Source organism: Dasypus novemcinctus, chromosome 7, assembly GCF_030445035.2.
Source record: "Dasypus novemcinctus isolate mDasNov1 chromosome 7, mDasNov1.1.hap2, whole genome shotgun sequence".
Taxonomy (NCBI): domain Eukaryota; kingdom Metazoa; phylum Chordata; class Mammalia; order Cingulata; family Dasypodidae; genus Dasypus; species Dasypus novemcinctus.
In genome coordinates, this window is record NC_080679.1 from 73,182,933 (window position 1) to 73,471,290 (window position 288,358).

Genomic DNA, 288,358 nt, shown 5'->3' on the forward strand with positions numbered 1-288,358 from the left:
ACAAACAGACCCACACAACTATGCTCAATTGATTTTCAAGAAGGAAGTCAAGTATAAACAGTGGGGAAGAACCGTCTCTTCAATAAATAGCATTGGGAACACTGCTAAAGAATAAAGGTGAACCCCTATCTCACAATATACATAAAAATTAACACAAAGGAATTAAATATAAGACTAAAACCATTAAATTCTTAGATGATAACATAGGGGCAAATTTTTAATCTGGGTTTCAGTAATGGGTTCTTAGATATGACACTAAAATCTTAAGCAACAACAGAAAAACCCAGTAGATAAATTGCACTTCAACAAAATTAAAAACTTCTGTGTTGTGGCTCAAGTGATAGGGCTTCCACCTACCAAATGGGAGGGCCCAGTTTTGATCCCTGGGGCCTCCTGGTGAAAAAGAAGAAGAGAAAGCATGTTTGCATGGTGAGCCAGTGCCTGAATGGCAAGCCAGTGCCCTTGTGGTAAGCCAGTGCCCGCACAAATGAGTCACGCCGCAAGAAGAAGATACAACAAAAGAGAGATGAAGGGGAGAGTCAAGGTGAAGTGCAGCAGAAACCAGGAATTGAGGTGGCACAGCTAACAGGGAACCTCTCTCCACATTAGAGGTCCCCAGGACCTAATCCTGGTGAATCCTAGAGGAGAAAAAATGAGAAGAGAAGACCAAAAGAGAAATAGATGCAGAAGATCACACAATGAGTGGATACAGACAGCAAAAACAACAGGGTGGGGGGAGGGGGAGGGGAAAGGGAGAAAATAAATCTTAAAAAAACTTATAAAAAATACTTTTGTGCATCAAAGGACATTATCAAGACAGTAAAAAGACAATTTACAGGATGGGAGAAAATAATTGCAAACCATATATCTGATGAGGATTTTGTGCCCAGAATATATACTGAACCCTTATACTCAATAACAGAAGACAAACAATTCAATTTAGAAATTGGCAAAGGACTAGAATAGCTATTTCGCCAAAGAAAGAAGATGCACAAATGACCAATAAGCACATGAAAAGATGCTCAATACCATTAGCCATTAAGGGAAATGCAAATCTAACCAAAATGTGATACCATTTCATACCCACTAAGATGGCTACTATTTTTAACAAAACAGAAATGACAAGTGTTGAAGAGGGTATGGAGAAATAAGAACACTCACACATTGCTGATGGGTTGTAAAATGATAGAGCCACTATGGAAAACAATTTGGAGTTTCCTCAAATTGTTTAATAAAGAATTACCATGCGACCCAGCAATTCCACACTTAAGTATATACCCAAAGAAAATAAAAACAGAAACTCAAACAAATACTTGCACACAAATATTCCTAGCAACATTTTTCACAATAGCCAAGAGGTGGAAACAACCCAAGGGTCTATCAACAAATGAATGGATAAACAAAATGTACGTACACACAATGGAGTGTTATTCAACCATAAGAAGAAAGGAAGTTCTGAGATATGTTGCAACATGGATGAACCTTGAAAGCATTATGCTGAGTGAAATAAGAAAGGCACCTAAGGAGAAATAATGTATGATGTCATGTGCATGAGATATTTAGAAATAGTAGACTCACAGAGACTGCAAGTATATTAGAGGTTACCAGAGGAAGGGGGAACTTTTCTTGGTAAGTATAGAGTGTTTGTAAATTAAAATTAATAAAGAAAGAAAAAAACAAGAAGAAAAGTGCAAGCTATAAAAAAGACATGTAATGGAATATTGATAGAAGCTAGAACATTATGCTTAGTGAAAGAAGCCAGGCACAAAGTTCACATGTTGTATGAGTCCATTTATGTGAAAAACCCAGACTAGGTAACTCCATAGAGACGGAAAGCAGATTAGTGGTTTCCAGGAGTTGAAGCAAGGGCTGAATGAAGCATGACTGCATAATGGGTAAGGGGTTTCCTTTTGGGGTGCTTGAAAATGTTTTGAAACAAGAGAGAGGTGATGGTTGCACAATGTTGTGAATGTACTAAATGCCACTGAATTGTACACTTCAGAAAAGGTTAATTTCATGCTATGTGAATTTTACCTCAATTAAAAGAAAACACTATGTAGGTTAATTGTGTGTAGACCAAACAGTTTGAAAACCACCAACGTGTAACCTCTGAAATCAAGGTTAATAAGAGTAGGGAGTAACCAGTGAATTAGAATAACCAAAGGGTTATTCCTCTCTGGTAATATAAAACTTAACCTTGGGTGCCTTAGAGCTAATTCAATGATGAAAACTTCTGGTAGAGGAGGGCCCCCTAGGATCCCCTCCAAGGGAAATAGGTAGACCAGCAGCTCTCAATCACCTTCCTTCCAGAAAGCATCGTTTAAACTTCAAGGGAAGGCAGCCTGATCCTCCCTGGCTGTGTTCCTAATATCTTAGCAACTCACCACGGAGCTTTTCTCCTCAATTTCTTTAATGGGTGTCATCAGGCTTTCCAAGCCCAAGGCAGGCCCTGATCAAGAATGTGCAGGCCAATGGAATGTGAGGGCAAGAGGAGCTGACTGAGGTGTTATGAGAAAGAAGGAGAGGAGGGGGGAAAGCCTGCCCTCCCCCACACTGTCTGCTGCCCTCCCCTGCTTCACATGTCTCCATACTACAGAGCACCTTCTAGTATACAATACGACTTATTTTTTTTTATTTTCTGTCTCTTTACACCTGGAATGCAAGCTCTGTGTGGGTGGAATTTATCCTTAGTACATAGCCAGGCACACTGCAGGCACTCAATAAGCATTTATGGAGTGAATGAATGAATGAATGAATGAATAAAAGAAGGATACTATCCAGTTTGGGCAGTGTCTGGAAAATGTCTGCTTTCATGTACTATGTTGAGAATGTAAATTAGTGCAATGTTTCAGAGACGTAATATGGCAATAGGCAGTAAAAGCTTTAAAAATGTTGGGAAACGGACTTTGGCCCAGTGGTTAGGGCGTCCGTCTACCATATGGGAGGTCCGCGGTTCAAACCCCGGGCCTCCTTGACCCGTGTGGAGCTGGCCATGCGCAGTGCTGATGCGCGCAAGGAGTGCCTTGCCACGCAAGGGTGTCCCCCGCGTGGGGGAGCCCCACGCGCAAGGAGTGCGCCCGTGAGGAAAAGCCGCCCAGCGTGAAAAGAAAGAGCAGCCTGCCCAGGAATGGCGCTTCCCACACTTCCCGTGCCCACACTTCCCGTGCCCACACTTCCCGTGCCCACACTTCCCGTGCCGCTGACGACAACAGAAGCGGACAAAGACACAAGACGCAGCAAATAGACACCAAGAACAGACAACCAGGGGAGGGGGGGAAATTAAATAAATAAATCTTTAAAAAAAAAATGTGTATCTCTTGTATAGTATCAATTTTACCTATAGAAATATATCATAAGGAAATAATATGCCATTTAGAACCATTTTGGTTGCAATGCAAGTAACAAGAAGCCACTTATGCTACCTTAAGTAAAAATGGTGGAGTGATGTATTATAAGGATACATTTTAAGCCATATTACAAAGGAAGAAAGGGAGGATGCATTATATGGGGACATAATCTGCCACAATCGCTGTCTTAAATCAGGCTGCCCAGGAAGCAGATGGAGACAGAGATTTGCATGCAGAAAGTTCATTGGGCAGCGCTTTTGGAATCAACACCCGCAAGGGAGAGTGAGGGTAAAAGAATTAAGCAGAGGGCGAAGTTAAACTGTGATGCTGTCACAATCAGTGCAGCAGCCGATCTCACGGAGCTCTCTGGATTGTCCCTGTAAGGGGCCCAGGCCTTTTACCTACATATCAACCAGTCACTTGATGCACGCTGCCCTTGGGGAAGATGTGTGACATCGGCAGCATCCTTAGTCCAAAGGCAATTGATTCCTGGAGAAGTGACTCAACTGTGAGCCATTGGCAACATTCCCAGCAATTGGAGGAATGGGTACCACAACATCTATTCCACCCACAAAACCTCAAGAAAGCTTGGGTTCTGCTACACCTCAAAATAATTGGAAGCAGACACATGAATGACATCAGACTCTCTCTCATTTCAGTTTCTTCTGATGCATTTTTCTTGCAATTGACTGTTTTCTCACTTCCTTATTCCACATGGTCAAAGATTATTTCCAGCAGCCCCTAACAAAAATATTACAGCTTCATCCTTGGAGGGAAGCTTACTGATTTTGGCCCCACTTGAGTCAAGGATCCCTTCTTGGATCAACCCAATAACAATGGACGAGGGTAAAGTCACATGGTACGAACACAGTGGTGCCTGTTGTGACCATTTGGATTTGAAGAGGTAGAGAAAGGGGCAAATCCATACTTGCATGTGCCCTACCTAAAAAGTCAGAGACAATATATGAAGACATACAAATTAATTGTTAACAATGGTTATGTTTTGGTAGTGGAATTAACAATAGTTTCTCTTTTCTCTTTCTCTTTCTTTTTTGCCTGCACACCTTTGTAACTGTTATATGTAGAATAATAATATTTTTGTAGCTGAAAATAGTTTAAAAATGAAAAAGTAGGCACCTGGCCCTGGCCCTCTGCATAAGAAAAGTCACTAGTTATAGGTTATGTTTGTGGAGAGTAAGATTTTCTGGGAATTGGTATGGGAAAAAAATCCAACCTGACTTTGCAAAGCTTATTCCACTGAACTGCAAGCAAACTAAATAGGGAAAAGCTGACTACTAAGCAGTTATAATTAGCTTCCTTGTATCCCAGTGCTCCTTAATTCTCTATCATGCACCTATGCAGCACAAACTTTTAAAAAATTCTCCCTTTTACTTTTGCCAAAATATAGGCTGTAGCAGGGCAATAGAAAGCATTGACCAGAATATTATCAACATCTTAGCCTGCTCCTCACTAGGAGGTCCAACACAAAGGCAGCCGATTAGAAATCACTGTTAGCTTTAATGTTTATATTAATATACTCATTTAGTCATTCAAACAGCATTTACTGAGTATTTATGTAATGGGAAGTACCAAGAAAAACGCAACACTTTGTGTGATCTATGTATCATTAAAAAAAAAAGATAATAATAATAAAAAAAGAAAAACACAACAGAGGCCCTACTTTTAATGAGATGAGCTAAGGGTTCAGTAGATAGAATAGATTCTATAGGTGTGTATGTATTAGAATACATACGTATATACTCAAATAATTATAATAAAATGTACTCAATATTTGAAGAGGAGCAGTGTGTTCCTCGGCTGGGTTCCTTCACCCAGAGCTCCAGAATAGATAGACACACCAAACTAGGCTAGGAAGGAAAAGAGTCATTCAGCCTTTTGTAAGTGCAGAAATTCTAATGTTTTATACCATCGTGATGCTAATGGATATTTGGGGTGGATCTGGACACAGTTTCCTTCATTAATAAACATTAAGGGGTTGAACCAAACCAGGGTGAGTTACAAGGTTACAATCATTACCAGACATCAAGGTTCTGGGACAGGGAAGTAGGCAGTAGAGGTCAGTCACACGGTGTTCCATACGGGTATCAAACAGGAGGGTGGAGGAGGGTGGAGTGGTTATAGCAGAGGGAGAGGCTAAGTCTTGCATAACCACTAACAGGGATGAGACCTGTTTGGGCTCACCATCATAATAGGAGGTTTAGGCTAAATCTAGCTAGTTTCAGCAATTTCAGATATTAACCTTTTGCTATTTTTAAAATATAAAGGCATCTACTTAAGTCTTAACCCTTGGTTACTGTGATTCCATACAATGCCTCAATATTTAAGCTATACTGGGTTTTTCTAGTACTGCATGCTAAGACCCAGACCCACACTTGAAACACATAGTTCTCTGGAAATTAAAAGAAGGAAGAGATTACTTCTAAATGTGGTAGCTTCATGGAGAATTTCTGTTTAAATGATTAACGTTCTGAGAACTTAGCTGAACAATATTAAGATATTTTTTGCTTTGTTTTAACCAAGCATTTGTATTAGCATATCCTATACATTTTGCCAAGGGCTGCATAGGCTCTAAAAACTAAAGGGAGTTCCCTAAAAGAGAATTAGCATGAAGTTTTTGTTTGTTTTACAGGAGATTTTACTATCTTATACAGACCCATGTTACAGTTTTAGCTTTCCTTCTGGTAATATACACAACCTTAGACTTTACCTTTCAACCACTGTCATACCCATACAATAGTACTACCAGTTACAAATATCATGGTATGTTTTAAACATTTCTGTTTATTTCCAAAGATTTACAAACAACCTTTTTACTGATTCCATACAGATTAACCCTTAGATTTCCATTCTCTACCCTCCTTCTATTTTCTGGTGACCTATATACTAAATATTAATTCCATGAGTCTACACAATATAAGTAGTTTGTAATAGCACAATCATACAGTATTTATCCTTTTGTGTCTAGCTTGCTGCACTCAATATAATGTCTTCCAGTTTCATCCATGTTGTCATATGCTTCACAACTTCATTTCTGGCATGAAGTATTTATAATTAAGTGATAAGCTAGCTCACAACATTGGGGAAGGGTAAAGAAGGCCCAGCCTTAAGGCACGGGGATCTGAGAGAATGGGAAGGACTGTAGAATGCAGATGCTGTCAGGGCAGATTCTTTCACTTTAAGACAGTAAGATAAACACCAGTTCCTCTCCAAAGGATAACCTGGAAAAGTGAATTATCTGTTCCACTAAATAGTGGCTTAAAAATGTAGGTTGAATGGTGGAAAGCCTAATGTTTCCCATCAGTGTTGGGGGGAAACGCATTCTGAAATAAAAGGAGACAGCTTGAATTTAGAGAGATGAATGTAACCTAATTCAATGAAGATTGGAAATGGGTGGAGAGAACACAGAGGCAGGCCACACTGTGACACCCGGATATGAGCAGCTTTTTCTCACTCTGGATATTTTCTTCTTTTTGTTAGGATTAGCACTAAATTTCACCCTGTCTCTCTGGAGGTTATCTTTCTCCAGTTTGCATTGTTCATCAGAAGAAACACAGGAAACACAGGAAGACATACCCTAAGACAGCTGGTTTCCCTTCACAGCTCAGGAGGTACTAAACACTGAAAACATTTTTAAAGCTTAGGACTCAGACTCACCCAAGCTCAGAAAGAAGGGAGTTTTAATGAAGTCACTCATGGGTGCAATAAACATCCAACAGAAGGTTGTCTATTTTACCTTGGATTGGAATTTTTAAATGTTTTCTGCAAAATAAATCTCATCCTATCACTCATCTGCTCAAGAACCCATTATCCTTTGAATCTTTGTAATTCCTGGGAGAGCACCTATCTGGGTGTTTTGGTGGCAATGGTGGCCCTAATGGCAGGCAGATCTAAAGACCCTTTCCTTTCTTGCTTTTCCTCTCCCTTCTGCTTAGCCAGCTGTCTCCCACCGGTCACAATTACCAAGAGATTTGAGGGCAAGAACTGTAGGTTAACCTTCCCCCAGCATTCCTTGAATTTAATCCTACTCTAATGATATATTGTGTATTTCGTTATAAAACATCTGTAAAAAATTTTCTATCAAAGCACTTTGCAAAATACTGATTGGTAGATGTTTTATAAATGCATGCTGTTTTCTTTATTGGTTGGACTTCATCTTTTTTGTATATCTAAGCTCTTGGTCTGTTATCAATAAATATTTCATCGAAATGTTGAATTTTCTAAACTGGTTTCAAATTAGAACATCAACTCTAAACTCAATTTTTCATAGTAAAAAAATTTTATGGTAGTAAGTTACCTTTTACAATAAAGTATACTCAATAAGCAAACTATACCGATGAATATGCCAATGATAAAAACTTTTTCTGTTGCTAAACTTTTCATATGGAAAGTTGGTGTGCTCTGGTTAACCAAATATTTGAGTTCTGATGCGAATTTCCTGGATTTCAAGATTTACTTCGTAAGGTTGCTATGAGCTTCAAATGAGAAAATGCATGCAAAGCACTTCATACAATTCCTGTCATTCATTTAAAGCTGGAGGCAAAATTTATTAGAATTTTATTGCTAATGGTTATCTTTGTTATCATCTTACTCAGTAAGGAAAAAGCCTGTTTCCCAGGTGTTTGTTGTTGTTGTTGTTTTATTTTTGGTAGTGCATAAGTAAAATAATAGGCAGAGAGAGACTAGCACTGAGAGGCAGGAAAACAAGAAAGCAGATTGTTGCTTGCTGGGCCAATTCTAGGATCCCCTTTATAATGAAGACTTTAGGCAATGCTAAAGGTTAAGGAAAGTACCAGAATCCAGAGAAACCAACCTACCTGATAAGAAATAGGGATGGGGAAAGAGTGGCAGAAAAAGTCCATAGAGGCTGATGCATGGGAGAGAATGTTGGGGGTCTGAGAAAGCTCTGCTCCAAAACAGCTGTGGGGGGTGACAGAAAAAGAGGAATGGGGTTTTCGAGAAGAGGTCCAGTGTAGTTTAAATTGGATTCCCTAAAACATTCTTTGTGAAATGCAAGTAAAGACTACAATTCCTTTATAATTAATTACTTTTGTCATTTGGGCTCTTAGAATGCAAACCTATGCAGAGACTAGCCCATTTGGGGAACCGAAATATGTTCATCTTATGATAAACTGTATAATTATTGGCCAATTATTAGTATTATTAGCACAAGACCTATGCAATCCTGAATATCAATTTGTGTAAGTATGCTCCTATAAAACCTACCAGTTCATCAGACACAATCAGATTTGGAATCCCAGTTGAGGCTTAGTTGGAAATCCTAAAACATATAGAAAATAATTTTCCTGATGCTAAATAAATTATATATTTTGAAAAACATTCAAATTGTTTTGAAATTGAATAATATGTAGCAAAACAAATTTAATGAAAAAGATCTATCTGGCAGTTTGGTTGGCATCAGGCAGACAAGCACCCTTTACAAAACAATTGATTACAAATTTGTTCTCAACAGGTTGTGTTCGTGATGCCACCATGACTGTAGATGATCTGGAAGCAAAAATCTGTAAAGTAACAGAAGGGGTCATTGCTTTTACATTTGAGAAGAGATTTTGTGTAAGGAGAGGACTTGTTGGCACAAGACTAGGGTCTTTCTCTTTAGGGAAAATTTAGCTTTTACCAGATACCAGGAAGAATAATCCACAGAGAGAGAGAAAAAAAAACCCCACATTTGTTGAAAGTCTATTCTGTGCTTTATTTAGTCTTTGGAATGACCTTAAAAGGCAGTCATGTGTTATTTACCTGTTCAACTCTCCTTTCTCTCCCCAGTTACTCCCTGGTTTTTCTCTGGGGAATTCCCCTCTGCCATTAGGTTCCAGAGGACTAATCCATTCAGGGTGAGGGACCTATGATTGGCTGCTTGACCTCTCCCCTTGGCTACAGTGAAAATTCATGGATGGGCACATAACCTAATTCAGGCCAATGAGAGCGAGGTATTTCAGGATTTGTGCAAGATTCTCTTTTACCTTGAATGGAGAGGTGGGACTACATAATATATGGAACTTCTAAAGTCATTTTGCTGCCACAGTGGAGATGCAATAAGTGCCCCCTCACCATGGTGTCTGGAAATAGTAGGTGGACAGATGGAAAGCAACTAGGCCCTTGGGAACATCCTTTCTACTGCCAGATCAGCTTCCCTTGAAGCTCCTCCTGCCTCTGGCTTTTCAGTTACGTAGCCCATAAAACCTCTTTTTTTTTTTTTTTTCAATTTAATTCTTTAAAAAAATACTACATTCAAAAAATATGAGGTCCCATTCAACCCCACCACCCCCACCCCACACATAAAACCTCTTTGTTTAAGTCAATTTGAGTTGTTTTCTGTCCATTGCAACCAAAAGAGTTCTACAGATACTAAGGGTATCTCCATTTTACTCTTTGAAGAAAGGAGGAAACTGAGGCCCCAAAAGACTTAAACCTGTCCCAGATCACAGTGGTAATAAGAAATGAAGTAAAAATTTGAATCCAGGTCTTTCTGACCAGTGTTTGTCAAGATGTGCTGTGGCACTCTAGAGGTTCTAGGGAGGAACCTCACGATAATTCCTCACCTGCAATTCTGGATTGAACCAAAGCAGCTCCACTTCTGTCTGTTTTGTAGATTGTGCTTCTACTCAATATTATGAAGAAACAAAAAGTTTGAGAAACTCTTTGCTCCACCATGCTTGAGGAATGGTTCCTAAGTTGTCAGGTGGTAGGGGGAGGAGATCTACTCTAGTATCAACCCACCCATCTTTTTCTCTTGACTAGTGTTCTTTATTCATAACTCTCTAAAGCTTAATCCTTCACATTTTCCCAGGCTATCACTGTTCTGAGTGACATCCCCTGAAACTGCTTGAAAGCTAAGCTCTAAGTTCACACCAGAATTCTTAGAACTTGGTAAGAATTGCAGTAATAGCAGGGTAGCATTTGAACTAAGAACAACTATCACTCAATCTCTCTCCCTTCAACCCATTCCACACACACATACCAGATTCATCCTTCTGAAGGTCAGTTCTTACTATACCACTACATAAATATTTGCCTTGGTTTCCCAATGTCTGAACCAGGGGTCTCCAAAGTAGGGTGTGCACACCCCACAGGGAATGCAAGACTTTCACTGTGTTGTGGGAAGAAAATATCAGAAATTCTATGAATTGCTATTAGTTATCTTAAAAAAGCAAGGAGGACATTAAGCTTTCTTAGTATTTCATATACATATTGATGCAGGTTCCCTTGTCTGTATGTCAGAACATCTCACTTCACATGCATTTTGGGGAGGAAGAATGGGAGTTCCTCTATGCTGTAGGCTTGACAGCGGAGTCTTCATGCACTTTTAGCATTTGGCCTATTGCTAAAATTGTATATTGTAAGTATTTTGCTGTTTCTATGGACAAAGAAATAGACTGCATTGGTTATATTATCCGCTTTTAACTAAACCGTCACCAAATGACCAACTGTCTTTAAAAAGATACTTGCATGGTGTGTGAATAAAACTGTTTTTTTAAATAAAAATACAAAGAAACCACACATTGAAAACCATGCTAATAATACAAGCATGAGTAAATATGAAAGAAATGCCAAAACTGACATGATTTCTGAGCTTGGTGCTGTGAAGTAAAACTATGGTGATGTAATAGAATAGAAGTGGAATAAAAAATAGAAATTATCAAGAAGACCTTAAAATATGGATTTATATTATTAATGATAAACTTTGCTTTATGGGTATATTTTGCCTTAAGTTATTAGCTTACAATAGCACCTGTGTGTGTATGTACATGTGTGCATATCTATATTTATACACATATATGTAATACATGCGTTATATACAGAGAGAGATACATATATGGGTGCTCAAAATTTTTTTACTGAAAAATAGGGCAAATGTTTGAGACCAGAGTTTTACATGAGTCCAAATTCCTAGTTGCCTCAGGTACTTGTAGAAAGCAGGCAGGATTTAACATCAGTTCAACAGCTTGGTTTTTCACACCTGTCCCCAACCTAACTGTTTAACCTTTCTTTCCACTCCTCTCTCCTTTGAGTCCTTTCCTACAGTTCCATGCTCCTGCCTGCTCTTCTCTCCTGCTTTCCCATGTCTGGATCTTTCCTCAGGCTCTTCCCTCAGACCTACATTGCCTGGCTTCCTTTCTGGTTCTGTGCCTAATCCCTGTCCAGATCTCAAAGCAGTGCTTCACCATTCAGGAAGCTTCTCCCATTTCACCATCCGGAATCTTTCTCTCCTTTGAACTCTCATAGTACTTAATCTGTACCCCTCTTGTGGCCCTTGTCATGAACTCCTTTGCAAGTCTTATCCACCCTTGCCAAGCCTGCAAAATTTAAAAGATCTAGATACATATTTGATTCATCTTTGGCTCCTTTATAGAAACTAGCACAGTGCCTGGTATATTGTAGGTACTCAATAAATGCTTGTTGAATGGATGGGCGAATTCCAATTGGTGCCCCAAATGTCCAGTGTAAGTCCTATTTTACAACGAGATATAAAGGAACTTTATGAAAAATCCATCACAGGAGTAGAAAGTTAGAGCCCAGACAGTGATTTTAATCATGAAAATACACTTTCTTTTTCAGTTCTGTTATTTAATCAGAGATTGTATAATTCTCACTCAGTTCATAGTCATTTTGCTGATCTACAGCTTGCAAAGTAATCAACTTGAGTAAGTCATCCTTGTGGACACCCATTTAACCAGAAGAATCATGACCATGTTAGGGAGATTTGATTTGTAGCCAAATCCCCTTATACCCGCTTGAAAATGAAATCTGGCAGAAATCCAACTGCTCAAGTTAAATAGACATTTAGCCACACTGTGCATTAGATATGCCTGGTGACCTCGGAAAAATACACTCAAATGGAAATGCTGGCGTCAAGCCCTCTAATATGATTCTAGTTCAGAACAAAAACTTTTACTTGAGAATAGCCCTCATTGCTGCACGATTATCTACTGTGTAATTGAAAGTATATTTGAGTTTAAGCCTATAAAAATATTCCAAAAGATATACTATTTATCAGAGTATAAGTATTTTTTTAAAATATGAATTAAAAACAAATTAAAAGCAACCACTTTTCCCCTTCCTTTTTCTTTTTTTCTTGTCCCCCCCACCCCCTTTGCCTTTTTCTTGGCCACTCCCAACCTGTGGCCATCTGATATTAGTCAAAATAATTTCTGCCTGTTGACAAATCTATTACAAAATTTTTTTATAAAGCAGGATCTGAATCTTTAAGAAGATAGTAACCCAAGGTTCATAGTAACATCTGTGGTCCCATCACCTACTGAAATAAAATTTCCTCTTCAAGCTGACCAATTGATAAGAAATCAATTATTCTGGGTCAGAGACAGAAAACATTTAAAAATATTTTAGTAGAATTTATTTTTCAGAGCAGTTTTAGGTTTACAGAAAAATTGTGCACCTAGTTTAGAGAATTCCCATTTACCGCCCCCGCCCCGCAGTTTCTACTATGAACATCTTGTGTTAGTGTTACATTTCTTAAAATGATGAGCCAATTTAAAAAATATTATTATTAATTAAAGTCCATAGTTTACATTAGGGCTCATTCTTTGTGTTCTTTAGTTCTATGGGTTTTGGCAAATGTATAATGCCATGGATACCCCATTACAGTACCATATGGAATAGTTTCACTGCCCTGAAAACCTTCTTTTCATTCCCAGGTTGAATTCCAGTTTCCCCTCTGTACACACAACACACACACACACACACACACACACACACACACACTCCTTCTATAAACACATTTCTTTTCATTTTGGAAGTGATGTAACAAGGATTAAGAATTATTTCCTCAGTAATTTGTACTTCAAAATCTGTCTTAACCAGCCAAAAACTGCCTTTTTTTTAAACATAATTTTTTGGGGATTATCTTCTGCTCTATGGCAAGCACTGCATAGGAGAACTGAGAAGGTTTTAAATTCTTTAGGATTCTTACGTACCTTGCAAATTGAGTTTTACTTTATTTCCAAGACCCAATATTACTCCTATGGATATAATTTAGGCACCCTCTGGTGGTCAATAGAACACAATTAATTCTTCTAAACATTAACTTGAATGCTTTCAGCTTAGGGGCCAATTTTATGTTTATATCCTCCCCCCCCCCAATAGTTTTATAGTTAAATCCTTAGGTTCAAGGCAAAGGCTGCCTTAGTTATTTGTATTCATTTGGCTTTTTCCTGTGAAAACTCTATTTATACATCACAAAATGCTATACAAATATCAGGTAAGTTATTAATTCCAAAGCATGAGATAAAAAGAGAGAGGGAAAAAATAAACCCTGATCTGGATTAAATATGTAAAGAAAGTGTCATTAAAACCAGACCAAATCCACTCTAAAAAAATTTACACCATGGAAACAAATATTTCAACTGGTAACATAAATATAGGAGAGTGATTACATCACACATTGTGACTAGCTCAAATAAATAATTTTAACATCCTTAATCGATGTAACTGAGAAATAGAAAATATTTCTATCATATTAGCAGAAATATGCCATATAATTTTTTTCTTCAAAAGTAAACTTTGGCACTATTGTAGGGCTGTGTTAATAGCACGGGTATTCCTAGTGTTTAAAGCTGCGTTGACATGATAAAGTGCTCTAATTTTAACTTGTTATTGTGAGGCAGAAACTGCCTCATTAATTTCTGCTTCATTCAAAACTGAGGAACAAATCAATGTTTAACAATGGGAACAGAACTAAATGAATAACAGAAAGAAAACCCAAAACAGTTGTGATAAGTCATTAGTTTAAAATATAGAACAAATTTTTAAAGGGCTGTTTAAGTTCTGTTTAGTTAACAAAACTTAAATAAAAACAAGAAACTTTTAGTACATTTGCAATGGATTGTTCAGTGCATACTTTTAATTTTAACCCTATTAAATATGAAAAGGTTGTTCTCCACACAATATATATATATATATCATTAGATTAGCATACTGCAGATGAAAAAGCAGTATCAGTGTTTTAGTAAAACATGATATTACATAGTTTTGAAACTGTAAAGTATGACTTAGGCTTACTGTGAGCACTTTAAATATACATTTAAATTAAAGTGCCTTATTTTATCCATAATCCAGTTCATTTAATATTTTAAAATATCATAGAATTACAGATCAACTTAAAAAGGACATTAGAGTTAATCTAGTCTCATCCCTTCATTTTACAAAGGAAGAAGATAAGAACCAGAATCTAACAGCTAGTCAGAAACAGAGCAAACAAATCTGGCTCTTTTAGATGCTTGCGTGTTAAGCACAAAATCTTTGAATGAAAATATAAATGTTTTGACATGGCAATTCATTTTTAGCCCTTTTTAAAATAAACAGTCTAAGGCACCACCCATAATAATCACCTCCAAGTGGTTAACACCCTTCCTTACAAAGAATGTGTAGCCAAAAGGCAATTACTTTATTTCCAGCTAAGTGAGAAAAGTAGCACACATCATTTCTGGTTGGATAATACAATATTATAAAAACCAACAATATTTTCAAGACAGAATTTTTATTAAGCACAGGAATCATTTTGTTAAAGTATCAAACTCTTTGGAAGTCAGTGGAAAGGAACTGCTTGTGGAAAGCAAGATGCTTTAAAGGAAACATGGCAACATTTATGCTGTATTGTCTTAATAGTCCATACAGTCCTAATTACAACTCTCTCTGTGGGTGTGTGTATGTGTGTGTTGGGGATGGGGTTGTTGAGGATTTGTAAAGAGGAAGGGGAAGAGAAGAAGATCCTATTTGAGCCTAAGCTGACTCTGTCACTAGGATTCAGCTGTATTCAGCCATAACTAGTGAAAGTCTGGTTTAGTGACCAAAGCCTGGACATAAAACAGGAGGATGATTTTGAGCACAGGACAATTTCCTTCAAACTCACGGCTAGTGCAACTCCCCAAGGGACAGAGGGAACTACTGACCAGCTGAGTTGTAGCACCAAACTTTGATGCTTTATACCTCTCTAAGTTGCTTAACAAAGAGGAGAGAAACACATTTTTCCTCTTATCCTGATTGGACACAGTTCTGAGTAGAAAGGTATGTAAATAAAGATACTCTGGGACAAAATTAGACATCCCAATTTACAAGAAGACACAAACGTGCAAAATGGCTGAGGTAAATATATTCCCCTGGCTAATCTGCTTTTAAAACTAAATGGATTTTTCTTTTTAAACCCAACTATATACCCTCTAATTTGGTAGGAACGAAAGGGGTGGGGGGGTGGGGAGGGAGGTGACCAGGGAGAAAAACAAAATTCAAAGATTTCCCTACTAGTTCTGTTAAGAAGTAAGTGTATGCATTTGGACAAATCTTTTAACCACTGGAGCCTCAGTTTCCTTATCTGTAAATCATGGGAGTTTGGTCTCTTCCTGTTCAAAATTTCATGATTCTATGTGAAAGAGTAAATACATACTTTTTAAATTACAAAGGCAAAAACTTTCTGAGACTATGAAAGATACCTGGGAGGCAGCCTAGGATCCATAATCTCCCTGAATCGTGTGTAAAAACTTTGGTGTATGTATGTGTATATGCATTTTTCTAGGAAGAAGGACATAATTTTCATTAGAGTCTGAAAGGGATATTTAGTCCCCCAAAAGGTTGAAGACCATTGGTTGAGACAGTGAAACCAGACTTTAGTTACTGAATTATCTGGTTGTAATCTTTATGTGGTTATAGAATCGGTCCACAAAGCTTTTGTGAATTTCATATTTACCTTCATCAGAGTGTATGTAGTTTTTCATGACCAAAAAAGCTGTTGAAAAGAAAGGGCTTAAAGACAAAAATCTAGAGTCATTTTCATTAAAGATTTAAAATTCTGAGAATTGGAAGATTTATTTTGGGTTTGATATCAGTGGCTAAAAGAGTGATTTTACTATATCAGAAAATTTCAAGCATATACCATCTTAAATATGTGCCCATTCATGTTGGGTTATTTTAATTTTTTTTTCCTCTTTGTGTTTCCTAAGTATGGAGTTAACTGACTTCAAACAAAGGCTTGGCTCCTCCTTCCAACCCACTTTTCTTTTTCTTCAGCTTGAGTCTGCTGTGAAATAATGATGATGAATTAACTGTGGTTCTATTGAAGTAGTAATTCTCATTTTTATAACGATTTCTTCCCCAAGATAAATTAAATAGATGATATAAAATATTCCGAAAAGAATTAGTTGAAAATTAGAGGGAAGAGGAAAAGGACATTAGGGAACGTGAGTAACTGAGAACGGGAAGGTGCATGTAAGAGGAAATGAGAACCAAAGGGAAAATGACATGATTAAATACCGAAATAGTCACCAAATCCCTAAGCTGAGAGACAACAAAAAGATTTAAAAAGAAACAACAACAAACAGGGCACAAATATAGCAACTAGAGATTACTGGAGTTTTGAACACCTTAAATGAAAAAAGCCCAAAAACATCTTAAGAGACCTTTCAAGAACATCTTTTGGTTGATAATCTCAAGGCGTTATGTGGCTTCTCATTAATTAAGGCAAAGCGAGACAAGGAGAGTACATCAAAGAAAGAAGGATGCTGTCAGTGATTAGCAGATAAATGCAAAAAGCTCAGGAGAACAATCTTTTGTAGTAAAGAAGCGCCAATCAGTGAGAAACGCGGATCTTTCCTGTGACACTATCAAAGAGGAATAATGTAAAGGAAGAAGATTAGCTTTAAGCATTGGCCTAGTAACAAATTATCTTAGGTAAACCCTGATGCTTTTTCAGCGACTCCTGTTTCCTCATGTATGACAATCTGATCTGACTCCCCGGGGGTTCCTAAATGCAAACAGAAAGAAAAGCAACATTCGGTGCCTCAGTTCAGGTCCAGGCTCCCTGCTTGAGTCCTGCAGCTTCGGGTCACCGGCTCCAGACACTCCGTTAACCCTGAGGGTGCCAGGAATGTATCCTCAAACGACCCCGATCCCCAGATGGCCCCGGCAGGGTCCTTGTAGTCAAGGAGCATCCTGCTGTGACTTCCTCTTTTGAGCTTTTCTCCTCTCTACTCCTCATATCCCATTTACGAAACAGCCTGGGGTTTCAGGTAAAGCGCGCACCCAGCTCCCCCGGCCCCATCCCGGCTCCAGGCGGCCGTCTCTGGGAGGGCCCAGGCGGCTCCTCACAGCGGGGGGAAAGGATGGGCGCGCGCCCCCGCGCAACCGCGCGCGCTCGTTGCTATGGAAACGCACTCGGCTCGGCCACCCGGAGGGGTAAGCGGGAGGAGGTGAAGCGACCGATCTTGTGGGAGACGCTACGCAAGATGGCGTCTGCGAGGCCGCGGGATGCGGAATGAACGCGCCCCGCCGGGGGCACTGCGAGTCTGCTGCTCTTCCCGCCGCCGCCGCCGCCACTGCGGCGCCGCCTCTCCGCCAGCCATAGCGCGGCCGCCAAGCTTCCCGCTTCGCAGGTATCCGCGCCAGCGCGCACGCTCCGCGTAGGACACAGATGGTAGCGACAAGTGCCACCTAGCCGAGGGCTAGCGGGTATCCTCTTGTCTGGGTGCGCTTGACAATAACGGGTGAATAACTTTTTCTTGCAGTAGCCCCTGCGTCCCGGCTCGCAGCCTCCCCGGGCGCCGCGCCCCCACCACGCCCCTCGAACGCCCTACTCCCTCCGAGGTGTGAGCGCGTCGCGCAGATGCGGTGATCTCCGGCCGGCCTGGGAGGGGCGCGTGAACTCGCGGGCGGCGACGAGCGCCTTTACAATGGCTCTGACCCTTTTTGGTAAGTGCACCACTGCAGGTGGGGCCGCGTCCTGGGGACCGGGGGCACTGCGGAGCCGGGCGCCGCGCGCGGTCCCGGGTGCGGGCCGGCACCGCAGAGTTGGGGCTCCCGGGCGCCGGGCTCGCTCCCATGCGCCTCTCCCATTGTTTCCTCTCCTGGCAGGGCCGATGGGCGTGTGCTCCCCTGGCCAGTTCTGGGCTGGGAGGCTCTGGGGTCTGCGTGTTTTGTAAACCTACGACGATTCTCTAAGATGCCAACTTGAGAGTGGAGTTAGGTGGTTGTTTCCAAACCTACCTTCCTCAAGTCGGTAAATAAGGGTCCCAGAAAGTTTATTTATTTTGAATAAGATGTCTGTTTGCACCCCCAGCTTCCCTGGAATTGCTAAACGCATGTGTTGCTTCCTGTTGGATTGTTAGGGGGAATTTTTGGACTTGTATGTTGTTGGAAACAGGAATAAGTGGTGAACTTAATTTAATATTTGTAAACATTGAAAATGTTTGTGTTGACGAATGAGAGCAGACAGAAGAAAGTTACTGGAAGGTAACTGTAAACTCAGGAGTATATCTGAGTATTCATTAAGAAAGAAATGTTATTTCTGTAATTCCTGCCACACTATTGTTTCAGTGGTTAAGATTTCAAGGTGTTTTATTTTGTTTTTAATTTTCAGTGTCTGCAGTGAAAATGGGTTGGGAAGAAAGACTGAAAAGATACATTGTTATGCAAACTATGGTGCATATATACCTTTCTTTAAGAAAACTGAATATGTGAACATTTAGATGTTCAAAGTTTTCAGTTTTTCAAGAAGCAAAGTACAGTGATAAGTAATTGATATCTTCAAGGACAGTCTTAGAAAATTACTCACATATCAAGTTGCCATTTAAGTTTTAATTATGTTATTTGATCTAGAATATTCCGGCATTGATATCACCAGTGGTTATTTATGTAAATAACCTCAGAGTGACTTAAGCTGATGGAATAAGAGTTAATCTTATTTAGAAATTGAAATTAGACCCAAGAGGTAATTTCCCAAGATCAAATCAGCCTCTTGTGGGAAACTGAATCTAGAATACAGTTTGCTGGTGTTCAATCGGGAGTTGTGTTTACTAACCCCAAATACCCACAGTACTAGAAGTGACGTATCTTACTTGGTGTGTGTTCTCCAAAGGTGCTTTAAAAAATGTTTCTTTCTTTGAAGGGAATAATACAAATTCTGCTGTTGTTTTCCAGTATCTTATATCTAATCTCCATTATTTATTTGAAGCTTTTCCTTAAATGTGGACTTTGGGGTACAAAAGTTAAAAATCGTAGAAGGCTTTATTCATATTTTCTTCTTGAAGAAGCATTTATCTTGCACTTCTGTAGCTAATACATAACAGTTCCAGAAGTGAATTTCTCTTTGAAACTGTTTGCTTAAATGCATTTTCATTCCTAAAGATATGTACTGGATTTTCAGGGTTTGTTTTCATAGGTATGGTTTACGAGCCAATCACTTTTAGAATACCTACATTCACAGTGAATAGAAAAGTTGAATTGGGGGAGAGAGTAGTTTGTGATAGTGCTCTTTTAAAAGGATTCCTAAATTATGAATCTTTACTGGAAGTAAGGATGAGGAAAGGAAGAGCACAGAATTAGACCTCTAGAAGCATAAGAAACCACTCCTACCCCTCAGATGTGAATAAAGTATCTTGAAAATTTTTATAGCAACTTGTGGGAAATAGAATTTATTTGACAATGTTCAACTTGGTTACAATTTTTAAGATCATTTTTGTGTTATAAAGCAAAGTACACCTTTGTGCAGAGGCTTTTTTTTTTTTTTTTTTAACGGAAGTCTTGGGAATTGAACTCAGGACTTCGGACGTCCCCAGAGGCTTTTTTAAGTAGTCCTAGAGCAGCGACTGTGGCCGTTCTCTAAAATTCATCTAGGATATCTGTTAAAAATGAGATTCATTTGCCTAAATACCTCCAGAACCTGTATTTCTGAGGGGAGGGGATTTTAAACAGATTCTCCCTGTGATTCTTACGCACACTCAAAGTTTGAGAACCATTGTATTAAAGATAAATACTGGGAGGTTTGCTAAAACTCGTCCAATTCAAAATAGCTTTTTTGTATAAGTTAAAAGAAATACACAAGAAGTAGAAGAAATGGATGTCATTTTAGTTTTTACAGTTATTTAACTAATTGATGTTAGTCAAAAGTACCTCATATCCCTTTATATTTACTCTTAATGACAAACTTAGAATTTTTGGAGGAGCAATGAGATAATGTTTTGTGAGATGGTGGCGAGAAAGAGGTAGGGACATGAAAAACTAGGCAAATGTGACTTAACAATCAAGGTCAAAGCTCAACAGTTTGCTACTTAAAGCTCCCCAGAGTAACCACTGCCAGACCGGCATCTTGTTCCTCTCGTTCTGTTAGTTGCCTTAGGCCACCAATAGAGGCTAGTCTAGTTTTTTACTTTGTATTTTACATTCCCGTTCAGGCTTTTTATAAATGTAAAGAATGTTCTTTTTATAGGAGGTTAATGAAAATCGGCTCAGTTTTAAAAAGCAAGAACCTCTGAAATTACTTAATACAATTTTATGTTTATATACATTTAATTTGTTTTCAGTTGCTGGATTGTAGGAACTCAATAAAATATCTGACAAATTAAGCCGAAGAGTGAACAATGTCTTATCGCTTGTGCTCACTATTATTGCCTTTTGCTGTCTAAAAGGATATTTTAATGCAAATTTCTGTTTTATTCTGAGATGGAATAACTGGACTCTGATCCTTCCTGATTTTACAGTCTCATATGGGAGTTGAAAATGTACATTTTTGAAGGTTCAGGAATTCCTAAGCATTTTTGTTTACTTTTTTAATGAACCTACCTCTCAGTCATCAGCATTGACAAATAAGTTTTAGATTCCCATGTCTTAAAGGTTATCCAGTTACAGTTCACAGTCTGCTGACTCACCTCATTCATTCAACAAAGATCATTAGCAGTGTGTAAGAAAGACATGATCCATGCCTGCATAGATCTTATATTCTCTGGCAAATCAGAGTCTTTTTCAGAGCTATAGTGGCTACACTTATCTAATTCCAGATAGACTTTGTTAGAACTTCCCTGGTAGAAAGCACTTGTTCTCTAGTAATTACTAGGATAAAAGGAAAGTCTCTGGTCATCTAATTCAGGACATTAAGCTGGTGAGCATGAAAGAAAAGAAAGTCCTGATTGACCACACCAGTAGAGTGCTAGTAGGTAGAACTGAGTAAATACGCAGCAGGATTTCTGTCATTTATAGCTAAATGGGCTTGTGGTTTATAGCCCCAACTGATTACAGTTCAGCTGGACTAGCTGAACCTTGAGTAGTAATCTTCTCTATATGGATAGAATTAGCCTTGGCATTGCCCTCCTGCTACCCAGCCTCTCCCCATTACCATTTATTCACCGCTGTTACTGCTGTAGATCACTTCTAATACTTATTGAATCCACTGTAATTTTTTTACCATCCTTCCTCAGACCGTTTTACTGCCATGGAAAACTTTTCCCTATCCTACTGTACTCTACTTCTCTTACTACTTGGATATACTTACCTTTGGCCATGTTTGCAGAGATCCTTCAGAACAGCTAAGTGATTTTCTTATTTCCCACCTGACTCTCCTGAAATTAAAATGTATTTTTAAAAAAACAAGAACATTTTTAGTACGATTTACTTGACCAAAAGCTAATTTTATAGGAAACTCCCATTTGAATACAGTCTCACTGATGTTTTTACTTTTTAGCCATTGCTCATCAGAGAAAATGAGAGGGAATTTCCTAGGCAGCACTGGAGCCCATTGGTGAGGAGTCCAGCTGCCTTTCTCAGAATGTTCCATCTTTCCAGCTGTCATTAAAATTACCATTCTTACTTAAATACTCTTCAGTACTCCCTCTCATTGGTGTCAGAAACTTAATATTTCAACTTTAAAATTTGTCTTTTAATAATATATATATAATCTTATATATATAAGAGATAAAAGAATTATAGTTGTTGTAACTCTATAGTCACCATCTGTGTGAACAGTGTGCAAGGAATGTTGGTGATATAGTCTTTCAAGTCACATCTGTTCCTGCAAATAACCATCCTATAAGCAGCCTAATCTTTGAAGATAAAAGATATTTGTAATTTAACATATTTGTCAAGGCGAGCGTTTCACTTCCTTTTAGATTTTTTTTTTAAGGTTTATTTATTTATTTATTTCTCCCCCCTGCCCCCCATCTACTCTCTGTGTCGGTTCACTGTGTGTTCTTCTGTGTCTGCTTGCATTCTTGTCCCATGGCACCGGGAACTTGTGTCTCTTTTTGTTGCGTCATCTTGATGCGTGAGCTCTCTGTGCATGCGGCACCATTCCTGGGCAGCTTGCACTTTTTTTGTGCCGGGTGGCTCACCTTGCAGGGGGCAGTCCTTGTGCTTGGGGCACCCCTACACGGGGGGCACCCCTGAATGGCACGGCACGCCTTGCATTCAGCAGCACTGCGTGTGGGCTTGCTCACCATATGGGCCAGGAGGCCCTGGGTATCAAACCCTGGACCCCCTATATGGTAGGTGGACACTCTATCAGTTGAGCCACATCGCTTCCCTCCTTTTAGATTAGTGTTTCTCAGTCTAATTATTATTATTATTATCATCCTCCTAAGGAGTCCTTTTAGACATTTTTCCCTAGTTGTCACCCATTCTCATGAAATTTTTATACGTGAAATACACTGTATGTGTATCTGTTTACTGACTATATGTATACTGTGCATTATTGATAAAAAGATTTTTTTTTCACTCCAAAGAGCCAATTATTGCCCCATTGAGAATGCATTTTTACTACTAGGCTAAAACAATCGTAAGAGAATTAACTAGGTAGAAAAATACTGTTTGGCCATGCTTTGTATGTCTTATAATAATAGTTCTGAAGAGTTGAAGTTATGATAAGTAAAACATTTTCATCAGATTGGTTTACTCTAAGAATTAACAGTTCACTACTACCTTGACAGAAGCTGTAACCAAGAGTAACTTGCTGGATTTAGGTGTGTTTAGGTTTTCCCAGAGTCCCTCTAATAATGATATTTAGGTTGGTGCAAAAGGAAGTGTGGTTTCGGATCATGAATTTTAAATCATTGTAACTATGCTCAAACACATCTTTATTAATCAAAATAGGAACCATTACAATCAACACATTTTTGTCTACGAGAAATAAGTTTGCATACTCCCGTAGTGTAAAAATCCGTGCTTCGGGATTCTACGAACTCATGGAAAGCATTTTCTGCATCCTGCTGGCTGTGGAAGTGTTTTCCCTGCAAAAAGTTGTTGAGATGCTTGAAGAAGTGGTAATCGGTTGGCAAGAGATCAGGTGACTATGGCGGATGAGGCAAACCATCATAGCCCAATTCATTCAGCTTTTGAAACGTTTGTTGTACGACGAGTGGTCCGGAGTTGTTAGGAGAATTAGACCCTTTCTGTTGACCAATGCCGACTGCAGCTGTTGCAGTTTTCAGTGCATCTCATTGATTTGCTGAGCTCATACTTCTCAGATGTAATGGTTTTGCTGAGATTCAGAAAGCTGTAGTGGATCAGACCAGCAGCAGACCACCAAACAGTGACCGTGACCTTTTTTTGGTGCAATTTTGACTTTGAGAAGTGCTTTGGAGCTTCTTCTCGGTTCAATCACTGAGCTGGTTATCGCCGGTTGTCGTATAAAAATCCACTTTTGGTCATACGTCATAATCCGATGGAGAAGTGGTTTGTTCTTGTTGCATAGGATAAGAGAAGACGACACTCAAAACAACGATTTTTTTGATTTTCAGTCAGTTCACGAGGCACCCACTTATCGAGGCTTTTCACCTTTCCAATTTCCTTCAAATGCCAAATGGACTATAGAATGGTCAATGTTGAGTTCTTCGGCTACTTATCATGTAGTTTAAGAGGATCAGCTTTCTTGACAGCTCTCAGTTGGTCATTGTCGGGAAATGGATGTGGCTCAACCAGTTGGGCTCCCGCCTACAATGTAGGAAGTCCAGGGTTCAATGCCCAGGGCCTCCTGGTGAGGGCAAGGTGGCCCATGTGGTGAGCTGGCCCATGCAGAGTGCCAGCTCACACTGGAATGCCGCCCTGCGCAGGAGTGCTGTCCAATGCTGAGAGCTGATAGACAAAGATGATGCAACAAGAGACACAGAGGAGAGAAAATAAGATGTAGCAGAGCAGGGAGTTGAGGTGGCGCAAGAGAGTAATCACCACTGTCCCACTCCAGAAGGTCCCAGGGTCAGTTCCCAGAGCCGCCTAATGTGAGAATACAAGCTGACACAGAAGAACACACAGCGAGTGGACACAGAGAGCAGGCAATGGGGGTAACGGGGAGGAGGGAGGAGAAATAAATAAAATAAATCTTTAAAAAAAAATTCGTTGTTGTCAACTTCCGATGGCCAGCCATTACACTCATCTTCAACGCTCTCATGTCCTTTTCAAAACTTGAACCACCACTGCACTGTATGTCCATTAGCAGTTCCTGGGCTGTGTTGTTGATGTTACGAGTTGTCTCCGCTGCTTTACGACCCATTTTGAACCCAAATAAGAAAATTGCTTGAATTTGCTTTTTGTCTAACATCATTTCCATAGTCTACAATAAATATAAACTAAACAGCACGTAATAAGTCATTAGCAAAAAAATATAAAGGGAGAAATGCACATTAAAGTGATGTATATAACACAGCCACATTTATTTAAGAATGTATGCCAATATCAAAAGGCAAATTTCAGCAATGCAAAACTGCAATTACTTTTGCACAAACCTGATAATATCCTTTGATGGGGTAATTGATGTTTATTTATCAGTTTTATAGAAAGTATGAATAACAGCATCTTTAGAAAACTTTTATTTTTATTTATTGGTAGTGTACAACCTAAATGAAATCTCTGAACTTTCTCTGCAAACTCATTTCAAGGCAAGTCCTCAAACATGGCCTTCCATATAAATTAGCAGCCGTAAATTATTCTTCCATGGAAAGTGATTCCCATAAAATTTGATTGTTATTCATTAATATAATCCTGCTACCTTGAAAAATAGCGTAGGGAGAGACTAAGAAAACAGGATGGTGTGATCAGATTTACACTGAATAAAGAAATCATGCCTGACAAAATAGTTATAAATATACATTCCTAATAGTGTGTGACCATATTTTACATTGAAAGTCATATTGAATAAAAATCATGTCTGACAAAATAGTTATAAATACACAGTCCTAATTTTGGTCCTTATTTTGGGGAAAAAAAACAGGTTGAAGGCTTTGTAAATATACTAAAAACTGCTGAATTGTATACTTTAAAAGGATGAAATTTATGGTATATAAATTATTTTTCAATAAGTCTGTTATTAATACAAACAGTTGAGTTAAAAAAACAGACTGAATAGAAAGAAAATTGATTTTATGCTTTTCATTCTCTTAAAGTATAAAAAAAGAGAAGTACTTTTAAAAGAATGGTTTTATATCCAGAAACCTTTTAGAACTTTTCACTTTTTTAGGAAGTTTTTTCCCCCAAAGGAACAAAACATAAAAATAGATGGGTAAAATGATCCTGCCTGTGAATGGTTCTTTTAAATTTAAAAACGTAAGCACTTCTTGGAAAGAGTTAATACGAATTACTGAGCATTAGTGAAAGAGGAAGGATGGGTAAGGCCATGCCTGAGGCCAGCTGCCTAGTGCTGTGGCCCTGGGCCATGTCATTGTTTCTGATCCAGCTGCCCTGAAGGTTGTTCCTTTCCCTTTCCACTCTGACTTTTTACCTTTGAATGTCATTGGACCACATATAATCCATGGTGTGGAGCAGAGAAAGGCTGTAGTCCAAGAAACATGTCTAACAATAGATTTTTATGACCACAAACTTGACATTTCAAAACTAAACTGCTCCTCCTTTTAAAATTTCTTATCCTTCCTGATTTCCCCATTTCTTCCATTAGCATATATTTTCAGCCTTTATATACTTTCTCTCTTGTACCTTTTATATAGAATTTTGTCATTGTTTACTCTCTCCTTAATGGCTATGAATTTACTTTGGCAGAGATGATTTTAGGATCTGAAGTGGCTTATACCAGGTAGGACACACACCAGGCTAGTGGGGTAGATCTGAGAGAGAAGAAAATGTCTGCCTGACTGAAGTTATTTCCCCTGCAGGTCTTCCACAGTGAATGAATTTTACATGATCTTTAATATGTTACCTATGAGCAATAATACACTAAGTAAAGATAACTATCTTCATATAGCATGGAAGAATTTATTTTAATTTGACACCACAAGATCTTTTAGGTAGTAAGACACAAGGCAAGCATTTGTTTGAGGGGTTATACTATAAGAGAAAAGAAAGTGACAGAAGTTTTCGTTTCAAGTGTGGGGCATTACTAAGAGGGAGCTTTCATGAGATACTATAATAAGACAAGACAGTGTTAAAGAAAGAGATGGATGGTACCATAAAATGAGAGGAGGAAGCAGAAACAAGAAATATGCCATTTTCATAATTTTGCTGAGGTGTGACTCTGAGATATAGGTTGTGTTTTCCTGTTTTGTAATTTGTTTACTCATGTGTTCAACAAATGTTTATTGAGTGCTTAATATGTGCCAGATATATATTAATTCCTGACCTCAAGGAACTTATATTTGTAGTGGAGAGAGACAGACAATACAAAAATAGATAATGTGCTAGCTGGTAAATGCTATGAGGAAAAATAAAGCATTGATACAGAAATAAATGGTATCAATAATTTAAGGTTCTTAGCACCATGGTTGAAGTTACATAGTAGCTAATATTATAACCAATATTATTATAAATATTAAAGATCCAAGATACCAGGTGAGTTTCTCCATCTGTCCTTTTAAGAGGTTGGGTGGCCACTTGAAAAGGTGGTTCTGCAATGTTTCTACTTGTGTGTGTGGCTAAGTATGTGCCATCTGCCATTACAGACATAGATGTTTGTATGTGTCTCATATATGTTTGAGAATGCTCTGGTAGAGACCTTGTTCAGGGGACTTACAGTGACAGACTCCTGTGATATTGACGGCCACTATGACACTTACTGTCACTCTGAAAACATGAAAAATACCCAGCCAACAGAGATACTTGCTTTTACTTTGGGTAGTAATCCAGAGAGAGAGGAATATTTCTGAAAGATTGGAGTTACAAAGGAAGACAAATAAAATGCAGTATTTCTTATGTTTGTATGAATACACCCCAGCTCTAGTTTACCCTAACAAGACAAACCCACCTATAAAATTGCATGTGTAATTTCTCTGTTTATTCCTGGAGTAGTTTCTCTGGAAAAGTGGCCCAATTATCATTACTTTATAGTACACTGTTAAAAGTCAGAGTCAGGCTCCATGAAGATTTCCACAGAATTATTTTCATTGGAGGTGGGGGTGGCTGGAGAAACCACTGATATGTAGTAGCACATCACTTATGGTATCCTCTTAGAAACCTAATTGAGAAAATTATCTGAGCACTTAACTGTTCTTTAATTTACCATGAGAGATTTTATTGCTGAAGTACAGGCTAATACAAACAGTAACTCTGTAACTCAGGGATTCTTAACCTTTTTTGTTCCATGGATCCCTTTGTCAGTCAGGTGAAAACCACAGACCCCTTAGTAGGTCCACACTATACTTTGTATTATTTAATAAATACATCACCCACACCAACATGTCTTCACAAGAATAAGGTTTTTTTGAATTTCAATTCAAGCTCATGGACCCCTTGTTAAGAACCCCAGCCATAATCTGAAAATGAGTTTAGAACAAGCAGACACCAAAAAAACTCTCTGGTGTTCCATATGGATTGAATAATTCAAGAATTAAATACCTCTTTAATGCATGATTTTATGCATAATTTTTTAAAGATTTATTTATTTCTCTCCCCTTCCCAGCCCCCCCCACCCCAGTTGTCTGTTCTCTGTGTCCCTTTGCTGCGTGTTCTTTTTGTCCACTTCTGTTGTCAGTGGCACAGGAATCTGTGTTTCTTTGTTGTTGTTGCGTCATCTTGCTGCATCAGCTCTCCGTGTGTGCGGCACCATTCCTGGGCAGGCTGCATTTTCTTTCGCGCTGGGCAGCTGTCCTTACGGGGCGCACTCCTTGTGCGTGGGGCTCCCCTATGCGGGTGGAGCACCCCTGCGTGGCACGGCACTCCTTGTGCGCATCAGCACTGTTGTTGGGCCAGCTCCACACGGGTCAAGGAAGCCCAGGGTTTGAACCGCCGACCTCCCATGTGGTAGATGGACGCACTATCCACTGGGCCAAGTCCGCTTCCCCCATCTAATATTTTATTGCCTCTGGCACTTCCTCCAACTTCTCCTTACAGAGCCAGTCATTTCCTTCTCTTGGCTTTTGTGGTGCCTAGTTCCCTTGTCACATTTTATTGCAGTTCTGTTTCCATTCCCTTTCCATCAAGCCTGGGAGTTCCTGGAAAGCAGGAAATGATTCATTTAACATCATCATTCAAGTTTGCTCAATTTGGGCATTGCTTAGGGTCCAGTGACTATTTGGTATGGTGTGGAGATTGAGTTGCGAATAATCAGATATAGCCCCTGCCTTTGTGGCACTTAAAATATAGCAAGGACTATAAGCTCAGTACCTGGCACATTGTAGATGGTCAGTCCAAGATTACTGGGTGAATAAATGAATGAACAAAGAATAAATACATAAAAATGGGCTTTGACTCTACTTATTAGGTTGGTGCAAAAGTAATTGCAGTTCTGCATTGCTGAAATTTGCCGTTTTGTTATTGACATATGTTCTTAAATAAATATGGTTATGTTATACATCACTTTAATGTGCATTTCTCCCTTTATATTTTTTTGCTAATGACTTATTACATGCTGTTTAGTTTATATTTACTTTAGACTATGGAAATGATGTTAGACAAAAAGCAAATTCGAGCAGTTTTCTTATTTGAGTTCAAAATGGGTCGTAAAGCGGCGGAGACAACACGCAACATCAACAACACATTTGGCCCAGGAACTGCTAATGAACGTACAGTGCAGTGGTGGTTCAAGAAGTTTTGAAAAGGAGATGAGAGCCTTGAAGATGAGCAGAGTGGCTGGCCATCGGAAGTTGACAATGACCAGTTGAGAGCAGTTGTTGAAGCTGATCCTCTTTTTTTTTTTTAAGATTTGTTTATTTATTTAACACCCCCCCACACCCCCCCCACCCCCCCCACCCCCGTTGTCTGTTCTTGGTGTCTATTTGCTGCATCTTGTTTCTTTGTCCGCTTCTGTTGTCATCAGCGGCACGCGAAGTGTGGGCGGCGCCATTCCTGGGCAGGCTGCACTTTCTTTTCACACTGGGCGGCTTTCCTCACGGGCGCACTCCTTGCGCTTGGGGCTCCCCCACGCTGGGGACACCCTTGCGTGGCACGGCACTCCTTGCGCGCATCAGCGCTGCGCATGGCCGGCTCCACACGGGTCAAGGAGGCCCGGGGTTTGAGCCGCAGACCTCCCATATGGTAGACGGACGCCCTAACCACTGGGCCAAAGTCCGTTTCCCTGAAGCTGATCCTCTTAAACTACATGAGAAATTGCTGAAGAACTCAACATTGACCATTCTATGGTCCGTTTGGCATTTGAAGCAAATTGGAAAGGTGAAAAGCCTCGATAAGTGGGTGCCTCGTGAACTGACTGAAAATTAAAAAAAATCGTTGTTTTGGAGTGTTGTCCTCTCTTATTCTACACAACGACGAACCATTTCTCGATCAGATTATGACATATGACCAAAAGTGGATTTTTAGACGACAACCAGCGACGACCAGCTCAGTGATTGAACCGAGAAGAAGCTCCAAAGCACTTCTCAAAGTCAAAATTGCACCAAAAAAAGGTCACGGTCACTGTTTGGTGGTCTGCTGCTGGTCTGATCCACTACAGCTTTCTGAATCTCAGCAAAACCATTACATCTGAGAAGTATGAGCTCAGCAAATCAATGAGATGCACTGAAAACTGCAACAGCTGCAGTCGGCATTGGTCAACAGAAAGGGTCTAATTCTCCCAACAACTCCGGACCACTCGTCGTACAACAAACGTTTCAAAAGCTGAATGAATTGGGCTATGATGGTTTGCCTCATCCGCCATAGTCACCTGATCTCTTGCCAACCGATTACCACTTCTTCAAGCATCTCAACAACTTTTTGCAGGGAAAACACTTCCACAGCCAGCAGGATGCAGAAAATGCTTTCCATGAGTTCGTAGAATCCCGAAGCATGGATTTTTACACTATAGGAATATGCAAACTTATTTCTCGTAGACAAAAATGTGTTGATTGTAGTGGTTCCTAATTTGATTAATAAAGATGTGTTTGAGCATAGTGGTAATTATTTAAAATTTACAATCCGAAACTGCACTTCCTTTTGCACCAACCTAAATACTCATCCAGTGAACAGCCTGGAATCAATTTAGATGTTTACTTTCATTTTTTCCCTGCTTTATTATTTTGCATTATTCTTGCTCATGTTATGTTGGAGTCCCAAACTAGAAACTTAGACATGTTTATTAGAAATGGTTAACCTAACAATTCACTTCCCTACTTTAAATCCTCAAATGGTTCCCCATCATCGTTAAGTGCAAATTCTCTAGCTTCCCTAGAAGGCTGTCAAGGTAGGACCCCTGCTTACTTGTCCAGTGTCATCTCTGTCCACTCCCCACCCCCTAGAGTCTATGCTTCAGCTGCACTGAATTACTTGGAGTTTGCAGAAGGGCCTGTACTCATTGTGCCTTTGGTGCCATCATTCCCCAAACCTTTCATTGCTGTTACTCACTTCTGCACATCTTGGAAAACTAAGCTTGGATAGTCATTTCTTCTAAGTAATCTTCCTCAAGACTCTCTTTTTTTTTAAAGATTTATTTTTATTTATTTCTCTCCCCCCCTCTCCCCCCAGTTGTCTGTTCTCTGTGTCTATTTGCTGCATGTTCTTCTTTGTCTGCTTCTGTTGTTGTCAGCGGTATGGGAATCTGTGTTTCTTTTTGTTGTGTCATCTTGCTGTGTCAGCTCTCCATGTGTGCGGCGCCATTCTTGGGCAGGCTGAGCTTTCTTTCACTCTGGGTGGCTCTCTTTACAGGGCACACTACTTGCGTGTGGGGCTCCCCTATGTGGGGGGGCACCCCTGCGTGGCAGGGCACTCCTTGCGCGCCTCAGCACTGCGCATGGGCCAGCTCCACATGGGTCAAGGAGGCCTGGGGTTTGAACTGCGGACCTCCCATGTAGTAGGCGGGTACCCTATCCATTGGGCCAAGTCCGCTTCCCAAGACTCTCTATCCTTTATTAGTTACCCCTTCTTTTCTGCATCATAGTGCCCTATAAACATCTCTGCCCTAGCATTTATCATGTAGTGATATAATGGTTAGTATATATTCTCCTGTTCCCCCAATTAGAAGAAACCCCCTAATGGGAATACTGGGGATTTCATCTTCCTGTCCTTTACAACTGCCACAGTGTCTGGTGTATACCAGCTAATCAGTAGATGTTTGAATGAATGTTAGATATTTCAGTGTAGTCTACTGTATTTCTCAAATTGGGGCATTCATTGAAAAGCTGTATCCATATGCTGCACATCCTCTATTCTCCTTTCATCAAAAGTGAGTTCTTTTATCCACTCACTTCTTTTTGCTCAGTAGATATGCCATTCTGTCATTTATTGGTTCCATACTCTAATATGGATTCCCCCAGCTGAAAGCTCACAAATGCTTTAATAAAATGGAAATCTCTTCAGAAGCAGATTCTTTGAGCTTTAGCCTTAGTATTATTAACCATCCGCAGATGTTTCTAAATCATTTGGCGTAATTAGATAACAAATTTCATTTCATTAAACTATTGTTCCTTTTCATTTCAGTGGTACAAAGGAATTGCGGATATATTAGCTTCGTTTGTTCATGTTTTACCCTCCCAGTAGGGAACATAATCAAACTGAATAGGAATTCAACATGAAAATGGCAAACTTAACCTTTTAAGGGTCTTGAAATAAAAACAGTATAACCTTTCTCTCATAATAATAAATTTGTGTGCTACAGGAACATGAATGCCTCCATTAATTTTCATGTGGTTATTACCAAAGCATTTATAAATAACCACTTAAACATCCATATTTTAAATGGCGAAAAGAAAAATTTTATTTTGTTATTTGTTAATGCTTCTCAGTGTTTCAGAAAGACTTCGAGGTGGTTTACAGAAATATATAATGCAAGAAGGTGGAAAACAATAAATGTGGGATTAAGTTTTTCTCTGTCTCATATCATTAGGTTATTCCTCTCACTTGAATCATTTCCCTCTGACTACAACCATGCTTTGCTATTCCATATGAGAAAGCCTTTCCTCAACTTTGGTGCCCTCTCAAGCACCATCAGGAGTTATTAGTTCTTCTGTTGCCAGAGGTTTATTGAAAGAGCATGCTTTATTCCCCGCCTCCACTTCCTGCATGCCTGCTTATTCTTTAACCCTAGATGACACATCTCTTCCCAGTCACAGTGCCACAGAGCAGTGTTCTCTCATAATTACTTATGAGGTATGTTGAAACTAATTCAGGGTTATTCCTCTAATAATGTCATTGCAGTTTATTGATACTCTTAATATACTGTGTGTGTGTGTCCCCACATGATGGGGTGGGGGATGGAGGAGAAATTCCCATTAATGATTCTTGAGGAGCTTGCATAGTTTGGGTAAACCCATGGGTTGTGGTGTTTGTGAATGCTCTTCGTCCCTAGTGAAAAGAAAGGTTGTCAGCCATCACCTTACATTCTGTTTCTGTTCAACTGAAAATGCTTTTCAGTTAAAAGCCAGTATCCAGTGGCATTTTTCTTTCAGTCCTCATAATTGATCTTTCTGTACTATTTGATAATCTTGATTGCCTCTTTCTTCTTGAAACCGGTTTGCCTTTTGTCTTTTGAGACATTATGTTCTTCAGTTACTTCTTTTCCTCCCTTTCACTGTTCCTCAGCTTCCTCTGTTCCCCAGAATGTCAGTGCTTTTCAAGAACTGACCTCCCTTTCTGACTTAGAAGGATATAGGCCTCAACAGTGAGCACTGTGCAGATGAGTCCCAACTCTCCAGTCTCCAGCCCTGCCCTTCCACATACTCGAAAACTCTGACTCGATATCCCATGGACACTTCGGACTCTACGTGTCCTCAGCCCCAAATCATTAGTTTTTGTTCTTCTGTTCTCTCTTCCCTTGCCTCTAATAGCAGTCAGATGCTAACCCTTCCAGACTGACCTTTGCAATAGCTTTTATGCCTGTTCCCTTCTCTGCATTTCTAACTCTATTGCTCTGCCTTCTCTTTTGTATCCCCCCCCCACCCCGTTCAAAAGCAATCCTCTGAATTCTTTATCTTTTCATCTGCTAATCTCCTCTGGCTTTGCTTGAAATGTGTTCCTTTTATAATAGTTATATATCTTGCCTTTTTCATATCTTCTAAGCTGATGGTTTCTGGAAGGCAAGATGCATTTTTCTCATTTTGAATAGCTTATAGTGCTTAGGACAGTACTACACACATAGTAGGTGCTTAAAAAATATTTGTCAAATAAACAAAATTGTACTTAAACTATAATACTTCCATAGTATTGTATAGTATAACAGTTTCCAGGATAGAAATAGAAAAAGTTTCTGCAGTTCTCTGTAGAGCCACAGCCTCTTCCTTGCCAGGCTGCCCCTCCCCTACCCCCCATCTGCTGTTCCTGGGTCTCTCCAGCCAGAGGAGCTCTTGCTCTTTCTTTAGTACTTCTCTCTTCCTCTTTCTCCTGTACACACATACACACACACAGAGACACAAACACACAGACACACACAAGACTTCAGGAAGGATAGAAGGGAGGGAGGGAGCAGGGATTGCTCACAAAATTTCCAGGACTTGTCCCTTTGGGGATAAGATCTCACTCAGGTCAAGATGTCAAAATGTCAGTATGCCTTCTGACTTCCCTAACTATTTTTTTTTCTTTCTTATACTAAGCATTTTATTGTATGCTGTTGCCAGTGTTACAAAATAATTACCTTCGTGAAACAGAAATTAATGAAAAGTTAGAGAGGTAGATGTTAAAGACCAACAGAAGTAGAAATTTATATAGTATGGCACATGTGGTACAGGGATAAGCTTTTGTACAGGCTTCAAATTTAGTCCTCCTTTGAACATTCACTGGTTCATGAAAAGTGGTTTAGAAAACCTTTGAAAGATTCATTTTACTACACAAAGAACAAACTTTCTGGGGTCTGAAAGGGTTTGTACTTAAAGATTACTCCAGTCAGCAGGGGATCATGTTGAGCGTTCTGCAGATCATGTTCAAGTTCTGCAGCAGCCTGGGAAACCTTCATGCAGTTGGACCCGGCCTCCAGTGGAGCTGCTGAACCACTTTCTTCATAGTGGCGACGCTTGAGGAACCAGACATGGTGTGCACAAGAACAAGGAAACTAGTGGGGTGGTGGGTCCCCTAACTATTTCTGAAATAGTTTTCAGTTAATTAAAAGTTGATAAACGTCTCAAGACAAAATGTCCACCATTTTCAGGGTTTGCAATCAGCTATTTTCACTATTACCGGTGATGAAGAAAGATTAATGTATGTTAAGTGTATTAGTATTAGATGATTTGTAAAAGATGTCCCACAGTAGTTTTTAAAATTAGTAAAGATATGCATAAAATAAATAAGCAATTTTGATACGTTGCTTATTGTGTATTTTCATCTGACGTAATTAGATGACAAGGTACAGTGTTTATATTTATGTATCTTTTATATTAAATTTAAGCAGAAGGCTTGTGAAAATATAATTCAACTAACTGCACTTTACCAATAATCGTGTAGATTGGGAGACCAAGACTTTATAAGTAAGTGAATTTCATCTAACTTTTTAAATTGAGAAAATGTAGTAGCTTTTCATAATAAATACTATCAAGCAGTACTTTCTCATATTTACATTATAATTTTAAGGCTGTCTTGTAAATGGTAGCATAAACTGAAAAGAATGAAATCCACCACTTTAATCCCTCATGTTCTATGTTTCAAATCTATTTCCCTAAATTTACATCACTCTGAACCTTTTTTCTATGACAAAAATAATACAGTCTTAATGCTGAAAACTTGGATTAACTGGTATGTTTAATACCATACTTAACTATCAACTTTATATGCTGCCTCTTCTCCAAAGAGCTCAAACCGACAATGATATTTAATAGACTTCACATTTTCTTTTCTAGGGCCTTTTTATAAAAGAATTTACATCCCTGAAATAGAAATGTTATCTGTCTTATTGTTACAAGGTAACTAAATATGTTATGGTACTTATATTGTAAATGATCATTTATAAAACTCTTAAGTATGAAAAAAATCATTAGGTCCAAGCCACTAGTTGATGACTTATGAATAGTAAACTCATTGTGGCAAATATGGAAAACCTGATTGACCTGGTGCTAATCTTTGGTGATCAAGCTAGAGAGGACAAGAGTATCTTAAATATGATAGATGGAATAGGAGAGAGAGAGGGAAGCTAGTGAGTTGAAGGTTTCTCTAATCAAGGAAATACTGTTGGGATTTGAAGAGGTTGGTTGGCAATACATGGCATTCTCTGCTTTCCTCTGTGTCCAATTTTACCTTTTGACTAGGGACACATTCTCGTTATTCAAGAAGATGCTCCAGATTTACCAAACTTGCTTTTCATCTGCTCTTGTTTGGTGTCAGTTTTTACAGCCTGATTTCATTCACTCTGGGGAAGCCCCATTCCATCCTGGCATATTGATGTCCTCATCATGTAGAAATTTTGGAGACTTTGGATGCTCAGTTTAGATCATCATCTTAATAGTTAATACTCAACCCTCCCACTCTCTCATCTTGAATAAGGTAAAGCTATCAACCAGGTTGATGAATATTGATAACACCAAGAGGGTCCATTTGCCCGACACACATAGAAGGCAATACTGAGTCATCAGGATTTCGAGAAAAGAAAGAGTTTATTGCGTGATTGACCAGGAAGGAGACTGGAGGCAAGCCTCAGATCAGTCTCCCTGGACAAAATGGGTGCTGGGGTTTTATACAGTCTGGGGAAGATGAGACTAAGGCATTGGCTAAGAATGAGGTGAGATGACAAGGCTCCTATGAATAAACGTGAAAAGATGGGCATTTGAATGAATGTTTCTAGAAACTTCTACAAACCAGTAAAGGCGGGGCTACTCTGAAAAATGGGTAAGTGGTGGTTTCAGTGGAGTTGGTAAGTGGTGGTTTCAATATGACACGTCTGTATGAAACTGCTGCTATCTAAATATTTGATCTTCATAAAATAATTTAAAAATTGTTACTGATTCTTCAATCCTAAAATGAGATAAAAACAGTTTCTCCTTATTTACCTCTGTAAAATGGTATTATGAACATGGGCAGTTAAATATAATTTGATTTTCTATATTTATGGAAGTACTATGTAAATTTGGAATATTAATATATCCTCTTTAATATTTAAAATAATATACTTATTTCTAAAGTCTAAAGAGAATCATATAACATTGTGACTCTGGGGTCCCAATTTTCTTTTCTAGTACTATTTTGTTTTTTTGGTTTTGTCCTTGTTTTATTTTTCTTCTCTATGTATTATCTATCTAAATGCAACCTATAAACTTTTGCTTATTAAACAGATAGATACACACACAATCTGTAAGCTCTACTGAAGTTTAGAATTCTTGATGATTAACAAAAAAGGGCCCTTTTAAAAAAAGACACTTGTTCTTTGACTTTGTTTGCTAGAGTACAAACTAGAAGACTCATTCTGACTTCTCAAAGTGCTTTGTAAAATCTCTTAATGTATCAGATTCTCAAGCTTCTTTATTATGTAATCTTTCTCTCCAGTCTAACTCATGAGGCTATATTAAAGATCAGATGTGATGATATGGCTATAAATATTTCAAGTGCTTTAGAAGAAGGATCCTACTTCAAATCCACAAATGCAATTAATTGTAGCTAACTTTGGACCCTGCAAAATTAAGTTTTAGTGAATGCTTTGATTTAAATTAAGGTTACATTTTGAATATTGGGAATAATGTATTGAACATTTATAAGGATTTTCCTCTGGACTGTGCTGAAGAATAGAGAAAACATTTTCTAGGGTATCCACAAGATGGCACTTGTCAACCTATTTCCTCTGTTTTTCTTTAGCTTAAGGAAATTCAGCAGCAGTTTAACAAAGAACATCTAAATATGTATGTATTTAAAATGCTAAAGTTCAAAAGTAATGATTCCCTGAACATATGAAGTCGGGTTTCTTAATATTGATGAGCTTCAATTTAAAAGTGCTTATTTCTAATAAAGAAGCCAGGAGTCTTTGTTGAAGACTTGTAAATTGTTTTGAAAACACACTGGGATATGTGTAATACAGAGGACACCCTCTGTTCACTGAGCCATTGTACACTTATACTTTTAAAAGAATATATACAATTTATAAGACTTGTAGTCTGTATGGCTAGTTTTCTGAAAGCATTGGAATTTATGAGGATACTGGCATTAGTAATTGGTCTAAATTGTTCTTTTTTTCCATTTAAAAACAGGAAGGTATAGTTGGAATGTAGTTTGGGTTTTCTAATTTTGAGTGAGATCTAATAAGTGGAACAGTGATGAATGGAAGTAGGAATCAAACAGTCATGATATGAATTGCATTAGGCTTCCTTTGTTACCACTTTGTAATATTTCATTAATACTGTTTTACATGTTTACTGTTTACATTGACATTATCGTTGGGGAAAATGAATTTATGTTGAAATTTGTTGAAATTATGTTGAGGTTGGTAAGAAAAGTTTTATACTTGTTTATTGCTTTGTGAAATCCTGTCAGTACTTTCAATGAAAAAAGCTGTACTCATAGAAGACTAAGATAGGAAAATATATCCTGGAAAATTTAGAGCAAATTAGGTTTAGGCCTATAATATTGTGTGGAGCTGATTTTCTCAGGCCCATCATAAAAGTTGGTAAGTAATAGAACCAAAGCCTATCGTGGAATAAAAGCAATTTTCTGTAGAAAACTGTCAGACTTGCAAAAAACCTTCACAATTCTTATAAAGGTTTCTGAAAAAAGATTCTGTTATAGAGGAAGAAAGAACCACTAAAGGTTTCTTTTTAAAACAATTATTGTATGTACTGGCTGTTAAGTTCATATAAAAAATGTGTTCTGTGGATTGGCTGCACATTGAGCCTATTCTTTTGTTAGCTTGCCCTTTCCTATGTCAAGGGTTTCGTTTCAGTTCTGGGTTACCATCCTTTACATCATGCTCTTTTACACAGAATTTCTTTTTAATAGCTTATGCAATACAAGCTCTTTAAAGTTCAGTCATTTCCACTGAATTTATATAAACATTGAATTTGTCCAAGCCTAATTAGTTTCTCAACTGAGGAACTTCTTGAGAAACATCCGTCAGCAAAATGTAACGTGGGAGCAGATGTAAGGATGCACATAGCACATGGGCTGAATCATCCCTTGGCATCTTTGAATAATGAGACCTTGGGATTTTATTTTAAAATTAGCTCTGATTGTTTTTTCTGTTGGTAAATGAAGATTGTGTTTTCAAGTGTGCCCATTTCCAGTTATTTTTTCCAGAATTAAAATTTAAGAAACCTCTAAAAATGAAAACAAAAACCAACCCCAAAACTTCTGGGAAGCAGACTTGGCTCAAATGATAGAGCATCCGCCTATCATATAGAGCGTCCAGGGTTCGATCCCCAGGGCCTCCTGAGCCGTGTGGTAAGCTGGCCTGCAGTGCTGCTGCATGCAAGGAGTGCCGTGCATGCAGGGGCACCCCTATGCAAGAAGCGTGCCCCACAAGGAGAGCCGCCCTGTGTAGATAAAAGCGCAGCCCTCCCAGGAGTGGTGCTGCATACATGGAGAGCTGATACAGCAAGATGATGCAATAAAAAAAAGAGTCAGTTTCCTGGTGCTGCCTGATTATGCAAGCCGTCGCTGATGAACACACAGAGAATGGACACAAAGAGCAGACAATGGTGGGGGTGGGGGAACAGGGAAAGGGGAGAGAAATAAATAAAATAAATCTTTAAAAAATAAAACAAAAAAACAAACCCCAAAACTTTTCAAGCAGCAGAAATCCCTACTCTTTTGCTCTGTCTTTATGTTCATAGTTAACATTTGAGACCAAGTAAAAACTAAATATCTCACACTGAAATTTGTGGTTTGTGGGTCTTTTCCATCCCATCATTTGAAAGTGTAGACTTGTATGTAATTGTGAAGAAAAGGATTTGTGTTTTCAGTTGGCTGACTGATTAGCTAACTCGTTTTTTTCCTGAATGTGTGGGTTCTAAAATTTGATTCTAGACTCAGATATGTTGTGCTCGTTTTTCCTCATCTCTTAACTGTTGGCATGTTAAATTTGCATGTGGGACCTTCCTGAGTTTCTTTAGCCCACGATAGGCACTATATTTGAGATGATTTTTGCACCTTCCTCACACTTGGTCCAGAAGAACTACTGAAATTATACTGAGAACAGCAGGACTGTAAGGAGCTTTGGGCTTGCATGTTTGAATTGTTATTAAAATTTCTAATATTGTTCACTAAATCTGTACATAATCTTACATCTGTACATTATTCATAAAATGACTTAAAACATGCACAAAATTAATAGAGTCCTTGGATCTGGGTGGTAAATGGTGATGACTGTTTCTCCTGACACGCAGATTCTGGGTGTGATTGTTTCTTGTTTCTGAGAATGGTATTGTGGTTATGCAGGAGAATATTTTTTTAAAGAAGATACATCCTGAGCTATTTATGGGTGAAGTGTTAAGATGCCTGCAACTCATTTCAGATTTCAGGTTTGGGGGTGGTGGTAACTATAGTGAAGGAGAGGAGAATAAGGAGGTAATGTGGCAAAATGTTAATAATTAGTGAATTTAGATGAGAGATATGCAGGTGTTTGTTATACAGTTCTTTCAAAAATTTTATAGGTTTGGAAATGTTCAAAGTAAAAAGTTCAGGAAAAAAAATCACAGAAATGAACATTTGTCTCTCAAACGGATGAAGAAAGAACCATTTTCCCGTCAGTTCACTTTTTCTTTTAGAGGGAACACTAGCATGTGTACTATAAATATATAGTTTTAAAATTATTAGTTTAGTCTACTTCTGATTGTATTTACAGGCATTTTACTGCTGAGTAGTAGAGGAATAAAATGGTGTAGTTAATATGCATTTGTTTTTCATCAGGGGTTTTCTTAGAACTTCTTGTGCTTTCAGAAAATATTACATTTACCAATAAAATGCACAAATTATTTTCCATGTCTATTAGAACTGTTAACCTCAGTGGGTAATTCAGCTTATGCTAGTGTGCTCTGTACTGTTTTCATAATTCGTATGAACTGTTCATATAGACAAATGAGAATTTACTTTAAAATTATATAGTCTTATGTCTGTACTCAAATTTTCTGGAATTATTTCTTATTTTATAATGCATGGAAGAAACCAGTCTCCTATATATGTATGTATAAATGATACAAATGAAATTTTTATTGCTCTATGTTTATTTACTACTAATATATTTGCATTGACTTTGAAGAGTATAGTAAACATTTAAACATTTCTGGGAAAACAATTTGCTCTAATTGATAACTTATGAAGTGTAAAAATTAATTTATTTTTGTTGTTCCTGATAATAGTACATGAATTTTAAAAAGTCATATTAGAGATAAATAATTCTCTTACAGACTTACAGACACATGGAAATGTTTTTCCATTGTTGTCATTTCTTTGTGCTTAATGCTAGTTTAAATCAGATAAGTCTTTTTTTCACTTTCCAGTGACAATGACTTTTTGCTTTCCATTCCCTAGTATTCAGCATCCTTGAGGGCATTCTAACAATGTTAGTGCAGTAAAGCATGTAGACGGTATTTTAAACAAAACGTTTGTTCACAGCTGCATGACATAAATCACTTAGTCTGCCTTTGGAATAACAATATTTCTTATTAGGAAGCTGCATCAAGTCTGGAGTTAAACAAAAGAAGACCCTATTTAGATAGTTAAAAAAATAAACTGATTATCTACCTTTCCATTTTGGTAAACCTATTGGACTATAACGTTTCATGTGTGACATGGTATTCTTTCTGAGTTTTAAAGTAGAATGGGGGAGCGCGGAAAGCAGAGATATCTTTTAAATAAATATATTTTGAAAATTCTTCAAGGTATGATATATTGAGAGACCTCAAGATATTCTCTTTACACAGTAGTTGGCACTTCCCATTAGCTGGTAGGAATTCATTTTGTTTATAATAAGAGACCCCTTGTGCTGCTTTAACGCATGCATTTTTTCATAAGGCTTTAACCATTTGTTTTCTACTATGTCCATATTTGAATATATATTCATAAATAAAATATTAGGTTATTTGCATGGAGATTGAAACCATATCAGATTTTAAGTGTTGACTGGAATCAAACTGGCAACTTTGGCTCTGTATCAAATAATTGTGCTTTGTTAAACTTTCTGCTTCTTTACCATTCATCCTACAGAAAATGATCAGTAGCTTAGGAAATGCTCATTGCAGAATAACAGAAAAGAATGGTGTTCTGTAATAGCTTAAATTACAACCTCACAAGTGTTCTTAAGACTATCTTGTTGTTGACGTCTACATTTCTTTCCCTGGAAATTTTTCTTAATGTCATATATCTCAGGAATCTAGTTTAAAGAAGTCCTTTTGATAACGTAATAATGACAGAATAATAACAGCTAATATTTGTTTCAGTTAATTCACTTGCCGAGGTCAGACTCTCCTAGTAAGTGCTAGTAGAGGCAGGAATCCAAGTGCCCAGAACTCACAATTTAACCACTGCCCTGCACTGCCAAAGCTCTAAGTGAGCAAATCTTCGGAGTCAGTTCTGAAACTCACATCTACTTGGCAGACAGGGTATCATTCCTTTTCTCCTAAACACCCTGGGGTGAAATATCCAGGTATCCTTGGTCTTTTGCTTATATGATCATAGGGAAATATCCCAAAACCTTCTTTCAGTCATTAATTTCTCCCTACTCTGATGGATATTTTGTCAACTGCTCCTCCAGGTTTCTGCCTTTGCCAATAAAATCACCTTTTGTGACTGTACTTTCAGCAGCCTCAGTTAGTCCATTGCTGTCATTCCACAGTGCTCTGTGGAATCTAAAACACTTAGTAACTGTGTTTTGTATGCAAGCTTTCTGTTTTACGATCTAGCAAAACGTTGAGTCACCAAAGCTCTGTATACCATATGTTGAAGCATGGGCCTAGGAAGGAGGTGTGAAGATTGGACAATAGCCCACTTAATTGTAGAAAATACCAGTGAACACAACTATTGTTATCCAGCATTGTCTTTCTAACATTAAGACTTTTACTTCTATGACCCCATATAAAAGAATTTGTGGTTGAGAAAATGAAGGGTTAAGGCAAAAATAGTGTTAGAGCCGTCTGGATCACTAGTCAAGCTATGGAAGCCCTCAATTTTCTTCTTTTTTTTTTTTTTAAAGATTTATTTCTCTCTCCGCCCCCCCCCCCCAAGTTGTCTGCTCTCTGTGTCCATTTGGCATGTTTTCTTCTGTGACTGCTATCTATCCTTATCAGTGGTGGGAATCTGTATTTCTTTTTGTTGCATCATCTTGTTGTGTCAGCTCTCCTTGTGTGTGGCGCTGTTCTTGGGCAGGCTGTACTTTCTTTCACGCTGGTTTGCACTGTGGGCGGCTTTCCTTATGGGGTGCACTCCTTGTGCATGGAGCTCCCCTACACGGGGGACACCCCTGCGTGGCAGGGCACTTCTTGCGCGGATCAGGACTGTGCGTGGGCCAGCTCCACACGGGTCAAGGGGGCCTAGGGTTTGAACCATGGGCCTCCATGTGGTAGCCCTATCCATTGGGCCAAGTCCACGTCCCTCAATTTTCTTTTTATATTCACTGATAGAAAATGGAAAGATAGAAGACTAAAGAAAGAATATCAGTGGTCATTTACCATCCCTATATGCTAGAAATATTTCAGGATCCTCCACATCCAAATTTTTGAAAATATGCTTATAAATTCATTTTTTTCTATGGTGGCAGATATTATGCATTCTAAGAGGTTATATTTTTCTATTTCTGGTCCTCTCTATATATAGCTGAATAATATTTTTCAAACCTCTCTAATAGATAGGATTATACAAGATAATTCCTCATGTAATAACATTCAGTCTTGACACTGAACACATTAGACACAGGCCAACACTCTAACCTGATGTTATGACTTCCCTCCCTTTTGGTATCACAAGGAGAACAGTTCCAAGATTCTCATTTACCTTTCTTTGCTCTACCTTCCATTGTTTCTCTGAATGCTGTGTTGCTAGAACTATGACTACTGCTCTGCCACCCACTTCACCTTCTTTTTTCTTCCCAATCCTAGATCACCCATCTTTTAATTTATCCCAACATGTATGATTCATGGTTTAAGTATTATAGGAAGTGAAAATTTCAAGATTGTAGAAAGTCCATCTGCATATTCTAGCAGGAATTTTTAGCTTAGGAAAATTTGAAGTTAGGAAGAGATTGCTGTTCTTGTAAGAACAGGCTCCATAGAATACAGACCATAGTTCATTTCTTGTCACTAAGCCAATCAAAATGAAGAGTTTCAGTATATCACTCTACTATGGGCTTAAGAGGATGTACTTGTTGGACTTGATGGATTTAATGAGGAGGCAACACAATTTGATTATAGGAACCAGAGGACATCCTAAAAATGTCATTGACTATTACCCTCAAGCTTGAGCTACAGGAAAACTCATAGCAGTAAAAAAACTGCAATAGTATTATGAATGAACCTGGCCATAAGGGATCTCAGCTTGTTTGCACTATCCTTTGGATCCTGGTCCTCAGATCTTATAGACATTTCAGCTTATTATTGTCTGTTCTTCAGCCTTTTCATAGTTGTTGGCCCTTTGTGGGCCACACTTGAAATATGTCCTCAAACATCTGCATTATTTTAGGCCGGTGGTTTGCAAATTTTTGTCTTAGGACCTATTTACACTCTTAAACATTACTAAAGATGCCATGGGGCATATGTTTATGGGGATTATATCTATTACAATCAATTATATTTGAAATTAAAATTTATAAAATTTTTAAAAATCTAATCATTTAAAAATAACAATAAATAATCCCATGGCGTGCTGGCATAAATAACATTTTATGCAAAATAACTTTATTTTCCAAAACAACAAAAGAAATGAGAAGGGTTGGCATTCTGTTACATTTTTATAGACTCTTCAGTATCTGGCTTAATAGAAGAGAACTTAGTTCTGATATCTGCATTCATCTTTTGCAATGTTTTCCTAAAATTTTATTTTGGTAAACTATATAACATAAAATTTGCCATTTTAATCACTTTTAAATGGCAGCCATCACCACTGTCTATTTCCAAAACTTATTCATCACTCCAAATGGCAACTCTGTACCATTAAGCAAAAACTCACCATGTCTCCCTTTCCCCCACCACCTGGTAACCTCTGATACACTTTCTGTCTCCATGAATTTGGCTATTCTAGATATCTCAGATCAGTGGAATCATAAAATATTTGTCCTTTGGTGTCTGGCTTATTTCATTTATCATATGAATTAGCATATCCTAGATATTTTATGTAAGTGGGATCATAAAATATTTGACCTTTTGTGTCTCCCTTGCTTATTTCACTCAGTAGGTCTTCAAGGTTCATCCATGTTGTAGTGTGTATCAGAATTTCATTCCTTTATATGGCTAAATAATATTTTATTATATGTATATACCACATTTGGTTTATCTGTCATTGGACTTGTATGTTGTTTCTATTTTTTGGCTCTTGTGAATAAACATTGGTGTACAAATCCCTGTTTTCGTTCTTTTGGGTATATATCCAGGAGTGGAATTGCTGGATTATGTAGTAATTTTGTTTAACTTTATGAGGAGCTGCCAAACTCTTTTCCACAGTGGCTACACCATTTTCCATTCCCACCAACAATGCAGAGGGCTCCGATTTCTGTACATCCTCACCAGCACTTGTTTTCTGATTTTTAAATAAAGCCATCTTTCTGATGTGAAGTAGTATCTCATTGTGGTTTTTGACTTGCATTGCTTAATGATACTGAGCATCTTTTCATGAGCTTATTGGCCATTTGTACATCTTTGGAGAATTTTCTCTTCGAGGTCCTTTACCATTTTTTAATTGGGCTGTTTGTTTTGTTTTGACTATGAAAGTTCTTTATATATTCTGGACACTAAATCCTCATCAGAAAGATGGTTTGCAACTACTTTCTCCCATTCTGCAATTTCTTGATAATGTCCTTTGATGTAAAAGATTTTTAGTTTTGATTAAGTCCAGTTTATCTAGTTTTTCTTTTGTTACCTGTGCTTTTTTTTTTTTAAGATTTATTTATTTATTTAATTCCCCCCCTCCCCCGGTTGTCTGTTCTCTGTGTCTATTTGCTGCATCTTGTTTCTTTGTCTGCTTCTGTTGTCATCAGCGGCTGTGAAGTGTGGGCGGTGCTATTTGGGCAGGCTGCACTTTCTTTCGCGCTGGGCGGCCCTCCTTATGGGTGCACTCCTTGCGCGTGGGGCTCCTCTACGCGGGGGACACCCTGCGTGGCGCAGCACTCCTTGCGCACATCAGCACTGCGCATGGGCCAGCTCCACATGGGTCAAGGAGGCCCGGAGTTTGAACCGCAGACCTCCCATGTGGTAGACGGACGCCCTATCCACTGGGCCAAGTCTGTTTCCCTGTTACCTGTGCTTTTGATGTCATATCTAAGAATCCATTGTCAAATTCAAGAGCATGAAGAGTTTCCCCTGTATTTTCATCTAAGAATATTATGGTTTTAGGTCTTATATTTAGCTTCTTGATCCATTTTGAGATATTTTTTGTATATGGTGTGAGATATGGGTCCAGCTTCATTCTTTTGCATGTGGAAATCCAGTTTCCAAGCACCAATTGTTAAAGTGGTGCTTTTCACATTGAATATTCTTTTTATCTTTTTAAAAAGATTTATTTATTTATTTTACCCCCTTCCCCTTCTCCTGCCATGCTGTTTTTGCTGTTGGTGTTGTCTTCTCTTTTCATTTTTTTCTTCTCTAGGATTCACTGGGATTCGATCCTGGAGACCTCTGATGGGGAGAGAGGTTCCGTGTCAGCTGCGCCACTGCAGTTCCTGGTTTCTGCGGTGCTTCACCTTGACTCTACCCTTGTCTCTTTTATTGAGTCATAATCCTGCCGGGTGACTCATTCACGCAGGCACTGGCTTGCTATGCAGGCACTGGCTTGCTGTGCGGGAACACTTTCTCTTTTTTCTTTACCAGGAGTCTCCAGAGATCAAACCCAGGTCCTCCCATATGGTAGGTGGAAACTCTGTCAGTTGAGCCACATCCATTTCCCTGAATGTTCTTGACACTCTTGTCAAATGTGTGGGTTTATTTCTGGACTCGGTTTTACTCCATTATTTTATTTGTCTGTCTTTATGTCAGTATCACAACTGTTTTGGTTACTGTAGCTTTGTAGGCAATATGTGGTTTTAATTGAGGTATATGAAGAAAATGTGACCTCACACAGACATGTAGTTGGAAAAGAGGGAAGTATTTTTAACCTTCTCAGATGATCACAGATACTCCTTTGATAATACACTAAAACTTAACAAGTGGTAGTTTCTTAAAAGTTCCTTGCGATGTAAACTCCAAAATCTTGTCAGTGAAAAGTCCTTGGATTCTGTTTCGTTAAAATACATTGGTTTTTCTTGTGCTTTTGCTATGACTGCCTCTTTTATCCATGCATGAGTTTGTACTATCATGTATTTTTCACTTCAAAAATATTAGTTCCTTGAGCTATGCAAATCTTTCAAATGTTAATATACTTCATTACACAATATATAACAACATCACATTCTTTAACATCACCATCTATCTCATCAGAAAAGTCCGTAAATATTGGCAAAGTATCAAGCTCATGGTGGTAGATACAAGTTTCGCCAAATTGTGATTTTTACTTGACAGCTTAAAATTTTCACTGGCAGCAAATACCGTTGTTTTCCTCGCAGTGACAAACGTATTTTGTTCATTTTAAAGAAAATATCTGCCAAATACTCAAGTCTAGTCATAGTTTGTCAGTCATTTTTTTCAAGTGAAAATGGTATTTATGAAATTAGAGGCTAGTTCAGCTCACACCTCGAATGATTTCACATGGTGCTTTTCTCTAAGATAACCATGTTTCAGAACACAGCAGGGGTGCGTTAGTATACTCCCCATTTTGTCACAGTATTATAAAGATGCACACTTAAGGGACAAGGTTTAATAAAATTAATACTTTTTAATTGCTTCATCAGGGTTATTCCTGAGTTTTGCTGTGACTGTGTGGCAGTGAAGAATACACTGATGAGTAATACAGCTTGGTGCCAGTGCTTTGATTTGTGCTAGGGTGCCAGCAGTTTTACCCACTAGGCTTTTGCATCATTAATGCCAGGGTCATCAGTACAGTAAAAAAGGCAAATAACTTCTCAGTATTATTGTGGAAATAGTTTTGACCTCATGGCTTCCTTAAGAAAGGTCTCAGGGACCTATAAATGCCCACAGACCACAGTGAAAATTGCTGTTGTAGACACTCGAAATATAGCAGTACAATGAAGAAAAAAGAACCCTCCATGAAGCTTACATTCTAGTAGGGAGTAACAAAAACAAACTAAATTGGTAAAACATATAATATTTTAGACAGTGATAAGTACGAGAGAGGCGGAAAAAACAGGAGAATATGAAGTATCAGGGGTTTTAAACTTTTAAGGTAGGGTCACAAGGCAGGCCTCATTGAGAAAGAGACTTTTGAGTGAAGAGTTGAAGCAGGTGATGAGGAAGCAAGCCTTAGAGATACTCAGGGAGAGCATTCCAGGGTTAGGGAACAGCTAGGTAGAAGTGTGTCCGATATTTGAAGAATGGCAAAAAGGCCAAATCAGTTTGAGAGAAGAGCATGTAGTTTGTGAAAGAAGTAGGGAAAGAACTTGGCAAGGTCAGGGGGATGGGGAAGCAGGGAGACAGACCAGTTAAGAGTCTTGCAGGTCACTGCTTCTGACCTTCTGAAATCCGGATGTGCATACATATCACCTGGGGATCTTGTGAAAAATGCAGATTTTGATTTATAAGTGGGAGTTGGGTCCTGGGAGATTCTGCATTTCTGTCATGTTACCAGCAGATCAGTGGATGCCAATGTTGCAGTCTTCATTGCACAGCAATATTGTAGGCAGTTGTGTTAAAGAGTTTGCTTTCACTCAGAGTGACTTGGGAAGCCATTGGAGAGAATCCAGCAAAAGAATAACAGGTTCTGACTATATTTTAACATGATCAGTCATTAATAATAATAATAATAATAATAATAATAATAATAATAATGGCAGGTCTATAATTCCTTATCTCTTTGGACCAGATGTGTGTTAGAATTGAGATTTTTTTCAGATTTTAGAAAGGTAATTCATTTCATATGTATAGTATATTTTATGACACTCCCAGCAGTGTCTGACACATTAATATTTCGGCAGTGAAATGAATGGCCACACTAAATGGGATAAAGACTAAATATGCTTGCATATGAATTATAGAAATATTTTCAAGTTCAAATCAGATCAGGTTTTGCTATCAAATGAGTTATAAAAATACTTAAAGTTTTCAGAATATCTGGATTTTAGACTTGAGAGAAGACTGTGGACCATTGTTGCTATTGTACTTGCAGTTAGTTGTTCCTCATGTCCCCACATTGCAGAAACTTCTTTAAGACTATCATTTCCTTACATGTTCATTTTAGGCCTTTTAGGATGCAACAGCAGGCAAGAGGCATCCAACCCCAACACCTTCATATCCTGTGTTCCCTCTCAAAGGAAGAAAGTTAAATACCTGTCAATTTGGAACACAAGTTCTCATTTCCAAAGGAATTTTGCATCTTGGCAACCTATAATGTCATGTGTACAGTCAAAGCACAGTTAATTAAAGCACACCAGGCATTTTATTATACCTTGGGATGGTTAGCACGTGCTTAGAATTATCTAACTCTACTCGTTTGTGGTTGACGCAGTATTACTTCTATATCTGACTTTGCTTTCTTTCTTCATAGCTGTGAGCTGCCTTGGTCCACATTTGGCTCTGCAGCTTGTAATCTAAAATAGACTACCCTGTATTTCTCAAAATCCATATATATTTTTAAAAGTGACTGAGTGGTTTTCTCAGAGAAGTCCAGTTTGAAAGAAATGCATTACTGTTAGGAAATTATTGTTAAAAGATAATCTTTTCCTATCTCAGTTACGTGTGATGTTTAAGTATTAGTAGTAAGAGTTTTTTTACTCTTTTTTTTCCCCATAGGATTTCATTTAGGGCTTAGTGTATCCTATTTTCTGAGCACCTCTCCTCTTGACAAAGCTTGAAAACACTGATGTGTAAGACAAGACGTTGAGAGGTTGCTGTTTTAATGCTTGCTAGCAAAGTGAACGTATTACTCTCAACATCAGGGAATCCTGACTACTCTATAAATCTGTGTCAAAGAATTGTGCACATTCTAGTGAACACATTCTGTTGCACACTCGATGCCTGAGACCATGGCGATAGATTACTTTCTGAAGGGCAAGGATCGAAGTGAATCATTGCTACAAAACTATGTTGGAGTATGGAAAAGCAAGGGTTGAGAATAATTTGTCTGGAAAGATGAACAGCAACAAAGAGAAAAACATAATTTGTAATTTTTCCTTTAGGAAAAGGGTAAGGATATATACTCTCTACTTCAGTAACAACATTTGAGACAGCTGAGTTATGGTTCTTAGATAACTGGTGAGGAGGATCCCCAATAAAAGTATAGTTTTAGTAGATTATTTTCCAGAACTTGTATTACTGTAAGGTAAAAATTCTGCAAAGAGTTTTCATTTTGCTGTATTTTCTGTGTCAGGAATTTCAGTGCTATGGCTGGTTAAAAGTCTGTCTTTGGATTTGGAGAAATTGTTCATCAGGTTTAAGAATGAATTACAGGGAAGCGGATGTGGCTCAAGCAATTGAGTGACTACTTTCCACATGGGAGGTCCCAGGTTTGCTTGTTGTTGTCTCCTAAAAACAAAAAAAACAACAAGCAAACAGAGGAAAAAATCAACACAGGGGAGCAGATATGGCTCAGTTGTTGAGTGCCGGCTTCCCACATTGAGATCCTGGGTTCAATCCCTGGCCCTGGTACCTAAAAACAAAAAAGATTTAGAAGGACTTCATCACAAAATTGATTTAAATCAATTCAATTTTAGATGTTGTGAGATGCAGAGAAGTGTATTCTGTGTTCTGGGATAGAGGGTTTCAGGAGATGTATCATGTTAGTAAAGGTGACTTTTTTTTTTAGAAGGTACTAGAGATTGAACCCAGGACCTAGTGCATGGAAAGCAGGCGCTCAACCACTGAGCCACTCCTCTCCTCAATGAGAGTTGGATTTTTCACTTGTTTGTCTGGTTTTAGGAGATACCAGAAATTGTAAGTGGGACCTTGTAAGGGGGAAGCAGGTGCTCCACCACTTGAGCTACATGTACTCCCCAAGGTGACTTTTTTTTTTACTTACCCAAGAAAACCCAAATAGGATACATTTGCAAATGTTGAGATGTCATTTAAAGGTTTGGCAGGAGTATATCTCTTCTTGAAGTATCTCATTAGATACCCCATGGTTTAAGTGAACCTATATACCAGACTCTTACAATGAACATTATCAGAAATTACAAAATCCTTCAAGGAGAAAACCTCAAAGATAACAGGATTTTTCCCTCTAGACAAAGAAATAGTAGGTTGGAAAATAAATACCCCCTACCTTTGGATTGAGTTGAATAAACCCAGTTCCTGTATAAGCAGGAGTTTATTTGTGTAGCCCTTTTGTTGGGTCTGCCAAGTTGGGTAGAGAAAACATTACCTGGGTCTTTAATAAAAGGCCAAGTTTGAGATTTAAAAAGGAAAGGTTTCTACATTTGCCTCACATTTCATTTAGGAGGCTTTGTTTGACCAGATTGTGGGTTCATGGCAAAGAGTTGAGCACTGCATTTGTAAAATATTTGGTTTTGGAGAGCATCAATTAGGTTGCATACGAACACTGTAGTTGCACAATCTCAGTTTTTTTTTCCCTTCCATATATTAAGAGTTCTGGGTCATTATTCCCTGAAGAACTAAAAACAATTATCTTTGGTTTTAAAAATAGTCTATTTCTATCAGAAGTGAATCATGACACATCAGTTTTCAACTTGGGACAGTTTTAAGTGACTTTGTTTCTTCTAAAGGTGAATTTAGCTAACCTCATTTGGCCATGACTTTGCAGGGTGAATTAGCTGAAATGCTTTCTTTCCATATTTTGGAGGATTTTCTAGGAAAGAAGTTTAGTCAGGATGTGAAGGACCTAGAAATCTAGTGAAGCTCATTTTTGTTTCCTCATTAGTTGAGAATTATTTATATTACCATAAACATTTTAATTTTTGTTTTCCAAGAAATGTATTTCCTTTTGAGTAAGGAGTTTGGTTGTTTTCTTTGTGATTCCTTCTTTAAAATATCAACAATAATGCTTCATTTGGTATTTCTTGTGAATCTTATATATTTGTTCTTTTAAAAAGTCTTACAGTAAAACAGAATTTTGTGGCCACAGGCCTTTTATTATTTTGGTATATCCAAACTTGGTACAGAAACAGAGGTGCAGCAGGTGGTGATTAATCATTAGTGCCTTGAATTTTTGGATTAGAGCAGTACAGGGAATCTCTTGCCATTTGGTTGAAAGTTGGTTTGCAGTGTTCCTTTGCTGCTTGTCAATAAATGTCATTCTTTTTACAGAAATCAAAATTGTTAACTTTTAGAAGCAAACTCAATCTGAAACAAACATGGTTTAAAACATTATTCACAAAAAAAGAAGAAAAAATTAATCACACGTTTTTTGAGTTTTCGCATTTCATTAGTCTAACCCTCATTTACAATGCAACATTCTCCTTTTTGAGAAAATTCATTTGATTCGAGCCTAAAATATAAACAGCTTAAAATTTAACATTCTAATATGCTCTGGAATGAACTAGTTTTCTTTTAATATAAAATGTAAAGCAGGTTTTAACTTCACCAGAGGAATATTATTTTGAAACAAAGATATAAATATAGAATTATACCTAAAACTATGTAATAAAAAAGAATGAATTACGTTTTTCTTTCTGTTTTCAAAGGTTGGTAATTTTCAACAGCATCCACAGTTGTATTATGTAAATAAGCTATAGTTGGAGATGCAGAAAGTTTTATTCAATAATAACAATGTTTTAAATTCATCTAATAGTTCAAACTATAGGGTATTTCTGAGTAGATTTAATCATGCCAACAATAAATGAACATTTTTGGGATACCTCCTAAATAGCCCTAATGTTGTAAATTATTAAAATATCAAAGATATTATCCTAGATATATTTTTTAGGACCCTTTTTTTTTTATTACTGCCTGAAGGTACAGGTAAATATCTTGAAATTTTAATATTTAAAGGAAAAACAAATGTCCTAAAAATAGTAATAGTTAAAAGAAAAAATTTGCACAACAGTAGATTATAGGCAGCAGTGAGTTCATCGGTAAACCCTGCTTAAAAACTTTTTTTCTGCATAATTTTTTTCTTTATTAGGGAAGTTATGGGTTTACAGAATAACCATGCATAAAATACAGGATTCCCTTATACTACCCTACTGATAACAACTTGCATTGGTGTAGAACATTTGTTAAAAACTCTTTTAAGGTTAAAAAGAAGCAAGAAAAAAGAATCATTTTTCACAAACATGATAAAATATTTAAAATGTATCTAGGTGTGATTTTCTTGATTCACAATTTTAACAGTTAACCAAAGTAAAAGAAAATTTAATTGAGACTCCTTTCTTTTCCATGATGAATTCTTGACACTCAACAGATTCAATTAGAACAGGGAAAGAGGTAAATGAAGATCTCCACAGAGATTCTGAGGGGAAATTCAAAGACTTCAGAAGGAGGTAGTGCTTTATTACACGTAAGTTTGCTACAAAGCTTATAGTTGAATTCTAAGCCTCTCATATTAGGACTATGTTTTCTCTGGTAATGTATTAATTAACCTACTCAAAACAATTAGAAGCTCTTGTGGCTTTTGTTAAATGGGATTGTTCTTTATCTGAATCCAGTGACCGTATTTTCTTCATCTTACAAATAGTAAGCTATTTGTTTCAATAGTTTTTTTCCTATAGCATTAGATTAGTCAGAGTTCTCTAGGGAAACAGAATTAGCAAGAGATACCTGTTAATACTGTGCGATTCTATGAGTCATGCCATTGTGGGGATACACAAGTCTAAGTTTCGCAGGCAGGCTACAGCCAGGGGCTGCAGTGAAAGTCCAATGAAGGTTCTTGACAAGTTCTGGGAGATGTTGGCTGTCCAAGACAAGCTGGGAAATTCTCTCTCAATGCTGGAATCACTTCCCCTTTTAAGGGATTCAGCTGATTGGGTTAAATGTCACTCATTGCTGATGGCAGTCTCCCTGGTCAATGTAATTTTAACCAGCTATCTATGATTTACCACTGCAGTAAAGTCAAAGGTGACTAAAGTCCATAAATGCCCTTGTATTAGTTAGCCCACTGCTTGCTTGACCAAACAACCGGGCACAATTACCTGGCTGAGTTGACACAATAGCCTAACCATCACAAGCATTAATGAAATATATTTTTAAAAATAATACAGATATTTTAAAAAACAAAAATCACATGTACAGCCTTTTTCATCTTGGTTCTGGGAGAAAATAAAGTCCTAATGCCCTGGAGTATCCATGGTATATAATAAATTAACTTCTCTCCTGTTCTTCTAGAAAGACACTCGTTATATACCATACATAGGAAATTTGAGAAAATAGTCACTCATCATTTTCTGTGTTCTGTGATTCAGATGAGATAGTACCATTTTAAGTGAGTATCATTCTAGCTCTTTCATATTTGCTCTTCTTGTCCTTCAATCTCCAAATGAACACATGCATATTCACACACTACACATACACACTTTTCTTTCATTTATAAAATTAAGGTGATACTCAATATACTAATAAACTTGACCTTTATTTTTCTAATAGTTTACTTGATCTGATCTCATTTTTTCTCGTTTTCCTGAATTTATTTGTTTAAATTTTTACTTAGGATCACAGAGGAGAATGGCTCAAATGGTACCAATCTTATTTTCTCACTTGCTTAGATACAGAGCTGCCCTTCCCACTTCCCAAGGCTTGCCTCACACCTGTGGTCTTGGGTCCATTCCCTTCCACATTTTCTGAGTCTTTGCTCTGTCAGTGTTGCTTGCTCTGTCTTCTACTTTTAGCCTTCTGGCTGCCTGGCTTATTTTCTCTGACTCTTGAGACCTGACCTGGACCTGACCATAGTGTTCCTGTCTGTCTTCAGGTACTTGAGTATTATAATGAGAAGTATTTACAAAGCAGAGAAAAATGCATGCTGTTTTACTGTGAATGCTTCCAGGACAACTCAGCCTAGGTTCCATCTAGTACATAAGTCTCAGGCTTTCCTCAACGTGTCTTTTATTTCCACCACTCTGAATTATTCACTTTTCTGCACACACTTACTAAACCTTTCTGTTTCTGTGCTCTTGTTTCCTGTGTTCCCTTCTGTTTAGAGTGTTGTTCTGCCTCTGGTCCCCATTCCCTTTCACTTAGCCCCTTCTCTTTAAAAATCACCCTATGCTTTAAAGCCCTTGTCACATGGATCCATCTCTTGTTTGTCTTCCTTAACATTCTGGCCAGAAGTGATTCCTTCTTTCCTTCCATTCTTTAATGAGTTCAGCAAGTATTTATTGGGCACCTACTCTTGCCAGGCATTTTACCAAGGTGATGTTTGTAAAACTTACATTATTATTATATTACCATGTTCATAAATAGTAATATCTATGTTGTTTTTCCTACTGCTCTTGAAGGCTTAAACTATACCTGGATCCACTTGTAACTGACATCCTTATCCATTGAAGACATATAATATGTATTTGTTGAATGAATGAAACTTTCTGATTATTTTAGCATTTCTGTATGCCAGCATAATTTCGATGTTTTTATAAAATTGTCTTTTGGGTTAGAGATGAAAAGTATCATTGACATTTAAAGGCATTGGAAAAAATATTTTACTGGTTTGGTAAGTCTGTGCCTAATTTAAACACCTATCCATACTGTTCTATGCTAAAGTCATTTTAAGAAGCTGATGAGTTGGCCCTGAATCATAGGTTGTCTGGCTCTCACTGTCAGTCGTGTTCTAATGGTGGAAGCCTGATGGCATTTATATGCTGGGTCTAGTTGGATTTTCTGACAAAATGAAAAAGAATTGATGGGCGCCCTAGAGACCTCCAGCTGAAGCCAGATCACAGATATTTGGTGCTTATTGGCCCTTGATAACTTTCTTTGAACAAGCTGCTGCTTATGTGAAGGAACACCTGATTTCTTCTCTTTCCTTTCTTTCTTTTTTTTTTCTTTTATAAAGGGTATTTATTTGAGGTAGAAGTTTACATTCACAACGCCTTAGAAAGTCCAACTCAAGGTACCATAAGAGGTACTTTCTTGGGAGGCACACTTGGCTTAACAGTTAGAGCGTCCACCTACCACATGGAAGGACCACGGTTCAAACCCAGGACCTCCTGACCCGTGTGGAGCTCGCCCACGTGCAGTGCTGATGCACACAAGGAGTGTCCTGCCACACAGGGGTGTCCCCCGCGTAAGGGTGCCCCACGTGCAAGGAGTGCGCCCCATAGGGAGAGCCGCCCAGCGTGAAAGGAAGTTCAGCCTTCCCAGGAGTGGCACTGCACACGTGGAGAGCTGACGCAGCAAGATGACACAACAAAAAGAGACACAGATTCCCAGTGCGACTGAATAAGAATAGAAGTGGACACAGAACACACACCGAATGGACACAGAGAGCAGACAACCGGGGAGGGAAGTAAATAAATAAATCTTTAAAAAAAAAAAGAGAGGTACTTTCTCACCCGAAGTCTGTTGCATGTTAAAGAAAGATTACAGGTGATGTCTGCAAGGATTCAGCCTTCCTCTTTCCTCTTAAGGCACCATGGTCCCAGTTTCTTCTGATCAGCTGTAGGCTGGCATAGAGTTCTTCTCTCTTCCAATGCGGCTCGTTTCTTTCTGGGTTCAGCTTCTTTGTTCTCTTCACAAGGTCATCTGTAAACTATCAGGCTTATCTCCTTGGGACTGCAGGGTCCTCTGTGTATCTTCTGTGTGTGTCTACTTTGGTGTAAGAGTGTTTTATCAACCTACCAAGGGGACTGGGACTCACTCTAATGATGTGGTTGAATCAGAGCCCTAATCCTAAAATAATTTCATCAGATGTCTCAGCTGCATCTAATACAATCAAAGAGTTGTCAACACCCAGAGAAACAGAACAGTTTACAAACATAATCAGTATCTGTTTTTGGAAATTATAAATAATATCAAACTGCCACACTCCACCCTCTGAATTCCAAAAAGACATTACAATATTTTAAAAAATTTAAAATCAGTAACAATGATAAGTGCAAAATCACATCATGATCAGTTTATAGAAATACAGATTGTCTTGGGGCCAAGTCCCCTCTTGTCATAGACCTGTGAAACCCACAAAACAATTTATCTATTTCCAATACAAAGGCACAGACAAAGGATAAACACTTGCATTACCATCAAGAGAATTTTGGAGGGAATTGTGCCATCACTGGTCCCCTACAGTTACATAAACCTGCAGGGCATACTTCATTAGATTTCAAAGTCTGAGGGTCATTTTCAAGATGACAGTTTCTTCTCCCTGGGGCCTCAGGGGGACCCATCCTTTCCAGGTTTGCCCAACAGCCATTCCTGTGGTTCCACTCATCAAGCATCTTGGTGGCGACCAAAGTCCAAGAACATTGAGGTGATGGCCACAATTTACTCAGCCTTTGGGGTAGAGTCTCAACCCCTTAGTACAGTGAGGGATAGGCAACATTCTCCCTAATCTCTGGTGTACAGGCCCAACCATCTTAGACAATGAGTTGGTGACCTGGCCTTCCGTAATCTATTGGCGGGGGGGGGGGGGGGGGGGGGGGGGCGGCGGGGAGTCCCACCCCTCTCAGACCTATGGGGTATGGGGTGTTGATCTTACTCTCCCCAGTCCTTAGGAAATGTGCTTTACCCTCTCATTAGCATGCGTGGCAAAACTGTCCCCGAACTATGGGTTGGGACATCCTCTTCAACTGCCAGGGCAAACTCACCCTCTCCATACACATGGTTGGGGTTCCTCTCTTGGCCCAAGGAGATATCTTATTTCCTGAGCTCAGCTTCCATGGTTTTCTTACTGAAGCCATTTCCCCTTCCATATCTCCCCTCCATGTCCCTTTTAGTCCAGGCTAACAGTGGTTTTGTTTATACTGCTCTCGCAAAGAAAGCTTGCTGGTTTCTCTTTACTTTTAATTAATTTTTATATTTCTCCTGTTAGATTAAATATATCTTACTCCACCCTGAGAATAAAAGGTACGCTAAAGAAAGCATTGTTTAAAGCAGTGGTTCCCAAATATGGTCTGAGGATCCCTGACAACCCCCAAGTTTTTTTCAGGGTTTTCACAAGATTAAAAATATTATCATAACAACACTGAGGCATCATTTGCCCTATTCACTCTCATCTCTCACAAGTGTATAGTTGTGTGCAATGAGTTTAACCAACTGTACAGTTTGAGGGAACCATCCTCATAAGATTGTCTTCACTTCAGGCACCAGCCACAAGTTTGGTCACGTCAATTGGCTGCAAATTCAAGGGTTCCCACAACCACTCTGAAGTTCGATAATTTCCTTGATGGACTAACAGAACTTGCTGACAGGTATTGTACACATGGTTTATTTCAGGGAAAGGATACCGGTTAAAATTAGGCAAAGAAAGAGAAGAATAAGGCAGTCTAGGAGGAATCCAAATGCAGAGCTGCTTGTGGTCCATTTCCCATGAGCCATGAATGGCATTACCTCCTCCAGACCTGCTGCACACCAGCGGAGATCATAGGAGACTTTGGTGTCCAGAGACACATACTGCCTTGTGGCTGACCTTTAGACTCCAGCCCCTCCTAGAGATTAGGCGAAAACCTGAGTCTCCAGTTCCTCCAGAACTGGAGCTGATAGGCTGTGGCTCAAAGCCCCCATCATAAATTGCAGTGCCCTTCAGGCACTGGAAAGCACTGTCGGTCAGGACATTCTAGGATGGAGAGATCACCTCCCAGTAGCTGAGGGTAAAGACCAGACCTCTCTTTGAGAAAGGTTAATTCTTGACTATAAAATTGAGTCTCCCAAAAATCTGTGTGGCATGAACTATCACAACAGATTGAATATAGAAACAGATATGAGAATCCAGTTGTCTTCTGTTAAGCTGGACATTAAAGGAATTTGCAAAATGCAAAGCAGATTTTTTGTTTGGAAAAATAAAGTTATTTTTTATAAACATGTTAAGTTGTAATGGGTTTATTATTTTTAATTTTTAAATTTTGGGGGGTTATTTTAAATGAATTAAATAAGTACTGTTAAAATTTCTCAGTTTTTATTTTGAATACGATTCATATTAATGATATCAAAATCTCTTTAGAATCTGGATTTCTGAGACCAAAAAGTTTGAGAACCTCTGGTTTAAAAGATAGGAAGTATTTTTTCTCTTCCTGCCTTCCTCCTCCCTGCTGTTTTTGCTTTCTGTATTCATTCACTGTGTGATCTTCTATATCTGTTTCTTTTTGTCTTCTCATCTTTCTCCTCTAGGATTCACTGGGATTTGATCCTGGGGACCTCTGATGTGGAGAGAGGTTCCCTGTTAGCTGTGCCACCTCAGATCCTGGTCTCTGCTGCGCTTCACCTTGACTCTTCCCTTTGTCTCTCTTTTGTTGTATCATCATCTTGCTGGGTGACTCACTTGTGCGGGCACTGGCTCACCACACAGGCACTTGCATTGGCACTCAGCTTGCCATGTGGGCACTCAAGCACTTGGCTTACTGTACAGGCACACTTTCTCTTCTTTTTTTCACCAGGAGGCCCCAGAGATTGAACCCGGGTCCTCCCATATGATAGGTGGAGGCCCTATCACTTGAGCCACATACACTTCCTGACATAAAGTATTTATAAGAGAATAGGCTTTCTAGGAGATTAAAGGGTAGAATCCTTTTGACATAGTGGAATTTTCTTCAAACTGGAATATATCATAGTTTCTTAAAACAATTTCCAGTTGTGGGGCATTTAGGTTAAATCCAGTTTTTGTTTTTAAAATATTGCAGTCAAATCCTTTTCTATCAATATTTTCAAACATCTTTAGTTAATTTTCTTTAGAAGAAATTTCTAGGAATTTAATTGCTGGTATACACAAGGAATTGGCATGACCTATTATGTAAATTTAAGAGCCAGATATACTGCCATATTTTTGTTGTTGTTAATCAGTATCTCAATTAGCAGGTAATTCAGTATCTCCTTTGTTAGGAAGTCTCCCTCTCCCTGCAAATAAACCAAGTTCAAACTCTCAGAGGCTTACTCAGTCCCAACGTGGTCCTGTACTCTTCTAAACTCCAGAAAGAGAACTGCAGTTGAAGACCAGCCCTGAGCTATTTATTGGTAGTTGCTTGTCTCCCTGCTGCTGGGATCCCATTTCTGGTCAGACTATAGCCCAGGCCACCGCAGTGGATTGCAGTTGTTTAATTTACAGTCTTACATGAAACCATTTAGTGTGCCAGAGAGGCTGAGATGAGAGACACTTCAACATCAGCCTCTTGCTGCGCCAGTAGCTGCCCTCCTTAGTAAACCTATAAGCCCTTTGTGTGCCCCGAAATCACTACCTCTCTTGGCCAGTGGGACTTGGTTTGGGGCTGTAAGTTCCTCTAGGACAGAATTCCCTAACTTTGAATCTCTGGAAAGATTTGGGTCATGTTTCCTTCCAGAAAGTCTTGGGTCCTAGGATATTGGTCTCCCTCACTCTGGCAACTAATCCCTGTATGATGAAATGCATGTTTGTTTTGTAAGTTCACAACTTTTACCGTATACTTATTGTTTGTGTATGTTCACGTATGAAGGATATACTTCAATAAAATTCAAAAAAGAAAAAAAAAGAAGTTGAGCCATGTTTTTCTAAACCATTCTGTTCTTCTTACCTCCAGCTCATATCCCCCACCTCTCACTCTCAAGTCCTCAGAATAGTGGTGCCTTCCCTTTGCCTAACTAAGAGAGCATTCAGGCAACTCTACTCAACAAAAAAGACCACGCCAAGGCTTTTATCTCTACTCCTAAACATAAGAAAGATTGTCATAAGTTTTAAATATTCTGCTTCAAAGAACATCTCATTTAACCTACCTGGGTAGAGTCCATCTTACACATTTATATGTATTGCCAATTGTTCTCCAAAGATGTTATGCCAGTTTACACTCCCATCAGCAAAACATAGATTGTTCAGAAGAGACTTTTAAGAGCCAAACTGTGCTCTTAAATGTCACTAACACTTAGTGTTGTTTTAATATTAAGGAAACTCAAAATTTTCTTCCAATATTTCTTGGTGATTTGCTACTCATTTTATTTCGCTATGTTCATGATCTATAGCATCTTGAATCATGTCTTCTATCATAGAGTAGGTATACAGTAAAAAACAAAATGATAAGAGAATGAATGGTTGAAATAATTGACGATGGCCTGAAGCTAAGTTATGTTGTGTTTTAAAAATAGTTCACCTTTGGTGAAGGCTAGGGTGTGTACTCACTCTCTACAGGTCTCCTCAATGCAAGGTGCTTTATGTATGGCACCTAATTTATTCCTTACAACAAGTCTGTTTTGTTACTATTCCCATTTTATAAATGATACTGTTATTTCATTTTATAGATGAAGAACTTACGATTCAGAGGGGTAGTAAATTTTGTAAAGCCACCCAGCAGTAAAGGTTGATGTTCTCCTAAGAAAGACCTGTCTAGCACTAGGTACACAGTCTCCCCAGATCGGGACTTTGAGTACTAACCTCTTTTCTCTAACATCTTCAAAATTAAAGCAGTCTTCAGGGAGCCCTCACTGCTCATAAGTGCAGGCTATGCCCAGGGTCCCAGCCCACTTGGGCACTCGCCCCTGTCAGCATGGACTGTCTTTCCCATTGTACCCTCCAGATGAGGAGCTCATGCTGGTCAGAATAAGGTGAAGAGATTAAGACACAAAAGGAGGTTTAGGCAAGCCTGAAGAGAGTGAATTTACCCTCTCCTGTTATTAATAAACCCTGAATTGACTACACATGCTCCTTAGGGTTGAATGACAGTATGACAGCATTCATATGTCCTCAATGAAATCCATAAAATGACTTGAATCTTTACAGGCAAAATTTTACTAGTATTGAAAAAATCATTGAATTATCATTTAATAATACAAACCTCAATTATAAATAACCCCCCAAAACACACACACACAAACACACAGCCTAGCTAAGCAAATATGGATGTATCTATAAATCACTGCATTAGTGTCCTGTTTCATCCTAACTTTATATCATCAGTAGGTGAGTTCACCTGAGCTGGTTGTTCTCCCAAATAATTACACATTCGTATATTTACTGCATTCATTCATTCTTCATTTATTCTTGTAAGCTCGTATTCATTCAATAAGCAAACACATTTGAAGGCTTCTCTGGGTGCCAAGCAATTTCTGGGTCACCTGAGACGCCCTTTTATGTTTTAATGCCCATCATTAATAGTCTTGCTGTAGCACTCTGACTCAATTTGTGTGGTTTGTTTGAAAACATCATAACTGAAGTGTGAGATTGTCTTTTTAAGATTAGCTTGAAGGTTTTGAGTCTGTGATCAGTTTTACTTGAGCTTCTTATGTTAGATTCAGCCTTCTCAGTGAACTTTCCAGGGATTTCCTTGCCTCCTTCAAGATCAAGGTTTTTAGGATCAGTCCTTAAGGGTTCACCTCGGAGGCCATCAGAGCCAGGGGATATGGCTGGCCACACCTCCCCCCACCCTCTGCTGGGTCTGCTGGTTTGACTACACAGTCTTCCAGGCAGAACTTTTGACTGACAGTATTCCTCAACAATGCTTTCCTGATGAGAATTGAGGCCACACTGCCCCTCAGCTTCCTCTAAGCCTCGCATCATCCTCAGGTGTTTGTATTTTCTTCTCTTTCCCCTGCCTCTTCACACTGTTGTCTACATCCTCACTTGGGAAGGGTGTGGGGAAATAGACTTGAAAAGCAGATGTTCACCTCATGCTCTCTGTGGTTCCCTAGGTACACCAGCTTTCATTGAAGTGTTTCTCATTTCCTGGCTTTGATTGTGTAGGATGTATGGGGAGTGAGGTCTGTCCCTTGCTTGTCTTCTCTCCTGATGTCAGTAAAACCAGTTACACTCTGCATTCCCAAATGTAATGGGGAAATGTAGTAATCTTCCTATCTTGGGGAATTAAAATCATTATCTGGTCAATTTGACAGAAAAAGAAGTCCAGAGACTTCAGAGAGCTTACAGTGAAATAAAGCAGAGAATTCAGTCCCGAGAAACAGAGACTTTATTGAATATGACCTCAGTGACTTTGAGAATGGGAGCCAACAATAAAAATTAACCTTGATGTTTTTATATGAGAAGCATTTGAATAAACACACCTGACTTTCTTTGAACATCTTTGTAAAACTGTTCCCTAAGAAAGTAAGGGCCAAGACGATAAAACTGAAATGATGAAATAATAAATTTTTAGTAATGTTAACTTGATATTTATGCTTTCAGATACAGATGAATATAGACCTCCTGTTTGGAAATCTTACTGTAAGTATACAAATAATTTTAAATTGGATGGGTTATAGTGCTTCATAAGTTATACAAAATATTATGAACATTAGATATAAAGAGCTAAAATAAGGTTTATTCCATTTTGTACTCATTATTGAAAATTTAATTGAGTGTGACAAAAGAGAAGTAACTTTGTTGAGATGAATATTTCCACAAAGTCTGTATTTGGTTTGCATTCATCTCATCCACCTGTGTTTGCGTGAAATTCTTTATAATGGAACTGGACGCCACTTGTTGAAAATGGCTGATAAAACTAATGTAGGGAGAAACTAATTAAAAATTCAAGCAACCTAATTATTTTTGAATCATGATACTTTATATGAAAAAGGAATAAGTACATGATGGTAAGTCAGGAGGCTATCTTGATAGAAAGATGAGATGGAATGGAGCAAAAGAAAAGTGTTCTTTTTTTAGGAATTGTTTTCCCAAAATATAAAAGTGTCAATTGATTTTTATATCACTCTCTAAACTTTGCATTAGAATAAAATATTCCTTCTAAAAATCAACTTTCTTAGTTTTTTATTTTCCCTTCCATGTTTCCTAGAGAACATTATGTAATCAAGTAAAAGATACTTCAGATTTTTAAAAATTAGAAGAGTTAATGTAATCAAAGGAGTTTTGCAAAAGTCCATGAATGCACTATTCCAAAAATCAGTTCTGTAAGTTTTTGTTTGTTGTCTGTAGAGTCCAAAAAGCAGCCTAAAGAATAGATTATTAGCATCTTTGTAGATATTGAGAGTTATTCTAAATTTTAATGTTTGTAAATTGCTGAAATTCACTGATGGAAGGAGCAGTAATTAAGATGTTCATTGGTTTTATGTTCCCAGAACAACAGATAGTTTTATTTTAATAGGTTGCCACATTGGGCTAATTATAGTAAGTAAAATATGAACAGACTCTAGAAATATTGCTATAGATGTTTTTCCCCCTGCTGGTACCTTTTTAAAATGGAGAATATAGTTCTAAGAATGTCTAGAAATGACTAATATTCTTTACCTCCTAAAGATTTTTGTCTCATAATCTTACTGGTTGGAGGCCTCTTTGAAATTCTCTTCTGTATTTACTGGTTTCAGTTCAACTTTGTTCCCTTTGCTCTGACTTGAGCTTTGCACATTTCTTATGTTAGAGTATTTATAAAGCCTTAGACTGTTACTGAATCATGGTGGTGACCCTCCCGTCCCCACCCAGAAAGACACTGGTTAGAAATATAATATAGGCAATTTGTCTTTTCTGTGTTTTCAGATGTCTTGCACATTTCTTTTTCTGGTGTCAGTTGTATTCCTGAGTTTTATAGTTTATGTTAATCATTTCAGTACCTTGGCTCCCACCATCATTTTAATAGTAGAAGCAGAGGAAATTGTTAGAAGTGGCTTTTAAACCTCCTGCCTATCAAATGAGCCAATTTTGACGTCAAGCTACCAATTTGTGATCTCTGAACTAGATTAGTAATGTATCTTCTCTTAATACTTAGATTTCATTAATAAGTACTGAAGCACTTATGCTTCTAAGCTGATTGAAAAACAATGTTAAATACTTTAAATCAGATATCCATTATCTTGAATTTAGCCATTAATTTTTAGCAAATCATTTAATAGTCATGTCATTTTAAATTTCATCTGAATTTCAATTCAAATTATCAAAAATTCTAAATTGAGGGAGAAGGTCTGAATTAGACTTTACTATTATATATACTTTAAAATGATTCTTTTCAGAAGTGATCTCTGAATCTACATTTGTTACTTTCAGTTTTCTATTATACAAAAGCCTATCTTAGTATATATTATTTATTAAAGATAGACTAACCATTGGTAGCCAGTTGGTAGGTATTTGTCTCAAAAACTTCTCTCAGTGAGACAAAATTATACCCTTTGAAACTCTTGACTAAAACAAAGGGTGAAATGTGACCCAGTTTTCATGTGAAGACATTATTATCCCTTTTTTTCATACTGACATATCCTAATATTTGCTTAGTGAGTAGTTAAAAGCATTATTGATGATAACCAGATACTGCAGTTATTTATGTGTTAAAGACAAATCAACATTTAGTTCTTAATGAACTATTAATGTCTTCCTTGACTGCCATTCAGTTTTCATAATTGGGTTTCCATAGGTGATAGTACTTTCCAGAGCAGTTTTCATGTTGACCAGGGAAAACTCATCTTTTAGAATTACTGATTAAAGCAGAATTGTGAATTTTCACATCTAATACAGGTGTACGTTGGAGATATTGTGGGTTTAGTTCCAGACTACCACAATGCAATTTTAGAGGAAGAGGCTTAAAGAATCCTCCCTTCTTGCAAATCATGCTTTGGTTTGTATTAAGAAGGATGGAGAGTTACAAATGTCTTGGGAGATGGATGTGAACTTGTGCTTTAAAGGCCAGATAAATTTGGTTTCAGTGTTCTCTTCCTTACCTTCTGCATCCCAGTTACTCCATACATATTTTTTCATCTTCTCTTTAATTTGTAAAAATATATTCACAGAAATATTTTTTATAATCTGAAATATGTGTATTTAAAACTATTTTAATGCATCACCTCTCGTAGGGATATTTGAAGCCAGGGGAAAAAGGCAAAGGAATTCATTTCTATCAGCAGAATTTCAAACATCAGGAACCTCAGAGAGTACTTTTTTTATTTTTTTATTTTTAAACAGGAAAGCTTTATCTTCTTGGTACCTTTTAAAATATAGCATTACTCTGGTATATGATGGTGATAAATTCAAGATGTAACCTAGTAAACACATTTTATTATGAATTTTATATATTAATATCAGTTACCCACATATAATAATAGCTAATCTTTATTGAGTGCTTACTATATGCCAGAGACTAGTTTTCTTTTATGTACAGTAAATTATTTAATGAATAAAATAACCTGTGAAGTAAAAGCTACTATCCCCATCTTACAGAGAAAGAAAGCTGAGGCACAGTAACTTATACAGTGTTAGTAACAGAGCCCCAGAGTTTAAACTACAGATGGTCTGGTTTCAGAGTTCAATTTCTTAACAATGTGTTATTATAATGAAAATATGTATATACATGTATCTATTTTAATCTATATATTGTCTAATGGTTAATATGAATGAATATGGTTAGAGAAAGAGACTATGATATCAAGTCAAAATCTGAGTAGTCAGTTACTTGAAGATCCCATATGTCTGAGTAGTTGGCTGTTATGTTGACAAATGTCTTAAATATTTAACTACAGCATTATCTTAAATTCAGTTAGAATATATGCGATTATATATGCAAAAATAGAAAAAATTTTGCACTAAGAGATAAACTTAGGCATAAATAAATGGCACTTTCTCCAACAACTGCATTATCTATTCTTTCTTCGCTCCAAATCAAAAAGCGAGGCTAGAAGAAGGTAATAGTATTGATATATTCTTTACTGATCCATTTTCAAACACTCCGAAAATTATCTACTCCACTGGCAAGCTATTTCAGTACTTGAATTCTGTCTTTTGCTGCATTTGCCTAGTTGAATAGATGGTAACTTTTGGCTGAGAATTTTGTTTCTAGGGGCGATTGTCTTCAAAGAGATGTTTGTAATATAAATAGGGGAGAAAAGTATATCTGTTACTTCTAGCCTATAAATCCTAATTTTGGTTTCAAGTTTGACACTTAATGTGCTCTAAAAAGATGTAACCTTTATTGGTTTACATCAGAGATATGCTTTCTATTAGTACATCCACAAAAATTGGGGAAAACAAATGGCCAGATTATGGAGAACAAAGCCACATATCCAGCCATGATTTGTTGTAAGGTAAAAAGATATTTGTGTGGATTATGCTTTTTTTATTTGTGCATGCTCCTGGGCTTTCCCTAAATTTAGTTTGATTTACTTTCTCTGCTTTGTTCATAACATACTTTAATTTAATCATAAATAACACTATATTATAGTTTTCTTGAAAGCATAAAAAGAGGCCATTTTCCTAATATATCAAGCAGTTCTGCATAAGAGAAACTGATATCTGTTACTTTCTGCCTTCTTATAGTATATCAGCTGCAACAGGAAGCCCCTCATCCTCGAAGGATTACTTGTACTTGTGAGGTGGGTATAATGAAACCACGACAATGGAGTGTCTCTGAATCAAGTGTTTCCCAAAATTTGACTTTCCTCAGTGACTTGATTATTTGTGAAAATAACCATTTATGCTGGTTGGCATTATAAAATTGTAACTTGAACTTGAATGTGCTTTTCTTAACATTCTTCTCACTTGGTATAACTGCTACTTTTAATGGAGTATTTAGAACACAGTATGGAATATGACTGTGGTTTTAAGCAATTTTTGTATTCTTTTCAGTTCTTTTTTTTTTTTTTGGGGGAGTACTGGGGATCGAACCTGGGACCTTGTACATGGGAAGCAGGGACTCAGCCACTTGAGCTACATCTGCTCCTGCAGTTAATTCTTAACATTGTTCTTCCATCACTGGTTCCATTTTTTGGGGGTTTATTTACTTTTTAAAGCAGTGTGAAGACATCACTGTAATATTACTGAATTAATTTTTCCATTGGAAGAAAATATTTAAATCTTGATTTTAAAACTGAGCAAAAGACAAAAGCAGTTCACTAAAAAAAGATCAAATGATGACATATAAAAAGATGCTTGACCTCATTAATAATAACATATGCAAATTAACATATACTGAGGGACCATTTTTATCTTTCCACTTGCAAAACTTCATAAGCTTAGGAACTTGGCAAGCCTGCGAAGAAGCAGGAACTCTCATACATTGGTAGGTGGGAATGTGAAATGGTATGAACTTTATGAAAATTTGACATTATCGAACAAAACTGTATCTGCCTTTACCCTTGGACCTACCAGTCCAACTTCTAAGAATTTACCCTGATGATTTGCTTTACTAATATGGGATAGCATTTGTTCAAAGGTTTTCACTATAGCATTATTTATAATAGCAAAATATTTTAAGTAACCTAAATATCTGTCCGTAGGAGACTGATTTATTCAATCTAGTATTTACTAAATTGAGATTCACTTGAATAAATTGAATGAGGATGAACTCTATGAACTGAAATGGAATGATTTCCAGATACAAAATGTACTGTTATTACATATTGTTCCTTTTTAGTAAAAAAGATAGGAAAATAAGAAAAAAAACATAACCTATCTTTGCATGAGAGAAACAGAGAAAGGATTAAACCTGAGATCAGTATAAATAGTTATCTGTAGGAACTGGTATGGAGGGAATAAGGATTGGAGTAAGACTTCTGAGGATACCTTTTAATTAGTTGTGACTTTTGAACTCTTTAAATGTTCTACATATTCAAAAATAAAATTAAGTAAAAAATGATTTAAAAAGTAAACCCTAAAACTTAATGCAAATAGAAGCAAATGAACCTAAAAAGTTATGACATAATCACCAAAAAATTAATTTAAGTAACCTAAAAAAATTTTGTGGCAAAATATATATAACACAGTATTTCCCATTTTAACCATTTTTTAAGTGTACAATTCAGTGGTACTAATTACATTGACAATATTATGCTACCATTACCACCATCCATTGCCAAAACTTTTTCATCACCCCAAAGAGAAACTGTACTTATTAAGCAATAACTCTCCATTCTTTCCCCCTCTAATCTACTTTCTGTCTCCTGAATTTGTTTATTCTAGATATTTCATAAAAGTGAAATTGTACAATTTTTGTCATTTTGTGTCTGGCTTATGTCACTTAGTATAATGTTTTCAAGGTTCATCCACGTTGTAACATTTACTGTTTACTGCTGAATAATATTCCAGTATATGTATATACAGTATTTAGTTTATCCATTCATCTATTGATGGAAACGTTGGTTGTTTTACTTTTTTTGTGACTAATGCGGCTATGAACATTGGTGTACAAGTGTCTCTTTGAATCCCTATTGTCACTTCCTTTGGGTATATATATCTAAGAGTGTAGTTGTTGGGTCATATGGTAATTCTGTTTAACTTTTTTGAGGAATCACCAAATTGTTTAATTCCCACCAACAGTGTACACAGGTTCCAATTTCTCCACATCCTTGCCAACACTTGTTGTTTTCTATTTTTAAAAAAATAGCCAGTTTAGTGGGTGTGAAGTAGTATCTCGTTGTGGTTTTGGCTTTTATTTTCCCAATTACTAATGATGTTGAATATCTTTGTATGTGCTTGTTGACCATTTGCATGTACCTTCTTTGAAGAAATGCCTATTCAAGTCTTTTGCCCGTTTTTAATTGGGTTGTTTGTCTTACTATTGAATATAAGAGTTCTTTATAAATTCTGAATATTAAGTCCTTATCGATACATGGTTTGCAACTATTTTCTCCCATTCTGTAGGTTGTTATTTCACTTTCTTGATAATATTCTTTGATGTTTAAAAGTTTTTTCATTTTGATAAAGTCCAGTTTGCCTAATTTTTTCTTTTGTTGCCTTTACTTTTGGTGTCATATCTAAGAATCCATGTCAAATCCAAGGTCATGAATATTTTTCCCTATGTTTTCTTCTAAAGTTTTATGGTTTTAGGTCTTATATTTAGCTTCTTGATCCATTTGGAATTAATTTTTCTATATGGGATGAGGTAGGGGTTCATCTTCATTTTTTGTTTGTAGGCATCCAGTTTTCCAACACGATTTGTTGAACAGACTGTTCTTTCCTCATTGGATGGTCTTGGCACCATTATTGAAAATCAGTTGGTCGTCGATGTGTGGGTTTATTTCTCGACTTTCAAGTTTATTCAGTTAGTCTATTCTTATGCAAGTACTACACTGTTTCGATAACTGTAGCTTTATGTTAAATAACTTTTAAACATATTAATCTGACTGTACAAGCTTTAAGGAAAATATTCTAAAGGCAAAAAACTGCAAAAGAAAGCTGTTTTGTATGGATTTGTTGGTAGTGGTATTTGTGAGTAATTCTGAAATTATTTTATATGTATTATAGGAGTTCATATATTGTAAATGAACATATATATTGGATTTGGGGAACCAAGGTTCTCAGGAGACATAAATATGGAATGGGGAAAATTTGTGTAGTACACTGTGTGTGGTATTGATTTCAAATTGGAGGTATCAGAATGAACTCAAGGACTGAAAAAATCTGTTTTCTATCTTTGTCCACAGAAAGGGATTAGAAGCAGTGATGCCTCAGTAAGAATGAATATGCTTGGCACCCAGAGTTTGGTTTCCAAACATTGTTTCCCATTAGAAGCAACCAGTGTTCATTAGAGAAATTCCCAATTCCAGAATGTGGGGCAGAGAAATCCTGGAATCCTGTTGTGTCCAAAAGCAAGAAAGTGCTCAAATGCTGATGGGACATGTCAGAAAGACACAAGAGTCCACTTAAAGAGTTCCCACTGGCAAAATTTGGGAGAATTTGATCATAAAAAGAACACATTGAATGAAAAAATTTTTAAGTCTGTAAATGATACTAAAATAAAGGAAAACAAACAAACAAAAATTCCATCCCAAAACAAAGAGGAAGAAAAAGGAAGGGGGAAAATGTAAGCCTCTTCTTTACATATGGCAGTTAAAATGTGGAATAAATGATGAAATTAGAAAACCACTAATTTGCACTAAGAATTGTTTCCAGCAAGGATTAGTATCGGGTATTGAAACCAGTGAATGTTAAAACCATTGAATGAATAAAGTAGTCAATGGTCTCAAGATGTCACCTCACCAATTATTTATTAATTGGAAAGAGAAACATACACCTTTATAGTGGCCATCATACCCTTAGCCAGGTGATCAAATTTAACATTACTTGTAATGGGACAAACTGATACGTGTCTCCTGGTAATGCAGTGGGACATATAAAAGGTCATCTTTGTGGTACTTCTGCTAAAGCTGTTTAACTTTATTCTAATCATTAAGTGTGAATAATTCAAATCTAGAATATAGTACATTCTATAAGACAATTGTCTTGGACTTGTCAATAATGTCAATGTCATAAAAGACAAAAAATGGTGGCTGAACCATTCTAAATTAAAGGAGACTAAAGAAACATGGGAACCAAATGCAATGCATGCACTTTCATTTGTATATATATCCATATCCATTTAAACTATAAATTTGGGGACAATTGGGAAAATTTGACTCTGGACTATTAGATGATGTGGAATCAAAGTAGCTTTTAAAAATGATATACTATTAAAAAGAATTGCTTTTCACAAAAATGTTGAAATGGATTTTGCCATTGTGACATCTGGTATAAAAAAAAGTTGCACAGCTCTGAAAATCTATGGTTATTCCCAAAGAAAATCAGATACAAAATTAGGTAGTGCCTTTATTCTATTACCTTTTTTTTAACAAATCAATTTTATTGGTACATATTAATACAGTATAAATCTATCCAAAGTATACAATCAGTGGTATTCGGTGTAATCATGTATTTCTGCATTCATCACTTCAGTCATTCTTAGAATACTATGCCAATAATAATAAGAATAAACAAAAAACAAACAAAATTCATGACTTCTCCATCTCTGTGCTTCCTCTACCATACATGGTAGTGTTCTTTTTCCTTCTTTTCTAGTATATTTGTACTTTTTTTTTGCAAAAAGTCTTATAAATGCAATATTGCCCATATTTGTGTTTTACATGAAGTTTTACTGTCATATACAGTCCCATGTTACAGTTTTTAGCTTTCTTTCTAGTAATATACATGACCATAGACTTTCCCTTTGAATCACTGTCATACCCATACAGCAGTACTGTTAGTTACAAACACTATGATATGCTTTCACCATTTCTATTAATTCCAAAGATTTACAAACAACCTTTTTGACCAATTCTGCACAGATTAAACCTCAGCTTTCCATTTTCTACCCTCCTTTTATTTTCTGGTGACCTATATTCTAATTATTAACTCCATGAGTTTATACAATATATTTAGTTTATAATAGCCCAATCATACAGTATTTGTCCTTTTGTATCTAGCTTGCTTCACTCAACGTAATGTCTTCTAGGTTCATCCATGTTGTCATATGCTTCATGACTTCATTTCTTCTTATCCCTGCATAGTATTCCACATGTATATACACCATAATTTGTTTATCCATTCATCGGTTGATCGACACTTGGGTTATTTCCAACTTTTGGCAATTGTGAATAATGCTGCAGTGAACATAGGTGTGCATATGTCTGTTCATGTCTCAGCTCTCAGTTCTTCTGGATATACACCTAGTAATGGTATTGCCAGGTCCCATGGGAAGTCTGTATTCAGCTTCCTTAGGAACTGCCAAACAGTCCTCCACAGTGCTTGTACCAGTTTACATTCCCAACAATGGTGAATAAGCATTTCTCTTGACATCCTCCCCAACATGTACATTTCTCTACTTTTTAATAGCAGTCAGTCTAGTAGGTGTGAAATGATATCTCATTGTAGTATTGATTTGCATTTCCCTAATCACTAGTGATGTTGAACATTTTTTCATGTATTTCTTTGCCATTTGTATTTCTTCTTTGGATAGCTGTCTTTTTGTGTTTTGCCCATTTTTTAATGGGGTAGTTGGTCTTTTTATTTTTGAGTTCTGTGATCTCTTTGTATATTATGGATATTAAACCCTTATCAGATATGTGATTGCCAAATATTTTCTCCCATTGAGTCGGCTGTCTTTTCACCCTTTTGACAAAGTCGTTTGAGGTACAAAAGTGATGAATTTTGAGGAGGTCCCATATATCTATTTTTACTTTTGTTGCTCATGCTTTGGGTATATGGTTTAAGAAATTACTGCCTATCACAAGATCTTGAAGATGTTTTCCTATGTTTTCTTCTAGGAGTTTTATGATGGTTGGTTTTATATTTAGGTCCTTCATCCATTTTGAATTAATTTTTATATATGGTGTGAGATAAGGGTCTTCTTTCTTTCTTTTGGATATGGATATCCAGTTCTCCCCGCACCATTTGTTGAATAGACTGTTCTGGCCCAGCTGGGAGGGCTTGACCACCTTATTAAAAATCACCATAGACATGAAGAACTATTTCTAAGTTCTTGATCTGGTTCCACTGCTCAATGTGTCTGTATTTATGCCAGTACCATTTTTATCACTGTAGCTAAGTAATGTGCTTTAAAGTCCGGAAGTGAGAGTCCTCCAACTTTGTTCTTTTTTTAAAGTCTTTTTGGCTTTTTGGGGCCCCTTACCCTTCCAAATAAATTTGATGATTGGTTTTTCCACTTATGCAGTAAAGGCTGTTGAGATTTTTATTGGGATTACATTGAATCTGTAAATCAATTTGGGTAGAATTGACATCTTAACAATATTTAGTCTTCTAATCCATGAACATGGAATGTCCTTCCATTTATTTAAATCTTCTTCAGTTTCTTTTAGCAATGTTTTGTAGTTTTCTGAATACAGGTCCTTAATGTCCTTGGTAAGGTTATATTCCTAAATATTTGATTGTTTTAGTTGCTATTATAAATGGAATTTTTTTCTGATTTCTTCCTCAAATTGCACACCAGTAGTGTATAGAAATGCGATTGATTTTTGCATATTAATCTTGTGTCCCACCACTTTACTGAATGCATCTATTAGTTCTAGTAGCTTTGTTATGGGTTTTTGAGGGGACTCTACATAAAGGATCATATCATCAACAAATAGTGACTGTTTTACTTCTTTTTTTCCTATTTGGGTGCCTTTTATTTCTTTATCTAGCCTAGTTGCTCTAGCTAGAACCTCTAGCACAATATCAAATAACAGTGATGACAGTGGGCATCCTTGTCTTGTTCCTGATCTCAGCAGGAAAGCTTTGATCTTTCACCATTGCATATAATGCTAGCTGTAGGTTTTTCCTATATGTACTTTACTGTATTGAAAAAGCTTCCTTCTATTCCTATCTTTTGGAGTGTTTTTATCAGGAAAGGGTGCTGTGTTTTGTCAAATGAAAGGATCAGTTGAGAGGATCATGTGATTTTTTTCTTCTTCAGTTTATCAATGTGATTTATTACTCTAATTGATTTTCTTGTGTTGAACCACCCTTGTGTGCCTGAGATAAAACCCACTTGATTGTGGTGTATAATTCTTTTTTTTTTTTTTAATTAGGCCAATAGTTTATTAAGGAATGGTGAGAAGAGAAATGGGAGAAAATAACAGATTGCGGGTCCCAGGCAGAGAGGAAGGGGCTAAAGAGGGCCGATTTACAGACTACAATTCTCCATTATAGATTATAAATCCCCAGGTTTACTCGCGTATTGATCCAGGCAGGGGATGGGCGGAGGCTAGAATAGGGGACAGAAGGCAAGAATGGGGAAAAGGCAAGACTGGGGTGAAAAGGCAAGAGAGTATCATTCTTTTAATGTGCTTTTGGATTCTGTTTGCAAGTATTTTGTTGAGGGTTTTTGCATCTGTATTCATTAGAGATATTATTCTGTTTCCTCCCTCCCTCCCTTCCCCCCCCCCCCCACTTCCTTCCTTCCTTCCTTTGCTTTTCATCTTTGGTTAGTTTTTGATGACTATTTCAGTCTCTTCACTTGAGATTAGTTTGTTGAGGTCTTCTCTTTGTTCTAGGGTCAGTGTAAGTGGTTTGTTTCTTTCTAGGAATTTGTCCATCTCCTCTTTATTGTCTATTTTTTGGCATACAGTTGTTCATAGTATCCCCCCTTTTTTCCCCCAAAGATTTATTTTTTATTTATTTCTCTCCCCTTCCCTCCCCTCCAGTTGTCAGCTCTCTGTGTCCATTTGCTGTGTGTTCTTCTGTGTCCACTTGTATTCTTGTCAGCGGCACCAGGAATCTGTGTCTCTTTCTGTTGCATCCTCTTTCTGCATCAGCTCTCCATGTGTGCAGCACCACTCCTGGGCTGGCTATACTTTTTTCATGCTGGGCGGCTCTCCTTACGGGGCACATGCCTTGCATGAGGGGCTACCTATGAGGGGGACACCCTGCATGGCACAGCACTCCTTGTGAGCCTCTGCACTGGGTGTGGGGCAGCTCACCACATGGGTCAGGAGACCCTGGACCTCCCCTGGGTTAGGCGAACGCTCTGTCAGTTGAGCCAAATCCGCTTCTCCATAGTGTCCTCTTATGATCTCTCTTATTTCTGTAGGGCAGTGGTAATGTCCTCCCTCTCGTTTCTTATTTTCTTTGCATCTTCTCTCTTTTTTTTCTTTGTCAGTCTAGCTATAGGTTTGTTAATTTCATTGATCTTCTCAAAGAACCAACTTTTGGTTTTGTTGATTCTCTCTCTTGTTTTTTTGTTCTTGATTTCATTTATTTCTGCTCTGATCTTTAGTATTTCTTTCCTATGGCTTCGTTTGGGATTAGTTTGCTGTTGTTTTTTTCCTAGTTCTTCAAGGTGTGCAGTTACATCTTCAATTTTCGCTCTTTCTTCTTTTTAATGTAAGCATTGAGGGCTATAAATTTCCTTGTTAGCACTGCCTTTTCGGTGTCCCATAGGTTTTGATATGTTGTCTTCTCATTTTCATTTGTGTAAAGATATTTGCTGAATTCTCTTATGATTTCTTTTTTGACCTACTGATTATTTAAGAATGTGTTATTTAATCTCCATATATTTATGCATTTTCCCTTTTTCCATCCATTATTGGTTTCCAGCTTCATTCCATTATGATCAGAGAATGTGTTTTATATAATTTCAGTCTTTTTAAATTTATTGAGACTTGTCATGTGAACCAACATATGACCTATTTTGGAGACAATCCATGAGCATTTGAAAAGGAAGTATATTCTGCTGTTTTGGGGTGCATTGCTCAATAGATGTCTGTTAGGTCTATTTCATTTATCATATTATTCAAGTTCTCTGTTTCTTTATATATCCTCTGTACAGATATTCTGTCCAATACTGAGAGTGGGGTATTGAAGTCTCCACCTATTATTGTAGAGACATCTATTTCTCCCTTCAGTTTTGCCTGTGTGTGCCTCATATATCTTTGGGCACTCAGGTTTGGTGCATAAATATTTAGTATAGTTATTTCTTTTTGGAGAATTGCCCCTGTTTTATTATTGTGTTATGACCTTCTTCATCCCTTGCAACACTTTTGCATTTGAAATCTAATTTGTCCAATATTAATATTGCTACTCCAGCTCTTTTTTGGTTACTGTTTATATGGAATACCTTTTTCCAGCCTTTCACTTTTACCCTGGTTGTGTCTGAGGTGGGTCTTTTGTAGACAATATACAGATAGCTCATATTTTTAAAATCTGTTCTATCAGTCTGTAGCAGTTTGATATTATTGATGAATTACAAAAAGAAATATTGGATTCTCTTTGTAAACTGGTCTTTTCCTCTGCATATATTAGAGTGTTTTGGATTCGAAGGTTTTACTTGATTAAATAATGATTAAGACTTTGATTGGGCCACGTCCATAGGACATAGAGTCCATGTCCCCTTGGTGGTTGGTGCCTCACAGAGAAACCGCACTGCAGAGAAGGGAGGTTGGCGTTTTTGAGCTGGAGCCCCGGAAAGTCAGCACACAGAAGACCTTGGTTTTGAGGAAAGAGAAAAGGCCCTGGGAAGAGAAACAAGCCATTCACCTGGTATCTACAGCTGGCCTTTTGGAGATAGCAGAGGACCTGAGCCCAGAAAGAAGCAAGTCCCTGGAAAAGAGGAACCCAGGAAGCCTAAACCCTCACAGGCATCGGCAGCCATCTTGTTCTATCACTTGGCAGTAGACTTTGGTGAGGGAAGTAACTTGCACTTTATGGCCTGGTAACTGTGGGTTTCTACCCCAATTATATACCCTTTATAAAAACCAACTGATTTCTGGTATTTTGCATCAGCACCCCTTTGAGTGACTAATACACAGTCTTTGTCTTTCGATTGGGGATTTCAATCCATTAACATTCAGTGTTATTAATATGAAGACATTACTTACTTCGTGCATTTTGTCCTTCAGCCTCTGTTGTCATATTGTTCTGTTGTCTGCCTATCCTTTAGTTTACCCTTCCTAATAATTTTCATTTCTAAACTGTACTTCAAATCTCTTGCCTGTGTTTAGTATCTCTTGTAATTCTGGTTTTTTGGTAGCATATTCTATCAGTTTTTGTTTGCGAAGACTTTGAAGTCATTTTCATTTGTGAAGGGCAGTTTTGCTGGATACAGAATTCTTGGCTGGAAGTTTTTTCTCTTTCAATACCTTAGATACCTCATGCCATTTTCTTCTCACCTCTGTGGTTTCTGATGAGAGGTTGGCACTTAATCTTACTGAGTTTCCCTTGTATGTGATGCTTTGCTTTTATCTTGCCACTTTCAGAATCCTCTCATTATCTTTGATATTTGACATTCTGAATGGTAGGTGTCTCAGGGTAGGTCTGTTTGGATTTATTCTGTTTGGAGTGTGATGTCCTTCTTGGATATTGATATTTATGTCTTTCATATGTGTTGGGATGTTTTTGGTCATTATTTCTTCAAATATTCTTTCTGGACTTTTTCCATTCGTTTTTCCTTCTGTGACACCTATGCTGCAAATGTTTGTGTGTTTCACATTATCATTCAATTCCCTGCGACTGTTCCATTTTTTCCATTCTCTTCTCTTTCTGTTCTCCTGTCTTTTCTGATTCATATGTTTTGTCTTTGAAATCACTATTTTTGTCTTGCAGCATTTAAAATCTCTGATGTGCTTCTGATGTATTTTTTTAAAAAGATTTATTTTATTTATTTCTCTGTCCCCCCTTGTTGTTTGTGCTCACTCTCTGTTCTCTGTGTCCATTCTTTGTGTATTTGTCTTCTTTTTAGGAGGCACTGGAAACTGAACCCAGGACCTCTTCATGTGAAAGGGAGGCGCCCAATGACTTGAACCATTTCCGCCCCTGCTTGTTGTATCTCTCATTGTGTTTCCTCATTGTGTCTCTTCATTGCATCACCTTGTTGCATCAGCTCGCCATCTTGCTTATCTTTTTTAAGGAGCATAGGAAACCAAACACGGGACCTCCCATATGGTAGGCAGGTGCCCAACTGCTTGGGCCACATCAACATCCCCCTCTAATGTATTTTTAATCTCAACTATCATGTCTTTCATTCTCACAAGGTCGGTTACTTTTCTTTGCAGGCTTTCAAATTGTTCTTTTTTTTTTCTTTCCCCTTCCCCCTCCCATTGTCTGCTCTCTGTGTCCATTTGCTATGTGTTCTTCTGTATCCACTTGCATTGTCAGGCAGCATTGGGAAACTGCATCTCTTTTTTTGTTGTTGTTACATCATCTTACTGTGTCAACGCTCCATGTGTGTGGTACTATTCCTGGGCGGGCTGTGCTTTTTTCATTTGGGGCGGCTCTCCTTGTGGGGTGTACTTCTTGCACGTGGGGAACCCCTATGCGGGGGTGCCCCTGCATGGTACAGCACTCGGTACGCATGGCAGCACTGCGTGTGGACCAGCTTACCACACATGTCAGGAGGCCCTGGGTATAGAACCCTGGACCCTCCATATAGAAGGTGGGTGCTCTGTCAGTTGAGCCACATCTGCTTCCCTTAATTTGTTTTTTATACTTACCCAGTATCTTCTTAATATCCTTTATTTCTTTAAATTCTTTGAAGTGATTTAGGAGAGTTGTATTATTATTACTGATTGTTATAAATCCTGCATCTCTTCAGGATATTGGTTAGTTCTTTTTGCTGGGCCATTTCTTACTGTTTCCTAGTATGGCTTGTAGTTTTTTGTTGATGTCTAGGCATTCGAATATGTTGGTGAATTTACTCTGATGGCCAGTTTCTCTCTTTTGCCATTTCCCCCCCACAGCTCTTCTTTGATATTTTGTTCGCCTTATTCTAAGTCTTTAAAATTGCCCAGCTTAAGTTATCAAAATTGGGCTAGGGACTTGCTAGTGGGGTGCAGATTTTCTCCAAAGGATTAAGATACAGATAGAACAGAGAACAGGTTTTGTTCATGCACTTTCCAGACCGGCTAACAGATGGTACTTGTCAGCACACCTTTCCACAGAAGTGTTTCAGTCCTCGCTTTCCTTGCTTCCTGTGCTGAATCTCCAGAGTAGAGATTCAAAGCAGTTTCCAAACCAAAATCCCTGAAGAAAACTGCCCCCCCCCTCCCCCCGCCGACTCCCCTTCCTTTTCCCCTTGAAACAGCTGACAGGAAGGAAGGTGTCTGTTCCCTGTCAGTTGGCTGCAGTGAGCCAGGGGTTTTACCCCAGCTTAATATCTTGGGGGGTGGGGGAGGGGACCCTTCTGGGCTGCCGCTGGGGCTTGAAAACTCACGTTTGTTCCCCCCAGCGTGGGACACGACACCTGGGGATGAGCCTCCCTGGCACCGAGGGATCACTACCACATACCAGCTGAAGAAGCAACTAGAAAATGACCTTGAATTAAAGATTCAATGCGGAACAGCAGAATATACCTGTCTACATATAATAACATGACTTCGGGAAGCGGTTTGACCTAATGTAAGGGGGAAATGGAAAGGAGAAATGAGATTATAAGGCTGTGAGTCTCTAAAAAAGAGTCTGGAGGTTGTCAGAAGGAATACCCCTATGTACAACTGAACAGAGTCTAAGAGACAGATAAGGTAGATACAACCCCAGGTATTGGTTCTTTTGAGGGATAAAGAGACCCACGGGTTCTATGGTCATGGCAGAAGGGGTTCACTGCCATGACAGATGGCCCTTCTTTGGAGCTGGTGTTTCTGCGTGATGGAAATGGACTCAGAGGGGATCTCTTTTCACAAGACTTGCATGCTACTTTATTGGAATTGTAGTTGGTGCTGAGTTTAAGATATATGTAGGGGATTTGAATCTCTGGACTGATAATATGACACCCAGGCCCAGAGCCTCAACAGACTTCAGCTCCTACACTTTGACTTATTGGACTTACTCCACTCAGCTAACATGGAGTTGAAGAAGGTCAACCACCACAACATGGAGCCTAGAGTGTCTACAACTAGAAGCGGGAAGAGTGCATCCAGTACCCATGTGGAATCTAAGCCCTCACTTGACATAGGTGTGCAATGGACACAACCAATCCAATGTCCACAGAGGAAATGTGAAATGGGTGTGGGAACGGTAGCCATGGGGGCTGCTGGGTGTGGGGAACGGGAGGAAGAGATGAGATGTGGAGGCGTTTTCGGGACGTGGAGTTGTCCTGGATAGTGCTTCACGGACAATTACAGGACACTGTAGATCCCCCCAGGGCCCACTGGATGGAACGTGAGAGAGTCTGGGCTATGATGTGGACCAATGACTATGGGGTGCAGTGATGCTCAGAGATGAACTTACCAGGTGCAATGGATGTATCACGATGATGGGAGAGAGTGTTGCTGTGGGGGGAGTGGGGGGCGGGGGGCGGTGGGGTTGAATGGGACCTCATATATATTTTTTAATGTAATTAAAAAATAATAATAATAAATAAATATTAAAAAAAAAAAAAGAAAAAAAAAAAAAGAAAACTCACGTTTGTTGTTCCGGCTTTTTGGTCTCTTTGTCCCTTACCAGTCCTGGTCTGCTGACCCCCAAAATATGTTCTTTGGACAGCTTTTGGCTCTTTCTCCATTGTTTTTGTGAGAGCTTTGAACTCTGCCTGTTAGTGTGACACCATCTTCCCATGATTCCTCAATTGTCTTTTAAATGTCCACTTTGCATATATGTATGTATGAGTATGTTGTGCCTGATGATTGTATTTCCTTGCTATTGTGCCATCATCAAGGTATACAGTAATTTTACATGTAGTGGGGATAAAAATGCTGTTTACTGAAATTTTCCATTTGGTATATATGGTGACCAGATACAACTTTTTTAACTTTACTGAAAATGAAGTATTGGCAGTAGTTCTTGTAAAGACCTCAAGAAACTGTAGTACAATTATCTTTATTGAGAAATATCTAAACTGCCATTCTCCAAAAGAATTTTTGAGACCACACAAAGACAGACATAATAAAGGACATCAAAAAGAAAAGCTGAGGGGAAAGAAAAAGAAGCAACACATACGCCAGCTGATTGTGATGCTAATTGAAGCTCAATATAATTGTGTGAAAAGAGGATCACAATAAAGTATAGAAACCTTAAGGAACAGAAAGGCTAATAAGATCCAGTTTTTCCCTAAACTAAATTCTTTAAAAATATAATTCATATAGGCTATTATATGGAGCACATTTATTTTTATAAACAGTAACCAACAAGAGTTTTACAGCCCATTCAACAGTGGATTTATAATTGTTTCTTATAGCAGTTTACATAACAATGAGGCAAGAAATCAACAAAATTAATTTTTAAAGATGTGATCCAAGGTTTTGGCCTTCTCATGATCCACCTTGATGCAAACATACACTGTAGAATACTTGAGGAATCTCTCAGAGTCTCTTGAAGTAATTTCTCTTGATTTTGTTTTGTGATGTGATTGACTGGATACTGCTGTCCTCTGCAGGACTGAACTGTTTATGTTCTGTACTGTTGGATGAAGGCAGGCAGATACTCATTGTCAAACCAGAAGAGCAAATGATACAATTCCTATTTCCATACTTACATCGAGGAACCTTTTCATTGTTTTCACTTTGGTTGAATTTACTTTCACAGGAAATTAGCAACCATGGTAATGGTAAATTGGTGGACAAGGAATGCTGCTCGGTGTGTGAAAGAATTCTGTGGACTTATTCTCCTTGCGCCTTGTCAACCCGCTTCATAAGGCGATGACATTATTCAAAACCAATAGTCTATTAGTTACATAGTTTTACTGTTTAATAAAGTTTAAATATGCATACATAAAATAGATTTGTGTGTTTATTTTGGAAATTAGCAGTGATAACTTCTTGTTTCTGTATTTGCACAGTCTCTACAGTACTTAATGCCGTTCTTTTGTTACCAGGTGATAGTTAAAGGGCCTTTACTAAATAGGGGTAAATGGTCTTCTTTTGAAGAGGTGACATTTACGTTCAATTTTGTTATAATGATTATATTATGAGTCACTAATACTAATGTAATTAGTTTGAGCAATATCAGTCCAGTTCAGTTAACAATCAAGTAATTTGGATATACATTTCAAATGGAAGTAAGGTATTAATTAAAGTATTCATTATAGTCAGGTAGAGCAAACCTAAAAAACTTCTTGGAGAAAGAAAATTTTAGTATGTTTTTGGTTTAGAAGAACTGAAGTCTTTGGGGAGTGAAAGTAAGATTAAAGATGCATTGAAGAACTAGTTCAACCTCAAATGTTTAAGTGAGAAATTGGCTTTGGGACATTAAGTATATAAATAATAAATAGATATATATTTTTTGGAGTTACTGGGGATTGAACCCTGGACCTTGTATATGTGAAGCAGGTGCTCAACCATTGAGCTATACCTGCTCCCATGTATATGTTTTGAGGAGAAAAACACAACAGAATTTAATTACCACTGAAATGTGCTGAGGAAAAGCCAGAAGTTAATACAATAGATGAGTTGATAGTTTTAAAAATAATAGCTGTTATTTTTGATGGGTGCTATTATTTTTGATGGGTCTTTAAGAACAGTTCCCTAAGTTAGTCACAGGAAAGGGAGAACTGACCCCTTCATTTGTATGTGCCATTCTTATCCACTTTTTTTCTTATCATAGCTAGCAGTGGATTCCAGATTGTAAATTTGGGGGCTGAGGAATTATGCCAAGCTAAAAGAGGACATATATTTAGTGGCTAGCTATGTATGTGACCTTTCTCTTTTGGTCTAAGCTTAGCTTTTGTGATGAATTCCATGTTCTGATCTCCCTTAGCTGAATTTGTTAGCAGTTTTGAGACCATGATTTTATTTCAATACCTTATTTTAAACCTGAATTATTCAAATATTAAAGCAAATTATAAATTATTAGGAACAGAATTCTGATCTATTAAAGTCTCACAATAAGAACATAATTTGGCAGAAAATCAAACTTTACTGAATTTTTTCTCATTTCAGAAAATCTTGCCACTTGCCATTTTGAATGCTAAAATATAAACTTTTGATTAAAGGTTATTAATAAGAGAAATTTTGGTATTTGAATATAAATAATCCACTTTAAAGGATTAAGATGACCAGGTCTACAAGTATTTTAGATATGCTTTAGAAACAAAGCAAATACTTAAGACTTTGGAAATTATTCTTAGTAAATGCTGTTACATGGTAGATTTGTATCTTATGATAGAGTCAGTACTGAAGTTAGCCTGTGGTGGCTTGCAGTTACTGTGTACTCCAGAAAAACATAATCTGAATCCATTCCTTTGGGTATGAATACCCATTGAAATAGGACCTTTTGATGAGGTTTCTTCAGATCAGGTATGGCTCAAGTGAATGAGGATAGGCCTTAATCCTATTACGGAGGCCTTATAGCAAAAGCCACGGGAGCAGCCAGAAGCTAGAAGTCAGTGGAACCTAGAAGAGAAAGGCGATGACTCTGTCATGTGCATTGCCATGTCATGGGGAAAAAGCCAAGGAACCCCAGAGATTAGCAACCAGCCAGAAATACTGACCCAGGGATATGCAAACCATCTAGCTTCTGAAACCATGAGCCGATAAATTTCTGCTGTTAAGCCAACCCATTGTATGTTATTTGGTTTAGCAGCCAAGAAATGAATGTATAGCCATAAAGTAAAAGTCTTACATAGTCAAAATTATCTTGGGAGTTCCCTTATCATTTATAAGGTAATGGTCCATATTTTTGCATATATGATTCTGTGCCATTGTTGATATGCATAAATATATAATTTATGCATATCTACAGTGCATAAACTTATGCATAAATATATAATTTATCATACCATTTATCACTGAATAATATATTTTATTTATATATTTATAAATTATATGTAAATTATAAATTATAAATATATATTTTATTTAGTGATAAATGGTATGATAAATAAAGATGTAAAGTACACATTTATGTCATTTTCAGTTATGCATATAAGTGTCTTATTTTATATCAAGCGTCTGGTTGAATTCAAGTAAATGTATATACATATGTGTGTGCATGTGTGTAGGTATAGAGAAAGACTAGACCCAGGTATAAATTAAATAGATATACAATATATATATTTATTTAGAGATATCAAAAAAGTGCCATATTTTCCATTGATGCATATTAATATGATGTAAATAGAACCAGTTTGATATGTAGAGCCAGTGGAGCCCTTTAGGTTAGATTCAGTTAAGAGCCTTTGATTAGATTGTGGGAACCAGGGTGGGTCCTAATCCTTTAACTGGAGTCCTTTATAAATGGAGGACTAAAAGAAGCAGTGACACACAGAAAGAAACAGCAGAGACAGAGAAAAACCCAAAAACTGCAATCAGTGGAACACAGAGGCTGAAAGGAAACCACTTTAGCCTGAAGCTGAAAGAGATGAGGCCTGGAGAACAGAGAGATGAACCATTGGCCTAATCACCCACAGCTGAGCTCAAAGAGAAAGTAGGGGAAGCAGACTTGGCCCAATGGATTGGGAGTCTGCCTACCACATGGGAGGTCCGCGGTTCAAACCCAGGGCCTCCTTGACCAGTGTGGAACTGGCCCATGTGCAGTGCTGATGCGCTCAAGTAGTGCCTTGCCATGCAGGGGTGTCCCCCACATAGGGAAGCCCCATGCGCAAGAAGTGCGCCCCATAGGGAGAGCCGCCCAGCATGAAAGGAAGTGCAGCCTGCCCAAGAATGGCGCCGCACACAAGGAGAGCTGACACAACAAGATGATGCAACAAAAAGAAATACAGATTCCAGGTGCCGCTGACAAGGATAGAAGCAGTCACAGAAGAACACACAACGAATGGACACAGAAAGAAGACCACGGGGGAAGGGGAGAGAAATAAATTTAAAAATAAATAAATAAATAAATAAATCTTTTTAAAAAAGAGAGAGAGAGAAAGTAAGTCTGGAGGAGAAAGCAGGGACCAGCCACCATGCCTTGCACATGGCTTGAGTGCAGGATCGCCAGCAGCCCACCTTTGGTGAGACAGTATCTGATGTGCCTTACTTTGGACATTTTTACAGCCTCAGAACTGTAATATTTTACCCTAATAAATTCCCATTATAAAAGCTAACCCATTTCTGGAACATTGCATGATAATCTTTAGCAAACTAAATCACCATCCTTAAAGTTGGAGCCTTAAAATAGACACATTATTTTTTTCTAGTAGCCAAACTGGGAATGTAGTTATGTTTTCAATATATAAAACCAAATCTCTATTCTCTGTGACTCATATTTGGAGATGGCGTTGTGGGAAGCTGGATTGCATTTTTTTTTGTACAGCACCTTGTTATTGTGACAATTGTAGTTGTGTTTTTCTACGAGGATGGAAAAGTAGACTAAGGTTGAACAAAATACCCCCAAAACCCAAGTCAGGGCTGTTAGTATGTTGAGAAATGGAGAGAAAATTATACATTTTACATTGCATTCTAATTCCAATCACAATACTAACTAGATGTACTTTGATATGTAATTTAGTAGTACATGTTTTTAAAAGTTTCTCTTCAAACCTGGCTATTGAAATAGGAAATTGACTGTAATCATTTCTTTACTTAACTCTCTCCCCTCAGTAGATTATATCCAGCACCTAGTCGTGCTGACCAGTGTGTATTATAGCCTGTTAAATGTTTTTAGAGTAAAAGAAAGAATGAATGAGTGAATGAGATATTTTTGAATAATTTGTGTTTGAACACAATGCTCTTATAATTTAAAATAAGTATGTATTAATATTTATAACTCTTAGAGATGCTACACTTTTTTCTGTGACATTTATTTATTTATTCAGCCAATGTTCTTTGAGAGTTTGCTATCTACTAGGTCCTGGAATTTGAGTCAAATAAAGTATGATTCCTTTTAAAGGGCTTACTGTCTGTCTGGGGAATGGAGCAGTAAATCAACCAGTAGAACAGAGTTGGCAGTTCCTTGTGTTCAAGTGTGGAGTACTTGTGGGGGAGTGGCAGGTGATGAGACCAGGGGGTATAAGTACATAACAATAATGAAGACCTGTATTCTAAGCCTAGAGGTTTGGACTCCATCCTGAAGTTAGAGAGCTTTAAGCAGGAGAAAAATATAATCAGATTAGATTTAGAGAGCAGCATTGTAGAAGATTAGTTAGGGAAGAGGACGAAGAAAAAGACTGATTTAGGAGGCTATTGCTATAATCCTAGTGAATAGGTTTGAAGGAGAAAGAGAAATCTGGTAGATTTTAGGAAACCAGCCGATTCCCTTGGTCTTCTCTTACATCTTACTTTTTTGGCAAAACCACAATCTTGTTTGAATCTATTTCTGCATACTCCCAAGAAATTGAGGATGGCTGGAGAAAAATAAAATGGTAACCAGGTTTTACATAAAGGGTATTAAGTCAATTCTCAGTGCTGTCTGGTATTCATTCAGAATGTTCTTCCCTAATATATTTCACCCTTTTTTCCTCCCCTCAAACCTCCAATACCTGATTCTCCTAATTCTCAGCTGATAATCTTGTATCCTGCTGTACTCCTGATGGAAGTACATCTACCCATCCTTTGGCATTTGGATCCATATACTCTATTATTGCTTCTTATCATAGGTAATGGAGATATGGAGATGGCCAGCTCTCTACATTAGACCTCATTTCCTCTTATCTACTCAAGGACATAATCCTAACAATTCTCTCCTTTCCCACATCAACAGTTTTTATCTTTCTACAGGATCATTTTCATTAGCCCACAAACATCCTGTTTTTCTCCTTTCTTAAAAAATTCACTTGACCCCACTTTCTCCATCTACCCTGCCCAATTTCTTTGCTGTCTTTTGTAGAAAACTCCTTGTAAGTATTGTCTGAAGTTGCTGTCTTCAATCCCACTCCTCCTATTTTCTCTTAAACCCACTCCAATCAGTCATTTACACAGCCTTCATCAGAACTGCTTTGGCACAGTCACCAATGACTTCCACCTTGCTAAATCTATTAGTCTATTCTTATCTTGCATATCTTTACAGCAGCTTTTGACACAGATGAATACTCTCCCCATTGATACACTTTCCTCACTTCTTTTCTAGGACATCATATTCTTCTGATTTTTCTTCTGCTTTCTCCTTTGGTAGTTCCTTTTCTCCCTGACCTCTTGATGTTGGAGTGCTTAGGGCTCCAGTCCTTAGTCCTCATTTCTGCTCTACTCCCTCCCTGGTGATCTTATCAGGTTTAGCTTTTAATATCATGTATCTGACCACAACTACAGATTATATATCCAATTGTCTGTTCTATATCCCCACTCAGATGTCTGCTAGGCATCTCAAATATAACACATCTAAAACAGGACTGACATCCACCCTTCTCCCCTAATCTGCCTTTACTATGGTCTTCTACATCTCAGTTATTGGCAGCTCCTTCCAGTTGTCCAGATAAACCATGGGTGGTCATCCTTGACATTTTTCTTTCTCTCACACCCTAAAACTAGTCAATCAGGAAATCTCATTGAATCTGTCTTCAGACTATAGTCCGGAATCCTAGCCCTTCTTACTATCTCCAAATCTGCAGCTCAGGGCTGAATTGTGGTGGAAATGGCTGATATCCACTAAAATCTGTTCTTCCTTGCTTTGGAAACATGACTAGAGTAAATTTCCCAACCTCTTATGGATAGTTATGTCCATGTGACAAAATTTCCTCTAGTGAAACAGAAGGGAACTTTCATGCCAGACTCATTAAAACTTTTCATGTAAGATCTTCCATGTTATTTCCCCTTCTGCCTGGATTCAGATGAAAACAAGGAGATTTCCACAAGGAGATAGTAGAGCTATAAGATGGAGAGAGTATCTGGGTTCCTAAATGACCACGTGGAGGACAGTTATCTTGCCAACCTGACTATCTACCCAGGAATGTTATATAAGGAAGAAATAAACTTTCATTGTTTTGAGTTATATATTAGGGTGTGCTATAGTAACTCTAAAATACTCTATAATACAATAATCTCTTGATTGTATAACTGAAATGACCTCTTAACTGATCTTTTTGACCATAGTATCTTTTCAACACAAAGTGATTTTTTTTTTTTTTTTTTTTTTTTGATATATTGAACCTGGGACCTCATACGTGGGAAGCTTGTGCTCCCCATGGAGGCACATCGGCTCCTGAGTTGGTTTTTTCATTTGTTGTTTGTTTTTTTGTTCTTAGGAGGCACCAGAGACTAAACCCGGGCCTCCCATGTGGGAAGCAGGTGCTTAACTACTTGAGCCACATCCGCTAGAAAGCAAAACCTATAACATCATTGAAGAGGAATGGGGAGGAAAGGGAATTAATATTTATAATACTTTTATTTTTTACTTATGTTTCAGATCTCCCAGACACTTCAGTATTAAATAAGCTCATTTTATTTTTGTGGAAAATAAGATAGGAGAAATAAGACTTTAATTTGAAAAGGTATGGGTTGGTAAATTTGATTAAAATATTTGTATACGAAGAAGATAGTTCATTGTTTATGAGACTGACAGTAAATGCTAATCTAATTGATTCCATTGATATTTAACATTTAATTTAATAGCTGATTGAGTTATTGAATTCCCATATTGTACTATTTACTCTATGTTATATTAAATAATGGTAGATTCACTTAAAATTTTCCTCCTCTGGTGGCATCACACACAACATTTACGCAAACCAAACTATAAATCATTTTATGGGCACATTTTATTTTCAGTTAGAATATTTTTTGTTTTCCTCAATCCCTATTTTTCCTATCCATGATACGGTGTCCTCAAAAAATATTAACTACTAAATATAGAGAATTTGAGAAAGCAAAGCATATAGTTCCACACAAGTACTCGTTCAAAAACATCTTACTTAAACCAGTTTTCTTCTGTAAAAAGCCCCTTTATTATTATTATGAACTTGAAAAGTATCTAAATATTTATGTAAGCATAAATATATTTTTTATGGTATGTAACATTAAATTTCTAGTTTGATACATTTGCAGGTAAACTAATTTGGAATCATTAATGTTCATTTTTATATTACTGACTATCCCTTTAACTTGATCATTTATCAGAGTAATGCTATACTGTCTGTGAGTTTGAAAAGACTACTGCATAATCACAACTTCATTGATGATATCTTAGATATCAGGAAACACATCAGCAAAACATTTAAATGCTAGCTAGAAAAGAGGAAAAAATTAATTTAAATTTAACTTCTCTTTGTCATTTTCATTTTAACAATGTGGAAAAGATGAAATAGGTGTGTGAATTTTATTTTGGGCATACTGTTTATTTTACTAGTGTTATATTACTTTCCAGTATTTACTGAATTTCTTTTTCTTTCTTTTTTTTTTTTTTAAAGATTTATTTATTTATTTAATTTCCCCCCCTTCCTTGGTTGTCTGTTCTTGGTGTCTATTTGCTGTGTCTTGTTTCTTTGTTCGCTTCTGTTGTTGTCAGCGGCATGGGAAGTGTGGGCGGCGCCATTCCTGGGCAGGCTGCTCTTTCTTTTTTTCACGCTGGGCGGCTTTCCTCACGGGCACACTCCTTGCACGTGGGGCTCCCCCACGCGGGGGACACCCTTGCGTGGCACGGCACTCCTTGCGCGCATCAGCACTGCGCATGGCCAGCTCCACACGAGTCAAGGAGGCCCGGGGTTTGAAACGCGGACCTCCCATATGGTAGACGGACGCCCTAACCACTGGGCCAAAGTCCGTTTCCCCTGAATTTCTTTTGATCAAAAGAATTCCTGTGGGTAAAAACTTACTTAGCAGTATGTGACAGTTTGAATTTTGTGAATCCCAGAAGAAATTGTTCCTGAACTAATCCATTCCTGTGGGTGTGGGGTCCTTTGATTGCATTAAATTAAGAGACCTTTGATTAGATTGTTTGATTAAATGGCTTTAGGGCTTTTGATTGGACTGTGTCAGTGAGGCATGACCCAAGTTAGGTCCTCTGCCCTCTTGCTGGGTCTTATATAAACTGAGAACACACAGAGAGAAAGAGACACAGAGAAAGGAAGCTGCCATTTTGATACTGCCAAATAAGGGAGAATACGCAAGGATCCCAAGCTACTGAAGCTGAGGCACAAAGCACCCAAGAGGCTGGACCTAGGCCTTGGAATTGCTCAAGGCTGAAGAGATAAGCCATATGCCTGATTGCCCACAGCTGAGCTCCAGGAGAAAGTAGAGAAAGACTGGCAGACCCGCCATCTTGCCTCACCATGTGGCAGGACATTCAGGATCACCAGTAGCTGAATTTGTTGAGAAAGTATCTCTGCTGATGCCTTGATTCGGACAGTTTCACAACCTTAGAACTGTAAGCTTTTACCCTTATAAATTTCCCATTATAAAAGCAAATCCATTTCTGGTACTTTGCATTGACAGCCCTGTGGCAAACTAATATACAACATAGGGCCAAAAGCATTTGTGTTATGAAGATGATTAATTAGACATTTAATGGAAGTATACTATGCACTTAATATAGGACTGTCAAAGAAATGATAAGTCTTTGCCTTGGACTGTAAAATGTGGTAGACTGTCACCAATTACCACCACTTGATGCCACCAGTACCTTTTATGAGCAGAGGAATTATAGAATGAGACCCAATTAGGTGGAATTTACCTTGGGAAGATGATAAATAACTTGACTGTAGCCTCAGTAGACAAGAGAAGATTCCTAAAGGGTAAATTATTGTTAAAATGTAGTTTTCAGGAATAGGTAAAATCATGACTCTGATACAGATATAAAACTAAACACGTTACATAAGTTATTTTACTTATAAGATATGAGGGAACCTGAGCATATGTTGTAACCAATTACAAGGAAAAGTCAAAGCTGCAAAAAATTGTGTGGAGTAAAGGAATGTTGAGATCTATTGAAAATAGAGACAAAACTAGTGCTTCCACAAGGAGAAGGGAGGGATGAAGTCAATTAAATCACTACAAGACAGGACAGAATTTTAAATCTATCAGTTGCCTACAACTTACAAAAGAGTTCCGAAATAACTCTGATAACCCAGTAGAATATGCTGTACATGATATATCATTTTCTATTAAAATGCAACATTTTTCTACAGTATAAATAAATATCTCAAATTTGCAGAAAACAATGGCAGAACTTGATGACTAGTGTGTAGGTGACCCAGGAAACAGCTTAGCTTCAAAGGTTTTGTTTTTCTCTTTGGATAAAATGATATAAGTGTTTATTCAGATTTATAAAATTCTAGAAATGAAAGATGGCTTAGTCCAATTCTTTATGTGCATTCCCTTGACTGGGGTCTAGAGACACGAGGTGACCAGTGCAAGATGGCACAATTATCTACTGGTAGAACTGGGACTCAAGGTTCTGATCTCTTTAATCTTACTCTGTTTATTTTTCTAAATACATGCTTTTAGTTTCTTACATTTACAATATATTGTGTTATGTTCCACACATTTGTATATTCACAAATACACTTTTTTTGTTTCTTTCCCCATAGGTAGAAAACAGACCAAAGTATTATGGAAGAGAGTAAGTATGGATTATAAGAAAACATTTTATAGATTGGACCATGTAAGAGAGACAGGTAAATGGATGCTTTTAGTACAAATAAAGTCAAGAGAAAAGAGTCTTTGAATATGCAGGTGTTAAGTTATTTTTTTCTGGTTACAAATGTAATTATTCTAATAGATGAGAAATAAAGGGAAAAAGACAAATATAAGGAAGAAAGTCACATGGGAAAATGAATACGTGATGTTAAAAAAAATGAAGAAAGCCATGTAAGTAAATAATCATAGAAGTGTATGAGAAAAATTATTTGTGTGTATGTGTGTATATATGTGTTGAGCATACAGATACACATACTCACATATATACACATAGAATGATAGGGGTGATTTATTCTGTATTTATATTTTTATTTTCCAAATTCTTTATAATGAGTATTTTCTTTATTACCAGAAAAAAAAGTAATTCATGCTACCCAGAAATAAGTTGAAATATTACCTTCTGATCTATTTTCCTAATGGGTTTTTACAAAATCAATGTATTATATATATATAATTTTTCCATTTGACATTGATAATGAGCATTTTTCTGTTTTGTGGAAGGTGTAATAATTTTTAAAGTCCTTAGTTTTTATGATTATTGAAAACATAGAAATACAACATTTTGGGGGAAAAGAATAAAAAAACACTTGTAATCCCATCATTCCCAGATAAAATCATTTGTTTTTCATGACTAGATAATATCAGTTCAACAACAATGTATATATCAATGTTTTTTAACTATTTAAAATTCTACGTAAATATAAGTAAGTTTTCAAGACTCTTGTAATACAACGTAGGCAAGGCACCTGTGATCTGGGGGGAGGGTGATTCCAAACAAGAACCATTGGTCTTCTTTTCTGCTTTAGGCGTTTAAGTTGCTTTTAAACTTTATCATTAAAAGTAACACAACAAGAAACAACTTAGTACATAAAGCTTTTTCTGTGGTGGAATTTTTAGGTCAACTAGCATGAGGAGTTTTGAAGGGTTCTTTAAATATCATTGTCAAGTTCTGTTTCAAAGTATATGGCCTGAGCCTGGGCCTAATTCTGTAAGATTGAGGAATTTTTGGAGATAAGATATACCAGGAGCCCATTTTTAAACCTATTTCTTCAGACTGCCATGATTTGAACATACCTACCATGGCTGTTTAAAGACAAATTGAAAAGGACTGAAGTATTCCTATGAGAAAAACTCCAAAAAGTTTCTACTTGTCCTAGTAAAATTCCTAAATGATTAAGGCCATTTCAGGGCCTTTAAAATATAACATTCTAAATTCAAATAACTTTTTTTGTCATACCATTAAAAACTGCAACCAAAGTTTCTTTTGAGTAATTGCTCAATTTGGTTATCTTTGGGTTACTAAAAGGAGATGATGTATGTGTAAATTCTTTGTAAACTATAAATCACCATATAAATATGTGGTGGTTTTATATTTTTAATATTAATGATCAGCCACAACTGACATTTGTTTTCTTTTCCATTATTTTATGTGGGAGTGTTATAAATGAATCTCCTGTCTTTGTGTAAAGAGTATGTTATTTATGTTTATTCTCCCTCCTTTTTTCTTTGTTAATCAAAGATAGGGTTTTCGAGTGAAAGCAAATATTACAGTTGTTAGCTTTGGCTTGAGTATTCAGTAATGCAGATTATACACATTATTGGGCAATCATGCCAATTAAAGGCAACAACACAGGGTTCTGGAAAATTGTCAACATAAACTCCAAGCCAAAACTTTGGAACAATGCCATTAGTGGGAAGAAAGAAAATGGGACACATTTCTATATATATTTTTTGGCATGTCCATATAGTCAGATATCTATATAAAAAGAGGACTGTTCCCTTGAGAGAAGTGGCTGACCTTCTCTTAGATGTATGTGCATTTTGATTCCATGGTTGTTAAATGGATTGACTGGGTAGCCACTCTGTTAACGTTCTGGTAAGCGCAGAGAAGCTGGGCAGGGGCCAGGCCCACAGAAACACAAGCATAATTAAGCACAACTGCCCTCCTTTGACTGTGTGGCAGTACTTTGTCTGGAAAACAATAGCGGAAGCTGGGAAAGGGGGTTGGGAATAGTGGGGTGTTTGATCTTGTTTTCATTTAAAAAGTGGGAAAAAGTACTGTTCCTGAATTGACTTTGGTTCTTAGGTTCCACGGCATGATCTCCAGAGAAGCAGCAGACCAGCTCTTGAGTGTGGCTGAGGGGAGCTACCTCATTCGGGAGAGCCAGCGTCAGCCAGGAACCTACACTTTGGCATTGAGGTTTGTCATGGACCTGTAATTATAACTGCTTCATTTAAAATCCCCTTAATAGAGGGCTTTTCATTTTAAAAGCACCCAGCATGTAATTGAATTGGTTCTTGTTTTCTTGGGCCTAATTACCATTTTAATGGCTCTGAGACCCTTAAAAAATTCCTTATGAATAGTAGCACTCAACTTAGTAATTAATAATTGAAAATCTTTTAAGGCATTTTTGTTGTAGTTTCTTCCTTCCACTGCTTCTTACCCCTTCTCTCCCATCTCTCCTGCTGCTTCAGCTTCAAATCTATTTCTTGAACAAGGGAAAGGGACTAAGAGAAAAGTCATTGTTACTAAAGCCTGTCATTTCTCTTAGGTTGGCTTTTGGTTGAAGCAGCTTTTCTTAGGAGCTTTTGGCTCTTCCCTCTCAGTAGAACTCAGCACTTCAGCTGTTCTTAGCTTGCAATATAGTGCCCAGAAGCAAATATTTCCATTGATCTTATAAAAATATCAATAGTAAAAAACAAAACAAAAAAAAACCCTAAAAAAACAAAAAAATATTTTTAGATGGAAAAGGAATAGTAGTGAGTTAAAGGGACTGCAGTGGGGTATAGAGAGGAATTTGTGAATATGCACTGTGAGTAATTTATATGCTGAAATTTGATGGACATTTTACTTGTTTTAAGCTAGGTTATGGCAGGAAAGTGTAAAGCAGAATATGAAGTAGAAGTCTTAATATGTATCTGTTCTTACCTGATATTCCACATTTCAACTGATGGGTTTCCCAATTTGCATCAGTTTGTTTTGTTTTTAATTTAATGCATGACCATTTGGAGAGAGCCAGTTTGTCTAGTTTATGGCAGTCAGTGTTCACTGTGTTGATCAAGGACTCCAAAATTAGGAATAAGTCCTTGAAGTCAGGTGACTCCACAAGCACCTCAGCCTCAGTATGTCCCAAACTAAACTCATCACTTCTCCTGAATTTGCTATGACACCTATATTCCCTTTATTAGATGGTAATTGTTATCCAGTCAATTCCATAACACAGAAACCAAGAAAACATTTTTCATTTTGCTCCTAGGGCTATATTAAGACCTTTGTAGACCCAGGCACCTTTCATTTAGAGACCCCACCTTATATCAAGTACTGTGCCCCGCATTAAATACAGGTTTTTTCCCTATTAAAATTGTTTATAATATTTTTATAATTATGGAGCCATACCTTTTCTTTGGTCATGTTTCAGCATTTTCCTTTACCCTAGGTATTGTGCCTGTATCATCTAATATATTTTCTTCTTGCTTGTCTTGCACAATCAAACCCAACAATATTATTTCTTAAGTATTTCTCAAATCTTCCCCCTCCTTTTTAACTCGAAGCCACTTCCTGAACTAGTTCAATAACTGTATAGGAAATCTCCCTTTGTCCAGCCTTATTCCTTCTAGTTATCCCCCATAGTATAATAAATGATCAATCTTAAAATCTTAACATCTGATGCAGTGATCTGCAAGACTGTAGTATCAAGGAGAATAAAAGATTTCAAACAACATGCATGCTTCCATCAGCTTCCCCTGTATCCCTGGGGTTTTTAATCCTTCACTTAATACCTTAATGCAAGGTGTTATTTAGGGGAATATATTTGTAGATATGCTATCACAGTAGAAATTTTCTGCAGTCGGAAAAGAGGTTCTTACTTGCTTGGCATGTAAGATCTTCTGTGGTTGATACATTACTTTTTTTTTTCACCTGTATCTTCTCCCATATACCTTCTCATCTGAACTTCAAGCCAGGATTTTCTGGCTTTGCTACCTTTGCTCATGTTGATTCCTTGGCTCAGGAAAAATGGTTGGTACTCAGTGAAAGAAATACCTAGCGAAAGTGGGTTCTTTTCTTCCGATGCATCTTTAAAGCCAATTCCTGAGACACTACTAGGGTTTCAAAGAGAAAGAGTTTATGTGTTGTACAAGCAAAGGGGCACAGTGGCCTCAGAGCTGAAAACTGCCTCCCAGATCTGCAGAATTCTAGTATTTTATAACATTGGGGTGATAATAATTGGGGTGGAGCTGGACACAGGTTCCTTCATTAATAAACATTAAGGGGCTGAACAAGATGGGGGTGGGCCCCAAACCAGGGGGTGTCATAAGGTACTATCATTATCATAGATCAATATTCTGGCATAGGAAAGAACAGAGTAGAGGTCAGTCACAAGATTTTCCACATGGATATTCAACAGAGGAGGGTAGAGTAGTTAACATCCCAATACTAAGCATACACAAGGGTAAAGTCAGTCTAGAATTACTATCACAAAGGTAAGCATACACAAGGGTAAGGTTAAATCTAGAGTAACCATAAACAGAAGTGAGACCACTCTAGCTAGCTTCAGTAATTTCAGGTATTAACCTTTTGTTATTTTATAGTGTAAAGTCACCTATATAATGATTTAGTAGTCACAATTACTTGTTAATTCTTAACCTTGGGTTACAACTCCTCCCTCTCTGTTTTGTAAAATTACCAGTCTAGGGGATAGTATGGACATCAGACCTTTCTGGCTTCTTCATTCTAAAAAGGGGTGTCGACATCATGGGGTAAAGGACTGCAGCTGGTTGTCCTCATAGACCTCTGGGTTCCAAGGCTTTTCTGACATAGGAATAATTCAGAGACTTTCTGAAAAATAAACTTAATATGTAAATTGAGAAGTATAGGTTTAAATAACCCTGCTACATTGGGGAAATAATTTTATAGCCATTCTTTGGTAGAGCCCAGAATGTTCTTTGGGCTTTGCCTGCTAGCTGAAACCTGCATAAAAGTAACCTCCAGAATGACCTCTTGACTCTATTTGAAATCCCTTAGTCATTAAAACTTCATTCTGTTCTATTTCTTTTTGCCCTTTTGGTCTAATCCCATGTTTTCAGAGAGGCTAATCCCTGGGAGTTGTCAAGTCCTTCATTACCAGGAAAAATCTCTGGAAGTCAAGTCCCATGTTGCCAGGGAAAACTTTATCCCAGTGAATCCTGTCCCACACAGAGGGGAAATTATTGACAGTTTCGCTTAGCAGGTCAGACCACATTTGAGTAATAAAGAGGTTCTCTAGAGCGGGCATTCTTAACCTTTTTTGTTCCATGGACTGCTTTGCCAGTGAGGTGAAAACCATAGACCCCTTACCAAACTCCTGTTGTTTAAGAAAGTAGTCAGAATTTCCCATGTAAAGAAGCTGAACATTTATACATTTTTCCCAGTCCTTTAGGTGTTTGCAAATACCTTTGTATTTTGTGCCCTGAATACTTCGAAATATATTGGGGTATTACAGCAGTTCTGTTAAGAATCTCACAATCTCATTTCATATTTTAGGTTCCATGTTAGCTATGCTGTTCATTTATTTATTCTTAAACATTTATTTTTTTATTTATTTCTCTCCCCTTCCTCCCCTTACCCCCATTTGTCTGCTCTCTGTGTCCATTCACTGTGTGTTCTTCTGTGTCTGCTTGTATTCTTGTCACTGGCACTGGGAATCTGTGTCTCTTTTTGTTGTGTCATCTTGTTGTGTCAGCTCTCCGTGTGTGCAGCCCCACTCCTGGGCAGGCTGCACATTTTTTCACATGGGGCAGCTTTCCTTATAGGGCGCACTCCTTGCACATCGGGCTCCCCTACGCGGGGGACACCTCTGTATGGCACGGCACTCCATGCTCATGGGCCAGCTTTGCAGGAGGCCCTGGGTTTGAACCTTGGACGTCCCATGTGGTAGGTGGGTGCTCTATCCATTGAGCCAAATCCGTTTCCCACTATGCTGTTTAAATAAGCTCACTAGTCAGGTTAAATTAGTGTTCCACAGAAATTTAAAGAATTTTCTTGACAAAATTAATTTCTTCTTTCTGATCTCCATAATACTTAAAGTTTTAAAGAACTGATAATATTACCTGTTTCCTTGTATTCTGGTTCTCCTTAGTGTTTTTTTTTTTTTAAAGATTTATTTATTTATTTATTTCTCTCCCCTTCCCCGCCCCCCACCCTGGCTGTCTGTTCTCTGTGTCTATTTGCTGCATCTTTTTTGTCCGCTTCTGTTGTTGTCAGCAGCACGGGAATCTGTGTTTCCTTTTGTTGCATCATCTTGTTGTGTCAGCTCTCCGTGTGTGCGGCACCATTCCTGGGCAGACTGCACTTTCTTTCGCGCTGGGCGGCTCTCCTTATGGGTGCACTCCTTGAGCGTGGGGCTCCCCTACGCGGGGTCACCCCTGCATGGCACAGCACTCCCTGCGTGCATCAGCACTGTGCGTGGGCCAGCTCCACACGGACCAAGGAGGCCCAGGGTTTGAACCGCGGACCTCCCATGTGGTAGACGGACACCCTAACCACTGGGCCAAGTCTGCCGCCCCTTAGTGTTTAGATTAGCCCCATTTACCTTTTAATTGAAATCTGATTATTTTGGCTTCTTTATTTGGGGTGGTCTTTTAGAATTAATGCTGCTCTATTCAGCACCCTAAAAGTTGGTTAACTTTAGCTCTTGAGTTCCAGGTCTCATATAGGCCCTTAAAAGTTCTAGGGAGCTATTAGATGATACACAAAGAGTAAAGCATCTTAGGACTTAGAGGTAGCAATTAGAGATCAGAGCTCAGGTATAAATATGACTGCTGCAGCAGCTTACAGTCTAGGCCCTAATTCTCTTATGAGCATTTTAAATAAAGCTGTTTCTAGAGATTAACTATAGACCATAGTAAGAATTTTATTTCATTTTACAAACTCTTGACTTGCTTTTCCTTTAAAATCCCTTTTTGTTGATGATGGGGTGACTCCGTGCTCTTTTAGAGAAGCAGCAGAGCAAAACCGTGTAACTGATAAGAGATTTTGATTATTATCACATCATATTTTTCTAAGAATAGCTAAAACTATACCCAAAAATATCAAGCAGATCAGCATTAAGATAGAATAGACAGTGAGAACTTAAAAAGGCTTTAAGAATTCTATATAGTCCCCAAATATATATGTAGATTACACATTTAATTTTTCCTTCATGTTTTCTGTTTAGAAAGTTACTGTTTACCACAATGAAACTTCAGCAGTACCAGAAGAAAACTATTTTTTCTAGTAAATTTTATAAGAACCTAAGATTCTCAGTAGAATCAAGATTATTTTATCACTACCACCACCTTAATATAATTACACACTTCCTGGAATATTAATATCCCAACCTTAAGGAAATAAATACTCTAATTAAGCACAGTATTTATGACAAACCAGTTTTTAAAAAATGGGTTTTATCACCTTGATAAAAATTCTGATCAGAATAAAATGTGACTAAAATTTAAAACATTATCAAAATCACATCTCATTTAAACTTTTCCACAGTTTATATAAGTATTATATTTTTCAGTTTTGGAATATATTTTTCCATTGTTAATTAAAATATGAATTTTTTTTTAAAGATTTATTTATTTTATTTATTTCTCTCCCCTTCCCTGCTTCCACCCCAGTTGTCTCTTCTCTCTGTCTGTTTGCTGTGTGTTGTTCTTTGTCTGCTTCAGTTGTTGTCAGTGGCACGGGAATCTGTGTTTGTTTTTGTTGTGTCATCTTTCTGTATCAGCTCTCCGTGTGTGTGGCGCCATTCCTGGGCAGGCTGTACTTTCTTTCGTGCTGGGTGGCTCTCCTTACAGGGTGCACTCCTTGCACGTGGGGCTCCCCTACGCAGGGGACACCCTTGCATGGCAGGGCACTCCTTGCGCGCATCAGCGCTGCGCATGGGCCAGCTCAACACGGGTCAAGGAGGTCCGGGGTTTGAACCGTGGACCTCCCCATGTGGTAGACGGACACCCTAACCACTGGGCCAAGTCCGCTTCCCAAAATATGAATATTGATAACATTAATTTTTGTAAATGTATGTATTTTACCATCTCATTTTTTTCAAGGTGAAAGAACAAATTCTTCTGTAACAGTTTGCAATTAAAGACATCCTTAAAGGTTTTTAAAAGTTGTGGGGTCTGAACATTATATTTTAACAGGTCCCTATTTATCACTGCAACAAATAAGTTTGTAAGATAGTTTGGAAAAGAACTAACTTCTAAAATAGCAGTGGCTTTTTTTCTTTTTTTAATCATTAAGGATATGGTAAGGCCACCTTAAAGTATATTAAGCCACACTGATAAGGCATGAACTCTTTATTCTTTATATATTGTTCATTTTAAAGGACTTATATATATAATCTCCTTTTTTTTCCAATTAAGACAGATTAGCAATTCAAGAAAATTGTTACTTTAACGGAGAGAAAATCAAACTCTGGTTTTGAATCAGTACACTATTTGGCAAACAAATCCTAGTTAGCAAAAATCTTAATAGATTAAGGTGTCATCTGACAGGTTTCTCTGCTATGAAGTTACTCTACTTTAAGGCAAATCTCACTTTTAAATAAGCTTATTGAATTGCAGTCAACAAGTGAAATTTACTTCCACTAACCCTTTCACAATTTTCCATATTTATTCAAGCCTTGTCCTAACATATTTCCACCCTGATTTTATGAAAACCAGCCATCTTATTTTAGGACAAAACAAGTTTTCACAAACCTTCTATTTCTTTCCATATGCATTTAAGTCTTACCTTATATCCCTCATTCTGTTCTGTGAAAACTTAGTCATTTCACTTTAGGCAAAACAATTACTTTTAAAAGAGGTTTGTAATAACTTCTTTTTAGTTAAAAAAAATTTAAAATTTTAGTTAAAAACTTACAATTTTGTCACTTAAAGTTCAGCCGACTTAATGTTAACTTATTAATATCTGTATTAAACCCTGGGAGATTATACTCAGGTGAAATAAAGTTAAAATAATGACATTTTATGTAAGAAATGTTTTCTTTTTTCTTGTCCTTCATAGGAGGTTAAGACCTCTTTGTTTTAAAAATATCTTAAAATTATAAATAACCTCAAAAGCATACTGATAGGCTCTGGAAAATATAGTTGTTTTATTTGTTTCATTTCTAATTTAGAAAAACTTTTCATAGCTTTCAAGAATCTTTTTCTTACTGAAATTTGGCCATTGGGTTATTAATTACTCTCATCTCAAGGCTGTTAAAATTTAATTGGGAAATTAAAGGACAAACTGTGAAAAATAAGGTTTATTCTGTAATATCCTTTCTGTCTCTATCATTTTTTATTTCCAGGCCTAGCAGACAGGATTATAAGCTAAACTCATATTCTCTCATCTTTAACACCCAGCCCATCCCCCATAGTTTCCTAAACCAGTTTTAATGAATCACTTGAATTCAGTTAAGTTTAGGGGAAGACCCTGAAAGTGGGATAGGCTATGGAAAGATTGTGGAGGAATTCAGGACAACCTTTTTAGTTTTTTGGGTTTTTTTTTTTCCAAATAGTTTCTTTAGTCAGATATCCATGACATTTTCATCCTGTCAGATTTTCTAATTTGGGCTTCAGGAGTGTTCATTTACATATATAAATGCTTATTTAATTTTTAGAATTTGAATTGAGCTCTTTTAAGAATTTCTATTTGTTAATTTGATATTACCATCTGGAACTGTGAAAATATACGTTGCACAAACAGACACAAATAGAGAGTTAGAAACACCAACAGAAATATAATAAAACTCATTTGACTCATAATTCTTACTCTTTTGGTATGGCTTTCCATCATTCCACACCTCTGTTTTTCTGTAGCTTTTAAGATCTCTTCTGGGAAGCAGATTTGGCCCAATGGATAGGGCGTCCGCCTACCACGTGGGAGGTCCGTGGTTTAAACCTGGGGCCTCCTGGAGGCATGTGGAGCTGGCCCATGCACATGCTGATGCGCGCAAGGAGTGCCCTGCCACATAGGGCTGTCCCCGCATAAGGGAGCCCCACGCGCAAGAGTGCACCCTGTAAGGCGAGCCGCCCAGTGCGAAAGAAAGTGCAGCCTGCCCAGGAATGACGCTGCACACACGGAGAGCTGATACAGCAAGATGATGCAACAAAAAGAAATACAGATTCCTGGTGCCGCTGATAAGGATGGAGGTGGTCACAGAAGGAGAAAACACAGCGAATGGACACAGAGCAGACAATGGCGGAAGGGGAGAGAAATAAATAAAAATAAATAAATAAATCTTTAAAAAAAGAAAAGATCTCTTCTGGGGTCAGTGTTGCCTGTAAGATGCAAACTTGTTCTCTGAAACACTTTTTTATATATGTAAACTGGAGAAAAATATATCTGGGTATTATTTGGTTAACAGGATTTTTAGCAAGCAAAGTATATTTAGGATGCTATGCTTTAAATATTTTGGTTTTAATTCAGTAATAAGACTCCTCTCCCCATGTGCCCTTTTATTCCAGGTTTCTATTTGTTATTGCCCAGCTATCCTTGGGTTTTCTAATTTCTTAAGATTGTCTTCATTCCATGAGGGGTAGGCGAAAGGGGCCTTTCATTTTGTTCTAACCTTGCTTTAACTGAGCTTTGTTCATTAGAGTTCAAGTTGACAAAATAGATACTGAGCAGGTTCTTTTCTCCCGAAACACCAGCTAATTCCTGGATTTCAAAGAAAGAGTTTGTTTGCACAAGCAGAGGAGGTCAGTGACCTAGTGGCCCCCAAAATTGCCTCCCGGATCTGCAGAAATTCTAATATTTTATAACATCTGGATGCTAAAAAGTAATTGGGGTGGAACTGGCATAGATTCCTTCATTAATAAACATTAATGAAGCAGGATGGGGGTGGGCACCAAACCAGGGTGAGTCAGAAGGTTCTGGGATAGGAGGGTATAGAACAAAGGTTTTTCATATGGATATTAGAGGTGGGTGGAGTGGTTATCCTTTCAATAGAAATGTTAATATACAAAAGTAAAATCTGTCTTGAATAATCATAATAGCAGATTTTTAGTTGGAAATGGCCATATACTAAGGATAGGGTTGTTCTAGAGTTTCAGTAATTTCAGGTATTAACCTTTGGCTTTTTTATAATATAAAGGTATCTACATAATGATTTAGTAATCATAATTATTTGTTAATTCTTAACCTTTAGTTACAGTTAAATTTGCAAAATCTAGAAAGATCTGTGTGGGAGCAATAAGAATGATGAGTGGAAAGTATAGTGGGAATTATTTTTACCAGAATTATTTAGATAATTAATTTAGTAGTAGTTTTCCTCTGGTTATGGAGAACTGATCTTTAAAAGGGTTTCTAGATAGATTTTTTTTTTTAAAGATTTTATTTTTATTTATTTCTCTCCCCTTCCCCCCCGCCCCTCCCCCCTTGTCTGCTCTCTGTGTCCATTCGCTGTGTGTTCTTCTGTTGTCTCTTTGTGTTGTGTCATCTTGCTGCATTAGCTCTTTGTGTTTGCGGTGCCACTCTTGGACAGGCTGTGCTTTTCTTGCATGGGGCAGCTGTCCTTGCAGGGTGCACTCCTTGCACGTGGGGTTCCTCTACGTGGGGGACACCCTGCGTGGCATGGCACTCCTTGTGCACATCAGCACTGTGCGTGGGCCAGCTCACCACATGGGTCAGGAGGCCCTGGGCTTGAACTGTGGACTTCCCATATGGTAGGCAGATGCTCTGTCAGTTGAGCCAAATCCACTTCCCTCTAGATAGATACTTTATAGATTTTAAAGGGCTCATTTTAAGGAGAAATGTTAACTCCTAACAACTCCAGAGATATTTTTGTTGAATCTGACTCATTTTCACTTCTCTAGATTGGGAGAGGAGCAAAGGGGCATATATGCAAATTTTAAAAATAATCCCCAAATCCTGTATCTGGATATTCCATGAAAGGTTTTGATGCATTCCAGAGAATGCCTTATATCCTCGGTGCTTGGCACTTTCCAGTTGGTTTTATGCTGAGCATGAAGATGGAAATTATTTGGAAAATTTTTAGGTAATAGAGAACAAATAAGAATTGAAAAACTAAGAAATATGTTTGGGTGTGTTTATTATATTTTCTTTTAATAATATGTCATACTTCTTATTTGATAAATTCTTAAAAATATTTAGCCTCTGTTAATCTGAAAATAAAATTCATTATACAGAACAATATGTGTAGTATACTACTTATATAAAATTTTGTATCTATGAGTATATGTGTAAAACTTAGTTGTCCAAAAGGATAATCACCAAAATGTTCATGGTGGTCATCTCTGGGTAATGAATTAAAGTTTTTTTTACTTCTTTGTACTTTGCCTGAGTCACCTGATTTTTTATTAACAATATGTGTATTTCTTTTTTACAACGAGGGGGAAAAAGCAATAATGTTTTCATTTCGAGAAGAAACAAAGGCACTAGCTGCAACCAGGGTCAAACTGCTTACTAAACCTCTGAAGATTTTACTGTAAACTGTATCAATTTATCTAAATAATTGATCTGAAGAAAGATTGGTTAGCCTTGGAAGCAGTCAATAAAAGGGACAGTCACAGAGGCTGGCATGCCAGGGTCTGTGGAAGGGAATCTTGGCTAACCTTGGCAGTGCTGTCTCTAGTGTGGAGATGAATGCAAAAGAAGCATTTTGGGCTCCGGCCATTGAGCATATTCAATTGGATTTCTTCCTGCAGCACCTCTCAGAGCCTTGTGGTTATTGTTAATAGGAGCATGTTGCATTTCCCAAACTCATTTGATCATTAGACCCTCTTTTCATGGAATGTCTTTGTGGAACATAGAAATATTCCATTAAACATTTGTTTTACCCAGTTCCTCTTGCTCTGTACTCTGTGCTCACCAAGCAGACTTCTGATTACTCAATTCTCATGTAGTCTGTCTACAAGGAGAGAAAACATTAGGTATATAGGCCTGAGTATTAAGAGCCTTTGAGTTATTTCTCATTTTCAATTAATAAATAGGATTAAATGCTAAGGGTTTAAAGCCTTTAAGGATGAGATTTTCTCCAACTTATTCTCAGGGAAAAACATTTCACCCAAAAAAGAGAAATTAAGTGAAGAGGCAAATTAAGTGGATTTTCAAGTTCAATAATTTAAACTCGAATTCCATTGTAAAAATATTTGGTAATCATTTTTTACTTTTAAAAATAATTTCAGAGTAAGATTGGATAATCCCACCACAGACTTCTAGTTCCACTCCCTAGAGATGTCATTCAAAATTTTGTCTATCCTTCCAGCATTTCCTCATGCACATTATTATACCATATATATTTGTGGCATATAAATATCTATTGTGTTTTATTTAAAATGGTGAATAGTTAAAGTTTGTACTGTTGTCTGCCTGGCTATATAATTGTGTAATAAACAGCTTAATGCCTTGTAAAAGCCATTATCGCCTGGTTTATTTAATTTGAGCTGATGATTGGTGGTTCAAGAGCATGTTGAGCCATATTCTCTGAGTATAACTTTAGTATCTATGATAGTGATAGAATGGACAAGAAGATAGTAAAATGGGACTCTTGCATATTCTGTAAATGCAATTAGGATTTCATTGTTATTAACAGGAGTTTAGAATGCTATAAGATTCTATTAAGTAAGGAAGCCTGCAAGAATATTAATCTTTATAGCTCTGAAGCAAAGATTTAGTGTGAAGAAACTACTGCTATATATTAAAAATGATAAAATGGGGAAACAGCTGTGGCTCAGCCAACTGGGCTCCCATCTACCATATAGGAGGCCCTGGGTTTGCTTCCCAGGGCCTCCTTGTGAGGACAAGCTGGCCCACACCTGCAGAAAGCTGACAGCTTGCGCCTGGAGAGAGCTGACATCCCGCACCCACGGAGAGCTGGCGCAGCAAGACGACACAACAGAGGGAGACAGGCAGGCACAGAAGAACGTGCAGCAAATGGACACAAAGAGCAGAAAACAAGCAAGTGGCAAGGGGGGGCGGAATGAATAAATAAAATCTTAAAAAAAAGAGATAAAACACATTGAAGTAAAAAAATAATTTTGCTAATGATTGAGAAGAATTTATAATTGAATCTTAGAATATTAGGTCAACTTTTAAAGTAAACTCAGCCAAAGAAGTCCTGAGTAAAGCCAAAGAATCATAGTAGATATTGGTAAGCCACATTTTTAAAATATGAAAATTGGTTGAAAGCTTATTTTCATATTTAGGAAAGGATCAAAACGAACTGGGGAAGGATTATTCTGCTGGTGGGCGTTGAAGTGTAATGTACTATGTGTTCTTTTGATCTGATAGCTCATGTTAGGTTTAGTTGGTTGCCATGGTTTCACTTCATTTCCTGCAAACCTTCTTGTTGTGCTATTTGGAATAAGTGGAAAATAATGTTCTGCAGAATAATTTTTTTCTAAAATGTTTTCCATTTCTCTTAGCTAGGATTATGTATTACTTTTTGGGAAATATTCTGGATTTAAGAGTAGGTAATAATACAATGAGGACAATAAGAATTAAGTAGCCCTGTAATATTGGATACAGTGATACAAAGGATAGCTTAATTTACTTCTTTTTAAAATGAAATACCATGTTATCGGTGCCATAAGCTTTTTTAAAAATGTACATTAATTAAATAATTCCAGTTAAAGTAAAGGACCCTAAGATGTCCTTTAATAAAAGTGAACTGTAGAAAGTATTATTATGACACAGTAGGGAATAGGTAGTTTAGCATAAGGCTTCCTCTACTTGAAAAAATAAATGTGTTCTTGAAAGTGTGTCACAAATTGAACCATGCTGAAAATGCGCAACGGGAGCTAACTATTTAAAGAGATCATTTAGTTTTTTTTTTTTTTAAACACACGAACAATACAGAAAACATTAAAAATGTCGAAAGGGGGAAGCGTAGGTTGCTCAAGTGGTTGGGCTCCCATCTACCATATGGGAGTCCAGGATTCAATTCCGGGGCCTCCTGGTAAAGGCAAGCTGGCCACATGGCAAGTTGGCCTGAGCGGAGAGTTGGCCCACTTGGAGAGCTGGCCCACATGGCAAACTGGCTTGAACGGAAAGCTGGCACAGCAAGATGACACAACAAAAAGAGATGGGAGAGACAATAAAAGACGCAGCAGACCAGGGAGCTGATGTGGCACAAGAGATTGAGCACCTCTCTCCCACTCAGTGTCCCAGGATCAGTTCCCGGTGCCACCTGAAGAGAAGACAAGCAGACACAGAAGAATGCACAGTGAATGGACACAAAGAGCAGACAGCGAGGGGGTGTGGCGGGGGGGAGCATTAAATAAATCTTTAAAAAGTAGAAAGGCACAAAGAAAAGCAAAAAATAAAACACCACAAAACATCTCTAATCCCAGTGCCTAGAGATAAGCACTAGCACTTTCCTGTGTTATAAAAATTGTTTCATACCAAGAATACTATTTTCCATGCTCATAAATATGTGGGATGCTTGCTATTTGAGTTAATCCTTTAGAAGGTAAAGTTTTACCTCCCAATTTTTTAAACTCTGATTTTTAGGTCCATCCTTAAACTTTTGTTCTTATTAACGTGTGCTATAGAAAATATGTAAAATGCAGAAAAATAGGAAAAGAAAAACATTTCCTGTAGTCTCACTGATCCAAAGACAAATAATATTTTGGCATTTTTTCTCTTTTTTGTTGTTGCTGTTAAGTGTTCAGAAAATTATGATGGTGCTCTTCTGGATGCTGGAGATACAGGGATGAACAAAAGCAACAAAATCCCTGGCCTTCTGGAGCTTACAGTTACCAAGTAGTGCAAGGATTAGACTTTAATCAAATTAACCCACAAAAATAAAGTTATAAACTGAGGCAAGTGCTATGGAGGGACAGCACAGGGATCTAGGACAGTATAAAGGGGGATCCAATATAGCCAGGCGATTACAATCAAGAAAAGCTTTTCTGAGAGAGTAAAGTCTGATTTGAGATGTGAAGGACTCGTGAGCAAAAACTAAGGGGAGAGAGAGTGTGCATAGATGTAGGAGAAAGGTCTCAGCAGAAGGACCAGCACGAGCGACAGCCCCTGTCCAGGAGTGGTCCATGTGTTTCTAACCTGAGAGAAGAATGTTGCTGGTGCACAGTGAGCTGGAGAGGAAAGGGATGCTGCTGTCCAATCTGCTTTCTGTCAACCACGTTAAGGATTTTGCTCTTTATCCAAAGAGTCACAGAGAGACATGGTTTTATCATGGGTTGTGACATTACCCAAATTTGAATTTCTTTCTGGTTACAGTGGGGGAAAACAGCTGAAGAGAGAGGGGGCAATAATGAATGGACAAGAAAGTTACTTGTTATATTTTCTCTTAGTGACCAGTTCATGTCCATTGCCTTATAAATTCTTCATATATTATAGATAGCAAATTGTTATTGTACTTACTGTGAATATTTTCTCTATTTTGTTTTTCTTTGAAAAACATTTTAATTTTTACATGGTTACGCTTTTAGTGAATCTTTTTCTTAGTGATTTTTCTTGAAGATTTATTATTTTTATTTATTTATTTGCACTTACTGTCTGTTCTCCGTTCATCTTCTCTTTTTTGAGGAGGAACTGGAAACTGAACCCAGGACCTCCCATGTGGGAAAGAGGCACCCAATCACTTGAGCCATCTCTGCTCCCTGCTTGTTAAGTCTCTCATTTTGTTTCTCTGCTGTGTCTTTTTGTGACATCATCTTGCTGAGTCATCTTGTTGCGTCAGCTCACTGTCTTACAGGTCTTCTTTAGGAGTCATCAGAACCGAACCTGGGACCTCCCATATGGTAGGCAGGCGCCCAGCTGCTTGAGCCACATCGCTTCCCTCTTAGTGATTTAATTCATTCTTCTTTAGTCTGGAAAGCACCACCTCCACAGAAGATTTGATAGTTACATTGCTTTTCTTCTAGATTTTATGGAGTGTTTATATATTTAACTCTTTAATATTAATTAATTTTTAATTGTGGTGAAAGATAAACATAATCATTTTAACCATTTTAAGTGGACAATTCTTTGACATCAAGTACATTGATAATACTGTGTAACTTTCACCAGTATTTTCAGACTTTTCATCATCCCATTCCAATTAATTTTGATATGAGGTAAATAATTCCCAAACTATTTATCTTATGGAATACTTTCTTCAAGATATTAATAGTTTGCAAAAGTAAGGTAAAATACATTTCAAAATTACTGCATACTGTATTTTTTTTTTTTTCCCCCCTCCCCTGGTTGTCTGTTCTTGGTGTCTATTTGCTGTGTCTTGTTTCTTTGTCCACTTCTGTTGTCGTCAGCGGCACGGGAAGTGTGGGCGGCACCATTCCTGGGCAGGCTGCACTTTCTTTTCACGCTGGGCGGCTTTCCTCACGGGCACACTCCTTGCGCGTGGGGCTCCCCCACGCGGGGGACACCCTTACGTGGCATGGCACTCCTTGCGCGCATCAGCACTGCGCATGGCCAGCTCCAAACGGGTCAAGGAGGCCCGGGGTTTGAACCGCGGACCTCCCATATGGTAGACGGACGCCCTAACCACTGGGCCAAAGTCCGTTTCCCTGTATTTCTATCTTGGAGATTTTTTTTAAGGCTTTCATAAGTCTTGCAATAAAACAGAACAAACACACACGGAGACACAAAAACTGGTAACTTGTTCAACTTTCTGTAATTCAGCATCTCCCTAACTTTAATCATCGCAGATAGCTCTTATTAACATCTCACAGAATACCAGAATACCATATCAGAATTTTAAGTAGATTTATTTGCTAACGGCCAACCAGTGGTTCATATACAATCTGTGTTCTTTTCCTTCTCAGTAGTTAGGGATTATTCTTAACATCATACTGGTATTGACTACAATGTGGAATTTGGTAAGCTTCTCAAAACTGAAGTTCCATTTATTTTTCCTGTCTTTAAGCCTTAGTTAAGAAAACATGATTAATCGCATACGGTTTCAGGGTTTCAGGGTTTTCAGGGTTTCAGGGTTAGCAGATTTTTTCTGGAAAGGACCCAGTAGTAAATATTTAAGGCTTTGTGGGTCAAGGGGGAAAAATTAATGATATTGTGCAAATACTTTATATGTTTTAAATATAACTCCTTAAAACTAGCAAACCATCCTTAGCTTGTGGTTCATATAAAAACAGGCAGGGGGTCAGGTTTGGCCCCTGAGCCATAATTTGCCAACTCCTGGTCAAGACAGTAACACTGTTTGTGTTACTGCCACAAACGTTTGACAAATCTTTGACCTGGTTTTGCATTTAAGAGTTGACAATTATACTGGTCATTCACACCCTTAAGGGCAAGAAGATGTTTACAGGGTGTTAATGTTTTTACTCTTGCTTTGCTTTTGTTTTTCAAATCTAATTCCTACTACTTTTTTAAAAAATTTATTGAAGTATAGCACTCATACATAAACATACATAAACAATAAGTGTATAATAATACTTGTGAACTAACAAGACAAACATACATAACATCATACAGGACTCTCATAACTCACCCTACCACCAATACCTTCCACTGTTGTTAAACCTTTTTAACTAATCATTAAAGAGCATTGTCAAAATATTACTATTAACCAAAGTATTTTTCCCCAACCAACCCTATTATTATTATCTTTATATCATTTATATATGAACATACATAAACAATTAAGTATATAGTAAAAGTTGTGAACTTACAAAGCAAACATGCATAACATACAGGGGTCCCATATATCAACCCTCCACCAACACCTTGCATTGTTGTGAGACGTTTGTTACAAGTTATGAAAGAATATTATCAAAATCTTACTACTAATCATAGTCCTTATCTTACATTCGGTGTGTTTTTCCCCCAGCCCACCCTATTATTATTTTTTAGATATATTTTTTTGTGACAGAAGTTATAAATTTATAAATAACCATGTACATGTGCAGAATTCCCAAACAACACCCCTCCATCAACACACCACACTGTGGTGGAGCATTTGCTACAGGTAAGATAATATCCTCTGATTGTTACCATGTCCATAGTGTACATTTGGCTCACATTTTCCATACTGCCTTATTATCAACACAATACATCTTTCACATAGATGCAAGAATATTATATTATTACTTCTAACCACAGTCCATAGGTCACTCCAGCTGTTTTTTTCCCATGCTTCGCCACCTTCCCAACACCCTGCAGTAGTGATACACATTTGCTTTAGCTCACAAGGGACACCCTTGTATCTGTACTATCAACCACAATTCTCATCCACCTCCTGGTTTACTGTGCTATCCAGTTCCTAGATTATTCTCTAGCATTCTGTCAGATGGCATTTACATCCCTAGACTAACATTTTCAGTCACATCCCCATTTATAAACTAGCTGTTAACTTACTGTGTGTTACCATCCACTCTATACATTTCCACATTTTTACAGTAAAGCTGATTAAAACTTCTACATATATTAAACATCAGTAGTCCACTCAGTCCTCCTTTTATCTCCTTTAAGAATCTACCACCTACCATCACGTCTTGAAGATATTTTCCTATAATTTCTTCTAGAAGTTTTATGGCTCTTGCTTTTACTTTTAGGTTTTTGATCCACTTTGAGTTAATTTTTGGATAAGGTGTGAGACAGGGGTCCTCTTTCCTTCTTTCAGCTATGAATGTCCAATTCTTTCAGCACCATTTCTTGAATGGACTGTTCTGCCCAAGCTGTGTGTGTTTGACAGGCTAGTCAAAAATCACTTGACCATACATGTGAGGGTCTGTTTCTGAACCATAAATTTGGTTCCATTGGTCTATGGGTCAGTACAATGCTGTGTTTTACCCATATACCTAGGTAATATGATTTAAAATCTGGAAGTGAGGGATGGCCCTTCCTTTTTATGATGTTTCTGGCTATTCAGGACCCCTTACCCTTCTAAATAAATTTGATGATCGCATTTTCAATTTTTTCTTTAATGCTGGTGGAATTTTTATCAGGATTGCATTAAATCTGTATATCAATTTGAGTAGGATAGACATCTTAATGATATTTAGTCTTCTAATCCATGAGCATGGAATGTTCTTTCAGTTATTTAGGCCTTTTTTCATTTCTTTTAACATTGAGTTTTCTGAATACAAGTGTTTTACATTGTTGGTTAAGTTTATTCCTGACTATCTGAGTTTTATCTATCATACTTTTATTTTTACCACTCTTTTGACACTTTTAGTTACTTTTATTGATATAATCTTCAGTTCTAGACTCTCCAGGCCCCTCTCTCCTCTGTCTTTTCTTTTCAGGCTCTAGCACACCCTTTAGTATTTCCTCAAAATCTGGTCTCTTGCTTAGAAATTCTCTCAGTTTCTGTTTATCTGTGAATATTCTAATCTCGCCCTCATTTTTGAAAGACAGTCTTGCTGGATATAAGAGTCTTGGCTGAAAGTTTTTGTCTTGTAGTATCTTAAATACATTAGACCGCTATCTTCTTGCCTCCAGTGTTTCTGGTGAGAAATCAGCACTTAATCATATTGAATATCCCTTATATGTTATGCTTTGCTTTTCTCTTGCTGCTCTCAGAATTCTCTTTGTCTTTGGCATTTGACATTCTGATGAGTATGTGTCTTGGAGTTGGTCTATTCAGATTTTTTCGAATGGGTGTATATTGTGCTTCTTGGACATGGGTATCTATGTCCTTCAATAGGTTTGGGGAATTTTATACCATTATCTCTTCAAATATTTCTTCTGCCCCTTTTCCCTTCTCTTCTCCTTCTGGGACACACATGACATGTATGTTTGTATGCCTCTTGCTGTCATTTAGTTCCCTGAGACCTTGTTCAATTTTTTCATTCTTTTCTTCATCTGTTCTTTTGTATGTTCAATTTCAGAGGCCATTTCTTCAAGTTCACCAACCCTTTCTTCTGCCTCCTCAAATCTGCTATTATATGATTCCAATGTTTTTTAAATTTCATTTATTGCACTTTTCATTTCCATAAGATATGCTATTTTTCTATGTATGTTTTCAAATTCTTCTTTGTTCTCAGCCAGTGTCTTCTTAATATCTTTAATCTCTTTAGCCGTCTCACTGATTTTATTAAGGAGATTTGTTTGAACATCTATGATTAGTTGTCTCAACTCCTTTATGTCATCAGAGGCTTATCTTGTTCCTTTAACTGGGCCATAGCTTCCTGTTTCTTGGTGTTAATTGTAGTTTTTTGTTGGTATCTTTGCATCTGGCTTACTAGAGTATTTATTCTGGGTGCAGTTTTTCTCTTTAGTTTAGGGCTTCCTGCCCTTTCTCCCTTGCTGGTTGTGCAGTAAGAGCCAAGCATGTAGTTGGTTCTGTAAGCTGTGGAGGCTCAAGCTGCCTTCATTGCACCAGGGATCAATGAAGCTTCTTCCAACTTTCTGCTTTGCCAGGGGTAGAGACAGAGTCACAGCTGCATGGAATGATCCAAATCTTGCAGGCCTGGACTGTAATTGCCAGGAGAGACTGATGAAGCTTCATGCCCCTTTCTCCACTGCCTGTGGCAGAGGTTGAGCTGTAGGTGTGAGCAGCAATCTATGCAGTGCAGGTCCAAGATGACCGCAGTTGCCCTCAATTTTCAGTCTGTTCCAGTCAAAGTTACCTGCAGTTACCTGGATAGGCTGGTGCAGGACCCACCAGCTCCCTCCCTGCCAGAGGCAGGGCTGATGCCTAGACTCGGGTTGCAGGTTGATCTGGGTGAAAGAATCTGGTTCCTACCATCACTGTGATTTTCGGTCCTGGCTTCCTCTCGGTGGGGGCGGAGTCAAAATGGCGGCCACCAGCCTCTTTCTGACTTGGACTGATTCACACGCCAGCTGTTCTCAGGTTTATATCTTAGCCTGCTGAGTCTATCAATCTGTAGCTGAAATCAGCAGCCAACTGTCACCTCCTCCCCTGTTTTTGGGAAATAGAGCTTCCAATACCAGCCACAGGATAGTCCCTGGGACAGCTCGTGCAACCAGAGTAGGATAATCACTGGCCTCCATGGCTTGGCCAGTAATTTCCCAGAGAGGCTGGCACAGGTCCCCTCAGCTTCCTCCCTGCTAGAAGGTGGGGCTGGGGCCTAGGCTGGAGCTGCAATCTGACCTGGATGGAAAGAAGCCAGTCCCCACCAGCAATAGGATTTTCAGTCTGCCCCGCTTCCCCTCATGCCAGGCATGGAGTTAAGATGGCCGCTACCAGCCTCTTTCTGGCTTGGACAGGCTCAAACTTTAGCTGCTCTCAGGATTAAACTTTAGCCTGCTGAATTTACTCTTCAGTAGGTGAAATTGGTGCCCAACCGTCTCTTCCTCCCCCATTTTTGGGAAGAGGAACTTTCAATTCCAGCTACGCTATAGCTCCCGGGGCTGTTTGTGCCTCCAGTGGAGGATGGACAGCAGCCTCCGTGGCGTGGAGTGCTCTACTTATGAGTCTTCTCTGCAGATGAGCAGTCTCTTCCTTCCTTTCCTTCAAGAATGTGGCAGGTGCTCTTCTGACCTCCTGGAGCCCCCAAACACGTGCTTCAGCTAGCTCCAGAGAGCTCTGGGTATTTACTAACTGCCCTGTAGCAGGAGCTGACTCCAGGAGCTCCTTACTCCACTACCATCTTGCTGTTTCTTACCTAATTCCTATCATTTTTAGATTTTTTTTTTAACATCTATACCATGACTCTTTCTAATATGTATTTATCATGTCTGTCTTCTCCTGTGTGCCCTACCTTTTCAATTACCAGAATTTTTCTGCTACTAGGCCTCCTACAGCACTTTTTTAATTTAAAACAAGCCTATTGGAAATAAGCCAAGCACAGAAAGACAAATATAGTATGATCTCACTGATATGAAATAATTAGAATAATCAAATTCTTAGGGTCAGAAACTAGAATATAGATTACCAGGGTCCAGGGGTGGGTGGGATGGGTAGGGAATGGTGAGTTAATGCTTAAATCATACAGAATTTTATTTGGTTCATCATAAAGTTTTGGTAGTGGTTGGTGGTGATGGTAGCACAACATTGTGAATGTAATTAACAGCATTGAAATATATATTTGAATGTTTTTAAAAGGGGAAATTTCAGGTTGTATATATGTTACTAGAATAAAATTTTTTGAAAACATAGGGCTGTACAACACAAACACTGAACCCTACTGTAATGATAGACTAAAGGTAATAGTACAGTTGTTAAAATGTTCTCTCATGAATTGTAACAAATATGTCACAATAATGTAAGGTGGTAATAACAGGAAGGTATATGGGAACTCTGTATTATATGCATGATTTTTCTATAAACCTACAACTTCTCTAATTAAAAAAAAAGATCCTACTGACTTTGAAACACATTTAAAAGGAAATGAGGAAGAGGTCAATGCAGTGTGAGTGCCAAGGAAGAAAATAGGCCTACCCCATTGTACCCCAAGATGTTTAAAGCTCTGTGACTCCCTTGGAATTTTCAGGGAATTTCCCAATTAAGTTCAGTCCCCAAAGAAATAGCTGAAATTTTTCTCTTGATTTTTTACTGCATCTTTATAATAGTCAAGCAAAACATGCTTGGGAGTAGTAAATCCGGGTAATAGAGAATATTTTAGGGACTTTCTATTTACACATTTTTCTAGCTTTCTTATTTTGTTATTGTGGATTTCTTGGACAAAGCTAGATGATGGCAGCTGTTGGGGAGAAAATTGTTCTTAGTATAACTTGTTAAAATTTTTATATTACACTCAGTCACAAAAACCTGACCTCATAGAAGAAAATCCCAAAATAACAGAAACAAAAGTAGACTGTGAAATAAAGAATGAAAATTAGGATTAGGATTACCCACAAGGAACAGAAGAAGAAATAACAGTTCCTTACACAAAATAGGTGTTTATTTTTCTCCTATGTTCAAGAAATCTGAAAGTATTCCAGAGTTAATACGGCCTGGTACAAAGTTAGGGGCCTAAACTAGTTCCACCTTGTTGTTGTCATGTATGGGCTTCCATTCCCAAGTTTATCTCATGGTAGCTGCTAGAGCACCAGGCTTTATATCTACATTCCAGCTAATAAGCAGAAGGGGTATAGCTTCATACCACTTTACCTAAATCCCATTGTACACTCATAATAGCAAGGCAAGAACAGCAGGGTTTCTATTATTGAGGAAGAAGAGGGGAGAGGATATTGGGAAACTGCCAGCAGTCTCCACTGTGGAAGGGAAAAGCAGATTTTTGTCACGTTTTGCCTGGTTTGGAGAAAAAATATGGATTAGAGTGGACTTACTGATATTCTGCTATAAAACTATTGTGACTTGTTGTAGAAGAAATTGTAGCATTGAGATGGTTATTCATTTTGGGAAATACTAAAAGCTGATTCTTTTTCTCCCCCTCTCTTTCACCACACACCTCTTTTTATTGACAGTCCCAGATGAAGACAGATTGTGCATCAGTTTGGAGGAGCTCATTCTCTCTAGGAAGTTTCATAGGGTTGCCAGAGCTATCTTGCTTAGCTAGCTTTCAGTTCCATTGCAGTTATTTTTGTGTTTTCTATCAAGCTATGAATTTGTTTGTTTCCAAAATAAAAAGTATATGTATGTATATGCTGCTCATCTAGTCAATAGATAGGTTGATGAAATGTTGCTTTTATGAAGTAATATGAGCGAGGGGGACTACTTTACTCCATGGTACTAAACTTTTTGGAGTGTTGAAATTTTTTTTTTAAATTATCATGCCAAAAAACTAACATCTTAGAAAAGTCTGAAATATATGGATGTTTATTTATGTATATATCTGTATGTATATGTTACACACACACACACATGCACACACAGATTTCTTTTGTCTGAAGATAAATCTCTCATCCTAAAGCAAATGTCTGTCCTTTGTCATTTATGCTGTCAGCTGTGCAAGGATAGTCTGTTGCCCTGCTAAAACACAGAAGAGTAGCTACATTTTCTCTTAGATCATAATTTGTAAAATAATAAAAAGCAATTAGTAAGTGTATAAAGTAATTAAGTTATTACTTATTTTAACAGTACATATCTCTTAATATCATTGGATTTCAGAAACTGTTTTCCATTTTGAATAAGAAAGAGCATGAGGTTTCAGAACATTAACATATTTTAGCCAGATTTGGCCAGAACACACAGATTTCAGAATTTTAGAACATACCAATTTTAGAATTCACCAGAATACACCAGTAGAAGATAGGAAAAGAAGTCTCTTTTTCTCTGCTTCCCCTCTCCCTTCTCCACTTTTCCACATTTTTATTAGCCATATCACTAAAGTGATTGTATATAGATATGACATTTATAGTATACATAAAAATATAATTTGCATCATTATATGATAGGTGTATATTACATATATGGTTTATGATGCAAATTATAATTACCCAGTTGAGTCTAACACTTGATCAGCAAACATGAATTTCGAAGATTTATTGATAAACAAATATAGTGATGTTGGAAACAGGAAAACCAGAAGCACCAACCAAAACCATTAAAAATTATATAGGAGTCTGACATAGTCATTTTCTAGATACTCATTTACTTTGCCACTCTGCAGGATGAATATAATATGATATAATGTAGGCTTCTATGTTGCAATGTTTGCATGCCCCTTTCAAAAATATATAAAAGCATGAGGTAACAAACTATGAGATGAGTAATCTATCATAATTTTCAGTGTAATACATTTATTGGTTATTAAAATGCTTTTATTGAAAGATACATATTGAATCCATGTACCTACCTGATTAAACTGTCCACCCTGTCCCAATCAGATAGCACTATATACAATTTAGGATGCTGTGACTGAATTGTATTTAGTTAAAAGAAAAACATTAGCAAAGGTTATTTGAGGTAAAAACCAATCTAATAAGAAGAGGTGACAAGGGAGGTGACATTATGCTTTGAAAACAGGAAAAACCAAATATGGAGATATGGTTGGGAAGAGGGAGAAGAATAGAGTTGAAGATGTGATGGAGAGACATTTTTAGTCTTTTTTTTTTAACTAACTTAATCTTTGACATATCTGATGCATAAAGAAGTTCATGAGCTTTATAGCAGTATCCTGTTTATCCCAGAAATATATTCCAGGCTTTTTGTACTCCACTGGGGCTTGTAATGAACACATCTAGCTAGATCTCACATCTAAAAGAGTGAATTTTTAAATTTTTTTACTTTTTCATTTTTCTTTTGAAGCAAAAGTATTAATAGTTAAGAACTTTATAAATGTCATATAAGTATCCATAGCTGTAGCTTTAGAATTCAGTGTAAGTGTTGTTTTTAAGTAATTGATCTTAAGTCTTTCACTTTCCCCTTCCACTAGAAATTTTTCAATGTCTAAATTTTAATCACATTCATGATTAGCCTCTACTGATTGAAAATGTTAGGAAACTTTCAACTCTCCTCTGCCAATAAAAGCAAATGACCATTTCCTATAAATTGGGCTGAGGGGAAAATAGAAACTTTCCATATACATACTTAATACTTGTGGTTGAAGTTGTCAGATTTCTGAAACTTTGCTTTACCATGGTTAGAGAAAATTTTTCAAATAGCCACATATTCAGTACACATATTGTCAAAAGAAACATAGTCACCAATATAAATCAAATCTTCAGGTTTTTTGAAAGAGAAACTGCTTGAGTAGGGAGATTGCAAACTGGGAAGTTGGAATGTGTGTCAAGATAGTGAGTGGATTACAGCAATTTCTAAAAGCAATTAGGGGATTTCCATGTGGGAAGTTAAAATAATTGATTGACATTTAGTTCTTTATTACATAGGAGGGTCTTACAAAGTAGGAAACCAGGTATATATTGGTTAGTGAAGTATACTTGTCCAGTTTTTAATAGGCTAACCCTACTGGACCAAATCCATCTTATCATTAAATTTTGCTCAAAATGCAGCCTTATCAGGAGTGCTTCTGTCCTTGGTCAGTTTTTATCTTCTGAAAAGTCCCTGCCACTTCTAGGAAAGGAGATTGCTCCTGGCAATTCCCAATGCAGGTGGCCATTTTATTTTATTTAATGCATTAAGAATATTAACGTATGTATAAAGAGATGTGTTTGGTGGCAGACTTGGCACAGTGATTAGGATGTCCGTCTACCACATGGGAGGTCCACAGTTCAAACCCTGGGCCTCCTTGACCCATGTGGAGCTGGCCCACGCACAGTGCTGATGCACGCAAGGAGTGCCGTGCCACGCAGGGGTGTCCCACACATAGGGGAGCCCCACGCGGAAGGAGCGTGCCCCGTAAAGAGAGCTGCCCAGCGCGAAAGAAAGTGCAGCCTGCCCAGGAATGGTGCTGCACACACAGAGAGTTGGCACAACAAGATGACGCAACAAAAAGAAACAGATTCCCGTGCCGCTGACAACAGCAGAACCAGACGAAGAAGACCCAGCAAATAGACACAGAGAACAGACAACCGGGGCTGGGGGAGCAGGGGGGAAGGGGAGAGAAATAAATAAATAAATAAATCTTAAAAAAAATAAAAAAGAGGTGTTTGGATTTGTGAAGGGAAGGGGGATTGTTAATTTGTCTCAATTCATGTTCCTTTTGGTACTCTGGATCTATACTGCCCATTTTCCGAATTACTCTTATTTATGTACATTACACTTATCTTATTACTTGCACTGAATATTTTCTCTGGTTTGTCCTCCCCACCCCCCAGTTGTCCTGTCTTCCTTGGGTCTAGCAGAACAGATCTCTTACGAATGTCTCCTGTTATCCCCAGGCTAACATTAACTGCCCTATGGTTCTTGTCGTCATTCTGAGTGAGTGTTCTTCCCTCCTCCTCTTTCCCATCTGTTCTTGTTTCAGACATTTGTGTTAGCTTTGGCTCTACTTCTGCTCTCAGTTGTGGTCATTCTCCAAGCTACAGATTGATCCCTCCTGCTAGGGCTTTCAGAAGTTTTTCTAAGAGTTCCGATAGCATTTGCTGATAGATTTTCAGTTTCCTGTAGAAACATATTCATGACTCGAGTGTTTTTATTTTGGGGAATGGCACTTAATGTGCAAGGTTATATTTGAATTTCTGCTGAACATTTACATCTGGTGTTGTTGATCATATGGTTATTGATTTATTTTCTGAAATTTTATTTTCTGAGTATACCTGTGCACTTCATCTTATTGATAAGATGCCCAGGGTACTGTATACAATAACTATATGTCTGAATGTTTTCCTAATAAACTGAAGTTTTTGAAGACAGGAACTAAGTCTTACTCATCTTGGTTTCTTTGAACCTAGTGCAGTGTTTGGCATATATTGGGCTTATTGAACAGAATTACACTGGATAATAAATTGTGAGACTTCGACCCCTTCTTTGATATAGTTCTTTGCATAAATAAGGAACTACAGAAAGCCATTTGTCATTCTGTTTACTGTTCTTATTTAAGAATCTCTTAAGTGGGTAGACATTCCCGATTCCTTTGCTATTGTTCTCTTAAAGATAGTTAGCCCAATTATTGACCCTGTGGTGACTTTTTTGGCCCTGTGGCGTTAAATCAGTGTAGATGGTCAGTGGTTAAGAACATAGCTTTGCAGTCAAACATTCCTGGATTCAAACTCTGGTTCCAGGATTTTCCATATGACCAAGTAGGTTATTTGGTCTCCCTAAATCTCCTTATTTATAAAATGAGGATGGAATAATAATACCTCATAGAGTTATAGATAGATTATTTGGCATTGTGAGTACATAGTCAGGTACAAAACACTCAAAAGATATTAAATAGTATTACTAAAATAGGCACACACAGATACATTATGTCGTATGTCTTAAGCCTTTTACTTATTAGCCATTAAAAATCAACAAATGGCAACTATGGCTATGTGGATAATTCTTTTATTCCATCTAACAAGTTGATTATATCTTATTAATGCCTGCATTAGAGACAAGAGGCTATTTTAAAACGCTGACAGAAACAAAAGAGCAAACACAAATATGGTTTATTACTTTTTCAGAGCCAGAAATCCTGGTCTGATTGTATTTGACATCTGATGAAAACAATATCCATCTGTTTAAAGTGAGTCTTTATGCTAAAAACCAAGGCCTCCAGATGCAAAGGAGTATATGCTGTGTGATTCCACTTATTAAAATAGTAGAATAAATTTATAATGGTATAAAGCAGATATGGGGTTGCACAGGGCAGCAGCATGAGAGATATGAGGAAACTTTTGGGGTGTTGGAAATGTTCTGAATCTTAACCATGACCTTGCATCTGTCAAAACCCATTGGATTGTTTATTTAAGTTAACACAATTTTGCATGGAAAGCATACAATAAATTGATTTTTTTAAGTGAGGTATTTATTTTTATGAGAAAAGTCTTATAATTTGCTGAGTGTTAATGAATATACTTGTTCAAATTTTGGCCTGCTTCTGCTCATTTATAATAATACCCTACTTATCTGGAGGTCAGACTGTTGTCCACCTTATCCCTCCAGAATGTGGCCTTGTAGCTGGGAATAAATGGGAAATGCCCTTGAGTGGCTACAACAGCCATCACAGAATCCATGTGTTTACTGCAAAGGAGAACCCAATAATCCCCATTTTGTTTTGCATCATACTGATTTGTTTTTATTAGCCTGCCTGTTTTACTATTTAGGAACTATATATAAATTCTTAGTTGCTGCATCTATAATGTGAGGGGGCTGGATTAGATCAGTGTATCTCACTTAGTGATCACCTTGTGATCTTGTTTAAAATGCAGATACTGAATCTGATGGTCTGGAATGGAGGCTGGAATGGGCTCTGCCAGCCTGGATTTCAAACAAGTTGTCAAGTGATGCTAATGCTCCTGGTCCATGGATTACACTTTGAGTAGCAAGAGATTAGATAAATCCAAAGGTCTCTTCTATCTCCAGAGTCTCATCTTTCAGACTTATGATTTTTTTTTAAAGTAAGAGAAGCCAGAATTCTTATGCTTTACTCATTCAACCTGTTTTCTTTTCTTTCATATATATATATATATTTTTTTTGAGAGAAGTTGTGAGCTTACAAAACAATCAACATATCGTGCAGAATTCCCATACAACACCCCTCCACCAATATCTTGCATTGTCATGGAACATTTGTTACAGATTATTAACATGTATTTTTATTTCATGATCAACAGATGAACCAGCAGTTGTAGGCAAGTTTCAACAAAACCAATTTTTTTTTTTTTTTTAAAGATTTATTTTTATTTATTTATTTCCCCTCCCCTCCCCCGGTTGTCTGTTTTCTGTGTCTTTTTGCTGCGTCTTGTTTCTTGTTTCTTTGTCCGCTTCTGTTGTCGGCAGCGGCACGGGAAGTGTGGGCGGCGCCATTCCTGGGCAGGCTGCTCCCTCCTTCGCGCTGGGCGGCTCTCCTTATGGGTGCACTCCTTGCGCGTGGGGCTCCCCTACGCGGGGGACACCCCTGTGTAGCACGGCACTCCTTGCGCGCATCAGCACTGCGCATGGGCCAGCTCCACACGGGTCAAGGAGGCCCGGGGCTTGAACCGCGGACCTCCCATGTGGTAGACGGACGCCCTAACCACTGGGCCAAAGTCCGTTTCCCAAAAACCAATTATTAATAGCTCTCCCAGTCATTAGAGTTCCAGAGAGTTAGGTTGTCCTTTCATCTTCTACATATTAGTTTGATTGGGTCATATACGTTTACTTATCTTAATGTGTTCTCTCATTTTATTATCTTTATTATAATTTAGTTAGCTGTCAAATTGAATAGTAGTCTGAAATATGAGGTGTGTTTTTATGATGGTACAAATTTGTATGGCACCTGCACTTCCTTTTTTGAAATGATGTTGATATATACTTGCTCAAATAAATGATCTTTCCCATCCTTATTTTATCATTAGTCAGAATGACTGAGTTTCCATGACTATATACAGACTAGATCCCATTTGCTTATACCACTAAAAAGTATAAAATATATCAGTATGTTATCAAGTGCAGTAAAGCAGGAAGCTCTTAATCGTTGTTTTTTTGTAAAAGGTCCATTTATCTACCCCTGACATTTTGTACCAGGGTTATTGTTAAGAGATTATGATAGAAACGAGGAAGGCTAGAAGTGGGGATTGGTGAGCATGAGCATGTACAGGAAGAAGGCATGAGTAGGAGGGATACTTTATAATTTTAAAGATGAAATTGTATACAAAAGAGATTTTACCACTGAATAAGCTTCTCCCTGAATTTATGGGCTTCTTGGGCCTCTTGGGCACCATTTAGTGTGGTAGAATAGGTCATCAAGGCTGACTCCGTGTATCAGGGCTTTGCTTCTGTTTGCTATATAGTTCGCAGAGTCGTGTACTAAAGACACGATGGAACTCATCTACCAGATCATGCTTACGAAAGATTGCCTGCATTCCATGGAAGTGAAATTATAGCAAATTTAGTTATATTGTGAAGGTTGGTCATTAACTTAAGTAAGATGTCAGATTTCTTCCACTAAATCTGTATTTGTTTTAAAAAAAAGCTGACGTCATTCATTGGCATCTCAGGACTTTGTTTTTTTTTTTAAAGAAGCAGTGATGTCTCATAAAGAGTATCTCACTATTGTCTTTAAACCATAGCTTGTTTGGATAGAGTATCTTCTGGTTATGCTTTCTTACTCAGAGCTTTTTGCTTGTCAGTCCGTGTTTCTGACATTCAGTCACAGTCTGAGAACACTCTGGCTTTTTACACCTATATGAAGGTGACACTTTTTCCTTCCTGGTTATCTGAAAAATTTTTTATTTGTTTAATTTAGTAACTTAAACCAGGATATATATTTATTTTATTTTTTATTTTATTTTAGGAGGTACTGGAGATTGAACCCAGGACCTTGTACATGGGAAGGGGGCACTCAGCCACTGAGCTACATCCACTCCCCAGGATATGTTTTGATATTATAATTCTTTAATAAACTTACCCAGTAAACAGTGTGTTCTTTCTGTCTTGAGATTCAGTTCTTTCTTTATTTTCTGGAAAATTTCCTGAATTATATTACTGAACAACTTTTCGATTTGTTGACATCTGCTCTTTAAGGACAATTATTTCTTATTTTGGTTCTCAGTTTTGTTTTCTTAGCACTATCATTGAAATCTTTTATTATTAAATTTGTATTCTTAAATTCTGTAGATCAAAATACTTACAGGGACTCTGCTTCTGATTGTTTTTCCTTCCAGACTAAGATCTTTGACTGTCAATTGGATATGATACTCTTTCCTTTTATTGTTTAAACATGTTTATTGTGAAATAAAGCATCCTGATATAAGTGTATAAAACATATATGTTTAGTTTAACAAATGTATGTAAATGTAAACCTGTATAATCTACTACCCACATCAACATACATCATTTGTATTCCAGAAATTCTGTTTCCCTTTCTTGTTATTTTCCCAGCCTTCTTCATTAGAAATAGCCATTATACTCACTTTATAGTGATGTTTTTCATGCTCTCTTTGATAGTTTTAACCACCTATGTATACTTTCCTATATAATATACTTGGGTTTTGCCTGCTTTTGAACTTTATATAAATGGAACCACACTATATTTTCTGTGACTTGCCCTTTTTTTCTCAACATTATATTTGTAAAATTTATCCATGCTGTTGCATGTATACATTCATTTTCCTTGGTGTATAGTATTTCATTGTACTGGTATACCATAATTTTTCTCTTGTACTGGGAATTTAGGTGATTTCCAGATTTAGACGTTTATGAACATTGCTACTATGTACATTTGTGTGTGTATATCCCAGTACATATAGTCATGCATGTTCTCTAGGATATTACCTAGAAGTGGGATTTCTTTGCTCTAGAGTGTGCATATGTTCAACTTTATTAGATAATGTAGAATCTCTTTGTTAAAAGTTTGACAGATGCTGGTTATATTAGCTATGCTATATCCTTGCAGTTACATGGTATTTTCAGATTTTTTTGCCAATCTGAGTATTTAATTTGCAACTATTGGACTACTCTTTGAGCATCTTTTCATGTTTATCCTTTATTGTAGGCCTATTTTCATCCATTGTGATCCTTCTGATCAATTTTGATAAATTTTCTTGAATTTTGCTTTAATTTCTTCTTCCATTTTCTCTAGTTTCTCTTTCTAGAACTCCTGTTATTTAGATGTCAGACTTGCTGGATTTATCCTTAATTTTTTCTCTTTTTTCTCCTATTTCTCAAACCTTTTCACCCTTCTTTTTTTTTTTTTGAGGCACTAGGGCCTTGTCCGTGGGAAGTTAGTGCTCAACCACTGAGCTACACCCACTCCTTTTTTGCCCATCTTGAAAATTTTATATTTCATTTTTCTATTAAAAATTTCGTTTCTGTTATATTCCTTTTTTTCTGTTTATTTTTATATGTATTCTATATTTACTGCTTTTTATAGCATCGTAATGTTTTTTGGATAAATACTATTAAAAAATAATAATAGGAAACATCCTCTATTTTGTTTCTTTGAGAATACTGATAATTTTTAAAAGGTGTTTTCATCTTTTTACATGGTTTGTTTCCTTCACCTTGCTTTGATTCTGTTTGTCATAGTCTTTATCTTCATGAGGGAAGTTTTCCTCAAATGTCAGGTGATCCTTGACTGCTCATATTTAGTGTACTGAAAAATTGACTGGTGGGTCTGAGAGCATGGGGGAACCTTGTCAATTACAGAGTAATTTTTGACTGGGCTGTTTTATTGGAAAACTATGGATGTGTCTATATTTAAGTCTTTTCTCTTGGACTGATCAGATTTCCTAGAGAAGAATCTTCCAGTATTCTGTCAGGACAGATATCAGCCTTCTGGGAACCAGATGGTAAAGAGAGTTGGAGGTCCTAACCTTCAGTACTTAAAACTTTCATTTAATTTTCAGGATGGTACCTTTGCCTTTAACTCTGCCTGGTGTTCCGCAGTTCAAAATCTCCCTCTTTTTATGAAGAAAACAGACCTGCAGTCTTTTGCCAGGGTAGAAAAGGAGGGACATTTGGAACAGGAAGGAGGATATCTAACTTCTTCTTAAGTAGACTTTCAGCTACTCCTTCTCTATCAGTTCCACTTTCCAGATGTACTGGTGCCACCAAAACCCTTGGATGATTTGGTTTTGCAAATCCATTTGCTTCCTGGCTTTCCCCATTGCTGACTTAGGATTCAGTTCTCTTGGGTCTTCTAAGGCAATTATTCTTTCTTCTACTTTCATACTTCCAAATTCTTATTGCTGATGTTTCCCCCAAGTACTTTTTGTCCATAGGGGTTTGTGCCTATAAAAACAAATCTTTGAGTTGGTATTTTAGGAGTTTCATGAGGTAGAAGAGATGTTTGCTCAGGCTGCTGTCTTTGACCAGAAGTTGCCTCATAAAATCTTGTTTAAAAGGAATTACTGAAGAAGGGAACAAACTAAGCTAAAATAACTCTAAAAATAATTATTTGGTAAATTAAGGTGCACTTTTTTTCATTGCCTGCAGATGATTTATTCTGCCAGGGGAATATCATGAGTTCACTAATTTTAATACTTTTTCCCCATTTTACCATCCAAAATTAAATAGCAAGATAGACCAAAGTAGTATAACAGAGTTTTAGGTGGAAAAATATTTTAGAATTATATATATTAATAGCTATGTTCTCTCTTACTTAGCCTTCCATAGTTCATAAATCTATCTAAATTTATTTTTAGTACCTAACTGACTGCCTCATTATACTCTTATCTCTGTTTTAACCTTCTATCCAAGGATATGTTTATGATTAGATGAGTTTATGAAATACTTGTATTTCACATTTAGATTAGCTTCAGGCTTTAGTAAACAACATACAAATATATATTTATGAGAAATAAAACTGTTTTTTGTATAGTGGTTGCTGGAAGTACTTCTGACATTTTATTGTTAGCTTAGATAAGTGTGTGCTGTATGTTTTGTCTTAACAGAAAACAATGTAGTTTGGAACTTCCCTTTGAAGAGATACTTCCAGTAATTTGGCCTCTTGGTTTAAAAAAAAAAAAAAAAAAAGGAAAATTCTAAAGGCTATTCTTTATATATATTTTCATCATTTTGTCCTTCTAGACTGATATTTTAATGAGTACAATTCACTTGCTAAAAAATAGAAAGGATGGTGTTAAAGGTTCTATTCATTTTTTAAAGCTAGATGTTAGAACTATATATTTTTAAATTCATCTGAATGCAGTTGGGACAGCATTAAACAGCTGTTCAGAATATGAAAACCAAAACCTGGAATCACTGGAGGAATAGACATTCTTTCAAGAAAGTGGTGATTTATATGTAACAGTAGCAGTTCAAAGTAGATCACCCTAGTCTTTTTTTTTTCCCCCTATTTGTTAACTATAGTACCACTTAGGAGAAAATGAATTTTTATCTTGTTGAACCCTGGGTCTATACAGTTTCAACCATGTTCACCAAGGAATTTAACTATTTAAAAGCAAAGGCAGAGGCAAATAATATGGAAGGGGAAAAAATGAAAAGAAAATTCTCCTGTTAAAATGGCAGAAATGTTTTTTCTTTGACAAGTTTTACAAATCAGTACAACTAAAGTCTTGAGTTCAGTAGTCGTCACTAGATCTATTTAATGTTATGTCTTGCTTTAAGTAGTAATATATTTACTTAGTTCTCTGTTGAATTTGAGGGATAGCTCCTAGAGCACAGTGGGAGGACTCCCCCTGCTTCCCTCCATCTCGTTCCCTCTTTGCACTCTGTTGTACCGCCACTCTGTAAAACCAAGAGGTAGAAACTTACTCTGGGGCATCTAGAAGAAAAATTCAAAGAGCTCCTCTTACCTTTTTATTGACTGTAAAATTAATGAGTGTCTTCAGGACCTGAAGACAGCCCTGATTTCCATATGTACGTACATGTGCTGTTCCCCCACTTTCACTTTCCTCACTGGGGCTCTCTGACTCAGCTATTCAAATTCTGGGGGTGGCGACTACCCCTCTGGTGGAAGCAATAACCCAACTCAGTTTATGGGAAGCAGCGCAGGGCTGACCCATTCAGCACATCTCTTTCTTGGCCCTCTGGCCCTCCTGAGCTCACTGCTGCCTACATTTCCGAGCTCTGCTCTAGGCCAGAGCTGTCTTGGTTGGAAGCTGTAACAGATGATTCAGACCTGTTTTCTGCAGGTCTTAGCTGGGCTGGACATGGGAACACCAAATGCCTCTCTAAACTCCTGGGCTCATTCTGCCTGATCAAGAGGTAGAAGGCCTAGCTCAGGTCCCTGTTCCTTTCTAAACCAAACTAGGTCTGACAGGCTTTCCAAGATCCTGAAAATGGAAGCACCAGGAAATTAAATGGTTGCTTTGGTTGGCCTGACCATAAAGGAGTGCGGAGCTCCAAGGTGCCCAACACAGAGCCACTGTCCTCAGTTTGGTAATTTGGTTTCAAGGCTGGACAAGGCTTGCTGGCTTCTGCCCCACCCATCCCATTCCATCCCATCCCATTCCATCCCATCCCATGCCAAGTAGCCTTCACACTTGCCCCTTTCTTGGAGACTCAGGCCAAAGATCTAAGTCCTCTCCTCTTCCTCACCCCACCTGCACCCACCATCACACTGGGTAAGACAAGGTTTAGATCCTGGCTCCCTGTGTCTCTGATCAGAGTTAGCTTACTGACTAATAGGTCAGTAAGTCAACGCTGCCCAAGGGCAGTGCTGGCCTTTAGATAAAACCCTTTCTCCTGGAAGCTGCAGGCCATTCTCTAGTCCACAGCTTCAGCAAGGAAGAGGAACCTGGCACACTGATGCTATGAAACCAGCCCCACCAATTGTCAGTGCACATATCTGTGTCTCTCTTTCTGTGTTGAATACTTATTCTGGCCTTATAGCTTTTTTTGTCTCTTACTGAATTTAAATATAAATCAGCTTTATATTTAAATTATTTAGTACAGAGATATTCCCTTATAGACAGTGTTATCAGTTATTTATTCTGTTCTTTCAATGCATATTGATTATCTTCTCTGATTTTTCTTTATTGTTTTAGATACCTCATTCTCTCATTAGCCTAGGCTGACAGAGAAGAAGGAAAGGAAACTACCATTCACTTAGCCTACTATATACTTAGCTTTGATTTAAGTAATCAGGTTCCATCTACACAACCATTTGGGGTAGGTGGTGTTACTCCTATTTTCTAGATGTAGAATTTGAAGAATGATTTTCCCAGTCACTCACCTTGGCAGTAGCAGATCCTGGATTTGAACTCAGATCTCTTTGATGCCAAAGCATAAGGTTTTTCTCTTAAACACATAGAACCTACACTTGCTACACATAGGTTTACCACTGTTGGTCAAACCTTACTTCAAGACTGCAAGGATGCTTTTGTACTTGTATATTAAGAGCAATTCTGGGATCTTATGTAAGCTTTTATGTGTAAGCTCCAACATCTTAGTAGTGGGTTTCTTGGTTTTCTTAGTATAAGGGAGATACTGGATTTACTTGGTTCGATGAATCACTTTACAGAAATCTAACTTTTATATATCAAAACAAGATTATGTAATATTTTATAATCATTTTTGAAAGTTCTATCTAAAGGTGAACTTTTTAAGATCCAGCATTTCATGTTGCCTTTGTATTGATATGTTTTTATATTTGTCTGTTTTACAGTCTCTTTGGGGTTACCAAAGGAACAGGAGCTTTATTATGAACGACCTGATATCTAAGAGGGGCTGGCTGGCTTGTTAAATGTTTATTGAATAAATGACAATCTGTAAGCCATAAACTTTTATAAGAATTATTTATTTGGCCTTAGATTTGGCATCTCCCTTTTATGGCTCTACTTACATAGAATATACACATTCATTCCCTACCTTGCTCAAAGATTTTCTGTTCCCTTTCCCTGCTTTTAATTCCACAAAGTACAACCACATGCCTTTCAGATTGAAGAAGAGGAGAAGTCTCTGGTGGTTTGTACTGTGATGCCATTCTTTATGTAAAAAAGAGTGTGCTTCAGAGTAGACAAGGAAAACCTTAATGCATTTTTCAGAAAAATATCAATCATAATTCCAAGATGGAAGTTCATTCTCCTGTCCCTTGAGGTGAAGTTTTTTGCTTTTTACACCTCTACGTGCTTATTAGAAGACTACTGAGCATACGTGGAAAATTCATCATCTGTTAACTACATCTAATTACAAATATTTGGAAAAAAGGGAATAAACAGAGTCATTAAGTTATGCTATGATTAAATCATTGACTAAATAGAAAATTTATATAGTAAAGCCAGAAAAAAAGTTGTCAAGTATAGTTTGAAATACCTGTTCACATTCAAGTTTGAACATCAACACATACAACATGTCCCAGAATATGAATTCAGTCATTGAGCCTTGAAGTTAAGTTTTTAATCCAAACATATCACAACTTATTTTAGTTACTTGATTTAGTTCCCTTAGGGCCTGAAGTTTGGTACAACTAGAGGGCTAGAGCTGAAGTACAGGCTGAGAAGGAGTGGGAAATTATGGATAACATCTCTTGGAGTCACTTAGTTGAGAAAGAAGGGACAAACTTGTTTAATCTTTTTTGCCCAGGACCCTAGAGTCTGATATTTGTGGCTTATGTGACCTATATTTTGAAAACATTTTTACCCAGACTGAACAAGTGGACAGAGAAGGATGACTGTGTAAAAAGAGAAGAACAGACCTTTGACCCATGGCCAGAAGTAGCAAAAGTGTGTTCCGTGCCATCCTGCCCAGCATAGCGTAGGCTCTGGAATCAGCTCTATTTTAAAAGATTGCTGGCATCATACTCAGGTCAGCCCTAAACAGAGCTTTCCTATTAAAAGACCTGAATGTTGAGGTCTCAAGTATGTTGATTGTCTTTACTGATCAACCTGAAGAGAAAGTGTTAATATGGAAATTTCACATTTGATAGAATTGACCTTTTGTATATAGAATGTGTTCTAATAGGATATGGGGTTTATTTTTCCCCCATTTATTTTTCCTACAGGAACAATGAAGTTGCTTCAAAAGATAAATAAGAACAGTTTTTTCCTTCTATGGTAGACATACTTTTGGCTAGTTATCCCTAGTTGCTGCTGGTTCATTCTTTGTGTTCAAAAGTTTAACTTTTATGTTTTCCAAACGATTCACAGAGATTAGCCACAGCTTATGTAAACAAACAAAGAAGACACACACACAAACCAATAGTTTTTAACTTTTTTTCAGAAAGAATTCACTTGCTTACTTTTCTTTAAAACATTTTTCCCATTTCATTGAGGCAGATTTGGAAGTCAAACCAGAAACTTCAGGCTCTACTACGATGGAAAGCACTTTGTTGGGGAGAAACGCTTTGAGTCCATCCACGATCTGGTGACTGATGGATTGATTACTCTCTATATTGAAACCAAGGCAGCAGAATACATTGCCAAGATGACGATAAACCCAATTTATGAGCACATAGGATACACAACCTTAAACAGAGAGCCAGCATACAAAAAACATATGCCAGTCCTGAAAGAAACACATGATGAGAGAGATTCTACAGGCCAGGATGGGGTATCAGAGAAAAGGGTAAGCTACTGTGAAACCACACTTTATCTTTTTCTGTTTTGGGTCTTTTTAAGAAAGCCATTATTGCTCAAAGAGATTAACTTTTCCACAGTGATTTGAAGAGGATGTGTGTTTCTCTAATGTCTAGTTGCTATGGTGCTAAGCTTTGCATATATCTAATTCTTGTTTGGTTAAAATATGTCAGGTATTTTTCATACTCCAGGTTATTTCTTATTTTATCAGCTTCATAGTTTTTAAAATGTGTAAGAAAAAATGGCTTGTAGTAAAAAATTTCAGGGATTTTGGTCAGAAGCATAACTTATAGTCAAAAAAAAAAAAAAAGACAAAGACAACCACTATTATAGAAGAACTTTACGGGATTGCATTACCTATCAAAATTACTTTTTTTGTTTTCCTTAAAGATAATTCACTTTATAAATAGTTCTTTTCTTTAGTAAAATGCTATTATATATTTTTTCAAATACAGCTTTTGTACTATTTGGGGAATCAGTCTTGAATAGGAGAATTTATCTCTCCATGGACTGTTGAGAAGTAATTGAATTAGGAAGATTTACTTTATTTTAATTATAAAAAAATTAATATTTTCAGTTTTCATATTTTAATTGTGATATATTTCAGGTTGATGTCAGAAATTTTCATTCCTTGGCATTAAGATTATTTTACTTTAAAATTTGTTCCCAGAATCCCCCAGTCCCAAGGAAAAAAGTGAAAGAATTTCCTGATGTTTCATATTATATGGTATTTAGTGGGGATGCAGGGATTTATGTGTTCTAATTGGAACTGCAGTAATTCATTCTTACATTTTCAAGAATCTTCAGTTGCTAAATTAAAAAAATGCAATATTGTGTAGTGGTTTTACGCTTGGATTCTGTCATCAAATACATGTGTGTCCAAGTTCAGCCATTTAACTAGCTGAACAAACTTGGACAAGTTAATTTCTCTGTGCTTTGATACTCTTATTTGTAAAATGGTACTAAGAATCGAGTTGGGAGAATTAGATGATATGTTGCATGTAAAACACTCAAACAGTGCTTGTATCAATATGAGTTTGGTGGTAATGTTATTCTAACAGCCATATTACTTCAGAGCATCATTCTAAAATACTTCCAGTCAGCTCATAGTATTTAGGAATGGAACAGTAATTTGTCATATTCATTGTCCAGCCCAAATTTTAGTTTCAGGCAGATCTCACTTAGATTGGCATTTTGTGGCTCCAGAAAAGCCAACATTTTCAATTATGGACTGTAGAAAATTGTTTTTTATAAAACAATTAATTCTTAAATTTGTAAGAGCCACAAATCCTTTCTGGAAGTAGCCAGAACTTAAAGTCCTAAATACATGCTGTATTTAATATTGTTCTTTTTATTCTCCAGTTCCCATTTTCTTGTGGGTTGATCTTTCATTCATGGCACCTTTCAGTAAAGCTTATATTTAAATATCTAACACTGACATTACATTTTATTCAGATTAGAATATTCTAAGTCAACATTTGTAAAATATTTTAAAATGTATGCACATGAGTCTTTCAAAGTTGATCAATCTAATAATAACCTTTGTTAATGTATTCTATATGTACTTTTAAACATCAGGGAGATTTGAGCTAAAGACATTTAGCTATTTGACATTGATTGGACTAGTAATTAAATTTTGAGGGGCTATGATTGTCCCCTCCCCTAGAAAGTGGAGATAATATTCACAGAGGCAGGAGTCTGAGATAGGTAATGCCAGAAGGACCCTTGGCTCTGGAATACATGATTCTCTGTATATTTTAGCAACATTATATTTTGTATTATCTCAGTTCTTTTGTGCTAATGGCCAGCAATAGCTACTTACAGTGAAATAGCTGGTACTGGGAAGTATCTCCCTCCAGCAATACATATATAAAAATCATCTTAAAAATTACTCTTTGCTTTAAACTGCATGCATCTTAAATCTAGCTGGCTTAAAATCTACTCATTCAAAAATAGATTTATTTTATTTACAGGTGTCATCCAACAGGACAGGGATGATGACCTGTTCAACAGCTTGAAACATTGATTCCCTGTCACAGTGGATGACATTTGTAAGTAAAGATAATCATATTTAATTGATTTAAAATACCTGTTGACACAACTATGGTTTAATAAATATTTTACTGAGTCCTAAATAACTAGAAACTCCTCTTCTCCATGACAACTTTTACCTCAGAGGCAGTAAGTGTTGGCTTTGCAGAAATTAGAATACTGTTGTGGAAAGGATACTAGTATTGGAATTAAAAGCTAGGTTCAAGTTCTAGTACTGGAATTTACTTTATGTGTTATCTCAGGCAAACTGCATCACATCTCTGAGACAGTATTTATCTGCCTTTTGGCAAGATGTTCTCTAAGATGCGGTTCTTATAGTCTGTGATCCTTTGAGGATCATAAACCTAGAGAGACATTTAATCATGAACTTGCTGCATTTTAAGAAGCCAGACTTCTTCTTTCCTAAAAAGGCTTACCTTTGGCACTTCAGACTGGCCAAGAGCCCAACTTTTATTAGTTACTTCTTTTTATTTATCTTGGAATTATATTTGGATCATTTCTTTTTTCCAAGTAGTGAATATAATATGTTTACTTTGAGTGATACTGGAGCAGTGACCGAATGCAACAGTTTTTATGATAATTTTACACTGATTCAAAATGTGATTTTAAATACCCTAAAACCATGTGTTAGACTATGTCCCATATAACTGTTTATAATAATATAAAACCTCAAATAAATATATAATTTTCAGTTAATAAATGGTACTTAACAGTGCACAAGAACTCTGAATCTAACTAGAACACGCTTTACTTCTGGATTTGTTAGTTTAACCTCCAAACCTATCTCACATGTAAGGATGACCTGAGCCTCTGTGTGTGTATATATTTTTCTTCCCCTGGAAGTTTGGAATGAATGCAATGATTGACATATTGTTGAAGCCAGATTCCTCTAAGTTCTTGGCTATGTTACATAAAAGAATTTAAGAACTTACCAGTTTAGTTAGGCCACTAGTTTATTGATGAAAATGGGAAATGAGAACAGAAATGGGAGAAAATAACAGATTACGTATCCCCAGGTGGGGGTGTGGGTTGCTTCAGGCAGAGAGAGAGAGATTTGGTTGTGTGGTTACCTTGTTAGCTATTAATTATTACTTCCCTTTCAAATGTCTGGGGAAGGGGGCCCGGCTGTTTACTGTTCTGATTGATTACCCCACCAGTCAATTCCCCAAGGGCCCAATGGTGAGGCCCCTTTAGGGTATTAGGGACTTACCCTTGACCCCAGACATAATGCCATTCCAAATGAGGTTCTTATGGCCAGCTTCTCGTGGGGTTCTTCCAGCAGCCCTCTTGGTCCCTTAGGGGGTTTCCAGGCGGTGTTCTATGGCCCCTTGTTTCTCGACCATGTTTTTCTGCCGGATCTTAGATTTTTCTTCCCTTTTCCTAAACTAGCCTGTCTCATTATCATTAATTTACTTTTAAGGAATTCCTTTTACATTTAAATTCCATTTTTTAAGAAGTTCTTTGAGGATCACAAGATTTCATATGTATTGAAAAGCCTTGTGAAATTTGAAGTTGAAATGTAATTGGAGCCCTGCCAAGAACTGCCATGACTATCAGAATTCTTTGGATACCTCTATAAAATAATAGGAGTCTTTGTCCCTGGAAAAACAAAAGGGGCATGACAGTCTGGTCTGCTAATTGGCCTAGTCTCCCACAAAGCAGCTATTTTAAATAGTTGTTTTTTCTTGTTTAAAAATACATACAGCACATTATCTGTATTCCCATAATCTCGTGTAGAAATCTGTGGGAAGTCCATACTTAATTGTGGGAATCTGCAGAAAGATGTGTTGATTTCCTTTTTTTTCCCTTTTTTTTTTAAAGCTTTATTTATTTTATTTCTCCCCCCACACACACACACACACACCCCAGTTGTCTGTTCTTTGTGTCTATTTGCTGTGTGTTCTTCTTTGTCCGCTTCTGTTGTTGTTAGCGGCACGGGAATCTGTGTTTCTTTTTGTTGCGTCATCTTGTTGTGATAGCTCTCCGTGTATGCAGCACCATTCTTGGGCAGGCTAAACTTTCTTTCACAATGGGCGGCTCTCCTTATGGGGCGCACTCCTTGTGCGTGGGGCTCCCCTATGCGGGGGACACTTGTGCACATCAGCATTGTGCATGGGCCTGCTCCACATGGGTCAAGGAGGCCCAGGGTTTGAAACACGGACCTCCCATGTGGTAGACAGATGCCCTAACCACTGGGCCAAGTCCGCTTCCTTGATTTCTTGATATAGTACCTTGAAGGTCTTTTGGTCCTGTCTTTTTTCCCCCTCATTCCTCATTCCTTCCCAAGCTGTGTTCCTCCTCCTTTTCTCTTTCTGGCCCTGCTGTTACCACCTCCCTCACCCAATCTCCCCCAGACAAATTTACATACCCATATCTCCACTGTTGCTTGTTTGAGGTTAGATCAGTTGTCTCAGGGGTGAACAGGCCCTTAGAGAACTACTAGATATACACAGGGTCACTGATTTGCATTAAAAAGCCAATTTAGTAATTTATAAAGACTTTACATACAGAACATGTAGTAGTGGATATATCCTCTGTAAACATTCTCTTTAAGAAATCAGTAAAGTTTAAAAATGAAAGTCTGCATGGTCAATATATATTAGTTTATGTGGTCTTTTTTGTTTGTTTGTTTGTTTTTGTGGTCTTGAGCACATACTTTACCTCTCTGGGTCCCAGGATACTCATCTGTAAAATGGGGATTGTGGATGCCATTGTACTGGTGGTTTTGAGGACTAATGAGATTAAATCATATGGTCTTCCTTGTAAAAGTGAAGTGCTACATGAAACATTACTGCTCTCTGGGATCAGAATGATTCCCAGCTAAATGTATATTTCATAGGTCTGAGTATTCTCCCACCAGCCTTTGCTAGAGACAGCATGTTTGGGTCTCTCATCAAGATCCATCTTTTCCGTGCTTGAACTGCCCTTTGAGTTCAAAAGATAACATTTTTTAAAAAGGCTCCTAATTGCTTCCTCAGGAAAGTGGAGTTTCTTTTATCATAAAACCGTGTTACCTCTAATTATTTCCGATCAGGAATCATGTGTCTTTGCCCAATAATGTGCTAATATCTGTTAAGGAGAAAATATGTTATTTTCCTGTGGTCTTTACATTTTAGTGTGGACCAGTATTTTTAACTCTCCTTTATCAAGAATGTAAAGCAAGTAAAGCCTTCTGCTTCTAGGTCTGTCAGTGAGCTTTTATTGAATGTGCCCTCCATGTTTAGTCTATTATGAAATCTCAGATTTCCCCTAACTTCTAAATCTGCCTATTTTCTTGACTCCAGCTAGGTGAACTCTCTTTTTCCTTTACTCTCAATTCCTTCGCACATAAATAATGTCTTGGGAGCCATCTATGTAGCCGACTTCTTCTTGTTATTCAGGATTTCTTGGAATGTATACAAGATGTAAGAGCACTGTAGAAATATCATCCCTAATTCCACTTCAGTCTCCATGAAACAACTCTTATCTCCTAACAAAATTAATTGCATTTAATTCAGCATTTTTTTTGCATACCTGCTCTCTGCAAGGAAGCAGGCTAGGGTCTAGAAGGGATAAAACATGTATAAGATATAAGCACTGCCTCAAAGAACTTACATGTGAGGTTTTCATTATTTCTGCCTTATTTCATTAACATTTAGGCATCTAGATATAGCAAGAGACAAGATACCTGTATCATTTGGATAGAATTACAGGAATTCAATAACTATTAAGCTGAACTTGCTCAGATTTAAGTTTGCTATATACCTCAGCAGATCACAGAAAACATTTGTAGACAAGAATATTAATTTTTCACAATTGTGGATCGAAACTTAGTATGAAATTCTGGCATTCTACTCCAGTTTTAATGCTTTAATCCCTTTACATTTTTTTCACTTCTGATTCAGCAAATTGAATCTTACATAAATAGTTTTTGACTGGCGGCAGACTTGACCCAGTGGTTAGGGCATCTGTCTACCACATGGGAGGTCCACGGTTCAAACCCCGGGCCTCCTTGACCCATGTGGAGCTGGCCCATGCGCAGTGCTGATGCGTGCAAGGAGTGCCCTGCCACGCAGGGGTGTCCCCCGCGTAGGGGAGCCCCACGTGCAAGGAGTCGCCCCGTAAGGAGAGCTGCCCAGCGCGAAAGAAAGTGCAGCCTGCCCAGGAATGGTGCCGCACACTTGGAGAGCTCACACAACAAGCTGACGCAATAAAAAGAAACACAGATTCATGTGCCGCTGACAACAACAGAAGCGAACAAAGAAGAAGATGCAGCAAATAGACACAGAGAACAGACAACTAGGGTGGAGGGTGGGGAGGGAGATAAATAGATAAATAAATAAATAAATAAATCTTTAAAAAATAGTTGTGGACTGACTAAATAAACATAAATGATTAAATAAAAGAGCAAGTTTACTTTATGAATTTGGCTTCATCCAAGACCCCAGTATAAATCAGTGCTGAGACTGAAAGAAAAGTATAGTAATTTAACTTAGTTAAGACTTTATATTTTTCTCTTTAAGAGCTCTAAAGCCCTAGAATGTCCCTGTGAGGAAAGGAAGACCACTATATTTTTCCCTCTAAGAACTCAGAGTTCTTTCATGTTTGCATTTCATCAACATTTAGTGTCCCTATTTGGTGAGAAGGGCCATTCTTCATTCCACAGATAAAGCATCTGAGGTATAGAAAAATTGTCTTTATGACATGAAATAGTTTAAGAGAGTTATGGCTAGAAATACCTCTTTAGGGATATGTTCAAAGAAGTCATAATGGGAGAGTGACATCTCCCCTAGCTCTTGACTGTTATCAGTGTATAAGGACAGTCTAAACCGGTCTTAACAAGGGTCCATGAGCTTGCATTGAAATTTAAAAAAAAAAAATTTTTGTGGGGACTTGTTGGTACAGGTGTGATATATTTATTAAATAATACATAGTATAGTGTGGACTTAGTAAGGAACCTGTAGTTTTCATCTGTCTGGCAAAGGGACCTGTGGAACAAAAAAGGTTGAGAACCCCTGGTCTAAACCCATCAGAGAATGCCATGGTATAAGGGTTAAGGAACACTCAAATGAGATCCAGGACATTATTTGTGTGAGTCTCATCCACCCTTGTATCTTATCACCCACAGAAAGGATTAGTAATTGAAAACCTTTAGGGAAAGCAGATGGAAAGAGGAAGATGGAAAGTAAACATCAATTCCTCAGCTCCAAAGAACCAGGCCAACAGAAGACCAAATGTAATTTTCCAAGCCAGCTGCAGTTTTGTAAGATTTTTGTATATGGACCAATTAAACAAATAAATTAACTCTTAAATAACTTGGTTGAGGATTGGGAAAGGGAGATATTAGAAATTCTCTCCCAATTGCTATTTCAGTGTTTTTAGCATGTTATTTTGGTGGAGAAATAATCTTTGGTTGCAAATCTCCATCCATTTAACTTTTTGAAACAGTAATCAACTTTGGTGGTTTAAAGAGGGTAATACAATTTTGGGGTCCAAAGCAAGATGAAACTATCAAACAATAATTCTCATCTTCCAGTGTTGTGCACAAACTGACTTTGTAGGCAATTCTCAAAGAATCAGCCCTACAGTTTAGTAAGTCCTTATTTTATATCACATGTTTGATGACTTGGATCTATAAATTTTATCTAATGCTTTTTGGTCCATCAAATTTTGTCTTTGATTTGGAAAAAATTCTCTATTTCCCTCCTATTTGGACTTCTTAGAGAGTGCCTTTAATTAAGTTATAAGGGCTTGTTTTAATATGGCCTCATAAATTAGTCCTTAACTCTTTTGGGGCCCCCTTCAACTTACTTCAACTGGTCAAACATGCTCAAACTTGAACATTGTAGTGAAGTAATTTGTTTCTTTCAACAGGATATTACAGACATCTACAAGTGCTACTATCTTGCCCTTGTTTGAATGTTTCCTTTTAAGAGTGTTGCTACATTATTCTCATTGTAATTTGTTCTATAGTTTGAATAAATCAGCCCTATTGCCTTCTAAAACTAGTCAATGAAAATTCACTAACTGCTATAGATTTGCTAATGACCTAATTTATAGTATTAGAATTTATATCTTATCCAACTTAAATATTTTCCTTGATAATGTTTTAGTTACTGCAGCTTGTACTTATTCACCAGTATGTTTGGTAAAAGGTCATCTTTGTTGTAAAATTTCCTTCCAAAGGCAGAGGCTTTTATATATACTGCAGATTGTTGAGCACCTCAAGAGATTTTCACTTCCCTTGTTTCTCCCACTCAACAGGAAGGAATCCCTATTCTGGGTTTACTTTGCTTAATAACTTTAGAATGTCTTTGGGCTGCTGCCCAAGTTCATAATAAGGAAAAAACTGTAATCTCACGTTCCTTAAAAAAGTTCTGTTCTTCCCAATAATGGAAACGTTCTATAAGTGAATTCATATCTCCATTTCCAAGAATTTTTTAAACATCAACTTTATTGAGGTATAATTTACAGTAAAATACACACCTTAATACGTACAGTTTGGTGAGTCTTGAAAAATGTATGTATCCATGTAACCACCATAACAATCAAAATATAAACATTTCATTACTCCAGAAAGTTCCTTCATGCCCCATTGTAGAAAATCCTGCTCCGAATTTCTGCCCCTGATAGATTTCTATCAGAACAAGAGAATGTTTTTTAATTGTTGATTTGAAAAGTGACATCTTATTTAATATTTTAGTTTCCCACATGTATTGCAGTCCTTCCTTTCAACTTTTCTCTCCTTACAGTTTCCATAACAGTGTAAAACATAGAGCTTACTTAACAACTAGTCCCATCTTTAGTCCTATATCTTATGGACAACCTCTATTTAATAAATTTATTTATTATAAACACATCATCTGATTATCTTTAAATACCTGGCCTCCTTATCTCTGATGTTAGAATGTAAAATTTTTCAAATCGTATTTCTTGGGAAACAAAAGAATCACTGCTGTGCACCAGTGCTATAAATTGTTGAATGTTTCAATTCTTTGATTAGGGAATCTTCACCTGTTAACCCATAGTAAGAGTTTTGTTTTGTTTTTTAAGATTTTATTTGTTTGTTTATTTATTTATTTCTCTCCCCTTCCCCTCCACCCCAGTTGTCTGTTCTCTATGTCTATTTGCTGCATCTTCTTTGTCCGCTTCTGTTGTTGTCAGTGGCACGGGAATCTGTGTTTCTTTTTTTGTTGCATCATCTTGTTGTGTCAGCTCTCCATGTGTGCGGCACCATTCCTGGGCAGGTTACACTTTCTTTTGCGCTGGGCAGCTCTCCTTACAGGGCACACTCCTTGCGCGTGCGTGGGGCTCCCCTACCCGGGTGACACCCCTGCGTGGCATGGCACTCCTTGCGCATCAGCACTGCACATGGGCCAGCTCCACACGGGTCAAGGAGGCCCAGGGTTTGAACCACGGACCTCCCATGTGGTAGACGGACGCCCTAACCACTGGGCCAAGTCCGCCGCCCCAATAAGAGCTTTAAAAAATTTGAATGCACAATAAAGAGGGTGTCTCAGTAGAGGGAAGAGAAGCTTTGGTTTGCTGGGATCCTGAACCTGAGACAGAAACGCTCAGGCAGCTAGAAGGCCACCAGCCTTCCTTTATGCCCTTGCCATTCCTCTCTGGCTTGAAATAAGTCCCATGGCAGGGGTTAGTCATGATTGCAATTGATGAGAAAGTAAAACATTCTCTACCCTCTGCAGTGTGAATTGTGCCACATGGTACCAGATATAATGATGAGAAAAACTATCATGTTGTATGCTTCTTTTATTTCCCAGGTTTGCTCAGATGAGAAAATGCATTGTTTTTGGATGAGGGCATATAATTTGAGGAGGGAGAGTGGTTGGAGATAAAGTCAGAGAAGTAGGCATGGACCAGAGACTAAAAAGGACCCCGTAATTCTTGGCAAAGGGAAGCCTTGGAAGGGTTTTAACCTGGGAATGGAACGACATGATCAGATTTGCCTTCAATATGATACATAATATTTTCAATGATCCTAGAAAGTTAATAACTGACTTAGAGTTTGGTTTACCCTCCTGTGAATCCAATTTTTTTCCAAACTTAGAAAGTTAAAAGGTAATTTTCTACAACTTCAATGTAATTTGATTTGCACACATAATTTAAAAGGATTCATTTGGTTAAATTAAAAGAAAACAGGAAACTATCAAAATGGTTAGAGTTAGCATGTATTTATCCTCAAGGTGGCATTCAGCCACCACTGGTACCATATAAATAAGCTACAGGCCCAGCTTTATCAATAAGCTTGGCTCTGTACTCTCAGCAACTCAGCTGTCTCCATGTCTCCCGATTGGATGCTGAGGGACAGGAAATGAAGGTCATAATATCTCATTTTCTCTCTTAAAGTTTTATAAGAGGCTTCCAGTCTGGCAGGGAAAAATTCAGTGTGTGTAATTAGAGCAGAGTTGCTGCATCAAAGGGGCTAGAATCACCTCGGGTCTGCTCAAATAACCTGGCAAGACATGAGCTGCAGAAAGACAGGCAAGTCCACTTCGAATATCTCAGCACCTTTTTCATTCCAAAATGTGTTACCTGAATGTGCACTGACAATTAGTGTCATCTGTGGGTGAGTGGCAGAAATTATGCAAAGGATAGCAATATAAGATACAGGATATAACTAATTTATAGGGTCAGAATGTACCAAGAAGCAATAACTACCTATGATAAGAACAATGATTTGAAATTGAAAAGTTAACTATGGTTAATAAAAAATCTAGATAACAACAACCTTGACTTCACTTTAATTTCTTAAAAATAGTTTAAGATTTCAGTCAAAGTAGTAATAGATTTCATTCAGTTGGCATATTGAATTTAATAACTGATTTCCTCATACCTTGACCAAAGTTAGGCCCACCAGTCATCTCAAGGTCTCTCTAAGGAGGCCTCAGGGACCCAACAGTCTCTTTTTGTGACCCTCTTTTGGAACCCTGCAGAGTTAATTGGCCACATTCAGGAGGCCTAAAGTTCCTAAAGGCCAGGAGGACTGGAGATAGTGGCAGAGAGGAGACTATCAGAGTGCCAATAGTAGAAAATTGTAGGATCATTTTCTAGTACTAACTCACCATGTCATGCCAATGATATTTAGTGATATTTGTGAAAAAGTGCAATCAATATCTATAATTGTTCTTAAGTTTAAAAATGAATCATGTGTTGATCTATCTAAGTAATGAATTTAAAAGTTTTCCCTAGTATTAAAGCATTATATGCCCATTATAGAAAATTTGAAAAATAGGGGAAACAAAAAAGGGGGAAATTATTCATCCCCACCACCCAAAGACTATATTTTAACATTTGATAGATTTCCTTCTAGTCTTGTTGTGCATAAATTGTTTTTAACTTTATTTACATAGAGAGCTATAGATATGGATATGGATGTAGATATATAGATATAGATATAGGTATAGATGTATTTTTAGGAGGTACCAGGGATTGAACCTGGGACCTCAAATATGTGAAGTAGCTGTTCAACCACTGAGCTACACCCACTCTCCTATTGCTCTTTTTTAAAATATATTTTTATTACAAAAGTTGTGGGCTTACGAAACAATCATGCGCATGTGTAGAATTACCATATAACAACCCTTCACCAATACAACACACCATTGTGGAATATTTGTTACAGATTTTGAGATAATATCATCAGGCTATTACCACTAACTATGGTCTGTAGTGTACATTTGGCATATTTTTTCTGTATCACCCTATTATTTTTTTTAAGAATTATTTTATTTTATTCATTTATTTTTTATTTATCTCTCTGCTTCCTCCCCCGCCTCTGTTTTCTGCTCTCATGTGTCCATTCGCTGTGTGTTCTTCTGCATCCGCTTGCATTCTCTGTGGTACCAGGAATCTGTGTCTCTTCTTTTTTTGTTGCGTTGTCTTGCTGCATCAGCTCTCCTTGTGTGTGGCGCCACTCCTGGGTGGACTGCGCTTTTTTTGCATGGGGTGGCTCCTTACGAGGTGCACTCCTTGCATGTGGGGCTCCCCTATGTGGGGGACATCTCTGCGTGGAATGGCACTCCTTGCACACATCAGCACTGCGCGTGGGCCAGCTCATGACATGGGCCAGGTCCCTGGTTCAAACCCTGGACCTCCTAAATGGTAGGCGGATACTCTATCAGTTGAGCCACATCTGCTTCCCCATACTCCCGTATTATTATCACTGTACATCTTCGGCATTGCTCCAAGTATTTTACAGTATTGCTATTAGCTATAGTCCATAGGTTGCATTAATTGTATTTCTCCCATGCTTCTCCACATTCCCACCACCCCGCAACAGTGGCGTACATCTGTTCTAAATTATCTTTTATATTTTAATTACACAGTAATCTGTGTTTGTTGATTAAAACAATAAACTAGTGATAAACAATAAAAACATAAAAAACACACCAAATATAATATTCTGGTGTTTCTCCTTCCAGAGTTGTGTGTGGGTGTGTGGCAGGGGCTGGGAGGGGAGGGAAAGAAAGGAAGTAAGGGAGGGAGGGAGGGATGTTTCTTCTTTATGAACTATATTGTAACTTACTTTGTTGATTATTAGGTTATGAAAATTTTTTCCCATGTGAATAAATGTACTTCTACTTCACCATTTTAATTTCTATATAATATTCCATTGTGGTTCTATACAACAATTATTTAGTCATTCCCTTTATATATATTCATTTATTCTACAAACACTTATATTTATAGCACTGTACCCAGTGCTGAACAAGACAACCATGGATCTATTTATAAATCTAAATTTTCTATCTTACATAACAAATTATAAAAAAGAAATATAGGGAAGCGGATATGGCCCAACTCTCTGCCTACCATGTGGGAGGACCCAGGTTAGATCCCTGGAGTCTCCTGGTGTAAAAGAAGAAGAGAAAGTGTGCCTGCACGGCAAGCCAGTGCCCACAGGGTGACCCAGGTGCTCGTGTGGTGAGCCAAGTGTCCACTTGGTGAGCCGAGTGCCCACGTGAGTGCCCATGTGGTGAGCCAGTGCCTGCACGGCAAGCCAGTGCCCATGTGTGAGCCAATTGCCCACGCAGCAAGCTGAGTGCCCACATGGTGAGCCAGTGCCCACGCAAGTGAGTCACACAGCAAGATGATGATGCAACAAATAGAGACAAAAGGGAGAGTCAAGGTGAAATGCAGCAGAGACCAAGAACTGAGGTGGCACAATTGACAGGGAACCTCTCTCCACATCAGAGGTCCCCAGGATCAAATCCTGTTTAATCCTAGAGGAGAAAGACGAGAAGAGAAGACAAAAAGAGAAATAGATACAGATTCACTCCAGTGAATGGATACAGACAGCAAAAACAGTAGGGCAGGGAAGGGGGAAGGGAAGAAGGGGAAAAAAAGAAATATAAAGATCATCCCCATCATTTTAAAAGATGAAGAAACTGGAGTTCAGAGAAAAACAATTTTGCCAGGACATCTTCCTCTTCAGTAGAAGAGGAAGTCCTCTTCCTCTTTTTACTTCATGCTCTTTTTTTTTTTTACTTCAGTCCTCTTTTTACTGCATGCTCTCTATGAAGTTGTGTTTCCATAATAAGTCTTCTTTAAGTAATGTTTTTTTTTAATGACATTAAGTAAAAATGTTACTTCTCTTCAATTCCAATTAGTATTAGGTTAAAGTAGTTTTAATAGACTTTTTAAATTTAGAATTTTGTTTATTCTTGCAAAATGTCTTTTATCCTTCAAAGAAAATATTTATCTCCAGAGTATTTCATTTTATAAGGAAATATAAAAATCTGTATTTCCTTAGGAATAGGCATAACTAGCCCTAATTTTAAATGTATAAACTAATTAACTTCGGAGGTAATTTGAAAGATACAGTTGTTTATCTTAGAATCATTTGTATATTTCAAATGTTCAAAACTTATTATATGAAGGTAATGTATTTCTGAATTGGTTGAATATATAGAAAGTTTGTACATTAGCTTCATGTATAATTATAGCAAAGCTTGTCTATTCTTTAAAATTATCTAGTTCTAAATGAGTAATTTGAAGGAGAAGGGTTTCCTTGCTATCCATCTGCAGTATACACAGGGGAAGTTAACTGCAACTATTATTTAAACCAGAACTATTTTGCTTTCTTGTGGACACAACATTCTAATTTCCATTTATTTCAGTGTAAGTAGTAAATTCTTTCTATCCTCTCATACTTAAAACACCTTCCATCCCCCAAATGCCCTTACCTAACAAATGAAAAGGACAGATGCATTTATAGGAAAGCAGTGTTCATGATTACCACAAGAGAGTTGATTTTTCTTATGTTTTATTTTTTAAATTCATAGCAATATTGGATTGTAAACAAGAATTTTTAATTATTTCACTTTTGGTTTCATACAAAAATATATGAAACTTTTAAGCTATTATACTTTTTACTCTCTAGAACACAGTACTTGAAAAGGAATCAACCTTTAACATTTGATCAGGTGTTAAGACTCATAAAGAATTCTGTAGTCCTATATGCTAGTGTTTGATCATACCTTTAGAGGAACCCCACAGCATCTGGTTCAGATGCTCTCTTTCTACTATTACTTTCCTCTCTTAATTTCCTTTTATTTTTAATGATGTAAAAATTAGAAGTTTACAGACAAATCGTACAGAATATAGTATATCCATGTACCCCTCTCACACGGTTTTCCCTATTTTTAACACTGTGCATTAGTATAGTACCTTTGTTACAATTGAAGGCTGTTATTATAGTTGTACTATTAACTACAGTCCATAGTTTACAGTCCATAGTTCTCTGTGTTGTTGTACTGTTACATGGATTTTTTGTAAAAAATTTATTCTAGGTACCTATGTACAACCTAAAATTTCCCCCTTTTAACTGCATTAAAAAAATATAACTCAGTGGTGTTCATTACATTTACAATATTGTGTCTACCATCACCACCATCTATTACCAAGATTTTCTATCACAAACAATTGAGCATTAAGTCCCCATTCCTGACCCCTACTCTGGCCCGCAGTCACCTGTATTCTAGTTTCTGATTCTGTGAATTTTCTTATTTTAATTATTTCATATCAGTGAAATCATAAAGTATTGGTCCTTTTGTGTCTGGTTTATTTCACCCAACATGATGTCTTCAAGGTTCCTCCACATTGTCACGTGTATCAGAATTTCAAAAGGCTTAATAATATCCCATTGTATGTATGTACCACATTATGTTTATCCATTCATTTGTTCATGGACACTTGCTTTGTTTCCATGCCACTCTGAACATTAGTATGCACATATCTGTTTGAGTCCCTACTTTCACTTCTTCGGGGAATTGCCAGGTCATATGGTAATTCTATACCTAACTTTCTGGAGAACTGTCAAACTGTTTTCCAAAGGGCTACACTATTTTACATTCCCATCAATAATGAACAGGTGTTCTATTTCTCCACATCCTCTCCAACACTTGTTATTTTTCCTTTTTTTTTTTTTTTAAGGAGGTATTGGGGATTGAACCCAGGACCTTGTACATGGGAGGTAGATGCTCAACCATTGAGCTATACCTGTTCCCCTCCCTTTTTTTTAATGGTAGACATTCTAGTGGATGTGAAATTATATCTAATTGTGGGTTTGATTCATATTTCCCTAATAGCTAATGATATAAACATCTTTTCATGTGCCTTTTGGCCACTTGTATATCTCCTTTGGAAAAATTTCTATTCAAATCTTTTGCCCATTTTGTAATTGGATTGTTTATCTTTTTATTGTTGAGTTACAGGATTTCTTTATATATTCTGTATATTAAACTATCATTGGACATGTGGTTTCCAAATATTTTCTCCCATTCCATAGGTTGTACTTTTACTTTTTTTATGAAGTCTTTTGATATGCAAAAGTTTTTTTTCTTGTGTTGCTCTTGCTTTTGGTGTAAAATCTAAGGAAACATTCATAACTCACAAGGTCCTAAAGATGTTTCTAGGACTTTTATAGTTTTAATCCTTATATTTGGTTCTTTGAGCCATTTTGAGTTCATTGATGTACATGGTGTCAAGTCTTTGATCTATTTGATTTAATTTATGTATGGTGTCAGGTAAGGGTCCACCTTTATTCTTTTGCACATGGCTATCCAGTATACCCAGCACAGTTTGTTACAGAGACTCTTCTTTCCCCATTGAGTGCACTTAGCACCTTTGTAAAAATTCATTGATTTTTAAATGTGAGAGTTGATTTCTGAACTCTCAGTTGAATTCCATTGGTCTGTATGTCTATCATTGTGCCTGTAGTACCACGCTGTTTTGATTTTTGTGTGGCTTTATGTAAATTTTAACATTGGGAAGTATGGGTCCTCCAACTTTGTTGTTCTTTTTCAAGATGGCTTTGGCTCTTTGGGGCCCCTTACCCTTCCATATAGATTTGATGATTGACATTTCCATTTCTACAGGAAAGGTTGTTGGAGTTTTAACTGGGGTTGCATTGACTCTATAATTTGCTTTGGGTAGAATTAACATCTTAACAATATTTAGTGTTTCAATCCATGAAGATGGGATATCCTTCTATTTATTTAGGTCTTCTTTGATTTCTTTCAGCAATGTTTTGTAGTTTTCTGTGTATAAGTCCTTTACATCCTTGGTTAAATTTATTCTTAGATATTTGCTTCTTTTAGTTGCTATTGTAAGTGGATTTTTTTCTTGATTTCCTCTTCAGGTTGTTCATTTACTAGTGTATAGTACATAGTGAATTTCGTGTGTTGATCCTGCCGGTTTGCTGAAGTTGTTTATTAGCCCTAGTAGCTTTGTTGTGCAGTTTACAGGATTTTGTCATCTGCAAATAGACAAAGTTCTCCTTCTTCCTTTTGAATTTGGATGCCTTTTATTTCTTTTTCTTGCTTGAGTGCTCTGGCTAGAACATCCAGTAAAAATGTAGAATAAGAGTGATGACAGTTGGCATCCTTGTCTTATTCCTGATCGTTCAGTCTTTCACCATTGAATATGATGTTAGCTGAGAGTTTTTCATATATGCCTTTACCATGTTGTGAAAGTGTCCCTATATTCCTGTTTTCTGTTCTTATCAAGAAAGTGTGCTGGATTTTTTTGTTAAATGCCTTTTCTACATCATTTGAGATGACCATGTGTTTTTATTCCCTTTACTCTATTAATGTGGCATATTGCATTAATTGGTTTTCTTATATTGATCCATTCTTGATACTCGTGTTAAATCCCATTAGATCATGGTGTATAATTCTTTTAATGTACTGTTGGATTTGGTTAACTAGTATTTTGTTGTGGATTTTTAATCTAAATTCATAAGAGATATTGGTCTGTAATTTTCTTGTGATTTCTTTATCTGCCTTTGGTATTAGGGTGATATTGACCTCATATAATGATTTAGGAAGAGCTCCCTCCTCTTGAATTTTTTGGAGGAGTTTGAGCAGGATTGATGTTAACTCTTCTTGGAATGTATGGTAAAATTCTCCAGTGAATCTGGTCTTGCTATTTCCTTTGTTAGGAAGTTTTTGATGACTGATTCAAACTCTTTCCTAGTTATTGGCCTGTTGGGGTTTTCTGTTTCTTCTTCAGTCAGTGTAGGATAATTCTGTGTTTTGGGGAACTCATCCATTTCATCTCGATTCTCTCATTTGTTGATGTACAATTGTTCATAGCGTCATCTTTTATCCTAAGTCAGAAGTCATGTCCCCCCTTTCATTTCTGATTTCCTTAGAAAAAGAAATCCATATCCTTATCTGTGACCTAAATTAATATAAGCATGTCATTTAACCTCTCTGAGCCTCAATTGTAAAATAAAGGACTCAGCTTCATAGATGACCTTTAGGTCCCTTTTCAGTGTCAAGATTCTTGTAAGGTTTTTCAGACTTAAGATTCTGTACTTCTGAGTACTTTCTGTTAAACTCCAAGAAGTGGAACAGGCTGAAAATACATGCAGATTTAGTATTGGCTTGGTTTGCCACTGACTGAGATTAAACATCTTTAAGATAGTCACATAGTTTCCTTGGGCTTCAGGGAATTGTCTCCTATAGCTTTCCTGTATACATTTCTAAGGATTGTAAAACTAAGAATAACAACAGAAATTAATATTTGTTGAGCTTTTATATATCAGAAGTTCTAAGTACTTCACCCAGATGATCTCCTTTAATATAGCAATCTTTTGAGGTAGGTATTATTATAACATGGTTATCTTTGGGGATGACAGGTTATAATGAGTTTCAACAGGGTATGCTAGCAGTGTTTATACAATTCATCCCATCAGATAATCCTTCATGTCATTGTAGAAATTGACCATTGGGTCTGAACTAAATAGATCACTGTATTTGAGTAATTGGATTACTTGAAATCCCCTGCAGTCTGTCCAAAGGAAGCTGAATCATGGTTCAAGTGGGCCCTTGACCCACTGAGGTTATTTCATTCTAGATCGCAACACTTACGTGAAGTTTTTAAAATAAACTCTTATCAAATGTCAAAAGAATTAAAAAAGATTCCAGTTTCCAGAATAAGAAGCCCTGATTTGAAATTTTTAATACACAAAAATAAAACAGTATCCTTTTCCATCGTGTACCTTAGGTCTTTAGTGGTGCCTATGTCAAATGCTACTTCCTTTTTTTTTTTTTAATGGAAGTACCGGGAATTGAACCTGTGACCTCATACATGCAGTGCAGGTGCTCAACTGCTGAGCTACACCTGCTCCCCTTCCCTCTTTTTTTTAATCTTTAGATACCACAGAAATATACAAATAAATCTTGTTCCTTTCATCGGAACAACAAAAATAAATGAATAAGAATGGATTTGTAAGTAGATGGTAAGTAATTTATCATGAGAATTTTATCCAATAAACGATACTTAGTAGAATGAGAGCTGAGTAAAGTTCTATAATTAGATCATCATATTAGATGATTAACACAATTTATCTATATATTAATCAAATATATTTATAAGGAAGATTCATGTTGTTCATAAAACACATTGCATTTATTACATTTTAAATAAATGAGCATACTTTTAACATTTTCAACAGTTGACTTAAATTCAGGTTTACATCTTCATTTCAGTCTTCAAAGTGCTTATTAGCAGTTCATTGTCAAAGTTAAAATTTACTTAGCTCTTTGAAACTGACAAAGACCTCTAAGTTGACAATTATGTCCTAAATAAAGATTCTTAAGGCAAATGCAATGCCTTTAAATCAGTATTCTAGAGACTATGTTAAAACTTAGTGTAAAGATTTCATTGCAATTTAGTAGTAAAAAGGAAAAGAAAGCAAAGCAAAGGAAAAAAACCTCTCAGCTCTTTAACACAATTTGGCAGTTTATCATTTTCCAGGGTATCATTCAGAAGCAGGGAATCTAGTACTAGTAAATAGGATTAGCATTCATTACTATAAAAGAAAAAAAACTAAAGATATTATTAGTAATGATAGTATAATATTTTTGAGATTTTTAAATAAAATACTGAATAAAATGAAAATAATAACTTTCCTGAATATAAAATAAACTTTTGGGGATGTTCTAAAAATGCAATGATAAATAGTTTTTGATTAAAGAGTCCTATCAGATCAATGTTTTACCAACAAAGGTTTGTAGGGAAACGGACTTTGGCCCAGTGGTTAGGGCGTCCGTCTACCATATGGGAGGTCCGCGGTTCAAACCCCGGGCCTCCTTGACCCGTGTGGAGCTGGCCCATGCGCAGTGCTGATGCGTGCAAGGAGTGCCGTGCCACGCAGGGGTGTCCCCCGCGTAGGGGAGCCCCACGCGCAAGGAGTGCACCCATAAGGAGAGCCGCCCAGCGCGAAGGAGGGAGCAGCCTGCCGAGGAATGGCGCCGCCCACACTTCCCGTGCCGCTGACGACAACAGAAGCGGACAAAGAAACAAGACGCAGCAAAAAGACACAGAAAACAGACAACCAGGGGAGGGGAGGGGAATTAAATAAATAAAAATAAATCTTTAAAAAAAAAATAAAAGGTTTGTATAAAATAGAGGTGCCTGCATAAATTTAGATTCAGTATCATCACACATGCTGAGGCATTTATATTAATATATTTATCTATGTTTCCATACACATACGTGTGTGTGTGTGCTTATGTGTGTGTGATTCATTCACACGGTAAAGATTACAACTAATGGATTAAATCAGTGGTTCTCAAATATTTTGGTCTCAGGACCCCTTTACTCTATAATTATTGAAGATCTCAATAATTATTTAATAATAATTATTGAAGATCTCGTTTATGTTGGTGATATCTATTGATAGTTATTTTATTGGACTTCCCTCTCACTGTGCCTTACACAATAAATTAACTTTAGAGGAAATAGAGCACAATGGTTAAAAACATGGGCTTTGTGCTTGAAAAGATTTTTTGAATTGAGTCGAATCTGAGACTGTCATGATATCAGCTTATTTTAAGAGGGAAGCATAGTGACACTTTAGGTTAGGGATATATGTGGCTTCTCAGAGTGAGACAAATAGAGAAGGGAAGAAGAAAAAGAGTATAGGCTGCAATATAGCTGGAGCAGAGAGAAAGTAGATTTGGAGACTTATGACCATTATTCTTAGAAACCTTTCCCATGGATAATCAGAAGCCACTGTAGCAGCTGTGATTTTCAGGGCTGCACAGACCAAGGATTTTCTTGGAAGAAGGAATTTAGAAGTAGGATGGGCCTCAAGGAGGGCTGTACAAACTACAGACACCTCTCCAAGGTTAAAGGAGGCATTAAGGATAAGTAAAAGAACATTCTGCATGACAAATATGAGTGGTGAACGTATGGAACTTGTTACCTTTAAGATATGGCCCAGGATGTAAGTAGAGGTAACAAGTATAGAATGGTTTAGACATCCATAACGAGGTATGAGGATGTTCTTCATGAGGGCAGAGAAGGATGCTGAACCTGAACAATATTACCAAGCCACAAGCACCTGGACCTATGAGTTGACTGTATGAGATGGTCAGCAACTACCCTGTGGTTTGAACTCTAGAGGACTTTTGAAGGCACATCCATACTGGAAGGAGAGATGGATATCTGGAATGGAGAGAAGTTTAGCAGTTACCTGTTAGAGTCCCAGAAGGACCGTGAAAGGAGAGAGCACCTTGTCAGAGAGGATTCAGAGAGAGGGAGTGTAGATTTCATAAATAAATTCAGCCTTTATTAGAAAATGTGATTCTTGAACCCCAAATAGGATGAAAAATTTCATTACTCATTCAATACTTACCCCAATTGTAACTGAATTTTTTAAGTATTATTTCTTTAAAAATCTAGTCCTAATGAAAATATCCCAGGGGCCTATTCTGTGATACCTACCACAATTCACCAGTGCCTAGCCCTTAATAAGCATTCAATAAAGCATTTGTTAAATGAATGAACTATTTTTGAGAGCCTACTGTTGTGAATACATACTTTAAATTATTCTGTACAATTTCATTAAATGAAAATCTTCGTTTAATGAAATTGTGGGTGATATATAGCATTTGCACATTCTCAGGCTACATGTCCAGCCCCCCCCCCCATCCTTATTTTTTTTTTAATACTGTGTTATTTTAAAGAGAAAATACATCCATATTATGTAATTACTCTCTGTACTCACCATTCTGAAGTCTCTATTTTAAATATAAGATTTGCTTAATTTACCCAGGAGACTGGAATGGCTGAATGGTTTTCTGCCTTGTAAATTATGTATGTCTGTTTGGTGGACTTTAATGGAAAGCTTAATTACCTATTTCTGAAGATAGTTTAATTAGTTGCTCAAGAGAGTAGGAAACTTTTGTTGATATGTTTTTATTTAAGGAACAAGAAAAGCCAATGCAAAAGCAAACAAATGTATCCAGCTCAGTAACTTTCTTTGAAGCCCTGATTGATGTTTGATCTGCATTTGTCTAAGTAAGAACAGTGTTATCACTCTACCTGCCACCAGCAAAATAAGGAAACAGGCTTTTGCTTTTAAAATTCCTGAAATTCAACACCAAGAATGGTCTTACTTTTCTGTGTTTTAAGCCCAAGTATTAGGCTGATAACTCAATTGTGGGTGGTCGTTTTCAGCTCTTACTAGTTCTGCTTGCTGATGGGTCTTTTTGACTCCTGTGACTTTGTCAAGCTAAGAATCAGTCTCATCACATGTTGAGTGATTATATCCCAAGGTCCCAGGGAAGCACAACTTGGTGAAAAGAGACTAGGGTGTGAGGTCAGGAGACCTGGGTTTCTATCATGGCTGCTTTGTTTACAGAATATGTGCCCTTGAGTGCATTCCTTAATATCACTGAATTTAAGTTTTCTTCTGAAAAATGGGAATATGAGGATACAATGAAATAGTGTTCATGACAAAGCACCTTGAAAGCACTAAAGCTCTGTACAAATTACACTGATTATTGGCAACATTTGGACAGTGTGAGGGCCTGGATTTTTTTCTTTTTCCCAAATTGGCAGAATATAGTAATTAGAATTGTTATAAAGTAGGACTAGAATAAGAATATTAAGCCAGTTACCTCACAGATTATTTCTCTATGGCCAGCATTGTAGAATCAGGCCTCCAGCTAAAGAAGTTTTCAAAAGTTTCTTTCAGCCACCCAAGCTTGCCCTCCTGAGACTTGAACGTGCATCTCCTTGCTACTGGGCAGGGATATGCTAAACCTAAAGGTAAATATGACACAAATTCCTAGAGAATCAATTTTACTCAGTGGTAATTAGTTGAGCAATTTTTAAAATATTAAAAAAGCATGCATATATTATAGTGGAGCTTGGAGAGTCATTCTTGGGTCCCTGCAAGTCCCTCTTCACTGTCCTCTGTCATTTGGGCCATTTTGGTGGAAAAGGTGGTAAGGGAATATCTAAGCTCTGGCTAGATAGCTTGACAGAGCATTTGACCTTATCAACCTAAGCTTTCCTACTGCTCAGTTAAATTATCTCCCATATTGACCTGTCCTTTATGTAGGACAAAAACAGGAGGGCAGATTCCTTTCAGTACATTAAAATGTTACTAAAAGATAGGTATTAAATCATCTATTAATCTTTTCTTCCTCTTCACAAGAGCCAATTTAATGAAGACTAAGTTAAAAATTACAATGTGACTTGCTGGAAGCATAAAAATTTAGAACCCTTGCAGCAAGAGTTCCAGTGCAACATAAAAAGTTATTTATTCCAGGGAAGTGGGTGTAGCTCAGTAGTTGAGCACCTGCTTCCCATGCACAAGGTCACAGGTTCAATCCCCAGTACCTCCTAAAAAAAAAGTTATTTATTCCAACATAACTTAAGGAGTTTATGGAGTTATTAATAGAAGTCTTTAACATTTGACTTAAAGTGCATTTGAATCCTAGATACATATTCACTTCTGCAAAAAGCCTTTGGTTGTATATACATATAGAAAATACAACTAAAACCAGACTCTGAATGATGTTAATAAGCATGTTTTCAGATCTTAAACTAATATATAAGGTAATTCCAAGTTATTGCACCTTGGTGAACATTTTGTTTTTGCCCACTTAACAGCAAGACAGTGTGTCAGAATAAATGTTAAGCACTGTTTTTAGCTTTATCATTTCCTCTGTTGACTGCTGTTAATCAGGCTAGGATGAAGCCTATGTGATTTGGTTATTTAAAAACAATGTTACAGATTTATGTTACAAAAGCAGATTTCCTATGGCAAAAAATAAACTATATTTTGACTGGAATATTCTAATTGTAATTCATTTTACATATTCATTCAAAGTTTCAATAAAGGTAAATATTGACTCAGCATATGAAGTAGAAGATAGGGAAAAACCCAAGAGAAAGTTCTATGTAAGGAGATTTTGGCTTTCTTTAGGAAGAACTTAGGGAAAATGTTATTATGAACAATAGCATACAACCATCACTAACAGTCACCAAATATTGAGGAGTATTAGACTAGACTATTCTGCTCTTAATATGTAATTTTGCATAAATTAACACATGGTTACATAATTCAGGACAATGACAATATCTTTCATTCTTTTATTTGATCTTCTCACATCACATATTACCATATAAATTGTTATCAATATATCAGGGCTACTGAGCCTCAACAGACTTGCAACTCCTGCCCTCTGGTTTATTGGACTTACCCCAGCCAGCTAACAGGGAGGTGAAGAAGGCCAACCACCAGGGAGCCAAGAGTGCCTACAACTGCAAAGAGGAGAATTGCATCCATCATCCAAGTGGAATCTAAGCACCCTCTCGATACAGAGGTAGAGTGGACATAACCATCCCAGGGTCCACAGAATGGAGGAATAGAGTATGGATTAGAGTGGACTTACTGATATTCTATTCTGAAACTATTGTGATTAGTAATGGAAGTAAATGTAGCATTGAGATGGAGAAAGTGGCCATGGTAGCTGCTGAGGATGGGGAGTGGGAAGAAGAGATGTGATATGGGGACATTTTCAGGACTTGGAGTTGTCCTGGGTAGTACTGCAGGGACAGTTACTGGACATTGTATGTCCTGCCATGGCCCACTGCATGGACTCGGGGAGAGTGTGAACTGTGATGTGGCCCATTGATCACGTGGTGCAGCAGTGCTCAGAGATGTATTCACCAAGTGCAATGAATGTCCCATGATGTTGGAGGAGGTTGCTATTATGGGTGGAGTGGGGTGAGAGGGGTGGTATATGGGGACCCCATATTTTTTTAATGTAACATTAAAAAATAAAGACAAAGAAATTTTAAAAAGGTATATATATATATATATATATATATATATATATCAGGGCTAGAATTGAGCATGCTTTAAGAACTTGTAAATGAAAAAAATAAGATTGCAACTTGTGAATAAACTTTAAGCTCAACCACATAAGATATTTGAGGAAAGAGGTGCAAAGTCCTTTTAAAGAGAAACTCTGAAAAAAAGGAGACTCAAAAAGGTAGAAGCTGCTGATACCCATCTAAGCACTGACCTAATGTGAACATTGAGTATTCCAGCCCATGGCCTAATTGTAGACAATTCCATGCATGTCTTAGTTGTATGTCATTAAATATTCAGTTCATCTAACTCACTCCACTTGTTCTGATGCTGTTCTCACCACCTTCCTAATTATTTTTGCTTCCAGTGTAGGTTGCTACCAAAAAAGAGCATGTTGGTCACCCACGTTATGCTAATTATATCTCATCATATTTTAAACTAGAAAACTGACATTCTGGTTTTACCTATCAGTTTCATGAGCTTGATATTATAATGTCAGTTTGCTCTTGCGAAATAGATATAACCTCCTTGTGCTGATGCGCTAAGTTTCTAAGCCTTTAGGTTTAGGTACCAGACCAAAGCCCATAGTAAATTCACCAGAGCTGCTTTGTTGAGGACTCACTGGAAATAGCCTGATGGCCTTTCCCTTGTAGACACGACCAAATTTTTACTTCCCTGTTGCAGAATGAGTATGAACCTTCCTTTACCTTTCTGAATTTCTATTAAAAATACAGTGCTAGGTGAGCAGGTATAGCTCAAGTGGTTGAGTACCTGCTTCCTCTGTATGAGGTCCCAGGTTCAATCCTCCTTTAAAAAATAATAATAAATTTTTGAAAAATTATTCCAACATAACTTAAGTAGTTTATGGAATTCTGAATAGAAGTCTCTAACATTTGACTTAAAATGCATTCAAAATTTCTGATTAAGTAATGAACCTGGTAGATACTGTAAATTTACAAATAAGCAGTACTAAAAAGGCAAGTGATCTGAGGGGCAATAGAATATAAATGATCCAGAAATTTATTTAAATTATAACCTTTCAGAATTGCATGTTAACAATAAATAATATGAGAAGCAGGATAGTCCACAGAAAAGATACAGAATTTGAAATTACGTAGACCTGGATTCGCATCCTATTTTCACAACTTAATAGTTAGGTGACCTTGGGCAAGGTACTTACCCTCTCTAAGCTTGTTTCTTCATCTATTAAATGAGATTATAATATCTACCTTATTGGTGGTTTCGACAACTGAACTACATCATACGTGGAAAGCATTTACTAGTACAGTGTCATGCAGTTGTCAGTTAATGAATGGAAGCTGGCATTGTCCTTAAATGCCTCGGAATATGTTCTATTCTTAGCTCTAGTGGAGAGAAATTAAAGTTACAAATTATAATTCGGGTAATGAAGGTAGGAATAACTTTTGTATCAAGAGTGAGGTGAATTTGCTCAGATTTGCAAATCTTCACAATATACCTTGTTATTGAAGGTACCAGGAAAACTGTACTGTCTTCTGCCTCAATGTTAACATGTTATAGAAATGCAGAATTTGGCTAAACCTGAGCTAGTGATCCTAACTGCCTAATAATTCATCCAGTTACTTTTTACCTCCCTGTGCCAGCTAAAACATTCCTTTGTGGTCTTTTTTTTGTTAATTAAAATGTTGACTTAGCATAGTTAACGAGAGCAGTGTGTTCATGATGCTGAACAGCGCCATGATGTTACAAAAGGGGTGGCTTTGTACATTGCCTGGGGTCCTTCCAGCTTCCTAGAGGGTACTCCTGCCGTTAAAGATGCCTGGCATTCAGTGGTTGGAGATTTATTCCTTTGGCTTAAGTGTTGGTCTTATATTAAAATCCAGATACTCCTTGAAAAGAAAGTGTAACAGTCATTTGTACTATGTGAGTAAGTTAATAAAACCCTTTGCTGTAAGCAGGATTTGATGGCAAGAAGGTAGAAAGAACAGGGATTATTCAGAGTTTGAGCACAAAGGTTAGAATTGCTGGGATAGGGTAAGGTAAGATAGCAGAATGGTGATGCTTAGGGTGTCCTTAACCACCTGCATGCAGTTTGACCTGAAGCTCACATTGTGTAGGCCAGTAGTTTTGGGCCTTTAATCTGATAGTCACATGTGATATTAACCCTGCTCTTGGCAATACAGGTCCTTCAATTCAATAGGAAAGGAGAAGAAACTTCCATTTATTACGTTCTGTGTGTCATGAATAATACTAAACACTTCTCATGTATTATTTCATTTAATTCTCAATAATTATGTAATGTAAGTATTTTAATCCATTTTACACATAAGGAAAAAGACAAATTAGTAACTTGATGAGGGCATGGCTTAGCTTGTAAATGGCAGGGCTGAGGTTAGCACTTTTGTCTGGCTCAAGAGCCTATGAGTTTCCTGTTGTACTAAATATACTTGGTGAAATGAAGACTAGTTCAGCTCAAATTCAGTATTATTACCAGACAAACAGTTAGAGAAGCAGGGTCAGTGGTGGAAATATCTTTAGTTGAAAAACAATGAGTTTGTTCCTTCCCAAGTTCACCTGTTCCTTATTCCTCATACCACCCCACCCCCTTTTACCATTTTTATAGTCTATTCTCTGTATTTAACAGATGTTATGGGCCAAGATACAACAGAGAATTTTCTGGAATCTGCCCATCCCTTTTCTCCAGACCAGTTGCCCTCTTTCAAATGAAATTACAGACGTGACAGTGATATCAAGAATGGGCAGAGTCAGGTCTGAAGACAGGCCAGAAATTCCCAGGCAAAGTAGAAAGCTAAATATCATTGGTGTTTCCAACAAGAATAGCATTATGACATATGTGCCTGGTCAGTTTAGACCCCCCACCCAGTTAGGCCATTTTCTTCTATTTTATGGTACCAGAATATGCGAGGGGCTATATTCCCAGCACCTGTTTTTCTCCTATTCTGATTATAAGGTAGCAGAAAGAGCTGTCAGGCTTTGGAGACCTAAAGGCAGGGATTCAAATCTTGAGCTTTCCACTTATGATTGTATGACCTTGAACAAGTTACTCTATGAGCCCCAGTTTTTTCATCTTTAGGATGACCATCATATAACATACATCCCAGGATTGTTGTGAGCAATAACTAGGACAGTGAAGGTGAAGATCAAGCTATACTCCCCACACCTTAACAAACACCTCATGATCCCCCTTCCTTTGCACTTTCCTATCTCCTCCCTGAACCGTGCTTCCCCAAATCATATTGTTATATGTCTTTTAGAAAATAAGATTAAAGTTAAATTTTGGGAAAGTGGGTAGAGACCATAATACAAAGAAGAGCAGGAGTATCCAGGCATGTTTTTGTAGTATAGCCCAAAAGCAGATTTTAAACTCCTTGAGAGCAGGAAACTACCTCATCCTATACTTCTGCAGCATACCTGGCAACTAAAGATTGTAATGCTGTCATTTGTTAAGAACTTACTGTCTGGAGTCATTTCATCTTTTATGTGTCATCTGTAGAATTACCAGTAATCTTTAAGGCAGTTAATCCAATCCACATTATGTAGGCGAGGCAACTAAGTCACATAGCAAATCTCTAAGTCAGGCATCTAGCCTCAGCACCTCTGATTTCAAACCCCATCCTTTTTTAATACCACACTGGCCCCCCCATAAAAAATAGCTGCCTTCATTTGGTTTAGTTTCTTAACCACACGTATATTGAGCCTTTATTATGCAAGCTACTGTGCAAGAGTCAAGCTACTGTGCAAGAGTCAAAGTTTGTACAAAGATGTATAAAACCCAGTTATATAGAAACCCAGTTATATAGTAACTCTGATACAAAACAGAATGTGCTCATCCCTCATAATTAAGGAACAAGTGAAGAAAGAGCTCTGGGGTTCACAGGAGAACAAGAGCACATTCAGGTGGTGCAAATGATCAAAGGCTTCATGAAGGAGGAATCATTGGAATTGAGTTTGAAAGTCAGTGTTTCCTACTGCAGGTACTGCATGCTGACCCTGAGATATTAGTTACAATTACTTTTTCTTGCCATCCGTTGTTATGTTTGTTTTACCATCTGTTTCTACTCTTGCCATCTTACCTTCCATTGCTACTCTGTCTTACTATCTATTTCTACTTTGAAATGGAAGGGAGAAAATCAACCATTAACAACTAGAGAAATCACCTTGAATGGAGTCAGAGAGAAGAAAATTACCCTTAGGCTACATAGTTTCCTCTCATTTTCTGTCTCCACCAGCTACTAATTGTGATCCTAGAAAGTTATCATCTGTGGGTCCCAATTTTCTCTACTATAAAATGAGGATAATATATGCCTCCTAGAAAGGGTTTTCTGTGTATTTAATGGGATATAAAGTGCTTAGCTGGATGCCTAGAACATAAGTACTTAATAATCAGTAAGTGATAATCGTAAATCATAGATTTTATAACTGTCTAGCTCAGTAGACAGATAAAGCCAGATAGATATAAGGATGAGTTGATATACATTTGTCTGTAACATTGGAACATTGACATGGGTTCTGAAATTTAGAATTAAAATGGTGACTTGTAAGGTCTTTATCAAAATTAGTGAAGAAATGTAGTTGCTGCCATTTGAGGATATAAAAGTGGACAAGCCCTCAGGCACTTGAAGATAGCTAAACCTTTATCATCCTATACTGTTATTTTCTTCACCTCAGTGCCCTAGGTAGCTGCCCAAGTTGGAATTGATCCAGTATTTCATGATTAAGTAGAAACATTGCTCAGGAAAGGCAGTGTGACTCTGCAGAGCCTACGGTAGATTTTGCTTCTCAGTGACAAAATATTCGCTTTTACCAGGCCATGAATTTTGGGGATAACACTACCATAAATATTGCTTATGCTTTGGTTGAATTTTAGTTGCTACATCTGAAAGACTGGGGATGATCTATAACACACGATCTCGATCAGAAATATTTGGGGAAAAATGCTATTTGTGTACTCAGGTTACATGGGTGATCATTTTCTTTAATTTTGTAACGTGATGTTAAACATTGAGAAAGAAAACAGTTTACTGCTAAACTTTCCTTTGGAGTCTCTGGTTTCTTTCTGGTGTCTTCTGAGATTTGGATAAACTTTACTGTAGGCTGTGCATGTCTGAAGAGTTGGTTGGCCTTTATATTTTTAGTCATCACGTGATGAAACAGGTCTAAACTGAAGGGTAATTTAGTTAGGCAAGGAAACTTTTTTCAGTTGCATTTCCCCTTAGAATAGGAACATTGTATATCCATAGTAATTATTTAGGGTATAAATTTGTGGAATTGAAACAACCATAGATGTAAATATTAGCTTCTGTTTCTTATTTACTTAGAATGTTTTAAAAGAATAAAGGGACTATACACTTAAGTAAATAAAAATTAACTTGGGGATGTTTAGAAAATCAGTTATTCAGTATTTCAAGTATTTAGCATGCTTTAAGGACCACTTTATGCTCTAATAAAACTAGAATATATATGGGCACATGCCCATATCCCCTATAGATTATAAAGTCGGAGATAAAGTATTTGCACTAGGCAAATGGCCTGAATTCATTCAAATATCAGTTTTAGAATGTTTAAGTGCAGTGTAACATTAGGATCATAATTGGTTAAACTTACATTTCTATAGCATGAGGAAAAGTAAGACAGATGGGAGTGATTAGGTAACAAAGGCAAAATGGAAAAATTTAATCTTCTTGTAGCTCTTTAATAAAAGGTATAGCTGTGGCTCTTAAAGTAGAGCTAGATTTGAGTCCCTTATCCAGCAAACAAACATCCAGGCTCCTGTAAGCACAGTAACACTGTATCTGAGACTTGTGTAAATGAGGAATTAATGCCAGCTGACTCTCAATATGAATAAAGAAGGTTGAGACTAGAGGATTAAAATAATGATTGCATCTATTTAGTGTAGACCCACAACACAACTGCTCATGTTAGAGAGACCAGACTGACCACTCCAGGGTGTTAGCAGTGCTATATGCATGCTCCTTGTTCTGCACAAAGAGGATGCTGTTTTTCTTTTTTAAATCAAAATACTTACCAGTTTTTGCTCATCTTTAATAAAATTGAGTTTTTGTTTAATAACCTCAATCTATAATGCACAGAGAAGGATATAGACCAGCTTTTCATAATTTACCTGGCAGTGGTACATTCTTTTTTAAACCTGGTACAGTATGTTAGTTTTCCTCTGCTTTTAACAGGTTAAAAAAATTCCATTTTGTAATGATGCATGACTCATTCATTGCTCATTATCTTCCCACTGAATTTTTTTTTTTTTTTGTCTTGAGCCAGCAAGAAAATCTTACTTGAGAGGAGGGAGAAAATCAGAGAGGCAGAGTGAGTTGAGGAGTACAGTACTTAAATACCGTTGCTTGTTTTTCATTGGTTCTTTCTCTCTTACGGTAGCCAGTCCAATCCAGCCTCCCGTGTTGCTTCCCTCCCCTCCCCCACCTTCCCTGCTAGGGGGTTTGCTGGGTGGCTGTTGCTAGAAACTGACTGCAGGCAGTATGTAGGCATCTTTCTTTCAGAATGGACATTAATATATTGAATAGAGATGAAACCTTTTAGAAATGGATCATTTGTCAAAATTGCATGGCTTTTAAAAAGGGGAGAGATGCTGAGTGTTTGTATGTTAGCATCAACTCTTTGTACAGATTCTTAAGTTTTCAGAAGCTTAAATATAGAGCACTTAAAAAAAAAGGAAGCAAAAAGAATTTGTCTGGTTAGTCGACCTCTTTTTAAGAAGTGCTTCATCATCCTCCTCCACCTCTCCGTGATGCTTCTCTGCAGCGCTCTGTAGGTTAGGGTTCTGTGCTGGCTGCCAGAATGCTCATTTGTTAGCTGAATAGAGAGTTCATCGACAGACATAGATCAATATAGGTTTTATTTCTTCCTGTGAATTCCAAAATGCCATCCAAAGAGTCTTGGTCGGGGAGGAAAATTAATAGAGCTACAGTGCACAAATCCAAACAAGAGGGCCGTCAGCAAGATTTATTGATAGCAGCCTTGGGAATGAAACTGGGTTCTCAAAAGTCGTCTGTGACAATCTGGCAACCTCTGAAACTCTTTGCTTATTCGCAGTTGACATCACTTGTTAGAAGAGCAACTCTGAAAGAAAATGAGCAGATTCCAAAATATGAAAAGGTACACAATTTCAAGGTAAGAATATTTCTTTTTAAGCTTTCTTATAGAAAAGAGATGCACATTGCATGAAATATATGCTACTGCAGGAATGTCTTCCGATGCCTTTTTAAACTAGGATGACTTGACTAAAATTCTTGCTATTTAAGGAATGAAGATGTTTTAAGTCTGATTTTAAGGAATAGCTGAATAAAGCTAATAGAAATCCAACCACATTTTCTCTAATGCTATTTTAATATTCTGTTTAATCAATGTGTACTCATTCATAAAAGTCTAGACTTATATTAGAAAGGTCTCATTTAATAATGATTTTGTTGTTATTTTTATTTGTGATGCAAATATGTCTTAACTACCTTTGTTGTCTCTTTCCTTAAGAAGATTAATTTCTGTTCATTTCTGGTAAAAAGCTTGGGATATAAGAGGCATGTGCTGTGCACCTGGATTGAGCAGATGGTCTGCATTTCCCATAGTTTCTGTCTTTTCTCCTCTCTTAATGAATTGACCATGATGAAAGGAGGATGGCTGCTGTGGGACTATTGATGCTACTCAGACACCGGCAGCTTCTCTCTACTCTTCCAGTATTTGCTTTCACCTTATTATTATTATTTTTTAGTAGTTTTTAATTATTGTGTTCATGTACTTTATCAACTGTACTTTACTTTCTTTTTCATGATGATATATGTGTTGATTCAAACTGTGTATAGATCTTACATGTGTTTCTAGCAGGGTATAAGGCCTTGAAATTCTGTTCTTTGCAACCTAATTCAGGCTGTGCATCAGAAAAGCTAGTTCCAGTTCATGAGTAGGTGCAGTGGCATTGCTACAGTAACTTCCTAGTAGTTATGCAACTTTATGATGAAACCCTTGGGACATGAATATTTTTAGTTTAGGCAAAATATCATTAGCTTTGGTGTTAGGAACGGGGTGAAGGGATATTTGCTTTCAAAAGGTGGTAAAGGGGAAACTCTGATCTTCCATTTATTTATTCATTTATTCAACATCTCTTCAGCACATAGTGTGTACCAGGCTCTGTAGTAGGCAGTTTCATTCCAAGTGTGCAGTTCATGCTGATCTTCAACACCAGCGTTTATTTTACTCAAATACTAAGTATCAAGCCCCCAATGACCTTAGCCTCTCAACCAGTATCTTTGATTTAAAATGAAACTGATAGGATTCAGTAGAATATGCACCTCAGTAGAAGTTCATCCTGTCTCAACCACTTATGAACCTAAACAATACATCTATGTTCTAGGCTTCAGTTTCTACTTGCATGATACAAACCTGGTCTTAACAGAATTTTTATCAGGAAAATTAACCCAGAGAAACCCTTTTGCAAATGTAAAGCATGCACATGTTAGGGCACAGTAATAGCCATTCAGGTTCTGAATCGAGAAGCTTTATTCACACTGTTGGGTAATGACTGAGATTTTAAAATATATCTCCAAAGATGTATCCTCCGATTTGTTCAGCAGGAACAGATTGACACAATAAGGATGCCATTCTAGTCCTAAATCAAGTTCATTTTACTTACTTTATACAATACTAATTAAAAGCAAATGTTAGTCTGTTCAAGGATTTGCACATACAAGCATATTTTCTAGGTCTGTTACTGTTCTATCGTCCAGTTATTTCTCAGTTTTATCTTAAAACCTAGCTTTAACAAGCAAATTCTATACAGCAAGAAAGTGCTGACTGTGGGACCTTCTTCCTTGGTACCCAAACTGTTTTGAAGATACTTTCAAATATTATGTATATAATATTTGTGTGTATACATATATGTGTGTGCATGTGTGTGTGTGCGTATAAAGTACGTTTCTTCCTTCTCTGGAGGTATAAACCAGTTTGAACTTGCTCTTTTTTAAGAAAGCATTTATGTTCAGGAAAAAGCTCACATTAGTGAGTTGCATTTCATATTTTTTGGAGTTGTTGCTAAGGTAGGAAGTCTCAGAATTTGACTCTTCGTTTTAAAATTACTTTTTTGTTATTTAAAAATATTTCTGTTGAGTAGCATTATGAAAAAAGAGAAAAGAAAGGGAAAACAGTCATACTTGAGTTCTAAGAACTTCCCCAAAGAATTAAAGACTGTGACAGGAGGAGTTCTCTCCCATGCCAGTGTTCACTGGCCCTGTGGTAATGTGTAAGTCTGCACAGTTCAGAGGTTCAGTGTGTGGAAAAAACTCTGAGTGTCTGCATAATGTTAATCATCCAAGTGGCCTTGCCGCTGACACTTTTCCATGTTGGTAAAGAGTGTTCTGCCTAGCCCTGAGCCCACTCACCAAAGCCTCATTTCAATGTGCTTTTCTCTTTTGCTTCTTGAACTGTCTTGTTATGTAATACTGCCCTGTGGTATTGAACAGCTACCAAATCTCATATACCTTTGGTAAAAGCATTCACCTGGATAAAACCAAAAAATCAACTGGACCTAACCCCAGACAAGTTACTGTTTTTTAAGATTTTAAAAAATAGATGGAAAAAACAGAATGTCTTCCCATTTTGCTATTATGTAACATTGCCCTTTTTTTTTTTTTTTGCTGTTGTTACTTGTAAGAATTGGGTAAAGAATATATGACAAAGACATGTCTCCTAGGGAGGTCATCATATTAGAGATAAATGCACTGCATCCTTTAAATTTTTTTTACCCTATAATAAGTTAGAGCGAAAATATTTTTAACAATTCCCTGGATCAACTTCCCATTTTAAAAACTGCCCCCATCCTGGCAACCAGCACACACACACACGTACACACACACACACACGGGGGGCAGTGGGAGGGATTGCTAATTGCTTGAGCAACAAACAAAGAAGCAAGCAAAAAAATCCCTTTCTGACATTAAAACTAGGACACAGGCTTCCCACCGGCATAGATGGCCTACTACATTCTGAGGCTCTCGGGATAGAATGATAAATAAGACCTAGCCCTTGACCTATAAGAGCTTGCTTACCACTTGTATGACCTTGGACAAATTGCTTAATTTCTCTGAAACTCCGTTTCTTCATCAGAAATGTTGAGTTAGAACAATGTCTACCTGCTCAGTACCTGGTACATAGTGGGTTTTTGATATGTGGTAGCCACTATTTTTATTCCAGATTACCCAAAAATGAATATTTATGGGTACTTTTTTTTTTCTTTCTTCAGTCTATACCAAGAAGTTTCTACCTATGGGTTAATTTGAATCCTGTTTTTCTTGCCAGTTGCAGAGATCATGATGCAGTTGAGAACCCTTGTAATACCGTGGAGAGGGGGCACTGAAGAAAGCTTTTGCTTCTTTCCTGGCTCTAAGTTGGAGTTAGATATTACATAAGAGCAGTTCCATTTTTCATGCACTACAGAATATAGTGAAATCCTTCACATTTCTTTTACTTCTTCCAAATAAACTAATAAATGTTTCATTTGGTATGTTTTTTAATTCTGATAGCTCTGCAAAACAAAATCAAGATTAGATATAATATTACAATAACAATAAAGGTGGTCTCGCTATTTAGGCAGATGAAATAATTAATACAACACTAAGAATGGCAGTGATTAGGTACTTTAATATTGAAGTTTAGTTCTTTTTTTTCCTAAGCAAATCAATGTTAATGATCCAATTAATAAAGTGTACAATTTATCCAACTATTTAATCAGTGGTATTTGGTATAATCACATAGTTGTGCATTCATAACTTCAATCATTATTAAAGCATTTTCATTATTTCAATAATAATAATAAAAACAGACAAACAAACAAAATTCCTCACCTCTCAATCTCTGTTTCCCCTGCTGTACATAGCTACTATTTCTGGCTATTCTTGCACAATTATTTATTTGTTTATTAAGCAGTTTTATTGAGAGATACTCATATACCATATGATCTATACAAAGTGTATAATCAATGGCTTATTTTAGCTGTTAAAAAGTCCTTTACTATAAATTGTAAAATAAATAGAAAAATAGTTTGAAAGAAGTTACAATTTTTAAACGAGAGTGCTGCAAGGCGAGGTTAGATTTAATGTAATCAATTATAAAAAATAGATAGCAAGCGATAAATATTTATAAATGTAAATAATAATTCAAATATAATAGAAATTATAACATAATTCTCATATTTATATACAGCTGTAACTATTGGACATAATAATCTCTAAGAATGAAATAAATTATTTGTTTAGTTATTTAATTTCCAATTAGGCCATAGTGCTTTCTAGGTAATCAAATTCCTATTTGGGAATTCTTTACATCTTATTGGATTGAATCACAGCAGATAATAGTTTGACAACTCATAATTTCATGCGGCAGAAAAACTCCAAATCTTGTTCAACTGTAGTCATACTAAATCATTATTTTGGATACTTCATTTTTTTAACCCTTTCTTAGTCATACTCCTTAATTAAAATAATCTAGTTTTTATTTATCTCTGTATCTTATGTTTATTCAGGGTTTTTTTTTTTATTTTTTGTCTTTTTTTAAAGGTAAATAGATCACACAAAATGTTATATTAAAAAACATAAAAGGTTCCCATATACCCCCACCCCTGCTCCTCCCATGTCAACATCTCCTTTCATCAGTAAGGCACATTCATTGCATTTGGTGAATATATATTGGAGCACAGCAACATATGGCCCACAGCATGGGCCATAGTTTACATTGTAGTTCACATTCTCCCTGAGTCCATGCAGTGGGTTATGGCAGGATATAATGTCCTGCATCTGTCCCTACAGTATCATTCAGGACAACTCACACATCTTCCTCCCTCTCCCTGCCTTCAGCAATTCCCATGGCCACCGTATCCACATCAATGATACAATTTCTTCCATTGCTAGAATCACAACAGTTCTATAGTAGAATACCAGCAAGTCCACTCCAATCCATATTATATTCCTCCATCCTGTGGACCCTGGGATGACAATGTCCACTCCACCTCTAAATTGAGAGGGGGCTTAGATCCCACATGACTTATGGATGAGAGTCTCCTGCTTGCAGTTGTAGACACTCTCGGTTCCATGGTGTGGTGGTTGACCATTCTCATCTCCCCATCAGCTGACCTGGGTAAGTCCAACAAACCAGAGAGGAGGTGTTGCAACTCTGCTGAGGCTCAGGGCCCAGCTGGCACATGGACAGTCCAGAGATTCAAGTCTCCTGAGCATACACAAACCCCAGCACCAATCACAGTTTCAGAAAAAGTGACAGAAGAGGTATGTGTAGAGAGGTCACATCTGAGCCCAGCTCCATCAAAATCAGGAGCACAAATTCTAAAGTAGGGCCCACTGGCAAGGCAATGAACTCCAGAGCCATCTACCATGACTGTAGAACCTGTGTGTCTCCTTAGCCCTCAGGAGCACCAGTACCTGGCTTGTATCTACTTTGACTGTCTCTGGGATCCTGCTGAGATGTGCATAAGTGAGATCCCTCTGATGACCTCCCGACTCATTTTGAAGTCTCTTAGACATATAAACTCATTGGTCCACCAATTCCTCCTTTATTCAAGGTCTTTTTCCAGTTGCATCACCAGCTGGTGATGGTAGTAATCCTTGGTGCCAGGGAGGCTCATCCCCAGGAGTCATGTCCCACACTGAGGGAAAGGTAATGCATTTACATGCTGAATTTGACTTAGAGAATGGTCACATTTCAGCACCATGGAGGATCTCAGGAGGTAACTCTTAGGCACCCTGCAGCTCTAGGCCTAGTTGAATTGCACACAGGCTCATAAGCATAGTCATCAGTATCAAGGGCCCATCATTGGACCATCCTTCTTCACTGGTCTTTGCCCTTGCACTTGAGGGATTGTTGCTGTTCCATTGGGGAATGTGACAGAGGTTCCCAGGATGGGAACTCAGTATCCCCTCAATTGTCATGTGTAACTCTGTCCACTATGACAGCCAAAGAACATCCAAACATATCTATATACCCTATATGCATGCCCTGGAGAACTCCCTCCCACCCATGCATTCCCCATCAATGACATCCCACATGAGTGCGCCACTCCTGCCATATTTGAACCCCTCAGTGATCCAAAACTTCTTTAAAAATGAAGCCTAATATATTGCCAAATTCAATTAGTAGGAAAATGAAATAGTATTGACAGGTTTAAGATTAGAAATAGAATACATAATTTAGAAAAACTAAAATAAGATAAAAAATAAATTGGGGTATTAAAAAATGAAAAATATCATAAAATTTCGTTTTTGATGTTTTGCCTTTCATCACAGTAATAGGTTTTGCCCTGCATGTACAGTGTCTACATCCTTTTTTTTTTTAATTTTTAATTTTGTCTTCTAAAATGTTTTAGATCACAGTAAAATTACAAATATAAGAGACTCCCATATACGCAACATCAAACACTTTTCCCCCTTCCCCAGCAATGATTTTTTTACATGTGGATGTTATGTTTGCTACAGCTGATATACAGATATTGAAACATAGCTACTAACCATGGTTCCATTATGGCTTACATTATGGTTTATATTTTAGACTGTACACTTTTATAAATTTTTGGTTACATTTTGGTTTACAGTTTAGACTACACACTTCTATAAATTTTTGGTGAAACTTAACATGGCTTATATCCATTGTTGCATGATCTTGTGGAACACTTCCATTGCCCCCAAGTTACTCCTTCTTCCATCTATTCCTCTCTCCCTCTCCCCTCATGGCCTACCCATAGTGAATCCAAGCTTCACTGCTTGAAGGGCAAGATTCATAGATACTTAAAACAATGCTGAGAGCTTGACACTCTAGTATGTCCTTCCCCATTGGGAGCTATCCATGCTCTCCAGAGACACCCTCTCTGTTTGAGAACATCAGACCTCCCCAGGATGGGGGTACAACACTTTCCTGCTCATTGTATGTATCTCTACTCTAGTTCTTTTTTAAGGTGGTCTCGAAGTGGTGAGTGTTTCATACAGAGTTTCAGATATTTGCATTCTGCATATAATGCAAAGATGTTAAATATTCTATTAATAGATTCAGTGTTACCAAGATAATATGCCATCAGTGAATCCTGAAATGTGAATTGAAACTTTAATTAAAATAACATTATGACATAAACCTTATACTGTTTCATAAAATTACTGGTTCAAGACCTACTGGGATACAGTAATAGGGAACCTGTAAATCCCAGCCAACAGACTCTTTTGCTGTCTGATAAACTGAAGGAGAGCAGTGCCCAGCACTCCTGCTGAAGGAAAGTGGTCTTTCCTTTCCTTAGAAGGACAAAGGCAAATCCAAGCCCTCTGTTCCTTTGTTGATTCATATTTGAGAATAAATACAAAATGAACCAACAAATAGATAGGTTTAATGTGAAATGCAGAGTTAAACTACATGACCTCCAAGCTCCCTTTACAGCTCTAAGGTTCTCTGATTAAATTGTATTGAAAAGCATTTAGATTTATTAATATAATCTTCCATTTTTCATTATTAAAACATTAAAGCCTCTATAAGAACACATTTCCCATATGTTAATTTGAAAAGGAACTAAAATAAACCATACATGAAAGAATAATTTTAAAACCTGGTTATAACAATCAGTAAAATGTCGTATCCAAGGACTCTGTCTACCACCTCCTTTGCATCATCTCCACCAACCATCACAACACTGCCTCCCCTCCCTTTTTTGTCCTTCTGTTCTTCTTCCTTCCCCAGTATCTGATAAGATGCCTTGCAACTGATAGATGTGTTTGTCTAATGACTTAAACAAATGAGCCCACAGTCTGCTGCTGCTGATGTTTTGAACCACTCCTCATGACATGAAGACATTACTAACTCAAAAATAAATCCTTCTACTCTTAAGGCCCACCTGGTTACAATTTTCTATCAGATTCATCTGAATATTAAAATTAAATAAAACACAAGATATCATGTTCTGTGATATTTGACTGGAGCATCTCTTCACATTTTAAATGCTCAAAAATTTGAATTAATATTATAAAAGAAGGTAAATGTGACAAATGGAAGAGTCAACCTGGATGTCTCATTATTATGCTTCAGCAATCATGTCCCTCACCATTGCTCTTCTCATGGATATGAATTTGAATATTTTTCTCCAAATCAGAGATTGAATGGAATTATAATGTGTGTGTGTATATATATGAATGTGGGTCAGTTGCAAGAAAAGATAAAAATAACAAAGATCAGGTGGCGGACTTGGCCCAGTGGTTAGGGCGTCCATCTACCACATGGGAGGTCCGCGGTTCAAACTCCGGGCCTCCTTGACCTATGTAGAGCTGGCCCATGGGCAGTGCTGATGCGCACAAGAAGTGCCCTGCCACGCAGGGGTGTCCCCCGAGTAGGGGAGGCCCACGCGAAAGGAGTGCTCCCCATAAGGAGAGACGCCCAGCGCGAAAGAAAGTGCAGCCTGCCCAGGAATGGTGCCGCACACACGGAGAACTGACACAACAAGATAATGCAACAAAGAGAGACAGAGATTCCCGTGTGCCGCTGACAAAACAGAAGTGGATGAAGAAGACGACGCAGCGAATAGACACAAAGAACAGACAACCGGGGTGGGGGGGAAGGAGAGAGAAATGAATGAATAAATAAATCTTTAAAAAAAAATAACAAAGATCATTATAGAGTGTGGTTTCTCCCTGCCTAGGGCTGATGATGTAGAGAAACTAGGAGATTGGAAAGATATTTCGTAAGGTCCTGCAGGCATTGTATTTCTGTTGCTACTTTGTTTAGTGCTTAAGAGTTGAAAGAACTCAGATAAAAGGCATGGCAAAGGAAGATCTAAAGCCTCAGGCTGCACTTCCCTAATGACATGACCCAATCAAAGCCCTAATCATAACTCAATCACACCCAGGTACAGACCAGATTACAAACATAATCCAGTATCTGTTTTTGGAATTCATAACCATATCAAACTGCTACACCAACTATGTCAATATTTCTCAGAGGACAGAGTCATACTTAGGTTTCAGGCTTTAATCATAACCATATCAAACTGCTACACCAACTATGTCAATATTTCTCAGAGGACAGAGTCATACTTAGGTTTCAGGCTTTAATGAAATGATCAAATCATGTACCTAAAGAATATGTACATGTCATAACATCTTATCTTAGTTACTGTCTATATTGTCCAGCTCCCTCTATTCTAGTAAACTTATCATTAACAGCATTCTTGAAATACTCATTTGTTAGTCCATCCTTTGTGCGTGACACAAAAATATAATCATTGCTTTCATCAAAGAGTCAAAAGTTAAAAGAAAGAAAGAGAGACATATTCATATACCAAAAGAAGTAGAATATCAATTTAGGAAAAGTTAAAAAGAGAGAGAGAGAGAGAGAGAATAAGAGAGAAGGGAAAAGAGAATATATGCAGAATATTTATTTTACTCTTAAATATTTTGCCATAGTAAAAAAAACTACTGGTATCTCAGAAACTGCTACAAATTATTTATCCCATAAACAAAATATCAATAGGTTATTTTCAGGTTTCCCAATGCCTCTTATTGAAATTTTCTGGTTTTGATATAGGAAAGCTAGACAGAATAACCCAGCAGTGTTCTGCTTCTGAGGAGTACTGTGTCATCAACTGCTTATTTTCCATATTTTTATATATGTTAGAGAACTAAGATACAATTGTTTTCTGATGTGTAAAGCAGACATAAAAATAAAAAAGAAAAGTCCATTTTAGTCATGGGAGCCAGAGTCTTGACATATTTGATGACATCCTCCAGTTTGTTGTACTAGAGGTGACATTTGGCTATCCATATGATTGGATTTGCCCAAGTAGGCCTAAATTCATGTTCATTCCTTCTCTTTTTTCTAACACCCTTTGTTTGGAGCTCCAGCTGTTAAATGTGCCCTGATCACTACTTATGTCTCCACCTCAGGCTTCCCTGAAGCTCTAGTTCATAAAGATAAGGTCCATCTCTAGGCTTTGTTGTTTGCTGTTACAGCTGGTTACTCCCCACTTGTATAGTATTGTTTCATTTTATCTTCTTAACAAGTCCATTTGGAACCCACAAATGGTGTTTACCATTTAATGGAATAGTTGGGAATCTGTGGTGGGTTGTCTCCAGTTTGTATGTGATCTTCGTCTTGGTCTTGGTCTGCATTCTCATGTGTGTTGACCCATTGTTAATAGGATCTCTTGAAGATATTACTGCAGTGAACGTGTCCCAATTGAATCAGGTTGGATTTTAATTTAGATTACTGCAGTCCTTTTTAAGCAGATTGAAATTCAGACATAATGAGAGAAAACCATAGGAAGACGTCAAGGAACCCAGAGGAGAAAGAAGATACTACCATGTGCTTTTCCATTGACAAAAGGCAAGGACCAAGAATCATTGGCAGCCAGCCCCAGAATGCCACAGTCTTCGTGGAGAAAGCATTGCCTTGCTGACACCTCAATTTGGGGCCTCTCCTAGCTTCGAGAGTGTAAGCCAATAAATTCCAATTATTTAAGCCAACCCAATCATAGTGTTTAACTGAGCGTCAGGAAACTAAGACAGAGACTTTCTATTGCAGATGTCAGAAAGCCCTACCCACACTGACTGAGGCAAAAAAAGGAATGAATTAGCTCATACAGTAGGGAAAAGTCCAGGGTTGACTGAAGGTATCCTTTGACCCGGTGGATGAAAATGCCACCAGAATCCTGTCTACCAGCTCTGTCTTGATTGTTAAGCTCCCTGTGATGACAGAACGGCTGCCAGAGGCTCCAGCTCTATATCTTCCCAGATTTCAATAGTTCTAGTCAGGAGAATGGGAAAGTATTGGTTGGCTTACATGTAGGTCCATTTTCTCCTCTGTAGCCAGGGATAGAGTCAGCCCCATACAATTCTCATGGATTGATGATTGATACCAAAAGATAAAGAATTTGTTCTGGGTGGCTAGAAAATGAGAAATTCCCACTACAAAATGAAATTGACAAAATGGTGTCACCAATTGCAAGATCCTAGTACACAACCTGCTGAACAAAGTTATAACAATGTTAGTATAACACTCTGTTGGGAGAGATATGTATGCCAAGGATGATTGACAAAAGAATACCAAAGAAATTACAGCCTATGTTAGGGAAGGGATTACTAATTCAGTATCATTTTACAGATGTAGAAACTGAAGCTTACAAAAGTAACTGCCTCAAGTTCACTTGAAAGATCAATTTTAGATTCAAGAATATAATATGAACTTCAATTTTCAGCCTTGATAGAGTCGTGACAACTAGATTTACCCTCCCATCCTAAACAACTAGCAAACCAGAAAAGATATAAACCAACAGTTTTAGACAAATTGTAGTTTAGTTCTGTACTACCTGACAAAAGAAATACAAACAAGGTGACTTGTACAATTGTGCTACCTTACTGCATGGAGGCAGTTTCCAGGCCACAATTTAGAGTGTGGGAATCCAAAAGGAGCCCTGTGGTCTCAATGAGTTGAGGAGATAGAGATGGGAGTTTCAGAAAAGCAAGCACCAAAAATTTGTGGGGGAGAGTACCTGGAAGGACAAAGATTTACAAAGAAAGAGCCGTGGAGATCTGCAAAGGAGTCTCCCCTTGAGTTGCTGGCTGAGTATTTATCTGTATCTGAGGAGAGAAAATACTGAAGAACCAACAGAAAGCAATAGGATGAACAACTAATGAAACCCATCCAGGGCTGGGAATAGTTACCTACCAGATAAAATGGAAAGACATCATAATATATGGGACAGTGCTTAAAAGTCCCTAAAAAGGTATCATCTTAATAGTACAACTAAATTAGCACTAAACTAAAGGCTGCAGTGGACCCAACCTAACAATAAATATGAAAAGCAAGCCTCTGAAATGCCAAGTAACTGTGTGCTGGAACAAAGTCCATTACTACTGAAAAATCTACAATAAGCTCCAGCATACAACAACATAAAATTGTCTGACATCCAATAAAAAATAATCAACTATGTGCAGTTGACCAACTTGATTAGAGTAAGAGAATCAGGATTAACAAGGAAAGTAAGGGCCAGAATAGAGAGAGTGGATAAAAGAAGAGAATTAGGACTAAAGCTCTCAGGAAAACCCAAGTTAGACTTCAAAGTGGATGGTGAGGAGGAAGAATGCCATCTCTTTAGAGCATTTAATTGCTAGTAAAATGGATGTTTTATCGTTTTGCAAACTGAATTGTGGACTTGCCTTTATAGAAATACTTCTTTAGAAAAATAACAGCTCCTTCCATATACTGTGGCCCATTTATTAAGTGATATTTCATACAGTTTACCAACTTTTAAAATTCCCTTGTGAGCCACACTTAAATTTCTTGGAAAACTAGTTAAAGGAAAATAGGGATCGAGTCTGAAAATTTCACTGTGAAAGCAAAGCTAACAAGCAATGAAGAGATGAAGTAAAATACTGATGTAACTATGTGTAAAGAAAGAATCTTTGAATTATTCTGGCTACTACTAAAGTTTCTATGAGACACTTGAGCAAATTTTAAGAATAAATGTATATAGCAAAAAAATCAAGTATGCAAATAAGCAGGGAAATATGACCCATAACCAGAAAAAATAACCAATAAAAACATACCGAGAAATAACACCAGGGGTGGAACTCACAGCCAAGAACATTAAAACAGCTTTTTTAATTATGTTTCCTATCTTTATGAAGTTAGAAATGGAAGATATTGAAAAGGACAAGTGGAATCTCTAGACGTGAAAAATATATCCAAAATGAAAAGTAAAATGGATCATATTACAGCATATTAGACACTGTAGAAGAACAGATGAGTGGCAGAAGCGATAACAATAGAAAATATCCAAAAAAGAAAAGGACAAAAGGACTTTTAAAAATGAACACACTGTCAGTGACCAGTGGGACAATATCAAGCAGTCTAGCATAAGTGTAACCGGAGTCATGGAGCAGGGAAAGGAAGCAGGGAGACCAAAAAAAAATTATTTGAAGATGTAATTATAAAAACAGTTGGAAAATTTGATGAAAACCCACAGATTCAAGAAATTCAGTGAGCCCAAAAGAGAAGAAAACAACAAGAAGGCACATCCTAATCAAATGGCTGAAAATTAGTGATAAAGAGAAAAGTTTTAAAAGCAGAGACAAAGAGAAAACCAATTTAGGGGAAAAAACACTTTTCCCTTCCTAAAGTGGGATTTTTTTTTTTTTAATTCTCTCCTCCCACCCCCCTCCCCATTTCCCCCATTGTCTGCTCTCTGTGCCCATTCGCTATGTATTCTGTGTCTGCTTGTATTCTCATTTGGCGGCTCCAGGAACTGATCCTGGGACATTCCAGAGTGGGAGAGAGGCATTTACTCTCTTGCACCACCTCAGCACCCCTGTTCTGCTACGTCCTCTTATCTTTTCTCTTCTGTGTCTCTTGTTGCATCATCTTGCTGCGCCAGCTCTCCACACGGACCAGCACTCCTGCGTGGAGCAGCTTTTTCCTGCGCAAGATGGTATTCCCACTCAGGGCAGCTCTCCTGCCCGGGGCCACATTCCTGCATGGGCTGTCACTTGCGTGGGCCAGCTTGTCCTCACCAGGAGGCCGTGGGCATCGAACCCTGGACCTTCTATATGGTAGATGGAAGCCCAATTGGTTGAGCCACATACATTTCCCCTAAAGTGGGATTTTGCCTACGTTATCACTAGGATCTAGAAATTAAACATTTTTTGTTTCTCCTGAGTTTTATTTTCACATTCCAGTTTCATAATTTATAATTTTATGGTTTTATAGGACCTTAAGTGTGCATACTAACCCACAAGCATACAATGTAAATTTTTTTAAAAGAAGGTATTATTTTTATACTACTATTATCTTTATTAGCATCTTAATTAAAGATTGCTTCAGTGTAGGACAAATACGTCAACTTAGAAGTTTCATAAATTATTTTCCTTTTCACTGTTTTTACATATCTAATTAAAATGTAACTATTAAAAATAAAAGATTTTAGAATATTTTTTAAAAATAGAACCAGGGTTGAAGGTGCAAGGAGACACGTTACATACAGATGAAAAAATAATGGCTGCAAATTTCTCCTCAGAAACTATGCAAGCCAGAAGACAATGGAATGAATGGGAAAAAGTCTAGAGTTCTATATCCAACAAAAATAACTTTGAATAATGGAAACATATAAAGATCTGTTTTTTAAACAAAAGCTGAGTGACTTCATCACCATGAGACCTGTACTACAAAAATGTTAAAGGAAGTTCTTCAGAAAGAAGGGAAATGATAGTACATAGAAATTTAGATCTTTAGAAAGGAATAGAGGAATACCAAAATGGTAAATGTGGGTAAATGTAAAAAACATTTTTCCCTCTTTTTAATATCTTTAAAAAATAACTGACCATTTAAAACAAAAATAGTTACGTATTACATAGTTTATATGAACAAGCAAAATGTGTGACAATAATACCATAAAGTACAGGGAGATTGAAAGTATACTGCTTACCTTTTTTATACATGAAATATTATAATATGTGAAGGCATACTGTGATGAATGAAACATGTATTACAAACTCTAGAGCAAACTCTAAAAAAGAAAATAAATTTATATTTAATGAGCCAATAATGAAGATAAAATGCAATCATGAAAAATATGTAGTTAATCCAAAAGTATGGAAAAAAGAAAAAAATGAACAAAGAAGAAATAGGATATATAGAAAGCATAGCAAGATGACAAATTAAAATCCAACCCTGTTGATAGTTACATTAAACGGAAATGTACCAAAAATTCTATTAGAAGGCAGAGATTGTCAGATGGGATTTTTTTAAAAAGCAAGATCCAACTATATTTTAATATATTTTAAATATAAAGACACAGAGGTAAAAGGAAAAAGATATACTCTGCAAACAACAATTCAAAGGAGATTGGAGTAGCTATATTATATCAAACAATAGATTTCAGAACAAGGAATATTATTGGGAATAAAGAGGATAAAATTCATCAGGAGGACCTAATTTAAGATTTTCATACAGTTAATAACAGAGTTTTAAAATACATAAATCAGGAAGCGGATATGGCTCAACTGATAGAGCTTCCGCCTACCATATGGGAGGACCTGGTTCAATCCCTGGGGCCTCCTTCTGAAAAAGAAGAAGAGAAAGTGTGCCCGTGAGGTAAGCCAGTGCCCATGCAAGTGCCCATGTGATGATCCAGTGCCCACATGAGTGCCACGCGAATCCCTGCATGGTGAGCCAGTGCCCCGTGTAAGTGAGTTGTGCAGCAAGATGATGACACATCAAGAGAGACAAGGGGAGAATCAAGGTGAAGTGCTGCAAAAACTAGAAACTGAGGTGGTGCAATTGACAGGGAACCTCTCTCCCAATCACAGGTCTCCAGGATCAAATCTCAGTGAATCCTAGAGGAGAGAAAATGAGAAGGGAAGACAACACAGACAGCAAAAACAGCAGGGCGGGAGGAGGAGAAGGGGGGGAAATAAATCCTTTACAAATAAAAATAAAATACCTAAATCAACAACTGAGAGACTGATAGTGAAATAGCCAAATTCACAATTATAGCTGGAGTTCTCAGTATTTCTATCTCAGTGATTGGAAAAATATGCAGAAAATTAATATTGACTTGAAGACTTGGAACAACACTGTACCAGTTTGATCTAATTGATATTTATAGAGTAGTCCTCAGAACAACAGCAAAACACATACTTTACAAGTGGGCATGGAGGATTCACCAAGATGAACAATATTCTGGGCCATAAAACGTGTCAAAAATGTAAAAGGACTGAAATCATACAAAGCATGTCTTTTTCCAAAATAGAATTAAATTAAAAATAACAAATTTGGAAAATTTCTCAAATGTTTAGAAGTTAAACATGCTGCTACATAATTCATGGGTTAAAGAAGAAATCACAAGGGATATTAGAAAATATTTTGAAGTAAAAGGAAAATAACATTTCAAAATTTGTGGAATGCAGCTAAAATAGTGGTAATAGGGAAATTTATACCTTTAAGTGCTTATATTAGAAAAGAAAAAAAGGTCTTAAGTCAATGTGCTAAGCTTCCACCTCAAGAAACTAGAAAAGAAAGAGCAAATTAAACCAAGTAATGGAAGAAAATAATGAAGCAGAAATCAATGAAATAGAAAAACAGTAGGGAAAATCAGGAGTCTATTTTACTAGGGCTTTATAAAGAGAGTTAAGCACATACTTTTCTTGTATATTTTAGTCAAATATTTTCACTGACACATTATAGAAATACTACCATTCATATTATAATGTGTGTTAACAGTACTTCATTAGATGACACTTACAAATGAATTTAACGAAGCCAAAGAAAAACTGAAGCCTGTTTGTGTGGAAATGTTAACCTTAGTACAGACTTGACCTGGAGGAATTATAAATCACAGGATAATGTAGATTGATCTGAGGGTTTTTGGTCTCTCAGTGTTCAGTTTACCTATTTGTCACATCAATATAGAGATTTTCTGTCACTCGCTGTGATTTTTATTAGACAACTGTTAGGGATTGAATTATGTCCCCCACAAAAGGCATGTTTCCCTGGTCCTTTGGGCGTGAATCCATTTGTAAGTAGGGCTTTTAAAGATGTTAGTAGTAAATATGTGCCCAGACAGAATGAGAGTGGGCCTTTATCCAATATACTTGAAGTTCTTATCAGCAAAGGAAATTGGACACAGAAAGAGAAAGCTACCCGAAGAACAAGAAGCTGGCAGTCAATAGAACCTCTGTTGTTAATCCAACCCACTGTAGGCCACTTGTTTTAGCAGCTAAGAAACTAAAACAACAACCAAGTTGGTTCAGTTATTTTCTTTCCCTGTTTTACCTGCATAATGAAAATTTAGGAGATCATTCACTGTGTTGTTTTTAGTGTTGATATTTGAATATAAGCTCTTTACTCAAGTAATAAAGCTAAACTTTCAAAATAGAAGTATTTCACATTATAACATTTGACATTTTTAAGCACTAACCATAATTAAATTTAGTGGTAAAGCGCTTGTTAGAGTTCCTATGAGAGGAAATGAAATTTGCATCTGACACTTTTTTTAAAAGTCTAAATATTAAAGTTATAGGTTTTGTTAATACTTTAAACATTCATATTTTGAAATGGAAAGTTTTTAAATTACCAATTATATTTATTCTTATTTATTATATTATCTGTACCTTGCAGCATGATAAAAAAAATAAAGAGTTGCTAAAGAACCTCGATATTGCTACTTCCTGATTCTCAGGTTTCAAGCTGTTGGCTCTGTGTAAAGAGCCATGCTTTCATTTTAGGACAAGATTTACCTTAACACCAGAAACTGGGTTTGCGTTTCATTGTTAATATGGTTGTATGTGATTCTGAGCAAGAATTTCCCTTGCCTGTGCCTCAGGGACTCAAATGTAATTTTAAAAATATTTCTTCCTTACAGGGGTATGTGGGGGAGCTAAAAGGGGAGGGATAGATCATAAAAGAAGCCAAAGAGAAATTTAAACCCTGTTGACATGGCCCTATATAGAATTCTGGTGAATGTATTATTATTAGTAGAATTGATAATTCATTTTTTTCTTCCACATTTCCTTTAAATATTGTTTCATACTCCAGTCAATAAAAACACATTTTGGGAGCAGATGTAGCTTCCTACATACAAGGTTCTGGGTTCGATCGCCAGTACCTCCTAAAAACAAAGCACAGCAATAAACAAACAAATGAAAAACAACTCAGGGGAGACCATGTAGCGCACATGAGGCCCCAGTTTCAATCCCCAGCCCCAGTACCTCAAGAAAATAAATAAAATAAAATAAAAATACATTCTTATAATGTTCTTCATGTGGGAGAAGAACTAAATTCTACGATTGCACTGGTTGTTATAGTCTGGCCATATTATATCCTCTTTTTCCTGTAGTTATTTCTCATATTTAAGAAGACATCATTTATTTGTGCTATGGGCAGTGTATGTCAAGCAGACTTTTTTATGCTATCTCCTTTAGTTTAGAACTAGTTTTCTTACTCTTGAAACATTAGGCGTCCCTTTAGTCATGTGTCATCCTTCTGGCTGTGTTAACTATGGGTGTCGGTGAGTATGTAACTCACAGTCTCTGCAAATTCTCCCCTTCTCCTAGATGATTGTAGCAGCTCGTAGTAGAAGTTATTAGGACCTGGGCTCTTCACAGGTATCCAGTGCCTCCATATGCAAAGAACCTCTCCCAGTTCCATCTCTTGCTAGCCAATGGATGTGCTCTTCCTTCTATTCCAGGCACTTAGGCTCTCCAAGCATGGCTTAAAGCTATGTTTCAGCAAGTGCTTGTTGCATTTCTTCTGCCTTTCCTACCATAGTCACCATATTACATATCCATTCCATCAGGGCCAGAGGACTGAGACACAGTCATTGTCATGTCAGTGCTTTGTGGCGTAACTATAACCAAATCCAAGTTACAGATCTTTCCTCAAGTCTTAGGCCACTAATAGTTTTGACTGTGGCACAAGGCAACGAGGTGTTTACCTTATTACTAAAGATGCTCCTGTTTTAAATACCCTTCCTTCCCTGCTTTTTTTTTTTTTTTTTTTTTGCAGGGAACTCCTACTAAATTATATGTAGTTGCTGCTAATGATCATAGCCAGTGTTATGCATGCTCTGTTCATGACTTAATAGTATAAATCAAAATACTTTAACTAAAGTGGCAAAATTTGGTCTACAATTCTAAATTTCAAATATTTTGAATCGAAAAGTGTAAGATCATTTTGGTGAAGCTAAAATTGTTCATTTAAAAGAGCCATTCTAGTTGCCCTGAAATAAAAATGGGAAAAAAGGAGAAAAAGTCTTTCTTAAACAGCTACCTACATGCCTTTCATTGTGATTTTGATCATCTGTTCTCTCCCTTCATTGCATAATACCATGCTGGAGAACTGACTCATCAGAGCCTCCCAAATGAGAGCTTCAGCTGAAATGTCATTGCCACCTTCCCAAGGAAATTTCATTTCCTTGTCTTATCACATTCCAGCATGGTTCACCTTTGCAGTAGGTTTTGCAGGCATGGTCTTTGGCTTTTGTATGCATGCTTATTTCTAAATTTGATGTTAGGGCTTAGAAGGGGTAATGAAGATATTCTGAGTTCTCTGTCTTCCCAGAGTATGGATTTCTTTCCTGCTTTTTCTATTACTGACATTAAAACTGGAGATGGGACTGATAGAAACATATGAGAATTAGGAATGTCAGTTTCCTTATATAAGTCAGATTTGGGTCAGAACAACAGCAGGTCTGAATGCAAATGGCTTCAGTTTCTACCTAGGTCAGTGCCCAAGAGACACAAAACATTTGGCTTTGCCACATTGCCCTCAGTAGCCCACCCAAGACCCAGCCTGTTTATCCTTTTGGCCTAGGTCTGACCAGTTTCCTGCAGAACTACTTAAGGTACCATCTAAGAGGTTAAAAATAATACACAGTCCCAAATGGCTCAGGATGCCTTTATCAAAAGCTATCCAGGGAAACGGCTGTGCCTCAAGCAGGTGAGTTCCCATTTACCATATGGAGGACCCAGGTTCAATCCCTGAGACCTCCTGGTAAAAAAGGAAAAAAAAGGCATCTCAGACCTGCATGGAGGAGAGAGGCGCAGGCCCCCATGCAGCGAGGCAACACACAAAAAAGACAGTGACATAACCAGATAGGGGAAAAAACAGGCTGTCCAGGGGAGCAGATGTAGTTTAAGTGGTTGAGTACCTGCTTCCCAAGTACGAGGCCTCAGGTTCAATCCCTGGCACCTCCTAAAAACAGAACAAACAAAAAAGCAACCCTCATTGGAGAGCAGGAACAACCCAGTGGTTGAATGCCTGCTTCCCATGCATGAGGAGGTCATGGGTTCAGTCCTTTTGAAAAAGGCTATCCAAGGATAAACTATAAAATAATTTCCTAAAGATTGCTTTTTGAGATGAATGTGTGATCCCTTATAATTAAGAGAACATTGAGCCTGCTCAGATAGTTAGAAAACCCTTTCTCCCATATATATAATTTGAGGAAATGTCCATGACTTTCATTACGGAATTCGTTCCATTATAACATCTCAATACCCAGTACTGTTTGCCAAAACCCTTTTGTTTAAGTTATTACACCATTTTGGTTTTGTTCTTCCAATATAACTTTAAGATGCTATATCATAAGATACAAATAATTCCTGGAATTTTCTCTAGACATTATCTTATTAACTTTACCAAGTAAGTGAAACAGGATTATCCAAAGATCTGGCAACCTGTAAGCTAGTTTACATCCCAAAGACATTCCTTAAAACTAATTTCATGATTCTGTAGATCTTTTGTGGTTGTGTGACTCTTTTTATGTGCATCAGTGCTATCTAGTTCACTTACTCCCATCAGAGTAAACCAAAGTTGCCTACCTATCCTGTTGTTTTCATTCTCAGGAACATAGACAAATGCAAAGACATCACAGGGTTTCTGAATACTGATCTTGGGCTCTGCTTCAGGAACTCCAGGAAATGCTGAAGCAGTTGTGCCTGCATTCCTGATGCTTTTCCATAAAAGACATAGAAAGGACTGTGCCCTGTATTTCAAAATCAACATAACATTTTGTACTCCAGCTCACTTGGCAGTGACCAAAGTCACAAGCAAATACCCACTTGGAAGGAAACCCAGGTTATCCATTGCAGCCTTATATGGATATTTTGACCAATAGTAGTATTTTGAAATCTGATAATTCCATATTTCATTAATTCTAATATGTTTATTTTTTTAATTTTGATATCTCTGATATTAGGATTTATGTTACAATCAGTGTCTTATTATAATTTAATTAGCATTTTTTTCTTATTGGAACATAGAATGATATGTCTTACATTCAATGGCATCTTAAGTTTTAAGAAATAAGTTATATATATATCTTAAAAAGTATTTGCTTCATGTCTAAAACCCATTCAATACATAAATATAACAATGGTAAAAATAACAATCTTAGATTTAAATTTCATTTATTAACCATGACCCTTTGTAGACTTACGCTAGAACCAAATCATCATACTTTGTGATGTTTCACTCTTTTGTTTTACTGTTTTCTGTAGGAGGAATTTATAATTTATATATCTATCTGTATAATAGCAAGGAAATTATACAATTATCTCAAGTAAATCGAATTTGATACACACCAATGACTTCTTTCTACCTTTTCCCTTTCCTTTTAATTTATTTCTTAAGTGTATTTTCAACCAGTACTTCCTTGGAAATCTTAAATTATTACTGATAATATTCAAGATTTTTAACCTTTGGTGGTTGAGGTTTAGATTGATTGCTTCCTATTCCTATATGTATAAGTCTATAGATAACTTATTATGTGAATATTTATTTTCCTTAAGGATTCCTTTCTTTCTCACAGTAAATGATTACTATACTCAAACAGGATTTCTGCTTAAGTGTTGCTTCTACACGTTCTAAAATATATTCATTCTTTTTGCTAATAATAAGGGCCAAATTGTTTTAAACAGAAATGGACCTCTTTTGATGTTTCAGTTGTGACCAGCCAATAAGTATCACCTTTAATATCTGTGACCCTAAATGTGGTCACAGAAGGCAGGTCATTTGAAAGAATCCTTACAAGACCCAAGACACACTCTAGATTATTTCTTATCCTTCTTATCAAAGCACTCAAAAAATGCCAGTATTTGTGTAACATATGAAAGGGACTACTTGTAGTTAGAAAACTGTTATATAAATTGTTTTCTAAAGTAAATTGTAGAATATTGGTTTGATTTATCACCATTTCTAAAACAGAGGAAATTAAGCTCCAAAAACAATTTTAACTACTTGTTAGTTCCACTCAATCATGGTTTTCTAAATGTAACCATATTGCCTCTTCAGAACTAATTATGGCTTGTTGGTGAATGTTTTGCTGTGAAACAATCTCCTGATCCATACTTACCATCCCCCTCCACACACACACACACACTTTGCACCTACTCTTTTTCAGGTCCATACGTTCAGAGGGCCACACTGGTGTGAATACTGTGCCAACTTCATGTGGGGTCTCATTGCTCAGGGAGTGAAATGTGCAGGTAAGAGCTCTTGCCCTATCTCTTCAGTGAGTAGGTGGAGGTTGGCTGCATCCCAGTTTGTTCTCATGCAGTGTGCTGGATTCTCAGCCTGCCTCTTTGGAGATGGATCCAGTTTTGTCTACCTTAATCTTCCTGTATTTGACGGGCAGCAGACTAGGGAACTGATATTAGTTCATTAAAAAAAGAGAAGTCAGTCTGCTTTTAAAATCTGATAAAAGGAGATAAAAATAAAGCAGTTATATTTAACACTTGCCTTTGCTGTTGCAGTAACTAAATTTATAAAAGTGATTTATTTAAAAAAGCAGTATACAGGAATCTATGATTGTTGCCTTGGAAACTGAATTTTAAAGATTACTTGTTAAGCTGGATGGTCCTTACTAAATTTTTGTGAATTCAAATTGATGCTTTAAAAATCTGAATTTGTCTTCAGTGCTGGTTACCAAATTCTGAACACTAAGTCACTAATATTTTCTTTGTAATTAAAAAAAAATCTTGGGTATACCTAAAATCCTTTTTATAGAATAAGGTCATTATGTAACTTTAAGATTTATGCATAGAAAAATTTACTGATTCAAGGATTTATTGAAATACTTTGTGAGATAATGTAATTATTCACATCATGCGAAATTCATGTATACAGAACAACTATACTGGGTACTCGTCCTTTATTTAAACTACTCTAAATTTTGACATAGACTTTTTAAAAATGATGATTTAAATTTTTAATGCATAGTGTTTGGTCATAGGTGTTCTTTCTGTTACTTAAATTATAGAACTAGAAAATATCATATTTCTTACACTAAAGAAATATAATAAAAATATTTCAAAATGGTAATGATAGTAACTCTATCAAATTTATCACTATAAAAATGCTCATTTATTTTTTAAGCAAAATCTTTTGGTTGTCCCTGTTTCCAAGAAATTTCAGAGAGCTGATTTTTCTTATTTCTAAATTGTATTTTCTTCTATAGTAAAGTACAATATGCATTACATGTCAATGTTCCAAGTCACTCTTTTTTCTCCATTGGTGTGATACAGATGTTACAATTGATGAAAGCACCTTTTTATAATTGTACTATTAACTGTAGTCCATGGTTTATAGGATTCCCTGTGCTGTGCAATTCCATGGATCCAAGTCACTCCATGTTCAATTATTATTATTCCCTTAGCTCACTAAGGTGCGTAATAAGCTTCCATGTGCACATTACCGGACAAGCACATTCAAGGACCTCCCAGCCACAGGCATGGGATAAGAATTCTACAAATGTTAACTCTAAACTATACAGAGGTATTTGCCAAGGAGAGCCTCAGCTCAGAGTTCACCCTGAATCCTCTCTCCTCTTAGGGCCATAAATTCATTCTCACGTCTCTTTACAAAGAGAGGAAATAAGAAAAGCTTAATTGTTGAGGCTGGTTACTCAGAGGTAACATCAGTAGGGAAAACTGTGGTTGAGCCTTTGAACTCAATGGGAACAAAGTGAAAGATAGTGTTGATGGAGCATCTACCTTGTTGTGTGTGTGTTTTTATTATTAAAGAAGTTGTGAGTTTACAGAACAATCATGCATAGCATACAGGGTTCCCGTAAACCACCTACCACCAACACCTTGCATTGTTTTGGAACATTTGTTACAGTTGATAAAAGAACATCTAAATACTACTACTAACTATAGTCCTTAGCTTCCATTAGGTGTATTTTTCCCATAAACCACCCTATTATTAATATCATGTATTAGGATTGTACATTTCTTATAATTCGTGCAACAATGTTCTTATATTTGTACTGTTGACCACAATCTGTCATCCACCACAGGGTTCATATGTTACTTAGTCCCATGCCTGGTACAGTACATCCAAGGTGTGTACTCAGCAGCTTTCATTTTCATCACAGAGTTGTATTGTTACTACCTTGGTCAATTTTAGAATGTTTTCATGACTCCAGAAAGAAAAATCCCATACCCCCTATTGTTGACCTTTAGCATTGATACCTTTATTGCCATTGATGCAAAAAAATTACAATATTACTGTAATTTAACTTAGTCAAGTAAAATTAGTTGTATTTTTCCCATATTCTTAATGCCTTGAAATAGTGATGTACATTTATTTTGGAACCTCATCCCCCCCAAGCTCACTATGTTACACAATTCCAAGGTTATCCTCTACTTTCCTTCTTTTGACCGTTATGTCCCTAGACTACCCCTTTCAGCCACATCCACACTGATAAATCAGTGGTATTATTTATTTTCACTAGAATGTCTTGCCATCAACTCTGTCCATCTCCTAACATTATAATCAACCTTATTAAAAATTATACATACATTAATCATCAGCTCCTCCTTCTCAACCCTCATTCTATCCCCTAGTTACCTATACTCTAGATTTTATCTCCTCGAGTTTACTTATTGTATTTAGTTCGTATTAGTGAGACCATATGATATTTGTTCTTTTTGTGTCTGGCTTATTCCACTCAACGTAATGTCCTCAAGGTTCATCCATGTTGTCATATGTGTCCCAATTTCATTTCTTCTTACAGCTGCATAGTATTCCACTGTATGTATTTACCACATTCTGTTTAGCCATTCCTCAGTTGATGGGCACTTGGGTTGTTTCCATTTTTTGGCATTTGTGGATAATGTCTCTATGAACCTCAGTGTGCAAATGGCAGTTGACGTCCTCGTTTTCAGTTCTGCCGAATATATTCCTAGTAGTGGAAATGCAAGTCATATGGCAGTTCTGTATTTAACTTTCTCAGGAACTGCCCAACTGTCTTTCACAGAGACTGGACCATTCTACATTCCCACCAACAGTGAAGTCCTCTCTAGCACTTTTTTTTTCTATTTTTTTAACAATGGCCATTCTGTAAGCTGTGAACTGATATTGCCCGTAGTTTTGACTTGCACTTCTGTAAGAACCAGTGATTTTGAACATCTTTTCACATGCTTTTTGGTCATTTGTATTTCCTTATTGGAAGAGTATCTAAGTTTTTGCTCATTTTTAAATTGGGTTGCTTGTCTTTTTATCATTGAGTTGTATGATCTCTTTAACATGGAAATCAAATCCTTATCAGATTCATGGTTTCCAAGTATTTTCTCCCATTGAGTATGTTGCCTTTTCACCTTCTTGACAAAGTTATTTGAAGCACAAAAGTGTTTAATTTTGAGAAGATCCCACTGTCCTTTTTTTTCTTTGGCTACCTTGTGTTTTCCAAAGGCAAGTGGAATGCTCTTTCCAGTGCACAAATCATCTACTGAAACAATGACAGTTTTTTGGTTTTTTTCTTACAATAGAAAAATATTTTTCACTAGTTTGTTTTTCCAAATGAGCAATAGACTATTTATAAATAAGCAGATCTCCAATGACATTTATTAAAACAGCAATCTTATCATTGTTTGAAATCTAAATGAAAAAAATTCGTTAAGGCACATTTGATAATGTGAGTTTAAAACAAACTTTCTGATGTAATGACATTCATTTTACTTTTGTCCCCACAAACACATGAGCACCAAAATTGTCAAAAAAAAAAAATCACTTAATATTTAGTAAACCAGTAAGGAATGTAAAAATTAAGGAGAGGGGAGCATTTTCAACAGGAAATCTTTGGAGATCAGTTTACTGCAAATAAAACATACTGAACAGTGAGCGCACACTCCTGATACACATAAGTACTAATAACTAACAGATACTCCAGATATCACAACACTCAAAACAATGAATATTAAGTAAATTAAAGGTACTTCAGATACAAAGGGAAACAAAACAGTAATTAAGGAATGAAATAACCATCTCCAGCAATGATGGTTTAATAAACCTAGTTTCCTTTTATGAGACAGACTTGATCTGCTGAGACTGTGCCAATAGTTTTCTAAACATATTATGGCTGTTGCTGACTTAAAAGTTTTCTTTTACTAGAATAATGAGGTATATAATTTACATTTTGGAAGCGTGGCCTTCTATGTAACAATTCTGAGTCAACTCTTTAGCAGAGAACAGGTATAGTATCTCTGAGTAATCTTTGGCTATATGCTGCAATTCCGAATCATGATTGAAAGAAATGTTTTGGAACACTTATTATAGTAATAAAATGGCGAAAAGGAGAAAGAAAAAAATTTTTTTTTATTGACTTTGTAATAATATTACATTAAAAATATATATGTGAGGTCCCATTCAACCCCACCCCCCACCCCCCCTCTTCCCCCCCCCAACAACACTCGTTCCCATCATCATGACACATCCATTGGATTTGGTAAGTACATCTTTGGGCACCTCTGCACCTCATAGACAATGGTCCACATCATGGCCCATACTCTCCTCCATTCCATCCAGTGGGCCCTGTGAGGATTTACAATGTCTGGTGATTGCCTCTGAAGCACCATCCAGGGCAGCTCCATGTCCCAAAGACGCCTCCACCTCTCATCTCTTCCTGCCAGAGAAAGAAAATTATTTGCCCCATCCCCACAGTCAACCATATTAATAGCTTCTATTAATACCTTTTCCTGTGAGTGAAAAACAAGAATTGAAAGAAAAGCCCAAGGAGATTTTTTATTTTGTTATCTAGCCCTTAAAAGCATTAAATACTATGTCATTTAAACCATATTAATGTGTAATAAATATAAAAAAGAGATCAATGCATTTTTAAAAACAAAGAGGGTTGGAGTTTGAATTAGTTCAGTTTTCTATGACAATTAATTACATTTGGCTAAACTAATACATTAATCACTAAACATTAAGGACATTGCTTCCAAAGAAAAATGGCGAACTCACTGCCAGGCAGAAAAGAGATATCTGTCTGATTTTTATCCCTAAGACAGCTTGCTTTTATTCTGGTTACATTTTTTTCCCCAGAAAATCCGCCAAAGCAGAAAAGAACTTGTCAATAATTTTCAAAGGTGTGTTTGCCCAAAGCAGCAATTTAGTATCTCCCCAGAAGCCCCCTCTATTTTTTTATTAATATTGTGTGATACTTGGTGATACTCCAACTACCACGCTGACCAAGTTGCTGTAAAAACCAGACTGAATCCCATTAATAACAGGCAAGCTGTCCCCTTCCAGACGGAATGCTTTAGGCTTGCTGCTGAGCACCCTGCAGCCAAGGAGGACTTCAGAGGGAGCAACAGGGCCGACCATCCTAATGCTAGTAGTTATGTGCTCTTCTCAGAACCCAGCATACATGCTGCCATGGTTGGCATTAAGCTTACTCTCATCACCAAAGCTGCCCTTGCTCTAACCTTAAAAGTGAGAAGGTTATGTTGTAAGGGAATGGCTAATTGCAGTTTTCGAACATGGCTCCATTGATAAAATATTTATGACTGAAACAGGTAGCCCTTAAAAGTAAAATTTGGAGGATAGTCCTTGTTCAGGTAGAATAGTTCCCCCAACCTATTTTTTTCTGTCTTTATGAAATGAGAGCTTATAGGAGTCTACTGCTATTATACAGTCATTCAGATTGTCAAACACTTCTCTCCCAAAAAAAGACCAGCATTCCTGAATTAAATCTTCATTTTACCCTTACTAGAATAATCTAAAGAATCAAGGATGATAATTGTTTTAATTCAGACTTATCAACTTAATGTTAGTTATATATTATGACTTCATTTTTTATTGTATCACTATCATTACTGCCCCCCCAAAGGAATGTTCTTTGTCCACATAGGCCAGTGAGAAATTGGTTGGACTTGCTTTAAAATTTAACATAGCTCATTTTAGTTAAAAGCATTATTTCCATTAATATCCCAAAGAACAAAGTATTCTTCCTAATTTTGCTTATGAAAATAATGCCTTCTGATATATATATTAAAATACGGGCTATTCCCACTTTTCCTGAAAAACAAAAACTGAGTATGTTTAAAAACAAAAACAAAAATTTTATCTGCGATTACTTAAAATGAATGCTTATAGAAAAGAATAATTATCTTTCCTTTTAGGGCACACGTTATCATAATTATATTACTCCTTAATCCTATCAATAGAATGTAAATAATAACAGTTATTCATAGGTATAAAGCATATATATGTTTTAAAGAAATCAAACCCCAGAAAATCTGAAGAGTAGCCTAAATTTAGTAGTCTCTAAGTAGTAGAAATATTTTATTAATGTAGTACAGAATAAAATCTGGTTTGAGTTTTTCATTCCTCCTTTCATATGTTTATTCTCTGCTTATTAATTTGAGGAATTGGGAGGGGATGTGTGGTTTAATAGTAATATAAAAATAGCCTATCAAAACAAGAGCTGCAACAAATGAAATGATCTTTTATGGACTTTTTTCATTTATAGTATAGAGCTTCCCTGGGAGAAATGGAATTATATAGAAGTTTTATGACTTTAATAAAGAAGTATGAAAACCAAATAAAGTCTTAATGGCAAATGAAATATTGATATACTGCTAGTCCCTGAAGCAGCAATTTTTAGAGCAAGCTCAGGACTGGTGTATTGCACTGTGAACTGAAGGGTATAAAAATATGCTATATTTTAATGGCTTTGCCCCTTCCTTTCACCTTCTGAAGAACTTTGTCCTAATCCTGCCAAAAATTGTCCTTTGAAATTTATGGCTAAAATCAAGCATAGTATATTGTTCCATAGTTCCATCTTATTCAAATGGAAGAATGAAATGGAAGATTAGAAAACTTTTCATTCTTCCTTAAATACCTAAATCTGAGATCAGTCATTACTTTAATCAGTTTTACCTGAGTCATATATAAACTTGGAGCCTGCTGATGTTTAAAATGAGAATTGAAAACAAACATTCAAAGGAAAAATAGTTAATATCAGATATTTAAATGCCATTCACATGTTTTACTATTATGTGGGTGCGTCAAAATTTTACTGTTTTTATTCTACTGAATTTCTCTTTAGGGTTTATAAATAGAGAAAAGATATGACAAAATAATGTAACAGATAAGTTTTATCGTGCCTTTTTAAAAGTCCTGCCATATTAATCAGACAAAGATAAGTTGTTTTTGTAGTTCCCTATTCACCCAGGAGTTTGGTTGTCCCCTCTGTTTCCTAGGTGACAAATTTCCCTCTCCTGGTTATCTGTAGCTGGCAGGACTTTGTCCCAGTCTGTCCACCTCTGTAGTTTTTTACACTCCTTTCATTGTCTCACTGCTTTCTTGGAGGGCAAATTCTGGGAGGCAGGTCACCCTGGGGAGGACTTTCCCAGCCAAAACAGGGTCAGGAACATAGACTGGCTCCAAAGTGCCCTGTGGAGTAGATCAGGAAGGGTGCCAGAAACTTCTCTGAGGGCTCCCCAAAGCAGAGCTTTCCTGGCCTGCCCAGCAAATGCAGCCATTCAACTAACTTTAGTCCTTAGGAAGCCCGCAGCTTGAAATCTTCACCACTGCAGCCCCTGTCTGGAGAGAACTGAAACAGTGGCTACCCTCAGAGCCAGGACCCAGCTATCCAAATTCACAAATCAAAAGCCGTGATCTGTGATCGGCCTGTGCACCCCTGTTCTTGAGGAAGAGGATTTTTATGTCCCTTTCCATCAGCAACATCTAGCCAGGGACTGTATCCCATGGTGGCCTGCAGCAAAATTGGGGGATGGCTGCTGGTAGCCGCTACAGAGTGAGCAGTTTACAGTTCTTCACCATAATTTATGAGCCACTTCCTCCCACTCTTCCCTGGATGCTGTACAATGTTATTCTGGACTCTGAAGTTCCAAAATAGTTGTTTCACACAGGTACTGCTCATTTAATTGTTGTTTTGGTGGAGGGGCTGGGTTCTGGAGCTCCCTACTCAGCCATTTTTCAGTTTTGAAAACAAATTATGTTTTTAAAAACAAAGTTGACCATGACTTATTTTAGTTTTTAGTATTTAGTATTCAGCTTTGGGTATCACAGTTCAGGTTGATTTAGAAAAATATTATATTGCTCTCTGTCCCTTCTAAAATTTCATCATACTTTTCTTGTTGAAAAATAAAAGCATTTCAAAATATTAACTAGAAAATGTTTGGGTTCTGGTATCTTAAAGTTATAACCCAGTAAAATTACAAAGCAAAAGATAGACTTCAGTAGAGGTTACTGTTGAATTATATGTTGGCTACTAGATGAATTATAAATTACTTATCTCATATCTATATAAAGACTTATGAATAGAGGGAAGTGGCTGTGGCTCAACAGTTGGGCTCTCGTCTACCATACGGGAGGCCCTGGATTCGCGTCCCGGGGCCTCCTTGTGAAGGCAGCCTCGCCTGCCCACTGGAGAGCCACCAGCCCACAAGTGCTGCAGACAGCAACTCAGCAAGGTGACACAACAAAAAAGGGAGGCCAGCAACAACACAGAAGAGCTCACAACAAATGGGCACAGATAGCAGACAGCACACAAAAAGCCGCAAGGGAGGGAGGGTATTTAAAAAAAAGACTTATGAATAGATATAAGTATGAACAGCATCATTTTAAGATACTCTTACTTTTGGAGGGCCAATCAGATCGATGTATTAAATCATATAAAATGTATTAAAATGTGTCTATATCCCCCATTAAATATATTTTTATGTAACTTTTAAGAATTGGATTAAATTTTTAATTGATTCATCACGTTACATTTTGTAGGCATCAAACACATTTTTATTATCAGGGTTGTTTGGGGGTTTTTTTGTTTTGTTTGTTTGTTTGTTTGTTTTATTTTCCTGAGCCCATACAACTAGTAAATGATGAAGCCTGAGCTTAGAATTCTGGTCTCAACTTATAACCAGAGTCTTCCCACCAAAAAAGATGGGAGAAATGTTTCCCCATTCTGAACGAATTTCTGAAGGCCAGTCCTCTTAAATTCAAGCTGGAATGCCTTTTGCTAAAATAACCACAATAGGACATACAAAATACTCTAAAAGCAATAACAAATAATTTCTTTCTTTATTCTTTTTTTAGATTGTGGTTTGAATGTTCATAAACAGTGTTCCAAGATGGTCCCAAATGACTGTAAGCCAGACTTGAAACATGTCAAGAAGGTGTACAGCTGTGACCTCACAACGCTGGTGAAAGCACACATCACTAAGCGGCCAATGGTGGTAGATATGTGCATCAGGGAAATTGAATCTAGAGGTGATTTCCAGCATGGTTTAATGTAGTCTTAATTCACTATGAATACAAGTCCTACTACCTTTCTGAGCACCTCATTACACAGCACAAGTTGTCTTCTTTAATTTTGGTGGGAATGGTTTCAAATGGCAAATAATCTGAGAGTCTGAAATAAATTAATTTAACAAGTAATTAAACAGCTTAATTTCAAGGTACATTTAACCAATTATAAAAAAGTATGTTTAAAATATATATTTATAGACAATGCTTCCAGGTCTGCAAAAGCTAACATTTAGATACCAATTTGCTCTTTGGTTTTCATCTTTTTCTTAGGGCTAAAAAGCAAAAGTGGAAATATTCTATTAAAACTGTCCAAGGCCCAAAACCTGAGCTTCACCCTAATTATTCTTTCTCACCTGGGAAAATTGCTACAGGCCTGTGAATATAGTTTATCTTAGCCTTTTGTTGTGTAAAAGAATTTGTGGTATAATTGGGGTGATAAATTATTTCCCTTAAGACTACACATATTTGATCTAATTAGACAAAATGATAAGCCAAATTGAAAATGTTCACATGACAGTAAGTCCAACTTAAAGAACTGTGAGTGAAAGGGTTTTATTTTAGGAGAAATGTGTGACAAGGTTTCTAAACATTGTGCTTGATTATTCTTTCTGACACATTACCTCCCCAGCCTAAAGTATGGGAAGAAGTTAAAATTTGAAAAAAAAAGACACTTTCCATGTTATTCCTTTACAGGTCTTAATTCTGAAGGACTATACCGAGTGTCAGGATTTAGTGACCTAATTGAAGATGTCAAGATGGCTTTTGACAGAGGTATGTTCATTAACTTAGGACAATAATATTCTTTGCCAGAAAGGCACTATTTCTTATGGGGTTTTTTGCATTATTTTTCTAAATCATTGATGATTACTCTACCAAATAAAAAGATTCAGGGGGAGTGGATGTAGCTCATAGTGGTTTGAGCACCTGATTCCCATTTACAAGGTCCCCGGTTCGATTCCCAGTACCTCCTTAAAAAAAAAAAATAGATTCAAGTACTTAGCTTATAATTTTGTATTAATTTTTATCAGTTTAAGTATTAAACTGTCAAATTTCAGTGGGAGAAAGAAGTTTAAAATTTAACATTACCAGTATTTGAGTACCAAAGGCTGTCCATGTTCACCAAAATACGTAAAGAGCATTCAATTTACCATAAACCATAGAGAAAAGAGTCAGGGGGCTCTAAGTTATTAAAATCTCACATTTCTCTGGCTTGAGTTGCCCTCCCCCAGCTTGACTTGTCATTCTGGTTCTGTGCACGACTTCACCATCTTTGACTGAGCTGAGACTCCAGTCCTAGCTCCTGGGGGTGGGGCGGGCAGGAAGCCTGAGAAGAGCTGGGGCACAGGATCCACACCACTGTGGGAGGGAGGGACCGGCTCGAGAAAAGATCCAGCAGGGCTTATTCTTTTTACTAACTCTTAAATTAAGATCTGTTTCCATGGTCCTGCAGTTTGTCTTTGCCTTAGTACTGGAATAAGCTGTTACCAAAGAGAAACCATAACCTTGGATATAGAAAATGAAAACAGAGTAAGAGTGAAGGAAAAAAGTCATAATCTTTTAAAGAAACTCTTTCATTTTCAAGTATTTAATTCTAGCTCCATCACGCTCTGCCCCGCCCCGTCCGGCATTCACAAATCTCTTAGAGGCAACAGAGCAGAAGCAAGAGACAAAAAGAAATTAAATATGAGGAGATCTAGGCCAGCCCACAGGAAGTGAGGCTAAGTAGTGGTGGTGATGGTCCAAGTAAGCATCAAGGAGAACAATCCTGAATCTTAACATAAATGTTAAGAGGCATCTCTTTCCTTCCCAGCCTCTGGCCATGGATTCTCAAAAATAAGCCAACACTGAAAAAGAACTGAATGTTTTCCATGGGTCCCAGAAAGCAAATAAATGGTAGTTTCCTCTCAGTAAAAACGTGAGACAGTCTTTCAGTGCTAATACCAATAACAGATTTGACAATTCATGACGAGCTTACCTTGGCTACATAGAGCCACATCCATGGGAGCATCTTTAGAATCCGTAGGAATGATGGCATAATTTAAACAAGGGTGATGTTGTGGGGGGTGAGGAGTAGGTTATATGGGAACATCTTAGGTCTTTTTTTATTTTTTTTAATGTAACATTCCTTGTGATCTATTAACTTTAATTTTTTAAAAAATTTTAAACAAGGATGTGAAAGAAATCAGTGATGCAGATAATTTAAATAAATTCTTTGCATGAGTGCTGCCCCAAATCCATGTGTGTTCAAAGGAATAGAGCTATCAAATAAATTTAATAAAATTAAATTTTATTATCACTTTTGGGAGGCATAAACTTTCAAATAATGAGCTCCAGGAAAAAGGAAGGCAGGATCCATAGAATGCTAAAATGAACTCATTTAGTTCAAGTGTCAAAGTGAAAAAACAGGATTTAGAAAAATCTTCCCTAGTTTAGGAGATTGCCACTGAATGGAAAAATATCTACTTCAAGGTCAGCAGATGCTATTATAGCTTTGCTACATTTTATCTTCTGGTAGAACAGCAAATAGGTAGCTGCTGCTGTGAGAGGTTCATGGGAAGGTCAAAGCAAATAAAATCCCAGAAGAGCCCCAATATGGCTGAAGAGTCAAGAGCCACAAGTGATGAAACAACAAGGGAACAACATGTTATGTTAGACTATACTGATATTTCATGGTCCTAGTTGAAATTTAGTTTCTGGATGTCAAATTCCAGAATGTGTTTACATTATTTTAAAATAGATAGAAGGAAATAAAATTGTTATTTAAAAAAGCAGGTTTCAAAAGAATCAGTTTAATAATAATATACTTAGTAAGTTCCAGAGTATCATCTTTTAGTCTGCTAACTTTTATAAATCTGTTTTCCATTGAGTCATTAATTTAAAAATATTTATTAAGCAGCTGCTCTGTGCCAGAGTTCTTTACTTTAAATATAGCACTTAACTGTATGCACTTTGTCCTTGCCCTCATGAATGGCTCGCAGTATGTAATCACACAATGGTTATTAAATATCTACTTTAATAAATATCATAAAGGAAAATAACAAGAACTGGAGAACTTAACCAATCTGGGCAGAGGAGTTGCTGGAGATCTTTGAGACATCCCTGAAGAAGAATTATCTAGGCTAAATCTTAAAGGAGTCTATAGAAGTTGGCTGTGTACGGCTTGAGTAGCAAAGAAACAGGACATGTAAAGGCCCTGGCAATGAAGAGTTTGTGCAAAGATCCTGATGCAGACCCAGCAAGGCAGACAGGTACTGTAGCTTAGAGTAGTAAGGAAAGGAAGGGTAGACTGAGATACCATGGACCCAACATTCTTACCATTCAAAGAATTATCTGAATGGCAGCCAGGTTCAGATCAGCCTCCAAATCCTATAAAAACCCAGCAAGTAACTGAACTATACTGATGGGGACTTTATGTTCTCAACCAAAAATTGGATGTATAGCCTATGATTGGAACAGGATGTATGAAACCTGGAGTCTCTTAGAAAAATGACTAACAGGTATTGGAAACAAGAGCCATGTGGCCAAAGAGACAGAAACTTATTCTTTCTCTTTCCTGAGTAAAATTTTCGATAGAGTTGATATTTGCCTTCGTCATTCTTCTACTTTCCTTATTGCTTACCCATTCCCATTTCTCCAGGTCCTTAGACCCCTGTCCCCAGCACCTATATGCTTCCCTGAGGTCCCCCATTAAAACAATCTATGTCACCTTTTCCTTCCAGAAAGCACTGTATCCCAACTTGTACTGCCACTGCATCTGATTTCAACCTAAGTGTGAAAGACAGACTCTGATGATCTAATTCACACTTAGAGGTGTATATCTGATAGGCGGAGGTATTTGCATTTTAAAATAGGCTGCTTTTTAATCCATAAAAATCTTTTATAAGCCAAATGAAATAAAAGAAATCTAGCATAGTATCTAACTCACAGTAGACACTAATAAAATCTTTAGTAGATGAAAATGCAGATATTTTAACAACGTAAAGTACTGAATGCAGAGGGATAAAGAAGGGACCACTCTGAAGGAAAGCCAGCTTTACTTGAAAGTCTCAGGATTCACCTTTAAAATATTCCTCCATGTTATAATTTCATCTATTCTTGTTATTTCAATACTCTCAACTTTTGTTTTGTTACTTCTCTTTACCTCTTCTACCCCAGATCTCAGCAAGGCCCAAATGTTATATGTAGGAACGTGGGGTGAGAAAAGGCAGTCTTTTGTGCTATTGATCTTTTGTAAATTCCAATTACCTCTGTCATTAGTTGTCACATTCTCTATGTTTATTTTTTTTTTAAATTAAAAAAAGCAAGCCTGTATGATTCCCTGGTACTTCAAGTAATGATAAAATCAAGAGATATTTCTATTGACCTTACTTCTTCCCCCTCCTGTAATTAAGCTTGGAAAAGTCAGTAACTTTGGAATAGTTTGAAAAAATAGATTTTGCTATTTCACTAAAAATTTATCATTAATATATATCATTTAGCTCCTGAATTTGATATTAAAACCTGAAACAATGCTAATTTTTAAAACCTGTATTCACAAATATGTCATTTTTTAAAAACAGTGCTCTGGGTCCAATTATTTCTTTTCTTTCTTTTAACGCTAAAAGATGGTGAAAAAGCAGATATTTCTGTGAACGTTTATGAAGATATCAACATTATTACGGGTGCGCTTAAACTGTACTTCAGGGATTTGCCGATTCCACTCATCACGTACGACGCCTATCCTAAGTTTATAGAGTCTGCCAGTAAGTATGACCACCCATACTCCAAACAGCCTGCAGACTGTCTCCTCCTGGTAATGACTTTTCCTGTTTTCTCTCCTCGGTATCTTGAAGCATTTTATGAAAAATTTCCCCTTTACCTCTCTCCATGGTAAATGTACTCCCACAAATTTTGCAGTCTTTTCTAACATAGGTTCTTTATGATTTGTACCATTAGAAGGTTTTTTAATAATGAACTATACCTCATTTTCCAAACTGAGATTTATAACAGTGCTTCTGAGATATGGACCAACACTTCTATAAATAAAATAAAAATGAATTACTAGAAAAATAAAATGAAAACAAAAACATACAAAACACCTGTTAGATTGCCATAAAAGTTATTAATTTCTTACTCTCAACCTCAGTAATTATTCTGCACCCGACCATTAACAAACAGTTGGTATACTGGCACGGGTTTATAGATAACATTTTAGGGAGCACTGTTTTAGATCAAGAAGTTACTTTTTAAATTCTAGTTGAGATGAAAATGAGAAGCAGCAAAGGCTCATTTGCCAAGTTTTATTTATGCTATAAAAATTATACCTGAAATTCACACTATCTTTTTTTGAAGGAGGGAATTCTTAACAGATTTTAAGTGTTGGCATTACTCTTTTTTAGAAAAGATAAACTATTTCTGTCATTTTGCCTTTCTCATTTTAAAACCATATGTTCCCTTGATCTTTAAATAATAGCATCGCTTCCTTAGTAACACTAATTTGCTTTTTGATTTTGAAATTTCATGAAGTACAAACTTTCTTTGTTCTGATTTTGAATTTTCCCTTCAGAGTTTTGTTGAGAATTTTTGTGGACAGTTCCATGTAGCCCTGATTTCTTGCCAGTCAGCTCAAGCTCCCATGTAGAGTACAGCTGTAAGAATGACCCTGATTTTTTCATTGTTGTATAGAAAGCATGCAAGACTCTAGGTTCCTACTGTAAGAATTTATGTCCTCTCATCTTGGGACTAAGTCAGGGCTGATCTTGGAAATTATCTGAGGGAGTTTACATGTTCTTGTTTTGTGGGGCAAAGGTCTCCTCCACAGAGAGGTAACAAGTCTACTTTGATCCCAGGACAACACTGAGAGATGGACAGGATAGTCATTCCTTTCCCCATATTGCTTGGGAGTAAAACTGAAACCTGGGTGCCATACCTAAGTCAAGAGCACGCAATGATCACAGGACAGAACAAGGATTCACACCCAGGCTCTGAACTCTACACAGCCACCTTGTCTGGTTAAAAGTAAAATCCAAGCCTTTACTGTTAGATTGGAAGGCCTTTTACCTCACACTCCCAAATTACCTCACCTTTCCCCACACTTATTCTATTTTGATGAAGAAAACCTCCCCTTTTTATTATTCTCCTTCTCTTTCCAAACCATTTGTCATTGTTTGGGGTTTGTATGTCTAGAGAGCTCTTGAAACCACATCATAAGAAACTTTGCTAAATCAAAGTGGAAATTCCTCCTTCTTATGATTTCACCTATTTTGATGCATGATTTCTGTGACACCAAAAACCCTGGCATAATCCTTTTTCATGATATAAACACTGATTGTACATGTTTGGTATTGATGTAATTGCTCAAGACTGTATCCTCATACATGATTTTTCTAACATTCAAGTCATCTTTGTTCTTTACAATAGTAGCGATACAGCCATTGTCTTAAAAAGCCAAGATAAGGATGATGAGAGAAGCTATCATTTATAGAGTATATATGAGGGACCAGGAATCAGGCTAGGTGTGTTACATCTGTGATAGCATTTTAGAAAAGAAGAGATATTATAAGGTATAAGTAGATTGTCCAAGGTCATATTACTAGAGACAGTTCAAACCCATGTCTGACTAACTTCAAAGCTCTTGCTCTCTTCACTGTGCCACACTGCCTGGCTCCCCTGATGGAAGGGAACACAGAGGAGGAAGAGGGTCAGGGAGGAATCCCTTCCAAACAAAGAATGAGCTTAAATGGCCCCTCCTGATGCAGTTACTTTTAAACTTTTTTCTCTCAGTCCCTAAAAGAATTTGGGTCATGTTCTTAAAGATCTTAGGGGCCCTGGCACTCATTACCATCCTTGCCAACAACAAAAAAAAATCAGAGTGCATCTTAAGGCTGTTCTGAGTTCAGCTGTTGCAGCACCACCACCCCCAAACCCCCCCCCCCCCCCCCCCCCCCGCCCCTTGGAGAACCTGCAGCTTGAAATTTTGAAGGACGTTGCAGGAAATGAAAAAGGGATGCAGGGGGTGGAGGAGGCCAGGTCATCCCACCTAAAGGCTTCAAGATCTTCATAATCCTTTGGAAACTCCCTCAGGAGCTCACCTTGCAATCTTGGTCTACCCACCCATTCTTCCTTGCCTCCCTCTCCACTCCTTAAGAAATTGCTGCCCTAGAATAGAGTGACCTAGAGGACAGGTGCCTTTCACAGGGCTTGATGAATAACCCAGCATTCACAGATGCTTCCCAACTACAATAAAAATGACACTACCAGAGGTGATCTCCTAATAGTATTCAATGTCAGAAATCCCTGGAAATCTTCCCATGGCCAAGAGCCTAAACACTCTTTTCCTGCAAGAACTTAAAAAGACTACCTGATTCAGCTGATGTGTGACTTTCAGTGAGTCAGATAATCTCCAGCAAAACAACTCCAGAGTTCTTTGTCCCCAGCAAGTTCACATTTTCTGAAGAGGAGAGAAGTCCGGGAATGAGACTTACCACTGATTTGCCCCTTTTGTTTAGCTAAATCTTATTTCTTCTTGTATTTGAGTTTCTGTATAAAGAATTACCAGTATACCCCAACAATGCCCAAACTCTCCAAATCCTTCCATGTCCTCCTCAAATGCCATCACTTCTTCTCTAGACTTCTCATCCAAAGATAATCTTTCTCCTCTCTATTCCCATTGTACTTTGCCCCGACCTCTTGCACAGCCTCTTTCCTTCAGGCTGGAAGGTTTATTTGCATCTTGTCCTTCCTACTAGACTGTAACCCCCTAAAGGTGGGCGTTCTCTCACTCGTGTTTGTTCCCCTGGCCCTGTGATGGCCCCTCACTCTCATAATAGGTGCTCAGTATGTACATGTTGAAGGAGTAAACTGAGAATTTTATGTTGATACCTATAGAATCTTAGAGTTTTCCAGTACTCTAAGGGGTCATGTAACTAGACTTCCTTCTATCACACATTCTTTTTTTTTTTTTTTTTTTAAGATTTATTTTTTTATTTATTTAATTCCCCTCCCCTCCCTCGGTTGTCTCTTTTCTGTGTCTTTTTGCTGCGTCTTGTTTCTTTGTCTGTTTCTTTGTCCGCTTCTGTTGTCGTCAGCGGCACGGGAAGTGTGGGCGGCGCCATTCCTCGGCAGGCTGCTCCCCCTTTCGCGCTGGGCGGCTCTCCTTATGGGTGCACTCCTTGCGCGTGGGGTTCCCCTACGCGGGGGACACCCCTGTGCAGCACGGCACTCCTTGCGCGCATCAGCACTGCACACGGGCCAGCTCCACACGGGTCAAGGAGGCCCGGGGCTTGAACCGCGGACCTCCCATGTGGTAGACGGACGCCCTAACCACTGGGCCAAGTCCGTTTCCCTATCACACATTCTTGAAACACCCAGCAACCATTGCTTCCTTCTGTAGCCAATCTACACAGACAGCTGTAAGGTGGGGTAAAGCCTTGCTTGGGTACAACAGAAATCTGCCTGATGTTAACTTCCTCCCATTGACAGTGTTTTGGGGATCACCTTCTTCCACATGCAAGACTCTCATATATTTGAAGACAGTTGGTAAGATCATCCCTCTCCCTACGGCCTCTCTGACATGGTTGTCAGCGCCTTCATCATCATTTTGGAGGATACCTTCTTTTTTGTCTCTCTCCCTCCTAAATTATCCTGTGCTCTTCTTAGGACTAAGGATTTGTGTTCTTTGAAAAATTAGTAGTGGATATACTTACCTCTGTAAATGGAAGAAAAGGAAAAGTGACATCCAGGGAAGACTCTCTCTCACTACTAATAGTATATTCATTTATATCTTTAGACTTCTCCCTGAACACCAGATAAATCCACAGCCAGCCTTTTCATTTAACTGTCTGATAGACCTCTCAAGCAGAACTCCTGATCTTCCCACCAAGCCTCTTTCACCCACAATCTTTCCCATCTCAGTTCATGTAGACTCCATCCTCCCAGTTGCCTAAGCCAAAATTGTGGCTCATTCTTGATTCCTCTCTTCTCTTACAACTCTCATCACATTCACTGCTACTACCTGGTCTAAACTGCTGTCATTCCTCATGTGGATTTTGTAATAATTACTGGAATGGTCTTTCTGCTTTTATTCTTGCCCTTATATAGTCTGTTTTCAGCATGGCAGCCAGAGAAGAGATACTGTGAAAAATGTATGTCAGCTCATGGCAGTCCTTTGCTCAAAATTTTCCCATTTCTCTCAGTGTAAACGCAAAACCCTTAGACTAGCCTGACACAATGCAGTGCCCAGTTACCTTTCTGTCATCATGTCCTGCTCCCCTCTTTGCCCACCCTCCTCCAGCCACACTTGGCTCCTCACTTTTCCACAGACATTTCAGGTATAGTCTCGTCTCAGGGTCTTTGCATCACTGTTCCTCTGCCTGGAACCAGCTCCTGCCAGATCTCCACATGTCTCATTCCCTCACTTTCTTTGCTCAAAACCTTTTCACCGAGGCTTAGCCCAACTACCCTACTTAAAATTGCAAAAAAAAAAAAAAGCCAAAAAAAAGAAAAAATCCAAACCCCAGGACTTCCAATGTTTTTATCCTGTAGTTTTTCTCATAACACATGCCTCATTCTAATATACAATTTGCTTTTTTTTTAAAGATTATATTCATTGCTTGTTGTCTGTCCCTCTCTGTGTTAGTTTCCTAGGGCTGCGATAACAAAGTACTACAAACTGAGTGGCTAAAAATCACACATTTATTCTCTTTAAAGTTTTAAAGGCTAGAAATCCCAAGTGTTGGCAAGGTTGGTTCCTTCTGGGGGCTCTGAGGAAGAATCTGTTCCATGCTCTCTCTGAGCTGCTAGTGGTTGCCAGAAATCCTCATCATTCCTTGACTTGTCAGGTGCGTCGTTCCAGTCTCTGCCTCCATCATCACGTGGCATTCTCCCTGTGTTGTCTCTGTCAGTGTCTAGATTTCCCTTTTCTTACAAGGACATAAGTGGTAATGCATTTAGGGCACACCCTAATCCGGCATGGCCCAGCTTAATGTGAGTACATCTGCAACGACCTCTTTCCAGAAGCAGTCACGTTCATAGGTACCAGGACTTAGGAGTTGAACACATTTTTCAGGGGGATGTATTTCAACCCTGTACACACTCCAATAGAAGGTAAGCTCCCCAAGAGCAAGGAAATTTGTTTGCTTGTCTACCGACACTTTTTAATTTCACATTATCTCAGGTTCTCCCTACAAAGATTAATTGTGGAAGTTAAGGGGAAACTAAATTACTCTTTTGGCAATTTCTAGAATAGTGTAGTTTAAATTAATTAGTCCTATGGTAAAAATTTAGTAGGTAGTAAATGGAATTCGAGCAATTGAACGATTGAATTTCAATATCTGAGATGGCACTCTTTAAAGGCCCCAAGGTCCAAAGACCATGAATTACTTACCATGGCAAAAGACAAAAACTGCATTGTTTACTGCAAAGAAACGAGTCAGGAATTTGCGGAAGCTTTGGAGAGAAATTGTATAATAGTCAACATTTCTTTGAATTAAAAAGTTATAGGCATTGCTCATTTTCTGAAATTTATCTTAAATCCTTTTGTATCTGTGTGTTTTACCAGTATTAGAAACTTTCACATTTATTTTGGGCCAGTGTTGACTCCAACATATTGATTTGGTTTGTTTATAAATATAAGTTAGAAAGACCAGGGTTCTTGGCTTAATGCCTTAAATGCTACATTCTGGTCAGGTATAGCCTTTAGGCATTTCAAGGCTGCTGTCCTGATCAGGGCTTAGCAATATGGGATCTTGTTGCTAACATTTAAAGGCACCCATCTTCTTGACATTTGGGTGAAAATAGGAATGTGATAAGGTGCTCTGCTCTTTTTGAGAGCACAGAATTCCAAAGACATCTGTTGTTTCGATTATGGCAACGATTGATAAATTGAATGTCATCTGTGACCTTAAAGAGATGTGGCTGGCTTTTTGGCCAATACATCAGAACTGAAACATCCAAAGATGGTCCCCTTCAAAGTTTCCACCTTCAGAAGAATCATCCTTATGTCAGGAATCCTGTTATTCAAAAAACATTTAGAAATTCCTTCAAAGTCTGCAGTTCATTCTTCTAAATATTCTTCTAAATATCTTAAGAAGTTTGTGCTTCGAGGGTAAATTTGATTTTTTTCAAAGACATCCAAAGTAAGTAAAAGCTAAATCCAGTGAACAAGTAGAGTAAATGCAGGATGATACATTTCTTCATTTAAAAAATAAAAAGCATAAATGTCAAGTAATACATCTTTGGATGTATTAGGGGAGGGGTGACATAGCTTGTATACATCACTAAAGGGCATTTTTAAAATACTTTTAACAGTGCAGCATCACTAGAATAAATCTATTTCTAAGGTGATCTCATTTGGATATAGAAGTTTCAATCCATATCTACAAATGAGTCTGGGTTTTTCATAGTTAGGCTTTATGTATCCAATGTCCAATTTCCAAAGTTACCAGATTCCAAAACATTCCAAAGAATACCGGATGCAACCCCCAAAAGTCCAAGAGAACAGTACTGTCAGATTGAAATTAAGAACCTTTAGAAATCTGGGACTTGAGGTTTAAAATTATTTTCCAAAGCTGTGGACAAGGATCTGTAAGATAGTGTTTCTTACCAGTTTTAGAAATTCACCAGCAGAGTAGAATTAAATGAACCATTTGTATAAGTAGTCTGTTAAACCTTTTTTCTCTTTGGTATTCACCTTGCTATTTCAGAAATTATGGACCCCGATGAGCAATTGGAAACCCTTCACGAAGCACTAAAACTACTGCCACCTGCTCACTGCGAAACTCTTCGGTACCTCATGGCGCACCTAAAGAGGCAAGTTACAGACTTTAAATCTTAAACTTATGTTGCATCCAAATTTTAAGAATAAAATGAAATAAAAGGTGAAAGAAAGGACAAATGATTTGTTGAATGAATAAATAAATGCATAGCTAATTGTCTTCATGTGTGAAATTGCACTAGTTGAGAAGGAATGCTAAAAATATTCTACCCTATCATATGAATGCAGACCTAATTCTGACATAAATATATTTACATTTCTAGTGTATGTTTGCAGATATGCTAGAAATACCAATATTCTGCCATGATATGCATTGATTTTGTGGAAATTAAAGCATAGTAAAGCAAGAACAAAGCAACTTGCAAGAAGACAGTTTTCTTCTTGCTCCAAAATGGGCCCTTTCAACTTGATGATGGAATTTTAGATTATTTTTGCCATTGCTGTCAACTGGTGTAAAAAGTAGAAGAAAGGAATGAAAATTAAAATAATACTTCAGTTAGTTCTTATAATGTTTTAATGTGATCGATAGTAACATGGCTTTATTTCCCTGCTCTGTTACCCTGGACCCCTACCAGTTGAAGCAAAGTTTTAAGATTGTATGTCCAAGGCTTAGTAGTTTTAGTGGCTTTAAAATTATATGACCATGGTATGCTTGGGAATGGATGAAATGGAACAGATTATGTTACATGTATGTTTGCATAATTTAAAAAAAAGAGCAAGTAAAGAGATAATAACAATTAAATACAAGCCATAATCCCCTGAATAGGATATAATAATGGATGACAAAAGGGCATTCTTGGGACATAAGAAAAATTGGAATATATAACTTTCTCTTTTTTTTTAATTTTTTTTTAAAGATATTTAGATTATACAAGCGTCACATAAAAAATATAGAGGATTCCCATATGCCCTGCTCGCCACACCTCCCACATTTTCACATGTAAACAACACTCTTTATTAGTGAGGTACATTGATTACAATTACAATTGATGAACACATTTGCCACTAAACATGGATTAAAGTTTACATTGCAGTTTACACTCTCTTCCGCCTAATTCTGTAGGTTATGGCAAGATTTATAATGGCCTGTATCTGTCATTGCAGTGTCATTCAGGACAATTCCCAAGTCCCAAATATGCCCCCATATTACACCTATTTTTCCCTCTCCTTGCCCTCAGAACCTCCACTGGCCATTGCCTCCTCATCAATGATATAATTTTTTCCATTGCTAAAATCACAATCAGTCTATAGTCAAATACCAGTAAGTCTACTTTAGTCTATAGTTCATTCCCCAATCCTGAGGATTCTGGGATGGTGATGTCAACTGCACTGCTAATTGAGAGGGGGCTGTGATCCCATAGGGCTGATGGATGGGACTCTCTTGCTTGCAGTTGTAGACTCTCAGTTCCTTGGTATGTCCATCATCACCTCCATATTAGTTGTCCTAGATGAGACCAATGAACTGGAAAGTAGGTGTTGCAACTCCATTGAGATTCAGGGTCCCAGTGGCACATGGATAGCCCAAAGATTTAAGTCTCTTAGATGTACACCTATCAACTCTAGTGCTTATAGGTTCAAATAGAAGGACAGAAGAGCCATGTGTAGGGAAACCACAACTGAGTCCACCTCTTTCACTCTGGGGAACATAAATTCCAAAGTACAGCCCACTGGCAAGGCACCAATCTCCTGAGCTATCTGCCCTGACTATAGTGTCTGGATGTCTTCAGAGCCCTTGAACTTCATAACTGTACTCAAGGTGGTTATACAAGTGAATATCCTTGTTCTTAGGAAATGCACATGAAAATATAGTGTGTTCAAGGAGCATGATACATACACTCTCAAACGTTCAGAAAACAGTAGAAAGATCGATAGATGGATTGATAGAATGATAAGGCAAATGTGGCAAAATGTTAAAAATTGGTGGATCTAGATATTGGGGGTGGAAGGTATGTTGGAGTTCTTTGTATGGGTTTTATATTATTTTTTCAACTATTTGAAATTATTTAAAAATAAAAAGTTATGTGACTGGGGAGCCAGTGTAGCTCAGCAGTTGAGTGCCTGTTTCCCAGTACAAGGTCCATGGTTCAACCCCAGTACCTCCTAAAAATAATAACTTATGTGACTAGATTAGAAAGAAAAAAGGCAGCAAAATTTAACATCTGTTTTGTATGCCTACAGGATTTTTATTTGAAATAGGTGATTAGGTCTCACTGTAGAAGGAACAGTCTAACATTTTTATAACACACAAGTTCTCCAGAAATCAATGTTTAGTTTTTTATGTATCTTTACATGTTTTCTTTCTTTAAAAGCACCATAAGTTCAAAAACCTTTGTTTAATATGCTTACAACTTCACTTGTAGATTCAAGTTTGCTCCTATCTTGGTGCAATTAAGTAGTCCACAGTAAAACAAAGGAATACCTCTCAAATTATAGTCTCTGTGCTGTTGCTCTAGCAGTAAAAAGAATATGAACACTTAATCTCCCAGATGATGTTGCTTACCCTGAGTCATTTCTTATTACTCGCTCTACTACTCTTTCCCTGGATACTCGATAAACTGTTCAGCTTACAAAAATATTCCACAAGAAACAAGATGGCCAAAGGGGAGGGAGGATGGAATAATCAAGGTAACCTGGTCCCTTCTCTACCCTGTGCACACAAACCTCTGCAGGTGTAGGCTGTGGCAAGAGATCCACAAAGAGATCTATATGGCCCATATAGTCCAACACTTCAACTCAGGCTTGAACCTCAGTGAGCCCCAGAAGCTTAGATTATTTACTCATGTAATTTGCTTTAAGAAAAGTCAGTACTTTGTTTTTTGTTGTTGTTGTTGTTGTTTTAGTTTTTTTCCCTCTTTATTTTTTTAAAATGTTGCATTCAAAAAATATAAGAGGTCCCCATATACCCCCCACCCCCCTCACCACACTCCTCCCACATCAACAACCTCTTTCATTATCATGACACATTCGTTGCGTTTGGTGAATACATTTTGGAGCACTGCTGCATCCAGGGATGAAGTTAAGAAGTCCAGAGCAATAACCTAGCAGGAGAGTTGATGTAAGTGGGCACAAACCTTATCAGGGATCTTGTCGTTTTTTCAGAGCTCAAAAAACAATGAAGAACCCCATGAATGGCTTACACAGTCATTTATTCTTTACTTGTATTTTTTCAGAGTGACCCTCCACGAAAAGGAGAATCTCATGAATGCAGAGAACCTTGGAATTGTTTTTGGCCCAACCCTTATGAGATCTCCAGAACTAGATGCAATGGCTGCATTGAATGATATACGATATCAGAGACTGGTGGTGGAGCTCCTTATCAAAAATGAAGACATTTTATTTTAAATGTTAATTTGAGGGAAAACAGAAATGCTTAATACAGGTGAAGGAATGTTTTATAGTTATTTAATTGGCCCTTATAGCTGAATTCTCTCTTGGTTTGAGGTTTGGGCATATAACCGGATTAAAATGAAGGATCTTCCTGTTGTTTTTCTAGTGCCGCTCAGCTGTCCTTGTAAAACAGTGAACACACGCTTTCCAGTTCTAGTAATCCTGGGTGTTTATCATGTTAAAAAAACTCAAGCTATTGCATGATTAGCCCCCTCTTGGCAAGGGAACCCCATTCAAAGGAAACAACAAACCTGCACAGCATCTACATCCCAGATAGTCTGTGGTTGTAATTCAGCATGTTTCGCAGAGTAAACCTGTCGTGACTTTGCTTTTGGGTTCTATGTCATTGGTTTCTGATACTTACACAAACACGCACACACATGGATAAAACAGCACCTCTGGCTATTGCTTCGCCATTGACTATGTCATATGCCTACTTTATGCAAATGGTTTATTTCTGGTTTCTCTCAGTTCTTCTATAATAGTACTTTCTTTCCAGCAAGAGCAAAATGTGTTTTCAGATTTACTTTAATAAGTTATCCATACCAATAAAAAATATACAGCACAGAGCATTTTCTGTTAAATTATTATTGGTCTTTGGTTGTAACTTCCAATTTTCATCTGGCATGCATTTATTAATTTATTAAATTTGACTCTAGAAGTGGAACATCTTCATAGCTTTTTTTCTAATTATTGAGAGTATTTGGAATAATGTCTTTGGACATTTATTTAATACGAGTCCTCCCTCTCACCTCTTTTGCTTACCATTGAAAGATTTTTTTATGTACTCCTAAAATAATCATTATAAACTGCTTATAATTAGAAGACCCATTCATAGTAAAACCAGCAGAAGATAAAAGGGTAGCTGAAAATAAGATAACAAATAGTTTGTTGGAAATGTATGGTGTTTACATGAAGTTGAGCTGACAAAACTGGCAGACATGAGGTCCAGGCAGCCCCTGACGACACCCCTGTAGGAGAGGCTGGACTGTAGTTACATGCCAGGAAGCCCAGGTCTGGGCCTGCTGTTGTCACTAGCCACCTGTGCAGCTTTGAACAAATCACCTTCCAGAGTCTGTTTCCTTGTCTGTCGAATAAGCATCCTTCCAAAGCTATAGTTCTTTAAAAAGTAGAGAAATAATACAAGATGTATTTCAGTTTTTGCCATCTAAATCCTTGACACTTTCAAAATTATCACAAAGTGGGCGGCGGACTTGGCCCAGTGGTTAGGGCGTCCATCTACCACATGGGAGGTCCGCGGTTCAAACCCCGGGCCTCCTTGACCCGTGTGGAGCTGGCCCATGAACAGTGCTGATGCTCGCAAGGAGTGCCCTGCCACGCAGGGGTGTCCCCCACGTAAGGGAGCCCCATGCGCGAGGAGTGCGCCCCGTAAGGAGAGCCGCCCAGCACGAAAGAAAGTGCAGCCTGCCCAGGAGTGGCGCCGCCCACACTTCCCGTGCTGCTGACAACAACAGAAGCGGACAAAGAAACAAGACGCAGCAAATAGACACAGAGAACAGACAACCGGGGGAGGGGGGGAATTAAAAATAAATAAATAAATCTTAAAAAAAAAAAAAAAAAGATGATGTAACAAAAAGAAACACAGATTCCCATGCTGCTGACAACAGAAGCGGGCAAAGACGACACAGCAAATAGACAAAGAGAACAGACAATCAGGGTGGGGGGAGAAGGGGAGAGAAATAAATAAATCTTAAAAAAAAAAAAGTATCACAAAGTAATGGGAACTGACAGAAATACAGAGTTTTGCCATCTTTTTGCTCCTAAGATATAGTAGGAAGTTGAAGGTATGCTTTAACTAGTGTTTACGTTCAGAAAAGTACAGTTATTTGGGAGACAATGAATCACAGCTGTCTTCTCAACCACAGTCTCATATGAAAAATGTTATGCAGTGGGCAGCATTGGCTACTTAGACTGATAAAATGCCATTTTCTATAACATATAAATTTTCTTTAAAATGGAGTCCACTATAAAAGTACTAAACACCGTGCACTGTTTTTGACTAATGAAATGCATTCATCAGTGAAATCTAATCAGACCTCCTGTCTTTTTATGTGTTCATAGCTGAAGTCCAGTTTGTACAAAGTCCTTTTAAAGGAGATAAACAGTTGTAAACGGAATACGCGTCATTAGAATGTAATCATCCTCTTCTTTCTCCTAAAAGAAAAAGCCAGTTATTACTGGAATCATAGGACTATCTGACATAAAAGCTATACCTATAAATATTGATACCATCCCCAACCTGGTAACAGTGACTAGTAGGTAGATGTTTACATAGTTTTGAATATCTCTTCAGGCAAGGTTATTGATTATCAGCTCAACAAAAAAGTGCACTTGGTACCTTAACAGATGGATGTGTGGTTCGTACCCTCTGGAGTTACAAATACAAATAACAGCTACATCATCTGTGAACACTAAGGCTGTTGGTGATAATCCCTTCAAATAAAGAAACAATTCCCTGTTGCTCAGGGAGGTTCTTGCTTAATCACTTACCAGACTTTCTGTGTCCAGTGGGAGAGTTACTAAGTCATGACCTTGTATCTTGAGGCAGAGGTTTCCATGTTTACTACACGTGGGGTGGGAGGACGGACCAACTAAACCTCTCTGTGATCACCTCCAGATTTAGCAGCACTACAGATTACTGCCCTGAGTCTGTGTCGTCTCAGTATTTTTCTATTGTATGAAAAAAAAATATTGAGAAACCAAAGATTTTTTCCTTCTCCAGGTCTTTTGTTTGTTTGGAAGGTCTCTGAGTAAATTAGATTCAGAGTTCCAGTACCATTCATTTATAATAAAATATTTTAGAATTTATCCCTCCCAAGCTAATTTGATTTTGTTGGCAAGTTCTTCTATTTACTAATAAAAAAATTGTTTAAAAATTAAGAGAAAAAAAGAAAAACATTGGAAAATCAGGATATCCACAATTCTCCCATATTTTAGTCATTGGGCAGTTAACTTCTAATGGAAATCTTAAAGTATCTTTATAACTTAATTGCCCGTAAGCACTATATGGCATTCGCATTTGTCTATTTAGTGCTATGTGAAAGGAAGCCTGTTTCCTTTTGTTAACTGAAGTAGTTACTTTGCAAATATCATAGTCACACTTTTGGTGAACATCTGGATGGTTTTTGTGTGTTTTTAAAAATTACATAAATATAAAAGAGAAGTGAAGTGATTTGACCAAAATTCTGTAGGTAGTTGATGACAATAGAAGAAAGTGAAAAAAGTTGAAACACTTTTTAAAATGTGTTAGATACATTTTAAAAATGAAAATAAAACATCTGGATGGTTCTGAGCCTTGATTGGAATGTCAAAGAAGGCTAAGAAGAGAAAGCCTTGTCAATTTTAGGAACCCAGTTCCAACCTGCATTCCCTCCGAATAAAACCCTCTACCTACATTGGGTCCCCTGTGCATCTGCACTCCTCACTCCACAAACATTTCCTCTGCTTCACGTGGAACAAGATCAGTTGCAGCCCTCAAGGACTTTCCTGGGTCAGTTTGGCCTGGTCAGACTAGAATTTTGTGATTTTGCTCATTGAGCCTTTGGGCTCAGAACTAAATATCAACAGAAAGCTAAAATGAAACAACCTGGAGGTATTTGCCTTTCTTTGGAGACATGGGAGCTCACAAGTCATACTCTTACAGTTCGGTTTGATACTTTCAAGTTGCTCTTAACGATTCATTTGACCAATTGAGAAAGGAGAAATGCAATGAAAACGGCAGCACACAGGCCTAGCCTGGCTTTAGTTGGAAGCATCAGAAAAATAACTACCTAGTTGCCTGCCGCTTCAGATGGACGTATGTTGTCTGGAATGGGACTCCATAGCATAAAAGAGCTCCATCATCCTCTGCCATGGATTTGCTAGTCCTCAGTCTCCCCGCATTAGATGAGCGTAGGTGGTGGTGCTTATAGTCCCACTGCATCCTGGTGCACTCTTCCTGGATTGGGCCAATTCCACACATGAACGGTGGTCATTGTGGAACAAGTGATGGTCTCATTCCGACAACTCAGAGTCTTGCCATTTATCTAAAACACAGTAACAATCTTCACATGTCCCAAATAGTAATAAAGAAAAAAACTGAAGTTGCAGTTTTCCCTTGGCTTGGTATAGTCAGGAATTAGGATATAACTAAAACACCAATTCCTGTCCAAGGCCAATTAATTTTATTAATTAAGGTTGCTTCTAGTACAGAGTCAAATGTTTGTTGGTTTCAATACTTCTACCTTTTTAAAAATAAATATTATATATATATAAATAATATATATATAAATATTTTTTAAAAATAAATATAAAAATAAAGACAAAGAAAATTAAAAAATAGTCATTAGTGCCTTTCAGTAAGTGCTTAAATACTTTTGAAAGTAAATTGATATTTCTCTAATCCTGCATATCACACAGGGACCTTGCCTCAACTGACAATTACACATATTGAACCTAAAAATCCAGACAGAGCAAAGCTAAAAATAAATTATGATTCATCACCATTTATTGTAAAAACAATAAATTTTTAAAAATAAATTGTATGACTTATGACTTGTTTTCTGCTGAAGAGATGTTATTTTAATAGTCTTTCAGTCATAACATATTTTACAATGTAAATGTTTTCCTCTATTTGCTTATTCAACCAAACAGCACAAAATACCACCATGCAGTCTAAGTGCCAAGTTGTTGACCTAGTTTTTGGAGTTCTTGTTAACACTTGGAAGTGAGGATGGGGGGATATTTGTTTTTCAAACACAGCAACAATTACATTGTAGGAGGAAATATCAGCATATGAAGCTAGAAATCTTTGTGTGATTTTTTCCCCTAGTTTTGAAGCATAACTACTTATCAGCCCATCCCAACTGTGGTAAGACACAAAAAGCAAAGGAGGTAATATTCAGGGGATTAAAATGACTCAGTGAAGGATATTAACAAAAAGGACTGTCTATTAAAGGTTAAATGCCATAAACTTGGAATGTGCTTTAAAAATAAAAATCTGGGAAGTGGACGTGGCTCAAGTGATAAGGCCTCTGCCTACCATATGGAAAGACCCAGGTTCAATCCCTGGGGCCTCCTGGTGAAAAAGAAGAGAAAGCATGCCTGCGCGGTGAGCCAGTGCCCATGTGGCGAGACGAAAGCCCACATGGTGAGCTGAGTGCCCATATGGATGCCCATGTGGCAAGCCGAGTGCCCACGGGAGTGCCTGCATGGCAAGCCAAGTGCCCACGCTGTGAGCCAAGTGCCCATGTGAGTGCCCGAATGGCGAGCCGAGTGCCCACGTGACAAGCTGAGTACCTGCACCAGTGCCCACGAAATGAGCCAGTGCCCACGCAGCAAACTGGTTGCCCATGCAGTGAGCCAGTACCCACGCAAGTGAGTCACGCAGCAAGATGATGACATAACAAAGAAGAGACAAAGGGGAGAGTCAAGGTAAAGCTCAGCAGAGACCAGGAACGGGAGGTGGCACAATTGACAGGGAACCTCTCTATGTTAGAGGTCCCCAGGATCGGATCCCGGTGAATCCTAGAGGAGAAAGACAAAGAGAGACATTGATATAAAAGATCACACAGTGAATGGACACAGCAAAAACAGCAGGATGGGGGGAGGGGAAGAATAAAAAATCAAATTTTTAAAAGTGCTTCTGAAAAATACAGACTGGTGAGGAATAGTTGGATCAAGTGTGGGAGTTTTTTTGTTTGATTTGGGTTGGTTTGTCGTTTGTTTGTTTGTTTTGGTATCCAAATTGTGAGAAAAGCAGATGATAGGGGCATACAAAGGTTAAGTTCGAGTATAGCAGCACCAGCATTTCTGTCCCAGGATTCTAGAAGTAGTAGAGGCTGTAGATCAGCCCCAGGAGATAGCATGAACTGTAGCCACAGAGGTAAGACCCCGAGCCCTCATCCCAGAAGTGTCCTGCTTGTCTGACTCCACCCTGCTTTAGCCCAGTGTAGTAGTTCTCAAACTTTAGCACCCCTCAAAGTCCCCAGGAAGACTTGATCAAGTGGTTTTCTAGGCCCCACTTGAAGAGTCTCCGGATTAGGAGATCTGGATGGAGTAGAGCCAGGAATTTGCATTTCTAACAAGTTCTGGGGAGCTGCTGCAGCTGCTCTGAGCTTCCTGCTCTGAACTTCCCACTCTGAAACCCAGTGTTTCTCAACAGATCGTAGCTGATAAGAACCTGAGGCCCTACTTCAGTCACTTAAAGAAAACTTGCCATGGGCAGGGCCTGGGCAAACAGCTCCCAAGGGATTTGAATGTCTAACCAACAAGCAGCTAAATTCAGTCCCAGAGTTACTGATGTCATTTCCTGCAGGCTACCCCTGCTTCTCTTCAGTGTCACCTCCCAGTTTCTGACCCATGCCTGCCTGTGTTCTCAATAGCTGTTCTTTCCTTATTCAAAATGTATCCTGAATTGTATAGCTTAACCTGAATTAGATGTTAAAGTAGAAAAGGGAGATGGGGCTTTAGCAAATTTTATAAAAATCCATAAATCGCAAATCGAATGAATCAATGCTGCTTAGCTAAAATTCTTAATTAGGAAGACCAGAATGTTTCCCTGGAAACAACAGAAATGTCATTTTTGTGCAGCAGGCCCTAAACTCAAGGACATTATACCCAAACAGGGGGTTCCTGTTAAAAGGTAAATAACTGCAAGAAGGATTCTGTATTTCCAAAACTGCATTTGATGAGGCTAGCAGTTCACAAAATGTAAGAAATGAGAATTACTCTGAGAACTACATCCACCTGCATCAACCGAACACAGCTCTAAGCCAAGGCCTGAGAACAGAGACCACCTATATCAACAGGTTTTATTTGTTTGATCCAGGAAATCTTTGCCCAGGGAAGAAAAGATGGTAGGCCAATAAATAACTTCACTATTTGTGTCACAAGCTCCTGAAGATCAGTTTATCTGAGACAACAGACTGCTCACCTGGGCAAACATCTTGCTTATCAAACAATAGCTTACCTGTAAAGACACCCTTCAGGGTCTTCTCTATGTCCATCGATCCTTTCCTTGAACAACCTGCCTTAAACCACTTAAGCTCAGACCCCAAAAACCCTACAGTATTCTTCTCTGACATCTCCATTCTGAGATACTTCTCAGGTACCGTGGTGGTCTCCCTTGCTTTGCTGAGTTCTTTTTTTTTTTGAAAGATTTATTTATTTATTTATTTCCCCTTTCCCCCACCCAGTTGTCTGTTCTCTGTGTCTATCTGCTGCGTGTTCTTTGTCCGCTTCTGTTGTTGTCAGCGGCATGGGAATTTTGTGTTTCTTTTTGTTGCATCATCTTGTTGTGTCAGCTCTCTGTGTGGGCGGCACCATTCCTGGGCAGGCTGTACTTTCTTTCCCGCTGGGCGGCTCTCCTTAGGGGCGCACTCCTTGCACATGGGGCTCCCCTATGCGGGGGACACCCCTGTGTGGCACAGCACTCCTTGCATGCATCAGCACTGAGCATGGGCCAGCTCCACATGGGTCAAGGAGGCCCGGGTTTGAACCACAGACCTCCCATGTGGTAGACGGACGCCCTAACCACTGGGCCAAGTCCACTTCCCACTGAGTTCTAGTAAACTTATTTTTGCTTTATCAGCAAGTGCTTTATCTGGCAATATATTGGGGAGTTCAACCACTATTTTGAAAGCAAAGTGTTCCATGGTCAAATAAACTTGTGAGATAAGATAATAAGATATACCATTTCCACCTTCATGAAAATTACAATCATGTTAGCATATTAAAGCTTCTGAAAGGTTCTGCATTTAAAAAAAAAACAACTTTAGGAGATTTCACAAACTGGCAATTTGTGCACAGGATGCCTTTGTTTTTCTGCAAATTATTAACTCCCCTGAGAACAATTTTTCTCTTAACCTCAGTTTTGAAACCACTAATTTAGGTAAATTCATTAATGATTCACAAGAAATAAAGGAATGCTAGGCGTATAAAGTATAACCCTGACATCCCTAAGTTCATGGTGAGTGAGAAGGCAGCCAGGCTTCCGCACACTGAGAGTGTCCTCATCCCACCCCAGAGGCCTCTGTCCTGGGGGATGCCCTGTGGAAGGGAGTCGCAATGGTCTACATTATTTATGAGGGTTTACTGCAATCCACCAGTCGGTCTACAGAGGGCGCAGAGGTCTGCAGAGGGCCCGTTCACTGAGGCACCTACAAACAAGGCGTCCATCCACTTTGACAGATTGGGAGGAGCCTGAACCCCCTCTTGCCCTGGATCCCAAAAGCCACTCGACCAGCCTGCTCACTGCCTAACAGGTCTTTGTGGTGTGTTTTGCAGTGAATGTTCACCAGATAACAGTTCCTTTTCCTGACGGTAAAGCTAGATGATCAGAAGAAATCCAGGGAAGCGGATTTGCTCAACTGCTTGAGCATCCGCCTATCACATGGGAGGTCCAGGGTTCAAACCCCGGGCCTCCTGACCCATGTGGTGAAGCTGGCCCATGCGCAGTGCTGATGTGCGCAAGGAGTGCCGTGCCGTATAGGGGTGTTCCCTGCATAGGGGAGCCCCACACACAAGGAGTGTGCCACGTAAGGAGAGCCGCCCAGCGTGAAAAAGTGGAACCTGCCCAGGAGTGGGGCCGCACAAAGAACTGACACAGCAAGATGACACAACAAAGGGACATAGATTCCTGGTGCCGCTGACAAGAATACAAGCGGACACAGAAGAACACACAGCGAATCGACACAGAGAGCAGACAACTGGTGTGGGCAGGGGAGAGAAATAAATAAATAAATAAATCTTTTTTAAAAAGAAGAAATTCACATCTAGTACCTTCACAGCCTTCTCAGAACATGAGAGAAGACATCCATCAGTGTGGCTGTCTTCCTTGTCTCCACTCACTGTTCCCAATAGTTTTCTCTCAGGTCTGGGGGAAGAAATTAGTAAATTATCAGAGAATTCCAGGGTCCAGCACACTGTGAAAGAGGTGGCCAAGCAAAGTAGACAACAGACCTCACAAAACCAAGGTTACTCAAACTGCCAGTGTTTTTCCTTGATATATCCTTCTTAAAAATTAATTGCTGGGAACAGATGTAGCTCAAGTGGTTGAGTGCCTGACTCTCACATATGAGGTCCCAGGTTCAATTCCTGGTACCTCCTGAAAACAAAACAAACAAACCAAAAACCAACTCTCATTGGGGAACAGATGTAGTCAGTAGTTGAATGCCTGCTTCCCATGTACAAGGTCCTGGGTTCTATCCCTGGTACCTCCTAAAAAAAAATTGCCATTATTATTAATTACAGTAATTGAAAGGAAACATCTCTGAAGACAAGCTTGAATCCTTCCAGCTCTGACTGGGTTAACCAGATAAAACAGGTGCCAAAGAGAAAAAGCTTCATCATGTCATTGAGTGAGTTAGAAAGAGAGAGGAGAAGGAACAGGGGGAGGGAAGTGGGAGGGATGAAGAAAGAAGGGAGGAAGAATACAGGAATTACCTGAAAATGCTCAGTACTCCAGATCTGAGTGCTCAGGGACACTAACGAAATCCATGAGAAGGAAGTAACAGTTTCTGCTATTGGCTTCTCTCTCTCCCCCTCCCTCCTTTCCCTAGATTCTGTCTTATCATTATGACTCTCTGCTAGTTTCTGGGATTATATAGGTGTTCAGCTGCAGAAGGAAGTCAGAATTTTTCAATATGCAAAATCCATAACACATCAGGTCTATGAGCCAAGTTTGCATTCAGCCAAAGTCTTTTTTCCTGCTTACAGTCCATGAACCACTGTCTTTTCTTCTTGGTCTACCCTAATGACAGAGAGAAAAAAAGGCGGTGGGGGGCAGGGGTTGCAGTTGCAGTTCTGAGGATTTTTCACAGAGAATAAATGCTGAGTGCTCCTGAATCACTCTACAGTGGCCGTCAAGAAGGACCTTCAAGGATGGCCAAGTTGTGGACAGGCCCAGGACAGCTTTAGCCTAAGATGAAGAGAGGCTCAGCCTGCCAGGAAGCACTTCTCCCCTGTCCTGCACATGCTCAAACTCAAAGAAAAGTGGTAAAGGAAAAAAATCCTAAAGCCCACTGAAAACATGGATTATTCCTTTCTGCCTGGTATGTTTCCTTACCCCAAAAGCCTGGCCCAATCAAAAATAATCCAAGGGCTAAGTTAGGTCTCAGGGTGCCTGTGGCACTCTGCAGTGTTGTGGAAAAAGACTTCAGGCTTGGCATTTAAACATGAAACTTGCTGGTTATAAAAGCTGCGTGGCTGGCGGGCCAAAAAGAATGTTAACTGAGAACCACTGGTTGCTTGAAACAGCAAAATTACAGACTTTCTTTTATACCCAAGACCCCCGGCAAGGCATTCCTTTGATTAGCAGGGGAGGGGGCAGCAGGGAAGATGGGCCTGGGGCCACTCCAGAGGGAAGACGTGAAGCTCAGCAGGGGAGGGGAAGGCCACCTTCTCATAGGGTAGCCATTCCAAAATGTTTTTTGCAAAGGGTACTAATATACATTTGAAAGAAATGCTTGTTCTGAAGATCAAAGGTGAAGGTGACATGGAAAATCTACAAAGGGGTCATGATATCTATTTCAGGGAATAAAGATTAAGGACTAACTACTATTTGAGTCTTGAACTAAATGCAGGACTTGACTGAGATTATGAAGGGGCTGCCTTTCTTGTCAGCAACACATCAACTCATCCCAACCTCTGAATTCCTGAGTAGGTGCAAGTGTCCTTCATTCCCATGGGCAGACGGCCTGCAGGAAAGTACTCAGCCTCGCCCAGCTACTTCCAGGAAGAGCTGGTTTCCTGCCCCGAGGTTAAATGTGTCTCCAGGAATGTCCTTTAGAGACTGGGACAGAGCCCTCAACCCAGCAGTTCTGGAGCCGTGAAATCTACAGCAGTAGGTGGTATCATCTGGACCCCATGTGTCTGCACGAGGCTGAAGAAGCTGAGACACATCCCTGCTTACAAATGAGTGGGTGATCTGGTGGGGATGCGTGGTCACAGTGGAATCTGGTTGCCATGGAGATGCGAGGTTTTCTACTCAAGCTGTTTGCAAAGCAAATTTTCCATTATGTATATGTAAATGTATTGCAGGATCTTTAGTTTTTAATTCTTTTTTTTTTTTTCAAATAGCATCCAGGGTGGCCTCATACATACGAAGATAAAGAAGAAAAGGTGATTTCCCAGAAAGCAGCTCGCTGGAGGTTAGTTAGGCTTCAGCCTTTGCTTGGGGAGAAATGTAGGATGGAACTAGTGGGGCTGTGCTTCCAAGAGCACCAGGTCTGCGGCAAGTCAGTCAGGGCATTTCAGTGCTGCTGCGTGGAGGGTAACCCAGGGCTACCAGTAGCTCCAGAGAAAGGCCAAGGATCAAGTTTCCTGCTCCTTCTGGAATCTTCAGGAAATTTCACCTTGTTTCTATTTTTTTCTGCTGTTCAGCAAACGATTCCACAGCCCAGCTCTCTCTACTCAATCTCAACATGCAGGCACAGATTTTTAAGCCCCTGAGGACTTTTGATCAATGCGTTTCCTGGGACAGTTAGGGATTGTTTCATAGTGGGCTTTGGCAATAAGCATGATTGTATTTTTTTGTTAATTCTCTCATACTCACCTATTTTTCTCTCAGGGTTTCTGCATGTCTTCTAATTTTCTATTGACATTTAGACCATAATGCATCTGGGGGCACTTCTGAATTGATTAGTGATTAGACCTAGCCTAGCAATAAGGTGTGTGGGGGTGAGGAAGGGCAGTGGGAGATAATTTATCTTTCTGGTTTTGAAGCAAGTTAGCTAAGGAAATGAGAAAACGAGGCACAACATGGCCAACAGACAACATGGCAGCAAGACCTCGCTGAGACCATGAGTTTAACCTTGAGGTCCCAGGTTCTCTTTCTGGGACCTCCCCTTGGCCTTGGATATTCTAAACAGTCCTCACCAGTGGCCCCCACTATTGGTGGGCTAACCAATAACAGTTGGGGACCCTCCTCTTAACATTAGCAATGGGAAGGATTAAAAGTATAAAAGGTAACCACACAAGGCAGAGCTCACTCCTTACCTGGAGGAGCCCACACCAAATCTCAGTGTTTATTTCCATCTTTCTCTCCCATTTCTCAGCAAGCTCTTTCTCCCATTTCCCAGTAAATTCTTTTTACTGGCCTAACTAAATTGGCATGTTCTTAAATTCACTTATGCAACTTAGCCAAGAACCTAGAGGAGTCCAACACTTCCCCGTCTTTAGTTTTCCAAACCCTTCTGAGCCATCCAGTTGATCCAGCAATACATGGCTTCCACTACTCATCCAGGGAACCTCAGCATCTAGACAGACAGGGCTCTTCAACCTCCGTCAACACTCCATAATTCCTTGCCACCTGTGACAGTCTGAAGGTGGATGGACCCCAGAAAATTATGTTCATATAGTTAATCTATTCCTGTGTGTATGAACCTATTGTGGGTTACCTCAGTAAGGCATGGCCCAGGGTGGGTCTTAATCCTCTTTCTGGAGTCCTTTATAAAAGAATGAAGTTCAGAAGAAGAGAGAGAGAAAGCCAGAGGAAGCCAGACAGTGAAGCAACAAAACCTGGAAGAGAAGATAGAGACCAGCAGACACATGACCATGTGCCTTGCCATGTGACTGAGGAGTCCAGGATCACTGGCAGCCAGTCTTGAGGGAGAAAGCACCACCTGACGAGATCTTGATTTGGACATTTTTCTCTACTTCAGAACTGTAAGCTTATAACCTAATAAATTCCCATTGTTAAAAGTCAATGCATTTCTAGTATATTGCTTTCAGCAGACTATCAGACTAAATCACCGCCTTTCACTGGCATCCTTTCTTGCACCACGACGTCCTCCCTCGTCCCCTTTTGTCGTGGTTGCCCATCCTCAGGACTAGCACAAGCCCACCCAGACCACACAAGCCTTCGCTGAGCTCCTCTAGAGAACTTCCACAGCACCTGGAGTTTCAATAGGCTGGTCTTGTGATTTTGCTGCTCTTGCTGTTTGTCTTCTCCGGGACAGGACATTCTTGTTGCCACCCCACCCCCAAGTATCTGGTACAAGGATAACCTCATAGTAGAACCTGGTGAATAAGTGCATATTGATCTATGATGCTGGTCATAGTCTTGGACAAAGATGCTACTTGAAGCTTCTGAAATAAAGGAATCCTGTCAAGAGAGCCTGTTTCTAGCTGTGGAGGCTGGGAAACTCCTCTGCTATGTTTTGCTTTTTTGCTTTTTAGTATTTTTATTGTGAAATATAACATACACAAAGAACTGCATGAAACATAACTGCACGCTTTAGTGATTAATTATAATGGCATGTCACCATTGCCAAGGCTGGAAAGGAGAACATTGCCAGGCACCCCAGGAACGCCCTCTACCCTGCAAAACCCTCATATGTCTTAATTCCCTCCCTTTCCCTGGGATAGTCCTATGTTAATTTGTCTTGATTTTTTTCATGTTTTTACCACTTCTATATGTATACCTAAAAAATAGTTTAGTTTTGCTTGTCTTTGAACTTCACATGAACAAAATATTGCTGTATGTATTCTTTTGGGGTTTGCTTCTATCACTCTGTTTGTGAGGTACATCTGTGTTGTTGCACCTGGCTGTAGCTAGTTCACCTTTACAGCTGTATAATATTTCATGGTTCAGATCTACCTCACTTCACCTAAAGCACACAGGCCATAAGTGTTGATGGGCACCTGAGTTGTCCCCAGATTGGGGTCATTAAAGAAAATACTCCTATGATCATCCTTATATATCTCCAGGTGCAGAGTAGAACCCAGGAGGGCACTGCCATCTCATCATCTCATAGAGCCTGTATGCCTTCCCCTCTACTAGATAATGAATGCCAGCCTATCTTCCTACGTGGCCATATCATTCACACTCCCACCCCAGGTGAGAGAGCACCTACAGCTCCTGTATTTTCCAACACTCAGACAATGCTCTGCAGATGCACAAACACCAAAGGCCCGCCTGTCTGAACTACCAGAGCAAAAACATTCAACGGACACTTTCTTGACCTTGGTGCTCTCCAAACCCAGGGCCTCTTGGCAGTCTTGAATGGGAGCCCCTGCCCCAGTTTCAGGGACAGACAAGTAGAAGAGGCACAGGAGAGGATGAGACGCGTAGCCCGGCCCCATCACTGTCACCCTGAGCTGTGAACTCCAGAGCCCCAGCCAGCTATAGACTGGGGCCAGTCAGTCATAAAACGTACTTCAAAGGCTTAACGTGCCAGCCGTGGGTTTAAACAGAGTCCAGACATCGCCTGCAGCCTCCCTCCCTGCTCCCCGCTGAGCTGCATGCCCACCCAGGCTCCAGAATGTGGCTCCGAGGGGCCAGGGCATGGGGTCAGAGTCTCACTCCTGTGGGCTTTTGCCAAAGCATGGTGATGGGCCAGCCCTAGGAACAGGGCAGGGTTACTGTGCTAGACCAGCCGCTGCACCAAAACCAAGTGGCCCCTGTGTGCATGCAAGTAAAAAGTTCAACAGTGCCTCTTCTTGAAAAAGAAGAGCACCTCCTAATTAAAAATTTCAAGCAATACAGATAAATACAAAGAAGAAAGCAAACAAAATCATTTGAAATCCCCCGACTCAGAAACAACCATCAACAAGCCAAACATTTGGTTGACATCATTCCAGGTGTCTCTCTGTGCAAATCTACAGATAGGAGGATGGATGAATGAAAGGATGGATGGATGGATAGGTAGATGGATATACAGTTAATTTTTTTTTCTAAAATTCTAGGGGGAAATGTCCTATTCTGCATGCTCTTTTAAAAAATGGTTCCTTCTCTTTTAGAGAAAACAACTAATATTTATTACTTTCCCTAACTACAAGTGCAGAAACGTGGAAATTACAGAACACAAAGAAAAAAGATTTATCCATATGTACCACCAGAATATTACTGTTATATCTGCAAACATATATATATACATACGTATATAATACATACAGTTTAATATTCATTTACTTGTAACATCTTTATTCATCAACCTAGTGCACCTTTTACCCATCACCCCTTTATAGGTACTCATGCTGCCCAGTGGTCAAGGACTCCCGGGCATTGCAGGCCTCTCGTCCTAGGCTGGACCTACTCAGAAGCTCCTCAGGGCTCCCCCTGCCCTCCCACCCAGCCAGCTCAGTAATAACTGAATCTCACATTGCCCAGCAGGGAGCCAAAAGAAACCAGGTCTCCTCTCAGTTTTGACCCTGCACCTCAAAGTGAAGGTCAGGAACTCAGAAGCAAGGCGGGGTGGCTATCCTCCCAGACCAGACGTAGCGGCCTCTTGGGTTGATCCTAAAAGGCACAAGATGAGTCAAAAACTGAGACCAAGTAGCTTATCTCCATAGCTGGATGGCATTGAACCAAATTTAAAAGCAAACCATGCAGGAAATAGAAATCATAAATAGAATTCTGCTTAAGTCTGTCCCTAGAGCCGGCTCAAGGAGTCACTTCTCCAGTGAAGTGAGCTGGCATAAGTTGTCCAGACACAGGCTCTTGGGAAAGGCTTTAACGAGGCTTTAGAAAGTTGGATCCAAAGCCATGTAGCTTCTTCCCTACAAAGAGGCAGAGTGGTGTCTAAGTGACAATGAGGCCTTGTGTTGATTATCCCTGGTCCCCAACCCCTCATTCCTCATCCATTCCAATCTTCTGCTGTCCCTTTTTATCCAAGAGCCCGGTGATCGCTACCCCCAGAGCGCCCACCGTTGCACGCCCTTCCCCTCCTCAGTGCCAAGCTGTCTCCAGCCCACTCCTGGCTGCATCCTCAGAGCTGCCCCATAACCCACTCCTCAGCTATCTGATGCCCAGCTCCACGTAAGGGATACCTAAGCATTCCCAGGCAACAGGATTACATTTCCCCTGGACCCTTCCGAAAGCTGTGCTGCATTCCAAAAGCATGGGTCCCCACAAGCCAGGCCCAAGCCAGGTAGGTGGGGCCAGCGGAGGTGTGCAGGCTTCGTGCACCCTCGGCTCATACAGTGGAAGGCGCCGACCTACCCCCACTCTGCCTGAGACCAATCTGATTTCCAAGGCCTTAGGGAAGGGTGCAGGGCCGGGGGAGAGAGAAGGTACCTCTGGGTTCCTGCTCGAAGCCTCCAATGTGGGGGCGCAGAGCGACGTCACTCAGCGCTGATGGCCCAGGCGCAGCACCAGCTGGTGTGCTTGCCAGATCTTTCTCTATCCCCCATGCCACCTCCTCCTCTCACCTAAAATGGGAGGAGAGAGGGGGAGGAAATGCTGCCTTTTCCTCCTGTGCCGAATTTATCCCAACTGCAGACCGGCTGCGGAAGCCAGGGAGAAGATAAACAAAGAAGTCTTGTTAAAATCTTTCAAAAGCTCCCAGGGCTCTTCAGCCCACTCGGTTTGCTTCCTACCTTGTTGGGGGAGGCACGCTCCCCGCCCGGCTTCTTTCTCCGTCCTGCATCCGAAGGGCCGTCTTCTTGCCCGCAGGGGCTCTCGCTGCCCAGCGGGCCAGCCTCGGGCTGGGGCTGAAGCTTTGTTTCCCGCGTGGGGCTCCCGGGCGCCCTTCTGCACCGTCGTGCTGGCTCGTGGGCCTCCGGCCCCCCTCGGCCCCTCTCAGGGGCCTCCCCAGCAGCATTTGACGCTGCCCCAGCCCCTCCGTCTCACCCTCTGGAGGTTCTAAAGAGAGGTGTAAAAGCGGCAACAGTCAGAGGGAGAGGGCACAACGACGGGCCCGAATGGGCCTGAATGTCCAGCTTGGACTAATAGAGACCGGCCTTAAGGACAGGAAAGGAAAGCCTTCGAGGGCCCACAGGTAGTTCCATTTAATCTTCACTATAGCCCATTGATCTTTTTTTTTTTTTTAAAGCTGTCAGTTCAGCCTTAGCAAGGAATGAAGTTAAAAACGTGCAAGCAAGACACAAAAGGGTGAATAATGTATGTCACTTTTAAGAAATGTCTAGAAATAGCAAATTTGCAGACAGAAAGTAGATTAGAGGTTACCAGAGGATATGGGGATGGGGAAAAGGAGAGGAGAAAGGGTTTGATTGGTGGATACAGTGTGTGTAAATCAACTTAATTTTTTTTAATTTTAATAATTTTTTAAAAGAAAGAGCAACCAGTAGTTTTCCATCGGAAAAGTGGTAGAATCAGCATCAGAATTCAGGTCTCATATGTTTATCCCCTTACAGTGGGGCCCAAGCAAGTGATCAAGCTTGGCCAAGGAGAAGTGCCTCCTTGCCTTGAGCGAGAGGACAGAGCTCAGGGTGGCAGGGACCCTGTGGCCACTGTGGCGGGGGGGTGGCGGCAGCAGAGGCAGCTGTTCCAGCCGTGGAGGTGGACCGTGTCCAGCCATCCACAGCAGGGCTGCCGAGCTGTGCTTTTGCCTCTGGGTCTGGCTGTGGTTGAACCCTCATCCTCACTGTTTGTTTTCTGAAGCTTGGTCTCCAGCCCTCTCCATGATTCTGAAGCCATCCCATATCCATTCAAAACATTCCATTTTTTCTGAAATTGGCCAGAGCTGGTTTCTGTTGCTTACAGCTGTGAGCTCTGGCTGATTTCCCAGGCCTCCGGGCTCTGATTCCAGACATTTCCACACAACTACTTTCCAAATGCTTTCTGCCTACCCATAGCCAAAGTGGACCCACTGCACTTGGACAAACCAAGAACGTCAAGTGTCAAATAAAAAGGATAAAAGCACCCAAACCTCTCCCCGAACCCCTGCGCATCACTTTATCTACCAGTGAGCTTTTTCCCACCCATCAGTTGAGTAGCCTGAAAAGTAACCTGTCATATGGGCAATTCAACAAAGCCACCACAGTCAGGGTAAACTTGCTGCGCTGAGAAGCCCCAGCGCCTACATGGCTACTGACTGACCCATTTGATTCAAGCCCAGCTGTTCTAATCACAAGGCTACTTCTTAGTGGATCTTTTATTATTAAAAGTAAGGTTCCCAGAGCCTGGAGACCTCTTCCAGCATTACCGTAATCCCATTACAATACAACAACTCAATCCCTAGGCAAGGATTTCCTTTTAAGCCTGCCCCTCTGTGTTGGTTTTCTTTTCCCTGCACATCCTCTTAGCACTTGCTGGCAACTTTACCTGTTTAAACTGAGGTCTGGGTGGGTCAGAGCATCCCCCTGTGCCCTGAAATCATTTGTTTGATTCTACTCTCAGGAGAAACAAAGGTATAATTCCTTAGTCCTTAGAAATAAGAAACAAAGGGTCTTAAATCCCTCCAGATTTGGGGGAAGGGAATGGAGGGGGTCAAGGGGGCTCTACTTGAATTAAGACCTGGGGGACTTCCTTTTACCGGCTCTGGTCTCAGGATAAAATCGTGATGCCCCTCGACCCAGAGGCCTTGAGCAACAGAAGTCTTTAAGAAGACTTAAAGGTTGTTAATCCTTTAAATCTGTTTATCAACCCACATGGTGCAGAGGGGAGGGGGTTCTGAAATTAGCAGAACACGTGGGCTCTGAGAGCTTCCAGCCCCCTGTGGTCCTCGGAATCTCACCTTCCTGATGACATCCAGATGTCATCATTCCATGGGTCTGATTAGCTGTAGAATGTGGTATTTCCATGTTCCCAGGATTCATCTGAGTTCACTCTGCTGCTAATTGGGTTTGTATCTGGCAGTGGTGACACACACACAAAAAAGGTTTTGTAGTCAATTATGTTCTCCTGGAACACACAGGAAGGGGCTGTCCTGTCAATGCCGAGGCAGTCCTCACCTTAATGAGCTGCCCCAGACAAAGATGCAAAAGGACATTACCCTCCCAGGGTACTTGTCTTTAGCGGCTTCTGTTGAACAAGAGGTTGAGCTCCATCCGGGAACTGCAGGAGCCTGCCTTCCTGCACTTTCAGATGGCCTGTTCCCAAGGAACACATCTGAATGTGATCAGGAGGCTTAGGGCCACTTCAAAAATCCTCCACAAGGAAATGAAACGCACAAACACTCTTCCCGCAGCATAATGACGGAGATCTTGGTTTAACTGCTGCAAAGCCAGGAAATGGACAGCCAAAGCCCCACTGCCTCCACCACCCAGCCACATGACACACGCCTGGAGTGTGAGAAAGGGAATTCTTCCTCCAAGGTTTTTCTGGTCCAGAAGAAATTATTTCTCCAAAGTTTTATTAACAACATACTGAGTGTGGGCAGAAGTGATGCTTGCTTATGTCTTATGGAAAAGATGGCATGCATCTAGAAGAGTCATCTACCAGCATGGTGGCAGGCAAGGTCATTGGCCACTCTGGGAAACAGCAAGGCCTTGGTTCCGTGGTGGTGGTGGTTGCTTTGGGTCTCGGCAGGTCAACTTCTGGTCCTGTTTTAGAACACTGGGGCTTTCCAAACTCCTGCTCCTAAGACCTTGAGGCACTTCCTACTCAGAGGGAAATGTGAAGTCAGTGAGAGCTCCACCTTGACGGCTCAGCGGCTGGGGCCTGGGAGCGGCCTGAAAGGAAGCGGCTCTCTTCCAGGGCAGTGTCCTCTGGGCAGTGGGAGGCCCCAGCGGGAGTGACCTCCTGAGGAGGTCTCCTTGGTCACAGGCAGCGGTGGGACGAGCGAGGCTGTGGTCCATCCGTGGTGGGGACGGATGTCATCAGGGATGGGCAGCAGTCCACAAGGGCCATGCCAGACCAGACGCTGGGCCTGAGCTGTGTTTACTTTCAGGACGCACGGCCGCCCCCACCAATGGGCTGCACTGTGGTCCGACCACTCCTGCTATGGGAACTGGAACGGCACATTTCCTGCCTTTCATCTTGGGGGTGTTGGGGTCGAATATGTCAAAATAAGCAAACCGCATCGTCGTCACTGGGACGAGGGGCAGGGCTGTGGCTCTGGGGGCACAGGGCGGCCGTGGGGTGAGCCGTGCCAAGCAGCCTGCAGAGACCACTAGAGAAGAGCCGGGGTGGGGCGTGTGGCCTCTAGCACCATCTGCCCGTGCCAGGCCGAGCGAGTCCTTCTGCCACTGGGGGCAGGAATTGTGCCCCTGCAAGGTGGACAGACGGTGTGGGGGACATAGGCTGCAGTTATCAGAGCCAGATTGCTAATTTTGGGTTCTTTCTGGATGATGCTGGGAAAGCTTCACTGTGGAATTTTATCATTAGCTGGAGAGCATCGGGCCCTCCCTTGATCTCCTGCCAGAGTGGATTTTTGGAGAAGAGCCTAGCTTTGAAAAGGCAAATTCAGAGAGCACACATGCAGACCACAAAAACATCAAGCATAACTTGTGGATAGTGAAACTGATTTTTTTTTTTTTTAAATCAAACGTACAAGGATTTATGTCCCCAGATAGGATGTCATTGCCTTAGGGATGGAAGGGGGGGAAGAAAGTGGCTGTACTTATCCTATTCTAATACAGGTAGAAGAATTGCTTTTTTAGAGTGTGAGAAAACTCAGAAGAAACATGGAGATGCACACAAGTCCTTGCGGAGCCCAGCTCTGTCTGGTTTGCCTGAGTTTTCTCCTGAATCCCAGTTTGCTTTCTCTCTTCACCCCCACCCAGTCTCCACCCATCTCTCCACCCCAATGCCCGCACAGGCAGTCTCTCTCCCCTGAAGAACAGGGATCTTCCTCCTCATGCCAAATCCCATGTAGTGATCCCGGCCACAGAGGCTCCCAGGCCGCTCCCGGCTGCATCTCCCTGGGACCCCAGCAGCCTCTCAGCTCCAAAAGCCTGCTTCCCAGTTATTCCTTAGAAATAACCCAACCTGCTCCCCCTTGGTCTCACTTTCTTAGCTTAGTTCCTCTGCATCTTTCTTTGCCCTTCCTAAACCCTGCGGGAAGGGGCAGATGAGCTATCTCCATCTCAGGGATGGACTTCCACTTGCAAAGGATCAGTTTTTGTACAGAAGGTACAAGACGCAGCTCTGCTTTAGGTCGTGCAGGGATATGCAGTCTCTGTGCAACTGGGAGGCTGGGGATGTTTGTCATGGAGCCAGACCCTGGAAAGGCTTTCTTAAGATGACAGCTCTAATAAATGTGGAAGATCCTCCTCAAACCAACGTGCTCATTAGCCCTCAGAATAGAAATGAACACAGAGGTACAATCCTCCAAATTTGCCAATTATTCTTCTATAGGAAACATAAGCCAAAGATCAGTCTCTGGGAAATTACATTTTTAAGAGACAGCTCCTGAGGGGCCCTCTGAGAGGGTTGAGATGCTTCTACCGTAATCCAGAATGAATTGAAGTAGGCCTGGCACTGGCCTGGCTGGGATCGAAGGCTATCCCAACCAAATCTCAAATTAGCGACCCTCTGTAGGGCATTTCCTCCCACCCAAAAGGTTTCCTGAAGTCCTTAGGGGCAGGGGAAAGGAGGAAAAGGCAGGTGATGTGACAGCAGTTGTTGGTCCAGGACAAGGGGTCCCAGTGACAAGGGCCATGGGTCAGGAAGTTTCCTCATGTCTGTTTCTAAGACGGGGGCATGGACGGGCGGGGAGGGGGCGTCGAGTTGAGGCTGTGTATGCTGTTTTTAAAAAAGCATCAGGATGAATTTGAAAGGGCACCAGGAATCACACGCTCTCTGAGCTCAGTTTCCCCTGCACCAGTCACACTGCCTTTATCTTTCATGAAACAAAAAACAAGTTACATAAGTTGAATTTCCTCAGAACAACTTTAAGTCCCTCCAGAAACAATTTTACAGAAAAATATAGAAAGAGACCAGTCTGTATGAGGTTGGCACAGCCATTTTGTGAGCCCACTAAAAAAGAAAACTTAGGTTTTGTTCCACTGACACTTGCACTTTAGGAGGAGGGGGTGAGGCATTGCAGAGTGCCCAGGCAGGACGCTGGAGTCCTGGAGCTGTATGGAATTTCCCCTAATTCCAGAGGGACACGCACCCTCTGAAGAGCGTCTCCAATTTCACAAGATGACTTGGCCCATGAGCTAACTCCTTTGCCTTGCACTGACAGTACTTCAGAGCTGCGCTTCTCAAAAGTGTCTGCTGGAGGTGCTCTGACTGCAGAGGAGGATGAAGCATCCCCTGGGGGCTCAGGGACTTCTCAGAGGGGCCACAGAAACAGCATCAACTGGGAAGCGGACTTGGCCCAATGGATAGGGCATCCGCCTACCACATGGGAGGTCCGTGGTTCAAACCCCGGGCCTCCTTGACCCGTGTGGAGCTGGCCCATGCGCGGTGCTGATGCACGCAAGGAGTGCACCCGTAAGGAGAGCCGCCCAGCACGAAAGAAGGTGCAGCCTGCCCAAGAATGGCGCTGCACACACAGAGAGCTGATGCAACAAGATGATAAACAAAAAGAAACACAGATTCCCGGTTCTGCTGATAAGGATAGAAGCAGTCACAGAAGAACACACAGCGAATGGACACAGAGAGCAGACAACTTGGGGTGGGGGGATGGGGAGAGAAATAAATAAAAAATAAATCTTTAAAAAAAGAAACAGCATCGACTGACTTTGAGGTCTTGGGTCTTATAGCTTCGTGTAAATGTTGCATCCTTATTTAGTTTCACAGAAAAATCAGACTTTAAATGATTAAGTGATTCACTGGTTGAACCCAGCCTGTGTCTGGTGGCCCAGGAAGTCTGGGAGTGGATCACATCAAGTCAGGAACTGGAAGCTGGACCAGGGTCAAGGGCAGGAACTGGCTAGCAGGGGTAGGACAGGAACCTGAGTAAGCAGCACCGCTGTGCGGGTGTGCCACTGTGGGACAGGAGGCGCACTGAGGGATGCTAAGGCATGGTCCCGATCAAAGGCACGGACTTGGGAGGTGCCACGGCCAGGTCTGGGAGAGCAGTGGGGACAGCTCTTGGAGGGTGATCTCACGCCTCAGGGACCTCCTGCCCAGAGCAGGCTTGGGTAGGAGGGAGCTTTCTCCTCAGCTCCGTGCTCGCTCAGCTCATCCATGTTTCTCAGGATCTCACCTCGGGTGCTGAGGTGGCTTGGGCGCCTCTCTCCCACATGGGGCCCTGGGTTCGGTTTCCAGAGCACACAATGAACAGACAGAGTGCAAACAAGGTAGGGGAGAAATAAATACATATTTTTTCTTTTAAGATTTATTTTTTTAATCTACTGTCACCCATCCCCTCATTGTTTGAGGTCGCTGTCTGCTTTCTGTGTCCATTTCACTGTGTGCTCTCTATATCTGCTCATCTTCTCTTTGGGAGGTACCAGGAATCAACCTGGAACCTCCCATGTGAGAGAGAGGTGCTCAATTGCTTGAGCCACCTCAGCTCCCTGATTCGTTGTGTCTCTCATTGTCTTTCCTCTTTGTGTCTCTTTGCTGAATCATCTTGTTGTGTCAGCTCACTGTACCTGCCTGTGGTGCCAGCTCGCCTTCTCTAGAAGGCACCAGGAACTGAACCAGGGACCTCCCATGTGGTAGGCAGAAGCCCAATCACTTGAGCACATCCACTTCCCAGATAAATCTTTAAAAAAAAAAAAAAGAATCTCACTTCACAAGATGTGTCCCGGTCCCTTGGGTTGGAGGTTTCCTTTTCCTTCTTTCAACAGTCATGAAGCGTTTCTGTCCAATGACAAAGGACCCCTGGCAGCAGATGGTGGCTGTGTCCCTTCACCACAGCTTTTTCTTGCATCGCCAATTGGGTTCTGGCTGGAACTCTGCCAGCAGAGCAGACACAATTTATGGTTTTACAGGTTGTTATTCTATCACTGTAAGTATGTAAACATTTGGGTTTTAGTCATAACATAGTAATGCGTAATTTTGTTTGCTTCACAGCAAATTAAAGAATTGGCAGCACATTAAATGCAATAAATGATTATATTGATGAATTTCCCCTGAAGTCTTCAAGTAAAATGGAAGCTCTAGACAGATGCACTGTGTTTATCCAGGAACTCCCCACACACCTGGGGACTGCCAGGTGTGCCTGGAGCTGTGATGAAACTACTGCCCCTGACGCATTGAGTCAGGGCACACAGAAGAGACCCATAGAAACAGACAATTTCAGTAATACTGATCAGGGGCTAAAATAGGCCAAGCGGACCTAAAATCTTTATGACAAGTGAAAGAGCATTTGAATAGAATTCAACCTTATCTGGCCAAGTTTTAAAACCTAGCCAGAAAATTATGGAGCTGACACACATGTGTTAATTTGTTGTAAGGCCTCCCTAACAAGAGGAGGTAAAACTCCATAAAGGTTGAAGCACATTTACACTCTTTTTCATTGAACTGCAGAATACAAAATAGTTCTGTCAGTTGTGCAGTAGCATTCAAGGCCTATCCTCTTAGTCTGTAATTAGCTAAGCAGTCCCAGAACCAAATTACATAGTACTTAAGAAAATTATGAAAATGAGAATGTAACCAATATCACAGTCAATCACTGCACTTTCAAATTTACCCTGAATGAAACAGACTTCTCTACAGAAACCCACTCATGCATTTATTATTCTACAGGATTTTGGGCCAAACTAAAGCATTCTTTGGGTTATTGTCATGTGCAGAGAACTCATAGGCTTATTTTCCTGATATATCAGAAAACCTATATGCGTTCTCTCTGATTTTTGCCACTTTTACTCAAAAGGATTCAGAAGGCTTTGTTCACTTTGGAAAAGACAAAGGACTTTTCCCATGATCACCAGCTCTTGTTATTTGCCTAAACCAAAGGTATGTGTAAGAATTTGTTAGTAACACTAAGGGTTAATGGACAACAAATACTATTGTCTTACAGAATGGGGGTTAGGAGATAGGATTTTATGAAACAGCCAACATTATTGCTAAATTTCTCATATTGACATGAGAATTCATATGATATTCTGAGAGCCCTGACAAACTTAAATTTTTAGGTAAAAGCATTATTGGTCATCAGTTTTCCCTGTGTAATGAATTTCATGACTATCCAGCCAGACACAAGATTCAAGGACTAAATACAGGTACTGATTTCATTTCATTTCACCAATGCAGTTAATTCCACTGGAAGATAATAGGAAGATTCCATTGTGAAAAATGCATGAAAGATTAAATAATCTTTAAGTAACTTCTTTACCAATGCATTTATTGTAGTGAGGAAAATCATTAAAAAACAAAAATTTGAAAATTTAAGCTATGTATCTCTACTGAGATAATTACTATAAAATACTATAATATTAGTGTGAGGTTTTTTTTTCTGAAGTGGGTTCTTTATTAATTTTATTTTTGATAATCCCTGTCACTCTGACAACAGTAGAACATTCTTGGTCCAAATTAAAACTAATTAAAAATTATTTAGGGAACACAAATGAATAACAATGTTTAATAGTTAACACCTCTTGGAATAGAAACTCAAACAGCTGATAAAACAGAAGTTGAAAAACATTCATGGTTTTGCTCCGACCAATCACAGCAAAGACTGAAGTTTGCTTATATAACCGATATAAGCCCAGATTTCTACATGGTCCAGTCTGGGCACTGGTCCAGGCCTGAAGAAAAATAAAAACTGAGAACAATTCAGATTTTTCTGTCTTTTGAGAAAATGCCAAAGGTGGGTGTGTGTCTTAAATCTCCAACAGAGTTTCTTAAAAATAACATTTAGACTCTCTCTCACTCTCAAGCTCTCAAACAATTCTCTCTCCTCCCTCTCTCTATCTCCCCTAGCCTCTGCAGAAGCCTAGCCTGGTGTCCTGATTTGAATCTTTTATGGACTCCAGAAAATTATGTTTTTAAGCTAACCCATTCCTGTGCATGTAAACCTAGTTATGTGGAGCTTTTTTGTTAGATCACTTTGGATTAGATAGTTTCAGTTGGCATGACCCAATCACTTCAGTGAGGCATGACCTGGGGTGGGTCTTGGCCCTCTGGCTGGAATCTTCTATAAATGGAGACACAGAGAAAGATAACTGTAAGCATTTACCCTGCCATGTAAGAGAGGACTCCAAAGTCACCTACAGCTGCAGAAAGAGAAACCCTGAGAGCCTGAGAGGCCAGAGGTTGGAATTAGGGGAGCAGCTGAAGCAATAAGGAGGAGAGAGATGAGCCATATGCATGATAACCCACAGCTGAGCTTGGGGAGAAAGTGAGCCTGGAGGAGAAGGCAGAGACCTGGTGCCATTTTGCCTTAGCACATGGAAGGAAACCAGGATCACCAGCAGCTGAACTTTGGTGAGACAGCATCTCCGACTGAGGCAGGTTAGCCAGGGAAACAAGAAGACGAGCCAAAACATGGCCGCAAGACTTTGCTGAGACCTTGAGTTAAATCTTGAGGTGCTAGTTTCTCTTTCCAGGACCTCCCCTTGGCCCTGGATATTCCAAACAGGCCCCACCATTGGCCCCCAGCATGGTGGGGTAACCAATAACAGCTGGGGCCCATCCCCTTAGAATTAGCAAGGGGAGGAATAATTGCCAGTTTAAAAGGTAACCACACAGGGAAGCGGCTGTGGCTCAGTCAACTGGTCTCCCATCTACCATATAGGAAGCCCTGGATTCACATCCCGGGGCCTCCTTGTGAGGGCAGGCGCTACCGCACACCGCGGAGAGCCACCGCCTGCAAGCGCTGCAGACAGCTGACTCGGCAAGGTGACGCCACAAAAAGTAAAACACACAGAAGAGCGCGCAGCAAATGGACACAGAGAACAAACAACAAGCACGCTGCAAGCGGGGGGCAATAAATAAAAATAAATACAGACATACAGAAGAATGCACAGCGAATGGACACAGAGAGCAGACAGCAAGCAAGCCGCAAGGGGGGGGCAGTAAAAAAATTTTTTAAAAATGTAACCATATAAGGCAGAGCTCACTCTCTCTGCCTAGAGGAACCCACACCAAATCTCAGTGTGTATTTCTGTCTTCTTCTCCCGTTTCTCAGCAAGCTCTGTTCTTTCCCCCGTTTCCCAAATAAATTATTTCTACTGGCCTAGCTAAACTGGTGTGTTCTTAAATTCTTTTATGCAACATAGCCAAAAACCTAGAGGAATCCAACGCTTCCCTGTCTCCATGATGATACCTTGATTTGGACATTTTCGCAGCCTCGGAACTGTAAGATTTTACCCTAATAAATTCCCGTTATAAAAGCCAACCCATTTCTGGTATTTTTGCATTGGCAGCCTGTGGCAAACTGAAGCACTGGGGCTCCTCTCTCTGACTCTCTTTTCTCCACCTCAGTTGCATTTGTAGTTCAATTTAGCCTCCCAGGCTTCTTTGGTTTTCCTTAGGATGACTATTACCCAGACTCTGCATAACAAAGAAAAGTTCAAAATATCCTTGTTTTTTCAGGCAAGGGGTAAGAGTAGGACACATTAGATTTTGCATCAGACGCATTTTTCCTAGTTTGTCTCTGTCCAGAGAATATGAGGAGCTAGCCATAGAAGAACTTTGCTGTCAAAGCATTTCTGAATTAATCAGTTGGTTAGACCCTGGAGTTGCAATGAGCAAGGCTGGCTTTAGTTCCAGTTAACTTTGCATTGTCTTATAGCCTCATAATACCTTGCTTCTATCATGAGTTGGCTGCGTTAGAATGCATCCCCAAGAGATACTATATTTATGAGAGAATTCTCAAACTTTCCTCAGGAGAAGCCTTAAGCAAAAGCCACACACACACACACACACACACACATTTTAAAAATCAAAGTGCAGTGGTTTGAGATGAGGTTGGGAGACAAGGAGCACCACCAATAGGCCATACACACCCCTTTCGACCATCCTTCCTCCTTCCCTTCTCTGTGGCCACCTCTTGGGATTTTGTGGAGCACATTTTGAACCGTGAGTGGAGTGGAGGGAGCATCATCTTTGGAATCAGAAATGCCAGATTCATATCCTGGGAAGCTCTGTGCTTACCACCTAAGTGAGTTTGGATGAATTACACACAACACCCACCTCACTGGCTGCGGTCAGGATTAAATGGTAGACAGTAGGATCTTCACAAGTTTCAAGAGAAAAAAGGAAGAGTGAAGCTGAATGGGGGATATTCATCCTGGCACTAGAAAAAACAGCACCAAGATCCTGAGGGACCCTGGTGAGTGGGCAGCAAGAAATAAAAGGCATGTATGTAATCCAGTGATTACAAACACAATAATTACTATAAAACTACTGGCCCAAACTGCAGGCCACTGAGGTAGGCTGAAAAACAAAAAACAAACAAAAAACTAGATTAAAAAGAAACCGACCATTCCAGACAAGCTGAGCCAACGACAGAGACTGTGGATAATATCTCACAGCCTGCAGAGTTCGGATTTTCAAATCAATTTCATTTGGCTCTTGAGCTGTCCAGTATGGATTCCCTGACTTGTAAACTCTGTAAACAAGGAAAAACGGAGGTGAACTCTCTCAGGGGCTGAGAGCTGGTCCCTACTTCTTGGTTATTCTGAGGGGAAACTGCTGCTCCAGGGCTTCTCTGGGAATGAGCCTCTGCAGCCTCCCCTCCCCAGGACAGGAGACCCTCTGGGCTGGCTACTAAGGCTTTCATTTGAGTCCCCAGATGGGCCCTGAGGGGAAGACAGACCAGAGAGCCACCCAGGCAAGGAAAGGGCCTCTGGCCACTTTAATAATAGTCTGTTGCCACCTGCTGGCCAATGGACGGAAGCGTCCAATACTGGAAGTAGGGGTTTCGGCTACAGAGCAGAGAGGCTGCTGGGAGCTGCACTGAAATGTAGACAACAGTCTGCTCTCTTTAAAGAAATAACTTCAGGCAGAGTGGGTTGAGCACTTGCTTTGCATGTATGAAGTCACAGGTTCAGTCCTCGGTAACTTCTGAGAGAAAAAATAATAATAACCTTCGGAAGAACTACGTTTATTCCATTTATTAAGCCACATAAGAAAATGGGCTTTTCATGATACATGTCACTCATGCATTGTTTTTTTTTTTTTAAAAGATTTATTTATTTATTAACCGCCCCCATCCCCGCCCGGTTGTCTGTTCTCTGTGTCTATTTGCTGCGTCTTGTTTCTTTGTCTGCTTCTGTTGTCGTCAGCGGCACAGGAAGTGTGTGCAGCGCCATTCCTGGCCAGGCTGCACTTTCTTTTGCATTGGGCAGCTCTCCTTACGGGGTGCACTCCTTGCGCATGGGGCTCCCCTACGCGGGGGACACCCCTGCGTGGCAGGGCACTCGTTGCGCGCATCAGCACTGCGCATGGGCCAGCTGCACACGGGTCAAGAGGGCCCGGGGTTTGAACCGCGGACCTCCCATGTGGTAGACCGATGCCCTAACCACTGGGCCAAGTCCATTTCCCTCATGCATTATTTAATTAACTAACTACAAATACTTTGGAAACTATACCAGGTACCCTGCATTCCTTATTTTATCTTCACATGACATTATTCAATGGGATCTTCTACCCTATTCACTGAATTAAGTTCTTCATTCATTCACTTATTCACTCATGAACAATTATTTACTGAGTTCATACAATGTGCCAAATGCTGGAAACAGAGCAGTGAGCAAAATCACATGCTGTCTCTGTGCTCCCTGGTTTACAGTCTAATGGAGAAAACAAGCATTAATCAGATAATGACATAAATAAATGTAAGAATATGCATTTTGATAGGTATAATAGAAAAATATCACCATGGTAAGGGTAGGCTTAAATGACTTTGGCTGATTGTGAAATGCAGATTTAGGCTATTTTATATGCATTAAAATATTTTTTAAATTTTCCTTCTTGACCCAACAATCCCACTTTTAGGAGTGTAGCCTAATGTAAGAAAACCAGGTTGATTTATATGTATAAGGATGTCCATTGCAGGATTGTTTATAAAAGAAAAAAAGAAGGAAACCAACCAATAATAATCAATGATAAGAGACTGGTTCAAGCAACAATCCCCCAAGTGCAATGACAAAGACCAATAAAGAAGGATGGTCCAACAATGAGCCCTAGATACTGATGACTATGCTTATGAGCCTTGCACCTGAAATATGAACTAGGCCTAGAGCTGCAGGGTGCCTAAGAGTTACCTCTTGAGAGCCTCCATGTTACTCAAATGTGGCTACTCTGTAAGCCAAACTCAGCATGTAATGCATTACCTTCCCCACAGTGTGGGACATGACTCCCAGGGATGAGCCTCCCTGGTACCAAGGGATTTCTACCAAACACCAGTTTATGACGTAACTAGAAAGAGACCTTGACTAAAAGGTTCAATTCAGACCAGCAGAACATCTCAGCCTACATGTAATATCAGATGTTAAAAACTGCTTTTTGACCTTGAATGAAAGGGGGAAATGGAAAGGATAAATGAGTTTATATAGCTATGAGTCTCCTAAAAAGAGTCGAGAGGTCATCAGAGGGGTTGTGCTTATACATGCCTCAGCAGGGTCCCAGAGACAGCCAAAGTAGATACAACTCCAGGTACTGGTTCTCCTGAGGGCTACAGAGACCCACAGGTTCTATGGTTATGGCAGATGGCTCTGGAGTTCAGTGCCATGTCAGTTGGCCCTACTTTGGAGTTTGTGTTCCTGAGTGTGATGGAGTTGGCCTCAGATGTGACCTTTCTACAAATGCCTCTTCTGTCACTTTTACTGGACCTGTGGTTGGCACTGGGGTTGGTGTATACTCAGGAGACCTGAATCTCTGGAATGTCCATGTGACAGCCAGGCCCTGAGCCTCAGCAGACTTGCAACTCCTACCCTCTGGTTTATTGGACTTACCCTGGCCAGCTAACAGGGACATGAAGGTCAACCACCACAACAGAGAGTCAAGAGTGCCTACAACTGCAAGCAGGAGAATTGCATCCATCATCCATGTGGAATCTAAGCCCCCTCTCGATATAGAGGTGGAGTGGACATAACCATCCCAGGGTCCACAGGATGGAGGAATAGAGTACGGACTAGAGTGGACTTACTGATATTGTACTATGGAACTGTTGTGATTAGTAATGGAAGAAATTGTAGCATTGATGTGGAGAAAGTGGCCACAGTAGCTGTTGAGGGTAGGGAGAGGAAGAAGAGATATGACGTGGGGGCATTTCCAGGACTTGGAGTTGTCCTGGGTGGTACTGCAGGGACAGATGCTGGACATTGTATGTCCTGCCATGGTCCCCTGGGTGGACTGGGGGAGAGTGTAAACTACAATGTAAACCATTATCCATGTGGTGTGCGCAGCAGTGCTCCAAAATGTATTCACCAAATGCAATGAATGTCCCACGATGATGAAAAAAAAAAAAAAAGAGATTGGTTCAGCAAGTTACGGTACACTCAAAAATAGGATATTCTGCAGCCATTGAAAATGAAATTCTTGAGCCACACTGTTTGACTAGGAACTTGTTTATTATATATTTTGCAAGTTATAGAAAATTATATTAGTAAATTTCATTTTTGAAACTCTTTTGTATGCATGTGAGTTATTTTAAAGCAGCTTTATTGAGATACATTCACAAACTCTGCAATCCATCCATAGTGTAAAATCAATGGCTTTTAGTATAATCACAGTGTTGTACATTCATCACCACATAAACTTAGAACAATTTCATTACTCCAAAAAGAAAAACTCCACATCCCTTAGCAGTCCTCTCTCAATCCCTCTGTTCTTCTCCAGCCCTACATAACCACACACCTAATTCATCTTTATAAACTGATTTATATTTACATTTTTAAAAAAGATTTATTTATTTATTTTTCTCCCCTCCTCTCCTCCTGCCTTGCTGTTTTTGCTGTCTGTGTTGTCTTCTCATTTTCTCTCCTCTAGGATTCAATCCTAAAGACCCCTGATATGGAGAGAGGTTCCCTGTCAATTGTGCCACCTCAGTTCCTGGTTTCTGCTGTGCTTCACTTTGACTCTCCCCTTGTCTCTCTCTTGATGCATCATCATCTTGCTGCGTGACTCACTTGTATGGTGCACTGGCTCACCATGTGGCCACTGCACTCGTGCAGGCACTGGCTCGCCACATGGGCACTCTCGTGGGCACTAGCTCGCCACATGGGCACTTGTGTGGGCACTGGCTCACCACGCAGGCACACTTTCTCTTCTTCTTTTTCACCAGGAGGCCCCAGGGATCAAACCCAGGTCCTCCCATATGTTGGCAGAAGTTCTATCACTTGCACCCCTTTCGCTTCTCTATATTTGCATTTTATATAAATGGAATCATACAATATATAATTCTCTGTGTCTGGTTACTTTCACTTAGCTTAATTTTTTTTGCCTAATATTAACATCTTGTAACATTAACATATATTTTTTTCCATTTCAAAGAAAAACAGTCTTTTTAATGCAATATTATCCATATTCATATTTCACTTGAGTTTTTACTGTGCTATACAGTCCCATGTCACATTTTTTAGCTTTCCTTCTAGTAATATACCTGACCTTAGATCTCCCCTTTCAATCACTCTCAAACCCATATAATAGCATGACTAGATACAAACACTATGATGTGCTCTCACCTTCTATCATTTCCAAATATTAACAAACAGCATTTTACCAATTCTGCACAGATTGAACCTCAGTTTTCCATTCTCTAACTTCACTCTATTTTCCTGTGACCTATATTCTAGTTATTAACTCCATGAGTTTATACAATATACTTAGTTCAGAGGCGGTGGACTTGGCCCAGTGGTTAGGGCGTCCATCTAACACATGGGAGGTCCGCAGTTCAAACCCCGGGCCTCCTTGACCCGTGTGGAGCTGGCCCATGCGCAGTGCTGATGCGCGCAACGAGTGCCCTGCCACGCAGGGGTGTCCCCGTGTAGGGGAGCCCCACGCGCAAGGAGTGCGCCCCATAAGGAGAGTCGCCCAGCACGAAAGAAAGTTCAGCCTGTCCAGGAATGGCACGCACACACGGAGAGCTGACACAACAAAGATGACACAACAAAAAAAAGAAACACAGATTCCTGTGCCACCGCTGACAACAGAAGCAGACGAAGAAGACGCAGCAAAATAGACACAGAGAACAGAAAACTGGGGTGGGGCGGGGGTGGTGGTGGGTGGAGATAAATAAATAAAATAAATCTTAAAAAAAACACAACAATATACTTAGTTCATAATAGCATAATCGTACCGTATTTGTCCTTTTGTGTCTGGCTTGCTTCACTCAACATAATGTCCTCCAGGTTCATTCATGTTGTCATACACTACTCTACTTCATTTGTTCTTACAGCTGCATAATATTCCATCGTGTGAATACACCATAGTCTATTCATCCATTCATTAGTTGATGGATACCTGGGCTGTTTCCATCTTTTGGCAATTGTGAACAACATCGCTATGAACAATGGTGTGCAGATGTCTGTTCATGTCACTGCTCTCAGTTCTTCTTGGTATATACCCAGTAGTGGTATTGCCAGGTGAGAGCAAATCTATGTTCAATTCTTTAGGAGCTGCCAAACAGTTCTCCACAGTGGCTCTACAATCCCACAAACGACTAAGTGTTCCTATATCTCTGCATTCTCTCCAATACTTGTAGATTTCTGTCTTTTTAAAAGTGGCCATTCTAGTAGGTGTGAAATAATATCTCATTGTAGTTTTGATTTGCGTAGTCCTAATTGCTAGTGATGTTGAACATTTTTTCATGTGTATTTCTTGTCATTAGTATTTCAGCTTTAGACAGATGCCTATTCTATTCTTTTGCCCATTTTAAAAATTGGGTCATTTGTCTTTTTGCTACTGAGTTCTAGCATCTCTTTATATATCATGGATATTAAACCCTTAATGGACATGTGATTTCCAAATATTTTCCTCCATTGAGTTGGCTGCATTTTCACCCTTTTGACAAAGTCCTGTGAAGTGCAAAAGGGTTTCATTTTGAGGAGGTCCTATTTATCTATTTTTTTCTTTTGTTGCTCATGGTTTGGGTATAAGATATAAGAGGGAAACGGACTTTGGCCCAGTGGTTAGGGTGTCCGTCTACCACATGGGAGGTCCGCGGTTCAAGACCCGGGCCTCCTTGACCCGTGTGCAGCTGGCCCATGCGCAGTGCTGATGCGTGCAACGAGTGCCCTGCCACGCAGGGGTGTCCCCCGCGTAGGGGAGCCCCACGTGCAAGGAGTGCACCTGTAAGGAGAGCCACCCAGCGCGAAGGAGGGAGCAGCCTGCCGAGGAATGGCACCGCCCACACTTCCCGTGCCGCTGACGACAACAGAAGTGGACAAAGAAACAAGACGCAGCAGAAAGACACAGACAACCGGGGGAGGGGAGGGGAATTAAATAAATAAAAATAAATAAATCTTTAAAAAAAAAAAAAGATATAAGAAATCATACCTACCACAAGATCTTTAAGATGTTTCCCTACATTTTCTTCTAGTAGTTTTATGGTGTATGGCTTTTATATTTAAGTCTTTGATCCACTTTGAGTTGATTCTTATATAGGGTATAAGATAGGGAAGATAGGGGTCCTCTTTGATTCTTTTGGTTATTGATATCCAGTTCTCTCAGCACCATTTGTTGAAAAGACTGTTTTGTCCCAGTAACATGGACTTGGCAGATTTGTCAAAAACCAGTTGGCTGTGTAGTTGAGGGTTTATTTCTGGACTCTCAGTTCTGTTCCATTGATCAATTTGTCTATCTTTATGCCAGTACCATGCTGTTTTGACCACTGTGGCTTTGTAATATGTTTCAAGTTCAGGCAGTGAGAATCCTCTCACATTACTCTTCTTTTTGGGGGATGCTTTTGGCTATTTGGGTGCACTTTCCCTTCCAAATGAATTTGATAATTGCCTTTCTACATCTGTAAAGTAGGCTGTTGGAATTTTGATTGGTATTGCACTGAATCTATAAATCAGTTTGGGAAGGATTGATATCTTTGCAATATTTAGTCTTCCAATCCATGAACACAGGAAGACTTTCTGATTTCTTTTAGCATTGTTTTGTAGTTTTCTGAATATATGTCCTATGCTTTTTGGCTAAATTGATTTCTAGGTATTTGAGTCTTTTTGTTGCTATTGTAAACAGAATTTTTTCATAATTTTCTCCTCAGATTATTCAATACTAGTATACAGAGACATTACTTATTTTGAATGTTGATCTTGTATCCTGTCACTTTGCTGAACTCATTTATTAGCTCAAGTAGCTTTGTCATAAACATTTCAGAAATTTCTAAATATAGACTCAAGTCATCCATGAAGAGAGTTTTACTTCCTCTTTTCATATTTGGATGCCTTTTATATATTTATTTTTCTTGTCTAATTGCTCTAGCTAAAACTTCTAACACATATTGAATAAAGTGGTGACAGAGGGCTTCCTTGTCTTGTACCTGATCTTAGAGGGAAAACTTTCAACTTTACCCACTGAGTACAATGTTGACTGTGGGTTTTTCATATATGCCCTTTTATCCTACTGAGGAATTTCCTTCTATTACTCTCTTCTGAGGTGTTTTTATCAAGAAAGGATTTTGTCAAATGCCTTTTCTGCATCAATCTAGATAATCATGTGGTTTTGTCATTCAAATTGTTAATGTGGTATATTATGTTAACTGATTTTCTTATGTTGAAGCAGCCTTGCATACCAGGAATAAATCCCAATTGGTCATGGTATAATTCTTTTGATATGCTGTTGGATTCTACTTGCAAAAATTTTGTTGAGAAGTTTTACATTTATGTTCATTAGGGAGAATGGTCTGTAATTTTCTTGTAGCATCTTTATCTGGCTTTGGTATTAGGGTGATATTGGCTTCATAAAATGTGTTGGGTAATTTTCTCTTCAATTTTTGGTATTGTTTAAACAGGATGGTGTTAATTCTTCTTGAAATGATTGGTAGAATTCACCTGTGAAGCCATCTGGTCCTGGACTTTTCATTGTTGGGGGTTTTTGATGACTGATTCAATCTTTTTTTAATGTGATTGGTTTGTTGAGTTCTTATATTTCTTGTAGAATCAATGTACGTTGTTTGTACATTTCTAGAACTTTGTCCATTTCATCTAGGTTGTCTAATTTGTTGTCATATAGCTTCTCATAATATCCTCTTATAATTCTTTTTTCTTTCTGTGGGGTCAGTTGTAACTCTCCCCCTTTCATTCCTGATTTCATTTATTTGCATCTTCTCTCTCTCTTTCTTTGTTAGTCTGATTTTTTCAAAGAACCAGTTTTTGGGTTTTTTTCCTATTGTTTTTTTCCCCTCAGTATCTTTTATTTCTACTCTTTATTTTTTCTTTCCATCTGCTTGCTTTGGTAATTGTTTGCTGTTGTTTTTTCCCCCCTAGTTTCTTCAGTTGTTCTTTGATTTTAGCTCTGTCTTCTATTTTAATATAGGCATTTAGGGCTATATATTTCCCTCTCAGCACTGTTTGCTGTAACCCATAAGTTTTGAAAAGTTGTATTCTCATTTGCATTCATCTCAATATATTTACTAATTTCACTTACGATTTCTTTTTTTGACCCACTGATTGTTTAGGAGTATATCATTTAGCCCTGTGTAGGTCAGCCAAAGGGGTGCTGATGCAAAATACCAGAAATTGGTTGGTTTTTATAAAAGGCATTTATTTGGGGTAGGAGCTTACAGATACCAGGCCATAAAGCATAAGCTACTTTCCTCACCAAAGTCTATTTTCACGTGTTGCAGCAAGATGTCTGCCAATGTCTATGAGAGTTCAGGTTTCCTGGGTTCCTCTCTTCCTGGGGTTTGCTTCTTTCCAAGCTTAGGGTTCCTCTCTTCCCGGGGTTCCAACTTAAGGCTTCAGCATCAAACTCCAACATCAAAACTCCAACATCAAAAACCCTTAACTCTGTCCTTTGCCATGACTTTTACCTGTGAGTCACCACCCACCAAAGAGTGGGGACTCAATGCCCTACTGGCACAAGAGGTTTACATAATTACTAATCAAGTAAACCTATGAATCCAATATAATCAAATATGCCCAGACAAAAAGATCAGTCTACAAACATAATCCAAATATTTCTTTCTGGAATTCATCAATAATATCAAACTGCTATAAGCCCCCACACATTTGCAAATTTTCCCCTTTCCTGTCTATCATCAATTCCCAGTTTCATTCCATTCTGATCTGAGAAGGTGCTTTGTATAATTTCAACACTTTTATATTAATTGAGGCCTGCCTTGTGAGCCAACATGTGGTCTATCCTGTAAAAAGATTCATGGACACTTGAGAAGAATGTATAACACACTGAGTTTGGATGGAGCTTCTGTATATATCTGTTAGGTCTAACTCATTTATCATATTGTTCATGTTCTCTGTTTCCTTGTTGATCCTCTGTCTAGTTGTTTTATCTAATGATGTGAGTGGGGTGTTTAAGTCTCCAACAGTTATTATAGAGATGTCTATTTCTCCCTTCAGTTTTCCTGGAGTTTGTCTCATGTATTTTGGGGCACCTTGGTAAGGTGCATAGATATTTATGACTGTTAAATCTTCCTGGTTGTCTCTTTTATTAATATAAAATGGCCTTCTGTATTGCTTATAACTTTTTTTGTATTTAAAGTCTGTTTGTTCGATATTAGTATAGCTACCCCTGCTCTTTTTTTGTTACTATTTGCATGGAATATCTTTTTCCAACCTTTCACTTTCAGCCAGTTTGTATCCCTAGGTCTAAGGTGAGTTTCTTATAAGCAGCATATGGAGGCTCATGTTTTTTTATTCATTCTGTCAGCCTGTATCTTTTGATTGGGGAGTTTAATCCATTCGCATTCAATGATTTTACTGTAAATGCATTATTTACTTCCACCATTTTATTCTTTGGTTTTCTTATATTGTATCATATTTTTTTTTTTTTTGTCTTTTTACTCTTTTGGTTATCCTTTCTCTATTCTTTCTTCTACACTCTCCTCCAGGCCTCTCTCTTCTGTCTTTTTATTTCAGGTTCTAAGGCTCCCTTTAATATTTCCTGCAAAGGTAGATTTTTTTTGCAAATTCTTTTAGTTTCTGTTTGTTTGCAAATATTTTATACTCACCTTCATATTTGAAGGACAACTTTGCTGGATAAAGAATTCTGGGCTGGTAGTTTTTTTCTTTCAGTATCCCAATTGTATCATATCACTGCTTCTTGTTTCCATGGTTTCTGAAGAGAAATCCACGCTAAGTCTTACTGGACATCCCTTGTATGTGATGGTTTGCTTCTCCCTCGCTGCTCTGAGAATTTTCTCTTTATCTTTGATGTTTAACATTCTGAGTTGTATGTGTCTTGGAGTAGGTCTATTCAGATTTATTCTAATTGGGGTACAGTGAGCTTCTTGGGCATGTAAATTCATTTCTTTCATGAGAGTTGGGAAATTCAAGCTATTATTTCTTCAAATATTCTTTCTGGCTCTTTTCCCTTCTCTTCTCCTTCTGGAACTCCCACGACATGTATGTTGTTGTGTTTCATGTAGTCATTCAACTCTCTGAGCCCCTGCTCGATTTTTTCCATTTTTTTCTCTCTCTGTTCTTTTTCCTCTTCAATTTCAGCTGTTCTGTCTTCAGTATCACTTATTCTTTCTCCTCTCATTTCAAGTCTGTTTTTGTATGCCTCTAATGTGTTTTTTATCCCACTTCTTGTGTCTTCCATTCCCAAGAGCTCTGCTACTTTTCTGTTCAGGATTTCAAATTCTTTGTGATTGGGAAGCAGATGTGGCTCAAGTGATAAGGCTTCCGCCTACCATATGGGAGGGCCCAGGTTCAGTCCCTGGGGCCTCCTGGTGAAAAATAAGAAGAAAAAGCATGTTGCGTGGCAAGCCAGTTCCTGCATGGTGAGCCAAGTGCCACATGAGTGCCTGTGTGATGAGCCAAGTGCCCATGCAAGTGCCAGTGTGGTGAGCCGAGTGCCCGTGTGTGAGCCAATGCCCACACAAGTGAGTCATGCAGCAAGATGATGATACAACAAAAGAGAGATGGAGAGAGCCAAGGTGAAGCGCAGCAGAAACCAGGAATTGAGGTGGTGCAGCTGACAGGGAAACTCTCTGCATCAGAAGTCCCCAGGATCAAATCCTGGTAATTCCTAGAGAAGAGAAAATGAGAAGAGAAGACAACACAGACAGCAAAGACAGCAGGTGGGAGGAGCGGAAGGAGGGAAAATAAAGAAATAAATCTTTTAAAAAATATATAGGAGAGTCCCATTTGCCCTACTTCCCACGCCCCCCAGTTTCCCACACCAAAAACTTCTTTCATTAGTGTGGTACGTTCATTACTTTTGATGACTACATTTTGGAGCACTGCTACACAGCATGGATTATAGTTTACATTGTAGTTTACACTCTCTAATTTCTCTCTCTTTTGTAAGGATTTAGTAGCAGGAGGCTGTGTGTTATTGCCGTTCTTTGATTCTGGGTTCAACCTGTTCTAGGTCATTAGGATTGCCATGTTATTTGCTCAAATCTAGGCCATGGGCCCAGAAATGGGTTGCAGACCTGCTTCCAAGGACCTTGTGGAGGGAGGCTGTAAAGGCCAGAAAAAGCTTCTCTTGTTTACTTTTTTTAAAATTTTTTAATTTTTATTTTTATTTTTAAAGATTTATTTATTTATTTAATTCCCCCCCTCCCCTGGTTGTCTGTTCTCTGTGTCTATTTGCTGCGTCTTGTTTCTTTGTCCACTTTTGTTGTTGTCAGCGGCACAGGAAGTGTGGGCGGCGCCATTCCTGGGCAGGCTGCACTTTCTTTCACGCTGGGCGCCTCTCCTTACGGGCGCACTCCTTGTGCGTGGGGCTCCCCTATGCAGGGGACACCCCTGCGTGTCAGGGCACTCCTTGCGCACATCAGCACTGCGCATGGGCCAGCTCCACACGGGTCAAGGAGGCCCAGGGTTTGAACCACGGATCTCCCATGTGGTAGACGGACGCCCTAACCACTGGGCCAAATCCGTTTCCCTTGTTTACTTTTAATTTCCTCCCTTGCACCTCCTGGGTCCACCAGCAGATGGCACTCATAGGCAGCCCTCTCAGTTCAAAGCCCTGTCAGAGTGTGTTCCTTGTAACACCACCGGCAACAATATGGCAGAGTATCCTGCCTGGTGGCTGTTTAGCCTCGCAGTTCAGACTTTCTCAGAGACTGTTCTCCAACCTTTGCAGGCAGCACCCTCCCTTTTCTTGGTAGGAAATAATTCCTCTCCCCTCTGCATCCTCAACAACCAGTCCCAATCAACCAGGGTGATTGAGAGAGTTGGATCTCTTTAGTCCCAAGCCAGCTCCGGAGGCAAACAACTGTGTGGCCTCACCCGGGCTGGAAGGGCTCAGGGGACACAACAGAGGAAATTTGTTGACCTAAAGCTAAATCAGCCTTAGGCTGCATTCCTCTCTCCGGTTTCCTGTGGTGGTGGATCCCTAAAGCCTTCCTCTGTCCATCGCCCCCTGCCTGAGGCCAGAGAATTCAAAATTATCTGCTCATAGGGTGGGGGGAGGGCCCCGGTGGCTGCAGCAGCAGCTCTACTTATCATCTTTCTGTTGAAATTCTTTTCCTGTGCCCTCTCTCTTCTGGGTGGTGTCCAGCCTTCTTCTGGTGTCCTAAACTCCAGAACACTTTTTCCAGAACACTTCTGTCTGTTCTCTAGCTATTTTTTCTGGGAGAGAAGTGAATCCTGTGCTTCCCTCATCTGCCATCTTTCGAAGTGTCCAAAAATATTTTATGCGTTTTTTTTTGTCAGCTCACCACTACATAATCAACTTTTTGCTCTTTGCTATTGAATCATATGATCATCATACAAACATGCTATTACTTTTCCTGTCCTAAAACACAAACGCACAGACACAATTCTAGAGCAATTATTCTCCTCCCTTACCTTTTGCAGTAAAGCCCCTCTAATTCCTCTCCTCTTAAACCCACTGCAGTCAGGTTTTGCCCTTGTCGAGGTCACCAGTGGCCTCCATCTTGCTAAACCTCATGGTGATTTCTGTCCTCACTTCAAGGACTCTGTCAGCAGCATTTAGTGCAGCCACCGTGTCCCTCCTCCCTGCACACATTCTTCACCTGGCCTCCAGAACGTCACAGTTTGTTAGATCATCCTCCTTTTCACTCTTCTTTGCTGCTTCCGCCTCTTCTGCCCACCTTTCTAATGGTAGCTCTCTTCTCTCTCTATAATCCCCCCTTCGATTTTATCCAGTTTGGCTTTAAGCATCATCTACTCTAGCCTAACCTGATCTGCCCCTTAAGACCTGCTCCACTTCCTAACTCACTTGTTGGGAACCAAATCCTTCCTAATGCTCAAGCCAAAACTCTTTTTAAATTTATTTATTTATTTATTTCTCTCCCCCCGACCCCGGTTGTCTGTTCTCTGTGTCTATTTCCTGCATCTTCTTCTTTGTCCGCTTCTGTTGTTGTCAGCGGCACGGGAATCTGTGTTTCTTTTCGTTGTGTCAGCTCTGTGTGTGGGTGGCGCCATTCCTGGGCAGGCTGCACTTTCTTTTGCACTGGGCGGCTCTCCTTACGGGGTGCACTCCTTGCGCGTGGGGCTCCCCTACGCGGGGGTCACCCCTGTGTGGCAGGGCACTCCTTGCGCGCATCAGCACTGCGCATGGGCCAGCTCCACACGGGTCAAGGAGGCCCGGGGTTTGAACCGTGGACCTCCCATGTGGTAGACGGACGCCCTAACCACTGGGCCAAGTCCACTTCCCCAAGCCAAAACTCTTCAACTCCCCTTTAACTCCTCTCTTCCTCTGGCGTCCACGTTCCTCTGTCCTTCTGCCTGGCTGGAATGAGAACGGCCCCCCAGCAGCTTGAAAACCACCTGCTGAGGGCAGCAGTGCTTTCACCTCCTGTGTCCTTGAAAGACTGCGTGCCAGAGGCCCTCATAAAGCCTCTCCTCATGCTTCATTGGCTGGGATTCAGCCACATGGCCCCGTCTGATGCGAGGGAGTGTGGGGGGTGCAGCCCTAGGCAGCCGCTGCGAAGTCCGGTGTGAATGTGCAGCTCTCTCCTCCACCTCCAAGCCCCTTCTCGAGTTATCCATCCGGATCCACTGGAATGTGGGACAAGACTGTCAGGACCCTGTCCTTGGGCCGGAGGTAGGGAGGTTCCTCCTCTGATTCAAGCTGGGAAGGAGTCAAGGAAGGAACAGGAAAAGTTAAATAACTGCTTCCTTCTACAAACCGTCTCGAAAAGCCCAGTTGGGGTAAAAATACTTCCCAGACTGAGCAATTACTATCTCTGGTTTTTAGGATTTTAAAAATACTAAGTAATAGAAATGTTGAACCATTCTCTGCTTCCCTGAGGTGAGAGGAGGCAGAGGAACCAATGAGAAAGCAGGAACCTGGAACAGCTGCTGGACGTGGGGGGCCTTTTCCTCTTAATTATTCTCCAAGTTTCATTTGAGTAAGAATTCGTGGGAGGTGGGACAATTTGCTCCCACTAACGGCCCACAGGGGATAGGTATTGCCTCATTCAGAGATAGGGGTTAGAACTGCCACTCAAGCGGCCAGTAAAACCAGTTTTATGGAAGAAGCTGTCTTTGTTAAAAGCCAAACCCAGTCAAACACAGGACGCCCCCCAGCAGCGGATTCAATACCAACCACACTCTTCTCGACTCTCTGCCTGACCCTGAACCAGAGGAAATGAAATTTCATGTTTGTAGAGGAGATTTTTTTTTTAAGATTTTATTTATTTATTTAATTCCCCCACCCCCCCACCCCCGTTGTCTGTTCTCTGTGTCTGTTTGCTGCGTCTTGTTTCTTTGTCTGCTTCTGTTGTCGTCAGCGGCACGGGAAGTGTGGGCGGCGTCATTCCTGGGCAGGCTGCACTATCTTCTCGCGCTGGGCTGCTCTTCTTACGGGGCGCACTCCTTGCGCTTGGGGCTCCCCTACGCGGGGGACACCCCTGTGTGGCGCGGCACTCCTTGCGCGCATCAGCACTGCGCATGGGCCAGCTCCACACGGGTCAAGGAGGCCCGGGGCTTGAACCGCGGACCTCCCATGTGGTAGACGGACGCCCTAACCATTGGGCCAAGTCTGTTTCCCTGTAGAGTAGATTTTTGTGATTTGGGATGATCAGTGTCTTATACAAGCAGCTGACTCTGCTCACACCAAACGACCCTAATCAAATCAACCCACATAGATGAGGTTCTGGTTTATTACCAGATTCATGGCACATTTAAAATGTGACGCTCCTCACAGGCAGCTTTTCAAGGGTGCAGGGATCGTGTAAAGTGAAGCACACCTGTAGATAGCGTGAGGCTCTCAGCAAGCCCTGGGCTCCAGGGCTGAGGGCAGCCCAGCTGTCACTGCCGCAAACAGGTGGCCGTGAAAAACAATAGCTCCACTGAGCAGACTCGCAGCCAAGCGTTCCGCCAGAGTGCCAGAGCGCCAGTGAGCAGCGCAGGCCCCAGACCTCCCCGGCCCTCACAGCCCCATGGAGCCCCGGGGCTTCCTCCTGCTCCTCGGCCTCTGCTCAGGTAAGTGCTGGGACAGGCGGGGGAGTGCTGTCCTTTGAGGCCGGAGCCCTAGAGGCCACCAAACCAAAGTCTTGCTTTTTTGTGGAAACACAGAACGGTAGGGCTTCATCAACCAGGGGCTGCTCTGTCAGTTTCTTCCCGATTTGGGTTTGGTTGCCTTTTTGAAAATCAAATTTCAGTCTGTGTTGCCCAATTAAAATAGGAGCTGCCTGGTCAAAGGCTGCAAGGTAGACGCGCAGGGCTCTCCTGCCACCGATGCCTGGCATCCGACTCACGTACGCACAGACTCGGCACCACTTCTGCGGTCCTGGCGCTGCCCTCATACCTAAGGACTTAAAGTGGCGACTTACAATTGCAAGCAACATACTTAACAAGTCCTTAACAAGTTGCTCCAGGAATCCTGATCATGAAGAGGATTGATTGACAGCTACATATGCTGGAGAGAGAAACCTATTAATAATTGTAATTATACTCACAACATATAGATGAAGTATTATATAAATATTTAGACCTTTAAAGTTTTTTTTTTTTAAGTCCATCTGAATACATTCCTGCCTACTTCTTTTTAAAGGACATCGCCTTATGTAGGTTTAGGTTTGATTTGAAACTATAAAACCTTGTTTAGCCCTTGACCTGCATTCAACTGTGAAATGTCTCACAACACAGCAGCTGAAAAACTATCCTGAATCCCAAACTTCCGGTAGAGAGAAACAGGAGATGTTTGTGGGTTGCTTAATATAAGAGTTACCGGTGATATCGTCCGACTGGGAAAAGGGGCAGCTGATGTTCTGTGATTTCTCTAATATTGCTTTGACAAACAGAGGCCTTTTGGGCAAAAGAGGCAAAGCGTTTTATTATTAATTTTTTTCAATAGCTAGGTGAGGGAAATAAACCAAACTTGCATTAAATATATCCTGTGGAATTTGGACTTGATCCAACCAAAGCTGTCCTGATAGGGTGTGTGTTTGTGTTTGCAAACACCACATTCAATGAAAATTTTTAAATGAGATTCTTCCATTTAAGGCAGGGGTTCTTACCAAGGGGTCTGTGAGCTTGAACTGAAATTCAAGAAACCATTATTGTTGTGGGGACGTGTTGATGTGGGTGTGATATATTTATTAAATAATACACAGTATAGTATGGACTTAGTAAGGGGTCTGTGGTTTCTCACCTGACTGGCAAAGGGGTCGGTGGAACAAAAAAGGTTAAGAATCCCTGATTTAAGGAGATTTTTTAAGACACCAAAGATCTCCACTGTTTAGCTTTGAAAGTTTTGAAATATGTGATTTATATTTAGAACAAACCTAGAGTTCACATGGGTGGATCATAGCAATTTAGAGTCAGATGAGGCAGTCTAACACCCTCATTTTTCACTGTAATAAAAGTGAAGCTGAAAGACATAAATTGACCTAATTTCTCCTAATATCTAAATTTTGGAGTGTGATCAGTTGGAGAATCCTTTTGTTAGGCTCACAGTCAGCAAGCACAGTCTGAAATAACATCAAGAAACAGCTCAGACTGAGATAGAATTACCCAAGGTACTGCTAACAGTTCAAAATTCCTTCTACCCAACCTGGGGTTGGGGTGGGGAGCCTGCTCTATACATAAAAATATAGAAATATACATTGCACCAAGAATCTCTTTGAAATCATGTCTGAGTTTCCCTACTTAGGGTCAATCCTTCATAGGTAAAATTCTTGTTCATGTCATGGACACTTTTTCCTGTGCTAGCTTAATACATGATCTCAGTTCTATTTGTGTAGCACTTTTCATCACAACCTTTTCCTCTCTTCAGCCTATGGAACCCAAGTCGTTCATTGCTACCTTTCTTATGGCGTATTCCAACTTGTTCAGAGTTATTTATGTAAACGTCAATGTCAATGAAAGTAGGAAATGGGGATCTCCTTGGAAATTCCTTAGAAATTGATCCAGAAGGAACAAGGTTCCCTTTTGGTAGGCTAGGGTGGGCTGTGGACTGCTGGCTCTGCTCACTTCCTCGTCCTCTGCTTCCCCTGACTGGACCATGGAGTTGGCCTGCATATTTTTCTGCTATACAATGCTGACCATCTGCTCTGTACATTGCTTTCTCGTATGTTTTTCCTGTCAAACTGGTTAAATGATCAATTAAAAATAAGCAACCCAGATCAATGCCAAACAAATAGCCTCAAACTCTGGTTCAAGTTGCCAGTACCTGAAGGTAGGCAAGGGCCTCAGTGATCTATGCCAATCCCCCAACCATGGGGTGGAGGAGGCCCAGGATGGACAAGACACAGGGGACTGATGGATTGTGACGGTCCAGGAGCTCGATGGGGCAGCTGCAAAAACTGGGTCTTTGGAGAGCATGCTCCCTGGAAGGGTATTTGAGTGCTGGTGGTTTCAGGGAGATGCCATGTAGAAGCTTTGCAAGGGTCCAGGGGACCTGGCACCATGGTCCACCTTGGGTTCAGAAAACTTGGGAAAATATAAAAAGATAGGCTAGGTCAGGTGTTCCCTACATGGAGACCATGAAGATAACAATGAAGACAGTTAAGCTACATTTAAAGCTTCAAAATCCTAATGTAAATGATACATTGACCTTTAGGAAGGTGGTAAAGAGCATAGGCCCTGATATCAGGGCTCTTAGCTTGGGACTATGAATACATCACTCAAGTATATGAACCTCAGTTTTTTCATCTGTAAAGTGGGGATAAAGACTTACTTCATAGGATCATTATAAGGATTAAACGAGATGATACAAATACAAGATCTTTAATAAAGCTCTATAGGCCAATGAAAACACATACCTTTTTGGGGGGTGTAAAAATGTACCAACTGGTTGCATACTGTGAGTTATTTCAAGCTGATTCAAAGTTCTGAATGAAAGTTGGTGAAAAATCGTGGTTGTTAGCTGGACTGTGGGTTCAAATCACAGGTCTATCATTTACAAAATCTGGGCAAGTCACTTAACCTCCCAGGGCCTCAGTTTCCTCATCTGTAAAGTTGGGACAATTATAATACCAACTTCACCCAGTTGTGAAGATGAAAAAAGTTAGTATATGTAAAGCCCTTAGAATGGGGTCCAGTGCATAGCAAGCTGTGTGTGTTAGCTATTATTTTTATTGATTCATAAAAATAGGAAAAGTAATAAATTTTTGAGCTTAATTATTTTGTCAAACTCTTCAAAACTTAGGAACTAAGGAGAAGAATACTTTTTAAAAGTAATGACCTGTCTCGGTAGTTAACACTACTGGACAAAAAGGGAACACGCCTCACTCTTTTATGTTTTCTTGGCCCTGGGAGAAGGTCTGGAAGCCTCTGCAACTACTTGCGGAAAGAGGAGATCTGGTTGCATGAATCAGGGCAAATGCATCCTGCATCTACTTCCTCTCCCAGCCCTCAGCAGGCAGTCCCCAATCCATGTTAAGACTTGAGTTACAAAGCTCCTTCGTAAGGCATTTGTTGGAATTCAAAACACATTTTCTCATAGGAATAGTGGTACATGGAGTCGTCGGATTTCCGGACAGCCCATGACAAACTCATAATATTAAGAGTTAGCACAACATTGTGAATATAATTAATGGCACTGAATTATATAATTGAATGTGGTTAAAGGGGTAAACTTTAGCTTGTATATATGTTACTAGAATACAATTTTTTAAAGAACATTGGACTGTACAACACAGTGAACCCTAATATAAATCATGGACCATAGTTCATAGCACAATTATAATAACATTCTTTCATTAATTGTAACAAAGGTCCCTCACTAATGTAAGGTGTTAATAATGGGGGGCATATAGGAACTCGGTATTTTCCCCATGACTTTTCTGTAAACCTATACCTGCTCTAATAAATAATCCTACGGCACCACGTGGGTGGGAGTTTCTAACGTGACCTTTGCCTTCACAAGCCCAGGGCCCCGGACAAGGCATCCAACTTCTCTGAATCTCAGGTGAGAATGTCTGCCTGCCTCACCCAAGGCTAGTGAGGAAAAAATAACAATTGGACATTAAACAGCTGTGGGTACTGAGAGTATCAGATGATATTCTGCTCTCAGTTCTGAAAGGAGATATAGCAATCACTATGGAATCACTCATGCTCCAAACCCACGTCAACAAAGCAAACAATTTTTTTTTTAACATCTTCACTGGGACATGCACCTGCAACATCTATTTTTTTTTTATTGTGAAAAATACACATAATATAAAACTGACCATTTTAACCACTTTAATGTGTACAATCCAGTGGCATATAGTATATTCACAGTGTTGTATGACCAACAATTCTATCAAGTTCCAGTACAAAATATTCTGGGACTAGATAGAGCTTCTTTCATTTCTCAAACGGAAACCCCAAACCCATTAAGCAGTTGCTCTCCATTCCTTCCTCCCCGCAGCCCCTGACAACTGCTAATCTGCTTTTTATCCCTCTGCATTTGCTTATTCTGGATATTTCATATAAATAGAATCATATAATATGGGGCCTTTTATGTTTTACTTCTTTTGCTAAGCTCAGTGTTTTCTAGGTGTGTCTGTGTTACTGCAGGCATTGAGGTTTCCTTGCTTTTTTTGGATGAAGAGTCTTCCACTGTATGGTATACCACAAGTTGTTTACACTCATCTGCTGCTCCTGTACACCTTTTGGCTATTGTAAATTGTGCTGCTATTCGTGTACAGGTTTTTCTGTAACTACCTGTTTTCAGTTCTTTGGGGTATATATTTAAGAGTGGAATTGTCAAGTTATATGGTAATTCTGTGTTTAACTTTTTGAGGGATCTCCAAACTATTTTCCACAGCGGCTACACCATTTTGCATTTCTACCAACACCCCATGAGGGTTCTAATTTCTCCACATCCTCACCAGCATGTGGTATTTTCTGGTTTCTTTTACTATGGCCATTCCAGTGGGTATGAACCAGAACTGATTTTTTTTTTTTTGGCTCTTTGTGGCATCATGAGCTCTGAGGCCAGCCAGTCCAAGATTCCGTTGCACCATGACATGACTCTGAAATATTGAGACTTGCTTTTTGTGTGGACTTTTCTTCTTGTGTGTGCGTGTTCCTAGCAAATTTGATTCTGCCAGAGCTGTGTTAAGGAATGTCACCTGTCCAAAGTACAAGTGTTATGATAATCTGGCACACACCACTGTTGCCTGGGACGGGACCAGAGCAGCAGCTGTGCTTGGAAGGGAATTTAAGGCAATAATAGCTGCATGAGGGAGCCCTTCACCATGGTGGGCTCCATGCCTTCCATCAGCTGGTGATGCATCAGCTCATTTTAGTGTGTGGGGGGGAAGGGGGCAGAATCTGACTGTGTGTGTGCTATTTGCTGCCTCAGCTGGCCTTGTCCTGGGCTCGGAACATGAGACCCGCTTGGTGGCCAAGCTGTTTGAGGACTACAACAGCGTGGTGCGGCCAGTGGAGGACCACCGCCAGGCTGTGGAGGTCACCGTGGGCCTGCAGCTGATCCAGCTCATCAACGTGGTGAGATGAGCCTGCTTGAGCCCCCGGCACCCCGCCTGCCCACCCAGGGCCTCCCCCCACTCCCCACTAAGGAGGCCACCTTCCCTTTTTTCAGGATGAAGTAAATCAGATCGTGACAACCAACGTGCGTCTGAAACAGGTAATTCAGCTAGACTGTTGTGGCTATATAGAAAGTTAACCTGCACCCAGAGGAAATCATTTGGGTTACCGGGATAATCAAAATGTTAAAGAGTGAAGATTTTCAGACGGTGGGATTATAGGTCGTGTTTCTTTGTTTTGTGTTGACTTTTGCCTTGGGTTTTTTCTGTGTTATCCCTATTGGCTACATTGGGCATATCTTACTTTTATAATATAGGAAAATATAGAATAATTTTTAAAATGATGTTGCCCATTCGAGGGCTATGCTCACACTGGGGTCATGCTCATTGCCCCGGGGTGGGGCAGCCTGGCGTGGTGGGTCTGCCGCCTCCCAGTGCCTGACCTTGGGAGTGCCTTTGTTTCCCCAACTGTAAAATGGGCTCATGGCATTGTCCTGAGGACCAAATGCGTTAATACAGACAAAAGGCCCAGCGCAGGGCAGGTCAGCTGAATTCTCGCAGGAGCACAGTTCTCGCTGTCTGAATCACCACGCGGGGTCGGAGCTCTTGAGAACCCGCGACTCTTAAACACTTTGAGCTTTTGAATAGCTAAATGTCTCTGTTTCCAGCAATGGGTGGATTACAAACTGAAATGGAATCCAGATGACTATGGTGGCGTGAAAAAAATTCATATTCCCTCCGAAAAGATCTGGCGCCCGGACTTGGTGCTCTATAATAAGTAAGCAACGCGGGCGGGGGGCGGGTGGGGGGCGGGCTGCCTCCCGGTCTGCTGCTCACTGCCGTTCACATTAAATAACCCTGAAAAACCAAAAGCCAAGCTGACAAGCTAGGGGTGCCATATGGTGTCTCATGTTAGGAATAGAAACAATTATCGGAGCCAAATGGAATCAGGGCTGGGGGCTGGCGGCCGTTTAATCCCTGAGAGCTCCTGAAGGGTGCGCGGCAACCATCCAAGGAATCCAAACTTCAGATAATCGAGTTCCTTGGAAGAAATTCCTTCCTGTCGAATAGGCGCGCCCCTCCGCGGGTCACTCCTCCCCGCTGCGGCCGTCCCAGGACGCCTGCGCCCCCCCGCGGCCCGGGCTCCACGACAGACCTCGAGCTGTGAAATCATGATGCGATTCAAGACACTCGCGGTTAATGGCACGTTCATTATCATATGCCCTTCATTTGTCAGGGAATGTTCATTTCAAAGAGCATCCTGCCCAGGCAGGAGCGTTCGACAGGGGCCTAGAGGATTTACCGCTGCGCACCAGGCAGGGGGCGCGGGGGGCGACCCGGGCGAGGCTCCCCAATGACAGCCACACCCTTTAAGGGGGCCCCGCCCCAGCTTCCATCTTCTAAAACATCTTTCCAATTATAGTTGGGATTCAAACTTGAGCCGAATTATCCCATCATTGGTGTAACCTTTTCAGACAAAGATGCTGACAGAGCGGAGTGTCTTGTGCTAGTCAGGTTTCTTTTTTGGTAAGGACTGAGGGAAGCAATTAAAATCCTCTGGTCCTTTGACAAGCTCGCTCAGGACACCCTGAGGGGGAGAGAACCCCGCTTGAGCGGCTGACAGAGAGGGGCTTCAAGGAGCCTGGGGCCCTCTGTGGGCCCTTTGGGGTGGGGTGGAGTGGGGGTGTCTCAACCAACGTAGTTGTCTGGATAAAGAGTCCCACTCTGGAAAAATTCCCGCGGAGAAAATCTCTTCCCTTATGAGGGGAGGGCTGAACATATATCATTAGGTCCCCCAAATTGCACCAAGGCAGACCCCATCCCACGCATTTAAAACCAGTTCTAGTGCCTTGCGCTCTGCCAGGTCCCCTGAACACTGGCTGTTGACAAGAGAGTGAGCTGTCTGCTGAGCAAGGCCTGTAGACCGGGCTTCTTGCTATTTTTTAGCACCTATAATGGCTTTTTTTTTCAGTGCTAAATCATTAGCAACATTTGGAAATCTGGAAATATCACATTAAAATTTGGATTTCTTAGCCACTCTAGAAAAATCCAACATTGAAAACTCTGGAAATTTTGCTTTTAAAAATCTGGATCTGCAGCTTCCCCTGAAGAATCCAACTCTCTGGCAACACCGGGCCTTTGCTCCCACAGGGACCCCCTGGGCAGAGCTGAGTGGCGGTACCTTCCGTGGATGAGCAATGGCTCCCCCCACCATCGCCCCACCCCCCACTCATCCCACACCTGCCTGGCCCTAGAGGCATCTGACTTTGGGACCCTTTAGTTCTAAGTAGTTCCGAAAAGAGTAATGGACCCCTTCCTAAACCTGCTTGGCACAGAATGAGCCATTGGAAGTATTTTAATTAAAAAGTGCTGTTTTTTCCCAGTCAACCCTCAAAATATATCAGGGAGGGGATAGACGGAGATCAACAATACAAATATCATTGAGGACTGGGAGAAAAAATCTGGAATCCGTGTTATCTCTTATGTCTTTTAAAGTGTAGATTCCCAGGTGCTTCCCCAGTTTTTTTGATTCAAGGTTGAGGTGGTGATAAGGAATCTGTATTTTTAAGAAGCACCTCAGTGATTCTTCTTATCAGACCAATTTGGGGAACATGGCAATAAATAAAGTGATACTGCCGAAAGAAAGCGTCTATAATTAGCACCTGACTAATTAACAGCTGTCTCCCGTTAAAGTCCTCAAGCTGAACTAAAGGCTCATCTGTTACCTAGAGCTGTTGTCCTCTTTTATCCCAATTGTAGTGCAGACGGTGACTTTGCCATTGTGAAGTTCACCAAAGTGCTGCTGGACTACACCGGGCACATCACGTGGACGCCTCCGGCCATCTTCAAAAGCTACTGTGAGATCATCGTCACCCACTTTCCCTTTGACGAGCAGAACTGCAGCATGAAGCTGGGCACGTGGACCCACGACGGCTCCGTGGTGGCCATCTACCCGGTAGGCGTGGCCTCACGCGGCGAGGTCAGGCTCAGGGGTGAGAAGCAGGCCTCCAGCGTCTGCCCCTCTCACGTCACGGGCTCTCAGCACCAGTTAGAACTCTGGGGATCTTCTAGTCTGATGGTTCTCAAATGGTTGAGAAGAATCTTGGCGCATCGCACATCAGAACCTCGTGCCCTTAAATGAAGACACGAATTCCAGGGAGTCTGATTTAATCGGTCTGGGGTGGGGCTAGGGTGTCACGACATTTTAAAAGCTCCACCTGCATGTGGAGCCAAAATGGAGAATCCCAAGGGGCCAACCCCCTTTATTTTATAGGAAAGGGAAGCTAAGACCCCTTTCTGCCCCTGCTCAGGGTGACATGGCTGGGATTTCAAAACCTCCTTCCGTCTTAGGAAAGCGACCAGCCCGACCTGAGCAGCTTCATGGAGAGTGGGGAGTGGGTGATCAAGGAGTCCCGGGGCTGGAAGCACTGGGTCTTCTACGCCTGCTGCCCCTCCACCCCCTACCTGGACATCACCTACCACTTCGTCATGCAGCGCCTGCCCCTCTACTTCATCATCAATGTCATCGTTCCCTGCCTGCTCTTCTCCTTCTTAACCGGCCTGGTGTTCTACCTGCCCACAGACTCAGGTAGGTGCAGTGGCCCTGACGGCTGCCTGTGGCTCAGATGCATCTTGTGCTGCTATTTGGGGAACACCAGAAATAATCGTGTGCTTACACACAGAGAGAGGCAGCCAGCTTCACGTCCTCGTGATGGGGAAGAATCAGATACCAAGGGGCCCCGTGCAGCTGCCAAGCTCAGGTGGATGGAGCTCCAGCTGGAGCAGACATGCAGAACAGGCAGGGAGTCTCGCATCACCCCAAAGATGCGCATAAAGAGCTGGAGCTCAAGCGACTTCAGCAGCAGCAACTACTTGCTGAATACTTTCTGCAGCCCAGGCCTGCGCCAGGGGAGGCGGGTGATCACAGGGCCTCCTCACCCTCAGCTGCCCGGGGAAGCTGCTTTCCAGCGACTGGCTCACCCAGGGCGGGTCTCTCTCACCCACTGCTCTCCACTTGAAAATCACTTTTGCTTATCTGTTTTTCCAGAAAGCAGCATCTTTATACATGAGACCATACTTCCAAGGTGGCAATTCTTCCTCACATAGCCGTGACAGCTTACTTACCTCCTCCTGGGTAATCACATCTGTGACATAATTTCATCAAACACCAACAATCTACAGAAGAGGGGAAAGGGGTGTATGCGCGCCTTTAGCCAGTCACTGTTCATAAACAATGTACGGCAGGTACACAGGGAAAAAAGAAAGTACGGACAGTCCTCATGCATGACAGGGAACCATGAGAGCAAAAGGATTTTCTTTTTAAAAGTCCAAATTCAGGAGGGAAAAAGAGTATTCATTCATACATTCAACCAAGATTTGTTGAGCAGGTGTTATGTAGAAGGAACACAACTGAAATTCTCAGAAAGAGCCTCAGTCCACAGAGTGCATGCTTACTGATTGTATTCATTTTTAAACAAATGACCACACATACAAATATTTTTCAACTTTTTAATCAAGTGAAGCTTCTTAAAGTGAATTTAGAAAACACTGGTCAGGGCAATATGGAAACAAATCAGAGTGGCTATAAGGATTAACTGCACTAGTGCTTGACAAATACGATTATTATTGATCATGAAAGTTGATGTAACTTGGTAAGTATTTCACACTTATAACTCTGTCTTCTTTTTCCCTTTATTACCTCCTTTTGAAGGCTTTCCTAACCACCCAGATAAAATTGTCAATTTCTTTTTTTTTTTTTTTTTAAAGATTTATTTATTTATTTAATTCCCCCCCCCTCCCCTGGTTGTCTGTTCTTGGTGTCTATTTGCTGCGTCTTGTTTCTTTGTCCACTTCTGTTGTCGTCAGCGGCACGGGAAGTGTGGGCGGCGCCATTCCTGGGCAGGCTGCTCTTTCTTTTCACGCTGGGCGGCTTTCCTCACGGGCGCACTCCTTGCGCGTGGGGCTCCCCCACGGGGGGGACACCCCTGCGTGGCAGGGCACTCCTTGCGCGCATCAGCACTGCGCATGGGCCAGCTCCACACGGGTCAAGGAGGCCCGGGGTTTGAACCGCGGACCTCCCATATGGTAGACGGACGCCCTAACCACTGGGCCAAAGTCCGTTTCCAAATTGTCAATTTCTTATTTGCTTCCACTCCGTTTCCTGTATATACTTCACATCTAGTGTCATTCTTTATTTCCCTTCTTGGTTTACAATTTTGCTTCAACCTGACAGGGTGAAAGGCAGGAAAGGACAGTGCTCATTTTTGCATCTTTAGTGGCAGGCCAAGGTGCTGCAGGAATGAATGAAATTGGGTTAGAAAACTCAGAAAGGACTTTGGGGAAGAAAGGTTGTGAAGAAACTAAATTTGGTATGCTTGTTTATGAGACTGGCACGTGCCCTTATGCCCCCCTCATCAGGGCAGAAAGCCAGCTCCACCACTCCTGGGTTGCTTGGTGTATCCTCTGGAACCCTTACCTGGGCTGATTGTTTGAACACATATAATCATCCAAGCAAGAGTGCCTCTCAGAGCTTGATGCTAATCTTCAGTGAGCTGTACCTCATGGTGCCTTGTCATTAAAAAGCTCCCTGGCATTATCCGGGCAAGTGGTATATGAGCTTAGTAATTACTGAATGCAAACATTGATTAGCTCATGGGCACAGGAAGGAAGGAAAAGTTTTCTGAGGAAAAAAGTTGTAAGCAAGCTAGCAATGGGAGTGGTTAATAGGTTTCACTGGTTAAAAAAAAAAGCTCCATCCTGCAAAAATTCTGACAATTGTGGTGATGGTTACACCTCCTTGAGAATGTACTTAATACCCCTGGATTACACACTTAAAAATGGTTAAATGATAATCTTATTGCAATTGGGAAAAAAAGGAGAGGAAGAAAAAAACTCCATCCTGGAAAGCAGGGAAACCCAAAGAGTTCCCAAGAACACACAACCAGCCCACAGAAAGTCCCTTCCAGAGGTTTCCTACTGAATCTAAAAGATCAATGCCTACAGGAAAAAAAAAAAATACCCTGGGTCATTCAGTCCCTGACCTTCCTGCTTGCCAGACTTGCCCACCCAACAGGAACTTATTATTCACCCTGATATTACAGGGCCTGAAGAAAAGAAGTGGAGGTGGGAAGAATCCCCACTCCCTTAGTGTGGAGAGAAAAAAAAAAGAGAGAAATAAGTGGGAAGACAGACTTCCTCTTAGCTGAAAGTGAGAAAGTCACCGTGTGAACGCATTGATATCAGGTCACTCAGGGTGCCAGGGAGAACTCCTTGACTTTGCAGATTTTGTACTTTTCTTGGTTTTGGTCTTGCCACTTGCTCCTATAATGAGAAAACTTTATGTAAACTTCTGGGCTGCCCAGCCATCCGCTGGAATGTGGTTCACTTTCTTTTAAAAAATTTTTTATTGCGGTTCACTTTTATGAAGTTTAATGCGTTCTGCTGCAAAGGGAAAACCTGCCACCCCAGGCTCGGCTTGCCCCCTGGAGCCCTCCCTGGCCTGGGTTCCACCAAGAAATGGACCTCTGTGGGCGAGATGACGTGCCTCTTTCCCGCCGACAGCCTCTGATGGAGCTGCCTGCCACTCGCTGTGGGAAGCAGAGTCAGGCTGCCAGTGTCGCCTGGGGAGCTGTGCAGGAAAACCCGGAGCCCAGGGCAGTGCTGAGAGCCTGCCGTCACAGACCCCTCGCCCGTGCGTCCCCGGGGGGCGCCGTGTTTCTTCTTGCCGTTGTCCCTCCAGGAGAGAAGATGACTCTGAGCATCTCCGTCTTGCTGTCCTTGACCGTGTTCCTGCTGGTCATCGTGGAGCTGATCCCGTCCACCTCGAGCGCCGTGCCCCTGATCGGGAAGTACATGCTCTTCACCATGGTGTTCGTCATCGCGTCCATCGTCGTCACCGTGGTGGTCATCAACACGCACCACCGCTCGCCCAGCACGCACGCCATGCCCGAGTGGATGCGCAAGGTGAGCCGGCGGGCGCCCCCCGGCGGCCGGCGGAACCCCGCTCGCCTGCGGGAGTCCTTTCCGGGCTGCAGGGCATTTGGGGGAAGGGACTTGGGAGAAATGAATAACTCATAACATAGCCCTCCTAGGGCGAGAAGAAAAACTGAACAAATCCCAGCCCCGATTCAAGCTTGAAGGATCTCTTTGACTGGAGAAGACGAATCCATCTACCGTCTTGATTCCAATGCTGGGGGATTCTTGAGATGGCTGTGTGAATGTCTGCCACCTGGTGAACAGCCTGCGTGGCTTTTGCCGCTGGAATCCTCAATTAAGAGCTGCAAAGGGGACCAAGGCTGGGAGGGATTGGAAGGGGCTTGATAGAGACTGTGAAACAGGGAGTTCTGAGAGGAACGTGGTCTCAAATGCTCCCGTTGCTGAACTGTAACATATTCACATTTCAGAGATGTCAGTTTTTTGGTAAAACTTCACACAGTAAAGTCCAGGATATTTTGTGCGCAATGCAAAAGGTTTGTCAGGGATTGACTGAGAAACTTCTGCCTGCCATGTACTGTTTTTGGATGCAATTTCTATCAAGATTGCTGGGAGACTCCTGGCAATATCTATGTTGCAGTTTCTAAAGAAACAAGAAACAGAAGAAAACACGCTAGCTGTTTTGTGGGGCCTAAGCATATGATTTTGGGGTGATAGGGAGGCTCTTTTTAGCCATAAGACCATGAGAGAAGCCAGAGCCTGTAGGGGGTCCTGAAGCGTAAGCTGCAGTGGTTTCTCTTGGGTCTGAAGGCGGCACACGGGCTCCCTCCGGTGGCCAATTGCTCACATTACAGCACCATCAAAATCTCCGTCTATTTAAGGTCAAGGAAGCTGTGCCCAGAGGAGTTGAGAGACTTGCCCGAGGTCACATTGCTAGTTCAAAAGCAGAATTCGATGCTTCTTCTCCTGACAATAATTCTCATACATGGATTTCTTTTTTATTTTCTTTTATGTTAGGTTTTTATCGACACTATCCCAAATATCATGTTTTTCTCCACAATGAAAAGACCATCCAGAGAAAAACAAGACAAAAAGATTTTTACAGAAGACATTGATATTTCTGACATCTCTGGGAAGCCGGGGCCTCCACCCGTGGGCTTCCATTCTCCCCTGATCAAACACCCAGAGGTGAAGAGCGCCATCGAGGGCGTCAAGTACATTGCGGAGACCATGAAGTCAGACCAGGAGTCCAACAACGTAAGCCTCGTGGCCGCAAAGCCGCATCTCTGTTTTAAATGAGCAAACTCATGGGCACGGGCAGATGCGTTTGGCTTGACAGGTAGGTTAACATTCAAGAGATGTGCCTTGATGACCCCCTGTGGGCCACCTTAGTAAGTCATCACATTCTCAATCCTCTATTCAAAAAATAAAGATTGCGTGCAAGCTACAATGTAAACCATTATCCATGTGGGGCAGCAGTGCTCCAAAATGTATTCACCAAATGCAATGAATGTGCCACGACGATGAAAGAGGTTGTTGATGTGGGAGGAGTGGGGTGAGGGGCTGGGGGGTATATGGGGACCTCTTATATTTTTTTTAATGTAACACTTTTAAAAAAATAGAGAAAAATAAATAAATAAGATTGCCATGCCAGCCAGTGGTCTGGAGTAGAAAAGCCCATAGCTGATGCATGGCACAAACATTGGAAGACCAATCACCACCTTCCAGAAATTCTAACTCTTTCCTCTCTGCCAGGCGGCTGAAGAATGGAAGTATGTTGCGATGGTGATGGACCACATTCTCCTCGGCGTCTTCATGCTGGTCTGCATCATCGGAACCCTGGCTGTGTTTGCGGGTCGGCTCATTGAATTGAATCAGCAAGGATGAGCAGAAAGCTGCGCTGCCTGGCTCTACCCCAGGGCCTGCCAAGAAAGACAAGAGAGAAGAGGGGAAAATTTGTCCATTGGCTACACTCTCCTTGATCAACCATTTAATTTTCTGAATTTATTATTAATGATAATGATTTACGTTTATGTAAGGTTATGGCCTCGTTGCTCCTCCCTTCAATCCTGCTGCGCTGTACTTTTCAATGAATGAAACAAAAGCAAGTGTTCCTTTCCAATGGCATCTGGAAGATTCTTGCCCAGCATCATAGCCTATTTTTATTTTTTTAAAAAAGAAAAGCCTATCCATAGCTTTGTCATAGAGTCAGTTTTGTACCCACTAGGAAAGATCCATCTACCAGTCCCAAGTAGATGAAACATTTGGTTTGTAGAGTTAGGAAGCAGTAGAAAGGAAAAAGAAAGCTAAGTTCCAGAATGGCCACCAAAATGCAAACCTCATCTAAAACCATGTTTTTAAGTAGATTTCTAGAACTGGGAGACGAAAGAGGGATCTGATGTCACCTTGATTTCATGTCCGGGGTTTGAGGGAAAACAGAGCCTAAGGGTACTGAGTGTGGGCTCCAGGCACAGTGAGAATCATACCACATGTATGGCTTTTATTGCATCCTCATAACTCTCATAGCATCCTCATAATGTCCCTATTTTACAAATGGGCAAACTGAATCTCAGGGAGGTTCATTGCCCAGACTAGAAAGTAGAAGAACAGAGATTTGAACACAGACTTTGGGATTCCAAAGCCGCTGGGGCTGAGTCAGTTCATCTACTCACTTGCTCTCTTGGCCTCCACTGGCTTGACTAGGCCATTCTGTAACTCTGGTCAGTGTTTTCTAAAATTTCAGTCTCAGTGCCAACCATCCTTCTGCCTTCCCAATTAAGCTTCCTGCTTCCCTCACCCCCAATCCTAACCTCAATCATATTTTGGGCCTGGCTTTCCCCCCCTAGTCCTTACTCCAATTGTATTTGAGGTTGTAGTATTATATAAATGGATCCAGAAATGTATGCACATGTCATTATTATTTCTAAAATTCTGGAAAAGTTAGGAGGAGAGAAAACAATTTCATTTCTTCATAGCAACCCTCAAGCCATCCCTGCAAACAGTTTAGCTCAGAACAAGAAACCGTGCCTCTCCAGACTCGCTAAAGGCCTTTGGATGTCCAGAACACTCCTGACCCATGTTGGTACCAGTGCAGAGCATCCTGTCTGCGAGGTGGTCTGTCTGAACCAAGGTGGTTTCAATCTACTCCATGGGATTCCCCATCTCACACACATGGCAGGGCCAAGTGATTTCAGTTAAGAGTAAATGAGGCAGGGAGCAGATGTGGCTCAAGCAGTTGGGCCACGTGGGAGGTCCTGGATTTGGTTCCCGGTGCTTCCTAAAGAAGACGAACAAGACAGCAAGCTGATGAGACAACATGACACAAGGAGACGCAACGAGGAGACACAACAAGCAGGGAGTGAGTGTGGCTCAAGCAACTGGGCACCTCCCTCCTACCTGGGAGGTCCTGGATTTGGTTCCTGGTGCCTCCTAAAAGAAGATGAGCAGAAACAGAAAGCACACCATGAACAGACACAGAGAGCAGACAGTGAGCACAAAAGAAAAGAAGAGTAAACGAGGGAGCAAGTGTAACTCAGTTGTTGAGTGCCTGCTTTGCGTGTACGAGGTCCTGGGTTCAACCTTGGGTACCTCCTTTAAAAAAAAGTAAATTGAAGGGTTCAGGACCTGAGTCTGCTGCGTCCTAATCTCCTAACCTGTTACAGTCTCCCAGGACTGCCTACAGGTTCTTATCTCACTTTACGGATGAGAAACTAGAGCTCCGAGAAGTGACCTCAGATGTAGTCAGTGAAAAGCCAGGTCTTCTAACTCTTGTTCTCACGCTGTTGTGACTACATTAGGTAAGCCAATTCTCAAATGAGTGGGCTGGCCATGTTCCCTACTCGTCCTGGAAGCCAGCCCCGTTGACCTAAGTGGAGAAACAGTGTTTGTAGCTCCATCGTCCCCTCAATACCTGTTGCATCAATCTGTCACCAAGTCAAAGATTTTCTTCTTTGGAATCTTTCCCCTTCCTTAAGGTCTGGCTTCCAGGAGGCCACTGGTGGAAAGGGTGGGGAAGCAGGGGATGCTGGCATGCAGCTTCCCAGCCCAGAGCGGATTTTGAGGGCCCAGCCATGTGTGACTTTGTCCTGGTACTAGGAGGACGTGTTGGGAAACAAAGAGCACCAGAGAGAACTGGAACACAAGGTTTTTGATGGGGCAGCTTTGCAGACTGAAGACAGAAGTCGGAGATATTCAGGACTCAGACCCCTAAGGCTTTTTTTGGCCTCCTGGTCCCAGGGAAGAGGGAGGGGCCTGGGGAAGCGAGGACGAACCCTGCCTTAGTGTCCTAGGGTTGCTGTAACAGATGACCACAAACCAGGGGGCTTGAACAAGGAGGCGTTTATTTCCTCACTGTTCCAGAGGCCAGAAGCCAGAAATGAAGACACTGATGGGGGCGGCTCCTCCTGGAGGCCGGAGCCTCACTCCCTGCCGCCGGCCCAGCCTCTGGGGCTGCGGCAACGGTGTCTCTTCCTTCTCTGCCTTACTAGGGGCACTCGTTACTGCCTTTGGGACTCAGCCTAAACGCGCCTCAAGATCCTTAAGGACATCTGCAAAGATTCTACCTCCAAGTGCGTTCACACTCACAGGTGCTAGGGCTTAGGGCTTGGACACCACGTTGGGGCCCCTGCAGGAGGGGGGGGGGGTGCGTGGGAAGTCCTGCGAAGGCACACCGAGTGGGCCTGTGGCCCCAGGGAGGCCCGGAGAGCCTCGCGCCGACGGCGGCCGGCACGTGAGGCCTGTAGGTTCCAGGGGCCGGTGGTGACCGGACGGACGCTGACGGCTTCAATAATAGTCTTTTATGTTTGCACGAAACTTCACAGCGCACAAAGTGCTTTCACCTCATGTGTCCCCTGCGGTCCTCACCACAGCCCTGTGAGGCAGGGGTGTTCTTATCACTGTTCCCGTTGGACACATGAGGAAACTGTGCCTCTCTGTGCCTCTGTCTGTCTCTCTCTCACTCCCCTACTCCCTGCTCTCTGGACTTCCCTAAGGGAATATCTAGCTCCTTCCTCAAGCCAAACCCCAACCTATTCTCCCTCAGAAAGTCAGCCTGGAAGGGCAGCAAATGATCCCACTTCAAACCTAAACCCACTTTTGAGCAAGTGGCTCACGCACCCGGGAAGAGCGGTGCCGAGTGAGGAGGCGCCTCCTGCCTCTCAGGGCGATGCTCCCGAATGTTCCTCCTCCTCTATCAGCCAGTGAAGGCCCTGGTGAGTGAGTTGAAGGCGCTTAGGAGGAAGTTTATTGTTAAACTGTGGTCACAGATATAGATGTAACATAAAATTTGCAATTTTAACCATTTTTAAGTGGCAATGATTATATTTACAATGTTGTGCTACCATCCCCACCTGTAAGGGGTTTTTCGTTTTGTTTTGTTTGGCACCAGGGCCAGGGATTGAACCTAGGACTTCGTAGGTCAGAAGCCAGAGCTCATCTACGTCGGCTCCCCCGGGTTGGCTCCCTCCTCTGCTGCCTCTTACTCGAAGTTAGTTAGCCCTTCTGGGCCTCAGAGTGAAAAATGCGCAGTGTCTGGAAAAAGCAGCTGAGGTTCTGCAGGTACTTTTTAAATAACATCCTCCAAGGTAGGGATGTTCTAAACTTCTTCTGTATCACCCCACAGAACCCAGGAGAGGGTTGAGGTCCTGTTATATATCCACAAACGTAGGTTGAATTTAATTTTTTCTCCATCATATATTTTTATTGAGATATAATTCACATACATTAAATTCACCACTTAGAAGTGTACAATTTAGTGGTTTTGGTATATTCACAAGGTTGTACAATCATCACCACTAATTCCAGAACATTTTCTTTATCTTATCTCTGCTACACTTTTTAAAGCTTTACATAGATTTTTTTGTTTGTTTGCTTGTTTTTTAGGAGGCATCAGAGATTGAACCCAGGACCTCGTACATGGGAAGCTGGTGCTCAACCACTGAGCTACATATGCTCCCTTTATATAGTATTTAAGATTTATTTATTTATTTATTTATTTTTAGTCCCTCCCGCCCAGTTGTCTGCTCTCTGTGTCCTTTTGCTGTGTGTTCTTCTGTGACCACTTCTGTCCTTATCAGCGGCACCGGGAATCTGTGTTTCTTTTTTGTTGCGTCATCTTGTTGTGTCAGCTCTCCATGTGTGCGGCACCATTCCTGGGCAGGCTGCACTTTCTTTCGCGCTGGGCTCTCCTCACGGGGCGCACTCCTTGCGCATGGGGCTCCCCTAGGCGGGGACACCCCTGTGTGGCACGGCACTCCTTGCGCGCATCAGCACTGCGCATGGGCCAGCTCCACACGGTCAAGGAGGCCCAGGGCTTGAACCGCGGACCTCCCATGTGGTAGACGGACGCCCTAACCACTGGGCCAAAGTCCGCTTCCCTAGTTTTTAATGTATCAACCTGCACTTTGACTACATCTCGTTAGATACATTTATTCTATTTTATAAACGATAATAGTATTTACTGTGTGTCAGTTACTTTTCTGAGCACTTTATAAATAATAATTCGTTTCATTCTTATGGCAACCCTAGGAGGTAAGTGTCATCATCATCATCACCATCATCACCATCATCCCATGTTACTGATGAGGAAACTGAGACATCAAAAGGACAAGAATGTTGCCCAATAAACAGATGAAGCAAAGCCAGGATCTGATCCAGGTCATCTGAATCTGTGCTCGTGGCCACCCTCTGCTACTTCTTGACCAGAACATTAAGACTTACAAATAAGAACCAATCAACTATAAACAAACAAAACCACACAACCCTTGAGTATTAATGAGCTTCATTTTAAAATTTATTTATCAGTCATCCGTGGCTGTGATTTTTTTCCTAACCTGTGTGGACAGACTACCACTAGCTGGCCCTGGGCTAGGCTCTGCAGGGGTCACAAAAATCAAGAAGACCTGGTCCTCACCCTCAGGAAGGGAACAGTATGAGACAATAGGTCAGGGGAGGGGGTGACTGCGATGTGGACATTCATGGGTCAACTTGGCTAGGTTGTGGGGTCTAGTTGTTTGGTCAGGCAAGCTCTGGCCTAATTGTCACTGTGAGGATATATCATTGATGGACTTACATCTATAGTTAGTTGATTGCATCTACAGCTGATTGCATCTACAATCAACAAAGGAGAGTGCCCTTAGCAATGTGTGGAGTCTTCTTATTCAATCATTTGGAAGTCTTAAAAGCCAGAATTGAGATTTCAGGAGTCAGAAAGAAGATACCTATCTCTTCTTCAGCCAGCCACCTTCTCCTGGGGAATACAACCTGACCCTCATCGGAGTTTTCAGCTTGTGACCAGCCCTACAGAATTCAGACTTGCCAATCCCCACAGTCATATGAGCTGATTCCTATAATCTCTTTATATACATACACACACACACACACACACACACACATCATATGTATATCCTGTTGGTTCAGTTTCTCTGGAGAAGCCTGACTAATACAGTGATATATAAACATGGGTGTTCAGATGTGGGAAAGGCTGGCTGGCTCTGGGGATAGCAGAAAGCTGTGATGCATTCTTTTTTTTTTTTTTAATATTTATTTTAAATTTATTTCTCTCCCCTCCCCCCCCCCCACCATTGTCTGCTCTCTGTGTCCATTTGTTGTGTTCTTCTGTGTCCACTTGCATTTTTATCAGTGGCACCAGGAATCTGTGTCTCTTTTTATTGAGTCATCTTGCTGCGTCAGCTCTCCATGTGTACAGGGCCATGCCTGGGCAGGCTGCACTTTTTTGCAGGGGGCAACTCTCCTTGCGGGGGCGCACTCCTTGTATGTGAGACTCCTCTACACAGGGGACACTCCTTTGTGGCACGGCACTCCTTGTGCACATCAGCACTGCATGTGGGCCAGCGCACCACATGGGGCAGGAGGCCCTGGGTTTGAACTCTGGGCCTCCCATATGGTAGGCAGATACTCTATTAGTTGAGCCAAATCCACTTCCCTGTAATTTGTTCTAAAGAATTATAAATAATGAAGTAGTTCTGGGAGCACAGGGATTGTTTCCTTTCTTTAAGATGAAATGCAGATTTCTTAACAATGGTTGGATTTGGTTGTAACTTGAGCAAATGTTCTTTCACTTTAAGCTCTTTCTTTTCTTTATTTAATTTTCAGGTGGCTGAAAATACATTTATCTCCATTTGCTTTAGTATTGCTACCCTCCACATTTAAGTTGCCTATTACCTTGTCCATTATAGGAGAGCTGTTTTTAGATGATAACCGTACACACTTTGATAGAAGTGGTGTCTCTGAAAAATAGCATGCAAATTCAATTTTGATAATTCAAGTTTTTTTTTAAGTGTACAGTATTAGGGAAATTATTGGAAAAGATTCTGTATATTATCCTTTAGTAAAGCAAAAAATCCTTTAAAATCATATAATTACTTGCTAATTATTTCTCTCTTAAACTCTGATCACTATGTATATCAGATGTTCTGAATTCAAGGCTGTGGTGTGTTTTATTTGTGTTTTTATCTTTTTTTTTTTTTTTAATTTATTCCTCTCCCCTTCCCTCCATTGTCTGCTCTCTGTGTCCATTCACTGTATATTCTTCTGTGCCTGCTTGTATTCTCATTAGGTGGTTCCAGGAACTGATCCTGGGACCTTCCAGAGTGGGAGAGAGGCGATTACTCTCTTGCACTACCTCAACTCCCTGTTTGCTACATCTTCTCATTGCCTCTCCTCTGTGTCTCTTGTTGCATCATCTTGCTGCACCTGCTCTCCACATCAGTTGGCACTCCTGTACGGGGCGGCTTTCCTGCACTGGGCAGCATTCCCATGTAGGGCGGCAGTCCTGCACAGGGCCGCTTTCCCATGTGGGCCAGCACTCCACGTGGGCCAGCTTGCCCTCACCAGGAGGCCCTGGGCATCAAACCCTGGACCTCCTATATGGAGCCGAATTGGTTGAGCCACATCCATTTCCCTGGTTTTTTTCTTAAAGATTTATTTATTTCTTCCCCTCCCTCCATTGTCTGCTCTCTGTCCATTCATTGTGTGTTCTTCTGTGTCTGCTTGTATTCTCATTAGGGGGCTACAAGAACCTATCCTGGGACCTTCCAGAGTGGGAGAGAGGCGATCATTCTCTTGTGCCACCTCAGTTCCCTGGTCTGCAGCGTCTTTTATTGTCTCTCCTCTGTGTCTCTTTTTGTTGCGTCATCTTGCTGTGTTATCTTTCCATGTGGGTCAGCACTCCTGTGTGGGGCAACACTCCTGCACGGGGCAGCACTCCTGCACAGCACAGCGCTCTGTGTAGGCCAGCTTGCCTTCACCAGGAGGCTCTGGGCATCGAACCCTGGACCTCCTATATGGTAGGCAGGAGCCCAACTGCTTGAGCCACATCCACTTCCCAAGGCTGTGGCGTTTTGAAGCTGTATGTACCCCATTAAAATACATGTTCTTATATCTAGTCCATTCCTGTGGGTATAAACCCATTGTAAGTAAAATCTTTTAATAAGGTTACTCCAGTCAAGGTGTGACCCACCTCAATCAGGGAGGCTCTTAATCCTATTACTAGAGCCCTTTGTAAGAAAATGAAATTCAGACATGCAGAGAAAAAGCCACTGAAGCAAGAAGCTAAAATCAATGAAACCCAGAAGAGAAGGGAGAACAAGCAGATGCCACCTTGTGCTTTGCCATGTGTTAGAGCCAAGGATTGTCAGCAGTCGGTCTTCGGCAAGAAAGCATCACCCTGATGGACCTTTTTTTTTTTAAAGATTTATTTTTTATTTATTTCTCTCCCCATTCCGCCCCCGCCCCCCGCCCCAGTTGTCTGCTCTGTGTCCATTTGCTGTGTATTCTTCTGTGACTGCTTCTATCCTTATCAGCGGCACCAGGAATCTGTGTTTCTTTTTGTTGTATCATCCTGTTGCATCAGCCCTCCGTGTGTGCAGTGCCATTCCTGGGCAGGCTGCACTTTCTTTCGCGCTGGGCGGCTCTCCTTACGGGGCGCACTCCTTGCACATGGGGCTCCCCTACACAGGGGACACCCCTGCATGGCACGGCACTCCTTGCGCGCATCAGCACTGCGCATGGGCCAGCTCCACACGGGTCAAGGAGGCCTGGGGTTTGAACCATGGACCTCCCATGTGGTTGGTAGACTCCCTAACCACTGGGCCAAGTCCGCTTCCCTGATGGGCCTTGATTTGGACATTTTCCCAATCTTGAAACCGTGAGCGGATAAATTCCCATTGTTTAACCTGACCCATTTTATGATATTTGCTTTGAGCAACCTAGGAAACTGAAATAAAGGCACACCTGAATTTCGGCTATTGCATGGTCTTTTCTCTGCAGCCTTTTGCAAAAGAAATTGCACAAACTAAGTTTGAAGGCTGGACCCAGCCCATATCACAGCTAGACTTTGACCCTCATGAAACCACAAGAACTTGTTCTCTCAGCCTCCCTGCCCTCATATGAGGCATTATCATGTCCCTAGTTTCCCTTGCTGGGAACCCCTGGGCTGTTTAGAGCTCTGCAGAACCCTGCAGCCTGGCCTGGGCTATCAGTTTATCCAACATTTAAAACCTTATTTTTTTCCTCCTGGTAATTGAGAAAAATTCATGTTAGAAAATAATATACCACCAATAATAATTTTATTGTATTTTGATATGATATTTTTTGGGAGGCTGATTAAATGGCATAATGTACTACACTGTAATTTGGGACCAACTAGAGCAAACGTAAAGATTTTAGTTAAATTAACTATGCAGCACCTCCCTCTTGTGCTGAAAAATGTGTACTGCAGCCACTGAGTTAGAAGCCGAGAGCATTTAACACCTAGAACTTCCTTAATCTGAATGCTTTTCTCAAATAGCTGTAAATCCAAGAGGAGCACAGCTCTTAATAACTCTTGGTTTTAACTAGCACCTGAAGCGCCATTAATCTTTATTAAATTAATTCTTCAAGCACTTACTGAGCACTTACTGGGTACCAGGCGTTGCACCTGGAACCGGGTTTTTAAAGGTGATTACACAGTTGCTGCCCCCCCAATAGCAAATCGTCTAGTCCACCCAAATACTGCCTGTCTCGTAAGGCTTTCCCTGGTCCCCTGTCAGCTGTGACCTCTGCCTCTCTGAATTGTCTCCCTGCCGCCGCCCCCACTCCCTAGACTGCGTTCCTCTCCTGCCTCTTCCACGTCTTCCCTTTATCACCGTTCATTGTCCTCCTGCTTCTGACCCTCCCTCCTGGGTTGTAACCTTTCTGACCCAGTCTCAGTTTTCCCACAGCCCCTCAATCTGCATTGGTCCCCTCTGTATTCAAATGCATATTTATTTAATTTTGTTCAAGCAAATCCAGGAGCAACAGAGCTCCACAGCTCATTAAAAATGGTTCTAATGGACAACTGTACTCCAGCTCTTCTGTCCATATAACTGTCAAAAAATGGAATATATAGCTATTGCTTTGTTGCTGTTAAAATATACATTGAATTTTTCTCCTCGGTTTCTGTGGTATAATAAGGATGCCAATGGACGGTAAGATTTATTTTATTTTGGAATCCACGGTGTCAGAACTGACTACATCATCTTTCTGCCTGTCACGGAAGGATGCTGGATTTCAGAGGCGCGCCCTGTTGGAGACATGTCAGGTGTATGAATGTCATGCCTCTTCTGGCACAGCAAACTGTCCTGGTCCGTTCTGCACCTGGGGTGGCCACCGTTCTGAATCAGTGATTCCCAGACTTTGATATTTTATGTGAGTGATTTTTTTTTCAAGGATTGACATGAGGTTGCCATATCTTATTTTGCCAAATAGGAGCAGTTTTTAAAACCATCTTTTTTTTTTTTTAACACCATTTGGTGAAGAAAAAAGGAAGTTTTAACACCAAAAGTAGGAAGGTCATAATCTCAGAATAAAGAACAATTATTTCCATTGAATACATTTAACTCTAGTTCTGTTACCAACAGGACAAATAAATAGACCGCCGCCTGGTCTAGATGGCTCATAGAATCTCAGAGATTTTCCAGTTCAGGCCCCTTGTTTTACAGACAAGAGCCTGGGGTTGAAGTGTTTGAACCAGGGCAAGATCCCGCAGGTAAGAGGCTTGTCCTAAATCATCCTAACAGCCAGCTGCACAGACCGTCCCCGCGGGCCCTCCACCGCCCACCCTCAGAGCCTGCGCCTGTGCAGCAGGTCCTTGGGACCTAACCATTGTAATGCCTTCTTGCCCTGGGAGGCAAAAGTAGTGACTGGCCTGCCGCCTCTTTCTGAGAGGAATCCTGGCTTTTCCAGGAGAATTCTGTTGTAAGGTCCCGGTTCAGCAGAGCTGACCTTGTTGGGATGACAGAGTGAAATACAAAGACTCGAAGCTGCTGATAGGTGACCTGGGAGATGGCGGCGCCTCCTGGAGCCGTCACCGACCTCCAGAACCCCCTGGTGGCCAACCCCTAGACCAGGGGTTCTCACCCAGGGGTAATCTTAGCATGTCTAGAGACAGACACGTGGAGACAAGCCATGCTGCCAAACACCCCACAGCACACAGGACGGCCCCACACAGCGAAGAATTACCCAGCCCAAAATACCAAAAGTGTTGGGAAGCAGATGTGGCTCAACTGACAGAGCGTCTGCCTACCACATGGAGGGTCCAGGGTTCGATCCCCAGGACCTCCTGGCCCATGTGGTGAGCTGGCCCACGTGCAGTGCTGCCGCACGCAAGGAGTGCCAGGACACCCTCCCCTGCGTAGGGGAGCCCCATGTGCAAAGAGTGCACCCCGCAAGAAGAGCCACCCCACATGAAAAAAAGTGCAGCCCACCCAGGAGCCCAGGAGCGGCACCGCAAACACAGAGAGCTGACGCAGCAAGATGACACAACAAAAAAGAGACACAGTTTCTCAGTGCTGCCTGATAATGCAAGCAGATGCAGAAGAACACACAGCAAATGGACACAGAGAGCAGACAATGGGGGGAAAGGGGAGAGAAATAAATAATAAAATAAATCTTTTAAAAAAATATATATTTATACCAAAAGTGCCCTAGAACAAGGAGTCATTCTGTTGCATTGACATATGTGAGAATGATCAAGAAATCACATCCTGGGAGAACAGGAGCTAGCATGGAAACCAGCTGATGCCAAGCCTGGAGTAAGGATATTACTAAGTGAAAAGAAACTCTTGAATCCAATAGAGGAAAAGGGTGAGCAGATGGTAGGTATGAGGTGGGTGCCCTTGTGTCCACCCTCCACTTTATTTCTCCAATTTCTTGATGTGTGCCTGCCGTTTGGCTGGCTGTAGAGGCAGGTTGTTTGTGGCAATGACTTTGTCCTTCCTTGCATGAGGAAGGAAGAGGAAAGAGAGTCAAAGGGAACTGATACCACTTGGGAGCATTTCTCTCTTCTCCTGACCAGAAGGTAAAGAGTACAAACTAAGCTTGCAGTTGACCCATGCTTTACCTTTTGTTTTTTGGGTTTTTAAAAAAATCTTACTACATTAACATACATATAATATTTCCTGTTTTAACCATTTTCAAATATACAATCCATGCCTTACTTTTTCAAAAGGATATTCTACTCTTCTACTGATCATCTCCACACAATTGGTTTCACCAAGGGACTTAGGTCAAAATCTGCTTCCCTGATCCTGACTCGGACTAGAAAGGGAAAGGCTCTTAGCTGTTCTTCTCAGACCAGGAATAAGGGAATGCATTACCACCCCAGTGTGTGTGTGTACACAGGAGCTTAAAAGTGCTTGAATACCTGTGAGCAATAATGGGAAAGAGACCTATTGAGAAGAACCGAAGGCTTCATGTATTTTGCAACCTTCACCTCCCTCGTTAAATTGCCATAAATCCACTATCCCCTCTGTAACAGTTTGAATTTGATGAATCCAAACAACAACAACAAAAAGATTATGTTTTTTACCTAATCCGTTCCTGTGGGTGTGAGACCCTTTGATTGCATTAAATCCTGTTGAAGGACCTTGATTAGATAGATTAATTTTGATTGGACTAGTCAATGAGGCATGATTTAGGTCAGCCTCTGCCCTCTCACTGGAGCCTTATATAAATGGAGACAGAGAAAGAAGACACATGGAAAAGGGAGCTTTTTTGATTCTGCCATATGAGAGAGAGTACGCAAGGATGGCTAGCAGCCAAAGTCGAGACAAGAAGCCCCCAAGAGGCTGTTCGATGGAGCAACTCAAGGCTGAAGGGAGGAGCAATATACCTGATGGCCCATGGCTGAGCTCCTGAGAAGGAGGCACAGCTGAGGCTGAGAGAGGGGGCCAGGAAAGAGACAAGCCGTATTCCTGATTGTCCATGGCTGAGCTCCTGGAGAACTGCGATCCTTGAGGGGAAGGCAGGGACCTTGGCAGAGATCAGCTACCATCTTGTCTCCCCATGGCAGGACCCCAGGATCACCAGTTGCTGACTTTGGTGAGAAAGCATCTCTGATGATGCCATGATTTGGACATTTTCTCAGCTTCAGAGTGATAAATGTTTACCCTAATAAATTCCACATTATGGCAGCCAACACCAGAAGTAGATATGCCCAAGTGATAAGGCCTCCACCTATCATATGGGAGGATCCAAGTTTGATCCCTGGGCCCCCCCGGAAAAAAGAAGAGAAAGCATGCTGGTGCAGCGAGTCAGTGCCCACGTGGCAAGCCAAGTGCCCACATGGTGAGCCGAGTGACCGCCGAGTGACCACGTGAGTGCCCATGTGGTGAGCCAATGCCCACGCGGTGAGCCAAGTGCCCACGCACCAAAGCCAAATGCCTGCGCAGTGAGCCAGTGCCCGTGCAGGTGAGTCACGCAGCAAGATGATGATGCAACAAAAGAGAGACGAAGGGGAGAGTCAAGGTGAAGCGCAGCAGAGACCAGGAACTGAGGTGGCGCAATTGACAGGAAACCTCTCTCCACGTCAGAGGTCCCCAGGGTGGAATCCCAGTGAATCCTAGAGTAGAAAGATGAGAAGGGAAAAAAGTGAAATAGATACAGAAGACCACAAAGCAAATGGACACAGACAGCAAAAACAGCAGGGTGAGGGCAGGGAAGGGGGAGAAAAAATACAATAAAGTTGAAATCTAATAAAAAAAAAAAAAGCCAACGCATTTCTGGTACTTTGCATTGGCGGGCCTGTGGTAAATTAAGACACTCCCCCAAAGAGAGATGGAGCCCCTCTGTGAGTGGTCTGCAGGGGCTGTTGTCCACCCCCCGACCCCAGGGACCGCCAGAGCTGCCAGGCCTCCCAGGGGCTATTCTCCTGAAAGCATTTAGTCCAGGCTCTGCAGAGTTCCCAGGAAGCCCCACCACCAAAGTCAGGTGTCCCTGTGACTCAGAAAGACCAGCCTTCCCTGCCTGGCCCGTGGAAGCCCCTCTGCCCTCCCCACTGCTGCCTCAGGATGGAGACGCGTGCTGGAGAGCGGGTGGTGGCGGTGGTTCATCTTCCTTCTTCTACCATTTTCTCTCCCACCAACAGGGGCACTTAATCACTTGGAGCTGCAAACTGAGAGGGTGAGGAAAAAGGCCTGCTAGCCTTTCTCCTCGGCTAAAGCATCTGCCCAGGGGTCTGTGAACATTCTGGGTGAATAATTTGATGTGCTGCTAATGTCAGGCTTGTGAGCCACAGCAAGCAATCATTTCTATCAGTAGCCAATAAATAGCCTCCTGCCTTTGAGGCATTGAAAATAAATTCATCACCGTGACCCTTAGCTTTCCAGTCTCCTCTTAATCTTCGCCCCCAAAGGGATCATTCGGTCCTTAATCTCTTAAACAAACCACCAGGCCCGGGAAGGATGTCTGTGTTTGCTCCGCAGCAGATCACTTAGTCACTTTTCCCTGCCACCGCCACCTTCCCCCAACCTTCCGTCACTCCCAGGTGGTTCCTCTTCTCCTTCTCCTAAGAATAACCTCAACAGCTATTATGGAGAAAAGACCAAAGCAATGGTTTGCTTCTGAGAGGAAATGCCTTTTGTGGCATTAGTTGTAACGGAGCTTTACCTTTATAACTTACTTCCTGTGACCCAATTGCTCTTAAGTAAGTGTTGCCAGATAAATTCAGGATGCCCATTTAGTTTGAATTTCAGATAAAATAAATTTTTTAGTATAAGTATGATCTGTGTCCTATTTGGGTTGATTTTAATTAGCTAAATCTGACAATCCTATTTTAAACAGATGTAATAATGAATGATACTGCCACTCGCTGGGCACCTAGAAATATCATTTCATTAATTTCATTAAATGAGGGAGACCGAATGAGCCTGTGTGTCAGGGACAGTGGGGGTCACTCCTGTGGTCCCCATGGAATTATTAATTGTGCCGCCGTTCACATTCTCAAGGGTCCCACCTTGGATACTTATAACAAAGGGTCTATTTTAATCCCCACAACAACCCTATGCAAGGAAGTGTCTATTACCCTCATTTTGTAGAAAAGGGAGCAGATTGTCAGGAGTCATAAATAATTACCCTAACGGCGTGCGGGAAGCAGGGAGTGGTGCGAGGATTCAGGCGCAGGTCTGCCTAAGCCCAAGGATTCGGGGTGCGCAGGAGGAGGCTGCGAGGCTGAGACACAGTCCGACTTGTGCAGTGGCCCCGTCCCCCTCGACTAGTCACGGTCCCTTCTGGATCTGGAATAAAAACTGAGCCCACTTTCAATATGCAAGTTTCTTCTCAAAGCAGTAGGGATTATTTTTACCCCTAAACTGAGCTGTACTATGTGGCCTCGAAGAATGAGCCCAGCTGGAGTTTGAGAGGCTGTTCACACCCTAAAAGGACCAGTTTCTAGTGGTGACACCACGGTCACCAGGAGGGACTGTGAGACTAGGGTGTCAGTGGCACCAGTAAGATGGGAGCGTCTTAGTTTTCCTTCCTTCAGTTCTAAGGGTGCAGTTTAGCAGGCATAAGACCCATGGAAGACAGGACAGGGAAGCGTCCTCCCGTTGATAACCAGGCTTATTACTGCAGTGTTCTTCTGTCCATGCACTTACTTATTCACACACCACTCCTAGACTCTACACTCACTCTGTGCCAGGCTGTGTACCAGATGCTACAAAAATAGCGGTGAGCTAGTAGGACCAGGCCCCACCCTTATGGGGCTTAGTGGGGAGTCCAGGGGAGTCAAGAGAAGACCCAGCCTGCCTTCTCCTCCTCCCTTGCCTGTAAGAGCTTGGGTTGTGTTTGCCCCTGGGATGCTTATTAATCTAGCCCCGGGGAACTCCTGCCTCTGTCGTTCAGGCAGTAAGAGGTGTTGAGCCTCTGTTGAATGGAGATACCCAGATACTGGCTAGAGCTCACAATGTGAATCCAGTAGAAACAAATGGCCATTGAGAAAGCTGAAAAGTGCTTGGAGCAGTGGCCTTGACCTGCCCTTTTACTGCATACCCCCCTTGAAAGCTTCAGTCTCCCCAGGTATGAAGCACGGTCATTGTTCCGGTTTGTTCCTATTTTAACAGGGAACCTTAGAGCAGTAGTGACTGCCCAGTGGCAGAGGCAGGCCTCGCTCCAAGGGAGGGAGCCAGGATGTGGGCCTGGCGGTTGGCTCCTGCGGAACCAGGGCCCCAGGGTACCAGGCCCAAGCTGGGAAAGGAGAGTGCAGGTAGCAAATATTGAAAGGCACCTACCACGTGCCCCACCATCCTAGGAACTTTACGTAGATCAAGTCATTTCATCACCACCTGTAGCAGTTTGATATGGTTATGAATTCCAAAAATAGATACTGGATTATGTTTGTAATCTGATCTGTACCTGGCCTGACTGAGTTATGATTAGGGCTTTAATTGGGTCCCATCATTAGGCATTGAGACCCCGCCCCTTGGTGGGTGGGGATTCACAGATAAAAGGCATGGCAGAGGACAGAGTTGTGGGTTTTCTGATGGAGTTTTGATATTGGAGTTTGATGCTAAAGCCTTAAGTTGGAACCCTGGGGAAAGAGAGCCATTCACCTGATAGTCTACAGCTGACCTTGTGAAGAGAAGCAAAGCCTAGAGAGCCTCTACAGCTGACCTTGTGGAGGAAACAGAGGAACTGAACCCTGGCAGACATCGGCAGCCATCTTGCTCCAACACGTGGCAACAGACTTTGGTGAGGGAAGTAACTTATGCTTTATGGCCTGGTATCTGTAAGCTCCTACCCCAAATAAATACCCTTTATAATGCCCAGCAGATTTTGCATCAGCACCCCTTTTGGCTGACTAACCCTATGAGGTAGGATTTTATAGATGACAAAATAAGCACAAGGAGGTTCAGTAAGTTACCCAAAGTGATGGGATTAGTGATAGATATTTAGAGCTTTGATGTCAGCACTTTCTGAATTTTAATATGCATATGAATCACCTGGGGATCTTGTTAAAATGCAGGCTCAGATTCAGGAGATCTGAGGTAGGGGCCAGGACTCTGCATTTCTAACGACCTCCCAGGGGATGGCAATGCTGCTGGCCCAGGGGCCCATTTTGAGTAGGAAAGCTTTATGCTATCTTATCTCCTGGTAATTCAGCTGCCTTTTTATCCTCAATGAAGTGTTTCCAAATGGTTCCAGGTGTTACCAGTAATAATTTCAGCTAATTTTTATTGAGTGCTTACTATATATCAGGCCCTGTGTCTTAGCTTTACATGGGGGGGGGGGGCAGCAGGGAGGAGCAATTGAGTGCCTGTTGCCTGTGTCCACATGGGAGGTCCAGGGTTTGGTTTCTGGTGCCTCGCTAAAAAAAAAACAAGCAAAACAAATTTAAAACCAACTCAGGGGAGTCAATGTGGCTCAGTGGTTGAGTGCCAGCTTCCCACATATGAGATCCTGGGTTCAATCTCTGGCCCAGGTACCTCAAAAAGAAAAGAAAGAAAGAAGAAGAAAAAAGAGCTTTACACGAACTATCTCATGGATCGAGTCGGGTAGTATGCAACTCCAGAGTCTAAAGAACTGGCTCAAGGTCACAAAGCCAGCCCGTGGCAAGGCTGGTCCATTTGTTCTTACAGCCTCCCTGTGAAGCAGGAAAGTGGGGGCATTGCTAGCTCATTTGATTTTTGCAGAATGCCAAAATGGAGAGGTTGTTCAATGTTTTACAGCGAGGCCTGGAATCCATCTGGTTCTCCTAACACCAAACCCAGTGCATTTTCCTTTTCCCCTTTTCTAACCCTGAACAAACAATTCCAGTGAGAGATTTCTTCTCAAGTAGGTAGTTTTCAGACAGATCTGACAGAGCCCTAAACATTCCCATCATCATACCTCAGGGATTTCAGCAACTGACTCGACCAGCCCATCTGTCTCCCTTTCAAAGTCCATTTTGCTGGTGAGATTCCCGGGAGGCCTCCAGGGACTCAGAAGCCTCCGCACAGCTCCAGGAAAGGTGCCTCTGCTGCAGGCCAAGTGTATCTTCCCAGAATTACTTATTAATATTGCTAATTTAATCAGTGGCCATGATGCCAGGTACCTCGAACAAATGGCCTAATTTGAATTTATCAGTGACTCTGCTAAAATCCCTGAGAGAGGGCTGTTTTCCTGTCCCAGCCCCTTATTTCTCAGCTCTCCTTCCCTTCTCCTCTCAGGTCATATACCCCAGATGCACTCCTCCCTTCTTTTCTCAAACTTGTTTTCCAGAAAAGATCTGCTAAACTCCTGCATACTAGGCTGATGACTGATAATGCTTCAACAATAGCATTAAGTCAGCTTCTTTGAATGGGATGGAAGACTCAGAGAGTAAAAACCCCTGCTCTTGAGAGTTTACAGGTTAGAGAGGGTGACAGATAATAGAATTTCAATAGAGATGAGAATATAGGACATAGAGATGAGAATATAGAATATAGAGATGAGATAAAAGAATTTCAATAGAGATGAGAAATTCCAGGTGTGCCTCAGATGGAGACACAGAAGTCCAGAGCTTTTATTGGAGGAGAAAATGCCAGAGGTGAGTTCGGAAGACTGAGTCCCAGGCAGCCAGTGGGAAAGGCATTCCAAGCAGAAGGAACAGCCTAAGCAGAGCACAGAGGCATGAGCCAGCTTCCAGGGTGTGGGAGGCATAACATGTAAAGCTAGAGGTGGCCAAGGACAAGGCGAGAGCATGAAATAGAGGTGATGTCAAAGGGCTTGGACTTGTTTCTCCAGCCAGTGGCTCTCAAATCACGCCTCGGGATCCATTTCGGAAGGCGTGGCATGGGCTAATGTGTGAACCCATCTCAACCTCCCCTTCTCCACTGCCCTCCCACCAGGGAAATTCTTGTCTGCTTCACATATTCAGCACCCACAGAACACTGTGTGAAGAAGTTCTGGAATGTGAAAACCTCTGCTGCTCCTGGCAGCACCCTGGGGGCTTTTGGAGGCCGGTGGTGGGATCCATCTCAGAGGAACCAGCATTTCAGAGACTGAGGACGGGCTGCATTTGGAGTTTTCTCCACATCGGTGGATTCCCTGGCTGCACTCTCTGCACAGGCCAGGGAGCAGCTGCTTCATTTACCAGTCTGATCTGTGATGAGTGAGAAAGCAGGAGCTATATTCTGTAACAGCAATTTTTTAAAAAATGCTATGTTGATTCAGGGGTTTTTTTCTTTATAAACTCAAATTTTGAAATGTTGAATTTTGCTCAAAAACACAGGATATCCATATTTCTTGTTGGGATTCTGAATTTTCTAACACTTTAGATCCATTTTATAAAACCTTCTTGTTTTCTTTTCCAGCTTAAATTTAGTATCCAATTCCTAGGAGTTTTCCAGGGGGTTAGGGCTGTCCACTGAAGTCCCTGATTTTTTTTTTTTTAAGATTTATTTTTTATTTATTTCTCTCCCCTTACCCCCACCCCCCAGTTATCTGCTTTCTGTGTCCATTTGCTGTGTGTTCTTCTGTGAATGCTTCTATCATTATCAGCGGCACGGAATCTGTGTTTCTTTTTGTTGCATCATCTTGTGTCAGCTCTCCGTGTGTGCGGCACCATTCCTGGGCAGGCTGCACTTTCTTTCGCGCTGGGAGGCTCTCCTTACGGGCGCACTCCTTGCGCGTGGGGCTCCCCTATGTGGGGGACACCCCTGCGTGGCAGGGCACTCCTTGCGTGCATCAGCACTGCACATGGGGCAGCTCCACATGGGTCAAGGAGGCCAGGGGTTTGAACCGCGGACCTCCCATGTGGTAGACGGACGCCCTAACCACTGGGCCAAGTCCGCTTCCCTGAAGCCTGCTGATTTATATCAAGGCTGAAAAGCCAAGTACACATAATACTTGCACATTGCCATACACTTCAGGCAGGTTTCCCTTCTCTTCTCTCACCCACATGTAACATGTCACTTTAAAAATTCACCATATTAGACAACTGACAAAGTCAGCCAAGATCTTAGGAGCTGGGCCCAAAAGGAAAAGTAAGGCTTTACAACAAAATAGTACCTTACCAAAAGGCAAGAATAAAAGCCATTGGCTTCCCTCCCTGAACTTAGGTGACAAACTCCCAGCAATGAGGTGATAATATTTTGTGCAAACTGCTGTATTGCAATATTTTGCATGAAAGTTGGTTCACCTTTGCCTATTTACTTTTTTAAAATAGTTTTTCCTTTTTAATATTAACTTTTTTTAAAAGATAAATAAATCACACAGAATGTTACATTAAAAAATACAACTCCTACCACACTGACAGTTTCTTTCTTTTTTTTTTTTTTTTAGCTAATTGCCTTTATTTAAAGGAAAAGAAATCTGTCTCTATGACAAGTAAGCCATAAACTTGTAGCCAGGGGCCCAGGCTAACCTCCCACTGAGCTGGGGAGAGGGGGGTATCTTCTTTTTTCTGAATGCCCCTTTTTAAAAAAAAGATAAATAGATCACACAAAACATTACATTAAAAACATAAAAGGTTCCCATATAACCCACTCCCCTCCCCCCACCCCCCATCCCCCCACCCTACCCCACCCCAACCCACGCTCCTCCCGCATCAACATCCCCTTCCATCAGTAAGGCACATTCATCGCATTTGGTGAATACACCTGGAGCACTGCCACACCACATGGATCGTAGCTTACATTGTAGTTCACATGCTCCCTGAGTCCATCCAGTGGGTTATGGCAGGATACACAATGTCCTGCATCTGTCCCTGCAATATCATTCAGGACAACTCCAAGTCCCGAAATTGCCCCATATCATATATCTTCCTCCCTCTCCCTGCTCTCAGCAACTCCTATGGCCACAGTCTCCACATCAGTGATACAATTTCTTCCATTGCTAGAGTCACAACAGTTTATAGTAGAATGCCAGCAAGTCCACTACAATCCATATTATATTCCTCCATCCTGCGGACCCTGGGATGGCAATGTCCACTCCACCTCTAAATCAAGAGGGGGCTTAGATCCCACATGATGTGATTCTCCTGCTTGCAGCTATAGACACTCTCGGTCCCCTGATGCGGTGGTTGACCAATCTCACCTCCCCATCAGCTGACCTGAGTAAGTCCAATGAACTGGAGAGCAGGTGTTGCAACTCTGCTGAGGCTCAGGACCCAGCTGGCACATGGACAGTCCAGAGATTCAAGTCTCCTGAGCATACACAAACCCCAGTACCTATCACAGGTTCAGAAAAAGTGACAGAAGAGGTATGTGTAGAGAGGTCACATCTGAGTCCAACTCCATAGCAATCAGGAGCACAAATTCCAAAGTAGGACCCTCTGGCAAGGCACTGAACTCTCGAACCATCTGCCATGACCGTAGAACCTGTATGTCTCCACAGCCCTGAGGAGCACCAGAACCTGGGGTTGTGTGTGCTTTGGCTGTCTCTGAGAGCCTGCTGAGACGTGCGTGAGCACGGCTTGATTCAGTTTTGAGGCCCTGGGTAGAGGTCTGTCAGATCCCCTCCTTGTTCAGCTGATTAAGTTTACCCCCCAGCCATTTCCCTTATGGGTTTCATGCTGTGGGGCCACCAAACACCTGCCCTCCTTGCCTTGGGGCCAGGTACAACTAGGGACAGCCCCTATGCCTCGTGGCCTGTGAAATTATACAAATAAGCCAGTTCACAAGGAGTCCAAGAACTGTAGCTAACCCTACTTCACCAGCCACACTCAAGTTGCCTCCTAAGGCTCCAGCTTGCTGTTGCCTTGTCTCTGGGTACAACCTCCTGCCTGGCCCTTGTGTAGCAGCCTTCTCTCATTTGGAGTTTACATAACAAAACTTCTGCCTTCCCTTCATCTGAGCATCTTTGTATTGTGATCCACCATCCAAAGAATCTATAATTATACTGTGGTGGTTTACAACTATGTGCCCCAGAAAAGCATGTTGTTCAAGTTAATCCATTCCTGTGGTTGTGAGCCCATTGTAAGTGGAATCTTTTGATGAGGCTATTTTAGTGAGGGTGTGATCCACCTCATTCTGGAGGGGTCTTAATCCTATTATTGGAGTCCTTTATAAATGGAATGAATAGGGAGACAGAGAGAGAGAGACAAAGAGAGACAGAAAAGAGACAGAGAGAGACAGAGAAAGAGACAGAGAGAGAAGGAAGAAACTAAAATCAATGAAACCCAAAAAGAAGGTAGAAACCACAAATGACTCCGAGTGTTCTCTCATGTGGCAGAGGAGCAGAGGGTCACTGGCAGTCAGTCTTTGGGAAGAAAGCAACACCGTGGTGATGCCTTGATTTGGACATTCTCATAGCCTCAAACTGCAAGCTGATAAATTCCCATTGTTTAAAGCCAAACTATATCATGGTATTTAATTTCAGCAGCCTAGCAAACTAAAACACATAGTATGATGGTCAATTTTATGTGTCAACTTGGCTAGGTTAGGGTGTCCAGTTGTCTGGTCAAAAACTGGCCTAGTTGTTCCTGTGGAGGAATTTTGTACATGGTATTAGCACCTGTCGTCAGCTGACCTGGGTGGACCTCCCCCAGTCAGTTGAAGGTCTTACCAGCAAGGACTGAGGGTAAGGCAGGTTAATATAAGGAAAGGGAAGACTTGGGTCATATCTGAAGACCTGGAAGTCCACATGGCCATGAGACCCCACCTGGAAACCTCCTGAGGGATCTTAGGAGACCCTGGCCATGAGAATCTCATTTGGAATGAGAATCCTGTTCAAGGTCAAGGGAAAGTCCCCTGGGAACTGACAGGTGGAACAACCAATAAGAACAGCAAACACTGGGGAACCGCCCCAACATTACAAAGAGGGAGGAGGAAAAACTTTAAAGAGCCCTGACCTGGGCTCTACCACACGTCTCATTCCGCAGCACATCAGCAGTCCATACCTTGGACCATGTACTTTTCTCGTTTTCTTGTTTCCTAATGAACTCTTTACTCCCTTGTCTACCCTATGGCATGTCCTTTAATTCTTTTATGCAACATAAGCCAAGAACCTAGAAGCCCAGAAACCAGAGCCATCCACTTACATTATTTGGCAAGCCAACCAGGAGACAGAAGCAAGTGGCACTCCCCAATCCTTTCTGGAGCCTGATGAGTTTTAATTAAAGTCTATCTGTTCCCTCCTCTGTTTTATTAGTAAGTCCCCATGATAACCTCCAGGGCCCCCGAAGCTGTTTGCCTGTAAGCCTCAGAACAGTCTCTGCTTTTAACATGTCTCTTAATGTTGGGTT

The 288,358-nt window shown here is 39.6% G+C and overlaps 2 protein-coding genes across 4 annotated transcripts; both read left to right on the top strand.

The window, feature by feature from the left end:
- The first annotated feature begins 17,529 nt into the window (after nucleotides 1-17,529).
- Nucleotides 17,530-209,026, top strand: CHN1 (chimerin 1). Of its 3 annotated transcripts, XM_004476808.5 has the most exons (14): nucleotides 17,530-17,767; nucleotides 17,900-18,083; nucleotides 62,784-62,822; nucleotides 66,849-66,904; nucleotides 91,105-91,136; nucleotides 93,300-93,413; nucleotides 130,242-130,530; nucleotides 162,283-162,360; nucleotides 184,163-184,247; nucleotides 193,108-193,281; nucleotides 194,014-194,091; nucleotides 197,925-198,062; nucleotides 205,002-205,107; nucleotides 208,243-209,026. In XM_004476808.5, the coding sequence occupies exons 2-14, from the start codon at nucleotides 18,065-18,067 to the stop codon at nucleotides 208,412-208,414; spliced, it is 1,380 nt and encodes a 459-aa protein (XP_004476865.2). In that variant the 5' UTR covers nucleotides 17,530-17,767; nucleotides 17,900-18,064; the 3' UTR covers nucleotides 208,415-209,026. The 3 variants fall into 3 exon arrangements, with proteins under 3 accessions (XP_004476865.2, XP_071072389.1, XP_058156605.1); XM_071216288.1 differs by lacking the exons at nucleotides 62,784-62,822; nucleotides 66,849-66,904 and having other exon boundaries at nucleotides 17,602-17,767; nucleotides 91,105-91,191; XM_058300622.2 differs by lacking the exons at nucleotides 17,530-17,767; nucleotides 17,900-18,083; nucleotides 62,784-62,822; nucleotides 66,849-66,904; nucleotides 91,105-91,136 and adding an exon at nucleotides 91,240-91,384.
- A 42,317-nt stretch (nucleotides 209,027-251,343) lies between these two features.
- Nucleotides 251,344-266,206, top strand: CHRNA1 (cholinergic receptor nicotinic alpha 1 subunit). Its single transcript, XM_058300624.2, has 9 exons — nucleotides 251,344-251,470; nucleotides 256,785-256,930; nucleotides 257,025-257,069; nucleotides 257,637-257,746; nucleotides 259,729-259,924; nucleotides 260,320-260,557; nucleotides 263,708-263,931; nucleotides 264,919-265,158; nucleotides 265,657-266,206. Exons 1-9 carry the CDS (start codon nucleotides 251,428-251,430, stop codon nucleotides 265,786-265,788), a joined length of 1,374 nt encoding a protein of 457 aa, XP_058156607.1. The 5' UTR covers nucleotides 251,344-251,427; the 3' UTR covers nucleotides 265,789-266,206.
- The last annotated feature ends 22,152 nt before the right edge of the window (nucleotides 266,207-288,358 follow it).

Bases quoted from the DNA above. Each gene is read 5' to 3' on its own strand.
- CHN1 (XM_004476808.5), top strand. The intron at 62,823-66,848 runs GTAAGTATACAA...GCCTTCTTATAG, and splicing joins TCCTGTTTGGAAATCTTACT to TATATCAGCTGCAACAGGAA. The intron at 93,414-130,241 runs GTTTGTCATGGA...TCATTGAGGCAG, and splicing joins ACCTACACTTTGGCATTGAG to ATTTGGAAGTCAAACCAGAA.
- CHRNA1 (XM_058300624.2), top strand. From the start codon at position 251,428: ATGGAGCCCCGGGGCTTCCTCCTGCTCCTCGGCCTCTGCTCAG. The intron at 251,471-256,784 runs GTAAGTGCTGGG...TTGCTGCCTCAG, and splicing joins GCTCCTCGGCCTCTGCTCAG to CTGGCCTTGTCCTGGGCTCG. The intron at 257,070-257,636 runs GTAATTCAGCTA...CTCTGTTTCCAG, and splicing joins CCAACGTGCGTCTGAAACAG to CAATGGGTGGATTACAAACT.